This window comes from Aotus nancymaae, unplaced genomic scaffold (genome assembly GCF_030222135.1).
Source record: "Aotus nancymaae isolate 86718 unplaced genomic scaffold, 86718_ANA_hifiasm-v0.15.2.pri h1tg000004l, whole genome shotgun sequence".
Classification (NCBI taxonomy): Eukaryota; Metazoa; Chordata; class Mammalia; order Primates; family Aotidae; genus Aotus; species Aotus nancymaae.
The window spans coordinates 28,382,865-28,639,333 of record NW_026988415.1 but is presented as its reverse complement, the minus strand read 5'-3'; the positions used below and the strand labels follow the sequence as shown (position 1 = coordinate 28,639,333).

Sequence of the window (256,469 nt, the reverse complement as noted above, 5' to 3'; positions counted from 1 at the left end):
GAACAACAGTTAATTCTGCTTGTGTTTCATGTGCTTTCTGTGTGTAATTATATATAAATGTGTGTGTGTGTGTGTGTGTATGTCATGTATGAAAGTATGAATGTGTCCGCGCGCGGTGGCTCACGAGGTCAAGAGATCAAGACCATCCTGGTCAACATGGTGAAACCCTGTCTCTACTAAAAATACAAAAAAGTAGCTGGGCATGGTGGTGCGTGCCTGTAATCCCAGCTACTCAGGAGGCTGAGGCAGGAGAATTGCCTGTGTGGTGAACCGAGATCGCGCCATTGCACTCCAGCCTGCGTAACAAGAGCGAAACTCTGTCTCAAAAAAAAAAAAAAGAAGAGTAAAAGAACACACACACACAGACACACACCCCATTAAATAAAATTTTAAAAAAGAAGTATAACTGATATACTAAGAGAGGAGAGGAAATGGAATCATAATTAAAAGCTCAGTTACAACCAAAGAAGGCAGAAAGAGAGTAGAAGACAAAATAGAAACCAAGAACAATAGAAAATAGTTACAAATATGGTAGACAGGAATCTAGAGATATCAATAATCACTTTAAGTGTGAATGATCTAAATACACCAACTGAGAGACAGACAGAAACTTCATGCTATGAACATGAAGAGGAAAAAAAGGCAAAAACTCTGAGTGGATAAAAATACAAGACCCAACTCTACATTGTCTATGAGAAACCCACATTAAATATATATGTATATAAACAGACCAGGTGAGGTAGTTAACAACTGTAATTTCAGCACTTTGGGAGGCCAAGGCAGGCAGATTGCCTGAGCTCAAGAGTTCAAGATTAGCCTGAGAATCATGGCAAAACCCTTGGGTAATATAAAAATTGGCCAGGCAGGTGTCCTATGTCTGTAGTCCCAGCAACTCAGGAGGCCGAGGTGGGAGGCTCACCTGAGCCCAGGGAGGTTGACGTTGCAATGAGCCGTAATCATGCCACTGCACACCTGCCTGGGCAGCAGAGTGAGACCCTATCTCATAAACAAATAAACAAACAAATAAAATAAAATATAAAGACATGGATCAAAAGGAAAAGAATGGTTTTGATTTGGAGACAGGAGAGTTAAAAAACTTTTTTTTTTGCCAAGGGAATCTCAGTCAAAGGAGTTTTTTTGTTTTTTGTTTTTTGTTTTTTTTAGGGATGGAGAAAGACTATGCTATAGTAGCACTAATCAAAAGAAAGCTGGGCCAGGTATAGTGGCTCACACCTGTAATCCCAGCACTTTGGGAGTCAAAGTCGGGCGGATCGTTGTAGGCCAGGAGTTCTAGACCAGCCTGGCTAACCTGGTGAAACCTCCATGTCTACTAAAAATACAAAAATTAGCCAGGTGTGGTCGCACACACCTGTAGTCTCAGCTACTTGGGAGGCTGAGGCCTGAGAATCCTTTGAACCTGGGATGCAGAGGTTGCAGTGAGCTGAGACAGCACCACTGCACTCCAGCTTGGGCTAAGGAGTAAGACTGTCTTAAAAAAAATAGAAAGAAAGCTGGAGTAGCTATATTAATTTCAGACAAAGCAAACCTTAATGTAAGGAAAATCAGCAGGGACAAAGAGGGCATGTGGACAGGACACTGCTGTTCTTCCTCAAGTAAGGGGCTCAAGGCCCCTAGTTCAAGGCCACTCTTGAACTGTGGGGTGGGGCGATTCCTATGGGGCATCAATATATTTTCCACGAAGTATAGAAATGAACCAAGTTAAATGTTTGCATTAAAAATTATTAATATTTGGGCTGGTGCAGTGGCTCATGCCTGTAATCCCAGCGTTCTGGGAGGCCGTCAGATCACTTGAGTTCAGGCATTCAAGACCAGCCTGAGCAATATAGTGAGATTTCATCTGTACAAAAATTTTGTAAAATTAGGTGGGCATGTTAGCAGCATGCACCCATAGTCCTAAATACTCTAAAGGATTGCTTGCGCCTAGCAGTTCAAGGCTTCAGTGAACCATGATTGGGCCACTGCCCTCCAGCCTGTGGGACAGAGCTAGATCCTGTCTCTAAAATTAGATACATAGATTAGATAAATGGATGATTGATTGATTGATGGATGGATGGATAGATAGATAGATAGATAGATAGATGGAGATATCTTGAATCCTGAGTGTTTTAGCCCTCTCTTAAATTCTGCACACAAAGTACAACCATCCCTACCTAATGCAAGCCTGGGGCTAGGTATCACAGAAAAATGTGCTGGAGCGGTTGTGAGGATAGACATTTTCAAACAGGTATGAAATGTTTATATGTGTATTTCATTTCATTCACAATTCCAAATACTGAACTTTCGTGGTTTTCTTCCCCAGAAAGGAGCTTGCAATATACATGAATGTGAGTGAAGCTGAAGTGGAAGCCAGTAAGCCTGATGAAAGCAATTGATCACAGTAGCCACTCTGAAACCTGCTTCAATTGGCCTGTTTTTGTTGCCTTTCCTATGTTTGTCAAGTGAGTTTTGAACTTTAGGGGGTAAAAAAATGGGATATGTAAATCTTAGCATATGGTAATTTCCCATTGCCAGATGGAATATGCTTTCTAATGGAAAAATAAAACGGAACAGAACTAAACTGTTACTTCTATTTCCTGTACAAAATTAAGTACAAATGAAGTTCAATTCCTTCTAACAATGGTATCCTTCAGAGAACACTTCTGTATGGAGTTATTTTGGAAGTGAGTCTGACTTGAGGAGTATGCAAATTAATGCACCAAGTAGCTAGGATGTGAGAAGGTTCAACTGTATTTAAAATATTTAAACCAGGCTACTTTCTTAGCTAAATGACTGCATTTATAAATATTCAGACATTGGGATAAGGGAATAAGTTACACACAGAAAGAACACACTATATGAGTAATTAATATTCATTTAGATTCACTGAAACTGATGGAAAGGATATAGCTTAAAAATCAAAGTGCCTTGTGGTCCTGCTATTGCTTTTAAGGGTCTGATGAAACCATGTAGAAAGTGGCAGCCCGAAATTTTGATTTTGTCAAATGCTTTGATTTGTAAGCCTGAACACACTGCTAATATACTTGCATTACAGTGGGGGTTGGGGGAGGCAGGTTTGTAAACTGGAAATTTGTTTAAAAATCTCCCCCACCCACCAAGTTGTCCTTAAAAATTCTGCTCCCTGAATGCTCGAATGCTCGGGGAGACTGATTTGAGTAGTAATAAACTCTGATCTCCAGCAAAAAAAAAAAAAAAAAAAGGAATAAAAAACAACAATTTTGAATAAGTTTTCACTCACCTAATTAGGGTGAAAAGGTTAAAGAACAATTGCATACACTCAAATATATACCTTGAAGATATGGCACAAATGGAGCTTTATGAGGGAATATTCTGTTTAGTAATTTCTAACAACTAATGATTTTTTCATTGATGTTACTGTTTTAAACTGGTGGGTTTTATGAAATTTGTTTGGTGGTGGGGTGGGGCACACTCAATTTAGACCAGATTCTTACCTGTGCTAATTTGAAATGCTTTTTCATTTTCCCAGGCAGTGATGATTAATTTGCAGGTCATGAGATCAAAAAATTACTAAGATTACTTAAGTTTTATTAACAGTATATTTTCAAATTGAAAAGAAAAATTAGGATGAGGTTATAAGCCTTGCTCTGCAGTTTGTGTGACTGCAGTGATGGGCCTCCCATGACCAAGACTTTTTTTTCAGACCATCTTTTTCAATCTCAAGAGTTTTCAGAGAATGAAGGCCAGCTCAGTGGCTCATGTCTGTAATTCCAGCAATTTAGGAGGCCGAGGCAGGCAGATGACTTAAGGCCAGGAGTTCCAGACCAGCCTGGACAACATGGTGAAACCGCATGGTGAAAATACAAAACTCAGCCGGACGTGATGGTGCACCACTGTAGTCCCAGCTACTAGGGAGCCTGAAGCAGGTGGATCGCTTCAACCCAAGGAGCAGAGGTTGCAATGAGCTGAGATCATCCCACTGCACTCCAACCTGGGTGACAGAGCAAGACCGTGTCTCAAAAAAAAAAAAAAAAGGGTTTTCAGAGGATGAATGTCCTCTTAGACATCCTTGAGGAAACCTGATTAAAAATCCAACCTGCTCCTATTGATGTAGTTTCTTCAGACTGAAGATGGGCTTTGCAAATGGGGTTGCAGTGAGTAAAGATCGCGCCATTGCACTCCAACCTGGGTGACAAGAGTGAGACTCCGACTCAAAGAAAAGAAAAGAAAGAGAAACTTTAGAAAGCAAAACCCCATTAAAAAAAATTACTATAGAATGCTGAAGCTACTGGACTCCTCCTGAGATTGTATTCATAACTTTTCAGCTGAAACTAACATCTACAACAACCATCTATCTTGGGTGAACCTATTTTCTGGTAACCAGTGTTAAAATATATTTTAGTAAATACAAAAATTTAAACTTGTGGTAGAATAATTTCTCATCTTTACCTTTTTTCCTTTTTTTTGAGACGGAGTTTCGCTCTTGTTACTCAGGCTGGAGTGCAATGGCGCGATCTCGGCTCACCGCAACCTCCGCCTCCTGGGTTCAGGCAATTCTCCTGCCTCAGCCTCCCGAGTAGCTGGGATTACAGGCACGCGCCACCATGCCCAGCTAATTTTTTGTATTTTTAGTAGAGACGGGGTTTCACCCTGTTGACCGGGATGGTCTCGATCTCTTGACCTCGTGATCCACCCGCCTCGGCCTCCCAAAGTGCTGGGATTACAGGCGTGAGCCACCGCGCCCGGCTCCTTTTTTCCTTTTTTATATGTTTTTAAAAATCCCTTTTGAGAGATGAGATCTCAATATGTTGCCCAGACTGGATTTGAACTCCTGAGCTCAAGTGATCCTCTCACCTCAGTTTTCAAAAGTGCTGGGATTATAGGCCTGAGCGGTGGCAACTGGCCTGATTTTGCCTTTTTTTTTTTTTTTTTTTTTTTTTTTTGAGACGGAGTTTCGCTCTTGATACCCAGGCTGGAGAGCAATGGCACGATCTCGGCTCACCGCAACCTCCGCCTCCTGGGTTCAGGCAATTCTCCTGCCTCAGCCTCCTGAGTAGCTGGGATTACAGGCACGCGCCACTGTGCCCAGCTAATTTTTTGTATTAGTAGAGACGGGGTTTCACCATGTTGACCAGGATGGTCTCGATCTCTTGACCTCGTGATCCACCCGCCTCGGCCTCCCAAAGTGCTGGGATTACAGGCTTGAGCCACCGCACCCGGCCCTGATTTTGCCTTTGAATCATTTGAAGTACATTTTAAAACACACTCTTTTTGTGGGATGACTTTTAAAAGAACTCTCTCTTTTGAAACTTAGGCTGAGTGGAAACTATTATCTGCAGCAGTATTTTTGACTATTTCCTCTGTCCCATGCCTTAATTCTTCCGGAAACTGGAAGAACTAGAGAGGCATCAAAAATAATATGTATGTCAGTGGGGCGTGGTACCTCTGTTCAAGAGATCCCTAGGGGTGGATCGCATGAGCCCAGGAGTTCGAGACCAGCATGGGTAACATGGTGAAACCCCATCTCCACTAAAAGTACAAAAGTCGGCCAGGCATGGTGGTGCATGAGTGTAGTCCCAGCTAAGGGGAGGCTGAGGTGGGAGGATCCCTTGAGCCTGGGAGGTGCAAGTTGCAGTGAGGCGAGAGTGGGCCACTGCACTCCACTTTGGATGACAGAGTGAGACCCTAGGTCAGAAAGACAAAACAAAAAAACAAAACAGAAAACCAAGTATATACATGTTTCTTGAAGACTCCATCAGTTATGCGAATGGACATTCACTATTCTTTTCCTGAGCATGAAAATAATCTGTTAGTGTGTGTCAAATTGAATGTTAGTGTTTACTGCAGGATTTGTGTGGAGTATTTCTTTGGCTTTCAATCACAATATGGCAAAGCCGCGTGCTCAGCTGTGGACAGGTCAGAACTGGGTCTGACGGTGTCCTGTGGCTTTTATTTCTTCAGATCCTGTAGTTCTGTTTTAAGGGTACTTATAGCATTGAGGAAGTTGATGTTTTAAAAGAACAGGTGCCCACATTGGGAAATAAGAAATGCTGGTTTCAAAATTATCTGGTGAGGATGGCAGTGGGCATGCACAGGTGCATTCATAGATGTTCCCCGCTCCCGCCAGGTGCTGGGGCCTCTGGGTAGTAATAACCTCCTCTCTGTATGGAAGTCCCAAATTACATGCAACTGCCTTGCTGACGTTTCATATCCACAACTGTGTAGGTCACAGAGTGAAATAGTGGACAATACAGCCAAAAACGCATGCTTTCCTAAGAAAACAGAGCCTTGCTTTACACTGGGAACAGATAACGTCTATGAAACTGGACTTTGATTTAACCCCTGTGAGAGAAAATTCTGATGGAATTATGACACTTATCTTAGCAATCACTTCATAGTGTAACCCTGATGCTCCCAATTAAGCACTTTTAATAGCAAACGAGAAGTCTTGCATTGCTAGAGATGGCTCAAAAACAAAGGCTGTATTGAGAAGAACTTAATGCTTTTTAAAAAGTGGGCCTGGCCTCCTTCACCCTCCCATTGTTCTTTTTGTTGTTTTCTACTCCGGCAGTTGCACAGGAAGAAGACAGCATGAACAAATGGCTGCCTTTTCCAGTGAATCATGAGTCTGGATCACTGCTCAGGGGACCATCTCCTTGCTTCGAGTGCCAATGACCCCAAATATTTCCTTTCCATTTTTAATTAGCAGGAATTGTGGTTCTCTAAAGGATGAAGAGAGCAACAAAATACCTTGGATGCTGTGATTGTCCATTTCGAGTTAGGGAAGATGCAATAATATGCCTTCTGCACTGGGGATGGGGGAGAAAAGGTAGAACGGCCTCATTCTGGCTTTGGCGGAGTCTCCTCTCATGACTCTTCTGAAGCAGCAGGACCTTTGGGCCAGAATGACTCCTATTCCCCTCTGACCCCCCAAAAAAGGGAGGGCAGTGAACAGAATTTGGAGCATGTTTGATGAATGTTTACCTGCCACCTTTCCATAAATACTTAGTAGCCGCTTTAGGGAGCTTCCCCTTGAGTCTGGGGTTGGGCCTGAATGTTCCTATTAGCATGGATGGGGCTGTACTCTGTCTGAAAACACAGCTCTCTCACCAGGGACTCACCCATTTCACCTTGCATATGTATGTGGTCCCAAAGGGTAAGAGTGAGGATGGAGTGATGGAGAACAGAGGAGAAAACGTGTGGATCAGTAAACACATCACGAGTACCTGGAGGACTTCTGTGAAGTGCAGGGTCCATTCATGCTGACTCAGGGAGGTCACCTCATGAAAAGAGGCCTCCTCACCATTCTGTTTCAATGTCATTCCTTTAGAAGTACCCATCCATACATAATTAACCCCATTTGAAACACACACACACACACACACACACACACACACATTTTCTCTCTCTCTCTCTCTCTCTCTCTCTCACAAAATGGGGCACTGACTTTGTTCAATTTATTTAACAGGCATTTGGTGAACTGCTCTTGATGTTGTGCCCCATACAATTAGAATCTGCCAGAAAAACAGTTTGGAAACTGTCATGAAAATCATACCTTAGAGAAGGGGACTACAAAATGCTGGCTGATGACAGGGGATCATTCCAGGCCAACTGAGGCCAGGCCAAAGGAAGGCAAGGGAAAAGGAGGTGTTGGTGGTGTAGGTACTTTCAATTTCCCATCTGCCCCATGGAAGGGTGGGGGCTTGCAAAGGGAGTAGCCATTGGTCATTTTGTCACTTATGCGTAACAAATCTCCGATCTGAGTCCATTACGGCTTTCCTTTCAATTAGTTCTAGGAAGTCAGCGTGAAAGGGCCTTAGGTTCCTCGCCTCCAGACCCTATTCTTCTGTCTCACTATGATCACACCACTGCACTCCAGCCTGAACCACAGACTGAAACCCTAGCTGTAAAACATAAAACAAAATAAAAAATAAGAATTGTGCCTTCCAATGAGTTGGTTTCCTGAAGAGTGATTATTTACCCACTTTTTACCTTCATAACCTCCATTGTCATCAGACCCATTCAATAAATTAAACCATTTTCATAAGATGTAAAAGCACGCTGGACCCCACTCACTTTGCCCACTCTGCCCAACAGGTAAGTCTCTCTTGTCTCCTGTTTCTGGAGGGTAGATAGGAAACCATCTACAGGTTGGTTGGTTGGCCAATTCACTCTGAAAAAGCTGTCAAGATATTTCTCCTCCTCAGGCTGCTTATTGCAGGGTTCTACAGACCTCACCCTTCTCATGGCCAGGCACCCTGTGATGAATTTTGGCCTGGGATCAGTTATGTGAGACACCTACAATGGTTTTAATCATGGTGTGCATTAGCCCAGCTAGGACATCTGTCAGAATTGGAGTCCTGTGTTGTCTCACAGCTGAGATTTCCATGACTAGCCTCAGTGCTTTCTAAACTTCAGTAGTCATTTCTGTTCCCCTTTGGTGAATGTCACCTACCAGAGCGCCAATCAGGGTAGTATTTACTTAAAAATTTTAGTTAAATTGACTCACTTCCTGCAAATGTTATGTTCTTTATGAAGCATCAGCCTGGTAAAAATAGGCCCAAATCATGGGTTTGATGTCCTAGATTTATGAAGGCAGGGACCCTGGAGCCAGACTGCTGGCATCTGCATCATGGCATTGCTTGTCATTTGCTAGCTAGCTAACCTGGTGAGTTGTTTTTTCTCCTGTGCGTCAATTTTCTCATCTGTAAAATGGAGTAATAACAATACCTACCTCATGGAACTGTTGTGGAGATTAATTTGAATGATATTAATGGTAGCTCACACTTATGTGGTTCTTACTGTGTTCTAGGCAATGATATAAGTGATTTGTTTATATTAACATATTTAATTCTCTTAACAATCCTGTAGACATGGATGTACTATTATTGTCATTTTACAGGTGGTGTTATTGAGTAACAGAGATATTAACTGGCTCAAAGTCACTTACTTGGGAAATGTCCAGAGCTGGGATTTGAACCCATTCTCTGAGCACTGTCCCTGACATATAAGACGTGCTCAGTCACCTTTATAATTAGTGTTCTTTTGTAATTAGTCAACTAGATATAAACAGAAATAAATGTATCATTCAGCTACAAATTTTCTTCGCTTGCTTGAATATTGAATTAGTGCCATAGATATCTAGTGGTACCTCCATTGTTAGTAACCAAGGGATAAATAATGATACCTAGAATAGCAAGTTTAAACGAGGATGCTTAAAAAAGTGGTTGAATTCAGGAAGTTAACCAGTCATATAGTTAACTGCCTTAACATAGGTACTAGTTAAATAGCAACAACTATAGCTACTAATTTCAAAATAATATTATAGCATATAGCATGATAGCAAACATCCTCTGTGTCACAGATAGCACTCATAATAGGTTCAAATCCCAGCTCTGGACTTTTCCCAAGTGGGTGACATTGAGCAGGTCACTTAACATCTCTGCGGCTCAATAACACCCACTTGTAAAAAGTCAATAATAAATAAAGCCAGAGAGTGAACACCTTCTTCCTATAACCAACTTCTTATTTCTTGTTAGCGTAATGAGTTAGTTCTATATAACCAGGGATACATAGGTAACTGCTGAACTGGCTATAACTAGAATAACTCAAAGAAGACTGGAACCTGGGAAGCAATCCTCAACAAGTCAAATTCTTATCTTTTCTTGTTATCTTTGTAGTATATATATCTAGTGGTACATAGATCGTGAGTAAATTTGAATTATGTAGAAGTAATTAGAAAAAAGATTTGAAGGCATGATTCTGAAAAATCATGATTTACCACTCTAACTTCTGATTCCCTGTTATAATAATGAGATAATACTATAGAGAGCTGGTGATACGTATTTAACTAGGTTACTACAGGTAACTAAAGACAATTAGAACATTCATTTAAAGTCAAAATTGAAATGCACAGTCTTAATTTTTTTCATTTTTGGAGATGGGGTTTCAGTATATTGCCCAAGCAATCCTCCTGCCTCAGCCTCATGAATGCAAAGCTTATAGCTTGCAGTGAACCCTGAGAATGAAGTACTCAGACAATCCCAGCTGAACGAGGCTGGGGGTAGCGCTTCTTAGAGAGTCTGCCACATCATCTGTCCACCAAGTATTTATTGCTAGGGACGGTGGCTCATGCCTGTAATCCTAGCACTTTGGGAGGCCAAGGCGGGTGGATCACGAGATCAGGCATTCGAGACCAGCCTGACCAACATGGTGACACCCCATCTCTACTAAAAATACAAAAAATTAACCAGGCTTGGTAGTGCCTGCCTGTAATCCCAGCTACTCGGGAGGCTGAGGCAGGAGAATTGCTTGAACCTGGGAGGCGGAGGTTGTGGTGAGCAGCTGAGATGAGCCATTTCACTCCAGCCTGGGCAACAAGAGCGAAACTCTGTCTCCAAAAAAAAAAAAAAAAAAAAAAAAAAGAAGGAAAGAAAAAAAAGAAAAGAAAGAAAGAAAGAAAGGGCTTGTTAAACCACAAACATCCACTAGATGGCCATTTGAGGTGTCACTGAGGCACCCGTGACCTTGTGCAACAATCGAACTGCATTTTCAGGAGGCTGTTTTCAGCATTTCTTATCACACCACACACTCCACTCCCTGTTCCGTTGGTCAAGGAGTTTCATTCTCATGCACAAATAACATACGCACAGTGCCTCAGTATTTTTCCACGCCCCGACCTCAAATGCCTTGTACATAAGCTTGAATATGTTGCTGTGCACCCCGACATCTCCCCCTTCTTTAATTCTTACACCATGCTGATCATCCAATGCAAGGTAAGTTTCTATTGTTCTTCCTTGGTCATAGATGCGTTGGGTGGCAGCACAGAACCATCTGCAAATGCCTAGCAAACAGATATAAAAAAGAATAAGTACAGTGTCCATCATCCAAATGCATATGTTTAACCCAGACAACCAAATATTTGGGTTTAACCATTGAAAGCCTTCTTGTAATTGCTGAAGGGTACTTGTTTGTAATTGCTGCGACCATTCTTCAAGTTGTTTCTTTAATTTACACTCAAGAGTGGAAATTTGAGAAGACAAGTGGTCATGATAAGCCCCTTGCAGATGTGCTTTCACTCTCTCCCAAGCATATGGGAGCTATCGTATGGCATGGGTGTGATACAGATAGAATTATATTGCCAATCACAGTGTAAATTTTAATGGGTAATGAATGCCTGCTGCTGATCCCCCAGCCCTTCAACAGCGGCTTCAAGAGCCTCCAGGTGAGATAGAATAGTTTTATCAATATTTACCTGTTCTTGAAATTCTTGGGTTACATTATATACCATGTGGTTCACCACCAAGGCTGTGTGAATAGATTTTGTCAGAGAAACAGCTGCAGTAGCAGCAGTTGCCAGTATGATAATAGCTGAGACTAAAAAGGCAATTAAAGTGGCCAGAAATCTTTTTTTCCGAGTATGAGACAGTGCTTTTCTAAATAGCTGCAGGGTGGAATCTCCTTCTCAGCTTCAGGCTAAATTTATAGGCAGTCACAATTCTGCATGCCATTTTAAGATCATGACATAGGTTACATTTAACTGTGTAACGTTTTGATGAGACAAGCATGTAGCATACCAGCTACTGGAAGAGACTTTAATACTATAAAATGATTGATTCTGCTCTATGTTAAGAACACCTTGCCCAAAAAGAAGTATATAAGGGTGCATAGTACAAATCAGGACTGTATCAGTAACATTATTCTGCAAAGAGAGGGTATAGTTGCCACCACTAGCAATGTACTCACCATGTGAAAGAACCCATTCAAAAAAGGAAGACCTAGTCTCCAAATTTGGGTATGAGCAGAGCTTAAAGCTTGTTTCCCTTTTAGTTGTAATATTGGTCCTGAAAGCCCATACTCTGACCAGATGATAGAACTATATCCATGAGGATCCCAATCAAGTAATGTGCCATTATCAAACAGAGGGCCTTGGTGCAGCACAGGTTGTCTGCACAGAGACCACTGGATGGCCTCAAACTTACATCGCCACTCCCTACTCGGACGCTACACAGGAAGATCAGGTGCTTGTGTAGCTTCATGAGACATCTCAGTAAGATTAGTGTTAACAGCAGAAATAAAGGTCAAATTTGCAAGCTTAGCATCCCTTTTGGGCTCATAGTAAAGATACTCCTGAGGAATGAGAGTAACACACTTATCATGTGCTGTGGTGGAAAAAAAAGAGGAGGATTACTAGACAATAAAGTCAAGGAGTCATTAAGTTTAATTCATCCCAAATTTTCAGTTAAGAGGTAAGACAGGAGCATCTATTGACCTCCTGTCCAAGAAATATCATTAGATGACAAAGGCAGGTCAGCATCTCACCATGTAACAACATTAAAAACAGGGGACTCAGAACATGACTCCAATAAACATGTTCTTGAGCTGATCCCACTTGGCAAAGGACAAGAATTATCAGCCACCCTAACATGTATGTCTGTCTTACTTTCTCAGACGTTTCCCCAATTACTGCTAGATACATAAGAAACTGATTCTCTGCAGTTTTAGGGGCTTCTACGGCTGCAAGCCAGATAGTTGCTTGTTGATCCAATTTCTTTAGTTGTCCTCAAGTAATGTCAGATGCCTTCCGAATCATCACTGTCATTGCTGGTCGATTCTCCAACGACAGGTCCTGTTCTCAAGGAAATAGCCCCATATTCCCCCTTTTTTGTTTATTAAGATTTTTTTCTTTTTTTTTTTTTTTAGGAGGAAGAAAAAAGAGAAAGAGAGAGAAAATGGGGAGGTGGAAAAAGGAAGAGAAAGAGAGAGAGAGAATGGGGAGGAGGAAAAAGGAAAAGAAAGAGGGAGAGAGAATGGGAGTATTGCTTTCTTGCCCAGGCTAGAACGCAATTTAGTAATGGTTATTAAAAACCTCTTTTATAATGATAATTATACTTAATGATGTAATCAGGAAGGAATAAGGGAAGAAGATAACAAACAAACAGCCAACCAATATTTCATTTAAACCTATGAAATGCTATGCGATTACTGAGGAGTGATTTACTTCCAATTATATAGTCACTTTTCTAATAGGTGTGAGGTGGTAATGTATGTTTTGTGTATTTGAAGTGGAGAGTTCTATAAATGTTTATTAAGTTTACTTGTTTCGGGTCTGAGTTCAAGTCCTGGATGTCCTTGTTAAGTTTCTATCTCGTTGATCTATAGAATCGTTAGCTCTTCTTGTTACATTGATCCTTTTACCATTATGTAATATCCTTCTTTGCCTCTTTTGATCTTTGTTGCTTTAAAGTCTACTTTATCAGAGGCGAGAATTGCATCTCCTGCTTTTTGTTTATTAGTTTATTTTTACTCTCTGTTTGGTTGGTAAATCTTCCTCCTTCTCTCTGAGTCTTTGTGTATTGTTGCATGTAAGATGGGTCTGGATGCAGCATACCGATGGGTTTTGGCTTTTTATCCAATTAAAATATATATAAGTTTAATACTGGCGTTTGATGCTAGCTGGCTGTTTTGCCCATTAGTTGATGTAAATTTTTCATTATGTTAATGTTCTTTGCTTTTTGATATATTTTTGGAAAGGCTGATATTGGTTGTTCCTTTGTATGTATAGTGCTTCTTTCAGAAGCTCTTGTAAAGCAGGCCTGGTGGTGGTGAACTCTCTAAGTACTTGTTTGTTCGCAAAAGATTTAATTTTTCCTTCGCTCATAAAGCTTAGTTTGGCTGGATAGGAAATTCTGGGTTGAAAGTTCTTTTCTTTAAGGATGTTAAATATTGATCCCCACTCTTTTCTGGCTTGTAGGGTTTCTGCTGAGAGATCTGCTGTAAGTCTGATAGATTTCCCTTTATGGGTAACCTGACCTTTCTCTCTGGCTGCCCTTAGTATTTTCTCCTTCATTTCAACCCTAATAAATCTGGCGATTATGTGCCTTGGGGTTGGTCTTCTTGAAGAATATCTTTGTGGTGTTCTCTGTATTACCTGGAGTTGAATATTACCCTTCCTTGCCAGGTTGGGAAAGTTTTCCTGAATGATATCCTGAAGAGTATTTTCCAACTTGGATTCATTCTCTTTGTCACATTCAGGTACACCTATCAAACGTAGATTAGGTCTTTTCACATAGTCCCATATTTCCTGGAGACTTTGCTCGTTCCTTTTCATCCTTTTTTCTCCATTCTTGTCTTCTTGTTTCATTTCACTGAGCTGGTCCTCGACTTCTGATATCCTTTCTTCTGCTTGATCAATTCGACTCTTTAAACTTGTGCATGCTTCGCGAAGTTCTCGTGTTGTGTTTTTCAGCTCCATCAATTCACTTATATTCTTCTCTATCTTGTCCATTCTCGTTAACATTTCGTCAAACCTTTTTTCAAGGTTCTTAGTTTCTTTGCATTGGGTTAAAACAAGTTCTTTTAATTCACAGAAGTTTCTTATCACCCACGTTTTGAAGCCTGCTTCTGTTATTGGAACACACGTGTAATCTATTAAGCCTTGTTCCGTTCCTGATGGGGAATTGCAATCCCCTGTAGAGGGAGAGGCATTCTGATTTTGAGTGTTCTCTACCTTTTTACGCTGATTTCTTCCCTTCATTATATATTTATCCGTCTGTCGTCTTTGTAATTGCCGACTTTCTAACTAGGTCTCTGACGTCCAACTTGTTGATTCCCAGCGCCGAAATCTGAGCAGTCCACTGTGCCGGCCAAAACAGCGGTGTTAAGATTGATGGTGCTTTTCTGCCCGGGAATCTCCGGACTCTGCACCTATAATTGGCGCGCTGAGGCACCAGCAAAACCGCCGCGCCGGCCACAAGAGTCGCCCTGGCGACCCGTGGGGCTCCTCCACTGGGAATCTCCTGGTCCGTGAGCAACAAATATTCGTCTGAAAGTGTGACGTCCTCTCGTTCTTTGCGCTTTCACTGGGAGGTACGTGCCCGAGCTGCTAGTCATCGGCCATCTTGGATCTCTCTAGTTCTTATTAAGATATTTTTTAAGAGTTTGATGAGCTTGTTTAATAATGGCCTAACTGGTTGAGTTATAAGGAATGCTAGTTTTATGTTGTATATGCCAAAGTTGCAATGCATATGCAAATTGAGAACTAAGATAGCAAGGGCCATCATCAGTTTTTATAGTTTGTGGAAGGCCTAAAGTCATAATAGATTCAAACAAATGAGCAATTGCATCTTTTTAGTTTTTTCTCCAGTCTGGGGAGTAACATGTATCAGGCCCATATAAGTGTCCATGGTAACATGGAGATATTTAAAATGTTCAAAAGGTGGATACTGAATGACATTAGTTATTAGATTTACCCCCTGTGGGGGCCCTCATTAATGACACACATCGGACTAAAGTGCCAGGTAACAGTACATATCACTCCATTATCCTCCCACTGTGTGTAAGTTATAAAAATTCTAACCCTTACTGTGTACCTGCCCAAACACAATTATGGCTACATCATCGTAAAGGAAATGCCTTAACAATCTTAGTTGCAGGTAGCCTCAAACCAGGCAATGCAATCAATGCCACTTTCCCAAACTTTCCTTCTGTGCTAAAGAACAAAGCCAGAAAAGTAATGGATTCCACTTTAGTTGGGAAGTCCTGTCACGGGGACCAGGCCCATAGCCTCCAGTTAGGCAATCATAATATCTTAGACTGGAGCCCCCACAGCCATTTACAGGGTGATCATACTAATGTCTGCATCTATCGTGGCATCAATGACAGTTTTGTAGCCACGGCCCATTCTCCTATAATTTGGGCCGATAGGGGGATGGGATAGTCCAGACCCCAAGTAGAATCCATGCCACCCCAAGACACTCTATGGCACCTGGGACATCTTAGCACCCCCCTTAACAGCTGGCACAGGACATATCATAATTCCAGTCACAATTATACTATGACCTTTTTTCATAATCACACTGATCAGTGCCTGAATTGCACTACCCATTCATGTATTTTCCTTATGGGAACTGGTATTTCTATTATACCCCAAAACTCCACGTTTGTGACCTGAGTGCAGGGACAGGCTTGGTTTGCCTCTTGTATCTCTAATTACAATATATCTAATTTAAATATTACTAGTGTCATGGTATTGAGGAGACAATCTGAGGCTTTCCTACCAGTCAATTTAACACATGATTGGCAAGGTTCTTCTGCCCTTGCTACCTTAGAACGTGCCCTGTCCCAGGTCAGACACAAAAGATTCATAGTTATAGACTTTATAGTCTCAGCCATAGTCATCCTAGCAACTGCTAGCATTGCTGTAGCATCTATTGCTGAATCAGTGCAAACAGCTCCTTTTGTAGATAATTTGGTCAGAAATGTGTCTAATGAACTTTTCTTACAGCAGGGTGTGGATCAAAAAATTCTTGCACATCTGCAAGCCCTCAAGGCTGCTTTGGAATATGTAGGGGAACAACAAGATGCACTGGCATTCCAAGAGCAGTTAAACTGTGACTGGGAGCATAAGCATATTTGTATCATCTCTCTACCTTGGAATCAATCAATACATAGTTGGGATGAAACAACACCTCTGGGGAACTTTCCATGATCATTTAACAACAGACGTAAAACAAATTAAAACTAAAATTCTAGAATCCTTAAATGCTGTAGATCTACATGCCCAACAAACAGCCATATGGAAGGGTGTGCAAGAACATCTCTCCTGGATTGACCCCCACTCCTGGGGGTTGCTACTTGATTGGAAAAGGATGTTGCTGATTATACTCATGTTTGTCTTATGTTATTTACTAACTCTAGGATGCAAAGCCAGAATACGAGCAGTGACCACCACGCCTGACAGACCTGTTGCTGCACACATCTGTGCTCTTCAATCAACAAAACCTGATGCAGAAAACAAAAAAGGGGGAGATATAGGAGGTCAGTCAGGGTGGTGGGAAAAATTATAAAATAGACACAAACCTTGGAAGGCTGGAAGATTTTTGCAAAAGCCTCAGAATAGGATTTGGCTGAAGGCAGCCAGATTTTCTTATCTGGTGCCTGAAAGCTTAGATTAGATACAAAGGAATGTAATGGAGTTTATATAAAGAGCTTGTTTACTCATGTGGTCCTAAGACCGACCTTTGAACATCCACAGGTGCATGACTGCTCTCTACTCAGGGAGTCAACAATGTTATTACCCACAAATGGTGTTTGCTTTAGGCCTCAGAATCTGGCCTTTACATTATCCACAAGTGTGTGGATTCAAAGCCTCTGTCATTAAAACTATACTGAAACAATGCCCGGAGTGCCAGCTGGTCAGGGTTGCAGCTACTGACTTTTTATAGCACCCTCCTTGGTGTCTGTAAGCTGCCCAGACCCCCCACCCCACTGTTTTACTAGATATCTGTGTCTGAATCCATTTGTTCATCCATCACTGGGTCAGGGTCTGCCAGTCTGACCTGGCAGCAAAGTGCTGGGATTACAGGAGTGAGCCACCACGCCCAGCCATGCCATGCTAAATTTTGAACTTGCTTGGGATAAGAAATCACTTTATGCCTCCCATATTAATTCTTTTGGAATGGTTATGTGTTGGGAGAAGGTCTTGAAGTGTGTATGAGGGAGTATATGTTGCTTGCTGAGAGGTGATGGCAAGGAACACTGAGCCATTCCCAGGCAGAAAACTGCTAGAATAGTAGGCAATATATACCAGTCATGCACTAGTTAAACCAGTTCCCAAAACACAGGATATTTGACCTTGTCCCATTGCTGACTCACAAAGAGTGCTTTCTAGCTTATTTCTATTTTAGTAGTGAACAGGCACTATCTGCCTGTTTAGTCTATCTTTATTCTTTTTTTTTTTTTTTTTAATTGCATTTTAGGTTTTGGGGTACATGTGAATAACATGCAAGGTTGTTGCACAGGTGCACACGTGGCAGTATGATTTGCTGCCTCCCTCCCCTTCACCTATATCTGGCATTTCTCCCCATGCTATCCCTTCCCAACTCCCCACCCCCCCACTATCCCCCCTCCCCCCCAACAGACCCCCGTGTATAGTGCTCCCCTCCCTGTGTCCATGTGTTCTCCTTGTTCAACACCCGCCTATGAGTGAGAACATGTGGTGTTTGATTTTGTGTTCTTGTGTCAGTTTGCTGAGAATGATGTTTTCCAGGTTCATCCATGTCCCTACGAAGGATGTGAACTCCTCCTTTTTAATGGCTGCATAATATTCCATGGTGTATATGTGCCACATTTTTCCTGTCCAGTCTATCATCGATGGGCATTTGGGCTGGTTCCAGGTCTTTGCTATTGTAAACTGTGCTGAAATGAACATTCGTGTGCATGTGTCCTTATAGTAGAACGATTTATAATCCTTTGGATATATGCCCAGTAATGGGATTGCTGGGTCAAATGGAATTTCTATTTCTAGGTCCTTGAGGAATCGCCACACTGTTTTCCACAGTGGTTGAACTAATTTACACTCCCACCAACAGTGTAAAAGTGTTCCTATTTCTCCACATCCTCTCCAGCATCTGTTTTCTCCAGATTTTTTAATGATCGCCATTCTAACTGGCGTGAGATGGTATCTCAATGTAGTTTTGATTTGCATTTCTCTAATGACCAGTGATGATGAGCATTTTTTCATATGTTTGTTGGCCTCATGTATGTCTTCTTTTGTAAAGTATCTGTTCATATCCTTCGCCCATTTTTGAATGGGCTTGTTTGTTTTTTTCTTGTAAATCTTTTTTAGTTCATTGTAAATTCTGGATATCAGCCCTTTGTCAGACGGGTAGGCTGCAAAAATTTTTTCCCATTCTGTTGGTTGCCGATTCACTCTATTGACTGTTTCTTTTGCCGTGCAAAAGCTGTGGAGTTTGATTAGGTCCCATTTGTCTATTTTGGCTTTTGTTGCCAATGCTTTTGGTGTTTTGGTCATAAAGTCCTTGCCTACGCCTATGTCCTGAATGGTTTTGCCTAGGTTTCCTTCTAGTGTTTTTATGGTGTTACATCTTATGTTTAAGTCTTTAATCCATCTGGAGTCAATTTTAGTGTAAGGTGTCAGGAAGGGGTCCAGTTTCTGCTTTCTGCATATGGCTAGCCAGTTTTCCCAACACCACTTATTGAACAGGGAATCCTTTCCCCATTGCTTGTTTTTTTCAGGTTTGTCAAAGATCAGGTGGTTGTAGATATGTTGTGTCGCCTCCGACGCCTCTGTTCTGTTCCATTGGTCTATATCTCTGTTTTGGTACCAGTACCATGCTGTTTTGATTACTGTAGCCTTGTAGTAGAGTTTGATGTCCGGTAGTGTGATGCCTCCTGCTTTGTTCTTTTTGCTTAGAATTGACTTGGCTATGCAGGCTCTCTTTTGGTTCCATATGAAGTTTAAGGTGGTTTTTTCCAGTTCTGTGAGGAAGGTCATTGGTAGCTTGATGGGGATAGCGTTGAATCTGTAAATTACTTTGGGCAGTATGGCCATTTTCACGATATTAATTCTTCCTAACCATGAACATGGAATGTTTCTCCATCTGTTTGTGTCCTCTCTTATTTCGTTGAGCAGTGATTTGTAGTTCTCCTTGAAGAGGTCCTTTACGTTCCTTGTTAGTTGTATTCCTAGGTATTTTATTCTCTTTGTAGCAATTGTGAATGGCAGTTTGTTCTTGATTTGGCTCTCTTTAAGTCTGTTATTGGTGTATAGAAATGCTTGTGATTTTTGCACATTGATTTTGTATCCTGAGACTTTGCTGAAGTTGCTTATCAGTTTCAGGAGATTTTGGGCTGAGGCGATGGGGTCTTCTAGATATACAATCATGTCGTCTGCAAATAGAGACAATTTGACTTCCTCCTTTCCTAATCGAATACCCTTTATTTCTTTTTCTTGCCTGATTGCTCTGGCTAGAACTTCCAGTACTATATTGAATAGGAGTGGTGAGAGAGGGCATCCTTGTCTAGTGCCAGATTTCAAAGGGAATGCTTCCAGTTTTTGCCCATTCAGTATGATATTGGCTGTCGGTTTGTCATAAATAGCTTTTATTATTTTGAGATACGTTCCGTCGATACCTAGTTTATTGAGGGTTTTTAGCATAAAGGGCTGTTGAATTTTGTCGAAGGCCTTCTCTGCATCAATTGAGATAATCATGTGGTTTTTGTTTTTGGTTCTGTTTATGTGGTGAATTACATTTATAGACTTGCGTATATTGAACCAGCCTTGCATCCCCGGGATGAATCCTACTTGATCATGGTGGATAAGCTTTTTGATGTGCTGTTGTAATCGGCTTGCCAGTATTTTATTGAAGATTTTTGCATCTATGTTCATCATGGATATTGGCCTGTAGTTTTCTTTTCTTGTTGAGTCTCTGCCTGGTTTTGGTATTAGGATGATGTTGGTCTCATAAAATGATTTGGGAAGGATTCCCTCTTTTTGGATTATTTGGAATAGTTTCAGTAGGAATGGTACCAGTTCCTCTTTGTATGTCTGGTAGAATTCAGCTGTGAAACCATCTGGGCCTGGGCTTTTTTTGGGTGGTAGGCTCTTAATTGCTGCCTCGACTTCAGACCTTGTTATTGGTCTATTCAGGGTTTCAACTTCTTCCTGGTTTAGGCATGAGAGGAGACTACTGTCCAGGAATTTATCCATTTCTTCCAGGTTTTCTAATTTATGTGCATAGAGTTGTTTGTAATAATCTCTGATGATGGTTTGAATTTCTGTGGCATCTGTGGTGATATCCCCTTTATCATTTTTTATTGCATCTATTTGGTTATTCTCTCTTTTCTTTTTTATTAGTTTGGCTAGTGGTCTGTCTATTTTGTTGATCTTTTCAAAAAACCAGCTCCTGGATTTATTGATTTTTTGTAGGGTTTTTCGTGTCTCTATCTCCTTCATTTCTGCTTTGATCTTAGTTATTTCTTGTCTTCTGCTAGGTTTTGAGTTTTTTTGATCTTGCTCCTCTAGCTCTTTCAATTTTGATGATAGGGTGTCAATTTTAGTTCTCTCCTTTCTTTTCATGTGGGCACTTATTGCTATATATTTTCCTCTAGAGACTGCTTTAAATGTGTCCCAGAGATTCTGGTATGTGGTGTCTTCATTCTCGTTGGTTTCGAAGAACATCTTTATTTCTGCCTTCATTTCAGTGTTTATCCAGTCAACATTCAGGAGAAAGTTGTTCAATTTCCATGAGGATGTGCGGTTCTGGGTTGGCTTCTGAATTCTGAGTTCTAACTTGATTGCACTGTGGTCTGAGAGACTGTTTGTTATGGTTTCTGTTCTTTTCCATTTGCTGAGGAGTGATTTACTTCCAATTATGTGGTCAATTTTAGAGTAGGTGTGATGTGGTGCTGAGAAGAATGTATATTCTGTGGATTTGGGCTGGAGAGTTCTGTAAATGTCTATTAGTTTTGCTTGTTCCAGGTCTGAGTTCAAGTCCTGGATATCCTTATTAATTTTCTGTCTCGTTGATCTGTCTAATATTGACAATGGTGTGTTGAAGTCTCCCAGTATTAATGTGTGGGAGTCTATGTCTCTTTGTAAGTCTTTAAGAACTTGCCTTATGTATCTGGGTGCTCCTGTATTAGGTGCATATATATTTAGGATCGTTAGCTCTTCTCGTTGTATTGATCCTTTTACCATTATGTAATGTCCTTCTTTGTCTCTTTTGATCTTTGTTGCTTTAAAGTTTATTTTATCAGAGATGAGAATTGCAACTCCTGCTTTTTTTTGCTCTCCATTTGCTTGGTAAATCTTCCTCCATCCCTTTATTTTGAGCCTTTGTGTATCCTTGCATGTGAGGTGGGTTTCCTGGATACAGCACACTGATGGGTTTTGGCTTTTTATCCAATTTGCCAGTCTGTGTCTTTTGATTGGGGCATTTAGTCCATTTACATTTAGGATTAATATTGTTATGTGTGAGTTTAGTCCTGTCATTTTGATGCTAGCTGGCTGTTTTGCCCGTTGGTTGATGCAGATTCTTCATTGTGTTGCTGCTCTTTACCATTTCGTGCGTTTTTGGAGTGGCTGGTGCTGGTTGTTTTTTTCTATGTGTAGTGTCTCCTTCAGGAGCTCTTGTAAAGCTGGTCTGGTGGTGATGAAATCTGTGAGTACTTGCTTGTTCACAAAGGATTTTATTTTTCCTTCACTTATGAAGCTTAGTTTGGCTGGATATGAAATTCTGGGTTGAAAGTTCTTTTCTTTAAGGATGTTGAATATTGGCCCCCACTCTCTTCTGGCCTGTAGGGTTTCTGCTGAGAGATCTGCTGTGAGTCTGATGGGTTTCCCTTTGTGGGTAACCCGACCTTTCTCTCTGGCTGCCCTTAGTATTTTCTCCTTCATTTCAACCCTGGTGAATCTGATGATTATGTGCCTTGGGGTTGCTCTTCTAGAGGAATATCTTTGTGGTGTTCTCTGTATTTCCTGGACTTGAATATTGGCCTGCCTTGCTAGGTTGGGGAAGTTTTCCTGGATAATATCCTGAAGAGTATTTTCCAGCTTGGATGCATTCTCTTCATCACATTCAGGTACACCTATCAAACGTAGATTAGGTCTTTTCACGTAGTCCCATATTTCTTGTTGACTCTGTTCATTCCTTTTTACCTTGTTTTCTCTAATCTTCCCTTCTCGTTTTATTTCATTGAGTTGATCTTCAACTTCTGATATCCTTTCTTCTGCTTGGTCAATTCTGCTGTTGAAACTTGTACATGCTTCGCGAAGTTCTCGTGTTGTGTTTTTCAGCTCCATCAATTCATTCATATTCCTCTCTAAGTTGTCCATTCTCGTTAGCATTTCATCAAGTCTTTTTTCAAGGTTCTTAGTTTCTTTGCATTGGGTTAGAATATGTTCTTTTAGCTCACAGAAGTTTCTTATTATCCATTTTCTGAAAGCTGATTCTGTCATTTCATCACACTCATTCTCCGTCCAGTCTTGTTCCCGTGCTGGTGAGGAGTTATGCTGCCTTGTAGGGGGAGAGGTGTTCTGGTTTTGGGTGTTTTCATCCTTTTTGCGCTGGTTTCTTCCCATCTTTGTGGATTTATCCGCCTATTGACTTTGTAGTTGCTGTCTTTCTGATTTTGGTAATTTTAAGTCTGCAGCAGCTGAACTCATAAACCCCCTTTTCTTCTCCCCAGGTGTTCTGGCCCAGGGGTTTAGCACTTTATGTTTTTCAGCTGTGTTGCTACCGTTTTCCCTGCCCACAAGGTGGCAGTCTAGTCACACTCAGCCTGCAGAGGCTTCGCTGAGCTGTTTTGTGAGCTTCCGTGTGAGCTTCCCTGCAGTCCTGTGGGTGTAGTTAGAACTGCTTCAGCTATGCTGGCCCGCCCCTGTAGTGACGGAGTCTCTGTAGTGGCGGGTTGTCTTGGTTACGGAAAATTGCCCCGGAACTGCAGGGTGTTTCCCGATGGAGGACGCCCCTCCCCCACAGAGCTGGACCGTCCCGGATTCAGCCGTGTTTCCAGAGGGGCCCTCTTTGTCCGGTAATCTCTTGGCTTGCCTCCTTGCCACAGCTCCCCTTGCTGGCCCAGAGGGGACACAGTCTCGTTCACTTTGTTCAAGGAGCCGCTGCTCCCCGCCCCCCGTGCAGGCCGAGTGGCTGCTCCGGTCCAACCAGCGGCGCTGGGAACCCAGGGAGCTTCACCGCGTGTGAATCTCCTGGTCTGTGGGCAGTTAAAATCCGCTGCCCTGTGTGCCGCTGCGTCAGCCGAAGCAGCGGCTCTGAGATTCCTGGCGCTCCCTTGCCCGGGGGTCTCCTGGCTTGGCTCCCTGCTTCAGCTCCCCTTTCTGGCTCAGAGGGAACTCTGTCTCTCTCGCTCTGCATAAGAAGCCACTGCCCCCCGCTCCAGGGCGTAGGCTGAGCGGCCACTCCGCTCAAACCAGCGGTGCTGGCGACCCGTGGGGCTTTTCCTCCTGTGAATCGCCTGGTCTGTGGGCAGTAAAAGTTCGTCTGGAAATGCAGTGTCCACTCACCCTCTGCACCTTCTCTCGGAGCTGCAATCCCGACTTCCTCCTAAGTGGCCATCTTGGATCCGACTCCTAGTCTATCTTTATTCTATGAAGAAACACTGAGCATCTGCATATTAAAAATAATCACTTGTTCACAAAGAATAAATACGTGGGTCAGAGTCTGCTCTGGGCTTTCAGCTGGGAAATGCTGTCAATCCCCTGATGGTCCCGCTCTGATTCCCACTTTTGCACTCTATCTTTGTGTCTGTTTCTTAATTCCTTCAGCACTGCCCGGGTTGGGGTCTCTATGACTGAGCTGGTCTCGGCAGTTATGTCTTGTAAAAGGAAAATAAATCTCATGACTCTTAAGCCAAAGTGAAAAGTCAAGCTGGGAACTTCATCAGGCAAACCTGCCTCCCATTTTGTTCTTAAATAAGATGGCTACAAACAAAGCTACACATATCCCTTATAATTTGCCCACTGGGACATTCCTTTTGGGCCCCAAGATGTCTACCTTAAAATGGCTCTGTTGAATTTTACCCTGACAATGTAAATTGATAACTTATCTTCACAGGTTCTAGACAAAGGATAGAACTCAAAGCCATCCCTCTGCTCATCTGAGACAGATGCATATCTGATTGCTTTCTCTAATGCAAAAATGCAGCTTCACTGAGCTGACAAAGGCATAAGTGACTATTCCTGTACCCTTCTCTCACATGTAAATTGTGTATTCAGTGAAACGTTTCTCAAACACTCAAAAGAATGCAACCATTTATCTGTTATCTACTCACATCTTTAATAAATTTTTTCCTCTCCCCCCAATATCTGCCCTTTTGCCTTTAAATATTGAAGTCCACAAAATCTTCTTTGGAGAAAGGTATAGACCTGCATTCTAGGTGCTTGTTCTTAACCTTGGTAAAATAAAATTTCCTCAAGTTAATTGAGACCTGTCTCAGATAGTTTTTGGTTTACAAATCGGTAACCACAAAGCGATTCTGAGTTGAGATACCCCTGACCTTTGACAAATCTTCTATTAGTGCTTGGTACCAGCTTGAGATATCTTTTTTTTTTTTTTTTTTTTTTTGAGACGGAGTTTCGCTCTTGATACCCAGGCTGGAGTGCAATGGCGCGATCTCGGCTCACCGCAACCTCCGCTTCCTGGGTTCAGGCAATTCTCCTGCCTCAGCCTCCTGAGTAGCTGGGATTACAGGCACGTGCCACCGTGCCCAGCTAATTTTTTGTATTAGTAGAGACGGGGTTTCACCATGTCGACCAGGATGGTCTCGATCTCTTGACCTCGTGATCCACCCGCCTCGGCCTCCCAAAGTGCTGGGATTACAGGCTTGAGCCACCGCGCCCGGCCGAGATATCTTTATTGCTCAAACCAATAGGACAATTTGCTGAGGCCTGGGAACTCCCCCTGTCCAGACATTCCCTGATCTCCCCAGATTTGGTTGATATTTAAAGTTTATTTTGCTGTACAACTCTTTTCTGGAGTTTTACTCACTTTCAACAAGGAAGGCGAGTTTTCCTTCCTCCATGACGATAGAGGGCAGTCAACTCCTTTCTGGAGTTTGAGCTCACTTCCACAGGGAAGGCAAGTTGGAGTTTTTTTCCTGCTTCTAGGCTGGTAGAGGGCAGTGTTGAGCTTGGACTCCATTCCTAGCTGAATTGGTGATTTATCTCGAAAATTCTCCTTAATGGCCTAAAGTTAAAAATAACACCCAGCTGCTCTTAATTTCTCCTTACCATTAGCGTGCTCAGGAATTGTATACATTGTACAATCATTGTTTTGCTAAAAGCTTTTTTTCATTTATTTGTTACCGTTTTTGTTGTTTGGGTCTTCTTCCCCATTGGATTTGACTACTCAACTGTGAAGGAAAGTTACAAATTATACGGAACAAGGCCTCTGCATTAGCTAAATTCCTGCAGCTGTCGGGCGTGAAGGGAAAAGAATAAACAACCAGCAACAGGAAAACAGAAACATTTGACTACCTGAGGAGCTTTGTTTACATAGCAAGGCCATCTTTTGCTAGCCAAGCCAAACTGTGCCCCACACTGCAGTTCTGTAGCTAAGGTTTTGCCCTTCTTTTCACCACAACAGCTTGGGTTTGGTTCCTAAATCAGGTCTTTTCTGGTTTGATATTTGTGTTATTTTTGAAATACCAGCAGTTTGTTCCAGCTAAAATAGGGTAATGAGACTTAATACAATTTTTTAAGAGCTCAATGCCTCAAAGTCAGCTTAATTAAAAGCTAATATCCACGATGTGTATATGTGTATTTAAAATGCCTTTAAGGTTTTTTTATTTTGTTTTTTGGGGGAATGGAGTTTCGCTCTTGTTGCCTAGGCTGGAATGCAATGGCGCGATCTTGGCTCACCAAAATCTCTGCCTCCTGGGTTCAAGTTATTCTCCTGCCTCAGCCTCCCGAGTAGCTGGGATTACAGGGCATGTACAACCACGCCCGGCTAATTTTGTATTTTTAATAGAGACAGGGTTTCTCCATGTTGGTCAGGCTGGTCTCAAACTCCTGACCTCAGGTGATCCACTCATCTCGGCCTGCCAAAGTGCTGGGATTACCAGCGTGAGCTACTGCGTCCAGCCTGTTTTTTTTTTTTTTCCTCTCCTAGGACCTTGTTTTTTGAGAAAAAGTATTTTTTCCTTCTCAGTCAAATGAATTTTGTTTTCTCCATTTACTTCTGCCTGTCTCTCCTTTGTCTTGCTCCCCTCTGCTGCATGAGGGACCTAAAGTAGTTTCTAATAGCTTGGAATGTCTTAAATAAAACAGAGAAGGCACTAGACTCCTTTTTGTGGAGAAACATCTGTTTTTCTTTATGGAATCCCAAGATCTAAACAGACAAGTTCTTCTCAGATCTTAAACTGCTTGCTTTTATACTGTTACCTGATTTTTGGACTAAGTTATTACAACAGAGGCTACCTTTTGGGTGTTTAAGACAAGAAAGGGTGTAGTTTAGACACTTAGAGGAAAGCATTTGTAACAAAGTGCACTGCAAAAGCATCATATGGTCTAGAATCATGATAATTCTATCTTTTGGAGACCAGGATTCAGTGTAGACTCTGCCCAGAGCTTAAGATCCAGTTAAAAGCTAGCGACTAGGCCAGGTACAGTGGCTCATGCCTGTTATCCCAGCACTTTGGGAGACTGAGGCAGATGCATCAGTTGAGGCCAGGAGTTTGAGACCACCCTGCCCAACATGGCAAGACCACATCTCTACTAAAAATACAAAAATTAGCCGGGCATGGTGGTGCATGCCTGTAGTTCCAGCTACTTGGGAGGCTAAGGCACAAGAATCACTTGAATCCAGGAGGCGGAGGTTGCAGTGAGCCAAGATGGCGCCACTGCACTTTAGCCTGGGTGACAGAGTGAGACTCTGTCTCAAAAACAAAAACAAAAACAAAATCCTTGTCATATAATTTAGAATCTAAAGTTATATAGTTAAATAATAGATACTCATTAAATGCCTGGGTCATTTCCAATTTTTAAAAAATTATAGGAAAACATTTATCTAAAATCTGTTCTTATTTAAAGGAAAATGATTTTTGTCTAATTCAAAGGTTATTTAAAGGCTATCTAAGAAACAAGGTAAAAGGAACCAGTAAATAAGAGTGCTGTAAATAAAGTTATAAATATAAATAGGTATTTTTGGTAAGAAAGGTTAAAAGGAAAATAATTTTATATGAGAAAGAATCTTGTATCATAAACATTTGTCCTAAAATAATATGACGGTTATTTAAGAAAAAGGAATGTCTAGGATAAAACAGGAAGCGCAAACATGTTGTAAATGGTTCATATAAGTCATAATAAGGTTTGTGGCTGGGCATGGTGGCTCAGACTTGTAATTCCAGCACTTTGGAAAGCTGAGGCAGGTGGATTACCTGAGGTTAGGAGTTTGAAACCAGCCAGACCAAAATGAGGAAACCCCATCACTACTAAAAATACAAAAAAAATTAGCTGAGCGTGGTGGCACACACCTGTAATCCCAGCTACTCAGTAGGTTGAGGCAGGAGAATCACTTGAACCCAAGAGGCGGAGGTTGCAATCAGCCAAGATTGCACCACTGCACTTCAGCCTGGGCAACAGAGTGAGACTCCATCTCAAAGAAAGAAAAATAAGGTTTGTAAAAAGAGAATTTATGAGGAAAAAAACTACAATAAGGTTTGTAAAAAGAGGATTTCTGAGAGAAAAATACAGCAATAATTAAAAGGAAATTATGTGTAGTCTTTTTAGAGATTGGGTTTTGATATAAGAAACATTAATACACTAAATAATTGGTTAGAACAACAAGAATTTTAAGGTCTTCATTTACTCTTAGTAAAATTACAAGATATTTTAATTTTTTTTATCCCAAAAGGTTAACTCTTATTGTATTTTGCTGTTTCAGCTTTCTCTCCCCTTTTTTCCTCAGGTTCTGTTGTTGTGGCGTGATGCTAAAAATGTTTTATCTTAATGGTGTAAAGGATATGTTTTCTTCCAACGTTACATTCTGTGCTCATTGTTCTAGGAATCCAAACATTTTCACTTACGACCCAGGAAACTTTCTTCCTATGTCTAACTAACTCAGGTACCTTTTTCATTAGCTTTGACTTTCAGTTATCTAAATTGACTTCCCATAGGGAAAAACAAAGCACACTGCAGAAGGTCTTTCTTTTCTTTTGCCTTTTGGTAATTGGCCTAACAAACAGATTTTACATTTTATTGAAATAATTCTTATGTCATTAAGTTTTGATTTGCCTTGGAAAACTGAGCTCGAAAAATAAAAAAATTAAGGTTATTACATCTATGTAACTTTCTGTATTGCTTTTAAAGACCTTGTACCATTAAGTTACAGTGCTTTGCCTCCTGGGTTTGAAAAGGACAGGAAGTCCTGCTAAATTCTTTTTTTTTTTTTTAAGACGGAGTCTCAATCTGTCATCCAGGCTGGAGTTCAGTGGCATGATCTTGGCTCACTGCAACCTCCACCTCTTGAGTTCAAGAGACTGTCGTGCCTCAGCCTCCCAAGTAGCTGGGATAACAGTCACACACCACCACACCCAGCTATTTTTTTGTATTTTTAGTAGAGAGAGGGTTTCGACATGTTGGCCAGGATGGTCTCAAACTCCTGGCCTCAAGTGATCTGCCTGCCTCGGCTTCTCAAAGTGCTAGGATTACAGGCGTGAGCCACCATGCCCGACCTTAATCCCGCTAAATCTTAAACACTGAAAGAAATTAAAACTTCATCTTCAGAACTGGTAGATGATGACAACCGAAATAAACTGCATTTGTGAGACACAGGGCCAGAAATTAAAGCTATTCAACTCCTCTAGGCCCAGGGACTATCCATCATAGAAGAGGTGGGCACATGAGATTATAAAGGCCAATTTTGAGATTAAAATTAGTTCAGTTTCTCTGTAAATTAAACATAAATATTGAAGGCACACTGATTGAAGACTAGCATTTGGGCCCCTGTGTCAAATTAGCAAGATTTTAACCCACTCTTTTAATGAATGAATGAATTTTATTTTTACATCGATGACATCATTACTAACGTTAACCCACTTTTTAATAAAAAATTCTAAAATGTTACAAAAAAGTTTATGGAAATTATATCTCTTGGTCAAGATGGTTAAAATTTAATAGATTTGTTTATAAGACTTTGAGAGAGATTTAATTGGCCTCATGTTATCTTTATTAGGGCTTACTTGAGAAATTAAATCTCTCTTAAAGAACAAAAATTTTTGCATTTTTTTGAAATCTTTATCACTTTAGCTAAATGAATGACTTATTTTACAATGAATTTGGAGTGGGCTTAATCGGGTCTATAGGGTAACTATCGAGTTTTCAGGCTGAGCCCGTAAGAGTGGTCCGCTGTAGATATGACCTTGGACCTGACTGGAAAAGAGAACAACACCAGCATCACCATCAGATATTCTGCCATTAGGGGAACGGCTTTGCCACAGTATTCTAGTTCTGCACAAGCACTATTCAATGAGGCAGTCAACTGTGTGACAAACACGCATGTTCAAGTGGGGCTGGAATGTTCTGAGAGGTCTTAAGATATCATGACTCTCAAGGATCTGGCCACCTGGGACTGACCAGCACAGTACTCAGGGTCTATGGACTTCAGTGTTGGAGGATGGATCTCAGCTTGGTAAACACCCTGGGCTATAGCCACCTCTTCTTATAACCAAAAAGCGGGTTAGTTGCTCACCACATTTAGAGTCCAATTAACAAGAGCAAGGCCTTGTACAAGAAAAGTGAATTTATTTCCAAAGCTAGCTTGGGGAAAGGACATCATGTGTCTTGTTTTAAATGTGCTGCTTCACCTTTGTAGCAAAAAAGGAAAACTTTTCTAAGGTGACCAGAGAAGTGAGCAAGGGCAGGGGGTCTCCCTGCTAGCCTAGTTGCTTATCTACCCGGACTAGTTGGTGCCTTCCTGGGCAGAAATAAGTTGTTAAAGTGGCTAAATAGAAAGCATGTCCTCCTGAGGTGACCCTCTGGAGGTGGGATTTCTGTGGGGACATGCTTAGATCTGCCTATCAACTATCAATTCTAGAGGAGAGATCCATCTTGGGGCACACAGATAAACTTGAGCTGTAGGGAATGTCTAGTGATGGGGGTGGGGTGGGGAGAGGTTATTTTGCATTTCAAAAGGGGCTAAATAGAAAGCAGGGGAAAAGGAGAAAGGAGAAAAGAACAGAAAAAAATAAACTGTCTCTTAGAAAAATGGGGATACTTGGTTACACTCTTATTTCTGAGGTCATGATGGCGCCCTTTATCTTGAAGTGATTTCACTTTGGCTATAGTTGCTTATAACCTACTAAATCTAACTTTGCATCATTTTTCTTTTGTCGACTTCACGCTAGTTTAAGGAACTACCTGACGATGATAACCATATCCCAAGCACTGCTCTAAGTTCCCAACATTCCAAATTATAAACACCCTGGCCAGGCGTGGAAGGCTGAGGTGGGAGGATCGCTTGAGCTCAGGAGTTCCACAGCAGCCTGGGCAGCAAACGGAAGAACCCTACAAAAAAAAAAAAAATACAAGAAATTAGCTGGGCGTGGTGGGATTACAGGTACCAGCCACCATGCCTGGCTAATTTTGTATTTTTAGTAGAGACAGGGTTTTGCCATGTTGGCCAGGCTGGTCCTGAACTCCTCACCTCTGGTCATCCACCCCCGTCAGCCTCCCAAAGTGCTAGGATTACAGGCGGGACCCAAAGCACCTGGCCTCAAACTGCATTTTCAAACATTTTTTTCTTCTTTTTCCTTTCCTCTTCCTCCCCTCCCAGTCTCAAGATGTAATTTTGTGTCAAACTGCATATGCATTACCTTTCATTTTGAAATACAGCCTCAGAACGTGCTGTGAACCTCCACTCCCTTTCCTTTCCCATAATATGCCCCCATGCCTTATGCACATTAATTTACCTAGATGCTTGTTAAGGACACACCATGCTCACTTACTGACTTTGTCAAATATAAAAACTTTAAAACCCTTGATATCATAAAATAGGATCACAGTTCATTGTAATGATAATTTTAAATTTATATGTACAATTGCATATGAAAATACATACAATTATATACATAAATAAACATATACAATAATATGTTTACTTCTTTTTGATATGAGTGATGTGAAGGGAATTCACATTTCAAAGTTTAGTTTTATGAAAAATATTTCCAGAATAGCAGTGAAAAAAAAAAGTATCACTCCGAAGCTAAAAACAGGTAAAACCTTTGGCCAGATTTTCATTTAAGTTTCTTTAGATTTGTGATCTTTGTTATTGTTTATTTTTTAATTTATTTATTAAGTTTAAATTTTTAATTTCCATAGGTTTTTGGGGGATCTGGTGGTAGTTGGTTACATGAGCAAGTTGGTCAGTGGTGATTTATGGGATTTTAGGGCACCCATCACCCAAGCAGTAGACACTGAACCCAATTTGTAGTCTTTTGTCCCCCACCCCACTCCCACCCTTTCCTCCAAGTCCTCAAAGTCCATTGTATCATTCTTATGCCTTTGCATCCTCATAGCTTAGCTCCCACTTATGAGTAAGAACATACAATGTTTGTTTTCGTTATTGTTTAAACAGTGAGTTTCAAAAGTGGTTCACTTTATAAAATACACTCAGAAATAAGAATATCTATTGCCTTCTTATACCTCACACTACCTCAGGAAAGCAAATATGTCATTGCAAATATATTAATGTAAGTTATGCTCTACCCTTCTAACCAATCACATACTTCTTAATTCTGTGATTTGAAATAAAAAACTGTCTCAGCACATGCTCTGAAGAAAAGCCTTGCATAGGCTTTAGGGAAATTGATCAGGGCTTTTCATATAATTACAGACTAGCAACTAAGCCATAGCCATGTTACAGAACATTTTGTGGCTACTTAACAGCTGCACTCTGAAAATTCAGGCAAATAAAATTAGAACTGAGTTTATGAATAACAAGTTTTAGCCCTGGAATGATGCCTACTGTAACATTCTAGCATTTCGATTATGATCTTACCTGAGGCTGCCAGCTGGCTCTATCCTCCACTGGAATATTTTCTGCTCCCTTCTTACAATCTCTACAATTTCTTTGTCTAGTGCTCGCTTCGGCAGCACATATACAATTTCTTTGTCTAATCTTCGTGATACATGTTGCCAATATTATCAAGGGAGACCAATTTAGCCGACAAGTGTATAGATTTTAGGTTCCATCCAAACCTTAAGCGGGCATAATCTTTCCTAATATAGCCTACGTTTAAGGACACTTGCTCTGAAGTCATACAGCTCAATTTTTCCCATCTCTTCTCTGGACTCCCTATTACACCATCCCTTAACTATCTTCTTTCCTTATTCCCTCCTCTCCCTTGCCAATTCTCTTCATGCTTTGTCCTCTTCATATCTGTGTCTAGCAAGCTGATGGCTCCCAGCAATGAAGTGCAGGTGAAATTTTGACACTGTCTTCTCAAATAAGCCTGTCAGCCAGCAGATAGCTTGTCAATACCTTTAAAGTACCTAGGTGCCTGGAACTATGGGGAAGAAAAGCTGAAAAAAGAACGTTTCCATCCTCACTTACAATCTAGTTGGAAAGATAAAGCATGTTCATGTGGAAAGATAACTAGAAAGGCAAAGCAAGGGATAGCAAAATACTTTCTAACTTAAAATATGATGCTGGGATTACAGGTGTGAGCCACTGTGCCGAGCTGATTATTTTTTAGAGGCAGGGTCTTGCTCTGTGGCCCAGATTGAGGTGCAGTGGCACAATTATAGCTCACTACAGCCTCAAACTCCTGGACTCAAGGGATCCTCCTGCCTCACTCAGCCTCTTGAGTAGCTAAGACTACAGGTGCGTGCCACCACGCCTGGCCTAAAAACCATGTTTTTAACCCAAACTGGATACTGCTTCTCATGGCAATATCCAAGAAAAAAGAAAAGATTCAAACTCTTTTACTTATGTATTTCAGTCCTGGCATATTAGCCCAAAAACAATAATTTAAGCTGAGTGCAGCCTAAATAATTCAGGCTTATGCCTGTAATCCCAGCAGTTTGGGAGGCTGAGGCGAGAGGATTGCTTGAGTCCAGGAGTTTGAGACCAGCCTGGGCAATATGGCAAAACCCTGGCTCTACAAAAAGTTTGACAAACTGGCTGAGCATGGTGGTATGTGCCTATAGTCCAAGCTACTCAGCAGGGTGAGGTGGGAGGATCACTTGAGCCTAGAAGGTCGAGGCTACAGTGAGCCATGAATGTGCCACTACACTCCAGCCTGGGTAACAGAGTGAAACACTGCCTCAAAAATAAAACAAGGCCAGGCATGGTAGCTCATGCCTGCAATCTCAGCATTTTGGGAGGCTGAGGTGGGCAGATCACTTGAGGTCAGGAGTTTGAGACCATCCTGGCCAACATGGTGAAACCCTGTATCTAAAAATACAAAAAATTAGGCCGGGTGTGGTGGCTCACGCCTGTAATCCCAGCACTTTGGGAGGCCGAGGTGGATGGATCACAAGGTCAAGAGATCGAGACCGTCCTGGTCAACATGGTGAAACCCCGTCTCTACTAAAAATACAAAAAATTAGCTGGGCATGGTGGTGCGTGCCTGTAATCCCAGATACTCAGGAGGCTGAGGCAGGAGAATTGCCTGAACCCAGGAGGTGGAGGTTGCGGTGAGCCGAGATCGCGCCATTGCACTCCAGCCTGGGTAACAAGAGCGAGACTCCGTCTCAAAAAAAAAAAAAAAAAATACTTTTCATTTCTTTCAGGGCCTGCTGTCATGTGATGCTATACTAGAGTCCGGCTGGAAATTGGTGTCTTATTGCTACAGAGTCTGTTAGTCTTAAGTTCCGTTCTAATGTTATTATTGGTCAGTTGTACATAAATTCCAAAAGGCAGCAGGAAATAGTAAGGCATGTCTGACCCCTACTTCCTATCATGACATGAACTATTTTCTCAGGTTAACTTTGGAATGCCCTTGGCTGAGAGGAAGGATCCATTCAGATAGGTTGGGGGCTTCAAATTTTATTTTTGGTTTACAATAACATGAGCAAAGCAGAGGTCCGACTGCTTCGTTCCAGTGAGTGGTTATTCTGAAACGTTGCTCAGGGCATCATGTTCTTACTCTTCTTTGAGCAGCACTAAATGAAAAGGTCCCTTTTCACCTTGTAATCAGCAGGAAGTGGGGTTCTCTCGAGGACGTTAAAGGCGACAAAATACATTTGAAGGATTGTTCATCTGCTTATGAGCTGAAGGAGGTGTAACAATACACTTCCTGGGCTCGGGGGAGGGGAGAAAAGGGAGAAGAACCTCTTTTTGGCCTTAATGAAATTTTTGCTTGTGTTTCTTTTGAAGCAGGACCTTTGGGGACAGAATGGCTCCTACTCCCCTGTGTCCTCCACAAAAAGGGAGGGCAGTGAACAGAAATTTGGAGCATAGTGGATCAATGTTCACTTGCCACCTTCGTATAAATCCTGTGAGTAGCTGCCTAGGAAGTTTCTCTTTAGAGTCCACAATTTGAACATAACTAGTCAGCGTAAATGGAACTCACCTCTACCTGGGAATATACACTGTTGTCTCACCAGGAATATGCTTCACCCCTTCTTGCACATATTTGTGGTCCTTAAAGGGGCAAGGCGGTGAGGAGGATGGCATGATGGCAGGGGTAGGGAGGGGGAGTGGAGAAGAATGTATAGGTCAGTGCAAACTCACAATGACACTTAGTAAACTTCTGTGATGTGTAGGGCCTATTGCTGATGGCAACTCAGGGATGTCATTTCATGAAAGGAGCCCTCTTTGTCATTTTGTTTAAATGACTTTTTTTTTTTTTTTTTGAGATGGAGTCTCACTCTGTTGCCTGGGCTGAAGTGCAGTGGCGCAATCTTGGCTCACTGCAACCTCTGCCTCCCCGGTTCAAGCAATTCTTTGCCTCAGCATCCCATGTAGCTGGGATTACAGGCACTCACCACCATGCCCAGCTAATTTTTTTTTGTATTTTTAGTAGAGATGAGGTTTCACTATCTTGGCCAGGCTGGTCTTGAACTCCTGACCTCGTGATCCACCCACCTCAGCCTCCCAAAGTGCTGGGATTCACAGGCATGAGCCAGCGTGCCTGGCCTTAAATGGCTTTTTAAAAACAATTTGCACCCATACCCTACTAACCACAATTGGCACATAGAAACAAATATATTGAGAATTTGCCTCTTTATTGATATAACATAACTTTAGAGGAAATAAGGGCAGCATGAGTGGCATGGGCCGCCCAGGTGTCAGTGGCACCAGAAAAACCCATCTCCAAACTAGGTCCTGAAGAAGGATGGCATTCTAGGGCTAATTCAAGATGATGCTGAAACCGTCGTCTGAATCAGAAGGTGATTTAGGAGGTGGTTCAATGGCGGGCATTAATTGCCTCTGCTGTCGTCTACACCTGGCCCTTTTATTCTTAAACCAAACCTACAATCAGAGGGAAAAAAAGAGATTGGTTTAGTATATTGAACAGTTAATGTCATAATAGAAAAACACAGGATGCAACTTTATATGCCATTGAGATTTTAAACTACATCAAGAAAAGCTATTTCCTCATTGCTAAAATACCTTAGGAAAGTTAATAACACATCCCCTGGCCCTTCAGCTCACCCTTAGTGAGCACCAACTTTGTGCCAAGCCCCAGAATAAGCTTATTACTTTGTATCTCTCTTCTCCATTTTATTTTAATTTTATCTATCTATCTATCATCTATCTATCTACCTATCTATTGAGACAGGGTCTTGCTCCTATCTATCTATCTAGACAGGGTCTTGCTCCTATCTATCTATCTATCTATCTATCTAACTCCTGAGACAGGGTCTTGCTCTTTTGCCTGGGCTGGGGTCCAGTGGTGCAATCATAGCTCACTGTGACCTTGAACTCCTGGCCTCAAGAGATCCTCCCACCTCAGCCTCCCACGTAGCTGGGACTACAGGTGCATGCCACTATGCCCAGCTGTTTTTATTTGTCTGTAGAGACGGTCTCACTATGTTGCCCAGGCTGGTCTCGAGTTCCTGGCCTCAAGCGAACTTCCCACTTTGGTCTCCCAAAGTGTTGGGATTACAGGCATGAGCCACTGTGCCCAGCCCCAATTTTAATATTCTTTAAGGGTTACTTCCAGGTATTGGATGCAGTTCTGGCTTATGAGTTGTTTCAGGTTCTTGCTGTTAATTCAATGCCTGGCAACAGGGTAGCAAAAGGTCTGCATCTGACAAGTGACCATCAGCTATCCAGCTGCTTCCTACTCCCTCCTCACTAGGGAGAGTTTCAACTTATTTGTGGGAGAGGTTCAGCACGGTAAAAAGTGGGCCTAATTTCAAGTCGTTTTCAGAGGACTGTTTAAAAAATCCATCTTTAGTATGTAGTAAATAATAGGAAAGAGCACATTGGAATTTTAGACAGGTTTCCTTCCAGGATGCCTAAGGGATTATTCATCCTCTGGCAAGAGAGGCCTGGACACTCCTTGATATTTTAGCCTGTAGTATTAAGGAAAGTTGAAACCAACTCGACCCAAATTAACTGAAATTCTCAAAAATCTTTGCCCACCCAATAGTTTAGGGGAAGGAGGCATCCCCTCCTTTTGTCACCAATGTCAATTCTTCGTTCTCCAACCTGTTGCACCCTCCAAACCTTCCTTGGCTCAGGACAAGGTCAGCTCACTCTGTTTTAGCTATACTTCCAGGATTCTGCACTAGAAGTGCTATAGTCCAGCACGGCAGGGCCCCCTAGGCCCTGCTACTCAACCAGGAGATCTGAATCCCACCCCGTATTCCTAAGACAGAAAGGTGGAACCAGCATTTTAGGAACATGGTTAATATCAATGTGGGGGAAGGGTCACAAATATGGCTCCTCCCTAAATATCTGCCAACAATTAAAAAGCAAACAGACAAAAAGAACCTGTCAGTTTAGATGTCACTATCCTCTCAGCATCCTAGTTAATGGAGTTTATATTGTATTTATTACTTTTGAAAGTTCTCAAACTGCAAATTTTAAGTGGCATGGAGGGCCTTCTTTCTCTGACTGAGAGGTCTTTATCACTCTCTCGTTTAATGATTTTCAGTCTTTCTGCTGCATGAATATATAGTCTTGAGGCCAGTGTCTAAAAGTCTAAAAGAGCTCCTTTTGGGAGGTCTCAATTGTACCACTGGGGAGTGTAAATTAGTTCAGCCATTATGGAAGACAGTGTGGTGATTCCTCAAGGATCTAGAAATAGAAATTCCATTTGACCCAGCAATCCCATTACTGGGTACATACCCAGAGGATTATAAATTGTTCTATCATAAAGACACATGCACACATATATTCATTGTGGCACTGTTTACGATAGCAAAGACCTGGAACCAACCCAAATGTCCACTGATGATAGACTGGACAAAGAAAATGTGGCACATATACACCATGGAATACTATGCAGCCATAAAAAACGATGAGTTCGTGTCCTTTGTAGAGACATGGATGAATCTAGAAACCATCATTCTCAGTAAACTGACACAAGAAACAGAAAACCAAACACCGAACGTTTTCACTCATAGGCAGGTGACGAACAATGAGAACACTTGACACAGGGAAAGGAGCAAAGCTCACAGGGCTAGGTAGGGGGCGGTGGGGGTGGGGAGGATGGGGAGGGATAACTCGGGGAGAAATGCCTGACGTAGGCGACACAGCAGGGCCGGGGGGATGGAGACAGCAAACCACTGTGGCATGTACGTACCTATCCAACAATCCTGCAGGATGCAGGACATGCACATGTACCCCAGAGCCCAAATACAAAAAAAGAAAAAAAAAAAAAAGAAAAACAAAGAAAAGAAAAAAAAAAAACATAACTAAAGTGTACAGTGGGTTAACTGGTATGCTCTGATATTAGGTCTGTGTTCCCAATACTGGTTTCATAAAACAGCTACATTACATCTGAAAAAGCTATGGAGAAACTATGCATCACCTTTTTGGGGGAAATTTATGCTGTATAGTTTAAAGATACATGAGAACATTCTGTCTCTTCCCTTGTTTGTATCTTGTGGCTCATATTCTTTTCAGAACACTATGGAGAGAACATTATGTAAACTCAGGGAGGAGAAAAGCAACTCACCGAACCTTGTTTTTCTTTTCCTCTGAGTTTACCAGCCCGAGAAAAGTTATCCCAACCTCTTTGCAACTTCTCCAACCCGAACCAGGTCTGATTGTGAGCCCACGCTTTGGCATTAGGATGCCAGTACTCAGTAATCTGCTTTGTTGGGCTTCTTTTCTGGACAACCCACCACCAGATCTGCAGTGCAATTCCCTCACTACACTCACAGGTGCACTCTGCAGCAAAGCTAACAATAAGGTCATCCTGATTTTTGTTTTCTTTTCTTTTTTTTGAAAACATCACTTTGATACTACATATGGTTTCCTTTACTTTTTTTTTTTTTTTTTGAGACGGGAGTTTCGCTCTTTTTTCGCCCAGGCTGGAGTGCAATGACACTATCTTGGCTCACCAAAACCTCCGCCTCCCGGGTTCAAGTGATTCTCCTGCCTCAGCCTCCTGAGTAGCTGTGATTACAGGCATGCATCACCATGCCTGGCTAATTTTGTATTTTTCGTGAAGGCGGGGTTTCCCCATGTTGGTCAGGCTGCTCTCGAACTCCTGACCTCACATGATCCACCTGCCTTGGACTCCCAAAGGGCTGAGATTACAGGCATGAGTCATCGTGCTTGGCTGATACTACCTATGGGTTTCTTTGGTCTCAAGTAATCATCATTTGAATCCTATGACCTACAAATTAGTCAACACTGCTTAAAGGAATGAAAAGTATTTGAAATTAACATGGGTGTGAATCTACCCTAAAATGAGAGCCACCTCTCCAAACAAATTCCAGAAAACCCACCTCTTCAAAAAAGTGCCACCAAAAATAAATACAAATCCTTAGATGGATAGAAATTCCTCAAGGTAACAGTCACTTATACATTTAGTAGTTTCATAATGGTGAATTTGTATAGTATGTGCAAAGCCTATTCTGATCACATTTTTCTCGAACCTTTTCACCCTTCTTGGTCAACTGAAATGAATTCAATATTACTCATTTTGTTTCATCCTTTAGACAAATTTCCGAAGCTTACAAACCTTCCCCAATTCCAACCATAATGTGACTATTTTAGCAATGTTTTCAGGTTGACTCATCAATGTATTTTAGAAAATTAAAACTTAGGGCTTCTACTCTCTATACTGCTTTACCAATAACTTAAAAACAAAAGAAGAAGGACCAGGCACTTGGACGTTTAAGCTATCTCCCCATCAGTCTCAGCTTAACTAAATATACACTATTTAGTCATGTAATGTGTTCTGTGGGTGAATTACTCCCTCATCCCAATATTTATAAATTCACTCATTAGCTAAGTGCTTATGCCTGGCTTTAAATAATTTAGCACACTTGAACCCTCTTATAACCCTGCCCCTCCCTGCATTTACTTGAATACTTCTAGGGTAAGATTGAGCCCCACCATGACTCTACACAGAAATTGCTCCTAAAAGATGCCAGTGTTAGAAGGAGTTGAATTTTATTTATTGGATACATACATATACATATATGTATTATATATATTTTATACATATATGTGTTTCCTATGTATGTATTTGTTTAATTTTCTATACAGATTAGGAGAAGCAGTTTTTTGTTTTGTTTTTCCTTTAGGAAATCATGTTCCCTAGTGGGAATGGGAAAGAGGAAAGGACCATAAGGTGGAGCTTACTCCCTTTTCTACCGACAAAGAACCCAAACTTCAATACTATTTGCCAACCACAAAAAAGACAATAACAAAAACACAACTTAAGAATGTTCAGGACAAAGCCTTCAGTGCCCTGAAGCAGGTTTTACAATGGCTGTCCTCTCAAATTGCCTTTACAGGTTTACTGACCCGCACTTTGTTTTCAGGCACTCCGATGGCATCGGCAAGTTCCCTTCTGTGGAGAGAAAATCACACATGGTTAGTATTCAAAGTTGTGGATGAAATGAAATACATAGTATGTATACTTCATGCTTGTTTTACAATTTATAATCTTCCCTCACACCTCCTGCAAGTATATACTTTTCTCTAATTCCCAGCTCCATGGTTGCTTTAGAAATGGTTTACCCTTATCACAAAATTTAAGGGGATGTTAACAATTCAGTAATCAAGAGAAATACTTCTTTTCTTTTTTTGAGACAGAGTTTTGCTCTTGTTGCCTAGGCTGGAGTACAATGGTGCTATCTCTGCTCACCACAACCTCCGTCTCCTGGGTTCAAGTGATTTTCCTGCCTCAGCCTCCCGAGTAGCTGGGCTTACAGGCACCCACCACCATGCCTGGCTAATTTTGTATTTTTAGTAGAGACGGGGTTTCTCCAAGTTGGTCAGGCTGGTCTTGAACTCCTGACCTCAGGTGATCTGCCCGCCTCGGCCTCCCAAAGTGCTGGGATTACAGGCATGAGCCACCGCACCCGGCCGGAGAAATACTTTTTTTAAAAAAATATTGAGATAAGGTCTTGCTCTGTCTCCTAGGCTGGAGTGCAGTGGCATGATTTCAGCTCACTGTAACCTCTGCCTCCAGGGTTCAAGCAGTTCTTCTGCCTTACCCTCCTGAGTAGCTGGGATTATAGGCACATGCCACCACAACCAGTTGATTTTTGCATTTTCAGTAGAGATGGGGTTTTGCCATGTTGGCGAGGCTGGTCTCAAACTCCTGACCTCAGGTGATCTGCCCGCCTCAGCCTCCCAAAGTGCTGGGATTACGGGCATGAACCACCACACCCAGCCAAGATAAATAATTTCAATGCATTTCTTTTTTAAGACTGTCGTCCAGGCTTGAGTGCACTGGCAGGATCACTGCTCGCTGCAGCCTCCATGTCCTGGGCTCGAGCGATCCTTCTCATCCTTCCAAGTAGCTGGGAGTACAGGCACACACCACCACACCCACTCGGCTAATTTTTTAAGTTTTATGTAGAGACAGGATTTCTCCATGTTGCCCAGGCTGTTCTCAAACTCCTGGGCTCAAGCAATCTTCCCATCTTGGCTTCCCAAAAGGGCTGGGATTACTGACCTCAGTCACCGCGCCTGGCCCTAATGCACTACTTTAATAACAATTAATGGAAAAATCTATGATGAGGATCAGGCGCGGTGGCTCAGGCCTGTAATCGCAGCACTTTGGGAGGCCTAGGTGGGCAGATCGATTGAGCCCAGTGAGACCAGTCTGGGCAACGTGGTGAAACCCCATCTCTACACAAAAAATACAAAAATTAGCCAGGTGTGGTGGCCTGCACCTGCAGTCCCAGCTACTTGGGAGGCCGAGGCAGGAGGATGACTTGAACCCAGGAAGCGAAGGTTGCAGAGAGCTAAAATCATACCACTGAACTCCAACCTGGGCCACAGAGAGAGGCTCTGTCTCAAAAACAGAACAATCAAAAAACAAAAAACCAACCAACCAACTGAACGAAAAAAAAAAAAAAACCCTATGATGAACAGATTATCAAAATTTTAAATAAAGGAAGAATCTAGCACTGTAGCTGCATGACAGTGTCTCATTCTCCTTACTCCAATTTCAATAAAATTTTATTTATAAAAACAGACTAGAGCTGGGTGTGGTGGCTCACTCCCATAATCCTAGCAACTCAGGAGGCTGAGGTGGGAGGATTGCTTGAGACCAGGAGTACAGCTTTGGTGACAGACCCCCCACCCCCACCACTCAAAAACAACAATAACAACAAAAACAGGCCATCATCACAGGTAATAAAAGAAAAAATAGATAAATTGGACTATTATCAAAATTAAAAACTTCTGTATATCAAAAGATACAATCAACAGAGTAAAAAGACAACTCATAGAACGGAAGGAAATATTTGAAAATCGCATCTGATAAGGGGTTAATATCCAGAATATATAAAGAGCTCCTACAACCCAATAACCAAAAAAAAAGAAAAAGAAAAAAGAAAAAAACCACTCAGATTTCAAAATGGGTAAAGGAGTTAGAGACATTTCTCCAAAAAAGATACACAAATGGCCACTAAGCACATGAAAGTATGCACAACATCGCTAAGCACTAGGGAAATGCAAATCGAAATTATAATGAAGCATCACCTCACAATCATTAGGATGGCTATGTAAAAAACCCCAGAAAATAACAAATGTTGGTGAGGATGTGGAGAAACTGGAACCCCCATATACTGTTGATGAGAATGTAAAATGATGCAGCCTCTATGGCAAAGAGTATGTGGTTCTTCAAAATATTAAACACAGAATTATCGTATGATCCAGCAATTCCATATCTGCGTATATATATACCCAAAATAACTGAAAACATGGACTTGAAAAGATATTTGTATATTCATGTTGACAGCAGCATTATTTACAACAGCAAAAAGATAAAAACAACCCAAATACCCTTTCACAGATAAATGATAAAATGTGGTGTGGAGTGTGTGTGTGTCTGTGTCTATTAACTGGAATACTATTTAGCCTTAAAAAGGAAGGAAATTCTAATACATGCTGTGATATGGATGAACCGTGAAGACCTTAGGCTAAGTGAAGTAAGTCAGTGACAAAAATACAAATACTGTATGATTCTATTTATATGAGGTACCTAGCATAGAGGTACCTCATATAATGCATCCCCCCACCCGCACCTCCTACGGGAGGACAGAGGGTGGATCTAGTCCCTGTTCTCATGCTTGGTATTGGTCAGAGTTGCAATGGTTAGACTTGCTTATGCGCACAAGCAAGGGAGGGGGTGGAGAGGAGTTGGGGGAATGGGAAGGTGGGGAGTGCGGGTGGGGGTGGGGAGTGGGGGATTGCAGGTTGGAGTCAGGGGTTGTGACTGTGGGTGTGGGGTGTAGATGGGGGTGGGGGTGTGGGTGGGGTGTGCACTGTGAGAGTGGGGTTTGTGAGTGGGGGTGGGAATGTGCTTGGGGGTGGTGATGTGGGTGGAGGGAGCATGGTGAGGGTGGGGGTTGCAGGTGGGGGTTGGAGGTGTGGGTGGGAGGTGAGGAGGTACGGGTCGGGGTGCGTGATGAGGGTAGGGGTTGCGGATGGGGGCACACAGTGAGGGGGTGGGGATATAAGCGGGGGGTGGGGTGTGCACAGTGAGGGTAGGAGTTGCGGTGGGGGTGGGGAGGTGGGGGTGCACAGTGAGGGTGGGGTTGTGAGTGGGGGTGGGGATGTGGGTGGGGGCGTGCACGGTGAGGCCGTGGGGGTTGGAGGTGTGGGTGGGAAGTGGGGAGGTGTGGGTTGGGGGGCGCATGATGAGGATAGGGACCTCATAGAGACATAAAGTAAAATAGTAAAATGGCTGTTGCCAGGGGCTGGGGAAAGGGCGAAAAGGGGAGCTGCTTAATTGGTATAGAGATTTAGCTTGGCAGGATGAGAAGAATTCTAAAGAGGTATTGCACAACAATGTCAACATACTTAACTGAACTCTACACTTAAAAAGTGGTTTTAGATGGCAATTTCATATTTCTGTGTATTTTTATCACAACTTTGAAAAAAGGAGGCACGAACTAATTTCCAGGTTTCTTTCACATAAACATTGCAATAAAATATTACCTTGATGCCCACGACGTAAATATTCCCACCCCCACCGCAGCACAAAAGCAAGCAAGGACCCCAGTGGCTTTTTCCTAATGATTGAGTGGGGCAAGAGAGAAAAAGAGGCCTCGAAACAAACATGGTGATCTCGCGGCTCCTCGAGCAAGCCACTTACCTTGTGGGCACATCAGGGTATTGAGTGAATTCAAAAACGCTTTCCAGCTCCTGTACCTGCAGCCGCGTGAACCTCTTGCGCCGGATTCGTGGCTCCCAGTCCTCGGGTTGCGGATCCTCCATGGCCGCCTGGGCCGGCTCCTCCCGGCGCTGCTGTTGCTGTACAGGCTCTTGGTTTCCACCGCCACCCTTGTGAATCACGCCACCATCACGGTTCACGCCGCCCTCGGGGTTCACGCCGCCCTCGGGGTTCACGCTGCCATCACGGTTCACGCCGTCCCCGGGGTTCACGCCGCCCTCGGGGTTCACGTCACCCTCGGGGTTCATATTACCCATGAGGCCTGGAGCTCCTTGGCCACCATGGTCTTCTGCCCTTGATGCTGCCCCTAGCTCAAGTATGGGAATTTCTTCTCTCTGGTATATATTCAGGTAGTAGAACTTGGTGTCATAGATTCGCAAATGTGCCATGGCTGGAGTGCTGTGCACTACACAAACTCCGTGGCGTCTGGCGCTAGAACTGGGGCAAGAGGCTGGAGCTAGTCCCTGTTCTCCTGCTTCGTATTGGTTACAGCTGCAATAGGTGAGACTTGTTTATTACGCACAAGGAAGCGAGGGGGTGGAGAGGAGTGGGGGGATGGGGTGGAGAGGAGTGGGGGGATGAGGTGGAGAGGAGTCGGGGGATGGGGTGGAGAGGAGTGGGGGGATGGGAAGGTGGGGGGTGCAGGTCGGGGTGGGGAGCGAGGTTTGCAGGTTGGAGTCGGGGGTGTGACTGGGTGTGGAGTGCAGGTGTGGGGTGGAGGTGTGGGTGGGGGTGTGCACGGTGAGGGTGACGGTTGTGAGTGGGGGTGGGGGTTTGGTTGGGGGTGTGGGTGGGAGGTGAGGAGGTATGGGTCAGGGGGTGTGATGAGGGTAGGGATTTTGGGTGGGGGTGCACATTGAGGGTAGGGGTTGCTGGTGAGGGTGGGGGTTGTGAGTGGGGAGTGGAGGGTGTGGGTGGGGGTGTGTGGTGAGGGTGGGGGTAGTGGGTGGGATGGGGTGGGGGCTGGGGTGTGCATGGTGAGGGTGAGGGTTGTGAGTGGGGGTGGGGGTGTAGTTGAGGGTGGGGATGTGGGTGGGGGATGCATGGTGAGGGTGGGGGTTGCAGGTGGGGGTTGGAGGTGTGGGTGGTAGGTGAGGAGGTGTGGGTTGGGAGGTGCATGATGAGGGTAGGGGTGGTGGGTGGGGATGGGGGGTAGGGGGTGCACAGTGAGGGTGGGGGTTTCCAGTGAGGGTGGGGGGTGAGGGTGGGGGGTGGAGGTGCGTGGTGGGGGTGGGGTGGGGTTGACCAAAACATAGGGACAGTGTGGAGAAGAAAAGGGCCAATAGGAGGCATATATGTGTGCAACATAGGGGCCCCAGCTTGCAGCTTAGCTGACTACTCCCTACTCGGGCCTAGTTATTACCCCAAGGAAAACTGATTTGGGGGCTTAGAGGGGAGGTGAGATCTCACAGTGACCACAGGACCCCTTGAGTAAAAGTTTGGAGACTGTCTCATGGCCTGACCCTCTGTATTTGGCAGGCTGCACATGGCACGGGCTGTAATTAAGCTGATATGATTGACTAGGGGGCTGCTTGTTCAGAGTTCCAGCAAGGGCACTGAAAGCAGAGCCGCCATGCTCCCTTCAGTGCTGGGATTGGGATCTTGGAGCTGGGCATGCAGACCATTCTGGGTGGTAAGATGTGCTCTATAAGAAATCAGTTGCACTCTTTGAGAAAGTCAACACAGAATAAACACGAGGCTGAATCTGTTAGTCTGAGACTGACGTGGTGGTCATTGGTAAAATTTTGGAGTACTTGGACTTTTCTCAAGAGGCTTTGCACTTCTTGTCCCAACTAGGGATTACTGTAGGGATTGCAGGCCAGAGTCTGCAGAGGTGCAGTTTCATTGATAGCAGGGACTGAACCTTCCGCCCAGGAGAAGCCAAGATGGCACTGTTATCGCACCCTGGGAATTGAGGACCAGAAATAACTTAATGATCAGTGCCTGGATGGTGACAGGTGCTCCAGTGAACTCCAGGAAACTACCTTTTCCTGGGACAGCCAATTGTCTTTGTGCAGTTTTCAGTTTGCCCCCCCACTAACTTCCTCCAGCCCATAAACCCAGGCCTCCAATGAGGTTCAGATCTCTCTCTGCCTTTCCACCTTTCCAGATGCGATTCCTCCAGTGATCTCAGTGATTTATCAGGAGAAAATGAGGATGGCACAATACTGTCCGAATGTAAACAAGCAGCAGCTGCACCAGCAGCACCAACAGAATGCCGTGGTAGTGTGGCAGGCCTTGGCCCCACGGACAAGGAGAAAGTTGGTGGCAGTGGCCACCAACTCAGAAAGCCTGAGGACAGTCAGCAGCTCCTCTGGCTCATCACTTTAATATTGGTGCAACTACAGGAGCTGAAGAACATTTTCCAACTCGTTCCATACCCGGACGTGTTAGGCTCAGGCAGCACCCACTTTTCACAGAGCAGGGGCTGGGCTCAGGCCTCATTCTCTTTTCCTAGGCCCCTTTCAGACCTTTCTGATATAAAGGTTACCTAGGAGTTTCAAGGCTGCTGGGGCCTGTTTACCCTTGGGCTTCAGAGTAGAGGCAGTGCCTCCTGTACACCAATGTAAATATTTTCAAGCAGCATTTAAATGGATCAAGTGAGGGAAACTTTGGCCTGATAACTAGGTTTGTATAAGTAGAACTTGATTGGAACCAGAACCATGATTAGGATGAGGACAGTAAGGCATGGTCGTGCAAGTGGATGGGCAAATTCTGCCTTTATTTTAATATTTGATAATTTGCTCATAATATTTTCGATTTTTCAGAATAGTGCAACAAGTGTTATTTTTCTGGAATCCTGAGGATTTTTTTGTGCCCCTCACATTTAGTATGGCGGAAAATCATTCCTAAAGAAAGCCTCGATCTGGATATTACAAAATAGTGTATATCCAGTGGGGAGAGGTGTTGGGGGAAAAGTATTTAAAAGCAAGCTTGAAATGAAAATGTATTTTGTTACATCCACAACTCTAAATACTGAACATCTGTGGTTTTCCCCTCAGAAAGGAACTTGTAAGATGCATGAGCATGACTGGAACCAGTGTGCAGGTCACTATGCCTATATTTGGCAGGGCAGCCATTCTAAAATCTGCTTCAAGACTTAGATACCTTTGCCCTAGATATTCTGAAGTTGGTGTGTTTTTGTTGCCTTTTCCAGGTTTGGGAAATAAGTTCAAACTTTGAGTTTTTGTGAATAGAAAATGGGATAAGAAAACCCCGGCTTATGGAAATTTCCCATTATTAGAGCATACATGATTTCAAAAAAGACCAAAGAAAATAGAACTGAACTACTTTTTCTAGTTCCTATATATTAATACAATTAAATATATATATGAATAATATCAGTATGAAGTATATAAATATGTTATATTGTATATAAATATAAATAAATATACAGTATATGTATTTGCATATATGTGTATATATACACACATATATACACACACATACACATGTGTATATATATTAGAGAGGCCATCTATGTGAAGACTATCTGTAAGATGGAAATAAAAGCATTATCTATGCCATAGAATTGAGGAGAGGAATAAATGACAACATATGTAAGTACCTAGCACAATACCTAGTCACAGAGTAAGACCTCAGAAATACTTTTTACTATTACTCCGTAATGTATTCTCTCACCACATATAACCCATGGCATATGTGACATAACAGAAGAAGCCTGATTAGGAGTCACACATTTGGTTCTTTTGGAGATACACACTGAAATATTTACTGAGGAAATGATGTGATGTCTAAATGTGCATCACAAAAATGCGGGCGAGATGCAAGTGTGTTTGAGAATTGGTTAGGGTATTCATGAAACAAGATTATCTATGAATAATTGTTGAAACAGGGTAATGGGTACAAATAGGGTTTATCTTTACCATTCTCTCTGCTTTTATATTTGTCTGACAGTTTGCATAAAAGAAAAATTGTAATGATCAGAGTTGTAAATTCAAATGTTGACAAGGCCAGACAGGTAACAAAACAGAGAAGCAAGCAGGGTAGGGATTGTGGCAAACTGGGAAAGAATATGTCTTTTCCAAAGGGGCAGCCAGTATTCAGCTCCAGCTCAGTGTTGCTGGCTGGCAATTTTGGACCAGGACTGCCGGATTATTCAGTTTTTCAAGATTGGCTCCAAATCAAAATGTTTATATGAAATGTTCTTCAGTTCTTTAAATGTTGGTAACTAACTGAAGTATGTTTTATTGAAAAGTATGCTGGCCATCTAAATCAGGTCTGCAAAACAGACGCAAGCTGGAGCTGCCAGTTTGTAAACTCTGCCTAAGAAGCCAATTTTAAGCAATTTTCATTCTCTGGAGCAGTAGAATATAATTGACAGGACTTCTAAAGCCAACAATCCAAGAATGCCTTTGTGCTTGTCCTGCTGTTCCTTATTATAAGTCTCGAGCCCATATATGCTTGGCTCCCTGCCTTCTATCCTTGCTTGAAATAATATCTAACTTGATCTTTGAATCTCTTTACTTGGTTCTGATCTTAAGGTTCAGAGCACTGATGACCAGGACATCACAAGTGTCCAAGAGAGGAGACCTCACAGTAATGAATTAGGCACCAGCTCACCTGATCTTTCTATCTGGTACATTTTGTAGCTCTTCTTAACAACATGCAGGTCCTTTGGACAGTTTTCAGAAACTGAAGGGCCAAGGTACCAGGCTGGGAAGGGCAGGGCACTTTGAGAAGAAAAAGGAAATTTTATAAAACTGTTATCTATTTGTAATCAAGAAATGTTTTCCTGAAGTTCAGCAGTTCTTTCAATCTCCCTTTTTTCTTTTTCTTCTCTTAAATTGAAGTAAAATTTAAAAGTTGATACTTTTTATTTTTTAAAAGCATGTATGGCATCATTTCAGTCTTATTAAATTCTCTCTGCATCCATTCACCTATCCTTCTTTGTTTTTGTATGTGTGGTGGTCTCTGTGAGAGGGTTCATTATTGTCAATCCTGATTGTAAGGCTGGTTGCCTCGCAGGGGGCTCGGACACACCCCCTTCCCTCTCTGGGAGCTCAGACACACCTCCCACCCCCCGGGAGCCTGGGAAAAAAGCCCCGCCAGGACCTACCTGATACTATTTTGTCCCATTTGGGCCCCACTCCCTGCCTGCCATTTTGTCTCCCTGCCTACTATTTTGTCCCATCTGGGCCCCACTCCCTGCCTACTATTTTGTCCTATCTGGGTCCCACTCCCTGCCATTTTGTTCCATCCGGGCCCTACTACCCTCCATTTTGTCCCACTCACCTTGGGCACAACCAATCAGACGCCTCCACTCCCTATAAAACCCACTGCCTGAGAGGAGTCCGTGCGACTTCTCCGGCCCCTCCTGTCTGGGCCGCAGAACCTCACCCGGGAGCCTGAATAAATTCGTTCGCATTGGATTATCTTCGTGCTGGCCTCAGTTTCTTCATTTTAAATGCAGCAAGAACCCAAGAACAAACCTTACACTGATCATTTCTTCCTCATGAGACGTCAGAAGATTTGTTCTTTTGGCTTTGGACTTTTATGAATTGATTGAATTTTTATGCCAATTATTTTAAACTAAAGTATTACATAGAAGAACAAATGGATAGAAAATTTTAAATGCAATCAAATCTTGTTGATTTGGAAGAATAGGAAGTACTCTTGCATTGTCAGATAAAGTGCAGGACACTCACTTATATTTGAATTTCAAATAAACAACAAATATTTTTGTATAAGTATGTCCCAAATATTGCATGAGACACAGTTACTCAAAACTATTTGTTATTTTTCAGTAATTTGATTCAGCACTCTGTATTTTTTACTGCAACTCTCATATAAACATATTGTCATTTTCATAAGGAAATACTTGGAGTACTTTGCCCTTTTTCCCCCCATCCATTTATCCCATTTATATTTTTCTTTTAATTTAGGAGAGATTAAGAAAAACATTAGGTACTTTGATTTGAGCCATCCTTATAATTATACACATGAATATATTATATACACTCATATATATTATCTGTATACAGATATATATGACAGTGTGCTCTATATAACACCTGATATAAACACACATGAAACACAAACTGAACTGACTGTATTGTTGAAACAGCTGCTCAGTGGAATATATCTTTTGGCCTGTGGTCCTTTTGAAACCGACCCAACAGTCCTATAGACCAGTGGTCCCCAACCTTTTTGGCACCAGGGACTGGTTTCGTGAAAGACAAGTTTTCCATGGACTTGTTGGGGGATGGGGAATGGTTTCGGGATGAAACTGTTCTATGTCAGATCACCAGGCATTAGTTAAATTCTTATAAGGAGCACGCAACCTAGATCTCTTGCGTGTGCATTTTACAGTAGAGTTTTTGCTCCTATGAGAATAAAATGCCACCACTAATCCAACAGGAGGCAGAGCTCAGGCAGTATTGCTCATTCACCTGCCACTCACCTCCTGCTGTGCAGCCCATTTACATACAGGCCACAGACCAGTATTGGTCTGTGGCCCATATTGGTCTGTGGCCCAGGGGTTGCAGATCCCTGCCATGTACTGTTCTTTTTGGTAAACAGAAATGGAACCTTTCTGGTGTTAAAGTTTGAAGCTTACATTTGTTTTTATCTGCGTTCCTTCCTCTGGAAGGGAACTTCAGGCCTCTCAAAAAAAGGGATCAAAGAACTGAAACTCACCAGATCACCACATTCTCACAGTGAGATGCTAGCCCTCATTCATCATGATTGCTTCCTTGCACCTCCCTAGTTCCTGTTTTCTTACACATTGTTACATTTCTTTCCTGCCATATAAACCCCTAGTTTTAGTTGGTCAGGGAGATGGATTTGAAACTTAGGTTCCATCTCAGCTACAACATCTGATTATAGCCTTCTTTGGCAATACTCACTGTCTCAGAGATTGCCTTTCTGTGCAGTGAGCCGCAGGACTTAGACTGAAGCCTTAGTGTTTTGGTAACACTTTCATTCAGTTATTTTGGAATAAGGCAGAGAAAGGACAAGCTCTCTTGTTTAGCTTAGACTTGAATGTCATGTGGAACTGGAAAGAGGCAGGGACCCAGTTGCCCAACTAGCTTTTTTCTTTATCCCCTTATTCCACAGCAGCAATGAGGTATCTGGGAGACCTCGGGCTCTGGGGAAAATGTCAAAATTGGTGAAAGAGCCCTGAGCCCAGCAAATCTGCCCACTCCCTGTAGGACTGCTGCTTTTACTTTCACTCTTGCCCATGGCCTAGGGACTGGAATGGCCTTAGCCATCAGCTGGATGGCCTCCGCCAAGGCTGTTGAAACCAGTCCTATTGCTCACACTAGCGGTCATGTTTTCTAGGGTGACCCTCTGCCACACGTGGCATCCCCTTAGCTTCTGCCTTCTGGTCCACCTGTTACGGCAGCTACTCACACACCTACAGGTATGACAAGCTGTGGCCTAGCCTCCTCAACGAGAAGAGGGAGGAGAGCCTGTGGCAGAAGTATGAGCTCACCTGCCTGCAGAGTCCCTGATATATTACTTCTGACTATTCACGTTTCCTGTCTGCCTTGCATTTTCACCCCTTCAATACATTCATCTGATGGATCCCTTATGCATCCTACCCCCTTACATTCTTACTCTTCATCACATCCCTTCATAAGGTACCCTGGTCTCCTTCCTCTCCCTTTCACCTCCTGCTGGAGCACACATGACCAAACACATCATAACACACCGGAATTTCCTTGTCTTATTTTATCATTAGAAAGAATTATATATGTAATATATATGTGTTATATATAATATATGTCATATACATTATATAATATATTAATATAAAATAATATCTAATATTTATTAATATTAATATATCATTAAATATATTATATAATTACATATATTACATGTGATTAAAAAATTTTTTTAGTGATGAGGTCTCACTACATTGCCCAGCTGGTCTGGAACTCCTGGCCTCAAGTGATCTTCTCACCTCAGCCTGCCAAGCAGCTGGGATTAGACAGCATGTTTTTATTCCCCACTAGACTGAGCTCCTGGAAGGAAGGACCTCTGTTTTATTCATCCCAGAATTCCAGTGCTGAAAAACATTCTCTCATTGATTAAATTCTACTCAGACCTCCTTGAGCTCTTTTTCAACTAGGCCTGAATTTTTGGATTTCTGATTTTGTCTCTGCATTGTCCAATTTCAGCAAGGAAATTAAATTGCTAAGTCCTGCTAAGTTTATTTAGCCATCCTCCATATCCAAACACTCTCAGTATCTAATCTGGTTTCTCATCCTCCACTATCTCCCAAGTGATGTTTGATCACCTTGGGCTGTCTTCAGCAGGAATTCTGTTAGGTCGGTTTAGCCCAGATCCTCCATTATGCCTGATACTTCCTCTTAGTAAATTTCCATCCATTGACTCCCATCTTGTTCCTTATCTCTAAATTCCCACTTGCCCACACTGTATTTTAGTTGATCTCAATCTGTCTCCCCCACTACAAGGTGCCATTGCAGTGGTTCCTATACCTATCTTGATATTTCCCCATTGAACACAGTCTTTCTCTTCATCTTTAACAAGTGTCATTTAAAAACAATTGAACAGTAATGATACTGTGACTTTTACAGGATCAGATTCATCATTGGACTCCTGGACCTATCACTGCAAACCTCAAATATGCACCTTTTAAGCCCTTTCCTTCACTCTTGACTGATTGATTTGGGATTAGACTTTTGAACCATTTTTCTAGGCAAACTTCTGTTAAAGCTAGTAAGGACCGATTTGATTCTTAAGATTCTGAGTATACTCTCTGAAGCAGCATTAGAGCCCCAGGCTTCTTTTGAAATGTATCTCCTAGGCTGGAAGGTCTTCTTCCTGGCTTTCTCTCTTGAGTGGGGATTATTCTCAGGCTCCTGCCTTAAGGGAACTGCTTTAACTTTCAGAGCAGAAAGCAAGGGCTTTAAAAGGAAAGTTGGTGTGAATGGCACATAGGAGGGGCAAGGAGGTGCGGGGTCTACGTGACTCGCTTGGATGACTTATATTGAGTGGTGCCATCTGATGGTCTGTTCTGCACCATCATGGATGGAATTGGATTGTGAATTAATTGTTGTCTTGAGACAATCTCCTGGTGGGGAATTCCAGAGAGTACCTGTTTTGTTTTGAGATTTGGCCCCTGATACGTCTAAGCAAATATATATTTAGATAAGCTTTCAGTCTAGGTGTTACTGGTGGAGGGTGTCCAGGTTCTTGGCATTTTGAACAAATAATTGGACAAAATGCACAAAGAAAGCAAGGAAAGAATGAAGTAACAAAAGCAGAGATCTACTGAAAATGAAAGTACACTCCACAGTGTGGGAGCAGGCCAGAGCAGCAGCTCAAGGGCCGGGATACAGAATCTTCTTGGGTCCAAATACCCTCTAGAGGTTTTTCCATTGGCCACTTGGTGCTCATTTCATGTAAATGAAGTGGTGGCCCGCAATCAGTCTGAATGGTTGCAGAAAGCAGCCAATCAGAGGCTGAAGTGATTGGCTTTCAATTTCAATTTCCCATCTGCAGGGAAGAAAAGGTGGAGGGGGGAGGTTGCAAAGGGAATAGCCTCTGGTCCTTTTGTTACTTAGGTGTGGAAAGTTAGGGCTTTCATTTCAATTTAGTTCTAGGAAGTCAGTGTGAAATAACTAGGTTCCCTGCTTCCAGACCCTATTCTCCAGCCTTACAGAGAGTGCCTGTTGGAAAGAAAGTAAAGTTTATAGCTGTATTCCTAAAGAGCAAAGTAAAAGGTCAGGGAAAAAGAAAAAAGGTAAATATAATTCTTTTTAAGAAAATGAGGTACTTGGTTATGACTCCCCACTGTCAAATTCCATTCCATTTTTATGAGATTTGGCATTGTTTTTATTTTGGCTACTTACTGCTGAAAGTGGGAGGAGTTTTTGAGTATCAAAATAGAACTGATACATTCGAGTTGGAAATACTCACAAGTACTGGGATTCATAGACAACGTTTGCTGGATCATTATGGTGCGAGTCCAGGAAAGTCTCTGGGAAAGCCTATCTTGCATTTCCATACAGAAGGTGCAACAGCAGTAAAATCCACAGCAAAGAAATATGCCTATCCCTGCAGCCAGGGCCAAAGTTATAAGCAGTTTTTGCCACTAAGATGGTCCTGACCTGAACCAGGATGCTAACTATTGAGGTAGCGACAATGTGGGGTCAGACATAGTTTTGATTTGTTGGTTCGTTTCTTGCAGGGCTAACAAGACATTTTCTGAATTATCTGGGATAATATTTAGCATTCAGTCTTAATTACTTAATTATCATGCAGAGTCCCCACTGTCAATTGTATCCAGAGTTCCTTTGGGGTTATGATGACAGGTGGGCTCAATACACAAATGTAACAGGTTTTGTTTTTTTTTAAAGTTTTTATTACCTCATCTTTTGGTTAAGACATACAGGAGGGGTTATAAATATTTATGCATGCAGTCTTGACACGTGTATGGAACAAATATGTATGTAACATATGACTTATGTTTATTTTTGTGTGGAGACTTAACATATAATGTATTATAATTAGGCCCTATACGTTAAAAGGTCTTTTTAGGACATAAAGGCATGCAAATGTGTAGTTTTTGTAAAGCAGCCAGAATTAGCCCTTGGTCAGTGGTTTTGTTTATAGTTTGGTATCTTATTGTTACAAAGATTCTGTCTTATCAGTCATAAGGCTGATATTTTAATGTTAATGCTGGTCAGTTTTGCCTAAATTCTAAAAAGGGTGGGGAAGGTATAGTGAGGCATGCCTGACGCCCTGCTATCTGTCATGGCCTGAAACTTTTTCTTTTAGGTTTCTTTGGGATTCCCTTTGGGCAAGAAAGGAGTCCATTTAGTTGGTAGGGGCTTAGGATTTTATTTTTTTAGTTTATATTTCCCACTGTTTTTGGTTAAGACATACCAGAGGCAGCATCAGTGACTAAACTTTAATTTTATCCCATATTATTGTCAGGGTGGTGTGGTTACCTGTGCTGGGTCCATTATGTCCCTTGGTAGGACCCCTATGACCAAGGGACTTAGAGCCAAAAGACTTACAGGCAATTAAACATTCTAGGCCAGATGGGAATGGAGATGAGCAGGTACCCATTTAACCTTTAAAATCTCTTTTAAGTAAAATAAGGGCATACATTTTATGCACTGAGCTATTCTAATTTTGGCTTATAGCAATTAGGTATATAAAACACAAGCATTTTGTTTAGTGGTTTAGGCATCTGTGTGCCCATCCTCAATTTGGAGGGTCTGAATTGATTTTATCCCTCAAAACTAGCCCTTATAATCTCATATGCCCACCTCTTGCACAATAGCCCCTGAGCCTGGAATTATTGAATAGTTTTACGTGCTGGAGGCAAAGCAAAACATAAAGAATTAGCAGTGTTACAAACAAAAAAGTTATAAGCCCTGTCTAGTTTTGAGAAAAGCAAGTTTATAGGTAGCTAAACATTTAAATCATTTAGTATTAAGGCATAGAATAAATTATAATAGTCCAGACAGAGGCAAAATTATTAAATGAATCTTAATGTGTTTGAAGATATACCTGTCCCTGTGTCTCATGAATGCAGTTTATTTTGATTGTTACCTTTGCCTGAGTCTAAAGAGAAGGCTTTGGTTAACTCGAGTCTGATGTCAGATACTGGCAGGAGTCAGGGTCTTCTTTAGATGAGATATATGTATCCAGGAGTCAAAGTGTAACTGGGTGACAGGAGCAGGGCTGCATCCCAAAGATGCTCACTGTTTCCCAATTGGATGTGTTTTCCCAGGTCATTGGGCTTTACTTACTCAAGAATGGGGAGAGGGCCCTGGTGGTGTGGTAAGCTTGTTCAAGTAAGTATTGGACCCAGAGAGAGAAAGCTCCCACACTGTCATGGGAGGGGATCCCAGAGAGTGAAATTCGTATAGGTAAGGGAGTAGAGGGAATTTAACTCCGGAGTTACTCCTGCCCCATTCAAGTTCTCATCCAGTGACAGGAGCTTTTCCAAACTTCCTCTGGAGTGATTGATCTTCGACTCTGATATTGGATTGGTTGCCTATCCTGCAATTAAAGCCTCCTCCCTCAGAGCTTTTGGTGGGCTTTCTAAACAAAGGAAGCTCACCTGGACTTTCTACCCAGCCTGCACACGGGAAAGTTAGACAGAAGTCTAGGTTTCCAGATGGGGAGGTGGATGGAGGCATGGCGCTGGAAAATTCTTGCCTTTGAAACCATGCCTCTTGTGGACCTGGGAAGGGAAGTTAACAGCGTCCCTCAGTCCCCCTTCTGAACAGGAAAGTCCAACTGCTGTTGGGACACAGGTGTTGATCACTCTTTAGCTACTTCCTGCTGAATTGGGGTGTAGGAGGGGCCCTGCAGTTGAGGTTTCCTCCAGAGGGGAGTTTTCCAGGGGTGCAGTTTGATCCAGAGGTCCACGATAGAGCTCATGAGCCAAGGACATCTGAGGTTCCATTTGCAGGAGCATTTGTGGCTTTATGGCTTTAATTCTAGAAGAAACGAACTTGATGAGAAGGTTAAAGATGAGAGGCCTGAAGGACAGCAATAATAGAATGGTTATAAATGGGCCTAGAAGAGGGTAGAGCCAGGACTGCAAGTTGTTAAACAAGCTCCACGATACTGTTTCTTGAAAGTCTTTAGCCCTGTGTTTGATTGGTCCCTGAGTTCTTTAACTTTGTTTAAGACAATACTTGATTTGTTTTTTAAAGTAGCAGCATTTTTTCTTTTTTTTGCTAGAAAGAGATAGGTTCCTTTTCTCTTTGCTTTTAGCAGATGTTAGAGCCCTTTTACTTTGAAGAGCTATGGCAAGTAAAGAGTTAAGCTGTTTCTGCAGAGTGAGCTGCCTCTGGAGAGAGAATTAGCAACCTTTTTTTTAATGTTATTATTAAACTCCTGAGATGGCTTATAGTACCTGAGTGAGATAGTAACTTTTTTAATGCCAGTACCAACTTCTCCTATGATTCCAGCTCCCCCCACACTATGAAAGGAATAATTAGAGTTTTAGAGTCTGGTTGCAGATAGCAAAGTTAAGCGTGATAGTCCTGCTAATGCCAGGATGTAAAGTAGACTCATGAGCAATTACTTTCCTGAGGGTCTCATCAGAAGAGCAAACATATAGCCTCATAACGGCTTGCAGGTGTATGAAGGGTTATTTCCTGGAACTTCAGGCTGTGGAGTGGAGGGTCTATGATTTTCTTCAGGAGATGTCCAAGGCTTCAGTTGAGTGTGATGAATCCGTGAGTTAATTCCCACCACCTTAACTGCCGTTCGGGTAGACAGAATAACTGAAAATAGTACTTCCCAAGATGGGCCTAGAGAGAGAGAGTTTGAGAGGAGAGACTTAACAAGCACCAAGTCTCCAGGGTAGAACAACTCTTTCCTTTTCTCCCTAGGGTATCCTTCAGGTAAGGTTCTAAGAGCCTGTTGGTACTTAGCCAAGGAGGTTATATCTTTTATTAGATTTGCTGTTTCCTTGTTTAATACAAGATCTTTAGCAAGAAAGGGCTGTCCATAAAGCAGCTCATGAGGCTCAGTCCTATTTTCTGAGGAGAGTTTTGAGCCCTTAAGAGTGCTATCGGTAATAGAGAAGGACACAAGAGGTGGGTTTCCTGTGCTAGCTTCTTTAGGTGTCTCTTAAGAATTTTTTTCATTTTTTTCTCTTTCCCTGATGACTGAGGTCTCCAAGCACAGTGGAGATGATACTGTATTCCTAACACCCTGGAAATTCCTTGGGTCCCTGCAGCTTTGAAGGCAGGGCCGTTACCACTTTGAAGACAGCAAGGGAGTCTGAATCTAGGGATTATTTCATTAATCAGGACTTTTATTACCTCTTGGGCTTTTTCCGTTCTACAGGGGAAAGCCTCAACCCAGTTTGTGCAGGTATCTACACATACCGACAGATATTGATGTCCCCGAGACTTAGGCATATGGATAAAGTCCATTTGCCAGTCTTCACCTGGGTAATGACCAGCTTGCTATTCCCCAGGAGAAGCTTTGTGATGTGCCAAAGGATTATTTTTCTGGCATATTTCACATCCTTTGATTATTTTTTGGATAGCCTTGAAGAGACCTTTCTCTGTAAATATAGATTTGGCCATTCAATGTGTATTCTCTATACCCATATGGAAGGTTTGATGCAGGGTTTTAAGTACTTTCTACTGGCTGGCAGCAAGTAGGATACTTTTCCTTCCTCAGTAGCTAGCCATCCTGAAGGAAGATTATGTTCCTGGTAGATTGTCAACTCTACCTCTTCTGATGAGTATTGAGGTTTAGTTCCCTGGAAAGGGTTCTCCCATATTAAAGGTCCTTCTGTAAATTCTTGTCTAGCTGTCCTTTTTGCCTCTAGGTCAGCTCGGCGATTGCCCTCTGTTTCCTTCTGATCTCTTTTCTGGTGACCTCGGCAGTGTGAGACTGCTACCTCTTTGGGTTCTTGGACAGCTTGTAATCAGTCTAAAATTTTCTTACGATATTTAATGCGAGTTCCTGCCAAGGTTAGGGACTGTCTTTCCTTCCATATGGCAGCATGAGCATGGAGAACCAGGTGAGCATGTTTGGAATCTGTGTATATGTTTATTCTCTTTTCTTTTCCTAATTTTAGAGCTTGAGTGAGGGCTAGTAGATCTGCCAGCTGGGCACTAGTTCCAGGAGGAAGGAAATTACTTTTAAGCACTGTTTGATTACTGACTACTGCATATCCTGCTTTTTTAACTCCATTTTCCATGCATGAACTTCCATCAGTGTATAGGTTAAGGTTAGGATTGGTTAGAGGAGTTTCTAAGAGATCCTCTCCAGCCATGTAGTTCTGAGCTATAACCTGCTGACAGTCATGTTCTGTGTCTGCTCTTTCCTCAGGAAGAAAAGTAGCTGGGTTGAGGGCTGCACGTGTGTGCAGCTGAAGTACATGCCCTTTGAGCATTAAGGCCTAAGATTTGAGTAAGCAATTGTCAGACAGCCATAAGCCTTCTTTAGAGGCCAGAATTCCAGCTACATCATGTGAAGTCCATACACTTAGATCTTTCCCTTGCACTATTTTAATGGTTTCTGAGACCAATATAGCCATCGCGGCTATGATCCACAAACAGTGTGGCCAGCCTTTTGCTACTGCATCAATTTCCTTACTTAGATATGCCACCACTTGTGGTGTGGTCCCCTGAGTCTGGGTAAGAACCCCCAGTGCTACTCCTGACTTTTCCATAACATATAGGGAGAAGTCATTCCCTGTAGGAAGGTTTAGAGCTGGAGCCTGCAGTAGTGCCTGCTTTAGGGTCTGAAAGGCTGCCTCAGCTATAGGATCCCATTGTATTAGATGGGTCTTAGCTTTTTGGGTTTCCTTAATCAGAGTGTATAGAGGTTTTGCTATTTCGCCATATCTGGGAATCTACAATTGGCAGAAACCAGCTATTCCTAAGAATCCCCGCAACTGTTTTAAGGTCTTTGGATGGGGGAAGGCCAGTATGGGTTGGAGACATTCCTTATTAAGGGCCTGAGTGCCCTTAGACAAGACAAGTCCTGGGTATTTTACCTGTGGCCTACAAAGTGGGGCTTTTGGTTTGGAAACCTTATATCCACAGATGGCAAGGAAGTTTAGGAGGTCCTGGATGGCCTGCTGACGTTGGGTTTTTGAGTTCGCAGTTAAAAGTAAGTCATCCAGATATTGAAGAACCAGTTTGCCTGGATATGAAAAATTACTAAGAGCCTGGCTAAACAGGTGGGGGCTATCTTGAAAGCCCTGGGGCAACACTGTCCAGGTGAGCTGAGAACTCTGGTCTAGAGGGTCTTCAAAGGTGAACAGAAACTGGGAGTTAGGATGTAATGGTACACAGAAAAAGGCATCCTTAAGGTCCAGGACTGTAAACCATTGTGCCTCTCCTGGTATTTGAGAGAGCAAGGTGTAAGGGGTAGGTATGGCTGGTTATAAAGGAATTACAGCTTTATTAATAATCCTGAGATCTTGCACCAGCCTCCATTGTCCATTAGGTTTTCGTACTCCTAAAACTGGAGTAAGAAAGGGCTGTTACAGGACTTTACTGTAAGGGCCCGAGTGCCCTTAGACAAGACAAGCCCTAGGTATTTTACCTCTTGCCTACAAAGTTGGGCTTTTGGTTTGGAAACCTTATATTCACAGATGGCAAGGAAGTTTAGAAGGTCCTGGGTGGCTTGCTGACATTAGGTTTTTGAGTTTGCAGTTAAAAATAAGTCATTCATATATTGAAAAACCAGAGTTCTTCAATACAATTACTAGACCCTGAGCTTTTAAGTTCTTTACAATATCCTGTAGCGCCTTTTTGGCTTCCGGTCTTAGGGAGTACTGTCTTTGGTAAGGAAAAGAGGTGGGATCCTTTAGCCTTATTAGAATTGGGCATGCATTCTTTGCCCACCCAAATTGTCTGCCCATTGCCCAAACCTCGGGATTTTGTTTTGTTTTGTTTTGTTTTTTTCAAGACAGAGTCTCACTCTGTCACCAGGTGCCAGGCTGGAGTGCAGTGGCACGATCTCAGCTCACTGCAACCTCCGCCTCCCAGGTCCAAGCAATTCTCCTACCTCAGCCTCCTGAGTAGCTAGAACTACAGGTGCCTGCCACCATGCCCAGCTAATTTTTTGTATTTTTTAGTAGAGTTGGGGTTTTGCCATGTTGGCCTAGATGGTCTCCATCTCTTGACCTCGTGATCCACCTGCCTTGGCTTCCCAAAGTGCTGGGATTACAGGCATGACCCACCGCACCCGGCCAAACCTCAGGATTAATCCCTTCTTGAAATAATGATCAGCAGAGAGGGATTTCCTCCCTGATGAGGTTCATATAGATAATGGCTCCTGCTCTGGCCAGCAGATCCTGCCCTAATAAGGGAGTGGGACTTTCTGGCATGATAAAGAAGGCATCGGGAGGAGCACATCTCCCCAGTTACAGCTTAGGGGCTGAGAGAAATATCAGGAGACTGCTTGTCCTAGGACTCCTCGGACAGTTACAGACTTAGAGGACAACTGTTCAGGACAGAAGAGTAATACTGAGAAGGCCATGCCAGTGTCCAGGAGGAAATGAACCTCCTGGCCCTCTATGGTTAGCTTTACCTAGGGCTCTGTGAGGGTGATGGCTTGTGCTGGCACTTGCCTCGGGCACCCTCAGTCCTGCTGTTGCGTCATCTAGATAGACACCTCAGGCCCTGGGAACCTTCATCCCCTGGGACAGTGTGCTTTCCCGTGATCCCTTTGGCACAGTAGGCAAGGACAAAGTGGCGGTCCATTTCTCTGGGGACAATTTCTTATAAAGTGTCCCATTAGGCCACAATTGAGACAAGCTCTGCCAGACTGGCAGCTAACCCAAGCCTTTCCCTCTTTTGAGCCCTTTGGGTCTGCTTGCCTGAAGGCCATGACTAGGGCTGTGGCTTTTTTCTGGTCTCTCTTGTTCCTTTCCACCTATTCCTCCTGGTCTCTATTATAAAACACCGAAGTTGCTAGGTTTAGTAATGATTCTGGACTCTGTTCCTGCCCCAGGGCCAGCTTCTGGAGCTTGCTCCAAATGTCAGTTGCTGATTGCATAATAAACGTGTCCTTTAGTATTAACTGACCCTCTATGGAGTCTGGCGACAGGGGAGTATACTTTCTTAAGGCCTCCTGCATTTGCTCAAGGAAGGCTGTTGGGTTTTCTTCCTTCCCTGAGTTATGGTGGATAACATTGCATAGTTCATGGGCTTCTTCCTAGTTTGCCTTAATCCTTCAAGTATGCAGGTCAAGAGGTGCCTACAACTCCAGTCCCCCCGTTCTGAGTCAGGATCTTGGTGAGGGTTTGTGCTAGGGACTGGTTGTCTGCCTGTAGGAAATCTATTCTTTTCCTCTGGCATCATTTGGTCATGCACTTGACTAAGGTACCATGTGTCCCCAAACTCTTGAGCTGCCACTAGAGCAGCCTCTCTCTCATTGCTGGTTAGGGTTTGACTAAGCAATAACATGATATCTTTCCAATCTAATTTAAAAGACTGACCCAGGCCCTGCAGAACCTTTATGTACTTGTCCAGGTCATCTGAAAAATTTCCTAAGTCTGCCTTGATTTGCTTTAAGTCAGAAAGTGAAAAGGGAGTGTGCATCTTGGTCGAGCCAAATTATCCTCCTACTGCCTGTAGGGAGCAGAATCGGGGCATCCTAGTAGCCTGAGGTGAGCTGGCCATCTCAGCCTTCTCTGACTCCTTTTAGGTTACTGGAGCTGAGGAGGCCTGGTCAGCATTGTTGTGGAGAGGAGTTACAGGGAGTTCTAAATGTGGGGGTAGTCCTGAGGAGGAGTTAGTAGGGTATGGGGTACAGGCCTTACATAGCTGAGGATTATTCCTTAGAGAAAAGAAAACGTGCACATAGGGGACCTCACACCATTTACCTTTGCTCTTGCAAAACAGGTCTAATTGTAGAATGGCGTCATAATCTATACTTCCCTTAGGAGGCCAGGTTTTTCTACTCGGCAGAGGGTGTCTCGGCCATGCTGTTTGGCAGAGAAAAATGAGCTGCTTTTTCTTCAAAGATCATGTGTCAAATTGGTCTCAGTTGTCCAGGATGCATTTTAAGGGAGACTTTATCTTGGGAAGAGTAGCACCCATGTGAAATCAAACCCAGGAATGCCCACAGCCCTGGTCATTTCCTGTAAATGCTAAGCCTGGGGCATCCCCCAGTTATAGTGCTAGCCCTGGGGAGTCCCCCAGTTATAGCACCTCGTAATTTCCTTGTGCCCAAGATGCATGATCATCTTTCATGGCCTTCCATGTGCTGGGTTTAATTACAGTTACCAGCGCGATGGCACACATGCTTACTGTCTACATGTCCCCATTGACCACCATAAGGACATGGGGACTGCTGGGATTGGTGGTTCGTACCAGCACATCCCTGAACTAGGCCAGTGCAGCTTGGGTGATAGGTGTTAATATTCCCTAGCAAGAGTTCAATTAACATAGGCTGGATTATAAAACTGCCCTAGGAGGGTAAACTTCGAGGGGAGACCTCTGAGCATAACAATCCTAAAGAAGGCTTCATGGCCACATGGCTGAGGCATAAACAATGCCCTCAGGACCTGGGCCTCCTCCCCCACCCCACTTTCCATTATAGGAAAATGCCCTAGGTTTGTAGGCCCTGTAAATAACTATTTCAGCCTTGGACCCAGTTTAACTATGGTCTTCTAGATGCAGAAGTTCTGCCATATGGAGAGCTGATCCTAGGCAAGACAAATTGTACATTTTTAGATTTGGGCACCATTCAGTTGGATTGGGAAATTTGTGGGTGACAAAAAACACAACATCCTGTAGCCTCCAGCTCCTCGACTCCCCAAATGGGCCCCCATTTAAGCCCGAATCAAGCCTGACCCTACCGAGGATTTGAACCAGCAATCTTGCAGCTGCTAAACTTATACCCTAGCCACTGTGCTAGCAGGCTCCTCCTGTGCCAGGGGCTGCCAGGTAGAAGTCTGCCTTATGGAAATTTGGATGCAGGAGGTGTAGGTCTGAAAGGAAAAAAACTGCTTGCCGCTGTGAGTCTGTAAAACCAGGCATGTCTTACACAGGTGAAGCTGTTCGCAGCCTCTGCTGTGTGCGTGGCCGGGGAAAGCACGCCCCCACCCTCCCGCCGCCCATGGTGCTCTGGTCCGCCTTCGCTGGGACCATGTGTGCTCATTGGGCCCCTCCCTGTGCCATTGCCTCCTCCCAAAAACAGGTCTCGGGCCACTCTCTTAATGCACCGGGCTTGGCCAGGTTTCCTTAAGCATCGCCTGAATAAAAATGCCATGCCCAGTGGCATGTAGGGGGAACCCAGCCGGCATCTGGACACCAGGAAGGGACACTGAGCCGTCCCCAGGCAGAAAACTGCTAGAATAGTAGGCAATATATACCAGTCATGCACTAGTTAAACCAGTTCCCAAAACACAGGATACATGACCTTGTCCCTATTGGTGACTTGCAAAGAGTGCTTTCTAGCTTATTTTTATTTTAGTAGTGAACAGACAGTATTTGCCTGTTTAGTCTATCTTTATTCTATGAAGAAACACTGAACACCTGCTTATTAAAAATGCTCACTTGTTCACAAAGAATAAATACATGGGTCAGAGTCTGCTCTGGGCTTTCAGCTGGGAAATGCTGTCAATCCCCTGATTGTCCCACTTTGATTCCCACTTTTGCACTCTATCTTTGTGTCTGTTTCTTAATTAGTTCAGCACTGCCTGGATTGGGGTCTCTATGACCGAGCTGGTCTTGGCAGTTGTTTTTCGACTTTTTAATAATAGCAATTCTGATGAGTGTGAGATGGCATCTCATTGTGGTTTTGATTTGGATTTCTCTTATGATTACCGATATTGAGCACCTTTTCAAATATTTGTTGGCCACTTGTATGTCTTCTTTTGAAAAGCATCTGTTTATGTGTCTTTTGCCCACTTTTTAATGGAGTTACTTGTTTTTATTTCTTGAATTGTTTCCTTATAGATTCTGGATGCTAGGCCTTTGGTGGATGCATAGTTTATGAATATTTTCCCACATTCTGTGGGTTGTCTATTTACTCTGTTTATAGCTTCTTTTGCTGTGCAGAAGTGCTTTAGTTTACTTGGGTCCCACTTGTCAATTTTTGTTTTTTGCAATTATTCACAAACTCTTTCCCAAGGCTGATGTCCAGAACGGTGTTTCCTAGATTTTCTACGGTTCTTATAGTTTGACATCTTACATTTAAATCTTTAATCTATCTTCAGTTAACTTTTGTATATAATAAAAGGTAGGGGTCTAGTTTCATTCTTCTGCATATAGCTATTTATCTATCTCAGCACCATTTATTGCATAGGGAGTCCTTTCCTCATTGCTTATTTTTGTCAAGTTTGTAGGAGATCAAATGGCTGTAGGTGTGCAGCTTTATTTCTGGGCTCTCTATTCTGTTCCATTGGTCTATGTGTCTGTTTTTGTATCAGTATTATCCCTTCTTTCATTTCTTATTTTAGTTTTTAATTTTCTCTGTTTTTCTTAGTCTGGCTAAATGTTTATCAGTTTTGTTGATCTTTCAGAGAACCACATTTTGGTTTTGCTGATTTTTTATATTGCTTTTCCATTCTCTATTTTGTTTGTCTCCATTCTTTATTCTTTCCTTCCTTCTGCTAGCTTTGGGCTAGTTTCTTCTTTGCTAGTTTATAAATGTGTAAAGTTAGATTATAGATTTTTCACATTTATTCTTTTTTAATGTAGGTGTTTACAGGTATAGATTTTCCTCTGAGCATTTTTTTTTACTGCATTTCATAGGTTTTTCGAGTTTGTGTCTTCATTTTAATGCATCTGAGTATTTTCTACTTTTCCTGGTGATATCTTCTTCAATCCATTGGTTGTTTAACAGTGTACTATTTATTTACACATATTTGTGAATTTTCCAGTTTCCATTCTGCTATTGATCTCTAATTTCATTTCATGATGATTGGAGAAGATATTTTATGTTACTTCTGTCTATTAAAATATATTGAGGCTTGTTTTGTAGCAAGATAATTAGAATGTCCTGGAGAATTTTCCATGTCAACTTGAGAAAAAAGAGTGTATTCTGCTGTTGGGTAGAATGTTTTATATGTATATTCATTAATTATATCTAGTTGAATTATAGTATTATTCAAGTAGTCTATTTCCTTATTGATCTCTGCCTAGTGGTTCTGTCCTTCATTGAAACTGGGGTATTGAAATCTCTAATATTTTTGTAGAACTGTCAGTTTCTTCCCTTACTGCTATTAATGTTGCTTCATATACTTTTGGGCTCTTTTGTTAGGTTGTATGTATTTGTAATTGTTATACTTTCTGATACCACAATTTTTATCAATATATGATGTTCTTTCTTATCTCTTATAATAATTTTTATCTTCAAGTCACCTTTATGTGATGTTAACATAACTTACCTTATTTGTCAGCTAGTGTTTTGGCAGTTTCCTTAAATGTCTGGAGCCATTGGGAAAGAGAAAGAAAATTTAAAAATATGCTTCCCATTCTTTGCAAGTCAGCTGTGTTGCTATTCTCCTCTAGTGCTTAGCAAGACCATTTACAACTTTGTGGTAGCCTTCACTTCCTGGTTGTGTGGAACCTGAAGATCATCCAGAGGTGAAGTCTTAGACATTTCTCAGGCCTTTTCTGAGCCTGTGTCTGGCCTTGGGCATGTGTATGACATTCTTCATTACAAGGTAGATGCAAGAGGTTTTAAAAACACTTATTCCTTCCATTATCTCCTTTTCCACCCTCTTACTTTTCACCCTTTCAGTCTGTCTATAATTATTCTATGATGCTCCTGTCTGCTGTAGCCAGTATTTGTGCCTCTATATGCTTTCAGCAAACGCCACCTGGGAAACTGCCCCAGCCCTGGGAATGCTCCAAGTGAGGCAAAACAAAGGCAAACCCTTGTGGCATTCCATCAGGGACTGTCATGCAGATTGAATGAATAACCACAATTCTTCGAGATTAATGTCTGTCCTGCTCCTTCTGGCACTGGCAATCTGTATCAGGAGTGTGGGCTGCTGTCCTTACCATTGCTTCTGATCTGGGAACTGAAGGCTATAGGCAGGCAATTCAAAATGCAACAGCACTTTTTAATCTCAAAGCAGTAGCTCCTTTCTTCACGAAGCCTTTCCCTGATTGTTGTTTTTGTTGTTTTGTTTGTTTGAATTTCAAAACTTTTAGGTTTGGGGTTCATTGTTATATAGGTAAATGTGTGTCACAGGGGTTTGTTGTGCAGATTATTTTGTCACTCAGGTATTAGGCCTAGTATCTTTTTTTTTTTTTTGTTTTGAGACAAGGTCTCACTCTGTCACCCAGGCTGGAGTGCAGTGGTACCATTGTTTGGTGTTGGTCATGTCAGTGTCCCTGTTCAGGCGCCAGCTGTGACAGGTATCATGTCGGGGTCACCACCTGAGACATTGATAACCACCTGCGGAGGTCTGTCCTGCAGAACCTGACTCAGCAACAGATGAATAGATGCACTGACAGACCAAGTACACTGATTTGAGTGGGCTAGGGATGGTCATCAACTGCTCTCAGAGGGTGACTTCAGCTAACCAACCACAACTCCTTGTTCCTCCTCACATTTATTCAGTATAGATTTAATAACAGAGGTTCTAAGTCAACACACTTATGGATAATTAATATGGTTAAAAGAGTGGTTTCAGGAATTATAAAAGGTTTTGGTTCTGGGGCCCAGAATAGACACCATTAATGGGTAATTCCCCTTCGACCTCCCACCGAGAGAACCATCCAGCACAAAATTTGCATAAGTAAACAGAGTAGAGACAAAGGAATGTGGGGTAAACAGACTTAACTGGGGAAGCCTTTATTATCCTAATCTTCACCCTATGACTTAATGTTCTAGCATAAGAACTGGCTGCCTTCAGCCTGTTCCATAAGTTAAGAAAAACCTTTCAGCCTTCCAAAAGGTTAGAGACTATATCTTATAACCATTCCCTAATATTACCCTTAGTATTTTCCCAGCCACCTTGAGTGAATCCCAACACCATTGCAGCTCACTGCAGTCTCAACCTCTCAGGCTCTGGTGATCCTTCCACCTCAGCCTCCTTAGTAACTGGGACTAAAGTCATGTCATTATGCCCACCTAATTTTTTGTATTTTTTGTAAAGACAGTTTTGCCATGTTGGCCAGGCTGGTCTCAAACTCCTGGGCTCAAGGATCTGCCCATTTCAGCCTCTCAAAGTGCTAGGATGACAGGCATGAGCCACTGTGCCCTGATGTTGTAAGTTTTTAACTAGATCTCAGAGTTCTGTAAAACTGGATTCTGTTGATTTTTGCCAGATCATCAGTTGCTTTTGTGGAGCCATGGAGTCCTGGAGTTCCTTACTGTATTTACCTCGAGCACTTTTTTGATTATACATACAGGTCTCACTTGCTTAGCCAAAGGCATTCAGAGAAGCAGATTCTGTAACATGTCTATTTTCTTCTTTTTTTTTTTTTTTTAAAGAGAAAGAGAGAGAGAGAATAGGAAGGAGGAAAAAGGAAGAGAAAGAGAGAGAGAGAATGGGGAGGAGGGAGAAGGAAAAGAAAGAGGGAGAGAGAATGAAAGTATTGCTTTCTTGCCCAGGCTAGAATGCAATTTAGTAATGGGTATTGAAAACCTCTTTTATACTGATAATTATACTTAATGATGTAGTCAGGAAGGAATAAGGGAAGAAGATAACAAACAGCCAACCAATATTTAATTTAAACCTATGAAATGCTATGCGATTACTGAGGAGTGATTTACTTCCAATTATATAGTCACCTTTGGAATAGGTGTGAGGTGGTAATGTATGTTTTGTGTATTTGAAGTGGAGAGTTCTATAAATGTTTATTAAGTTTACTTGTTCCGGGTCTGAGTTCAAGTTCTGAATATCCTTGTTAATTTTCTATCTCGTTGATCTATAGAATCGTTAGCTCTTCTTGTTGCATTGATCCTTTTGCCATTATGTAATGTCATTCCTCGCCTCTTTTGATCTTTGTTGCTTTAAAGTCTACTTTATCAGAGGCGAGAATTGCATCTCCTGCTTTTTGTTTATTTGTTTATTTTTACTCTCTGGTTGGTTGATAAATCTTCCTCCTTCTCTCTGAGTCTTTGTGTATTGTTGCATGTAAGATGGGCCCGGATGCAGCATACCGATGGGTTTTGGCTTTTTATCCAATTAAAATATATATAAGTTTAATACCGGCGTTTGATGCTAGCTGGCTGTTTTGCCCATTAGTTGATGTAAATTTTTTATTGTGTTAAAGTTCTTTGCTTTTTGATATATTTTTGGAAAGGCTGATATTGGTTGTTCCTTTATATGTATACTGCTTCTTTCAGAAGCTCTTGTATAGCAGGCCTGGTGGTGGTGAACTCTCTAAGTACTTGTTTGTTTGCAAAAGATTTAATTTTTCCTTCGCTCATAAAGCTTAGTTTGGCTGGATAGGAAATTCTGGGTTGAAAGTTCTTTTCTTTAAGGATGTTAAATATTGGTCCCCACTCTTTTCTGGCTTGTAGGGTTTCTGCTGAGAGATCTGCTGTAAGTCTGATAGGTTTCCCTTTATGGGTAACCTGACCTTTCTCTCTGGCTGCCCTTAGTATTTTCTCCTTCATTTCAACCCTAATAAATCTGGCGATTATGTGCCTTGGGGTTGGTCTTCTTGAAGAATATCTTTGTGGTGTTCTCTGTATTACCTGAAGTTGAATATTACCCTGCCTTGCCAGGTTGGGAAAATTTTCCTGAATGATATCCTGAAGAGTATTTTCCAACTTGGATTCATTCTCTTCATCACATTCAGGTACACCTATCAAACGTAAATTAGGTCTTTTCACATAGTCCCATATTTCCTGGAGACTTTGCTCATTCCTTTTCATCCTTTTTTCTGCATTCTTGTCTTCTCGTTTCATTTCACTGAGCTGGTCCTCGACTTCTGATATCCTTCCTTCTGCTTGATCAATTCGACTGTTTAAACTTGTGCATGCTTCGCGAAGTTCTCGTGTTGTGTTTTTCAGCTCCATCAATTCACTTATATTCTTCTCTAAATTGTCCATTCTCGTTAACATTTCGTCAAACCTTTTTTCAAGGTTCTTAGTTTCTTTGCATTGGGTTAGAACAAGTTCTTTTAATTCACAGAAGTTTCTTATCACCCACGTTTGGAAACCTGCTTCTGTTATTGGAACACCCGTGTAATCTATTAAGCCTTGTTCCGTTACTGATGAGGAATTGCAATCCCCTGTAGAGGGAGAGGCATTCTGATTTTGAGTATTCTCTACCTTTTTACGCTGGTTTCTTCCCTTCATTATATATTTATCCATCTGTCGTCTTTATAATTACCGACTTTCTAACTGGGTCTCTGACGTCCAACTTGTTGATTCCCTGTGCCGAAATCTGAGCAATCCACTGAGCCGGCCAAAACAGCGGTGTTAAGATTGATGGTGCTTTTCTGCCCGGGAATCTCCGGACTCTGCACCAAGAACTGGCGTGCTAAGGCACCAGCAAAACCGCCACGCCGGCCACAAGAGTCGCCCTGGCGACCCGTGGTGCTCCTCCACTGGGAATCTCCTGGTCCATGAGCAACTAATATTCGTCTGAAAGTGTGGCGTCCTCTCGTTCTTTGCGCTTTCACTGGGAGGTATGTGCCCGAGCTGCTAATCATCAGCCATCTTGGATCTCTCTAACATGTCTATTTTCTCTGAGAGATTTTGCTTCTTAATGTATTCAAAGTCCTCTTTGAGGTATTGAGTTGAATATAGGCTTTTTAAGAGTCAGAAGGCCTGACTTGTTACCAAGAAGCTCTCTGATGATTGGACAAGGCTCTTATTTTTCTGGACACAGTTGTTCACATCTGTAAGGTGAGCTGTTTAGAGTTAGTAGGATTCATCTGGGCCTGCCATTCTACAATTCTGTTACTGTTATTCATAGGAATGTGGATTTCTTAACTAGTTTAGAGGGTTAAAGGATTGTTCTAAGTTAGATAGGAAAAATCTGAAGGTTTGAATAAGTTGTGAAAGGTCTGTAAAACAATCTTGTAAAAAATTTTGTATGTGGATATGTGGTGTTATTTCTGCAGCCTCTGTTCTGTTCCATTGGTCTATATATCTGTTTTAGTACCAGTACCATGCTGTTTTGGTTACTGTAGCCTTGTAGTATAGTTTCAAGTCAGGTAGCGTGATTGCTTAGGATTGTCTTGGCTATATGGGCTCTTTTTTGGTTTCATATGAAGTTTAAAGTAGTTTTTTTCTAGTTCTGTGAAGAAAGTCAATGGTAGCTTGATGGAAATAACATTGAATCTATAAATTACTTTGGGCAGTATGGCCATTTGTACGATATTGATTCTTCCTATCCATGAGCTTGGAATGTTTTTCCAGTTGTTTGTGTCCTCTCTTATTTCCTTGAGCAGTGGTTTGTAGTTCTCCTTGAAGAAGTCGTTCATGTCCCTTGTAAGTTGTATTCCTAGGTATTTTAATTCTTTAATTCCTAGGTAGCAATTGTGAATGGGAGTTCACTCATGATTTGGCTCTCTATTATTGGTGTATAGGAATACTTGTGATTTTTGCACATTGGTTTTGTATCCTGAGACTTTGCTGAAGTTGCTTGTCAGCTTAAGGAGTTTTTGGGCTGGGATGATGGGGTTTTCTAAATATACAATCATGTCATCTGCAAACAAAGACAATTTGACTTCCTCTCTTCCTATTTGAATACGCTTTCTTTCTTTCTCTTGCTTGATTGCCCTGGCCAGAACTTCCAATACTATGTTGAATAGGAGTCATGAGAGAGGGCATCCTTGTCTTGTACTGGTTTTCAAAGGGAATGCTTCCAGCTTTTGCCCATTCAGTATGATATTTGCTATGGGTTTGTCATAAATAGCTCATATTATTTTGAGATATGTTCCATCAATACCTAGTTTATTGGGTGTTTTTAGCATGAAGGGGTGTTGAATTTTATCAAAGGCTTTTTCGGCATCTATTGAGATAATCATGTGGTTTGTGTCATGGGTTCTGTTTATGTGATGAATTACATTTATTGATTTGTGTATGTTGAAGTAGTGTTGCATCCCTGGGATGAAGCTGACTTGATTGTGGTAGATAAGCTTTTTGATGTGCTGCTGGATTCAACAAAACAAGCAATGGGGAAAAGATTCACACTGGCTCTCTAAAAATGATAATTGGTCACAGCTGGCACCAAGAGGCAGATTCCCAGTAGATAAAAATACCTGAAATTGGTAATCCACAGCTTTCAGGAGTTTGGTGATTGAGCTCGAGGATACACATTAAGGGACAGAATGATAGAGTTTGACCTTCCAGGGGGCATTCCACCAGAAAAGTAAAGAATGCCTCAGGTGAGCATGGGTACAACTCCAGTTATCACACTGCTCATGCTCACCTTTTAAGTGTTAGCAGGCCACTGTGCATGCGGTGACCCACCCCAAGGAAAGAATCATGGGAAAAGGGACACAAGACCTTGGAATCATGCCAGCATATAAAACCCTAAATCAAAAGGTCAGTTGCCACACTTTACCTCCAAAGTGCCTGCTTAGGTCTCTTCCAAGTGTACTTTTCTCTCTTTTCTGCTCTAAAGCTTTTTAATAAACTCCCACTCCCACTGTGAAATTTGCCCTGGTCTCTTTTTCTGCTTTATGCTTCTCAATCAAATTCTTTCTTCTAAGGAAGCAAGAATTGAGGTTGCTACAGAATCGTACAGATTTGCCACCAGTAACCTGGATATTTGCCACTGCTAACAAACCAAAACAAGTTCTTTCATTCTGTAACACTTAAAATTAAGGAATTTATCCTTAAGGTAATTATTTTTGCAATTCATTATATTAAAAGTTTCTCAAGAAGCTGACAATACCAATCTACAAAATGGAACAATTTCTTCACTTTATATCATCTGGTTTTAATAGTTACTTGGTTTTACCCTTCCCCAACATGGACTATCTACATGGTACCCACAGGTCTCAGAAGTAAATTTTGTTGCCCTGGCTTAATTTTTCTTTTTAACCATTTAGTTTTATCTGTGTAATTTTTCCTTCATTTTAAAGCTACTCTTAAATAGTGTCTTTGTTTTTAAGAGCAGGGTGAACGTTTATTTAAAAAGGCTTTAGAACAGGAAAGAAAGAAAGTATGCTTGGAACAGACCCAAGCAGACAACTTGAAGGACAAGTGCCTTAAATAGTTTCTTAAGCAGAAAAAACTACATTTTTAAGCAAAATTGACATCCTTGTTTTTTTATAAACTTCATCCAAGACACATTTTCTGTTTTTACTGGTTTAATTTAGTAGCCCAAATTCTCAGTTAAAAAATAAAATCCTGAGATTACTTAACATGACTGTAAGATTTTAAACTACTGGAGAGAGTTTTGCAATTAAATTTACCAAGTTAATTTTACCAAAGATTATCAAGGTTATGTGAATTAAAAAGTATCTGAGCTAGCTTCTACCAGTCTGATAAACATTTACTATTTTTTTAAAAAGTCAATTGATTAGCTCTTTCATATGGCTTCATAGTGAAACATCACTTCCACATGACACATATAGATATAACAGGCATATAGAGTAAAAAGGCAGATCCAAAATATTTTTGATTAGTTTGTTTTCAGAACAAAATTACCTCCCTTACTTTAGATAATTAATAAAAAGTTACAGGAGCCAACAAAAGGTGAAGGAGAGTTATCATCCAAGGCCTTTTCAAAAAAAAAAAAAAAGAGCTGAAATTCTGAGATTATAATCTGAAGAATTTCAAGGGGACAGATTATGGAATTCAAAAATTAGGCTGGGCACAGTGGCTGAGGCTCACACCTGTAATCCCAGGAATTTGGGAGGCTAAAGTGAGTGGATCACTTGAGTTCAAGAGTTGGAGACCAGTCTCGCCAACATGGTGAAGCCCCATCTCTACTAAAAATACAAAAATTAGCCAGATGTGGTAGTGGGCACCTGTAATCTCAGCTACTCAGGAGGCTGAGGCAGAAGAATTGTTTGAACCTCGGATGTGGAGGTTGGAGTGAACTGAGATCATGCCACTGTATATCAGCCTGGGTGACAGAGCAATACTCTGTGTCAAAAAATAATTAAAATTAAAAACTTCTTCCATTATGAGTAAGTCAATATTTTTAATAAAATCTTGTTTTAACCAATTTTTGTATTACTGTATTTTTTATGTCAAAGTTCAATTTTAGAAAATAATTTTCTTTAATTAAAGCCAATTAATCACATAACTTTATTTTCAGTTTTTTTTTATTATTGTACTTTAAGTTCTGGAGTGCATGTACAGAACGTGCATGTTTGTTACATAGGTATACACGTGCCATGGTGGTTTGCTGCATCCATCTCCCCATCATCCACATTAGGTATTTTTCCTAATGGTATCCCTCCCTTAGCCCTCCAGCCCCCAACAGGCCCTGGTGTGTGATGTTCCCCTCCCTGTGTCCATGTGTTCTCACTGTACAACTCCCACTTATGAGTGAGAACATGCAGTGTTTGGTTTTCTGTATAATCTAGTCATTTTATTTTAGGCAAAAATTTACCATGCAAGATTATTTCTCTTGTAAAATTACTTTCGTTTTTACCTTCCTTACCAAAAAATACGTCTTTATATATATAACTTTTTACATCTCTTATTTTCTGGTTCCTTTTACCTTGTTTTATACATAACCTTTAAATATGATTTGAATTAGACAAAAATGTGTACCTTTTAATAAGAACACATTAAAAAGTTTTCCCATAATTTTTAAATTGGAAATTACCCAGATACTTAATAAATATTAATATAACATTTGATTCTAAATTATATGACAAGTTTATTTATAAGCATTTATTCCATTACATTTACTTGATTGGTAGTTTATGTAGATTGTTTGTGAAAACTGTGATAGTCATCACTTACAGTTAATTTCCTGTTAACCATTTTTATAATCTATGAATTTCAGGTGTTTACTTAAGTAAGGAAACTTATGATTAAATATAAGGGTATTTCTACCAATAACTCAGGATTTAGCTGTTTTTATTAAAACAATCATAAAAGTTTTCTTTATCAAAATACCTAGGAATACAACTAATAAGGATGTGAAGGACCTATAAAAAATAAATTGATTAATTTTAAAAAAAGTTTTCTTTATCAGAAACTACACAAGCAAAGATCATTCTGTTTTGTGTTGAGTTTATAGTTTTATAAACGTTATGGCAAGTTTTGACACCTTATAGTATTCTGAAGGGTTAAGTATGGAAACACTTGATCAATAAATGCAAGCAAAAATATTAATTCTTATGACATTTCTAATATTATTTTACCAATAATTTAAAGCCAGCTTATTTATTAAAGATTTTACTTAAGTCACATGAACTTGAAGAAGCATTTGACTTAAAGTTTCTATTTTTTTCTGATAAAGTATTTGATTTAAGCAGTTTTATTTTTCTTTAAGCCAATTAGAGCTCTTTTATATATTTTTAGTAGTAAAATATTATGTACATAACACATAAATACATACATCTATTTATAGATCTATAGGCATGCTGATAGAGATACATCTTATCTCTTCATAAGAACTATTTTTTTTCCCTAATTTAGACTTCCAAATTCTTGATAACCCATTTAATTGCCCTGGGAAGTTGTCACCTAAATAGCCCTGAATTTGCATGTTAGAGGAAAGAGCTCTTAGTTGAAAGTAAGATGAAAATTTGCAAAACAGATGAAAAAAATAGATGAAAATTTGCATCTCAGAGCACAGAGAGAAAACGTCTGGTGTGCTAGAAGGAAATTAAAATGATTTAATTACCAAGTTAAACACAAAATTATAGAAATCTATCATAGGATTGTATAAGAAGACCAATTTTATTTAGATAAGTAGTTCTCATTTTAGTCTCCATCTTTTAACTGGACCTCTGAGCTCTGGGCAGAGCCCACAGTGTATCCTGGTTCTCCAAACAGAATTATTATGAGGCCAGACCATGCTCATATAGTGTGCCTTTGCTTTTAACAAAGACATTTCTCTAACTATGTAAACTACACTCTTTCTTATTTTCAATGTTCCAGAGTAGCCTCTGTTGTAATAACTATTTTAGTTGGAAAAAAATGAGGTAACACAATACAAAATCAAGCAGTTTAAGATCTGAGAGGAAACTTGTTTGTTTACACTTTTGGGGTTCCATAAGGAAAAAAGCTTTTCCCCAAAAAGATGTTTAGTGCCTTCTCTGTTTTCTTTTAGGAATCCCAGGCTGTTAGAAACCATTAAAAAAAGAAATCTTCCTCAATAAGAACAAGGTCATAGGAAAGAAAACAACAAAACAAAACAAAAAGCAAAAAGGCTTCTAAAACACACACACACACCCTATAGCTTTTACTTCAGAACTCTAGCCTTGAGATATAAATAAAGATTCACTGGCTTACAAAAAACAAGAAAAATTTGGATCCAAACAGTGGTTTTTATCTCAGTAGAAAAGTAACAGCAGATTTAAAGCAGGCGAAAACGAAAATAGAGAAAAACAGAACTTAGGAACTCTATAGTTTGCAGGTTGACTTTAGGGTTCCTTTTCCTTGATGTAAATGTGCATAAAAAGACCATAATATTTTCATTTTACGCAAACTCTGGCAAGTAGAGGTGCCATAAAACCAATGAAGTGCCCAGAAGGTATTCATTCTTTTTTTCCCTCATTCTTAGATTGTTTCCCACTTATTTTTTCTTTGAAAGGAGGAAATGAGCTGTGGCCTAGGGTTTTAGTGAAGTGGATTGAAGTGTGCTGGTTGTGGGTGGGACGCCAGTGTGTTATCACTGAGTTGTTGCTGGCCTCTTACATGTCTTAGTTTCTCTCTCTGGAGGTCTAAGCACCTCTGGGAGGGATCAAAGTATGGAGCCATCAGCTCCTATATGAACTTTTTGGATGAGCATTTTTCAACTTACTTTGTTGGGAGTTCCCTGTAGGGCCACTGTGTGTCATGGGAGTTTAATCTCCTAGACACTCCCACTTGGCCCCTGGTCACCCAGGGGTGCCTTTTTGCTGGGAGGAGCAAAAGGCCCTTTCTCTTTGGAGCTGAGAACATTCAGTCTCTCATTTATCTATGAAAATCACAGTTCAATTCCTCATGTGAATGCACGGACAAGCCACATTGAGATTTATTTTGGAGAAAAAAACAATAGAGAAGATCCTTTAGAATATACCTCCGAACTAGAATTAGTATCCTAAACAACAACTTCCTAGGAGAAAAAAAAAATCCAGCTCAAAACAAATTAAGGACTGTCAACCAAAGTGAGGTCTAGGGCTCCGGAATACTTACCAGTTCCACCATATGCGAAGCTTGAAGCGGGAGAGGCTTTCAGTGGGCCCATGCTGGTACCTTAGCTCCGAGTTTGTGCAACTCCTTCAGGGTCCCGAGCCTTCTCTGGAAGAGAGAATGGATGCCATGTTGGATGCCAGATTATTGTTGATGAAAATAGTCAAACTCTGTGCAATATTTGAAGAGATTTATTTTGATTAAAATATGAATGACCGTGGTCAATGACACAGCCCTCAGGAAATCCTGAGAACATGTGCCCGAGGTGGTAGGGGTGCCACTTGGTTTTATACATTTTAGGGAGACATGAGACTTCAAATACATTTAAGAAATACATTGGTTCTACCCAGAAAGGCAGAACAACTTGAAGCAGGGGCTTCCAGGTTATAGGTAGATTTAAAAATTTTCTGGTTGACAATTGGTTGAGTTTATCTAAACACCTAGGATCAATAGAAATGAAATCTTTGAGTTACAAGAGGTTGTGGAGACCAAAGTTTTGTTATGCGGGTGAAGCCTCCCAGTAGCAAGTTTCCAAGAGAATAGATTGTAAAGATTTCTTACCAGACTTAAGGTCTATGTTGATGTTAATGACAGAGAGGTATAATGAGGCATGTCTGACCCCCATTTCCCACCATGGCCTGAAATGGTCTTTCGAGTTAAATTTTAGAGTGCCCTGGCCTAGGAGTATGTTCATTCAGATGGTTTGGCCTTTAGAATTTTATTTTTGCTTTATAATACACAGATAGAAGTAGGTCTTGTTTATAGATTCATAAAACTCTTTTTTTTCTCCTGTTTTAGACTTCTAATTTCTTGATAACCTGTTTCACTACCCTAGGCAATTGTTGGCTAGATAGCCCTAAATTTATATAGTAAAGGAACAACTCTTAAGTGAAAATCAGATAGTGAAATTTCTATTTTAAAGTACAGAGAGAGAGAAAAAGAGAGAGAGGGAGTCTGTGTGTGTTAGAGAGAGATTAAAACTGGATGCCAATTCAAACAGAAAATTATAAAAATCTACCATAGGATTGTATAAGGAGACTAATGTTATTTAAATAGGTAGTTTTGAATTTAGTCTTTATCTTTTAACTGGGTCTAAGAGCTTTAGGAAGTGCCCACACTGAATCTTGGGTCTCCAAAAAGAGAGAGGTATCATGGGACTAGGCCATGTAATGCTTTTACATTGTACTTTGTTACAAAGACATGTGACATGTCTCTAAATGTCTAAACCAAGCCCTTTCTTATTTTAAACATTCAAGAATAGCCCCTATTGAAATAACTATTTTAGTGAAAAAAATAAAAATCAGGTAACGCAACACAAAAGCAAGCTGTTTAAGATTGGAGAGGAACTTGTCTGTTTACACTCTTGGGTAAAACAGAGTTTGGTATGGTATGTAGGTTAAAACAGAGTTTATCATATGGTAAAACACAGGTTTCTCCCCAAAAATGAGTCTGGCACTTTCTCTGTTTTCTTTAAAGAATCCCAAGCTATTAGAAATTATTCTAGGTCCCTCGTGCAGCAGAGGGTGGCAAGAGAAAGAAGAGACAGGCAGAAGTAAATGGAGAAAACAGATTTCAGTTGACTGAGAAGGACACAAAAAACCTTTTCCTCAAAAAAGAAGATCCTAGGAGAGAAAGAAAGCATAAAGGCCTTTTAAACAAACAAACAAACAAACAAACAAACAAACAAACAAACACATACACACACATATGTGTATATCTTGGATATTAACTTTTAATTAATCTGATTTTTTAACCAGTGAGCTCTTTTTTTTTTTTTTTGAGACGGAGTTTCGCAATCTTGTTACCCAGGCTGGAGTGCAATGGCCCGATCTCGGCTCACCGCAATCTCCGCCTCCTGGGTTCAGGCAATTCTCCTGCCTCAGCCTCCTGAGTAGCTGGGATTACAGGCACGCGCCACCATGCCCAGCTAATTTTTTTTGTATTAGTAGAGACGGGGTTTCACCATGTTGACCAGGATGGTCTCGATCTCTTGACCTCGTGATCCACCCGCCTCGGCCTCCCAAAGACCAGTGAGCTCTTAAAGAAATCCTTTTCAATCTCCTTACCCTATTTTAGCTGGGACAAACTGCTGGTATTTCAAAAGTACTACAAATATCAAGCCAGAAAAGACTTGATTTACAAACCAAACTCAAGCTGTCATGATGAAAAGAGGGCACAATCTTAGCTACTGAACTACAGCCAGAGGCAAGGGCCATTGCTCTTTCAGTTTGTCTTTGTGAGCAAAAAGTGGCCATCTTATGTAAACAAAGCCCCTCAAGTAGTCAAAATCTTTCTTTTTTTCCCCTTTTGCTGACCATTTTTTTCCTTTTTCCTTTTTTTCCAGCTGTGGGAATTTAGTCAATGCAGAAGACTTGATCCCTGTAATTTGTAATTTGGAAATTTCCTTTGGATTTGATCAAGTTGGGTAGAGTTGGTCAAATCCAATGGGGGGGAAAAACCGAAAAAACAAAAACAGTCACAAACACAAACAAATGAAAGTTAAGGAAAACAAACAAATGATCACACAGTTTACACAATTACTGAGTGCTCTAAATGTAAGGGGAAATTAAGGCCAGCCTACTTGTTAATCTTAACTTCTAGTCATTAAGGATCATTTCCAAGACAAAACCCCAATTCAGCTACTTACCTAGGAATGGGCCCCAAGCCCAAGACTGCTCTCTACCAGCCTACAAGCAGGAAATACTGAAACTTGCCTCCCTTGTTGGAAGTGAGCTGAAACTTCAGAAAGTAGTTGTTTGCTCTTCATTGTCATGGAAGCAGGAAAACTCATCTTCCTTGTTGGAAGCAAGTAAAACTCCAGAAAAGGAAATGTTCAGCAAAATAAACCTTAAATCTCAACCAAATTTTGGAAGATCAAGGATTCTCTGAAGGGGGTAGCTCCCAGGTCTTGGCGAATTGTCCTATCAGTCTGAGCAATAAAGAAAACCCAGGCTGGTATCAAGCACCAATAGGAGATTTGTCAAAGATCAGGGACATCTCCACTCAGCGTTCCTTACGTGGGTTGCCAATTTGTAAACAAAAAACAATCTATTTAGAAGTTTATTTGCCAGGGCTAAGAATATGCCTATTTTGCCAAGGAAACAAGTCTGTTCTCTTCTACATAGATGATTTTGAGGGCTTCAGTATTTAAAGGGGAAAGGTGGGCTGGAGGGAAAAGAAGGAGGGTATAGTCACATTACTGAATCCACATGTTGCAAGAGAAAAGAATCAGGTAGGAGAGCAGTCAATTATGTATTCACCTTGTGTTCACTGTAAAAGGTGAGCACAGACTGGCTACCTATGGAGATATTTAACTTTTTATCTGTAGCTATCTGCTTAGGAACAAAAGAAAGGCAGCTTCTTGCATTATGAGCTTTATTTCTTTTTCTTTTGGCTGAGTGAATTGGGGTCCCAAGTTTTCATTTTTCTTTCACAGTACTTTACAAATATTAACTCAATTATCTTCACAACAATCCTAAAAGGAAGACATTGTTATTATCTCCATTTCTCAGGTGAGGAAACTGATGCGAAGAAAGATTAGGCACCTTGCCCAGGTTCCACAGCTACTCCATAGCAGAGATTCCCACCATAAAGGTGAGTGGAGGAACAGCATCTAGCTCATACCATTGCTGTCATGAGTGAAAGAGGCAATGCATGTAGGGTGTCTAATATTGGGCATGGCGGGTATAGAGCAGGAGCTCAGTAAGTAGCCAATGCTGTTAATGTAATTAGTAGTAACAGTATCTAAAGTTGAGCATCTGTAGAAGGAACACAGAGGTTTGTGTCAACTATAGAATTCATATAGTGAAATTTATAAATTTTTTGAAAATGGCCACTAATTCATATACACCACTGCATGTTCAAATTTGTACGATTGACATAAATAAACATATACAATAATACAGGTTACTTCTTTATGATACTGGGAATGATGTGAAGGGAAAAGATATAATTAAAAATTTAGTTTTATAAAATTAAATGTTTCAGGAATACCAGTTTCTTTTTTTAAAAGTAAAGCTCAGAAGCCAAAAATGGGTAAAATCCTTGTCTAGATTTTCATTTAAATTTCTTTAGCTTTTTTGCTGTTGTTGCTATTGTTTAAAGAGGAAGTTTCAAAGTATTTCACTTCATAAAAATAAACTCAGAAATATGAATATCTACTGCCTTTGTATTCCTTATATTACCTCGGGAAAACAACTATATATCATTGCAAATAAATGAATGTAAGTTATTCTTTACCCTTTTAACCAGTTATGTAATTCTTAGTTCTGTGATTTGAAATTAAAAAATTTTCTTAGCACATTGTCTCAAGAATGGCCCCCCATTGTTTTTTGGAAATTGATGTGATCTTTACATATAATTACAGAATAGAACAGTTTGTGGCCACTTACAGCTGCACTCTTTTAAATAAATTTTAATAAAATTACAGAGTTGAAGTTATGCATAATAACTTTTAGCTCTGAAATGTATACTGTGAAATTCTAATCATCCGGTAATGATCCTACCCGAGGCTAGATCTTCCATGGGAATATTTTCTGCTCCCGTTTTAACAATCTCTATAATTTATGTATCTAATCTTTGTGACATATGTTGCCAGTGTTATCAAGCAAGAGCAATGTAGCTGATCAGTATACAGATTTATAGGTTCCATCCAAACTTTAAGGCGGCATAGTCTTTCCTAATATAGCCTATGTTTAAGGACACTTGCTCTGAAGTCATACAATTCAATTTATCTCATCTGTTCTCTTCCCTATTCCACCATCCCTTAGTTATCTTCCTCCCTTATTCCCTCTTCTCCCTTCTTCTTGCTTTTTCCTCTTTGTGTCTATGTCTAGCATGCTGATGGCTCCCAGGAAAGAAGCCCAGATGAAATTTTGACATTGTCTTTTTCTCAAGTAACCCAGTCAGCCAGCAGATAGCTTGTCAATTCCTTTAAAGTACCTAGGTTCGTGGCACTGTGGGGAAGAAAAGCCAAGTAAGTTAGTGTTTCCATCCTCAATGCACTTACAATTTAGTTGGAAAGATAAAGCATGGTCATGTGAAAAGAAAAGTAGAAAGACAAAGCAGGGGACAATGAAATACTTTCTGACTCAAAACTCGAGGTGAAGTTAGACTTTGTAGGTTCTAAGCAAGTGTGACCAAAGTGAAGTTGCTTCAAGACTAAAAGGCACCAGCCTGATCCCAGAAATGGAAGATGGTCATAGTTCAGGGCATTTCCCAAGCTGAGGTTCATGCTCCAAGACTAAAGTCACTAGACCCTGAGTACTGTGCTGGTCAGTACCAGGTGGACAGATTCTTGAGAGTCATGATGTCATAAGACCTCTCAGAACATTCCAGTCTCCTTTCAACATGTAGCCTGTGTTATACTGTTGGGTACCTCATTGAATAGTGCTTTGTGCGGAACTAGAATACCGTGGTAAAAGTTGTTCCTCTAATGGCTGAATACCTGATGGTGATGCGTTGGTGTTGTTCTCTTTTCCAGTCTGGTCCAAGGTTATATCTACAGTGGACCACTCTTACAGGTTCAGCCTGAAAACTTCAGGGTTACCCTATAGAACTGATGAAACCCACCCCAAATACCAAGTTCTTAGAGGTATTTATTTGCATCCCATTACTGGGTATATATCCAAAGGATTATAAATCGTTCTATTATAAGGACACATGCACACGAATGTTCATTGCAGCACAGTTTACAATAGCAAAGACCTGGAACCAACCCAAATGACCATCGATGATAGACTGGACAGGGAAAATGTGGCACATATACACCATGGAATATTATGCAGCCATCAAAAACGATGAGTTCGTGTCCTTTGTAGGGACATGGATGAACCTGGAAACCATCATTCTCAGCAAACTGACACAAGAACACAAAATCAAACACCGCATGTTCTCACTCATAGACGGGTGTTGAACAATGAGAACACATGGACACAGGGAGGGGAGCACTATACACTGGGGTCTGTTGTGGGGGAGTGGGGGGGACAGCGGTGGGGGGTGGGGAGTTGGGGAGAGATAGCATGGGGAGAAATGCCACATTTAGGTGAAGGGGAGGAAGGCAGCAAATCACACTGCCACTTGTGCACCAATGCAACAATCTTGCATGTTCTTCACATGTACCCCAAAACCTAAAATGCAATAAAAAAAAAAAAAGATTAAAGATTGTGGAGGCCAAGGTTCTTTTGAAGTCTTATAGTGGCTGCCCTTAGAGACAATAGATGACAAATATTTCCTATTCAGATTTTAGCTAATCTCTTTAGTATTGAGAAGGCCTGGAAGAAAAAGATAGAGCTATGTTCTTTACAGGTGCAGATTTTTCCCCACAAAGGAGAGCTTTGCAAAGTCATTTCAAGATATGGCAAAGAAACATGTTTTGGGGTAAAGTATTTTGATTTTCCTCCTTGTCTCATAATGTTATGCCAGAGTCAGGATGGAAAGTAAGTCATGATATGTAGGGTTAAATAAAACTCATCTGATGAGAATTTATGGTTTGTAGAACATGGTACTCCCGACTCCTTAGATTGGAATTTGGGCAAGATAAAAAAATCAGAGCTTAGTCATAACTATCACAATTTACTCTTTTTATATAGGATCTCCATACTATCTCTATTACTGTCTCTATAACAGTACAAGCCACTTAACTACTGTATTTCTGTTGTCCTATTGATAGTGTACAGCTATTTGAGAGGTCAGAGAAATTCAAACATGTTCAAATAAAGAGAAATCATAAAAGAATAAAGAATAAACATAAAGAATATGTTTATGTAACATATAAAGATACGTTACATAAACATAAAGAATCATTTCCTGCTTTATTTCTAGAGATCAGATTGTTTTATTCATATTTCTACTCCTTACCCTAATTTGCCAGATCAACTTTTCCCATTTGTCCTTATCCATAGAGAGAAAGGAAATCAGATGAGTGAAATGACATACAAGGAATTTAAAAAAAATTAGCAGGGTGAAACTTCAATATATATCAGAACATCATCTTGTATGGCTTAAATATATACAATAAAATGAATAGAAAATATTGTTCTTGTTTTGGTTGTGCTAATGATACTGTGGTTAAGTGTATTAAAAAGGATCTATATTTTAGAGATAATACACTGAAATATTGAGTGATGAAATGATGTGAGTTGTGAACTTGCCTCAAAATAATCCATGGGTAGGTACAGGGTGTTGGAGATTTGGTTAGGGTACTGATTAAACTTGAATGGCTATGAATGATAATTATTAAAACTGGACTATGAATACATGTGTGTTCACCTCATGATTCTCTCTGCTTATGTATATGTTTGTCATTTTCCATAATTAAAAACACAAAAAGACCATCCTGGTCAACATGGTGAAACCCCGTCTCTACTAAAAATAAAAAAATTAGCTGGGCATGGTGGCACGTGCCTGTAATCCCAGCTACTCAGGAGGCTGAGGCAGGAGAATTGCCTGAACCCAGGTGGCGGAGGTTGCGGTGAGCCGAGATCACGCCATTGCACTCCAGCCTGGGTAACAAAAGAGAAACTCCGTCTCAAAAAAAAAACAAAAAAAAAACACACACACAAAATGGTTAAGCATTGCAAAATCAAGTGCTAGGAGGACTAGTCAGTAACAAGAGAGAAACAAGCACGTAGGGACTGTGGTGAACTGAAAAAAAAAATGCCTCCTCCAAAGGGAATGGCCAACAGTCAGCTCTAGCTCAGTGTTGCTGGGTGGAAATGTGGGGCCAGGGCTGAAAGATTTTCCAGTTTTTCAAGATGGACCAGAAATAAAAATATTTTAATGAAACCTTCCATTATTTGTTGTCAACTAGTTCTAAAAGTTTATCAAAAAGTGCACTGGTCATCTAAAAAGCAGGTCTGTAGACCAGATTCAGCTGGAAGGTGCCAATTTACAATTTGTTTCTGAGAATTTTACTCTGGAGCAGTAGAACGTAATGGAAAGTGCCTCCAATGCTGACACTCATAGAATGCCATCATTCTGCCCTATTCTTCCTCATTATAAGTTCTGATCCAATATATGCTTTGTTCTTCATGCTCCACTCTTGCCTATGAATTTCTCTAATTTTATCCTTTACTCTTTTTATCTAGTTCTGATTTCAGAAACCTAACCATTGAATACCAACACATCATGAGTGACCAAGACAGGAGGCCTTGTGGTAACACAGCAGGCTTTAGGCCACACTTGACCTGATACTTCTTTCTGGTACACTGTGCTGCTGTTCTTAACAATAAGAAGGTAGCTTGGGAATGCATTAAGAAAAACGCTTCCTCCCCAGCCCAAGTAGTTCTGGATAATTGAATTGCATTAAATTTCCTCCTGTGCAATAGCTAATACCATTTGTTGCAAATGGTAAAGATTTCCAAACAATCTAAATGCTTACAAGAGGTGTGTGCCAGGGACCCTCTTAATGAACTCTTTAGCTGATTTCCTATAGGAATGGAAAACTGGTTTCAGTCACCCTTACAAACTCTTGTTATTGTAGTTATTTTCGTCTTGCTCTTCTTTCAGTATTATTATTATTATATTTTTCTGTCTTATGGTGCTGATTGCTCTTCCTTCTATTCACAACAGACAAGGACTAGTAACAAAAGCACTAACATTCTGTCATGCAGAATTGGAACCCGAGACATGGCACTCAAGAATATTTACAGGCTACTGCAAAGTGGTTTCATTCCTCAAATCCTGATCATGCCCCCTTATCTGAGCCTCTTGTCAGCAGGAAGCAGCCAGAGTGGTCTGATTCCCTTCTTACTGATCACGCCTCAGGACTGAGGGATGGGCAAGATAAGGGGGGACTGAAGCCATCCCCACTAGGTTGACAAGAATGGCATGCTGGGCTCTGGACAGAAATATAGTTATAATTAACCATTAAACAGGCTGCATTTTGGCCCGCTTCCTTGTTGCTAAAAGTCGTGTGGCACTAGGTACTGATCATTTGCATCCTCATTGTTCCCATAGATAGGATGTCTGACATTAGGGTCTTAAGACTGCTTAAGAATTGATTTGCATCCCCATTGTTCATATAGACAGGATCTCTGCCGTTAGAATCATTATGCTTTTGCTTAAGGATAACTTAGGATGTTTTTCAGACCCTGATTTCTAACAACCAGTTTGAAGACCCCCACAGAGGAATAGGATAAACATGAGAATATTGCTTCTTCATCTTCCTCTCCCATGACTTCACCCCACATTTTTCAACCAATCAATGATTTTCACACTTCCGCTCACTTCAAAACCCTTAAAGACCATATTACCTCTCACCTCCTCCTTCAGTTACTTTAGGATTAAATTTTTTTCTCTGCTGTTAAAAAAAAATGAAGAAAGCAAACTAACAAGCTGGGAGGGTTGGGACATCCTATAGAAATAGAAAGGTATTTTATAAAACTTTTTTTTTGTTTTGTAATCAAGAAACAACTTTTTTTGAAGTTCATCAGTTCTTCCAATTGCCTGTTTTTTTTTAAGTTTTTTTGAAGTTCATCAGTTCTTCCAATTGCCTCTTAAATAGAAATTTTAAATTTAGTGCTTTCTACTTTAAACAAGCATATGTCATGATTCCAGTCTTACTAAATTCTCTCTTTACGCTGGGTGCAGTGGCTCATGCCTGTAATCCCAGCACTTTGGGAGGCCAAGGTGGATGGATTACCTGAGTTTGGGAGTTCAAGACCAGCCTTGACAATATGGTGAAACCCTGTCTCTACTAAAAATGCAAAAAATATTAGCTGGGTGTGGTGGCAGGTTCCTGTAATCTCAGCTACTCAGGAGGCTGAGGCAGGAGAATCATGTGAACCCAGGAGGCGGAGGTTGCAGTGGGCTGAGATTGTGCCACTGAACTCTAGCCTGGGCGACAGAGCAAGACTCTGTCTTCAAAAAAAAAAACAGAAAAAATTCTCACTCTACATTCCTGCAGCCATTGATCCTTCTTCATCATTCCGTGCATACAGATATCTGGGAGAACTCTCACCAATGTCAGCCTTGGTTATTTCTTCCTCATGTGAGTAGATCCGTTTTTTCTGCTTTGGATTTTCTGACTTCCTTGAATTTTTATAATACAATTTATACATTGCTTGGGTACAATAACTTAGTACCAAAAAGGACCAAATGACAGAAATAGAAACTTTTAAAAAGCATATTTTATCTATTATGCTGATTTTGGGAAAATAGAAAATAGCCTTGCAGGATGCTGAGATAAATTTGACATACAGAGAAACAACAAATAATGTTTTCATAAATACATCTCAAATACTGCATAGGAAATAAGTATCAAAAATGTATTTGTAGTTTCTCTGTATTCCACATTAACTTAGCATACTGTATTTTTATTTGCTAAGCATTACAATGGTAAAAGAAGTGCATCGTCAGTTGTTTTGGAAATACTTTGGATACTTTGTCCCTTTACCTCCCATCCAATTAAAGTTTTTTTCAATTCAGGAGAATATCAGAAAAATAAATGCCCTCTGAGCCAATACTATGCATTATCCACACACATAGACAGCACCTGAAACCAAAGCAGAATTCACTGTTTTTTAACATGGCTGCTATCTGAAATGCATCCTGTAAGCATTCATCCTTCTTTTCAGTTATTTCAGGCTCCAAGCTGAGAAGGGGAGTAGGCTCCTGTCCAGTTTAACCATGTAGAGGCTCATGTGAAACTGGAGGGAGGGAGGAAACCGGTTCCCCTACAGGGTTATTTACACCGATACACACAATCCCTACTCATAGTCCACCTTGCCCTGGGGGAAGGGCTTTGCTGACATACCTGGAACTGTCGCCAACATTTCCTCAGCTTTGGACTGTGTGAAACTGGGGTGGGTCTTGCGAGCCCATGCATGGGGGAACTCCCCAGACTCATGAGTACCTCCTATTACTGCCTTTGTAATGGCTGCTTTGTCCAGCTCAGGGGCCCTGAATAGAGCCCTTGCCCTCTGTCCAGGGACCAGAATACCCTCCAGTCCTTGGACAGAGGGCAAGTCCTCTATCCAAGCCAAGTTCTCTGTTTCTGTAGCTGGGGATGAGGGATGGGGGAGAGGGTCATCTGCTGGAGGAAAACAGACTTTTCCTGTGCTGCTCATCCCAGACTGGGGAGAGACTACAGGCAGGCATGGAACAATGTCTGCAGGGAGAGAACCTTGTACAACTGACCTTTCACAGCCTTTAAGCCATACGAATGTGCCCCACCTCCGAAATTGCAGGAAAGTCTGTATTTCAACATGAAACAGCCAAGGTTTTGGGTAAATCAGTGATTTGTGTAGGCTTTGGTGAATTAACCGTACAGCAACTTCATCCTTCAGAGAATGGCCTGCATTTTTACTTGGTCACTTGATGACCTGGCTGTTGGCAAGTTGGCTCTTAATGAGTTAATTGGAGCCACGTCTGTTGCCTCCAACAGCAAGGAAGTGAGCCTGGATCTTTATCCACAGAACGACCCACTTTAGAACCTCCCCATGGAGCCCTGGGCTCCAACAGGATGGGTAAGATGCTGGAAGTTTAACTTTGCTTCTGTGGAGACAAATCACCCCTGAGCATCCCTCCCACTGGCCTTTCCTATAGTTCCTTGTCTCCCCTTACCTTCCCAATAAGAAGGCAGGCAAACAGAATGGGTGGAAGAGACTAGGCATAGTGGATTTGGAAGTGTGATAAATTGGGAGAACCATGAGATCCTTTTTTGGACTTAGCCACCCCCAACAAACCCTGCTCCCTGAGAGAGTGACTAGATAGTTGTTCCAAGGTTTCTGGGGAAACCTCAGAAGGAGTTTTTATCCAGCTGTAATCTGAGAGAATATGACTTTTGTAAGGGCAACACCAATTTCAACTGCCACCCCCCAAAAAAGCCCAAATATTTCTTCCTTTTGGTTCAGTTGAGGAAGGGAAGTAGTAGACAGAGAGGGGAGGAGGACAGTCACTCACAGAAACTACCTGACCTTGGTAAAAGAAACAGTGTGTTTTGGCCACAAGTGGCTTCACCTCAGCAGGAAGTGAGCATGTAGGGCTGTGCCAGAAGCAGTGATGATAAGTCCCTTGGCTGGGATGTACTGAGCCCCTTTCTATTTGCCAGTCACTGTAAGTGCTCGGATTGTTACATTGTCTACTCCTCACAAAAGCACTGTGAGGTAAGCATTGATGTTTTCCTATTACACTTGAGCAAACTGAGGAATTGGGGAGTGTTAAGTCATCTGCTCAGGCCTCCAACCGAGAGCTGTCTGACTTCAATATCTGTGCTTTTTTACTTATTCTTTTCCAAGTTCTGAAGTCAGGGCCTCTTTTGTGTGTTGATCATTTGTTTTGAAACATGTCTCTTATGAAACAAGGATGTGAGAGAGTCTGATGATTATATCACTAGAGACTCAGGAGCAATGAATATTTTTCCTTCTCAGTTTCCATGTCTACAAAATGAGGATAGTAATAATGCCTATTGAATAGGGTTATTTAATAGGGTTTTGCTGAAGATTGAATCAGATAATTCATATAAAGCCCTAGCACATGACACATCGAAGATGGTTCATCATAACATCTCTCTATAAGGTTTACCTATGATTTCTGGTAGGATTAATGGTAGTGAATGGCATCCTTTGAAATGGCCTTAATGGGGGAAATTGTTGGGACCCAGTTTTATTTTATTAGTCCACAAAATTCCCAGTTTGAGAAGCCCTGCTCTTAATCACACAGATATGGAAATTGTTCTCACCTGAAGACGATTGGTCTCAATCATAACAAAGAGAAGAAGGTGATTAACTATGTCCTGTTTCTCCAGGAGAAAGTGCTGTACTTTCTTCTGGAAGATCCCACAAACCTCAAGAATGTGGACACAGAAAGAGCGTGTGGACATGGAGTAGCGAGGCAGGGGAATTCAGAGGTGGGGACAGAGAAGCGAAGGCAGGCAGAAAAGATTCAAATCCCAGCTCTACCATAGACTAGCCTTGTGACTTTAGGCAGGCTCTCTGGCCTCTCTGAGGCTCATGTATACAATGGGGATGGTAATGGCCACTTCCTAGGGTTGGTAAGAAAATGAAATGGGTTGATACAGGATACGGAACTGTACTTCACAGAGAACAGGAGCTGGAAACACACAGCTCAAAGATAGCTGAAATCCAAAGGGGAAGAGAGAGCTCCAGGTTCCTTCGTCTTAAGCTTTTGGGGCAAAGGAAGCAAGACCTCCCCTAGGAATCCATGGAGCCCCTGGTGAGAGGTGCTAGGCTATGACTTCAAATGGGAGATGTGAAGGGGATTCTTGTTTGCCCAGAGGACAGAGTCATGAAAGCTGTTTAGCATAGACTACTTGCAGGCAAAAATATTTCAGGCAAGAGAGACTGCTATTTCCCAGAGGTTCAGAAAGTGGCCTCTGCAGCAGTAGTTTACAAATGTGTAAGTCAAAACTTACCTCCTTCCCCATTCAAGGCTGTGTCCACTTTAAAAAGCATGGTGCTCTGTACAGTGATGAATTGCCCACAACCTTGTCATCACCATTCCAGACCAAGCTTTGGGAATCCTCTGTCAATGAAGGCAGATCCATCCAGGGTGAGTGTGTGCATGCTCTCCAGGAGATATACATGCAGGGCTTTATATGCCCTGCTCGCCTAGGTTTACCTGAGCTCTGTTGAGCAGGACAAACCTACAGGGAAGAGAGAGGACAGGCAGCTCACTGTGCCCTCCTGGGTGAACTGGGGAAGTGACATGTATCAAGGAGACAGTGCTTATTAGGGAGAATTCCTCAGGAGAAGTCTGCAGGTCTCTACTCTGTTAGCTTCTTCCCGAATTCAGGAAAATCTGCCTGAGAGACTCTAGGAAGTGATGGTCTACATAGTGTTGTGGGGGAAATGGAATGAGGGAAAGTAGGAGCCTCTCTTCTCAGGCCTCTGCATGCTCCCTCTGGAATTACATTTCTTCCATCCTATCCTTCTCTTATTTTTTACTCTTATTTTTTCCATCTCCTCCCTTTCCACCTTCCTGCCTGCCCAAACATCCCTTCCCTTATCTTCCATCTTTATTTTCCACTTCTCCCCCGTTCTGACCTGATTGTTTCCTCCTTTCGCCTATGCCCAGCAAGGCTGATGGCTGCAAGTGCTAAAATCCTGTCTAAATACTGACATTCCTTTTTTATCAAGTAAGCCTACTATATTGGTTAGTTTTACATATCAATTTGACTGGGCCACAGGGTGGCCAGCAATTTGGTCACACATTACTCCTGGTGTGTCTGTGAGGGTGATTTAAGGTGAGATAAACATTGGAGCAGGTAGACTCTGTAAGGCCGACTGCCCTCCATATTGTTGGTGGGCCTCACCCACTCAGCTGAAGGCCTGAATGGAACAAGGCTGTTGTTAACCGTCTCTCTACAATAATAATTGGTTGCAGCCAGAGCCATGGAAAGGCAGTCTCCCAATAAATGGAAACACATGACACTGGTGATCAGCAGCTTCCCAACAGATCTCAGGAGTTTGGCCAGTGGGCTCAAGCATGTGCATTAAGAAACAAAATTGCAGGCTTTATCTGATATACTCTGGGGTCATTCGACTGGTGAGGGAAGAACACCTTAACTGAGCATGTATACAACTCTAGTAAACACACTGTGCATGCAACCTCTCCCTCTCTATCGACTGAGACTTCTCTCACGTATTTTTTGGTTTATAAATTGGCAACCAACTGGAGGGACTCTGAGTAGAGGTGGCCCTGCCCTTTAACAAATTTCCTATGGGTGTTGGGTACTAGCATGGGCTATCTTTATTGCTTAAACCAAAAGGAAAATTTGCTGGGACCTGGGAGCTCCCTCTGTTACTAGAAAGGGGTCCCGATCCAGACCCCAAGAAGGGGTTATAGGATCTTGCACAAGAAAGAATTTGGGGTGAGTCTACAGGGTTAAGTGAAAGCAAGTTTATTTATAGGGGAAAGGAATAAAAGAATGTCTACTCCATAGGCAGAGCAGCAGCATGGGCCACTGGTTGCCTGTATTTATGGTTATTTATTGATCTTATGCTAAACAGGGGGTGGATAATTCAGGAAGGCGAAGGAGAGAGAGCTATTGTCTCAGGCTTTGTCAAAGGGGAGACAAAGCTGGAAACACAGATATGCACTAGAAGTTGAACTTTTGGGTTTAAAAAATAAAAATCTGTTTTAAGTTTCCTAAGAGTAAATCGGTTAACTGAAGAAAATGTTGTTGTTCTAACCAATTCTTTAGTGTATCAGTGTTTTTTTCATTCCAAAGCCCAAACTCTAGAAAGACTATTAAAAATAATTTCCTTTTAATTATAGCCAACTTGATTATGTAGAGTTATTTTTTTCTCATAAATTCTCTTTTTACAAACCTTATTACAAATTACATAAACTGTTTATGACATGCTTGGACTTCCTGTTTTATCCTAAACATCCCTATTTTGTAAACAACCAGTTATTTTTATTTTAGCACAAGAATTTACAATACAAGTCTGGGCATGGTGGCTCATGCATATAATCCCAGAACTTTGGGAGTTCAAGGAAGGTGGATCACTTGAGGCTGGGAGTTTGAGACTAACCAGACCAACATGGGAAAACTCCGCCTCTACAAAAAATACAAAAATTATCCAGACATTTTGGCACATGCCTGTAGTCCCAGTTACTCCAGAGGCTGAGGCACAAGAATTGCTTGAATCCAGACAGTGGAGGTTGCAACGAGCTGAGATCATGCCACTGCACCTAGCCAGGGCAAACAAAGCAAGACTCTGTCTCAAAATAAATAATAAATAAATAAATTTATAAATAAATAATTTACCATAGAGGATTCTTTCTCATATAAATTTTTTCCTTTTAACCTCTCTTACCCCAAACACCTTTTATATCTATAAAATTATTTATCTCTCCCTTATTTACTGGTTTCTTTTATCTTGTTTCATAAATAACCTTTAAATAATTTTTGAATTAGGCAAAACCTATTTTACTTTACATAAAAAATACTTTTAGAGAAATGTTTTCCAATAATTTTTTTAAAAAACTGAAAATGATGCAAACGTATAATTAATGTTTAATATTTGATTAAGTATAACTTTAGACTTTAAATTACCTAAGTTTATTTATGAGCATGTATTACATTTATTTACATACTTAACTAATTTTTAGTTTATGGAGATTACTTAGGAAAACTGTGGCAATTGTCATTTAAAATTATTGATATCTGTGTTTTTTGAGTGTTTAAGTAAGACACACAAGGCTAAATAAATGAGGTTTTTTGTTTGGCCAATAACTCAGGGTTTAGTTGTTTTTATTAAACCAACAATGTTAAATGCTTTATTTATGTAAAAAATTACAAAAACAAAGCTAATTCTCCTATTGGTTGCAAGCTTCATAATGCTTTAACACTCATGCAAATGTTGACACCTTTTAATATCTGCCAGAGGTACATAGTAAACCGCTTGATAAATCTAAAGAACAATATATGTTGACAATTCTGAAGACATTTCTAATTATATTTTAGTAATAGTTTCAAAACCAGGTCACTTACTAAGTATTTACTAAAGTCACATGAACTTGAAAAAGCATTTAGGCTTAACATTTCTATTATTCAGATATAGTAAGTGCTTATTTTTTCTTGAGGCCAATTAATCAGAGCTCATTTATATATTTTTGGTAATGAAACATTGTATAGGTGACAAATAATACATAAACGTATTAGACATGCACATAGAAGTAGGTGTTATAGATTCGCAAGACCTCTTTTTTATTCCTCCTATTTCAGACGTCCAATTTCATGGTAAATTGTTTCATTACCCTAGGCATTTGTCAGCTAGATAGTACTAAATTTGCATACTAAAGGAACAACTCTCAGGGTCAATGGGTCAATGTAGTTGTACTTTTTGTTAATATATTTAATAGATATTTGATGAGCTCTTGATGGGGTGCTATGCAAAATATGAATCTGACTCAAAGACACTCTGGCAAAAAGTGGCACAGAGGCTATCCCTTAGACAATGGGGAATATGAAAGAATGGATGAAAACAAAAGAGAATGGGCCAAATTGGGCCTGGACAGGGGGAGGCATAGGTGGACGAAACAAGGGTGAAGGAGAAAAGAAAAGAGGAGGAAAAGGTGGCAGGAGGAACACAGGCTGCCAGAATGGCTGTGGCTCCGGAACAAACCATCTTCCACCCCACTCCTGGATAAGGATGGCATTATGGAGGATAACCACGGGTACCATGCCCATGTGCATGGGGTGCGACATGTTTCTCAATCTTGATTCCCTCTGATGTCTCCTCCAGTGGGCTCTTCTATTCTCAAACCAAGTCTTGAATCAGAGGAAAAAAGGAACAGGTTTAGTATACTGAACATTTCATATAATCATGGAAAAAACACAACAGGCATCTCTCTATGTCCTTAACGTTTTCAATTGCATCAAGACAAGCTACTTCCTTACTACTAAAATATTTCAGAAAGGTGAACACCACACCTTTCCCCCAGTGAGCTCCAAGGGTGTGCTACCTATGCTCTGGCTTGGCTCATTTCTTTTTCTCTCTCCTCCTATCTGTAATACTACTCTTTTCACTCTTGGGTACAGGTGTAGCTGATGAATGGGACTTGGTTCCTGCTGCTATTGCTATGTGTGGTTCATCTGTTTCTGGACACCTGACCATCAGCTATCCAGCTGCCACCAACTCCTACTTACTAGGCCACTGTTACCTTGGTCATGGGGGAAGCTGAGCTTGGAAAACAAGGGGGCATACCCCTTAAAGTCATACCAAGGGGAATGGCCCCCATTTTTGAAAAGCCCATCCTCAGCATAAAGTAAAAAATCAATAGGAGCACATTGTATTTTAAAACAAGTTATCTTTCCTTCAAGAACCTCTAAGGGGTCATTCATCTTCCAAAACTTCTTGAGAATTAAAAAGATGGTATTGCAAGGCATGTCTGGTCACAGGGGGCCCAGGGAGCTTGTGGATTGTCTTGTTGGGAAACGGGGGTATCTGAAGCCCTGGACACCATCTTCATACTTCAGCTGGAAGTTTTGTGGAAGGAGGACACAAATGCTTTCCAAATTCACAAAAATTCTCAGAAAGCTTTGCCCAGTTGAGAGTTTGGGGGAAAGGAAGCATTGCTAATTCTGCATGCTCCAACCCATCCCTCCCTCCAAACCTTCCCAGGCTCAGGGCAAGGTCAGCTCACTTGGTTCTCTCTACAGTCCCAAGTTCTGGGACAGAGACTTGGTTGCTCAGCTCTGCGGGATGCCTTCAGCCATCTAGCCCCGCTACTCAAGCAGAAGATCCCAATCTCATCAGCATTCCCAAAGCGGGAAAGTCCAAGTATGCATCTCTGAAAATGTTCAGTAGTAATGTGGAGGAAGTATCAAAAACACTACTCCCTAAACACCTGCCAACTGTTAAAAGAATCAAACCTGTCCATTAAACAACACTATCACCCCAGCTTCTATGTAATGATGTTTCCATTGTATTTTTATCCTTCTAGAAGTTTCCAAACTGCGAATTTTATGGGACAAAGGGCCTCTTCTCCCTGTTTGATGCACCATTTCCTTCTCCCATCTTACTATTTGGAGTCCATCTCCCTCATGAATACATAGTCTAAATTTTAAGCCTACCATAATAGTGCTTGTTTAGAAGTGATTCCAATGTACCAGTGGTCAAAGGTTCATAAACAAAAGCAATGACAAAAGTGGGCTAAATGTGCTGTGGGCCAACATTAGGTCCCTATTCTCAGTACTGGTTTTATGCAACAGTCCTTACTATCTTTACAAAACAGTGGGAGCAAATGTCTATTAAAAGTTTTTTGGAGATATTAATGCTGAAAGGTTTGACAATAGATGAGAACATCATGCCTTTTTCCTTATTTGCTGAGTGAGAGTGGTCATTTTCCCTTTAGAACTGCATTGAGTGAATGCTAGGTAAACCCGGGGAGGGGAAAGACAATTCACCAAAACGTCAATATTTCTTCTCCTCCAAATTTGCATTGTCTGCCTGAGAAAGTGGAGGGCAATAGGATGCCATCACTCAGTGCCCCATTTTGTCAGGCTGCTTTTCTACATGCCACCATCTACAAAACCTCAGCACAGTTCGCTCACTGCACTCACACACGTGCGCTCTGCAGAAAAGGTATTAAGGTCTTCCGGATTTTTCTTTCTTGTTTTCCTTTTTTGCAAATATTCCTTTGCATCCATTCACCTATAAATTAATTATTATTGAGCAAATAAGAAGGCATTTCAAATGCCTCTTACCAAAGGTAAGAGTCTAGCCTGAACTGAGAGCCATCCCCCACTATCAACACATTTCAGAAAATGCATCTCTTGCTAATAGTACCACAAACTAGAAGAAAAAAAAACATTCTTAAATGTTAGAAATTGCTCAAGAAAACATTCACTGATGAATTTGGTAGTTTCAAAAGTTGAATGTAGGGCCAGGCATGGTGGCTCATACCTGTAATCTCAGTACTTTGGAAGGCCGAGGCAGGCAGATCACTTGAGGTCATGAGTTTGAGATCAGCCTGGCCAATATGGTGATATCCCGTCTCTACTAAAAATACAAAAATTAGCTGTGCATGGTGGTTTATGCCTATAATCCAAGCTACTTGGGTGGCTGAGGCAGGAGAATAACTTGAACCCAAGAGGCGGAGTTTGCAGTGAGCTGAGATCGTGCCACTGCACTCGAGCCTGGGCTACAGAGCAAGACTCCATCTCAATAAAATTAAAAAAAAAAAGTTGAATGCATGCAGTTTCCCCAAGACATAAGTGTGACTGTATACGATGTTTGCCTAAGACTTCTATCCTTTTTAGGTTGCTGGAAATTTGTTCAAAATTGATTTTTTAGTTTGTTTTGGTTTCTAGACAAATTTCCAAAGGTTGCAAACCTTTTCCCTGTCTGTACCATAATGCACAACCAACTAGGTCAGTAGTGTTTTCAGGCTGGCATATCAAAGAATTTCAGAAAATTAAAAGTTAGAGATGCCACTGTCTACAAGGCTTTACCAAATACTTAAAAACAACAATAGGAAAGCCAGGCAATTTAACTTTATGCTATACCCTGACTATGAGTCTCAGCTTGAGAAAACATATTCTGGTTGTGAATTATTCCTTTGCCCCAATGCCTAAACATTTATAAATTCTTAACCAAAGAGTTTATGCTTGGTTTTAAATATATTGAATAATTTAGTTATTGGAGCTCTTTGGATAATTCCCATGTCAGAAAACCCTAGTATGCCTCCACATGAAAGTGCTACTTGCTATACCAGTGCTAGGAGTCGAACCTTATCATATACTATGCTACATTTAATTTATACCATTATATAATATATACATATATATATTTGTAATTTGGAACATATATATTTATACATTTATAATTTATCTAAATATATAACATATTTTAGACACAGGAATACAGGAAATAATTCAGTACTATTTTTTTTTTTCCGTGGATAGTCATGTTCCCTCTGGTAATGAGAAATTTCCACAAGCCAGCTTTTCTCACCCCATTTTCCAGCCACAAAGATCCCGAAGTTCACACCTCATTTCCCATATATGAAAAAGGCAACAAAAACACCTTGGCAACAACGTCTAGGTCAAAGTTGTGTCTAAGCCCTGAAGCGGGTTTTAGAGTGGCTGCCCTGCCCGATTGCTCTTTCCCATTTACTGACCTGCACTGTGACTTCAGTCACATTCATGCGTCTTGCAAGCGCCCTTCTGCGGAAAGAAACCACATATGTTCAGCATTTGAATTTGTGGGTATTGTTTCATTCTTGTGTTTAATCTTTTATTCCACTAACTCCCCTACACCCAGTAGGCTGTTCTGTAACATCCAGCTGAGCCTCACATTAGGAACTTTTCTCTCAGGCCCCAAATTAAGGAGATGCCAAAAAAAAAAAAAAAAAAATCAGTAATCAAGATAAATGACATTCTAATATAATATTTGAAACTTAGAAAAATTAATGCCAAAGAAAACCATGACAAACGACAGACTTCTCAGAATTTTAAATAAAGGCAGTATGCGACCCTGCACTTGCTTACCACGCCTTAGGCTTCTCACCTTTATTTCTGCCTAGGCTGAGTTACGAGTTACTTATCATAACAGACCTCAGGCCAGAGTTGCCCAACTTAGTTCATTTAAATTCTGCATGATGCCCAGTAGGCATAGCCCCACTCCAGAACCCACCAGGTGCCAGGGGTCGGCGGGTAGAGGATGGCAGCGACTCCAGGCCCTAGGTGTTTTTTGGTTCAGGAGGGGATTTGGGTGGAGAGGGGCTGGGGGAGAGCCAAATGTTGCCCCGGAGCAACACGTGCTCCCTGCAAACAGCCGCCAACTAGAGCAACCGGCTTACCGTAGGAATTCGCTGGGGAACTGTGTACGTCGGAAAATGACTTCCAGCTCCTGCCGCTGGGATTGGGTGAAGGCTTGGGCGGGAGGCCGCTGCATGTTACTAGGCTCTGGTCCCGAGCTGGCACTCTGGCGGGGCGGCTCCTGCTGTCGGGGCGGCTCCTGCTGTCGGGGCGGCTCCTGCTGTCGGGGCGGCTCCTGCTGTCGGGGTTCCTCGTTGTTGTCCTCGCTGTGCTTATCGTCGCCATTGCTGCCGCCGATGCCCTCGGTGCATGCGTGGTTTTCGTCTTCTAGGGGGCCAGGAGCTCCTGTGCCAACGCCACCACCTACTTTTTCTTCTCCGCCGTAGGCTCCTGCCGACTTTTGTGGTGTTGCTGCTGTGCTTCGCTCAGGTATGGGCTGTGCCTCCTCTTCCTCCTCTTCGGACTCTTCAATAAGAGACAGCACTGCAGCCTCCACACCTGGAAAAGTAGAAACCGAAAGAGAAATATCAAGGCATTGGAGCGGGAAGGAGTGGGAAGGAGGCTCTGAAGGGCTGTACTCAGAGCAGTGGTGGTGCCAGGCCACCGTCCAGTCCACTCGCCTCTCGCAGGGAACCTCAGTTTCCTGAGATTGCTAAAGCACGTGTCCAGGCACTGACCCTGTAGTAGTTCTTCCTCGTCGACTTCAGGACTGAGCAAGCTGGTGATACCCTGGCTGGACCTGTGCAGTGGCTCCATGCCGTCGGTGCTGTGAGTGGAGCCGTTCGCTTCTGCAGACTCTGAGCTGGGAGCTCCTACTATCTCCTTGGCGGGACTAGAACTGTGACTCTTAATCTGGGAGGTTCTTCTTTTTTAGGCTGGTAGAGTCGGTTGGTTACAGTGTATACATTTAGAGACCTCCTCTCTTGGGTGTCTCAGGTGTGCATGCACGGGGTGTTGGGGAGTAGGGTGGGGGGATGCTTGCATGTGTTGTGCTGTAGATAGTCATGCGTGGGTGTCGAACTTGAGTCTCCAAGTTGCATCTTAGCCGCCCACTCTGGTCATGGTGGAGAGTCTTCCCAGAGGAAGTTGCTGTGCAGAATTGAGCAAACAGATTTGCCAGGTGTAACAGGCCGACCTCAGGAAAGTTCCAGAGGCCTTGTAGAAATGTTTCCTCTTCTCTCAGCCCTCCAAATCCAGTAGTTAGTACTTGACAGGGGTTAGAAATTAAGCTAACATAAAAGAAATTAACTTAGGAGCCTGCCATGCTTCTCAGGCCTCCAGGAACGGCAGCTTGGGACTGGATTTGCAGAATGTGCCAGCTGCTTAGATGCACTCTGCAAAAAGTAAGCAAAAAACCAGAAACACAATTAAAGAAAAAATTAACAGTGTGCCCCTTGAGAAAGTTTATTGCCTATTGGTTTTTAGAAATGAATCCGTGTTAGGGTACAAGTATAGAAAACTTCACAGTGCTTACTGCATCAAAGAACCCTTACACTGCACAGCCTTTCTCTCTGTTTTAAAAATTATGTTTGCAACTGTTGGTGTTGCAATGTTTTTGTGTCAGCTTCTGTGTCTCTAGTTGAATACCCTCTATGAAAGGGCACATGTCCCTTGTGTTGGGCCCCTGTCGACCTGGATGAATCCCCCCTTTCCTGCTGCTGCCTTGCCCCCTTCTTGCTCCTCCTGGCTTTTTCTGAAAATATTTTTTCTAAGCCCTTTCTGAAGGATAAACTGTATTTACTGTCCAATTAAAGAGAACCAGGCCACACTGAGGGCTCTGTGTTTTTTGTTTCATGAAGCATTTTATAGATACTCTACAAGTTGTTAATTTCCTAAATATTGAAAATACCTTCTAACGATGAACTTTTGCCTTACAATGTACTTGATAAATCCTTTTTACCTGCACAACCACCATTGTCATGAATTCCATTTTATATTAGAAATTAAGTTATTTGTCTAGTCCTCTAAATGTATCATGGGTCTTAGTCACCTCACCTACTGTCTAAGGATTAAGTCCCCCTTGCCTCATGTTCCCAGAGGCTAGGTAAGAAAATAGCTTAGCCGGGCGCAGTGGCTCACGCCTGTAATCCCAGCACTTTGGGAGGCCGAGGCGGGTGGATCACGAGGTCAAGAGATCGAGACCATCCTGGTCAACATGGTGAAACCCCGTCTCTACCTAAAAATACAAAAAATTAGCTGGGCATGGTGGTGCGTGCCTGTAACCCAGCTACTCAGGAGGCTGAAGCAGGAGAATTGCCTGAACCCAGGAGGCGGAGGTTGCGGTGAGCCGAGATCGCGCCATTGCGCTCCAGCCTGGGTAACAAGAGCGAAACTCCGTCTCAAAAAAAAAAAAAAAAAAAAGCATAAAAATTATTGGTTGACCAATTTATTTTCAAAAACATGATAAGAGATGATGGGAACAAATGTGAACCTGAAAGAAGCAACTCTTCAAGGTGGATCCCAAGTGACTAACTGGCCCTCAATTTAAAATATAGCCAAATATGTAAAATTTAAAGTATAGCCAAATGGGCAAGTGGCCATTTGCTGACCAGCGGTCACACACCTACACCTCTAAAACCCACAACTCTGTTTAACTTCAGGACTTTCAGAGCTCACCTAAACAAACCAATCAAGGTTTATCTGCTTCAGGCAATCAGGGCTCAGCTATATTGACCAATCAGAACTCAGCTGTGTTGACCCATCTGCTCTAAGCAAGTTGCATACATGGACCTGATTGGGTACCTGAACAGAATCATCTTTAGAAAAGCGAAACCTTCCCTCTGTTCTCTGGAATGCACTTTCCTTTTACACTAAAGGCTGCATTTTCAGTTTGCAAGTTGTTGACTGGAATAAAGTCTTTTTCCTCTGCATTCCTTTTTAGAGAATTTTTGCTTACAATGCAAGCTGACAGCCTCTGTCTAACTTTAACGAAGACATTTCCTCCTCAGCTTGGCGCTTGCTGGGTTTTGTACTCCTCCCCGTCTCTTGGCTAGATACGCCATGCACAATTTTGGCCTAGGATCAGTTATTACATGAAATATCTACAAGAATTTTAACCATGGTGTGCAGTAGCCTAGCTAGGACATCTGTGACATCGCAGGAGGTGTGTCTTTTCACATCTCAGATTTCCAGGGTGTACTCAGAGTTTCTAAGGTACCCGTTGCTTTAGGAAGAAAAGGTAGGTGGAAACCGGAATCAGTGTTCTTTTGTGATGCCCATTGTTGCTTTGCTTTGTGGCAAAATAAGAGCTTTGATCTGAGTGTGTAACTTATGGTACTCACAATGGCTGAAAAAGCACCTTTGTTGACCCCCTCAGTGACATTACCACAGGTTAGTGCATTGCATAAATAAGCCAACAAAAGCCTGTTTATTACCATTGTTAAGACATATTTAATGGCTCCTGCCACTGCAGGAAAAGACCAAATGAAATAAATTGTCCAGTTACGATGTGGCCTTTCTCCTCTGTGCATTTTTCCTCTCATGCAGTAGACCCAGTTTCTAGATTTCTGACATGTGGTACTGTCCCTAATGGGTTTCTGTAAGTATCTCTCTACTGAGTTGACTCCTCTATTAACAATTCATTTTCATAACTCTATGATGTCAAAACCCTGACTTCTCATGTTACACTGATAGAAGGAGTAGAGTGACTCATCCCAAAGTTCTGGTGATGCCCCTTCCTTCAAAAGACCTATCTATCTGTTTTGGTGACTTGGTTTGTTTGTCATCCTTGGTGTTGCATCATGCCTCTTCTATTTTTGTTTGGTATGAGCCAAGGAATGATGCACCACGATGGCCAGTGGAAGCCACTGTGGCAATTTTCCCCATGTTTCTTTATCCTAAATACATCAACCTTGTATTTTCCAGCCTTGATTTTACCAAATTCCCGACCAAGTAGGTGGCTTATTACCCACCAACCTGTCATAGGTAAAAAATACGAACCTTAGGAGTGTGTTTGTCTATTGCTAGGAGTATTGGATGCAGCACAGTCCATTGGGCACTTTGGTCTATTCCTCAAATGGAAATTGAACTATTTGAATAGGGGTGATAGGCTGTAGCTATTCATTGTTTGGTTCCCTTGTACTGCATACTTGCTCCATCAATCAAGAAAGACCTTTGCTTTTTTGTTTTGAGAGTGTGGCCTAACCTCTCTACAGTCCCTATTGAGCTAGAGTGGCAGGTTTTGATGAGTTAACCTCAGTAGCAGAGTATATGGCTATTTCCTCATGGAGTTGTGATACTCCAGTTGGCCCAGGTTTAACTTGATCCTCTAGATATCGTTTCCATTTAACAAAGAGGCCTCTGTTATAGCCCAATTCTACCAGGATCTTTTCCCATTATCCAGGGCATAATAGGAATCTTAGTTCACAGGGTAACTGGCTCTCCCCCAGTAAAGGCTTCAGTTTTGATATGTTCCCACTATGCCTTCAGGAGATGCCTCTCTAGTGGAAAGTACTTTAGGGCTGAATTTGAAAGCTGCTTACACCAAAAGCCAATGCTTAATCATTTACCTGTTCATTTGGTATAGAGGTTGCAGGTAGCAAATTTTGGGGTAGCTTAAACCTCTAATTGTTAAGTCCTGCTCTCGGGGCACTCATGGAAGAGTTGACATGATAGCCTCCTTTAGTTTATCTAGAGCCTGTTGTTGCTCAGATTCCACTGAAAAGTTGAGGACTTACAAATGACAGGGTTGTTGTAGGCCATCATATATTGGAGGTGAGGAATGTGTTGGTATCAGAATGTAAACATTCCTACTAAATATTGGGCCTCCTTTACCAGTGTAGGAGGTCGAGCACTACAAGTTTGTCTTTATCTTCTAGGGTGATTTAGAATAACTCACTCTTCTGTGTTCCAAACAGCTCAAAAATCTAACAGACTGGGAAGGTCCCTGTATCATATGGGGCAATTTCTGATCCCCTCTCAGTGATGTGTTTACTCACAGTTGTGATGGTCTTTAAGACGGAGTCTTGGTCAGGTCCACTGAGGAAGTTATCATCAATATAATGCCAAAGCCAAGTTTCTAATGGGAGTGTGAGGCAGGTATCTAGGTGCTGTCAGCAAAGCCTGTGTGCAATCACAGGGCTACTTAAGTACCCCCATAGGAAACCAGAAAAGGTGTACAGTTGACCCTCAAAGGTGAAGTGTGGCTGACCCTCATGGAATTTTTATGGGATAGAACAAGTTAGCCAAGTGTTACTCCAGATCATTTACTTTTATTATTTTGTATGTCAGTCATAAAGGGGATGATATCTGGTAGAGGTGCTCTAATGAATAGAATAGTCTGATTTAACTGTTTGTAGTCTATAGTTAGCTTTCATATTAGTAATGGCTTTAAGCATAGGCCATACCAGAGAATTGAACAGGGAGATGACAGGAATCAGTACCCCTTTTTAAACTAAGTCAGCTCTGTCAGGCTGTAGCACTTCAGTGCCTTGCCTTAGCTGGTACTGTGGTGTATTTATTGCCTGCACTGGTAGGGGAAGGTTAACTGGCTTTTTGCAGCTAGCACCCAAGAAAAGTATGAAAGCTTTAGGCCTGTTCCACAAGGTTACCTGCTAACTGAGTGGGTCCATTCTAATAATGAGAAAAAAGAGTATTCTTAGGGGGAACATCCAGGACAGAAGCATTTTGGCAAAACTGGCCCAATTTTAATAGTTAAATGGGTAATTACTCCTTTAATTAACCATCTGCACAAGCTGGATACCTCCAGGAGACGGATTCCTGTAAAGAATGAGTGAAAGTTTCCTGAGATTGAAGAGATTTCATCACATAAGTCCAACAGAGTCAGCCAGTGTTGTTTATTTTGTGGATCAAGGCAGATGTGGAAGTTAGCGCTATTTCCAAAGGGGAAGCCTGCTGTGGACTGTAGTCTAATCCTAGTATCTTAATTGCTCCCCCTATTATCAGAGATCATCCATTTTGAGACTCCCTCATCTCTTAAAATCCAATATAACTTCTTGTTAATCTCAAGATTCACATTTAAGCAGGAACCTCCTGTAAGTGGTGTGTTTGTCCTAAGATGGTGAAGTGACCTTGCTGTTGGGAATTTTTATTTAGGCCAGGTGGGGTATTGTTTGTAACAGGCAACACTTGACTCTGACTTTGTCTTTCATGAGTTTCAGTTACATCCAGGAAAACTATGACCTTTTGAATTGTTTTTGCATTTGTCATCATTGCCAGTAAGGAGGACCTGTACTTGTCAGGAATCACCCTGATAAATAACTAGATAGACCCAGGACTCCATTCAGCCTCTGGCAGGCTTGCCAAGTAAGTCACTGTGCTGCATACGGTCAGTTGCCTGATAAGCCTACTCCAGCATCCCCAGCTGAATTTCCTTCATGCCATGGGTGTGACTAGCTGGGACCAGTGTCACAGGCAGTAAGGGAATTTACCAAGATAGTCATAGGTAAATAGAGGCAGATTTATTAGAGAAAGAAGTACGAAGACACTGAAAGGTAATAGATGTGCTTTGTTCAAGGATAGGCTGAGGTGGGATCTTTACAGCCTGCATGACTCAGTGAGTAGTCTGGAAGGATCTTCTGGCGTCTAGACTCAGGAACAGTGTATCCACATAGAGGCATCCTCTCTTGTCTTTCTCCTTCCCACTATTTGCTGTGGGTTGGGACTGCTGAGGTGTCCATGGGTCAGGGGCTTGGACTTGCCCTGGGTCAGGGAGAGCACGTGTTGGGGCGGGGAGCAGGATGCGGTGGGTGCTTGCATGTGTTGTGCTGTAGATAGGCATGCGTAAGTGTGGAACTTGGGTCTTTAAGTTTCATCTTAGTTGCCTCCTCTGGTCTTTGTGGAGGGCCTTACCAGAGGAAGCTGCTGTGCCGAATTGTGCAAGCCCATTTTATGGCGATAAGAGAGATTTCACACTAGCTCCATGCTTCCTAGATGTCCAGGAACAGGAGCTTGGGCCTGGACTTGCAAAGCACGTGGGCCGTGCAAGTGCATTGTAAAAATGCAGCACACTCCTTGAGAAAGTCCACTATTAATTTTTAGTAATGAATCAACATCAAAGTGGAAGAGTAGAAACATGCACATGCTTAGATCATCTGAGATTGCTTTTCTTTTCTTTTTTTTTTGAGACAGAGTCTCACTCTATCATCCAGTCTGGAGTGCAGTGGCACGATCTAGGCTGATTACAACCTCCATTTTCCAGATTCAAGCAATTCTCGTGCCTCAGCCTTCTGAGTAGCTGGAATTACAGGCGTGTGCCAGCACACCTAGCTAATTATTCTATTTTGAGTAGAGATGAAGTTTCACCATGTTGGTCAGGCTGGTCTCGAACTGCTGGTCTCAAGCGATCTGCCCACCTCAGCCTCCCAAAGTGCTGGGATTACAGGTGTGAGCCACCATTCCCAGCTGCATCCGAGATTTCTTAAACTGCAGGGGGTGCCCCTTCTTTGCCTCTGGTTGTGACTGGATAGTGCAACATCTGCTATGTCTCTGGCTACAGACCCATTACAAAAGCGCACTTATCTTTTGTGCTGAGCTAGCACTGTGGACCTGCAATGATTTCCCTTCTTTCCTGCTGCTGCATAGCCCTCTATTCCACTACCCCTCTCATTTTCTACAAGTATCTTTCTCAGCTCTTGCTTAGGAATAAATACATTTTATGTATTGTCAAATGAAGACAACCAGGACAGATTGAGTGCTCTGAGATTGTTCCTTTAAGAAGTGTTTTCTAGATACTGCAGGACTTACTAATGTCCTGAATATAGAGAATAGATTTTAACCATAGAACCTATCCTTCATCATGTGGGTGACTCATTCTATTTTTGCTTGCACAGTGACCCTTTTCATCAACCCCATTTTATATAAGAAATTAAACCATTTTGTGGGCCCCTTAATGTATTGTGGGTTCTCATCACCTCACTGACTGTTCCTAATGGATGAGCACCCCTCATACCTTGTCTTCCTGGAGGATAGGTAAGAAAACAGCTAGAAAATATTTGGCCAATTCACTTGTGAAGAGAGTACAGTGAGGGAACTGTGCTGAGGTTTTGTAGATGGTGGCATGTAGAAAAGCAGCCTGACAAAATGGGGCACTGAGTGATGGCATCCTATTGCCCTCCACTTTCTCAGGCAGACAATGCAAATTTGGAGGAGAAGAAATATTGACGTTTTGGTGAATTGTCTTTCCCCTCCCCGGGTTTACCTAGCATTCACTCAATGCAGTTCTAAAGGGAAAATGACCACTCTCACTCAGCAAATAAGGAAAAAGGCATGATGTTCTCATCTATTGTCAAACCTTTCAGCATTAATATCTCCAAAAAACTTTTAATAGACATTTGCTCCCACTGTTTTGTAAAGATAGTAAGGGCTGTTGCATAAAACCAGTACTGAGAATAGGGACCTAATGTTGGCCCACAGCACACTTAGCCCACTTTTGTCATTGCTTTTGTTTATGAACCTTTGACCACTGGTACATTGGAATCACTTCTAAACAAGCACTATTATGGTAGGCTTAAAATTTAGACTATGTATTCATGAGGGAGATGGACTCCAAATAGTAAGATGGGAGAAGGAAATGGTGCATCAAACAGGGAGAAGAGGCCCTTTGTCCCATAAAATTCGCAGTTTGGAAACTTCTAGAAGGATAAAAATACAATGGAAACATCATTACATAGAAGCTGGGGTGATAGTGTTGTTTAATGGACAGGTTTGATTCTTTTAACAGTTGGCAGGTGTTTAGGGAGTAGTGTTTTTGATACTTCCTCCACATTACTACTGAACATTTTCAGAGATGCATACTTGGACTTTCCCGCTTTGGGAATGCTGATGAGATTGGGATCTTCTGCTTGAGTAGCGGGGCTAGATGGCTGAAGGCATCCCGCAGAGCTGAGCAACCAAGTCTCTGTCCCAGAACTTGGGACTGTAGAGAGAACCAAGTGAGCTGACCTTGCCCTGAGCCTGGGAAGGTTTGGAGGGAGGGATGGGTTGGAGCATGCAGAATTAGCAATGCTTCCTTTCCCCCAAACTCTCAACTGGGCAAAGCTTTCTGAGAATTTTTGTGAATTTGGAAAGCATTTGTGTCCTCCTTCCACAAAACTTCCAGCTGAAGTATGAAGATGGTGTCCAGGGCTTCAGATACCCCCGTTTCCCAACAAGACAATCCACAAGCTCCCTGGGCCCCCTGTGACCAGACATGCCTTGCAATACCATCTTTTTAATTCTCAAGAAGTTTTGGAAGATGAATGACCCCTTAGAGGTTCTTGAAGGAAAGATAACTTGTTTTAAAATACAATGTGCTCCTATTGATTTTTTACTTTATGCTGAGGATGGGCTTTTCAAAAATGGGGGCCATATTCCCCATTGTCTAAGGGATAGCCTCTGTGCCACTTTTTGACACAGTATCTTTGACCCAGATTCATGTTTTGCACAGCACCCCATCAAATGTCTATTAAATGTTTTAAAGAAAAGTACAACATCATGGACCCATTTTTAGGGCACTTTTAAAAATGTTTCAATAAATATGTGAAGGGTATGTACATTTGTTTTGTGTGTCACATGGGGTCAGTAAGTTCTGGATGAAAACTGCCGCGAAATCCCATTCAAACTAAATGTCATGGACCATCCTCTCATGCAGTAATCTCCTTGAGTCACCATCAGGGGGCTGTGCATATCACAGAAGTTTCCTGTGTGCCCAGGACAGGCTTATGCTGACCTACACATTCTCTTCCACCCCTCCCCCAACACCCCATACTCATCTCCTCTCTGCCCCATTGATACCAGGTACATGTGCAAGATGGGGTGGTGTGAATCCCTAATGAGAGAACAGTGTGTTTCAAGGTACTGCCATGGTGGAATACAACAAAACCAAAACGGTATCGGTAAGGAAGCCATGCCCACTCTTAAAAATTCATTAAGTTTTTTTCTTGCTATGCAAGATTTCTTTAAAGTAATTTTCTGTTAAAAGTATAAATGTAAATAATGCCATGAAATTATACACTTATTTAATGGCTAGAATGGCAGTTTTTTTTTTTATAGTTGTACTATAGGTTCTGGGGTACATGTGCAGATCATGCAGGATTGTTGCATAGGTACATACATAGCAATGTGGTTTACTGCCTCCATCCCCCCATCACCTATATCTGGCGTTTCTCGCCATGTTATCCCTCCCCAACCTCCCCACTCCCCGCTGTCCCTCCCCTAGCCCCCACCAACAGACCCCAGTGTGTGATGCTCCCCTCCCTGTGTCCACGTGTTCTCATTGTTTAACACTCGCCTCTGAGTGAGAACATGTGGTGTTTGATTTTCTGTTCTTGTGTCAGTTTGCTGAGAATGATGGTTTCCAGATTCATCCATGTCCCTACAAAGGACATGAACTCATCCTTTTTTATGGCTGCATAGTATTCCATGGTGTATATGTGCCACATTTTCTTTGTCCAGTCTATCACTGATGGGCATTTGGGTTGGTTCCAGGTCTTTGCTATTGTAAACAGTGGAATGGCAAAGTTTTTGCATGGCCTACCACAGCAAAAGAAAAGAAAAAATATACCAAAAATATTTTTTAAAGTGATTAATTGTGAAAATTATGGTCATCCTTTGAAGTGATTGCAATGCCTGCAGATAAAGAGTCATGGTTACAATATTTTCTCTGAAAATTATTTGATGGCCAGTTTCACAATGTTATGTTTTCAGCCTGAAGGAAAATTCTGTTTTCTTGGGTGAGCATGAACTTTCTGTGTCAGGCTGTCTGCTGCTTTTTATTCTTCACTTCTGTCTTCACAATTGTGGGTGTCAAGCTTCGGCCAAGCAACTGCATTTGGTGTGAGGGTTTTGCAAGGAGGGGGAGGTTTATTCATACCCCTGAAGGCACATGCCTTGGTGGGAATAGGGAAAGTCCTTGAATTCATTATGCATTTATGCATGCCCCTTGGCCAAGTGGATTCTCTTTTCTTCTCCATTTGAGATTTTCCTCTTTTTTTTTTTTTTTTTGCTATTGTTCTCATTGTGTTGTGCTTTGTATAATTATTTACAGTAAGTCCCACGTGTCAGTGTACATTCAGTCTGGAAATTGTTTCTATTTGGTACATTTTGTGCCACTTGGTCTATTCTTGCTCATTATTTTGTTTTTTCTACATTCACACTGAAACATTTGGTAGCCTAGAGATTTTCAGAAATAGGCAAAGAAAGATAAAAGGGAAGAATCGAAGTCATACTTCCATTTTCCTTTCCCGTGGCTATCAGATTCATAACATTTTTACACCATCAAAAGACATTTTTAGCCATATATGTTTCCTTTATATCAAAAGGAGATCTCCTGTAGTCAGTTGGCATTTGCTTTCATGTATCTGACAAGTACCTGCTAGAATTATAGGTTAAGACGTCTCACTCTGGTAACCTAGATTCTGAATTTCAAAGCAGAGCTCTTGTACCTTAAGAAATTCAAATTCACAGAATTATAGTTAGGATGCCATTTCACTTAAATGAATAGACACCGACCTTGAACCACACATTGTTTGGGTAGCATACAATGGAACTACCTCAAGGGGCTGGGTAGAAAGCAAGTTACTTTTTTTTTTTTGATGGGGGGTATTACTGGAGACAGTTATCCCTTATAACTTTCATCCCCTTTTTATTAGCAGCTAACATCTTGTATACCTTTACTATGTGACAAGCAATAAAACAATTTCCTTGGATGATTTTGTTTGATCCTCAAATGAATCCTAATAGGTTCTAGCATCTTCATTGAAAAAAGAGGAAACTTGTCTGTGGTCCAAAGCTAATCAGAGGAACAGGATCTGAAGCCAAGTTTGTCTGCCTCCAGAGCCCATGCTTTGTCAAGTTTAATTCAGTGGTGGTGTTCTGGGATGCCACAGTTAGGGCAATCTGGCTTCCAATCCCAGATGTGCCACTTCCCAGCTGTTTCCACTTGGGCATTTTACTTAAGTGCTGTAGTTTCATCATTATTCTCTATAAGATGGTAATATTATATCACAGAATTGATGAGAATAAATAATATATGTAAGTGGCCTCCCACAATGCCCAGCCACAGAGTAAGCACACAGAAATGTTTTCTACTATTATTATATATTATCTCCTATCATCACATTATTATAACCTATTGTCCCACCTTTCCTATGTGGTATAACAGAAAGAGACTTGATTAAAAATAAGGTGGTCTGGGTTCTTGCTGCAGTCTACGCTGTCTTTGTTACCTTGAATGAGTTGCTTAACCTACTATATCTCTGTTGTCTCATGTGTTAGGCTATTCTTGCACTGCTACAAAGGAATACCTAAGGCTGAGTAATTTATAAAGAAAAGAGGTTTAGTTGGCTCACAGTTCTGCAGGCTTAACAGGAAGTATGGTGCCAGCATGTGCTTCTGGTGAGGACCTCAGGAAGCTTACAGTCATGGTGGAAGACAGACTGGGAGCAGGCATCTCACGTGGTGAGAGCAGGAGCAAAAGAGTGGGTGGGGGAGGAGCCACACACTTTTAACAATCAGATCTCGTGATAACTTGCTCACTATTGCAAGGACAGCATTAAGCCATGAGGGTTCCACCCCCGTGACCCAAACACCTCCCATCAGGCCTCACCTCCAACAATGGGAAAAATACAGATTACATTTCAACATGAGATTTGGGCAGAGACAAATATCCCAACCACATCATCTCACCTACAGGTCATGACAGTAATACCCTGACTCATGTATTTAGGCTTAGTGGTAAAAGTTTATCAGGCATATTTCAAAAAATCAGAAAAAATAGGAATGAACGCCTTATGAAAAAAAAGAATCATTTCATGCCTTGTTGTCTAGAGTGCGGAGAGTACCATTTATGTTTATATGCTCGACTCCACTTTCCAAGATCAACAATTCCCGTTTGTTCTTTCTTGACAGAGAAAAGGAATCAAATGAAGTGAATAATATGAAAAGAACTTTTTTAAAGTGAGCAGAATGGATATTTGATGATAGTAAAGGCTTTTCCATGTTTTGGCTATGATAATGATACTGTGGCTGTCTATATAAAAAGGGTATATCATTTAAACATGCCCTGAAATAGTTAATGATGACATTCTGTGATGTCTTGATATGTTTCCAAATAATCCTAGGTTGGGTGTAGGGATGTTGGAGAAATCAGCAAGGCTATTGATGAAACAAGACTGGATATTAACAATTGTTGAATGTGGGTGGTGGCTATATGAATGTTCATCTTAAGATTCTTTCTATATATTTTTGACATTTCCTATAATTTTTTAAAAAAACCAGTAAGGATGGAAAATCTAGATGCTAACAGGGCCAGGAAGGTAACATAAATGAGGAAAACAAGCAGAGTGGGGACTGGTAAAATGGGAAAGGATATTTCTCCCCCAAAGGGAATGGCCATTACTCTGCTTCAGCTTAATATTTCCGGTCAGGACTCTGGGGCCCAGATCTGGCAGATTTTCCAGTTTGTGAAGATTAGCCAGAAATAAGTGTTTACATGAAACCTTCTGGTCTTTAAATCTGAGCAATCAATTCAAATATGTTTTATTTAAAAGTACACTGGTCATACAAAACAGATCTGCAGACCAGATATAGGATGCATCTTCCAATCTGCTACCTCTGCTTGAGAAGGTAATTTTAGGCAAATTCAAAACTCTGGAGCAATAGAATATAATTGAAAGCAACTCTAAAACCGGCAATCCTAGAATGCCATCATTCTAACTTATCTTTTCTCATTATAAGTCCTGTTCTTATGTGATGAAAGAAAAACTTCAGCCAAATTAAATTTAAAGGAGTTTAATTGAGCAATGGACAATTCGCAAATTGGTCAGCCCCTACACAGCAGATTCACAGAGACTCCAGTGCAGCCACATGGAAAATTTTAGACAAAAACAGGAAATGACATACAGAAGTCGGAAGTGAGATACAGAACAGCTGGATTGGTTACAGCTTGACATTTGCCTTATTTGACATTTTCATTTTACCAATAATTTAAAAAACTGTCTTTATTTCCCAAAGATTACTTTTCACATGAACTAAAAGGCATTACACTTTTTACTTTTCTGACAAAATATGTGATTTAAGCTTTTATTATTTTTAAACCAATTATTTAAAGTTCTTTTATATATAAACATCACACACATAATACATATAAATACATAGACAGAAGTTAAAGGACTCATTTTCCAAGCCAAAAATTGAACCCTGAACCCAGGCTGCCATTGTGAAAAGAGAAAGCATGGCCACATGTTTACAAGCTCAAGCTCCCAAGGACATGCAAGTCAAGAGGGAAACCTTATCTAGTTTTTTTTTTTTTTTTTTTTCAGGGACCTGCAGCAAAGTTTGTAACTGATCAGTTTGTTTGCTGGTCTGTCTTGAGCAGCGGGCTTACGGATATCCTAAGACTGTGTTCTGTCCTAGGGTACCCCTCATTATGACAGAAAATACAGAAAGACACACAAAGCACACCAAATTTGCTATAGCTTAAGACTAGTCTTACAAGTCCTTTCTCCGAGTAATTAAAACTTTACAAGAGATAAACAGCGATTTTTACTATTCATTCAACCAGTTTGCACAGAGAAAGAGAGGCCAGAAGTCTGACTGGTAAGAAATTCTTACCCTTTTGCCAGCATGCTAGGCTTCTGGGTTCCCTTTCCCTTAGTGGCCCTAGTAACCCAGCTCACTGTACCATAGCCTCGGGTCAGGCCACAACACAAAGGAAGATTATCTTTTTTTGTTCTGGCCAGAGTAAAATATGTGTGACAAGACATAGACATTAACTACTCTGCTTAGCACCCAATATTAAACTGGCAAGGCTTAAATTTGTCTTTAGATGGGTCCCGTCATCTTTAATCCAACTTCTGACTAGGAGTGTCCACACATGGTCTCTGGGCAAGACGGTCACCCTGAGTAATGGAAAATATATGTAAGGGAAAGGAGAGAGAGAAAAGCATTGCTGTGGCAAGGTGGGAAGGTGAAGAGCTCACGGAGGCCAGAGAAGGACCCACCCATTCATTGCAGTGACACTGAAAATGAAAAGTTCAGGTGACCACTTGTCAGTAGTGAAGGGATCTTTTTCAGAAGTTCCATCAGCTGTCAAATTTCCCCTTTTGGGGAGGAAAAAGCTCCCCATGTCCCATGGTCTTGCACATGCCTAACCCTGTCACTCATAGCCATCAGCAAACAGTGTAAGACAGATTAATCCAAAGAGAATAGCACTTAACATTCCATAGTGCCAAACCCATCCTTAGTGGAAAGGGATTTTACCGAGAGCCCTCATTTTTAAATGTACTTCAATGTGTTGATGTTAATTTGGAACGCTCCATTGTAAGTTATCTTTAGTAAGATTTTGCCATTTTTCTAAGACTTCACTGTTTCCCAGGCCTAATATATGAGCCAGAAGGAACTCAGTTTTCCAGAAAGTAAGGATCCCATTTTTACCTAAAATATTGGCTTTATTCTCAGGTTCTCTTGGTTAACTTAGCGAAGGATTTTTTCCTACCTGGGCGCACAAGAAAAATGAAACGAAGGACTAGAACACAAAAATCCTGATGAATTTTCGAAAGCCAAATTTTATAACCCCTGCAATATTACTGCTTACTCCCAGTTCCTTTCTTGATCCAGTCAGATGTGAGAGGCCTCTAACTGGATCCAAGCCAGTTAATTCCCCTATCAAATCTATTCCTGGACCCAGTTTCTGTCATGACTTCCAAATCTGGTTTGGATCAGAAATTTGCTCAAAGAAACTCATAGAACTCAAAACACAAATCTGTGGAGCTCTGAAATCCAAGAGGGAGCTTAGCCACTATCCCCAGCCGCTCTGAGAGATCAATGGACACAAGTGAGTTCTCCTTGCCTGACTTTTAGCCAGTTTTACTATGATGTAATCTGTTTGTGGATTCTTTATGTATATCCTTCTTATAATTCACTGAGCTTCCTTATAAACAATAACCTATACCCAGTTATTGTTTTTAAAATAAATTTGGGAAATTTTCTGCCATTATTTCTTTGACTATTTTTTCTGCTCCTCTCTATCTCTTCTTCTGGTAGATTCCACTTAGGTTGGTGTGGCTGATGGTGTCCTACATTTCTCTGAAGCTCTATTTAGTTTTCTTCAATCTTTCTTCTCTCTAGTCTTCGTCTTGTATAATCTCTATTAATCTTGTTTCAAATCTGCTAATTCTTTCTTCTGCCAGTTTAAATGTGCTGTTGAGCCCTGCTAGTGAATTTTTCATGTCAGTTATTGTACTTTCAGCTTCAGAATTTCCATTTGGTCCTTTTAAAATAATGTCTATCTCTTTAATGATATGTTCTACTGAATGCAACATTGTTATTATACCTTTATTTTCTGAATCATGCTTTCTTTTAGTAAACATATTATTTTTTATTTTTTAAAACAATTTAACATATTATTTTTTTCTCTTTTCAAACAATTTTTTTTTCTCTGTAGTGATGGAGGTCTTGCTATGTTGACCAGGATGGTCTCAAACTCCTGGCCTCGAGCAGTCCTCCCACTTCAGCTTTCCAAAGTGCTGTAATTACAGGTATAAGCCACCACACCTGGCCTGCAAACATATTTATAATGGCTATTTTGATGTCTTTTTCTGTTAAATCTATCATGTGGCAGTTGTTTTTGCCTGCTTGTCTCTGATGTATGGGGCATACTTTCCTGTTTCTTTGCAGGCCTGTATTTGTTCTCATATTGTTATAAGGAAATACCTGAGAGTGGGTAATTTATAAAGGAAAGGGGCTTAATTGACTCACAGTTCAGCATGGCTGGGGAGGAAACATACAATCATGGCAGAAGGTGAAGAGGAAGGAAGACACCTTCTTCACAAGGCAGCAGGAAGGAGAAGTGCAAGCAGGAGAAATGCCAAAAGATTATAAAACTATCAGATCACGTGGGACTCACTCATTATCACAAGGACAGCATGGTGGAAACCACACCATGATCCAATTACCTCTACCTTGTCCCATCCTTGACACATGGGGATTATGGGGTTTATGGGGATTACAGTTCAAGATGAGATTTTGGGTGGAGACACAGCCAAAGCATATCACATGCCACATAAATATTTTGCTGGAAATTGAAATTTTTTTTGAAACAGGGTCCCACTCTGTCACCCAGGCTGGAGTGCAGTGGTGCAGTCATGGCTCACTGCAGCCTCAGCCTCCCAGGTTCAAGTGATCATTCCACGTCAAGCCTCCTGAGTAGCTGGGACTATCAGCATGCAGCATCACACCTGGCTAAATTTTTAAAATTATTTTTGTAGAGATGGAGGTTTCTCTATATTGCCCGGGCTGGTCTTGATCTCCTGGGCTCAAGTGATCTTTCCACCTTGGCCTCTCAAAATGCTGGGATTACAGGTGTGAGCCATTATGACTGGCCAGAAAATTTTTGATAATATGTTGTAGCAACTGCCCCCAACCCTAGCCTCTGGGACTTGTTATTTGCTGGTATATTTTTTAGTGATTGGCTGGATTCTTTTAATGAAGCTTATTCCTTCTCCTCATAGTCTTAAGCCTCTGATGTTGCTCTTTAGGAAGACATGACTTTGGGTGTGTACACAGTCACTCTAGAATGGCAGTGGTGTTAGTAGGGCTCTCTATCTTTCCCTTACCATGCCCAACTATTAAACTCTACTAATTACCTGCTGATTACTGTGTTGTTTTCAGCAATGCCCTAGGGCATAAATGGTTCTACAAACTAATCCAATTAGATTGTGGTTTCTTTGAAGAAATAGTTTTTGAGGTCCATGTCTGATATTTGTTCTGATACCAGGAGGGCTCTTACCAGACATCTTATTTCCTGGTTTTCTCCTGAAAACTATCCTGCTTATAGGTCATGCTTTATCTTCATTAGATCCACAAATCTCAACTGCCTTGTATGACAACCTCTGCTGTTCTTGAGTACTTTTAGGTTTGAACTTCACGCTCTGTTGTAAATGAAGTCAATTCCTTTGGGAAGGGATAAGGAGCTATCTGTTTTGTAGTGTGTTTCTCCTCTAAGGCAAAATCTTTCAGTAAGAGCTCTAGAGACAGGGTGGGGACAGTGGCAAGCTTCTGTCTGAATGGCAACCCCTTTCTATGGGCTGACGCCTTGGTGGAGTGGGGTGCAGCAGCCTAACATGCTCTTGGCTTGTCTCTTTCCAGGCAAGGAAAACTTGAGCCCCAGTTTTCTCAGTGTGTTGCATCTAAGGTAGAGCCTCCATTAAATAAGCGGGGGACAAAGTAGGCAGAGTAAATGAGCCAACATCTCTCATCTGTATTCACCTGATACTTAGCCTCAGAAACAAGTAGCTGGTGTCAGTATGAATGATGCTGAAGTGCTGTCTCTCCTGAGAAGAAAGTCCTCTGGCTGGAAGCCAGAGGGGAGTGGGAGCCCTATGCTCTTGGCTGCAGCAGTCTGAAGTAGAATCTTTGCCTTACTGATCTGGGAGGGGGAAAGGAAGAAGCTGTAGTGGTTCAAATACCACAGACTTGGTTTTCTTACTGAATTTTTGTAGCTTCTCTTAGACAGATGTGTCTTCATTTCCTGTTTTCCCTTAGGATCATTTCCAAGGGCTTTAAGTTGTTGTTTTAAAAATAATATTTACCAGTTTCACTTGGAAGTGCATCAGCAGAGTTCCGTACGCTGTCATGCTGGAAGTTGAACTCCATGTTTGGTACTTTTTTCATTTGCACAGTGATCTTGTTTTTTATATGCCTAGACAAAGTTATGAAGTGGTATTTTTTTTCTCACTTCATCAAGATCACAAAGTGACTATGTGAGACTGTTTATGTTCAACAGGAAAACATCAAGACCTAGTTGTGAGTACCAGGCCAGTGCTGGCTGTCAGGGACTGTGATATGGTTTGGATTTGTGTCCCTATCTAAATCTCATGTCGAATTGGAGGAGAGGCCTGTTGGGAGGTGACTGTATCATGGGGGAGGATTTCTCCATTGCTGTTCTCATGATAGTGAGTTCTCAAGAGATCTGATGGTTTAAAAGTGTGTGGCAGTTTCCCCCTCACTCTCTCGCTCTCCTGTCACCATGGAAAGACATGCCTTGCTTCCCTTTCACTATTTGCCATGATTGTAAGTTTCCTGAAGCCTCCCAGTAATGTTTCCTGTTAAGCCTGTGGAACTGTGAGTGAATTGAACCTTTTTTCTTCATAAATTACCCAGCCTCAGTTCTTTATAGCAGTGTGAGAATGGACTAGTACAGACTGCTTATCACCTTCTCACAGTGTAGAACAATCATTTCAGAATTATCCTATCTAAGGGGAAAGGAAGCTTGGGCATTTATCCACCAACTCCCAATAATCATTGGTTGAGGGCTGCTCCTGGGGGCATTTATTCCCCAGCCTTTCCTGTTCAGGCAGAGGGGCTTCAGACCCCAGAGGAAGCATCAAGCAGTTCGCAGTTGGGCCAAGTACATATGGCTGAGATCTAGTAGGACACAGACAACATCTGCTATAGATGACCTGCAAAAGATCTGGAAGGGCCAGGATTTGAGCTCAGTATTATCTAATGACCATGTCTTAGCCACCACTTGATTTGGTGAATGGAGAGGTTTGAAAAGAACAGCAGAAGTTTGCTAGAGGGGTTGTCAAGATTACTTGCTTGAACTGTTTCTCATTTATGTATTACATAGACTGTTAGAGATACCTGCTCTGTTCCCAGCTCCTGGCTAGACTCTGGGGTTGCAAAGATGAACCAGGCATGTTTTCTGCCCTTATGTTACAATCTGTCTGTTGAGGGTAGGATATATGAAAGGACAAGCCCACACTTTGTCCCCAGTCCTACCTGTGTTGGCTAGGGTGTCTTTCCTGGAGGATGTGTTCACTAAGCAATGGAGAGTATTTACGGGACATCCAGCCTACTCTTTTTACTTTACAGATGAAGGAACACAGGCCCACAGCCAGGGAATGGTCCGCAAAAGAGAACACACAGACTGTACCCTGGAGAAGGCCAGCCTCTAAGTGGCCATGCCCTTATTTGGCTCCCCAGTCACCCAGATACAGGAAGTGCTCACTATATCAGATTCAGCTCCTCAGCACTTACCAACTCTATCCTGCCCAGAATGCTTTACTTCAAAGGCCAGCTCTATCCTAAGCCTGAGGCTTTTTACCTCTATAAAAAGTAATCAACCTCCTCCAAATGCATTCAATATCCTGATGGGGGAGAATATGTGTGTATACCAGGGTCTGGGAATTTTGAGAAACCATCTTAAAGTTTTGTGGGCTGCTTTTTCCCCTTAGGTGAATTTACATAGTCTGCTGTGGAGTTCCGGAGGGAAAATGAGCCACACAAAATATTTTTTTTTGAGACAGGGTCTCACTATATCACTCAGGCTGGAGTACAGTGGCACAATCTTGGCTCACTGCAGCCTTGACCTCACAGGCTCAGATGATCCTTCCACCTCAGCCTCCTGAGTAGCTTGGACTACAGGCATGAAGCACCACACTCAGCTAGTTTCTGTAGAGATATTTTTTGTAGAGATAGGATTTTGCCATGTTGTCCAAGCTGGTCTCAAACTTTTGGGCTCAAGTGACCCTCTTGTTTCTGCCTCCCAAAGTGCTGAGATTACAGGTGTGTGCTACTGCACCCAGCCGAAGATTTTTTTAAGGTAAAAACAAAGTATGTTTTTATTTATTTCCAAACTCGATAGCATGAATTTCCTAAGAAACTTTTAGCAGATGCTCTCCTCCCTTTTGCAAATATGCTAAAACTATTTTATGAAAACAGTATTGGGAATATGGACTCAAGAATGACCCAAAACACAAGTTGCCTTGTTGTGGAGATTTGGCTGGTGGTACATTTGAAGTCCCCTAAAATAAGCTCTGATACACTGACCTACATTTGACTATATCCTTTTTATAGCACCGTAGAGGGCTTTCTGCAGTCCCAGAGCAACGGACTGGCCTGCATAAGAGAACACACAGAACTCTGCTTAGAGGAGGCCAGCCTCTGGATGGCCATGACCTCCCCTGGGCCTGGGATCATTCAGTTAAGAGAAACACACACCAGCCCAAGTTCAGCTCTTCAGCACCTACCACACTATCCAGCCCAGAACTATTTCACTTAAAGTGTTGAACATTCAAGTCCCTTCCCCAACCATGGCACTGGACCATTTTACCTCTAGGATAAACAACCTCCCCTAAAAGCATTCAGTGTCTTGGTGTCCATTCTTACAGGCCTTTGAGGGAGTGATACAACTTGTGTCCTCCTCACAAATCTCATTTCTCCCAATCTCCTTGCAAATCTGTGCCTGAAGCTGGAAGCACAACATGTGAGCAACAACCAGCTTGGTGCTTGGTGTTGAATTAACTTTTTAAAGAAAGCAGGATAATAGGTTGGAAACTGTTCTGTCAATATTTTAGAATCTAGTAATACAAAAGACCCCTTCTAAAAGCACATTCTGTTGTGTTACACAAGCAAGGGGACAAAGGTGATTTCAGAGGTAGCATTCGGGTGTGAGCACCATAATTGATACATTTGGACTCCTCCAAAGCAGAGGCCACAGACAAAGCTAGGGCCTCTTTGAGAACTGGAGAGTTGGACTATGATTTTTTATTTCAAGCCAAATAATCTTGCTCTCGGCAAAATAATGGAGGGAAGGCAGAGAACAAGGAAGAGTCTCTGTCTGCTCCCTTTGAACAAGAGAGACAAAAAAATTAAACAAAGGATGTTTTAAAATCAAAAGGCAAAAGAGTCTGTGGAGACACAGGAGGAAAGAAATTCATGGCAGTGGCTGAGCCTGGAGCTGTTGTTGAGGTATGGGGAGCTTGATGGTAAACAGTGGCTAGCAGCTGGGTACTGCCTCTGGAAGATAGCCAGTGAGGCACAAGGAGGTAGCTTTGGCCAGCAGGGCTTTACCATAAAAAATAATAAAGGAAAGATAGAATTCAGGTTCCTATATAAATCAGTCCCCAACATCTCCTTCCATAGCCCTTGCCACAAGGCCAAGCAATAAGACTGCAATTTCTCTTTTCCCCTGATCCCTATCCTCCCTTTAACTCATCTGGTCACCTAAGGGGTTTCAATGGGATTGAAATTATTTATGAGGAAGAAAGGAAAGTCAAGACTGAGTGGAGGTTTCACAATGTGATTTTCCCTGGGCCAGGTCCCCCACCCCAGCACCTCAAGAAATACAAAATATTATTCTATTCATTTTAAGCACAAGGAATTTCCAAGGAGTTCTCACGAATTCCACAGGCCTACCCACCACATAAAAAAGGTAAACTCCAAAAGCGAGTCAGACAGAAATATTGTAAGGTGCTAAATTTGTTATTCTGCTGTTTATTTAACATGGAGACTTAGATTTAGGAGCCTCTTCTCGGCTCAGCCTGTCAAGTGAACACATTCTATAGTCCCAAAATCTTGCTTAACTCTCCCCTAAGTAAATGTTTAGTCCATCCATTCTGAACTGGAAGCAAGGAGACTAGCTGCCAGCTGTGATCCACAGGCAGAATGTGATGAAATGACGAAGCTTCTTCATGGTCATTGAGTTACTGTCCAAGAGTAGCAACCACAGCCAACGACAGAAATCAAGTTTCATTCATCTCTCTCTGCTCCTTCTCACCATTCTTTCCCCGTGAACCATAGGAAAGACTCAATCCACAGGCAAAATAAAAATGATATTTTGAATAACTATTTTAACACTCTCCTGATTAGACACCATGCACAAACTGGCTTGTTCTCTCTCACAACTGGTAACATTCTAATATTGTACATCAATGTCTCAGTTAAGTAGAATAACATTAGGAGGGAACTTTAATCATGATTGCATACTTACTGCAGGAAAAGATAAATAACCAAGAAAGCCACTTTTCCTCTGCTGAGTCTTTTTATTCTCTTAGCTGTTGTTTTTATATGTGCTGCTTTATGTAACCATTTAGAGAAAGTCTCAGGGATCAGCATACATTCAATCTAATAGCCTAAGTGTTTTTCAGCTAAAGCCATGGCAGTAAAGTTTGCTCTCTGGAATGATGGCTCTTAGACACTGTATTAGTCTGTTCTCACACTGCTATGAAGAAATACCCAAGCCCAAGTAATTTATAAAGGGAAGAGGATTAATTGACTCACTGTTGTGCATGGCTGGGGAGGCCTCAGGAAACTTACAATCATGGCAGAAGGCAAAGCAGCAGGCACTTTCTTCAAAGGGCAGCAGGATGGAGTGAGTGCAAGCAGGGGAAATGCCAGATGTTTATAAAACTATCAGATCTTACGAGACTCATTCATGATCATGAGGACAGCATGGGGGAAACCACCACCATGATCCAATTACCTCCACCTGGTCCTGCCCTTGACACATGGAGATTATGGGGATTACAATTCAAGATAATGTTTTGGGTGGGGACACAGCAAAACCATATTAGACACTACAAACTCACAGTGAATTTCTGGAATATACAATGCTTATTTCTGACTATCTTTGCTTGTGCTATTCCTATTCTCCTTTCCTCATCCATCTGAATCTTTCATGACTTCTCTGTTTTCCTCTCACACATTCTGCCTCGTTTCACCCATCTTCTTTTTCCTTCTGTTTCTCAACGTCACCTACCCAATTATCTCCCTTTCCAGAACCACTGTAGACCTGAAGTATCAATCACTAATTAAGAGGCGACAGTCATAACTTATGGCCTCTCACTGAAACATAACTGTTTTGTGGTTATAATTCTTATGTTCCCTACCTGCGTGGTAAGAACTTGTATTTTTAGACTGGGTCTCCGACTCTTCTTGTTTCCTTCACTGAAGCTAAGGGTGGTGCTTTATGTGTAATTTTTAAAAGGGCAATGATTATAGTAACAGCTAAAATTTTTGGACGGCTTGATGTTTGACAAGTACTGTGTGTGATTTAAGCTTATTGCTATTTCACAAATGAGGAAATAAAGACAGAAAGAGGTTAAATAAGCTGTCCAAATTACACATCTGACAAGTGGCTATAATGAAATTCATTGACCAACTATCCCATTCTGTTCAGTAGACTCAAGTTTGAGGGGAAAATAGACATACACGTTTTTACATTTTTTTTTAACAGAAAATGAGGAAATAAGCTGGGCACAGTGGCTCATGCCTGTAATCCCAGCACTTTGAGAGGCTGAGGTTGGGGGATTGCTGAGATTGAGAGGCTGAGGTTGGAGGCCAAGAGTTTGAGACCACCTTGGGCAACATAGTGAGACCCCATCTCTAGAAAAAAATTAGCTGGGTGTGGTGGCATGCACCTGTAGTCCAAACTATTTGGGAGGCTGAGATGGGAGGATTGCTTGAGGCCAGGAGTTCAAAGCTGCATGAGCTATGATCAGATTACTGCACTCCAGCCTGGGTGACTGAATATGACTTCATCTCTAAATTAATTAATTAAAATTTTAAAAAATGAGGAAATAAAAAATGACATGGGATTCTCGTTCAATCTCATTTCTTTAAAGCATTCCATTAATCAGACTAAATCTAACCCTTGGGTATTATGATGAATTAAGGATTCATTTTAATATATAAGTACACAGTATTTCTGGATGCAAATTAAACAGAATAGACTGCTGGGTATATATTATATGTTTTTCTTTCATTCTTCTCTCTGCTCATTAGATTCCCTTTTCTGTGCTGCCATTTTTTCCTTATAATCATTCACCTATCCATTTAGGTGAATGTTAGGAAGTAAGGCAACATATATACAATGAATATAATAAGAAAGGAAAAATGAAAAATAGTTGTTTTTTAAAAAATAATGTTAATAGTGTCACTTGAACCCAGGAGTTTGAGGTTGTAGTCAGCTATGATCACACTACTGTACTCCAGTGTGGGAGACATAGTGACATCCTGTCTCTCAAAAAAATTGTTAACTGTAGATTAAGATGTATTTTTCAAAAGATAAAGCCATTTCCCTTTGCCTGGGTGAATGCCAAGCAGTCTGTGAACTCACAATATCATTGGGATTTGGAAGCCTTACATGTTAAAAAGTAAGACATGATCAAAGCTTGAATATAACCAACATGTCTGCTTGTTTGAATCCAGTCGTTCCAAGATATGCCTATTTTGTTTAGTGTTTCAGTTTATTCATATGGTTTATCTATCTATCTATCTATCTATCTATCTATCTATCTATCTATCATCTATCTATCTATATATGACTACTTTGTGGAGTATTTCCTGCAATTTCATGTACTTGCATTCAGAAGCCATTCTTTTTCAAAACAATAAAAACAATAAATATTTCTTCCATCATTCTATAATGTATATTTGGCACCTGTTAATGTCATATATGCCAACAGCTACTTCAGGCATCTCTTTTTGACTGACTAGTATTTCATTTTTCAGTTAATATCAGTCTTAAAGATTAATGTTTTTTCTAATATGTAGTTAAATGAATTCTATACTTATTTTAGATTGACCTTGTGTTTTCTTGCTTATCTTTCTGTGTTAACTGAAATTCTGATAAACCTAGAAAATTACTTGGAGTATATGTACAAATGACACAGGGCAGGCCAGCTCCAAAACTGGGGCTTAGCCTGGGAGAGTGCTTGACTTTTCCCAGGAAAGAATTCAAGGGTGAGCTGGTGGTATTAAATAGCAATCTTTTATTTAACTGGAGCTGCTCCTTGGGAAGCAGGGCTAACTTAGACATTGCGCCCAGAGCCACACTTGTGGGCTGTTGGCAATTGTATTAATATCCACTTACACCTACTTTCAATTGCATGCAAATTAAGGAGTGGTTTAATGCAAATGGTGGGGTGGGTTATCTAGAACTTTTTAAGCATTGGTGGGAGTGTCTTATGCTAATGAGCAATGAAGGTAGCTAGGGATCACTTTCATTACCATCTGCTGGTTCCTTCTGGTGTTTTCACTTCATCCTGTTGGGACTGGAAAATAAGTCCTGCTAGTGTCCTACCTCACATCCAAGAGCATGTCTGTGGTGGGCCATTTTGCAAATAACACCTAAATATTACATATTCCATCAATACTGCTAAAGTCTCCTAACAGCTCCTAATCTATTCTTTGTTTACTAACAAGGGCCAATTCTCTGTGTAACATTAATTGGTTAAGTGAAAACTGTGAAGGGCTTCTCCTTACACTGACCTCGTTGTGCTCTGCCCTTAACCTTCTTTCTCTGAGGCCAATAAAGTTTGGAAGGCCGGTCTTGGCCCCTTTTCTTATGGCTTCCAGAACATGTAAGACATCTTTCTGTAAATTAATTGCTTATACTTGGTAGACTCTACTCTAATTTGTCCACTCCTGCCCATCTGTTTTTGTCTTTCTACCAGTATCCCTAAAACATTGGGGATATGGAGATGCTCAGAAAATGTTTTAAAGAGGAGTAAAAACAAAGGGGGAAAGCTTGAAATTCTATTCACATTGTCCCATCCCATGAGGATCAGGTTCTTTTAATTTTCAGAGTATTCAAAGATTTCCAACCACACATCTTTATCTCTTATATTCCAGACAAAGTGATTTCTCATACACGTTTGGCATTAGTTTTCATGTGTGCTATGGACTCAATTGTGTTTCCTCCAAATTTGTATGTTCATCCTTATCTTAATCTTCTGGGGCTGCCATAACAAAATATAATAGACTGGGTGGCTTAAACAACAAAAATTTATTTCTCACAGTCCTGAAGGCTATAATTGTCCAAGATCAGAGTGATAGCATGATTGGGTTCTGGTGATGTCTCTCTTCCTGGCTTTCAGACCGCTGCTTTCTCACTATGTCCTTATATGGTGGGGAAATAAAGAGAAAATGAAAGCTCTCTGGTGTCCGTTTTTATGAGTCCACTAATCCCATCATGAGTGCTCCACTCTTAATATGTCATTTAAACCTAATAATCTTCCAAAGACCTCATCTCCAAACACCATGACATTGGGTGTTACAGCTTCATCATATGAATTTGGGGGAGACATAATTCAGTCCATAGCAAGCCCTGTCTCCCAATGTGACTGTATTTAGAGATAGGGCCTATAATGTGGTAATTAAGATTAAATGAAGTCATAAGGGTGGGACACTGATCCAATTGAATTAGTTCTGGTTCTTCCTATGTTGCCCAAGCTGGTCTTGAACTCCTGACCTCAAGTGATCCTCCTGCCTCAGCTTCCCAAAGTGCTGGGATTGCAGGTGTAAGCCACCATGTTCAGTCTACTATTATTTTAATAGTAGTATAAATGGTGTTTTAAATGTCCTTAATTGATGAAATAAAAAGATAATAACTTATGTCAGGACCCAGTTTTATTAATTTTACTAGTCCTTGACATCTCCAAGTATCAGAACCCCTGCCTTTAACCACTATGCTTTGTATATGGAGTAGTTTCCCATCTTAAGACAACTGGTCTCAATTGCAACACAGAAAGGGAAGTGATTCGTTAAGTGTCCTCTCTATCCAGGAAGAAATCCTAAGCTTGCTGCCTGGAAAACACTACACAAATCTAGGACCCATATGTAAAGATCATGCTGATGAGATGGCATGGAGGGGTAAGGGCACTGCGGTGAAAGGAAGAAGTGTAACTGCCCAAGGGCTTTACCTTGCCCACTGCCTAGGCAGAGCCGATTTATAAAGACAGGGCAGTTGCAATAAAGAAAGAGTAATTCATGCAGAGCCAGCTGTGTGGGAGACTGGAGTTTTATTATTACTTAAATCAGTCTCCCTGAGCATTGAGGGAGCAGAGTTTTTAAGGATAACTTGGTGGGTGAGGGGAAGCCAGTGAACCAGGAGTGCTGATTGGTCAGAGATGAAATCATAGGGAATCGAAGCCATCTTCTTGCACTGAGTCAGTTCCTGGGTGGAGGCCACAAGATTAGATGAACCAGTTTATCCATCTGGGTGGTGCCAGCTGATTCATCAAGTACAGGGTTTGCAAAATATCTCAAGCACTGATCTTAGCAGCAGTTTAGGAAGGGTTAGAATCTTGTAGCCTCCAGCTTCATGACTCTTAAAACCATAATTTCTAATCTTGTGGCTAATGCTAGTCCTACAAAGGCAATCTAGTCTCCAGGCAAGAAGGAAGTCTGCTTTGGGAAAGGGCTGTCACCATCTTTGTTTAAACTATAAACTAAGTTTTTTCCAAGGCTTGTTCAGCCTATGCCCAGGAATGAACAAGGACAGCTTGGAGGTTAGAAGCAAGATGAAGTCAGTTTAGTTAAGTCTCTTTCACTGTCTTAGTCATAATTTTGCAAAGGCAGTTTTAGGAGTATGAGAGGCAGTGTGGCTAAATAGGAGCAGAGACTCTCAATGCAGAGGGTTTTAAATCATAGATCTGCCACTTACTAGATTTGTGACTTTAGGCAGGTTGTTTTAGCTTTCTGAGCCTCATCTGTACAATGGAATCTTCATAGTAGTTAGTTCATAGGTCTGAAAAGAAGATGAAATGAAAAGATTCAAGTAGAACACTGAGAACAAGGCCTGCTGTGCTATAGGTGTTTAATAAACATTATCTTCCACGATGATAATGATTAAGGCACTAAACATAACAGAATTTAAAAAGCAGAGGACCAAAAAGAACCCACCACTATCCTGAGCTGAAAGAATTTGCCCAGTATTCCAGGAACAGGTGTGTCCTAAGCTCTCACTAGGTAGGGTCAATGCCCAGCAGCCAAGCCAGAAGGAAGATTTAGGCAGACACTGTCATTGATGAACATGTAACCTCCAGAGCTAGAGTACTATTGATGATGGTGACTGGCTTCGGTTCTTCTCTCTGGTCTGACACCCAGAAAGATAATCAGACTCACTGCTATAAACCTTCTAATCCCACAACAAGTCAAAAACCACAGCCCTGCCTCCCCTCCTCCTGAGTTTCCTGTGTGGGTGTGGTGGGAGCAAGAGTGAATTCAGTACCTCTAATGGGAACTGGAAACACCCAGCCCCACAGTAGCTGCATTGCAAAGGGCAGAGCTCGGACTTGGTTTCATGCTTTTACAGACAACGACAGCAAGACCTCTCATAGGAACCGCTAGGACCACTGGAGAGAGTGAATTCAGCTTTTGGCCAAAAACCCATGGGTGATCTTTCAGGCCTCACCATAGGCAATTATGAAAGCTTTACCTGGCAGGAGCCATGGGGGGATGTGCCCTCCACACATCACACTTGATGCACAGCCAGTGCACTGCAGTCTGTGAATGGAGTTGCAATCAAGGACACAGATATCCCTAGCTGATCATGCTCTCACACGTCTGCATTGTGTTATAAGTGAAATTTCGATGCTGCAAAAGAAATAGCACTCAAAGATAAATCCTCTCAGCAAGGCAGTTTACTTCTATAGAAGGGTGCAGCTCACGGATGGAGCAATCGTGACTGCACGTTTGGACAAGTGAGGAAAAGGGATACTTATGTCTGACGGGGGTCGTCCCTACTGCTGTGTTGTTCCCCTATTGGCTAGGGTTAGACTACACAAGCTAGACTAATCCTGATTGGCTATTTTAAAGAGAGCAGGGGTCCAAGCTGGAGTGGCAGGGTGGGTGGTTTGTCAGGAAGGATGGTAACAGGCGGGTCAGAGTAGGTAGCCAGGGGTGACCTAAGTCAAAGGAAGATGACCAGAGCAGGTGACCAGAGCAGATGACTGAAGCAGGTGACCGGGATGAGTCAGGATGGAGCTGTGGGACAGGGTGAACAGATGTGAACTACTGATTACAACTGGTGGAGAAGGTTGTTTACTGGAACTACAAGGAAGTTAAACTTTAAAATGAAGGACAAATAACTGAACATAATGACATACTGATCCTTTGAAGAGAAATTTAGAACTCATTATATCCAATAATTCCTAGACCAGGTGCCTCCATCTGGAGTTTGCTTTATCAGGAGCCTTTTGCAGAGGTTTCCTCCAGCACCTCAGCTTAAGACCTCTTTTTGCCATGGTGTGTGTGTGTAGGCGGTGCCTAAAAATATTTTTTTCTCAACGCTAACTCAGTACTCAGTACTTTTCAACTCCTAGCCCTTCCCCATCACCTCCTCCTGCCCCTGGGTCCAAAAAGTGGCAGGAGCTTTTTGTTCAGGGCTCTCTTAACAGTGAGATGATGATGCCCTGCATCTGTGCTAATCCAGCAGACCCCTGTTGGAGCCACTCCATGAGGAAAAATGGAATAATGGAGGAGTCTGTACTTTTTCTGGTTCAGTCCCTTGCTTATGCTATCAAAGGAAATGGTTAAAAGGAAATGATTAAAGCCTGACTGTTACTTTTATTTTGACTGAGGTGACCTAGTGGATCAAATTAGAGATTCAGCAGAGGGTCTCTAAGAAAGCCACAGAAACAATTCCCTGGATACTGTTCTCTGATGATGGGGCAAATTACTGGAGGCCCTGCAAACTGGCTTGTACCCCAAAACTATTCCTAGATCTAAGCAGTTCCCTGGGGCTGACAGACAACTTGCCATGCAGCATGTTATTGAGACTCATGCTTCTAATAAAAATAATGTAGAGGTCTTTAGGATCACTTTTTCCAGTGATCTCACTAGATAGGTCAATGCCCAGCAGCCAAGCCAGAAGGAAGATTTGCTTAGAGGAAGAGAACACAGAGACTTGGCTAGTTTGCTTTCTTTGAGAAAAAGGTAAATAAACTTCATAAAGGAAAGTGGCTCCTTGAGGGGTACATCACTACAGACCCCCTTCCTCCATAGTGCCTTGACAGTGGCCACTTTCCCTAAGGAGGAGGAGCAAGGTGGGGAGATGAGAGTGTATGTATACCAAGGACCATCTCTTTCCTCATCTGGGTACTATTTGGTCTCCGACTGATTTGGTCCACACATGATGAGTACCTAGTCACTGAAAAACGTGTCTTAACCACCTTCACAAGGCTATGGAGGTCCTGCAGCCCTCCTGGTGGTCTCAGGTCTACTATGAGGGAGTGGAAACAGCAGATGATAAGATTAACCAGACTTAGATGTATAGGTTTGTTCATGCTGCTCCTGCTTTTTGTCAAGCCCAATTAAGCCACCTCTTGACGTCAAGTCCATCAATCTGCAATGTAATTCAGATCTTAACTGAGAAATTCTCAGGCACAGAAAAAGTGGCTTTTGAGAAAACAGCAAAATTTGACCTCCTCCCCTCTAAAAAAGGAGCATAAAAATAGTATTTGGGTGCCCTCTTCTGGACTATCTGGGCAAGGGCCTCCCCAAAGAGATTTTTGAGTTTGATTACTCAATAATGGAACCACAAAAGCAGGAGATTGATGGGTTCCCTACTAAGGAACTCAGGGCCAAGTACCAGGCCATGGGGATTTGATAAGTGGTCTGGTAGAGTCTGCACAGTGATGGTCTTCCACCTCTCCTGGTGGATTTGGAGGCAAATCAGAGATCCTGAGCAACTTGTGCTCTGACACTCAGATTTCAAATATAAACAAGATTAGGGGTTACAAACAAAGATCCAAAGATTAGGGATTATAAACAAGATCCGTCTGTACCCAGGGGACCCAGAGGCCCTATGCCAAGGTTAGAATTCAGCTGGAAAGTGAAGAGGAATCACACTTGTTACGCCTTTTAGATACCAGTACACAGGCGACTGCGATCCCCAGAAACCCTTGCATCAAGATGACACGAAAACAGATACTGTTCTCTGATTTGGGGTTCCTACTAACCTCCATTGTCATGACCCCCAGTACCGAATGAAATATTGATACTGATGCGTTTTCCATGTGCACCCCCACTAGCCTTTGCCCCCAACCCCTGACAGGAATTGCAATAGTTTTGGCCATTTTAGTGGGAAATATAGAAGACCATAGACCCATCTGATGACCAACACCTAGTACTGTTGTTTCCCAAAAATAGTGTCAGCTGCCTAGGGGAGAAAAAGAATAATTGCCATAATTGCTGAGCTTAAGGAAGCCAAAGTGTTTCATGAGACTGTTTCTCCATTCAATAGCCCCACCTGGCTTGTACACGAGACCTTGGTTTCTTGGAGACTTACCATTGATTGTAGGCAGCACAATGCATAATATCACCTTTGGCACCAGCAGTACCTGACATTGTGACTGTTACAGAGGCTCAAAACAGAGAGAACTTGGTATGTAGCAATTAATACTGCAAATACATATCAAGTTTTAATCCCCAGTGTTGGAGGTGGGGCCTGGTGGGAGGTGATTAGATCATAGGGACAGATTTCCCTTTTGGTTTTGTTCTCATTATAGTGAGTAATTGAGTAATTGTGAGATCTGGCTATTTAAATGTGTAGCACCTCTCTTCTCTTCCTCCTGCTCTGGCCGTGTGAAGACATACCTGCTTCCCCTTCCACCATTATTGTAAGTTTCCTGAGACCTCCAAGCCATGCTTCCTCTACAGCTTGTGTAACTGAGTCAATTAAACCTCTTTTCTCTTTATAAATTACCCAGTCTCAGATATTTCTTGATAGCAGTGCAACAAACTAATACAGAGCAATTTCTTAGAACTGCTCCTCCCTGAGTCCTCACTCTCATCGCCAGAGACCTACTTGCCATCTGCAATGGACTTAATTGTGCCCTGCCTCAAATTCCTATGTTGAAGTTGTAATTCCCATTGTGACTGTATATGTAGATAGGGCTTTTAGGTGATAATTATGGTTAAATGAGGTCATAGGGTAGGGCCCTAATCCAATAGGATTGGTTGCCTTATAACCTTTTAAGAAGAGGGAGATTGGCCACGTGTGATGGCTCATGCCTATAATCCTAGCACTTTGGGAGGCTGAGGTGGGTGGAACCCTGTCTCTACTAAAAACAAACAAACAAAAATAGCTGGGTGTGGTGGCATGTGCCTGTAATCTCAGCTACTCAGGAGGCTGAAGTAGGGGAATCACTTGAACCTGAGAGGCGGAGGTTGCAGTGAGCCAAGGTGGCACCACTGCACTCCAGCCTGGGAGACAGAGCAAGATGGGGGGCGCAGGAGAGAATGGGGGCGTGGGGGAGGAGGAGGCGGAGGAGATGATTCTCTCTCTCCCTCCCCTTCCTTTTCTCCCTCCCTTCTCTTTCTCTCCACTGGAATGTTAAAGGAAAGGCCAGTGAGAACAGAGAGAGAAGGCAGCCAACTGCAAGCCAGGAAGATGACTCTCACCAGAACCTGATCACAATGGCATCCTGACCTTGGACTTCCAGCCTCTAGAACTGTGAGAAAATAAATTTTTGTTGTTTGAGCCAGCCAGTCTATGATATTTTGTTGTAGCAGCCCAAACAAAGACACTATCCATGATACCTTCTTCTTTTTCAGCCTCACATATATTATGTCAGCATATCTGTGTGCCCTTCCTTCAAATTATGTTCTGAATATGGTTACTTACCACTTCCACTGTTGCTACCCATAACCAAACTGCTATCATCAGCTCTTCCCCGAACACCTGCAATAGCTCCTAGGCTCCTGCACTTACTCTCAATTCCCTCCCATCTGTTATCTTCATATTAGCCAAATTAGTTTCTCCCAAACCTGTATCAGATCATGTCAGTGATTAAAAATAATACAGTGGCTTTCCAGTATACCCTAAGGCCAGTTGCCTCGCCAGGGGCTCGGACACACCCCCTTCCCTCTCCAGGAGCTCGGTCGGACACACCTCCCCCACCCCACCCCCAGAGCCTGGGAAAAAAGCCCCGCCAGGACCTACCTGATACTGTTTTGTCCCATCTGGGCCCCACTCCCTGCCTGCCATTTTGTCTTCCTGCCTACTATTTTGTCCTATCTGGGCCCCACTCCCTGCCATTTTGTTCCATCCGGGCCCTACTCCCCTCCATTTTGTCCCACTCACCTTGGGCACAAGCAATCAGACGCCTCCACTCCCTATAAAACCCCCTGCCTGAGAGGATTCCGTGCGACTTCTCAGGCCCCTCCTGTCTGGACTGCAGAACCTCACCCGGGAGCCTGAATAAATTCCTTTGCATTGGATTATTTTTGTGCTGGCCTCAGTTTCTTCATTTTAAATGAGGCAAGAACCCAAGAACAAACCTTACACCTAGGATTTGATTTAAAATTTTTAGCATGGCCTTCAAAACTTTGCCTCATCTGTCTCCTGCTTCACTCTTTGAACTACTTTGGAGCCTCTCTTCTCACCATCTAGTCACATGGCCTCTTTTGGAATATATGAAAACTTCCCAGCTTGGATTCACTGCCTATCTCTTTCACCTGACTCATTCTTATTTATCCTTCAGGTTCAGCTTTCATTTCCCTTCCTTGGAGTGGCCTTCCATGACCTACATCCTAAATTAGAAGTCTTTGTATTCTTTCCGGTTTTACCATGTTCTTTACATCGACATACTTACCACCAGTTTTGTATTTATTGGTTTGTTGTCTGGCTCCTCCACTGGGTGGCCAATTTCATGAGAGTAAGGAAAGCATCTGCCTTGTTCACTGACATACTACCAGCACCCAGCCTAGGGTTCAACTGGAGTAGGTGCTCAGTTGACATGTGTTGAGTGAATAAATGAATAGATTCTATGAGTTTGATGTTTTTAGTTCAGAGTAGTTTGGTGATTTACTTGCTGCCACACAGCTAGCAAGTGGACATAAATGGATAAGGTCCCAGAATTATAGTTCCAAGGTGAATGCATAGTCTAAGAGACTGCTGGGGATGAAAAATAGAAGGGGTGTGGAGTGTAATACACATGAGAAGATTCCAGACCATTGATTCTAGGGAGATCTTCCCTCAGGGTGTGTTGAGGGGAGTACATGTCCAATATTCACATTTGTTGAAAACTAGCTTCTGATTTCATAATATGTATATATTGCTGAAAGACTTTTCTGATTGGTAAAGATAACAAAAATACAGCCTTTCTTCTCTGAGAGCAGGTTTTTTTTCACTTTATTGAAAGGAGGCAGGTTAAAAATGTGACTAGGAGACCAGGTGCGGTGACTCACACCTGTAATCCCAGCACTTTGGAAGGCCGAGGTGGGCAGATCACCTGAGGACGGGAGTTCAAGACCAGCCTGACCAACATGGAGAAACCATGTCTCTACTAAAAATACAAAAATTAGCTGGGTTTGGGGGCACGTGCCTGTAATTCCAGCTACTTGGGAGGCTGAGGCAGGAGAATCACTTGACCCCAGGAGGCGGAGGTTCACGCTATTGCACTCCAGCCTGGGCAACAAGAGCAAAACTCCATATCAAAAAACAAACAAAACAAAAAAAAGTGACTAGGAAACTGCACGAAAGCTTTCTGCCATTCCCCTGATTGAAGCTAAGGCCTGTGGGGTGCAGGGGGACACCAAGGTTTGGGTTATGCCAGGACCATGCTCATATAGTGGAAAGTAGGCCTTGGTGACGCAGCAACCCACAGGCTGCATATTCTCATCCACCCCTCACCCCAGCAAACTCACATCATTCCATCCCTACCCCACAGACTCCCCTTCACAATTCCCTAATCTGTATATTACCTCTCAGGCTCCACATATCCCCACGCCAGCCCCCCTCTCCAAGCTCCACTTTACCCCACATCACTCCTCAGACTTCATATTACCTCCTAGAGTCACATCGGCCCAGAAATGGTGAGAAAGGGCCATTTGTGAAAAGCGAGTTTGGAAGGCGCTGGTCGAGAGAGCCAGGTGCGAAGCCGGAACCCTTGGGAGCAAGTGGCGTGAGGGCCAACTCGACAGCAGAGGGCGCCTGAGAGCCTCTCGGCACAGGCCATGCAGGGACGTGCGCTCCTGTAAGTACAGCCTCCAAGCCTGGGTTAATTCCTAGACAGGCAGTGAGCCAATCGAACCAGCCACCGCCTTCCTATAAAATAAACTACTCTTTCTTCTTGTCCTCCTCTGCTCAGCATCGTTCGCTATGCCTCGAATATTTTAAATGGCCGTATGGACATCTGTAAAATAAAGGCTAGTAGTTATCATCATTATCATTAATCAGGTATACAGGTAAAAGGCAATCCTAGGAACAAAGCCAAGAATCTGGAGTAAGGACGGCTATGGGGATTGTGTTTGAATAGTTTGAACAATAGTTTTTGTTTCTTGTTTTGCTTGGGTTGTGATGTGTGTTGTTTCAACATATAGCTTTTTAAAAAAAATGCCTGTCAATGTATTGGTCACAAAATGTCTTTCTGGGAAAAGGCATTTATTTTCCCAAAATGATTTGACACATTTCTAGTGAAATGCATTAACATTAACTTTCCTCTCTTTTTTTTAAAGTTTTGGACATATGAGTTTAATTACCTGCTAGATTATAAAATGGAAATGTGTGATAAATGGATGGAAACAAGGCGCATAAACTTAGGAGGCAGAAATTTTTTAACTTTAGGTTTAGGCATTCACTAGATTAGACAATTTTTAACATTTTAAATAAAACTTTTTGCCACAAAAAAGAACAAATGTATTAAAACTAGTTTACAGAACTGCCCAAATGACTTTTTAAACATGATTTAAATGTTGAGTTTTCTTTGGCAAATCTATCCAAAATACTAATTTCCTTTTAGAACTTAGTTTATAATTTATATATTAGCGTGTCCTCAATTGATGTTCATCGGGATACCTTCATCTGAGCCCTAATGGTTTCTATCTTCCCTTTAAAATATGTAAGTATCTAGGGCCCCAAGCGGTGGCTCATGCCTGTAATCCCAGCACTTTGGGAGGTCGAGGCGGGCAGATCATGAGGTCAGGAGTTCAAGACCAGCCTGGCCAACATAGTGAAACCCCATCTCTATCAAAAATACAAAAAAAAATTAGCCGGGCATGGTGGCTAGCGCCTGTAATCCCAGCTACTTGGGAAGCTGAGGCAAGGAGAATCGCTTGAACCTAGGACACGCAGGTTGCAGTGAGCCGAGATTGTGCCACTGCACTCCAGCCCGGGTGACAGTGCAAGACTCCATCACAAAAATAAAAATAAAAAATAAAATAAAATGCATAAGTATCTTTTAATTAAGTTGTCATTTTCAAATATATTCTGGAGCAAAAATCAGGAATTAAACACCTATAAATTCTTCGTCACTTCTGTTATTATCATCAAGTTATCATCTAACCCATAGTGGTCTATCAATTGAGTAAGGCTTAGTTTCTTGTTCTCTTCAGACACAGCTGACTGCAGCTTATAAAGCAACAGCTGGATGCAGCTTCTCCACTTCTTTATTAACAACTGTAACTGAGACAGATCATTCTTTGATCTATACATTTTGACTAGTTTTAGCCTCTGAAGAAGGTCTTTTTTCTCCTGAAGCTGCTTCACCAATTTGGCTTTTTTTTTTTTTTTTAAGACAGAGTTTCGCTCTTGTTGCCCAGGCTGGAGTGCAATGGTGTGATCTCAGCTCACCACAACCTCCACCTCCCGGGCTCAAGAGATTCTCCCGCCTCAGTCTCCCAAGTAGCTGTGATTACAGGTGCCTGCCACCAGGCCCAGCTAATTTTGTATTTTTAGTAGAGATGGGGTTTCTCCATGTTGGTCAGGCTGGTCTCGAACTCCTGACCTCAGGTGATCCGCCTGCCTTGGCCTCCCAAAGTGCTGGGATTACAGACATGAGCCACCTCGCCCAGCCAATTTGGCTTTTTCGTCATTTAATCTTTGTTTAGGAAGATTCTCATTCACAAACTAATTCTGGAGACCACTGTATGACCCGGAATCAAGTGACTGAGATTCACAGACATTGAGATTCTTCAAAGTATTTTTCAAATTTGTATTTTCTTCAAATCCACTGTCTATGTGTTTAAAACTTTCTTGAAGTTCCGAACAGTTTTTCTCTATGGAAGATGCTGGTTTCTCTGAAAAGGTCTGATTGTTTTCGTCATTCTCTACTGTAAGATTAAGACGTTTCACCACATTATAACAGGAATTAAATAAAGATCTTGTTTTCCTTAATCTTTCTCTAAGTGTTGCACTCATAGGGTGTTTTCATGAACTGTTTGTATAGGGAGATGATGGATTCGCAGAGGCCTGAGGAGTGCTGGGTAAAACCCAGCTGAGTCTGATGGACTTTCCATCTTGAAAATGAAAATCCAGGTTTCAGGCATCCCTCTTCCTCTCAGAAGGGTACCTCCCTCCGCCATCCCCAGTGAGAGCAAGAAGCCAACTTTTCCTTCTTAAAGGACTCATGGGAAGGGGATAATGGGAATAATAACTTCATATGCTGAAGAAAACAGATAAAGTGTGAAGAAATCATTTATCAACATTTAAACCTCCACACATTATTCGTTCTTTTTTAAAAAGAACTTTGCTAAGAATGAGATTCATTAGGTTAAACAATATTAGAACACAAAGGAACCTGCAAAATTAAATTGCCTTATTATATATACAAAACGGGAGACCCAGAGAGGGTAAGTGACTTGTCCAAGGTCACAGAGCACTTGAGTGCAGTCAGGGCTGATTTCCAGTCTGCAACTCAAAAGAGCAGCAGCATTTCTCAATGAAAGGACAGTGGTGTGCATTTTAAAGGTTTTATTCTATTCTTTATTACATGATCATTGTAGGAAAAATTGGGACAAGTTAATGTTTTAAATTACCTAGAATCCTACCACTTCACAATGATCATTGTTAGTATTTTTGCTGTATAATTTTCTAGACTTTTTAATGTATATGAATACTGGTAAATGTGGTGTGTTTACTAAAATTGGATCACACTGTCTGTTCATCTCTGTAAAATAACTCCTAACAGATGCAGAACTAGTCCAGTGAATAGATTAACTTCATCAGTTTAACCAGTCCCTTATTGATAGATAGATAAGTTTTTTTGAATGTTAAACCCTTATAAAAGATGCTGCACTAACCATTCCTGTTCAGACATCTTTTGCTGAAGTGGTTTCTACCTACTGATCAGTGTGAATTTTGTAGGAATGCAATGATGCAGACTGGGTTTGAACTCTGGCTCTGGAACTTACTGTGTGTCTTTACACAAGTCACAACCTTTCTGGGCTCCAGTTTCTTCATCTGTAAGTGGGACTAATCATACTGATAGCCTAGAGGTGTTAAAAGGATTAAATGAGATAATACATGTAAAATAGTTGGTTAATACCTAGCACATAGCAAATCTTAAATAACATTAGTTATTATTATTATTATTACCACAATGCTGAAGAAAATTGGCTCTTCAAAATAATGCCCATGATTTTCTATTACTTTTTAAAAGAGATTAGCCAGAATTTCACAAAGAAGGTTTTAGATGCAAAACTTTAGTAGCTAAATATTTCCTTTTATCTAACTTAATTTATCCAGAAGAAAAATAATAAATTTAAATTATGTGTGGTCTGTTGAGCTAGTTACTATGTTCTATCTATATAACATAATGCCAGTCAAAATTTAAAAGCCATAGCTTTTCATTGAAGATTCTTGTCTGAGTCTGTTTTCTGTTGCTTATAATAGAATATCTAAAACTGTGTAACTTATAAAGAAAAGGAATTTATTTCATATAATTATGGAGGCTGAAAAGCCCAAGGTCAAGGGACTGCATCTGGTGAGGGCCTCTAGCTGGTGAGGATTCTCTGCAGATTTCCTAGGCAGCACAAAGCATCACATGGTGAGGGGGCTGAGCATCCTAGCTTGGGTCTCTCTTCCTCTTTTTATAAAGCCACCAGTCCCACTCTCATGATAACCCATTAATCTACTGACCCATGAATCCATGGCTGGATTAGTCCATTCATGAGGGCAGAGACTTCATGACCCATCACCTCTTAAAGGGCCCAAGACCCCACCTCTCAATACTGCCACAGTGGGGATTAAATTTCAGCATGAGTTTTGGAGGGGAGAAATATTCAAACCATAGTCATTTGTAAGTAAAAAAAAAAAAAATCAGCTGTTTGTGATAAATAAAGTTGTTCACCATTCTTTCCCCTTTGGAAAATGCTCAAAGCATCGCTTATCCCATAAAATCAGCAGAATATCTTTGCAATCATCTGTCCAGCCTCCCAGTGCCTTCAAGCTATTCTCCACTGCTTTTCTGTTTTATGCATGGGCCCCTAGCGATTTCATATTCCTCAGAGGGGTGGGTGAGAGCACAGAAGCCGAAGTTAACCTCTGAAACTTTGCTTTTAAACTGAAAAGATATCCATGTGTCACACTGGGATGCATTTCAGGTTTATATTTCCATCTGAAGCTTTGGAAACAAATCACAACTTCTGCCAAAGCCTATATAGTTAATTTATGTGTCATCTTTATGTCACCAATGGTTGCTTTAAAAATAAAGGGAACACTCACCCTCTTTGAAAAGCTGGGTGGAAGATTTAGCGTTGGATAGCTTATCTCAGAAGTCAGAGGTCAGTGGCCAAAATTCATGGTGACCAAAAGCATTCCAAAATGCTGCCAGTAACGCCATGCTTAGTTTCTTCCTCTGCTCTACTGAACATTGTGGACATAGATACTCAGGATTGTTGGGGTAGATGATACTGGTTAAATGAGTCCTTCTTGGACACAGCTTTTGTGGAATGTGAGCACCAAACACTGAGAAGTTCTTGTCTATAACTGATGCACAGAATGACCAATACGTTTTTTGGTTCGGGATTCTTTTTTTTTTTCTTTTTTTTACCTACTGTGTGTTATCCTTTTCTCTGATAGTGACCAGTCACATTCTACTGGTCACTATTTGTCTCACAGTTGTTGAAGTGGCTTTGCCAACTTAGCTAATCTAGAAACATAGTTTCCTGGGATTGCCTTCCCAATATAGTTCTGAGTTAGAGTGGACCAGGAGAAAAATTGGGGCGGGGCTTGGGAAGTGGAAGTGAAGCAACAGATACTATGTTCTGAAGTTTGGTATGACCAGGCACTGTTACCACTGGTGTACACTGGCACTGACTGTGCCCTCAATCACCTTGGGGTCACCACCTGAGATGTGGGTCTCACCACCCGCGGAAGTCTGACCTGCAGATCCTGACTCAATGACGGATGGATGAATGCACTCTCATACCATTACAGTGTTTCAAGTGGGCTAGGGATGGCTGTTGGCTGCTTTCTGAGGGCGAAATGCAACCAATCCACCCAGACCCTCTGTCTGTGACACATTTATTTCCTCAAAATGTTACAACAGAGGTTCTAAGTTAACACACTTGTGGATAATTAACATGGTTAAAAGGGTGGTTATATGAATGATAAAAGCTTTAGGTTCCAGGCCCAGAGTAAACATCATTAACAGGCACTTCCCCTTTGATCTCCCCCTGAGACGGCTACAGCACAAAATTAACATGAGTCAACAGTTGAGTGGAGACAAATGGGTGTGGGGTAACAGACTTAACTGGGAAGGCCTTTGATCATCTCTCTCTCTCTCTCCCTAACTTCATGGACTGGCCAGCCCGCCTTTGGCCTGCCCCTGTAAAATCTTTCGGCCTTCCAAAAGGTTTGAGACTAATCCATAACTTTCCCTAATACATCTTTAATATTTTCTGTAATATTTTGCCAACCACCCCGAGTGAATTCCAAGAACTGACCCACTGGCACACCTTGTTGGTGTGGGGAAGCAGCAGGCTGCAGCAACTCCAGCTCTGACAAGATCTCCTTCTTCAACTTCTCCAAGTCCTAGGTCAGGTGTGTGCATACTTTCGTGGCTATAGATGCCAGCTCCTTCTCCAGGTTGGAGGCAGTAAGAGACAGATGCAGGTTCCAGTAAGTCTTCATGGGTTTCAGTCTGACCTAGGGATTCAAGTTAATCCTTGCAGGTTCAAGTTTGTTCTTGCTTTCCCCCACACCACATACACCACTTTTTCCCAACTGTGGGCCCTGAATATCTACAGTGACCTCAGGCTGCTATAAGTGCAGAGACAATAGCCTTCCATAGACTTCTTCCCCTGTGTAAGGTACATGGATGTGCTCTGGTCAAGGAATAGGCCAAGGTAGACATCCAGGCTTGCATGACTCAGCGAGTTTGGCATGCAGGCACACACCTCCACTTGTTATATAACCTGTTTGTGTAAATTCATACTTGGCTCTAACCCACTATTGTCTGTAAAAGGTATAATTGTCTTGCTAATGTTGTACAGGGGTTCTTGGGGCTTGGCTCAGCTCAACATGGCTTAACATGGCGGGTGTGCTGATGCCCAGAGAAAGAGAGAGAGAGAGCCAAAGCTGTCCATCTTGCAGATGGACAGGAGGGAGCCAGGACACAGCTCGGCCTGCTTGTGCCCAGAGAGAAAAAGAGTTAAGCTGCTGACCCTGAAGACAAAGGAGGGCCAGCCACACAGCTGTTTGTGGAATCCGCCGGCTCAAGCAGCTGAGACAGGGCAGACAGTGCGAGAGAGCTAGTGTGAGAAAGCTGTTAATAAAAGCTGCTGCTGAATGAAACCATATTCACCTGCCTACGGCCCCCCAAGTGTTCTTTCTGCTCATCCACCCAGCCCTCCTCCATGGGCTGGATCTGAACCTCGGGACCTAACAATTGGTGATGAGGCCGGGCGCTGTGGCTCATGCCTGTAATCCCAGCTCTTAGGGAGGCAGAGGCGGGAGGATAGCTTGAGCCCAGGAGTTCGAGACCTGCCTGGGCAATATAGTGAGACCCCGTTCTCCACAAAAAGGAAAAAAAAACAAAAAGACAAAAAAAAAAAAATAAGCGTAACTTCCCTCAAAGCAACGACCCCCACCCCCCCTTTAAAAAAAAAAAAAAAAAAACAATTGGTGATGAGGATGGGATGAGATGAGTGGGTCTTCAGCCCCTGAGGGTTCCCAGGTCAGCTTTGTGGCCGCAGCATGGGCTGTGATACCTGGTGGCAGCTGTGCCACGAGGATGGGCTCCAGTGGAAACACAGGAGGCAGTGGGTGGGTCTCCTGTGAGTATGGAGAAGGGACTGAAGCACCTGGAAGTGCACAGCACCAAGAAGCAGCATGCCTTTGCTGTAGGAGTCGGATGGGCGTTTATAACTGCTGTGGGAAGAACATGCCCAGTCCTTGCCGGACACAGTGCAGGGAGGAGGAAGAACCTCCATAGCAGGCTCGCCCAGTGATCTACCACAAAATAGATCATGAGCAGCTATTGGGCCCCAAGGGTGGGCCCAGAGACCCCCTGCTGCGGTGGAGCATGCTTCCTATGGTGCCTGTGCCCCTGCTGAGTTGAGGGAGTTAAGCAAGTAATGCTGGCAGTCATGTACAGACTTAGTGCAAGTCATACGGGAGAAGTACCTTGCTGCGCAAACCGGTCCCGTCCGAGCATTCCTGTTCAAGGGGTACCTGCTGCAGCTGGTGGAAGTGTAAAGACTTTTCTGTTTGATAAGAGAACTGGCCAAGATGCCCAGCTTGGGGGGCACCGGACAATGGGAGCCACATGTGCACTTGGCAATCCACTGGTCCCTAAACCCGGCTAAGTTTCCAGGCAGAACTGCATTTATTGACAACTATGAAAACTGGCCAGTGAAAGTGAAACCTGTATCTCTGCATCTTGGCATTGGCCGCTTGGCTCTCCGCTTATGCACTGTGTATGTCTCTCTCATCCATACCTGAAGACATTCTGGGGTGGCTGTTTTGCATGGCTTGGCAGCCGTGCCATCTATCACGGACTTAATAGACCACTTGACAATGGTACTGGGCAGTGCCACTGTGTGGAGGACTTGGCTAATGCATTCTTGTCAATCTACAATGTTCCAGAGAGCTAGGAACAGATTGCCTTCATGGGAGGGCAACAATGGACTTTCACAGTGTTGCTGCAGGGCTACTGTATAGCCCCACCATATGTTGTGGTTTTGTTAATAATGTTATGTTAACCTCTGATTCTCTTCCAGGTTTAAAAGCGGCAGTGCCCCTGTTGCCTGGGATTGGGGTGAGGAGGCTGAGACAGCCTTTCTGGGTAGTAAACCAAGGGTGCCCATTTACACTAAGTGTACTTGTAACCACAGATAATTGTGGATAGGGCCTATAGCAGTGCATGGAGCAATTGGAAGTGCCAGTGGGCTGTTACTCCCAACTGTGGAAGGAAGCTGAGCTCCGGTGCTTACTAATAGAGAAGCAGTTAGTAATAGTGGGATAGGTGCGTTCATGGGTAATGACCCCCCGGACAGGGACAGCACAGACATCCACTTTAGCGAAGCGGGGTGCCTACTTGAAACAGCGAAGTACACTAAGTACAAATCCCTTAGCAGCAAAGTTGCAAGAGGTCTTGGGACCTGTAGTCCTAATGCAAGATAAGGCCATGGGGACTGAGGCACTCCTAGACCCGGAGACTTCACCATTAGGAAGGGCATCCCCTGATTCCTGATAGGGCATGGTATACAGCTAGGTCTAGCTGGGGTGCTACTGCTGCCTGGACTGCTGGTGCAGTCTAGCCTAGTACTGACACCATATGGTTTGAAACCAGGTGTGGGCAAAGCAGCTAATAAGCTAAACTCAGGGCAATATGAATGGTAATCACCAAGGAGGTGACACCTATGGTAATCTGTGCCAATAGGTGGGCAGTTAATCAAAGCTTATGTATGTAACGGGTCTGAGTGCCCAAAAGCTTATGTATGTATCAGGCCTGCATGCCCAAAGCTTGTGTGTCAGGCTTATGTGTCAAGCCTATGTATGTATCAGGTCTGCATGCCCAAAATTTGTATGTCAGGCCTGTGTGCAAAACCTGTGTATCAAACCAGTGTGCCCAAGGCCTAAGTTTCCATCAGCCTAGGGGTAGAGTATAAGTTGTATGGATGTGCTTTCGTAAAGGAATAAGCCAAGGTGGATATCCAGGCCTGCATGAGTCAGTGAGTTTGGCATGCAGACACACACCTCCACTTGTTACATAACCTGTTTGTGTAGGTTCATACTTGGCTGTAAACCACTATTGTCTGTAAAAGGTATAATTGCCCTGCTAATGCTGTACAGGGGCTCTTGGGGCTCAGCTTGGCTCAGAATGGCTTAACATGGTGGTGGGTGTGTTGGTGCCCAGAGAAAGACAGACAGCCAAAACTGTCCGTCTTGCAGATGGATAGGAGGGAGCAAGAACACAGCTTGACTTGCCCATGCCCAGAGAGAAAAAGAGTTAGGCTGCTGACCCTGAAAGCAAGGGAGAACCGGCCACACAGCTGTGTGTGGGAGCTGCCGGCTCAAGCAGCCAAGACAGGGCAGACAGTGAGAGAGCTAATGTGAGAAAGCTGTTAATAAAAGCTGCTGCTGAATGAAACCATATTCCTCTGCCTACGGTCTCCTGAGTGTTCTTTCTGCTCATCCACCCCTCCCTCCAGACTTCAGCATGTGTCAGACCCAGACCCCGGGACCTGACACCCTGCTCCCACAATTGCATATGGTCTAATCCCTGTAATTATCCCTTAATTGCTTTTCACACTGCTTCTCTGATCAAACGCTGCAACTGTGTTCAGGTGATTCTTATTTTACATTCAAATTTGCAAATCGGACACAGGATTATAGACATTACGAAAAACATTCAATTTTGAAAAAAAAAAAAGAGATTTGCACATGACACTTAAGTAACCCGTCTATTACCCTCACTTTCTTTTTGATGTCAAACTTCTTTAAATGGCACCCTAAGTTTATTGCAAAAGTATTTTTCTTCCTCTCATTTTCTCTGCAATTCCTTGAATATGACTCCTGCTTTAAAAACACTATTTTAATTCATCAGAAACTTATAAAACATCAAATCCAGATCTTAGTCTACTTTACTTCTTTGTACTCTTAACACTGTTGGCTACTCTCTGTTTTCTCATTAAATTTGGTTTCAGGGGTCTCAAATTTCTGTGACAGATTTTTGATCAAGTTGTTTCCACTTGAAAAAGTACTGATTTTAAAAACTAAATAACTTAAAACTGCCAGATGCCAAAAAAAGTTCACAAAACATTCTCCTTTCCTTCCGAAGGTTTTTCAATGCATTATCATCATTAACCAGTCTTTTACTATTAAACTTAAGTGGGCAGTTGAAACAAACCATTCTGAGACCCTTCCATCACTGATTAAAACTCAGGCCAGGCACCATGGCTCATGCCTGTACTCCCAACATTTTGGAAGGTTGAGGTGGGTGGATCACTTGAGGCCAGGAGTTTGAGACCAGCCTGGGCAATATAATAAGACCTAAACAGGCATGGTGGCACATGCCCATAGTCCAGCTACTTGGGAGTCTGAGGCAAGAGGATTTCTTGAACCCAGGAGGCAAAGGTTGCAGTGAGTGGATATCATGCCACTGCACTGCAGCTAGGGCAACAGAGTAAGACCCTGTCTCAAAAAAAAAAAAAAAAAAAAAAAAGACCAAGGTGGTATGTATTAGGAATAATATTCATTTAGCCTCCTGAGCTTTCTGGACAGACTTGGTGACCTTGCCAGCTCCAGCAGCCTTCTTGTCCTGTACTTTGATGACACCTATGGCAACTGTCTGTCTTGAACAGCAAAATGACCCAGAGGAGAATAGTCAGGATAGTCAGAATATTCAGAGAAGCTCTCAACACACATGGGCTTGCTAGGGACTATATCAATCATGGCAGCATCACCAGATTTCAAGAATTTAGGGCCATGTTCTAGTTTCTTACCAGAATGGTAATCTTTTCTTATAGCTCAGAACACTTGCAAGCAATGTGAGCTGCATGACAATCCAGTACAGGGGCATAGTCAGCACTGATTTGGCCTAGATGGTTCAGGATAATCACCTGAGCAGTGAAGCCAGATATTTCCACTAGTGGGTCATTTTTGCTGTCACCAGCAACACTGCCATGATGAACATCTTTGGCAGACACATAATTTTTTTTCTTAGAAAGAATGTAATGCTTGTTTCTAATCAGAACAAAACAACAACAACAAAAAACTAAGTGTGATATGCCAGTGTAGTGTTGAATCCAGCAATAGACACAAAGAGCAAATGCTTGACAGAGACAGCTGTAAATAATCTATGTACCTCCTACATCCCCCTACTTTATTAAAAAGACATTCTCTTTGGAAATATGGTTACAAACGTTAATCACTGATTTCTTGCAAGACCACGATGATTCTGTAATACATATCAAATTGGTCCATTTCAGATTTGTAAAAGGATTCTTTCAGATATGAAGATGTGGGAGCAACTGTGAAGCTGTCTTTATTCAGAGACTTTGAAATATGAAGTGATGATCTTAGACCACCAAGAACTGTAAGGCATGCCAACTGATGTTTATAGCAACTTAGCCTTTCGTCCTTTATATCTGATTTTATTAAGTGGGCAAACACCTTGCTGACAATGAAGCCCACATTGTCCCCAGGAAGAGATTCACTCGAAGTTTCATGGTGCATTTCAATAGACTTTACTTGAATTCGAGCATTGACTGGCGCAAAGTTGACCACCATGCCAAGTTTGAGAACACCAGTCTCCACTCAGTCCACAGGTACAGGACCAATACCAACAATCCTGTAGGCATCCTGGAGATGCAGACACAGGGCTCATAAGTTGGATGAATTGGTGTAGAATACAGTCCACAGCCTCAAGCAGCGTGGTTCCACTAGCATTGCTATCTTTACAGGTGACTCCATTCCTAGAACCCAGGCACGTTAGCACTTGGCTCCAGCATGTTGTCACTATGCCAACCAGAAATTGGCACAAATGCTACTCTGTCAGGGTTGTAGGCAATTTTCTTAATGTAAGTGCTGATTTCCTTGTACCTCATCTGGTGGTAGGGTGGCTCGGTGGAAACCATTTTGTTAACACCAACATGTAGTTTCACATTCAGTGAGTAAGCCAGAAGGGCCTGCTCATGGGTCTGCCCATTCTTGGAGATGCCAGCTTCAAATTCACCACCAGCAGCAATGAGCAATAATTAAGACAGCACAGTCAGCTTGAGATGTGTCTGTAGTCATGTTTTTTTTTTGAGACAGGGTCATGCTCTGTCCCCCAGGGTAGAGTGCAGTGGTGCAATCTCAGCTCACTGGAACCTCCACCTCCCAGGTTCAAGTGAGTCTCCCGCCTTAGCCTCCCAAGTAGCTGGGAATACAGACACATGCCACCATGCCCGGATAATTCTTGTATTTTCATTAAAGATGGAGTTTCACCATGTTGGCCAGGCTGGTCTTGAACTCTTGACCTCAAGTGATCCACCTCCTCAGCCTCTTAAAGTGCTGGGATTGCAGGCGTGAGCCACCACTCCCGGCCTGTAATTGTGTTTTTGATGAAGACTCTGTGCCCTGGGGCATCAATGATAATCAGGTAGTACTTGCTGGTCTCAAATTTCCACAGGGAAATATCAGTGATGATACCATGTTCATGCTCAGCTTTTTTTTCTTGACACAGGATCTTGCTCTGTCATCCAGGCTGCAGCGCAGTAGTGCAATCATGGCTCACTGCAGCCTCGATCTCTTACCTCAGCCTCCAGAGAAGGTGGGACTACTGGTGCATGCCACCATACACAGCTGATTTTTAAGGCTTTTGTGGAGACAGGATCTCATAATGCTGCCCAGGCTGGTCTTGAACTCCTGGGCTCAAGTTATCCTCTTGCCTCAGCCTCCTTCTCAATTTTTCAGTGGTTCTTTTGTTGATGCCACTGCATTTGTAGATCAGATGGCCAGTAGTGGTGGACTTGCCTGCATCTGTATGCCCAGTGACGACAATATTGATATGAGTCTTTTCCTTTCCCGTTTTGGTTTTTAGGGGTGGTTTTCAAGATAACCTATGTTCTGGCGGCAAACCCATTGCAAAAAAGCTACTTTCTCTTTTCTGAATTTCTCTCTTCCTTTGGTTTCTATGACCAGCACTCTTTGGAATTTTCTTTGGAATCTCTCCAGCTGCTGCTCCCTTTCTCAGTATGATCACTTCTCTTCTACCCAATCCTCAAGGTGTAGGAGGAGATGGTTGCTCAAAGTCCAGTTCTTGGCACTCCTGAATTCTCACTCTACCCTCTCTACCTTTATGATCCCCTCCACTCTAAAGGATTCACCCATCATCCCTTCACACTCATGATTGATAGATCTATGCCTTTATCTCAACTCTCTCTCCTGAATGCCAAGGTCGTGACTCTTATAGTCCATTTAGTTGCAGATGACTCTCAAATTCAACATGTGCAAACTGACCTATTTATTTACTATGACATGTTCCATGTCCCCTAAGTTGGATAGTGGCATTACAATTCTTCAGTTACTCATGCTCAAAACTTCAGAATTGGGGAGCGATGTCACCAAACATGGCGTAGAAGCAATCTGGATTCACTCCCCCTGCCCACTGAAAACCAAGAACAACTATCCAGTGTCAAGTTTATCACCGCCAGTATTCCAGAACTGAAAACCAAAGCTGTGACAATCCCTGAGGTCACAGAGAAGTGAAAAACTATGAGCTGAAAGTGAGAGAAATGGACTTCTCTATCCACAATGCCCCTCCCCCAAACTGCTAGGCACCACATGGAAAAGTCCTCCAAGATTCATGGCTTCTACATTGGAAAAAGTGAGATCAAGGTGGACAGTCAGCTTCCCCATCATCTTGGGTTCCTACGCAAGAAAGCTGTTCCTGCCTCAACTCACAGGAAGCATCACAAGTGCCTCCACCTAAAGACAGGTGGAGACAAACCTTGGGAGGTGGGGCTACATGGCCCAGCACCAGAAACTCGGAGGCTGCGCTCCACTCCAGAAAAACGGGACACCAAATCAGAGACGCAGTTTAGCAGCACCACACTGTAGGAAGCACCCTGCAGGGAACCTCTGGGCAGGAACCCATAGCCAGCCACCTCGCCGCACGGCTGAGGAATCCCCTTTGGAATTCCCCCCCCCACCCCCCCGTAATGGGCAGCACTTGGAAAGCTACAGAAAAACCTGTGCTTAGAGCGCCATCTAGTGCTCAAAAGAAGGCAGCACTCTAGGGCTAAGGGAATCAATGGGTAAATCGCACAGAACCTCTCGACACACAAACCAACTCAGGAAAGACTTGAAAAAAAAAACTTATTTTTAAGTGCGAAGACATAGATCTACAGACATAAGAAAAACAGAAAACAGTGGACGATGACCTCCCCAAATTGACAAAGCAAGAAGCCAGTGATTAACCCTAATGAGAGAGCAACAGGTGAGCTCTCAGATAGCAAAATGACAGGAGTCAGATCAAGAATTCAAAATAGCAGTTTTGAAGATACTCAGCAATCTCCAAGTTAATACGGAGATGCAGTTTAGAGATGTATCAGAGAAATTTAATGAAGAAATGGAAATGATACGAAAAAATCAAACAGATACCTGGAACTGAGGAATACATTGGCTGAACTGAAAAAACCATCACAGAGGTATCAACAGCAGAACTGATCAAGCAGAAGAAAGAAACAGTGAACTCAAAGATAGTCTATTTGAAAATACACAGTCAGAGAAGAAGAAAAGAAAAAAGAAGGAAAAGGAATGAAGACTGCCTACAAGAACTAGAAAATAACTTCAAAAGAGCAAATCTGAATCATTGGTCCTCAAGGGGAAATTGAGAAAGAAAAGGGGGTAGATAGCTTATTCAAAGAAATAACAGAAAACTTTCCAAACCTAGAGAAAGATATAAATATCCAGATACAGGAAAGACAAAGATTACAAAACAGATTAAACCCAAATAGGACTACACCACGATATATAATAAGCTCTCAAAGGTCAAGGACAAAGACAGGATCCTAAAAGCAGCAAAAGAATTAAAAGCAAATAACATATAAAAGACTTTGATTTGTCTGGCAACAGACTCTCAGCAGAAACGATACAGGACAGGAGAGAGTAAGATGACATATCCAAAGTGCTGAAGGCAAAAACAGAATAATATGCCCAACAAGGCTATCCTTCAAATATGTAGGAGAGATAAAGACTTTCTAAGACAAACAGGAGGCGAAGGAATTCATCACCAGACCTGTCTTGCAAGAAAATGCTAAAGAGAGTTCTTCAATCTTAAAAAAAAGGATATAAATGTATAATAATAAAGTCATTTGGGGGGGCATAGAGGCCCACACTTGTAATCTTAGTGCTTTGGGGGGTACTAGGCACAGAAAGACAAACATTGCATTTTCTCACTTATTTGTGGGATCTAAAGATCAAAACAGTTGAACTCATGGACGTAGTAGAAAGTTGATTACCAGAGGCTGGGAAGGGTAGTGGGGGACAAATAGGGGAGTTGGGGATGATTAATGGGTACAAAAAATAGTTAGAAAGAATGAATGACACCTACTATTTGATAGCACAACAGGGTGTCTATAGTCAATAATAATTTAATTGTACATTTAAAAATAACTAAAAGAGTATAATTGGGGCCGGGCGCGGTGGCTCAAGCCTGTAATCCCAGCACTTTGGGAGGCCGAGGTGGGTGGATCACGAGGTCGAGAGATCGAGACCATCCTGGTCAACATTGTGAAACCCCGTCTCTACTAATACAAAAAAAAAATTATCTGGGCACGGTGGCGCGTGCCTGTAATCCCAGCTACTCAGGAGGCTGAGGCAGGAGAATTGCCTGAACCCAGGAGGCGGAGGTTGCGGTGAGCCGAGATCGCGCCATTGCACTCCAACCTGGGTAACAAGAGCGAGACTCCGTCTCAAAAAAAAAAAAAAAAAAAAAAGAGTATAATTGGATTGTTTGTAATACAAAGGATAATCACTTGAGGGGATGGATACCCCATTCTCCATGATATGATTGTTACACATTGCATGCCTGTATCCACACATCTCATGTACCCATAAATATATATATATCTACTATGTACCTACAAGAATTAAAAATAATTTTTTTAAAAAAAGTAGAAAGACTTCAAATAAACAACCTAATGATGCACCTCAAGGAACCAGAAAAGCAAGAATAAATCAAACCCCAAAGCAATGTAACAAGGCTGGATGTGTAATCCCAGCACTTTGGGAGGCTGAGGCAGGATGGTTGCTCGAGACCCACCTGGGCAACAAAGTGAGACTGTGTCTACAAAAAAAGTTTGAAAATTAGCCAGGAATGATGGCATGTGCCTGTAGTCCCAGATACTTAGGTAGCTGAGGCAGGAGGATTGTTTAAGCCCAGGAGGTTGAGGCTGCAGTGAGCCATGATTGTACCACTGCACCCCAGCCTGGTCAACAGAGCAAGACTCTGTCTAAAAAAAGAGAGAGAGAAAGAAGAAAATGATAAAGATCAGCACAGAAATAAATAAAATTGTGGTTATAAAAAAATACAAAAGATCAATGAAACAAAAAGTTGTTTTTCAAAAAGATAAACAAAATCAACAAATCTTTAGCTAGACCATGTAAGAAAAAAGAGAGAAGACCCAAATAAATAAAATCAGAAATGAAAAGGAGACATTAAAACTAATACCACAGAAATATAAAGAATTGTGAGAGATCATTATGAACAGCTATATACCAACAAACTGGAAAATCTATAAGAAATGGATAAATTCTTGGACACATACAACTTATAAGAAATAGAAAGCCTGAACAGACCAATAACAAGTAATGAGAGCAAAGCAGTAATACAAAGTCTCTGATCAAAGAAAAGCCCAGAGTAGGTGGCTTCAACAGTGAATTCTACCAAACATTTAAAGAACTAATATAAATTCTATTCAAATTATTCCAAAAAATGGAACAGTAGGGAATACTTCCAAATTCATTCTATGCGGCCAGCATTACCCTGATAGCAAAACCAGACAAAGATACAACACCAACAACAGCAACAACAAAACTACAGGCCAATATTCCTGATGAACATAGATGTAAAAATCCCCAATAAAATACTAGTAAATGAAGTTCAACATCATATTAAAAAGATCATTCACCATGATCAAGTGGGATTTGCCGCAGGGATGTAAAATGGTTCACCATACAGAAATCAATAAGTGTGTTAGATCACATTAATAAAACTAAGGGCAAAAAACAGGATGATTTCAGTAGGTGCCGAAAAAAGCATTCAGTAAAATTCAGTATCCTTTCATGATAAAAACTCAACAAACTGGGTATAGAAGGAATATATCTCAAAACAATAAAGGCCATGACAAACCCACAGCTAACATCATGCTGAATGGGGAAAAATTGGTAGTCTTTCCTCTAAGAACTGAAAGAAGATACGGATGACCACTTTTACCATTTTTATCAAATATAGTCCTAAAAGTCCTAGCCAAAGTAATTGGGCAAGAGGAAGACATAAAGGGCATCCAATTTCTAAAGGATGAAGTTAAATTATCCTTGTTCATTGATGACATGATCTTATATGTAGAAAAACCTAAAGACTCTACCAAAAAATTATTAGAACTGATAATCAAATTCAGTAAAGTTGTAAGATACATAATTAACATACAAAAATCAGTAGTGGCCGGGCACGGTGGCTCATGCCTGTAATCCCAGCACTTTGGGAGGCTGAGGCGGGTGGATTATGAAGTCAGGAGATCGAGACCATCCTGGCCAATATGGTGAAACCTCGTCTCTACTAACCATACAAAAATTAGCTGGGTGTGGTGGCGGCACATGTCTGTAGTCCCAGCTACTCGGGAAGCTGAGGCAGGAGAATCGCTTGAACCTTGGAGGCAGAGGTTGCAGTGAGCCAAGACTGCGCCACTGCACTCCAGCCTGGGTGACAGAGTAAGACTCCATCTGGAAAAAAAAAAAAAAAAAAAATCAGTAACATTTGTATATGCCAACAGTAAACAATTGGAAAAATAAATCGAGAAAGCAATCCCATTTATAATTGCTATAGAAAAAAATACCTAGGAATAAATTTAACCACAGAAGTGAAAGATCTCTTACAAAGAAGAGGATGCAAAAAATAGATATCTTATGCTTAGGTATTAGAAGAATTAATACTGTTAAAATCCATACTATCCAAAGTGATCTACAGATTGCAATCCCTATCAAAGTATCAACAACATTCTTCATGGAAATAGAAAAAACAATCCTAAAATTCATATGAAACCAAAAAGACCCCAATAGCCACAGCAATCTTGAGAACAAAAGAACAAAGCTGGAGGTATCACACTAACTGACTTCAAAATATGCTATAAAACCATAGTAACCAAAAACAGCATAGTGCTGGCATAAAAGCAGGCACATAGACCAATGGAACAGAATAAAGAACTCAGAAGTAAATCCACACATTTATAGCCAACTCATTTTTGACAAAGGTGCTAAGAACATACATTGGGAAAGAACAGTTTCTTCAATAAATGACGCTGCAGAAGAATTAAACTAGACCCCTGACTCTCACTATATGCAAAAATCAAATCAAAATGGATTACAGAAATCCAGGCATGGTGGTGTGTGCCTGTAGTCCCACTACTCAGAAGGCTGAGGTGGGAGGATTGATTGCTTGAGCCCAGAAGTTCAAGTCCAGCCCCGGTAACATGGTGAGACCTCTATCTCTTAAATAAAGACTTAAATGTAAGACCTGAAACTATAAAACTAGTGGAAGAAAATGTTGGGGAAATGCTTCAGGAAGTTGGTCTGGGGAGAGATGTTTTTGTGTAAGACCTCTAAAGCACAGGCAACAAAAGCAAAAATAGATAAATGAGATTACAACCAGGTAAAAAGCTTCTGCACAGTAAGAGAAACAATCAGTAGAGTGAAAAGACAACCTATGGAATGAGAGAAAATATTTTCAAACCATATATTCAATAAAGAGCTATTAGGCAAAATATAAATGGAACTGAAATAACTCAATAGCAAAAAATAATAATCTGATTAAAAATGGGCAAATGATCTGAATAGACATTTCTTTTCTTTTTCTTTAGATTTGCCATTAACAATGAATAGACATTTCTTAAAAGAAGACATACAAGTAGCCAACAGGTATATAAAAAAATGCTCAACATCAACTAATCATCAGCAAATCAAAACTACAATGAGATATCATCTCACCCCAATTTAAATGGCTATCATATTCAACCTGAGAAAGCTGATAAAAATGGCTGTTATAAGACAAAAAAGTAACAGATGCTGGTGAGGATGCAGAGAAAGGAGAACTCTCATACACTGTTGATGGAAATTTAAATTAGTATGGCCATTAATGAAAATAGTATGAAATTTCCTCAAAAAACAAAAAAAATAGAACTACAATATGATCCAACAGTCCCACTGTTAGGTATATAGTCACAAGAAAGGAAATCAGTATATTGAAGAGATATCTGTACTCTCATATTTATTGCAGCACTTTTCATAATAGCCAAGATATGGATTCAACCTAAGTGCTCAGCAAGAAATGAATAAAGAAAATGTGGTATATCTACACAGTGGAATATTATTCAGTCACAAAAAGAAGTACTTTCATTTACAGAAATATGGATAGAACTGAAGGGCATCGGCCGGGCGCGGTGGCTCACACCTGTAATCCCAGCACTTTGGGAGGCCGAGGCGGGTGGATCACGAGGTCAAGAGATCGAGACCATCCTGGTCAACATGGTGAAACCCCGTCTCTACTAAAAATACAAAAAATTAGCTGGGCATGGTGGCGCGTGCCTGTAATCCCAGCTACTCAGGAGGCTGAGGCAGGAGAATTGCCTGAACCCAGAAGGCGGAAGTTGCGGTGAGCCGAGATCGTGCCATTGCACTCCAGCCTGGGTAACAAGAGCGAAACTCCGTCTCAAAACAAACAAACAAAACAAAACAAAAAAAGAACTGAAGGGCATCGTGTTATGTGAAATAAGCCAGGCACAGAAAGACAAATATTGCGTGTTCTCACTCATATGTGAAAACTAAACTTAAAAAAAAAAAGGACCTCATGGAGGTATTAAAATAGTGATTACCAGAGGCTGGGAAGGGTAGGGAGAGGGAAGATGAAGAGAAGTCGGTTAATGGGTACAGAACTACAGTTAGAAGCCAAAACTTCTAGCATTTGATAGCACAGTAGAGTGACTATAGTTAATAATAATTTATTGTATATCTCAAAAGAGCTACAAGAGAAGATTTGGAATGTTCTCGACACAAGTAAATGATAAATATTTGAAGTGATGGATACCCCGATGATCCTGATTTGATCATTATACACTGTATGCATATATCAAGATATATGTACCCCCAGGAATATGTACAACCATTATGTATTAAAACTTGAGTTATTTAATACTTTTCCCTCTAATCGGACTCCTAACTTTAGCTTCCATCTCTTTTTCTGCCCCCTAAAGCTTGTATTACCTTTCCAAAACATGAATGGGCTTATGTGAATTCTTTGCTCAAAATAGCTCCTGGTTTCTAGTGGCATATGGAATACACACCTGCCAGTTTTATACAGCATGGCCACATTTTGATTTCTTCCCTTTCAACCTTATGTCCTACTATACTCCAATGTTCCTTTCAATCACACACACAGTCTATAGATTTCCTTCAGCACTCCGCCATCTTCTGGACATATCTGCATTGGTCTGGGCAGAAAGTTTTTTGTGTAAGACCTCTAAAGCACAGGCAACAAAAGCAAAAATAGATAAATGGGATTGAACTCCTGACCTCAAATGATCCACCTGCCTCAGCCTTCCAAAGGCTGGGGTTACAGCTGTGAGCCACTGCACCCGGCCCAAATGGAATTCTTGTTCCCTGCTGAGAAGGGTCAAATAGATAAGAGCCAGGCTAGGTTGGCCAACATGGACATATCTGCATGCTCCTGCCCAGGGGCTTGGCTCAAACCTTTTCTGTTTGAGTTATGTACTATCTTGAATGCCTAACCATATTCCCTATCCAGTTTCAGTTTTCACTCCTAGCTGATGACTTGAATAAGAGTCTCTTGAGTTAGAAATAGTTTTCATCAATCACATGGGAGTAACAATGCATATAATAGCAATGGCTCACATGAATCAAGCTCTTAATTACTGTGCCAGGCACTATTAATGACAAAAATGATCAATGTCCTCCAGGATAAAGGGACCTAAGAGACACTTTGATCAAATGTCCTTATACCCTCAAAGAAGGGTTTCCTGATATAACAGGCCCAGCCTCTGTCTACTTGCCCTTTTCTATTCCAACTTGACCATAGAAGAGGGGCCACATCCTGTTAAGTCCAGTAAGTGGAATCACTTCATTCATCAAGGCAGGACATGGCTTGTTTATGCATGAGGTAGTTATTCCACTCTGGTTTAATTTCTTTTAAAATGGGGATGATGACATTGTGGTTGTTGTGCAGGTAAAAACTCATGTACAGTGTCAAGCATAGGACCCATGGTTAAGAGCTATTAATATTCAGGATATTAACACATCTCAGGGCACCTTTAAAACACTTCTTAAAGAACTACAGTGCCTTCAACCTAGCCTGACTCTTATTTATTTGACACTTCTCAGCGGAGAATAAGAATTCAATTTGGGCCGGGTGCAGTGGCTCACGGCTGTAATCCCAGCACTTTGGGAGGCCGAGGCGGGTGGATCACTTGAGGTCAGGAGTTCAAGACCAGCCTGGCCAACATGGTGAAACCCCATCTCTACTAAAAATACAAAATTTAGCTGGGCATGGTGGTGGACACCTGTAGTCCCAGCTATTCAGGAGGCTGAGGCACAAGAATCGCTTGAGCCCAGGAGGTGGAGGCTGCAGTGAGACGAGATTGTGCCACTGCACTCCAGCCAAGGTGACAGAGTGAGACCCTGTCTCAAAAAAAAAAAAAAAAAAATTCAATTCAGGAAGATAGTTCTAAGAAGAAGAGGAGGAGAGGCAAGGAGGAGGGGGAGAATGAGGTAGCAGCAGTACTCACAGTGATGCAGGAGTTCCTGGACAGAAACCTGGAGGGCGGTGGTGTTTTTATTGGTTTTTCTGTGATTGGAAAATAAGTTTTGAACTTTGGGGGCTTTAAGGAGTGCAAACGGGAAAAGTAAATATAGAGGCTGTTAGCCCTCCTTAAGGAGGAATACTACTGTCTTCTGTGTACCTTCATGTTGGGACTCAGTCTGAGCTGGAAGTATTCAAACTAATGCACTGAGGGGCTGGGTTATATAAAAATTAGCTGGGCATCATGGCATACACCTGTAATCGCAGTTACTCAGGATGCTGAGGCAGAAGTATTGCTTGAACCTGGGAAGTGGAGGTTACAGTGAGCCAAGATTGTGCCACTGCACTCCAGCCTGGGTGACAGAGCAAGACTCCGTCTCTAAATGAATGAATGAATGAATGAATGAATGAATGAAGGTTCAATTGTATGGAATTATTTGAAATATTTAAAACCAAGCATAATCTCTGAGCTAAAATGAGTGATTTTGTAAATATTTAGGCAGTGGTGAGAGGAAGTAATTCACCCCCAAAACACACTAATATACATTTAGTTACAATGAGCCTGAAGCAGGGAGATGAAGGCCAAGTCCTCCTGCTGTTGTTCTTAAGCATTTGGTAAAGCAACATAGGGAGTGGCATCCCTAGAATTTGTCTAAAAAACAAAACAAAGAACACTTACAAATAAAATTCCAGAGAAAAGGAGAATGGAAATATTAGAGAATTTTATACAGTCAAAATATACCTTATAGCTGCCACACAAACTCAACATTATGAAACTATCAAATGCATAAATGAATACTCTCTTGAGGAATTTCTATTATCTAAGGAATTGCTTTTTTTCCTTTTGGTGGTACAGTTATGAAGAGGTGGGTTTTGCAGAATTTGTTTAGTGGTGGTGTAATAACCTAACCTGGGTTAGCCTAACTGACTCCATCTTGGCTGCAAACCTGACAAAGCTCTCTTGAGCCTCTCCCTCCCTGAACTCTTAAGAGTGGTTCACACTGTTCACAGTACCTGTAACCATTGTACCCGCATCCTGCTTGGCAAGTCTACCTGCTATTGTGAATAGATTCCTTGGTGATTGATTGTATGGAAAGTTTCCCCTGCTACCCCACTTAGTGATTGAATGGAAATACCCTTAGCAACCAACAATCCTGGGAACCTCCTGCCCCCTGGTTACCAGCCTCTTCCTACTAACTTGCTTGTTCTGCTTCTGTAAAATTCCGCTTCAGCGAGACTCCCCCTACCCTACCTAAATCAAGGTATAAAGGGAAATCAAGCCCCTTCCTCAGGGCCAAGAGATTTTGAGTGTTAGCTGACTCTCGGTCGCCGGCTGAATAAAGGACTCATAATTTGAACTCAGAGCCTGGCGTTTCCTTCTAACTCGCTCGGTTATTACAGTGGTAGGGTGGCTGTCAATTCAGGATAGATTCACACCTTTGTTAACTTGAAATACTCTTCCGTTTCCTCCAGCAATGACAACTTATTTGTAGATCATGAGATCAAAAGGTGACTACTTGAGACCATAGAAAACCTGAAGTTGTATCCAAGAACTATTGTCAGGGAAAAAACATCAGGATGAGTTTATTGTTAGTTTTGCTGCAGTGTGTGTGTATGTGTGTGTGTGTATGTGTGCGTGTTTGTGTGTGTGTGTATGTGCAGTAATGGAAACGTGCAGATCTGATGGTAGGTTGTCCAAAAATAAGCAGCCTCTGAGTGATGTCATCCTAACACCACAGATAGGGCTGACAGTCAGTCTTGGCTGGCTCCCAAAGTCAGGTTGGGAGGATGAAAGAAACCTCCACTGTCTCAGGAGGCATAGCAAGCTCAGAGGAAATGAAAGATAAGGTTTGGTGAGTTGCTTTCCTGGTTTACATAGTGGTCTCTTAATGGAATTCTGAAAGGAAAAGAAGCCATAAGAAATAAGAGAAAGAAAATGTTCTCATCTATTTCCAAATTCTACAGCATGAACTTCCTCCAAGAAACTCTTAGTAGATGTTTTCTCCCTTTCTCTTTTTTTGCAAATATAATAGAACTGTTTTATGTAATCAGTACTGGGAATAGGGAACTAATATTGGCCCACAGAACAGTTAGCCCACTGTGGGGTTTGGCTATTTAGGGAGATTTGATGATACACTTGAACATGCCCAAAATGAGCTCTATTACACTGGCCTTCTTTAGACTATATTTATGCAGAGAAAGGATCCTAAATCCTCAAATAGAAGAGTGAAAGTGAGGAGTCAGGCAGGGAGAAATGGCCTGTAGTGTTACAATTTGCAGATTGAGAACTTCCAAAAGGATTAAATACAATGTTAACTCCATTAACTAGGATGCTGAGTGGACAGTAAAGTCTAGCTGACAGGGTTGTTTTGCTTTGTGTTTAGTATTTGCCAGGCATTTAAGAAAAAACCTTTTCTGTGACCCCCATACCCACACTGATGTTGACCTTGCATTAAAATGCCTAGTTCTGTTACGGGATCTTTGGGGTATCAATGTTCTGGCCAGAACTCTCTGTTGGTGGTGACATTTTTGCCCTAGTTCTTGTCCTGTAGCCAGGAAGAATGAGGTATGCAGACAAGTGAAGGGTGAACAAGACGAAGAGGAGCCCGAGTTCTTGTCCTGCATCCAGAAGAATGAGGTATGCAAGCAAGTGAAGGGTGAACAAGGAGAAGGAGGAGCTTTATTAAGTGTTAGAACAGCTCAGAGGAGACCCACAGTGAGTAGCTCCTCTCTGCAGGCAGGTCATCCCACCTCTCCATCCCCTCCATCCTCTGTCCTGCTCTGGCTGAGTCCAGGGCTTCTATGGACCTCGCAGGGCAGGAAGTGTGTGCTGATTGGTTTATTAGCAGCCATGGGTGGGCCCAGAAAAGGCACCACAGATCCTCATTCCAATCGGCAGGACTGGCCGACTGGCTTCCTGCCTTCAGGCCCTGCCTGGCTTGAAAGTGGGGTCTTACTAGGGGCCTCACCCAGGAGCCTGGCTGCCTCCCATAGCAGTCCATGGGGACCAGGCTGCTCACACCAAGGCACCTGCAGGCCATGCCAAGCTGCCCTCAGCCCCCCTCAGCTTCCCCTCTCAAGTTTGCGGGCACTCAGATTCTGGAGGGGGCCAAGGCGGCAGGGCACTGGCATGTCAGTGCTGCCCTGAGCCTGCACACCCCCTGACCCAAGGTCTGTGACAGCGCCCCTGGATAGGCCCTAGCCCCTCTCTGAGATGAGATTAGAGCAGGTGCCTGAGGGAAAAGAGACCGGGCAGTGGGAGCAGACACTCCAAGCCTGTTGGGGGCAGGGGGCTTCCTGGCCCCCAAGGATGCAGGCTGCAGAGATGCCTGGGTCCTGTACCTGGGAGGGCAGCTACAGCTACACCTGGGGAGCTCCTGCTCCACCAACTTGGAAGGGGTGGGGCTCCTGTTTGTCCCTGGCTCCTGGCCGCTTCATGGAGCCAGAGGCCTGGATCTGCAGCCACGGATTAGGTGGCTATAGTTGCACTCAGGAGGGCAGGGATTCTGCTTGCTCCTGGCTCCCTCTAAGAGCACAGGGAGGCTCAGATCTGTGGCCCTGCCCAGTATACTGGGGGCGCTAGCCCGATCCATGGAACTGGAGGCCCAGGTCTATAGCTGCAGTTTGGGTGACTGCAGTGGCACCTGGGAAGCTCCCGCCCCAACTTGGAAGGGGTGGGGCTCCCACCAGCTCCATGGAGTGTACAGCCCCAGCCCCAGCTCCCTGCTGCAGCCAGTGTGGTGGCAGCAGCCACTGTCATCAGTTCTACTTTCCTGCTTTAGAAATTGGTGATGGGAATGGAATCTTCTAGTTTGGATTGGGGTTAGCTAGGCCTCGGGTGTCCCAGCACATGGCAACATCAGCCTCTGTCCAGAATCCTGAACCTGTAAGCTAGAACAAGGTTAGCTGATAGTGTCCTGAACCCAGGAAGGTTGGGACGGTGGGGTTGGATTGGAGTATGCAGGATTGACAATGATATATCTCTTCTCCAAACTACTGGCTGGGCAGAATTCTTGAGTTCTAATGAATTTGAACCTAGTTAGGCTAACCTTTCCTTAGGATTAAAGGGTAAAATATGAAGGCAGTGTCCAGGGCTTTAGCAACTCTTGTGTCCCAGTAAGACAAGCCATAAATACCCTTGGCCCCATGATCAGGCCTCCCTTGCCATAAAATCTTTTTAACTCCCAGGAGGCTACAGAGAATGAATTACCCCTTAATCATACTTGAAGCAAATCTTCCGTCTAAAAATCCAGGCATGTAGCCAAGCATGGTGACTGGAGCCTGTGATCCCAGCCACTTAGGAAGCTGAGGTGAAAGAATTGCTTGAGACCAGGATTTTGACACCAGACTGAGCAACGTAGTGACTCCCATCTCTAAATAAATAAATAAACAGATAAGTAAATACATAGACAAATTGACAGAGTGATAAATAGATGATAAATGAGTAGATAAATAATAAATAGATTAGATAGAGCTAGGTAGCCAGCTAGGTAGCTAGCCAGCCAGCTGTTTCAAAAAGAAATGGCTGGCTCTGGTGGTTTATACCTGTAATCCCAGCACTTTGGGAGGCTGAGGCAAGAGGATAACTTGAGCCCAGGAGTTCAAGACCAGCCTGGGCAGCATTATGAGATCCTGTCTCCACAAAAGCCTTAAAAATCAGCTGTGTATGGTGGCGTGCACCAGTAGTCCCACCTTCTCTGGAGGCTGAGGTAAGAGATCGAGGCTGCAGTGAGCCATGATTGCACTACTGCGCTGCAGCCTGGATGACAGAGCAAGATCCTGTGTCAAGAAAAAAAAACTTAAAACAAAAAAGTAAACTCGATTTTTTCCCTCTACTTTCACATACAGTTAATGTAATACTCAGCACAAAACACTTTTGACATCAGATTCTGCGGTGGACACCAACTGGATGTCTTATGATTTAATTCAATTCTGACACTATCTACCTGGAGATAGTGTCAGATCCTATGGGTTAAGGGCTCAGTACCATGAGACTGTGACCCCCACTTCAGATGCCAGTCACAAGCACTAGATTGTCACTTATAGTTCTGACTCCCTGAGTATAAATTGCAGGGTCCTACAACCCCCTCCTCAGGTTCAATTAATTTGTTAGAATGGCTCACAAGACTCAGAAACACTTATTTACACTTACTAGTTTATTATAAACGATACAGAATAACAGCAAAATGGAAAAGATGCATAGGGCAAGCTATCAGGAGGTGGGTGCAGAGCTTCTATACTCTCTCTAGGTGTATAACCTTCCAGGTACCTCTGTGTGTTCAGCAATCTGGAAGCTCATCAAATCTCACTGTTCAAGAGTTTTTATAGTTCTGGCATCCTATGGCACAGCATGACTATAGTGAACAACAAGGTGGTGTAGATCTCAAAATAGTTAAAAGAGAGGATTTATATATTCCTATCACAAAGAAATAATACATGTTTGAGGTGATGATATGTTAATTACTATCATTGGATCATTACACAATGTATACATGTATCAAAACTACATCACATTAGGCTCGGTGCAATGGCTCATACCTGTAGTCTTGACACTTTGTGAGATCAAGGCAGGAGGATCGCTTGAGGCCAGGAGTTTGAGACAAGCCTAGGTATAATAGTGATACCCTATCTCTACAAAAAAATTTTAAAAATTAGCTGGGCATGGTGGTGTGTACCTGTAGTCCTAAGTACTTAGAAGGCTAGGAAAGGAGAATCCCTTGAGCCCAGGAGAGCAAGGTTGCTGTGAGTTATAATCAAACCACTGTAGTCCAGTGAGGGCAACAGAGTGGAGATCCAATCTCCAAACACACACACACACACACACACACACACACACACACACACACATTATACCCCATAAATGTGTACAAAACTGTGTCAATGAAAAATTATTTTTAGGTTTTATTATTATCACTCTGTCACCCAGGTTTCAGTGCAGTGACCTGATCATAGTTAATTGGAGCCATGAACTCCTGGGGTCAAGCAATCCTCCCACCTCAGCCTCCTGAGTAGCTAGAACTACAGGTATGCACCATTATGCCTGGCTAATTAAAAAAATTTTTTTTGTAGAGATAGGGTCTCACTATATTGCTCACACTGAACTTGAACTCCTGGCCTCAAGCAATCCTTCTACGTTAGCCTCCGAAAGTGCTGGAATTACAGGCATGAGCCACTATGCTTAGAAAAAAAAAATTATTAAAAAGAGTTTTTATAGAACTCATCCTTTAGCCCTGCTTTCCCACCTTTCCTGGATGTTGGTAGGTGAGGCTGAAAGTTCCAACTTGCCCAATCTTCTTTAGTTTTTTTTTTTCAGACAGAGTTTTGCTCTTGTCACCCAGGCTGGAGTGCAATGGTGTGATCTTGGCTCACTGCAACCTCTGCCTCCTAGGTTCGAGCAATTCTCCTGCCCCAGCCTCCTGAGTAGCTGGGATTACAGGCATGTGCCACCATGCCAGGCTAATTTTTGTATTTTTAGTAGAGACAGGGTTTCACTGTATTGGCCAGGCTGGTCTCGAACTCCTGGCCTCGTGATCCACCTGCCTAGGCCTCCCAAAGTGCTTGGATTACAGGTGTGAGCCACCGCACCCAGCCACCAATCCTCTAATCTTCTATTATCTGGTTTTTCAGTTGACTGGCCCTATCCTGGGCTCCCTAGGAGTCACGCCCTGAGTCATGTCATTAGCATAAATGCAGATGTAATCCAAAGGGACACATTATAAATAAGAAAAGATAATCCAATTTGTCAGGAAATTTCAAGGGTTTTAGGAGACAAAGACCTGATATATTTCTTATAATATTACAGGACTATTTCCCTCAGTATGACTTTAAAAAGGTTCAGTTTTTATGATGCTTAGCTTCCCCCATGACCAGGGTGACCCTATTTGTAGTAAGGAAGGGCAGAACAGCAGGACAGCTGATAGTCAGTTTTCAGGACACTGGCATTTCTTTATTCTGTTACCAAGCATAGCATTAACAGAAAGAACACAGTGCAATTAATTAGCTAGGTTTGCATCCAAGACTTGGAAAAAAATGAAAGACTATTAAAAGTGGGTAGAAACTTTGAAAGGAAAATAAATCTCGGAACTCCCAAGTCACTAAGCCAAAGGGAAAAGTCAAGCTGGGAACTGTGTCGGACAAACCTGCCTCTCATTCTATTCCTAAATAAGATAGTTACAAAGATTTGTTTAAAAGCTACATACCTCTCCCACAATTTGCCCATAAGGAAATTCCTTGTGGACAAAGGATAGACGAACTCAAAATCATCCTTCTGCTCATATGAGACAAATGTATGTTTGCTTTCCTATTGTTTCACTAAGCCAGACTAAGGCATAAGTGACTATTCCTGTAAATTGTGTATTTAGTGAAAGACTGATCAGAAACTCAAAAGAATGCAACCACTTGTCTCTTACCTATGACCTGGATGCCCCCTCCCCACTTCAAGTTGTCCCACCTTTCTGGACCAAACCAATATACATCTTACATATATTAATTGATGTCTCATGTCTCCCTAAAATGTATAAAACCAAGCTGTATCCCAACCACTTTGAGCACATGTTGTCAGGACATACTGAGGCTCTGTCACAGGTGCATCCTTAACCTTGGTGTAAGAAACATGGCTACAATGAAGCCAAGCGGGCATAGGCCGAGGTAAACATCCTGTACGACTCATATATATAACAGGTGCATAATGACACTTGTTATATAATCACAGCCATGTAGCCATAACATGGGAAGGTTCATCACTCAGCTCAGAGCCACTATTGTCTGTAAAAGGTACAACTACCCTGCTGATGCTGTACAGGTGCACCCACAGAAAAAGAGAGAGGCAGAGCTGTCTATCTTGCAGACAGACAGCAGGAAGCTGGGACACAGTTTGGCTTGCTTGCACCCAAAGGGAAAGAGTTAAGCTGCTGACCCTGATGGGAGAGCTGGCCGTGTAGCTGTGCGTGGGAGCAGCTGGAGCAGGTAGCTGAGACAGAGACAGACAGTGTAAGAGAGCTGCTGAATAAAATCATCTTTCATCTGCCTACACCCTTGCCACCCCAGTGTTCTTTCAGCTATCTGCCACTCATCCACCCACTCCCTTCTAACCTCAGCATGGGCTGGAACATGACCCTAGACCTGACACTTGGCAAAATAAATTTTAGAAATTGATTGAGACTTGTCTCAGATGCTTTTTGGTTTACAAATTGGTAACCACAAAGGGACTCAGTGGAGGTGGCCCTGACCTTTGACAAATCTCCTATTGGTGCCTGCTACCAGCTTGAGCTATCTTTATAGTTCAAACCAATATGACAATTTCCTGAGGCCTGGGAGCTCCCCTCCTCCCAGAGAATCCCTAATCTCCCAAAATTTGGTTAAGATCTAAAATAAATTTTGCTGTACACTCCCTTTCTGGAGTTTTACTTGCTTCCCACAAGGCAGGCAAGTTTTCCTGCTTCCATGACAATGGAAGGCAGGTAACTCCTTTCTGGAGTTTGAGCTTGCTTCCAACAAAGAAGACAAGTTTGAGTTTCTTCCTGCTTCTAGGATGGTAGAGAGCAGTCTTCAGCCTAAGACCCATTTCTAGGTAAATAACTGAATTGTTTTGTCTTGGAAATTCTCCTCAATAACTAAAGGTTAAAATTGACAACTAGCTGGTCTTAATTTCTCCTTACCATTAGAACACTCAGTGATTGTTGGGGTTTTTTGTTATTATTTCAGTCTTTCTCCCATCAGATTTGACCAATTCTACCCAATTTGTCAAATCTGAATGAGAATTCCAAATTATGGGGAACAAGGCCTCTGAATTGGCTAAAATTCCTTGCAGCTGCAAAAAGACGAAAAAGAAAACCTGTTTAGTTTCTATGTCTGCTTCCTGTCTTACTTTTCTTTCATCCTATTTCTCCTTCCCCTTTGCCATCTTCAACCAAGAAAAAAATCTAGAGAAGGCTTCTAATGACTCAACTCCCTCAAAGAACTCAAAATGAAGGCATTATTCATTCCTCTTTAGAGTGTTCTGTTTTCTTTATGGCGTTTCAAGAGTCATGGGCAGATTCTTTGTAGGTCTAAAGCTCTGCTCTCCTATATTGCATTACCTGACCCAGAGATTACATTGTACTGTAAGAGGATTCGACCTTAGCATGTGTAATGGCAAACGAGAGCTACAAAGTTAGGAGTGGCTGAGGACAGTTTACAGGAAGCGGTCTCAGCTGAGTTTTTTTCCTCCTAGGAAGTTGTTTAGGATCATAATTCTAGTTCAGAGGTTCATTCTAAAGGGGCTTCTTCATTGCCTTTCCTCCTGAAATTAATCTCGATTGGCTTGTCTGCATATTTGCATAAGGAACTGAACTGTTGTTTTCACAGATAAATGAGAAACTGAGTTTCCTCAGCTCTGAAATGAAAGGGCATTTTGCTCCTCCCAGCTGAAAGGCGCTCCTGGGTGATGAGTGGCAGAAGTAAGCTTAGGGTGCTCTGGACACACAGAGGAGTCTTAAAATCAGACTGATTTGGGGAGGGTGGTTGAGGAATGGTTGACCAGAAAAGGTGACTCTTAAAGTAGTTTTTTGATTACAAAAGTACTGCATGCCCATTGTTGCAATAAGTAAGCCAAGCTTGTTGAAAGGAGAGACTGGTATTATAGGCAGAGTGCCTCTTTACCAAGTAATGGAGTCAACAGAAAGAACATGGAACGCTGAAGAGACAGAAAGCAGTTCTAGCCTGGGCAACACAGCACAACCTCATCTCTACAAACATTTTTTAAAAAATAGCTGGGTGTGGTGGTGCGTGTCTTCTGTGGTCCCAGCTACTCAGAAGGCTGAGGCAGGAGAATCACTTGAACCCTGGAGGTAGAGGTTGCAGTGAGCAGAGATTGAGCCATACTACACTTCAGTCTGGGTGACACAGGGAGGCCCTGTCTCAAAAAAAAAAAAAAGAAAGTAGGTTTCAGGCTACAGAGTATGGTGCAAGAAAGAGTGAAAGAGTATATGTGATTAGAGAAAGATCAGTCAGGGTTTGAACTTTACCCTGAGGGCTATGGAGAACTATGGAAGGATTCTGAGTATGGGACTGACATGCTTAGATGTGTGCTTTAAGAAAGTTTGGTTTTCCAGCAGCAAGGAAGTAAAGTGACATTGGGGAACCAGGAAACTGGGGCAATATCAGAGGAAGCAGAGCCTTTGCATAATATGACAATCCAGAGGAAGCACCCTCTGGCCAATCATTAGCCAGGAGAGGGCACAAACAAGGTGGCTTTTTGTGATGCACTACCCCAGATGGGGCGCCGTCCATAAATTGGCAGCCAGTCTAAAGGGCGTGCCTTTTTGAAAACTGTACAGCAGTGCCCACTGGGCATGAGAATTACACAAAAGAGCCCTTCCATTGGGCTAATGCAGCCCTGTAAGGCTTACTTTGGTACAGCCCAACCCCCTGACTTGGTCTGGTGCCACATGCTTTGTACAACTATGCACAACCAATCTGGAGTCAGATTATTTAGGTTTGAATCCCAACTATGTGACCTTGGGAATAGTATTTATAACCTGCTCTGTCTCCATTTCCTCATCTGTAAGATGTACCCTTCAGTTATTGTACGGATTAAATGGCAATAATGAATATAAAGCATTTAATGGGATGCCTGGCACAAAGTTAGCAAGTGTTCAAACACTCTTCAGTGCTACTGTTGTTTTCAGGAACCTTCTTCTAAAATAAGTTTTAAGAAGTAAAACTAGTTTTAAAGCAAGGCTTGCAGAATGCTGTTGGCTTTCTTATCACTGGGGTCTGTTTTAGTATCAGAGTCACTGTAATTATCTTCAGAATACTTCTTGTGTTTTCTTTTCAATGAATTTTTCTTTCTTCCTTTCTTGCACCTTTCACTTGAATGACTAGACTACTTTTTTCCCATAAAAAATACAAATAAAAAATAACTTCTAAAAAAGTATTTCTGATTATCAATTTTATTGCATTTGAAATAATGAAAAGGAATAGATGATAGGCAATTTGAGTAAAAGTAAAGTCTAATATGCAACTATTTGTAAACTTTTTTTAACTTTTCCAAAAAGGTCTGTACCTTAAAAATACCTTCTGATATCGAAACTGAAGTACTGCATTTCTTTGGCTCTTCATTCTCTACTTGTATATGTTCATCAAAGCTGAATTTAAAGAAAATGGTTATAAGAATTAGAAAAGTGATGAAATATGGACCATAGAGTATAAAAACATAGACTTAAAACTTTTCAGCAACAATGACAATTGTCCAAGAACCATTAAAAACAAGCATTGGACTGCTTTCGTAAGAATATAGTTGATGTCTGAATCCCGGCACTTTGGGAGGCAAAGGTGGGAGGAGCCCCAGAGTTCAAGACCATCCTAGGTAAAATAGCAAGACCTCATCTATACAAAAAATTTAAAACATTAGCCAGGTATGGTGGTGCTTGCCTGTAGTCCCAGCTACTCAGGAGGCTGAGGTGGGAGGATCACTTGAGCCTGGGATGACAAGGCTGCAGTGAGCCATGATCATGCCATTGCACTGTAGCCTGGGTGACAGAGCAAGACTGTCTCAAAAAAAAAAAAAAAAAGAATACAGTTAAGGGTCTGCCATTTTCACACTTTCTTAATAATAACATAACTTACATTCTTACATTTGCATAATGCTTTACAGATTACAAAGCACTATTCAAACTGAAAGCAGCATGGAGGATTTATATTTTCAGAAGAAACCATGGGGTGAAAATAGAGAAACCAGAACCATAAGGAAAGATGAAAGAAACTGGATATAAGAAGTCTAAGGAAGATATCATAATTGTATTCTAAGCATGTAAAAAACAAATAGTAGAGCAGCAACTGTTCTGTCTCCTCAGAGCAAGAAGACCGTAAGAAGCTACAGTCTAAAGAGATTTTGGGGACATGTGTTCTCAGGACCCGAGGCTATACCACGGTAAAAAATTACGTGTGTGTGTGTGTGTATTTGTTTTGTTGCAGAGATTTCTGAAAATGAGTATTATTAATGTTTTACAGTAGGCTTGGCATGGTGGCTCATACCTATAATCTCAGCACTTTGGGAGGCCAAAGTACAAGATCAGCTTGAGCTCAGGAATGTGAGACCAGTCTGGGCAACATAGTGAGACCCTTCTGTATAAAAAATTAGAAAATTAGCTGGGTATAGTGGTATACACCTGTAGTCCCAGCTACTCAGGAGGCTGGGGCAAGAAGATAACTTGAGCTGGGAAGGTCAAGGCTGCAGTGAGCCATGATCATGCCACCTGTACTCTAGCCTGGGTAACAAAGTGAGACCCTGCATCAGAAAGAAAGAAAGAAAGAGAGAAAGAAAGCAAATAAATCAATAAATAAAGTTCTACAATACTTTAGAAAGAGAGTTTCTATATTATATAACCTTTCCCTTTGAAGATCACATCTGGAATAATTTGGTATTGCCTATAAAATTATTTTTAGGGTCCCTTCTGACTCTGATTCTATGAGTCCAGGTTCTTTAAGCATTTCCCAAGGGTATCTATTAAAATATACTTCAGATAATAATGCTTTATCACCTTCTCACAAATTATAGGTTTACCTGTGAAGCACATTGTCTCAACTCAATCTAAACACAGAAATAGAGGAGAGGGAAGAAGAAACTTATGAGTAACACCAAAGAGAAAAGAAATAAGAAAAAAAAAAAAAGCATTAAGATTTCACATAGTATTGGATACCGAAAAATTAACTACCCAACTACACTAGTATCTTCATTTTTTTTTTTTTTTTTTACTGTACTTTAAGTTCTGGGGTACATGTGCAATCTTGCAGGATTTTGCACAGGTACACACATGCCATGGTGGGTTGCTGTCTCCATCCCCTCATCACCTACATCAGGCATTTCTCCCAGTGTTATCCCTCCCCAACCTCCCTGCCCCCTGCTGTCTCTCCTCTAGCTCCCCACCCCCCAAACAGACCCCAGTGTGTGATGTTCCCCTCCCTGTGCCCACGTGCTCTCATTGTCCAACACCTGCCTATGAGTGAGAACATGTGGTGTTTGGTTTTCTGTTCTTGTGTCAGTTTGCTGAGTATGATGGTTTCCAGATTCATCCATGTCCCTACAAACTCATCATTTTTTATGGCTGCATAGTATTCCATGGTGTATATGTGCCACATTTTCTTTGTCCAGTCTATCATTGATGGGCATTTGGGTTGGTTCCACGTCTTTGCTATTGTGAACAGTGCCACAATGAACATACGTGTGCATGTGTCTTTATAATAGAATGATTTATAATCCTTTGGGTATATACCCAGTAATGGGATTGCTGGGTCAAATGGAATTTCTATTTCTAGATCCTTGAGGAATCACCAAACTGTCTTTCACAATGGTTGAACTAATTTACACTCCCACCAACAGTATAAAAGCGTTCCTATTTCTCCACATCCTCTTCAGCATCTGTTGCCTCCAGATTTTTTAATGATCGCCATTCTAACTAGTGTGAGATGGTATCTCAATGTAGTTTTGATTTGCATTTCTCTAATGACCAGTGATGATGAGCATTTTTTCATATGTTTGTTGGCCTCATAAATGTCTTCTTTTGAAAAGTGTCTGTTCATATACTTTGCTCATTTTTTTAAAAATTGCTGTGTAATACTATTATCTGGAATGCAACCTGCTCCTGGGTTGAGGAAAAAAATTCAAAATATAAATGTATTATCTGTTTTAACACTGAACTCTTCTAATAATAGGAAATTAGCACCCCATGAATAAAATTTAAAGAAAACAATTCGCATCCTACAATCCACTAGCAACATGTTTTAACTCTTAGGTATGTTACACTCCCTTTAGTTCCTTTTAAGAAAGGAGTACATCTGCTCTTTGGAGTGTAGGGGGTAGATCCCATAAGTGCTGTAGCAGGAGCCAGAAGCCGCAGTCTATTTCCATATAAATAATGAAGAAGAAAGTAACTAGAAATATAACCATAATAGTTATTAGTTATTCATTGGTAATCTTAGTTATTCATAGGTGATCCTAATTCTTTTACTAATGCCTCCCAGGTCGGAAGTGTGAACCTGGGGTGACATTGTGAAAGAAATGACCCTAAGGCAAGATACTTTGGGCCCTCTGTCACGCCTGTGTAAGGGCTGCTGGAGGGCACCTTGACTGTGTGGCAGCGCCAGCGCTGAAAAAGTGCCTGCTGTTTAGCCAGCTAGGGAAGGAGACACCCAAGATGGCTGAGACTTCTCCTTCCTTAGAGGAGTTAGGAGAAAACTCCAGTTCTCCAAGCTCTTGTGGTAAGGCCTGACGGCTGTCAGGTAAGCCCAAAGATATCCAGGGGCTTAATTGTCTCTATGTGATGCTGTGCTTCAGTGGTCACGTTCCATGTCCACGCTCATGTTCCGCTTCTGCACCTGGTTCCTTTTTACTTAGAAGTGATAATCAGTAAAAGCAATATAAATCTTAATGTGCTGGCGCATTATGCTCCTTATATCATCTTGGCTACTAGAAATTCCTGAGCCCTTACCTGTGTAACACATGATGTACTTGACCCTACCACTGCCACGCCTTATCTACCCTGCCCCCAGCCACCGACCACCAATGCCGTGCCCTACTTACCCTGCCCCCAGCTTTGTGCTCAATAAAAGTCAGAGCGTCCAGGCACTCAGGGCCACTGCTAGTCTCCACGCTTTGGTTGGCAGTGGACCCCTGGGGCCCAAACTCTCTTTTCTCTATCTCTGTGTCTTGTGTCTTTTATTTCTACAATTTCTCATCTCCACGCCAGCAGAGAGGGGCTCACTGAACCCTGTAGGGCTGGACCCTACATTGGAGGACACTAATTTTTTTTTTGTATTATAATGTTTGTCATTTATTGTTTTAATTTTTGCTGTTACTCATAAACTGAAAAAAATAAACTAAGAGAGGTTCAATTCCCCAAAGTTTAGCTGCTTATGTCTTCATTTGTTTTTTAAAATCTTTATAAAATAAATATATTTGATTTCATTGTTTGAATAAATTAATTTTTACTTCTTTATTCAGGGAAAAGGTATTATAAGTATACAGAGTTAGACTCAGAGGTTTCTCATTTCAACAGCAGGCAATCTAAAAGTAAACATATGTCTAATAATTCTTGGAATATGAGTATAGGGACCAAGGATGCCTGCCAGACTATAAAGACACAGTCTTTGCGGTGTGAGGCACAAAATTAAGGCCCAATATTGTGTACTACCTTGACAATTGGGGAAACCAGGAGGGCTCCCAATGGCCTAATTGTGAATACCCCTCCCCATTCTGCTCCTGCAAATAAGGTCTCCTAGCCAAATGACCTTCCTTCTCAAAGGGACCAGATGCAGTTCGAGCTTATCTCTGGGTAGCAGATTTTAGCACACTGTCAGCCTGTGGAATTATTCAAACAAGCCAATCATATCCTTCCAAGGGAAAACAGGTATTACCTCAATTTCTTTCCTTTTTTTTCTTTCTTTTGGGAGACAGAGTCTCGCTCTCTTGCCAGGCTGGAGTGCAATGGCGCAATCTTGGCTCACTGCAACCTCCGCCTCTGGGGTTCAAGCAAGTCTCTTGCCTCAGTCTCCCAAGTATCTGGGATTACAGGCATGCACCACCATGCCTGGCTAATTTTTGTATTTTTAGTAGAGATGGGGTTTCAACATGTTGGTCAGGCTGGTCTTGAACTTCTGACCTCGTGATCCACCCGCTTCAGCCTCCCAAAGTGCTGGGATTACAGGTGTGAGCCACCGCGCCTGCCTAATTTCTTGATACCACAAAGTCTAACTAACTCCCACAGCTCCTGATTATTCACTGTCTTACCAACAGCAACCTCTGTGTGGCCCTTCGTGGCACGCTGTGTTCTCTCCCATTCCAGCTGTGAGTATATGTGATTAATAAACTGCTATTGATTTCATCTGTCCTGTGTTTAGCTACTCCAAAACACAAAGGGTGAGAACCCTTCCTCCAACATGATGAACAGCAAATGATTCTAACAGTACCTGCTGCTACCTGGTTTTATCTGTACCTTAAGATAAATTATTTATCTTCTATGTGCACAAATGCAAATTTTACCCAAGTTGTTCTTATATCTTTTGTTTAGGATTCTAAAATAATAAGTTTATTGATTGACACAAACTGGGAGGACCTTTCTATCCCAAAGGCAGGAGGGCTCCTCTGAGGAAAGGCACAGTAGTTTCACTCAGCTCTCCCACATGGGCAAAAGAGATGTATCTCTAACCTGACTCAGGACTGTTTTTACTGCTTCTGCTCCCAGGCATGAAACCGTAATAGCCAACACCTATGAAATGTTTATTATGTGCAAGGCACTAAATCATTACAATAACCCTAAAAATGTCAGTACTTTTGTATCCCCCTTTTACAGGTGGGAAAAAAACGAAGTTTGGAGAGGTTTCCAAGGTCACACAGGTATTCAGTGTCAAAGCAAGGCTTCAAACTCGGAAAGTCTGAATCCAGTAGCTGTCCTTCTCATCACTATGCTTTATTCTATCCCACTAGTGGAAGAAAAAGACTCATCAAGACATCTCCCAACTGTTGGAATTTCAACCTACTCCTCAATACCTGTAATGCTTTAAAATTTCTCATTTTTTAACCGTAGTGCATGTAAGGCACTCAGTATAGTACCCAACATACTCAATAAACATTTGATATGAGTACGTACACAGCAATAATTATAATTATTTTCTTTCTCAAACCATCTACTTCCCACTCCAATATTCACTCTCATTAGAGGAAAACTCATCTCACTCTCCTCTCATTCTTCAAGGTCAAGATTGAGACCACTTAAGACCTTCCTCAAGGTAGCCACACCTGCAATTTAGCACATCACTTTGCCTACATTCATCCAATTATCTTGTCTCAGAGGAAGGTATTTCTCCTATCCAATTTAAACCCTTAATCTCAACCCTTTCCAACTCCCTACAAGGAATTTCCCCTTACGTAGCCTGTTAGTATCTCAAACCCATCTGTTCATTCACTCAACATAAAACACACAACACATTCAGTAGGTTGAGTCCCTACTAAGTGCCAGGCACTGCAAATTCTGTAATGAATAAAATAGGGGTCCTCCCTTCCACGAACTCAGTTTAGTGGAGAATAAAAACATGTTCACGAATAATAACACAAAAGAAATAAATGCTATACATAGGTCTGTGACCCTTAGCCGTGTCCACCCCGAGATCAGAGGCGAAAGAGGGTGGAGGGAGACCAGGGCACCCTACAAAGGGGCCCAAAGATGAGTGAGAATGTAAGAGAGAAGGGCTAACAAGGAGCTGCCGTGGACAGATTGCAGAAAAGGATGAAAATGGGAGCAGTGAAGGTAGAAGGAGCGAAATGCAAATCGTCAGAAGCGGGCTAAAAGATGAAGCAGACTCGTTGAAGGCAAGGGGGCTCCTTAGAGCGAAGGTGCGATCGTGATCTCACTCACCTCTGCCAAGGGCTCACCTCCCTCTCCTCGTCCCGTAGGAGCGTAAATAGTTGCCGCAATAGTCGCACAAGGGCGCAGAAGCGAAGGAGATGCCCCGCGGCGCAGAGAGCCACTCTTGAGAATGGGACCACAAGAGGGAGCGGCAGGGCTGGTTTCGGGAGCCTTGGTTGAGGCCATTCCATTCCCCAGTCAGAGAGCAAGAGTTTCAGCGAGAGCTGCGCCCCAGCAGGGAACCGGAGGCTTTGCTGGGCTTGGGGCTCCAGGACCAACTGCAACACTTCCCCCACGGAGCCCGAGGCCTTCCTCTCGGTACCGCAGAACCGGACACTGGAGCTAATGCAGCCTCGAAGACGAGACACTCTCAGGAGCCTCAGCAGTATCCGTTGCCTTTGCTCCAAAAACCCAGCCCGCGCAACAGCTGGGAGCAGAGGAAACCATGGGAATCGTTGCGAGTACGCTGGCAAAACCTTTCCCCACGTCTGCGTGGCCTCCGGCCAAGGTGAAGAGGTGTGTGTCTTGGTGTAAATAAACCACCACTGCAACCGATTTCGCTCATCCTTTGGTTCCGCATCGAGCTCGCCAGGTCTAAATCCACATGAATACCACGTCTTTCTTAGGCTCGTACTTGAAATAACTACTGAATGGCAGGACGACAAGCCACTGGAGACATTTTATAGAATGACCATATCAACAACATAGTCAATTCTGCTCGTGTTCGGGTGCTTTCCTTGAGTGTGTATTACATGTTCTATAATATTGGGTGCACTCTGTGTCGTGTATTTGTGTGTGTCTATAAAATATGTACATTTGGTTATGTGTGTATATATGTACATATATAATAAATAGGACTGGCTCAAATAGATGCACATTTTTTTTGGAGTCTATTTGAATTAAAAGAAAAATCTGAGATGGTAAGAAAAGGGACAAAGTATTCAAAGTATTTCGTAGACAACTGAAAGTGTGTTTATTTCAGTGTTGTCAGATTTGTTAATAGCAAAAAGAAATATACAGTAGGCCCACTTACCTTTGAATTTCAAATAAAGAACAATGTTTTAGTATAAGTATGTTACATAAAATAATACAGTAGAAAGTGACTACTTTCTATTAAAGATGAGGTGATAGCCACTGTTGTGCTTCCTCCTTCCTCTCCCACTACTTCTATAATTGGTTTTTGTTTTTTTTTTTTTGAGACGGAGTCTCACTCTGTTGCCCAGGCTGGAGTGCAATGGCACGACCTCAGCTCATTGCAACCTCCACCTCCTGGGTTCAAGCGACTCTCCTGCCTCAGTCTCCCAAGTACCTGGGATTTAATTTTTGTATTTTTAGGAGAGACGGGGCTTTGCCATGTTGGCCATGCTGGTCTCGAACTCCTGAACTCAGGTGATCCGCCCACCTCAGCCTCCCAAAGTGCTGGGATTACAGGGGTGAGCGACAGCACCCAGCCTTGTTCCTTATATTATAAGCCTTTTCGCTTGCTGTTTGAGAAAGGAAGTGGGGGCAGCCCCTGATATCCACAGGCTGGCCTCACACTCACAGTTAGGCATGTTCTTCTCTTGTTGAACATAAAATCACAGAACACCAACACAAGACAAGATCACTGGGAGACTGACCAAGTGAGACAAAACAAGACCACTTCATAAGCTTGTCTAAGTACAGACAAAAACAAGTTCATTGTGACACCCAGAAAACACCAAACACCCCCTCTTGGCCAACATGGGTCACTGCTACTTTGCCAGTTAATGTACAGCTTTATCCTCCCTCTAGTTTGCTCTCCCTATAAGATTTCCCATTTCAATAAGATTATTGAAATGTGCAATCATATAGCCCCTGCTTTCTGATGTGTCTGAGACGGAACTCCTGCTTCCTAGACCTTCCCGCATATTGCCCAAATCCTATACTAGGTTCATTCTAACAACCTCTTACTGAAACACATCATATTACCTATAGTGTGTGTTCTCCCTCCTTTGAGTAAGAGTAATAAACCCAATTTGTCAGCTATGGGTGTGTTTCTGGTAGTCTTTGCTTGAAGGCTATTGACATGTTCCACTGCCTAAAATGTTCTTCCCCTGATATTTATATGGCCCTTTCCCTTAGTTCATTCCATTGTTTGATCCTACATCACCTTTTCAGAGAGGCTGTCCCTGACCACACAATTTACAATAACACCCTCATCATTCTATATCCCTTTGCTCTGTTTTCCTTTTTTTATTGCATTTTAGGTTTTGGGGTACATGTGAAGAACATGCAAGATTGTTGCATAGGTACACACATGGCAGTGTGATTTGCTGCCTTCCTCCCCCTCACCTATATCTGGCATTTCTCCCCATGCTCTCTCTCCCCAACTCCCCACCCCCGCTGTCCCTCCCCTATTTCCCCCCTACAGACCCCAGTGTGTGATGCTCCTCTCCCTCTATTTTTCTTTATAGCACTTACTACTTTCTGATCTTGTATTATATATTTAGATTACATATATGCAAATGTTGATTGTATATCTCTTCCGTTACAATGTAACTTCCATGAAGACCAAGATTTCAACTTGATAATTATATCCACAGTGCCTACAACATTGCCTGGCACAGAGTAAGTACTAAATGATATATGTTTAATATGTATTGAAAAAATGAATGGAATTTACAGTGCCGGGGTTTATAAGTTTCATTGTCACATAGTCATAATCAATCTGTTGTTTGGGCTTAGTCCTCCACTTAAATAGACTGGCTTACTGCAAAATCTCCATTCTTAATTCTTTATTTGGACTCATTTCTTATTTTATTTGACTTTGTATATTGCCAAGTAATTTTTCACAAATGACTCATGGGTGGTATATTCCCTCAATTTTGTTCAAGTTTGGAATAAGCTGTCTGTTGCTTTTTTTGCTAGATTGTATTATTGTTAGCAATTATTGACTCCTCCTTTCCCGGTAGGAGAGTTAGATATCCCTATCCAATTAACTTTGGAAAGTTTTCAGAAAAAATGGCAATAGGCAGTATTAAACAGGTCACTTAAAGAGAGATTGGTTGGGATTAAGCAGCAAAGGGGATAGTAGTGAGAAAGCAACATATACTTAGCACTTATTGGGTTCCAGATGCCCATTCATTCAGCATTAAGCAACCATCTCTATCTACAATTTGTTGAGCCAAGGCATGCTTCACAAATAAGTTAATACTTGAGTTAGGTTTTTATGGAAGACCAGGCACTTACCAGGAATTAACCAGACAACAGGTTAAGTAAGCAAAGTGTGGCTATGAAGGGAATGACTATTCCAAGCTCAGGGCTCCAGGCACAGACTTGAAAGCAGTAAACTGCATGGCATATTCTGAAAACCGTGAGCAGTTTGACACTATGCATACTTAATTCATTTCATCCTCAAAGTGACTCTGTGGGAAGGTTATTATTATCCCTATTTTACAGATGAAGAATCAGGCTCAAGATCAAAGAGTCAGTAAGTGGCAGTATCAGAATTCCAACCCACTCACATCTTCTCCTCAAGACTTTGTTTCTTCCACTCTGCCTTACTGGGGTTTCTGCAGATCCCATAGAGTGACCTTACCAAATCTGTAACCATAAGTATAACATATAGGAAGGGCTCTAAGACTGAATGAGTGTCACTTTATCTTTTGTCGTCATCAATTAACATATATTAAGCACCCACAAGATTGTTGGCATTTTAACACAGGAGAGGACAGTTACTGCCCTCATGGAATTCATAATCAAGTTCAAAAGGCAAGCGAATGCTGACAATATGGCTATAAAACCTAACTCATTCCATTTTCAGCCAATACAAACTTTCTAGAATGTGAAACAATTGATACCTCCAAATCCATTTGATATAAGTTGTTCTTTTTACAATCTACTGGGTTGTTTGAAGTAGGGTTAAGCCTTCCAGATAAAAACAAAAGTAAAAGGTGAAATAACTAGTTGAGAAATGGAAAATTAATAAAACTTTCCAATGATCCTGTCCCAAAGACAATTATTAAGGCCACTCAAGTTTCTTGGTCTGTTCTGCTTTCCTACAAATAAAATTCCTTTCCTGAACATTGGATCCCCTTTCATCACAGGCAACTTTTAAACTTGTTTAGTTTTTGCTTGGTTAGGGGGTGAGAGATACAGCAAGAAGGGAAGAGACGGTTTCCTGAGCTTTGAATGAACAGGTTTCATCATATGTCAGTTAGTACTCCAAACTTTTAAAACCCTTTCAGAAAAGTGACAAAGGCAACGCAATTCTGTTGCCAGTCTTGGTGATGTTAATGCTACTGCAAAATAAATTGTATTGTGCCTTCCAATTTACTGAGAGGTGACCAACAAACATGATATCTAGGGTGGCATCTACTGCCACTATGATCTGTATTTCAAAGATGTCTCATTTTAGTTTCCATCAATTAAGCTACTGGAAGATAAATAGATCTAAACTTTCAAGATATACTTTGTTCTAATTACTAAGTTTTTTTTTAACTACTATGTTTTGGGGAGGATAACTCAGAAAAATGGTCATTAAGTGCTCAGTTGCCAGGAAAAATACTAATCTGCCTTAGTTTATTTTACAACAGCATACTTCTGTTTGCCATGAAATGTCTTTATGGTAAACAATGAAACTTTCATAATGTTAAATCCTAATCAAAAATCAGTAATGCAATAACTCCCACATAGTTTGTTTTCCCATAACACAAAATCTTAGAGAAGAGCTTAAGGAATTGCATATTTCCATGTAAAATACAGCTATATTACACCACTTCAATGTTTTATTATAGTATGTGGCTTTACTTTATTGAGGAGAATGTAGAATAGATTAGGCATGGGTAGACGATGACATCCATGTCTGATTTCCTGTTGGAGAAAATTAGATATAGTTAGACCTGTTTTCAGTCTAATATCCTGATGGACATTTTTAGCAAGATTTTTTTAGGGAAGAAGCACAGGAATTCCAACTGAAAGGTATTAATAAATACAAATTCAAGATTTTGGAAAGGAATGCAGTATTATCCTACACATATCTCTTAAAAAAGATAATGAAGATAGTGAATGGCCTTAATTGTGGCAGAAAATAGTTACTATTTGGTTCCTTAGTTGAATATGATCAATAGCCAGCCTAAAAGGGAAACATTTTGCTCTCCAAATACCCATCCTGTTGCTTCATTCATCATGGAACTCAGTTGGAAGGGTATTACCAGAGAATTTTTAAAAATTATGTAACTCACAATGTATTTATTCGGTCATTAAACAATCACTGAACACTTACTATGTGTCAGACACTAAGGCCCTCTGAAGATGAAATGCTATGGAAATAGTAATAATAAAAAATTTAAAATGCAAGTAATATTATTCATCTTTCAAGATACAGCTCAAATGACAGCATTCAATTTGCTATTCCCTTCTCTCTGCTTCTCACCTTGTACAAATATTTTTGTCCATGTTTGTGTACCTAACCCACTGCGCTCCCTAAAGAGGTAGAGACCTTTGGGTTATTCATTTTAGTATTCCAGAGAGCCTAACATAGGGTTTTTGCTACAGATCAAGCATAGGGTCAGTAAATGCAAGTTGAAATGAGGGAATTAACATAGTACTGCACCATTTAGTATTCAATTAAGAAAACAGTAGTTGTCCAAACACTAACTTTCTTCCTTAAAATAGTTACTGTAATGTAGTTGCTGTCTTGTTATCCCAGAACTGGAGTTACCATAAGAAGTTAATTTATATTTGATTGTATTTATTCTGATTATATTTCAATATGGTTTATCATCTAGCAGAGTAATTCAAACTAATGAGTAGATTTTAACAGAGTAGATTCAAACTTGCAAAAGAAATGAAACCTCTATAGTCTCGAAAAGTTTGTATGCCCTAGAAGTTCACATTGAATTTCAGTGAAAGCGACTCGCTTCCCTTCCATCCAATTGCTTGCGACTGCCTTACCCGATCTTTCCCTTTCCTTTTTTCCCACCCTTTCGCCCTCCGGAAAGAGCCTAACACACAAGAGCTTCCCAGTCTTCCTCCGCCCCCTTGCGGAAAGAGCCGAAGGCAGAGCACGGCGCCGAAGTGGAGCCGCCTCAAGCTCGGGCCCTTCCGGACAGCCCCGGCCGTCGCTCGGAAGAGGAGGGCGCCTTTGACTTCAACGCTTCGCCCACGCGTTGTGCCCTCTGTCGGCTGCGTGGGGCAGCTGTAGCAGTGGTGGCGGCAGGAGGCGGCGGCCGCGTCGACGTCGACCAAGACTGGAGCGACGTTTAAAGAAGGGGCAAAATCGCCGGGGAGTGCGGCTTCTTGTTGTTGGGGGACTCAGCCTTCCGCGCGTCCCGAGGAGGAGCAGCGGCGGCGCCGGGAAGCAGGTGAGGACTCGGCCCCAATCCGGGAGGCGGCGAAGGAGCGCGCCTGCCTTCTCCGTCCCTGGGCCGCGCCTGCGTTTGCATTCGCCTCACTTGAACCAGGAAGCGGAGGAGTCGGAGGCTCCGCTCCTCCGGCTCTTTGTGTGGGCCCGGGAGTGAAGGAGGGGACGAACCGCGAGGGCCGCGGCGCGGTCCCCTTCGCCGTTAGGGACCGAGGGGCTGCCAGTGCCCCGGGTAGGCCCCAGGGCGTGGGGAGCCCATCATAGAGACCCACTTGGTTTTTCCCTCGCCCCTCTCCCTGCTTTTTTGTGCCTCTTTTACTCCGCCTACCCCTACTTTGATTTAGAGCTTTTCTGCCGGGCCCATCCTCCCTTTCGTCCCCTTCCCGGGGCACAACAATGCCGCCTGCTTCGCCTCATCTCCCCCCCAACACCCCACCCTGCCGTTTGCCACCTTCTACTTTCCCTGGTACCCCGTATTCCTCCCTCCCTCACTCTGCTGTTTATACCTCCATCTGTATTTGCAAGAAGCTTGCTTTGCACGTGAATTGAGGTTAAAACCTCGGTTGCAGCTGGCAGGGTCCATACCGGGAAGAGGGAGGTGGAGGAAGGGAGATGAGGTTCAGCTGCCGCAGGGAGCCGCGTGTCGGTTTGTTTCACTCCCTCGCGGAAGGCTTTTATCTCTTTCCACCGTCACCAGCCTCTCCGAACCTGCCCTTGATCAAGGGTTTGTTTCACAGTGATGTAGAGTGGCTTTTCCACAGTCAAATCTCAGATCTTCGGGGTGGGTTCAGACCGACTTGTGCTGTCCTGGGCCCACCCTGACGAGGAGGAGGGGGACACATAAACGAAATGAAACCGAGTCCCAGTGTCACCTGGACACGTACATTTGACGCATTCCCATATTGGAAGACCCCGTGTGCAAACGACAAAAATTGTGTGCCGTTTTCAGAAAACCTGTCTTTCCACTTAAAATTTACTTCTGTCGAAATGCCCGTATTTTAGAAGCCCTGGTTTTTGGCAAACTGTCCAAAGGTCACCCTTTCTGACGATGAATGCCTCTATGGTAACCTGGAATTCCTTGGGACTGTTAACATGTAATACCTTCAAATAGATAATGTTTTAAATCTTTGATTTTTAGACTTTTTGCCTGCTGTTTGTTCTTAAGGTATCATTTTGAAACATTTAAAAGATATTTGAGACAGAACTGACCTCCACGTGTATATAACTTAAGCATTGTGACATCGATACCCTTTTGGTAACTTCAAAGGGAGAGAATATTAATAAAAATATTTCTTCACTAAAGGTACTTGTCGACTAATTGTTAATATATAATATCCATATATTAAAATATATCCATATATAATATGTATTGATATTATATATATTTTAATATAGGGTTTTTTCCCCCTAAACTTTGGCATCTTTGTTACTGGAAATATCTTCTGCAAAGTGCAAAATATGGTGTTTTGCTAGTGTCACACAACAATGCAATCTACTAACATCCCCCCTTCTAGAGTAATCTATTCCAATAAGTTAATGTTTACATTTTCACTAACTCATTTGGTGTGAAAAAGTTCTCATACCAAGGCACATAATTATTTACCAACAAAATGAAGTGTTTCATGTTTTCTTGGAAGTGAGTATTTAGAAATGGTAAACTTTCCTTTTCCTTTGTCATATTTTTTCATGATAGTGTTTGTTGACTTCACTTGGCACTGTTTAACATTCCACCTCTGGAAATTGTAAAGATGGAGAGATGAGGGGAAGGGACAAGGGGATGAAGAAAAAGGAAAGGGTAAGAGAGATGTTTAATAGTTTGTCAAGATGAGGCACCCCAATTTAAATAACAGAAAAATAATGGGACGTTGGGAGGTAATAATTGTCAATGTTTACAAATGTCATTGGCTCCAGGGTGTAGATTCTGCATATATTCTTAAAGATTAGTTAACATTAAGAGTATGTATTTCAGACTCAGTATTGCATGCACCAAGCTTTTCTGACATTTAAATCATTTATAGATGAAATAACTTCTGTGCATTCATGATTATTTTTCTTAATTTTGACAGTTAAAAATCAACTCTTACCTGTTCTTGGAGAGAAAACCCAAAATTGGGACTAAGAAAATTAATTCTAATCTTTAAAAATCACTTAGTGGAGATACATGTACCTAAGATTCAAAAGAAGGTGACTATGGAGATTACTCTTGAAATCTGTATAATGATGTAAAACTTGCTCGCTCTTCTCAGGAGGAAGTAATAGGATTTGACACTTGTTCCAAAAGCTAGCCTGTATGAACAATTTCTGTAAAAGCCAAAAAAAATGCGAAACTGATTAAAACTTGAATAAACTATTTAATGATGCTGCTGCTTAGATTCTAAATGTTAAGTACTTTAGTTTTTTCTCTCTAATCATCTCCCATCCTCTCTTCTCATTCTCTTAAAGGCATGGAGAGTAGAAAACTGATTTCTGCTACAGACATTCAGTACTCTGGCAGTCTGCTGAACTCCTTGAATGAGCAACGTGGCCATGGACTCTTCTGTGATGTTACCGTTATTGTGGAAGACCGAAAATTCCGTGCTCACAAGAATATTCTTTCGGCTTCTAGTACCTACTTCCATCAGCTCTTCTCTGTTGCTGGGCAAGTTGTTGAACTGAGCTTTATAAGAGCAGAGATCTTTGCAGAAATTCTCAATTATATCTATAGTTCTAAAATTGTTCGTGTTAGATCAGATTTGCTTGATGAGCTAATTAAGTCAGGGCAGTTATTAGGAGTGAAATTTATAGCAGAGCTTGGTGTTCCATTGTCACAGGTTAAAAGCATCTCAGGTACAGCTCAGGATGGTAATACTGAACCCTTACCTCCTGATTCTGGTGAAAAGAACCTTGTAATACAAAAAACAAAAGATGAAGCCCAAGATAATGGGGCTACTATAATGCCTATTATCACAGAGTCTTTTTCATTATCTGCCGAAGATTATGAAATGAAAAAGATCATTGTTACCGATTCTGATGATGATGATGATGATGTCATTTTTTGCTCCGAGATTCTGCCCGCAAAGGAGACTTTGCCGAATAATAACACAGTGGCACAGGTCCAATCTAACCCAGGCCCTGTTGCTATTTCAGATGTTGCACCTAGTGCTAGCAATAACTCTCCCCCTTTAACAAATATCACACCTACTCAGAAACTTCCTACTCCTGTGAATCAGGCAACTCTGAGCCAAACACAAGGAAGTGAAAAATTGTTGGTATCTTCAGCTCCAACACATCTGACTCCCAACATTATTTTGTTAAATCAGACACCACTTTCTACACCACCAAATGTCAGTTCTTCACTTCCAAATCATATGCCCTCTTCAATCAATTTACTTGTGCAGAATCAGCCGACACCAAACAGTGCTATTTTAACAGGAAACAAGGCCAATGAAGAGGAGGAGGAGGAAATTATAGATGATGATGATGACACTATTAGCTCCAGTCCTGACTCGGCCGTCAGTAATACATCTTTGGTCCCACAGGCTGATACCTCCCAAAGTACCAGTTTTGATGGATCATTAATACAGAAGATGCAGATTCCTACACTTCTTCAAGAACCACTTTCCAATTCCTTAAAAATTTCAGATATAATTACTAGAAATACTAATGATCCAGGCTTAGGATCAAAACATCTAATGGAGGGTCAGAAGATCATTACTTTAGATACAGCTACTGAAATTGAAGGCTTATCGACTGGTTGCAAGGTTTATGCAAATATTGGTGAAGATACTTATGACATAGTGATCCCTGTCAAAGATGACCCTGATGAAGGGGAGGCCAGACTTGAGAATGAAGTACCAAAAACGTCTGGCAGCGAGATGGCAAACAAACGTATGAAAGTAAAACATGATGATCACTATGAGTTAATAGTAGATGGAAGGGTCTATTATATCTGTATTGTGTGCAAAAGATCATATGTCTGTCTGACAAGCTTGCGGAGACATTTTAACATTCATTCTTGGGAGAAGAAGTATCCGTGCCGTTACTGTGAGAAGGTATTTCCTCTTGCAGAATATCGCACAAAGCATGAAATTCATCACACAGGGGAGCGAAGGTATCAGTGTTTGGCCTGTGGCAAATCTTTCATCAACTATCAATTTATGTCTTCACATATAAAGTCAGTTCATAGTCAAGATCCTTCTGGGGACTCAAAGCTTTATCGTTTACATCCATGCAGGTCTTTACAGATCAGACAATATGCATATCTTTCTGATAGATCAAGCACTATGCCTGCAATGAAGGATGATGGTATTGGGTATAAGGTTGACACTGGAAAAGAACCTCCAGTAGGGACCACCACATCTACTCAGAACAAGCCAATGACCTGGGAAGATATTTTTATTCAGCAGGAAAATGATTCCATTTTTAAACAGAATGTAACAGATGGCAGTACTGAGTTTGAATTTATAATCCCAGAATCTTACTAAATGCCTTTGAAATACTAGAAAGCGTTGTTTTGGATAATGGGGCAGGGGTTTCAGAAGATCTGTAAAACAAATTAAGGTGCGAACAAGTAAATTTGATCTGCCACATTATCTGAAGGAAGTGTAGTGGAATTATTTGTTGATAATTTTTAGAAGCAAATTTTTCTGAAAGTTCTGAGTAGAGGTGAGACCCCCCCAAGTATCTGTTTAGCTTTCAGCTCATTTAAAAGAGGCAAAAATAAAAAGCTTGGAGAGATAGTTTTCTGAATAGAATTTGAAGCAGTCTGAATGTTCTTTGAAAATAACTGGAGTTATTAGCATACCCTAGTACATCTTACAACTTTTCCCCCTTCCATGTTAGCACTTTACTGCTGAATTCTCAGTTTTCTTAACATTGAGACAATAAATGTGTGTTTTGTCTTGTATATGGCATAAAGAGTAAATAAGAAGTTTTAGAGTTGTTCTGGAAAATGGCAGAATAAGTCTCTACTTGGGTTGTGTATTCTGCTAGTCCCAAGTGGACAGCAACCTCCTGCTACCCTCCCTCCATGAAAATAGCCATGCAGAAAAGTCTCTCATCTAAAGAACCGATTAGATTTAGCTAATTAGAATTAATCCTTGCTTTCATTGCCATAGTCTGTAAAAGACTTTGGTGGCTAGACCACTGTATACCTTTGCAATGTGGTCTCTGGGGGGCAAAAAAACTAATGAAAAAAACAAATCTCTGTAATGCAGACAGGAGGAGATGAAAAGTTCTGTTGCACATATTTTTAATTCTGTGGTTACCACATGATAGAGAATGGAATGGAGATTTCCTTTTTGCTTCTTATGGTTAAAAATATTCCCATGAAAATTTTCAAATTTTGAATCTGAAAGCCACCAAATGAATCTTTATGTATAAATCCTTGTAAATGATAGACTTCATAGGTGAGACTTTTACATATTTTGGGTGGGAGGCTACTGCCATATATTTTTAAATGTTCATATTACTTAGACCCTCCCATAGGAAGTCTTTATTTGAAATAGTTGAATCAGTGATCTAGTATTTTCCTTTCAGCAAGATCTCTTAGGTTTTTACCCCTTCTAAAGTAAGTTTTATTCCATCTGCAAATTGCTGCAATATTATAGCAATCGGAAAACTACATAAGGAATGTTATATAGGCTTGTCAGTTCCCATTTGTTTTGACAACAATAAATACCACTTTTCTTCTTTTTAAAATGACACATATTTAAACACTCAGAAAATAAAGTTAACACTTACTGAAGTGCTAGTACTAAACTGTGCTAGTATTAAAAGGAAGCAGGTTGGAACATATATATAGCCTAGCATTTATAACAGAATTAACTTGTCGAACATCTGTAAATGATTTTTTTTTTGCAAAGGAAAAAATTGATTCTGGAAAATATTGTTGTGCATAGTTATTAGTCATTTGTAACCTTGCTTAAGTATTCCTTAGTTCAACATAGATATTTTCTTTCTCCTTACCATGTATTTTAAAAAATAGTCTATTTCTTGACTTTGAACTTAAAGCTTTAATCATAATTTCTCATGTAATACATTGTTCTTATGGCAAGCTGGATTTGAAGGTAATGGTTTCAGTGTTTCTTAAGATGGTAGCTGAGGATATCAGGCATCAGTACATGCAATAATGCAAGAAAAATCCTTTCCTTGCCAAGGGGTAGAGTGATGTGCATTTACCTGTTTTCTGTTCTGTAAGTCTAGACCTTCAAACCATTTTGTAAACTAACCCTTGGGATATTTGAAATTACCTTATAACTTAAGACTCTGTGATCTCTGGAATCACCATATCTGTTTCTTTTCTGTGTAGATATTGATAACATTACTCTTTGACTATAGTGTGCACTCTGAAATGTTCTCAGTGGAAATTTGAGTTTCATTAATGCTATTTCACCAGTTAGACATAATTACCAATGTGAATGATACTGATGCCAGCAGAGCTTCCGGATCTTTCAGACTCAACTGCTAGGTCAATTAGTTTGTCATAATAAAACTTGGCAGTTTCTACAAGTCTTATTATGACAAACCAGGAACTAATTCTATAATGGAAAACTATCCATTCTGAATAATAGGGATGTAATTATTTGCTGCTGCTGTGCTCTGTAAATTCTGAATATGACATTTAAATTCTGTGCCTACTAAAGGTATCTTCTGGAGTTTTTTGGGAGGAGAGAAACTGGTATATTAAATTGTATTTTTGCCAGAAGACTCTTACTTGCATGTGTCTCAGGGTCTTCAGTTTTTCTGTAAGTTTCCATATCCAAAGTTCAGAGTTCATGTGAAATACTTCTTTGGGGCAAAAAACCTTCATTTATGGTATTTATTGGATTGGAAATCTGTAGCAGGATGCTGTTTAAAATTACCATGTGTTTTTTCTATCTTTTACTTAGCTCTGTGGCTATTGAACTTCCTTTTCTTCTTTGAAGTTAGCTTCAGATTTACTCCTATGCTAAATTACCTGTAAATATTCTGGATAGGAACTATTTGAAACAGTAATTTGTTCAATGAAATGACAAAATGAAAATGCTCAAACTACAGAGATTTAAAATGCCATAACAATCTTGCAAGACTACCTTTAAAATATACTTTAAATAATTAATTGTGATTTTGGTGGTAATGATCCCCCACACACAACCACTATGAAGAAATAATGCCACATTTTCCCCCATTGTACCAAAAAGATTAAAAAATGGTAAACATTGATCAAGGTATTTTGTATTGTCAAGGCATGCATATTCTAAAGAATTAAATGCTAACTCAACAGCACTGGCTTCCTGGCTGGTCAACCTTATGAAACCTTGTTCGTTTCTCCCAGTACTGTAATGTTCACACTTGTACAATCTTCCCTGTCATGACTTTAAGTTCTACTTTTCATTAACCGTGGCCTGATATTAGTTCTTAGAGCTTCTTATGGCAAAAATAAAATGATTTAATTCTCATGTTTGAGTGCGTGTTTTACAAGATTGTTTTTCAGAAATTATATAGGTTTTTATATTGTTTTTCAATTTTTATAGCAGGAGACTGGAGCTGTATTTCTGATGACAGCATGGCAAAATTTCCCATTAGGTTTTATATGTTGGTTAATCATGTCCCCTTTTATCTTGAACCCTAATAGTCAAAAGTGAGTAGCTGCTGTCAGTTGCTTTAGAGCATTTGCTGTACTTTTGTAGCTACCTTGACACACGTGGGTAAGGAGGAGAATAATTTTATTCATTTGAAACATCACAAAAGCAGTCTGAGTTTCCAACATGGCAGTGATACAGATTTTAAGCAACATCCAGTTTATACAGGTTCTGGATTAATATTTTAATGTTTCATGCCCAGTTCAATACTTTAAAGCGGAATTAGGAATAAAGCAGTAAATATTACAAAATGCAGTCAAGATACATATTGGAAATACAAATCCCTTCATTACAGCAAATGTTTTGCAAAAGAGTAAAGCAGCAAGTATCAATTTTTCTAAGGTGACATGCACTTTATATAATTCAATGTAATAAAAGAAGCTGCTCAAAATAAGTGTTATAAAATGTATACTGTTTCAGGTTATTTTGTAAAGTAAGAAAAATATATAGAAATGAGCCATAGAATCTTAACACTTTAAGAAATGTGATAAATGTAGGATATCCTGTGGAATGGTGCTTTAAAAAATTAAATATGCACATTCACTAAAGCAAACAGTCAAGTGTAAATGGCCAAAAAATTGAGCATCACAAGTTGATATTTGTTTAGTAAGTCAATTGGGTATTAGTCTGTTTTTGAAATCCAATAGAATTTTAATATGCTCAGAACTCTAAAAACAATAGTAATTTTGTATAACACAAAAGGATTATAGTTTTTCAGATTCAAAATCTGGGTAAGACAATATTCATGATGCTAAAAGTTAAACCGGATATCTTGCAAGCATTTACTGTTAGTAATGAGAGAATGCACTTCTTGTGCCTTGATTCTTGATGGCTGGGTGTCTACAAGGTAGATGGGAGCACCAGCATTTGTCTGCTACCTCTAATCCATCAAGTTGAGAGGTAGCAAAATTGGCTGGAAAATTTTCCAGTGTGTGTTCTGTGTTTGCAGAACTGTCTAATTAGGTACCCTCCTATAGCCCCTGTATGTTTACGTTGTAAAGTGTAGGATTATGAGTCTTCCTTTAAATCAGTCAATTTTCAGGTTAATATAAGATCACAATGAAGGTGTTCATTTTGAAGTGAAGCCATGGGTGCAAAGTGTTTTAAACTCATCAAGTTGATGGTGTAAAGCTATGTATAATTAAAAGAACTGTACAAATACCTACCATGGTGTGCCAGATGGATTTTAAATCTACCATAACACTTAAGTATTTGTCAAGTGGGCTATGTTTGAGGTTTTGCAGACTTGAAGCGGCATTCTAACACTTTCATAATCTGGAATGCTGTCATGACTGGTCTCAACACAAAAAAGGACCAATAAGAGCAGTGACATTAAAATACAGATGAGTCTTTTGGGGTGGGGTGCAGGATACGTGCGGCTTGCTGGGGTTGAAGCACAATATTTGAAGATTAAATAGTCACAAAGATTAGTAACAATTTATATCACGACCCAAGAGCCTAATCTATGACATTTTTAAACTCTGAATTACAACCGTAAGATTTATATCTCCTGTAGTGAATGTATTTTGTAATAATGCAACATGTAGTAGAATCACTGTCTCCTAAGTGATCTACTTAAAACATCTTACAAGTTGCCCTGTATTTCAATGCTTCCAGAACAGTACATACTGTTCCCCACTACTCAAGATGCAGGAATATTGCACTTTTCCCTTTAGGAAGTACCACTAACAAAAGCTGAGCTGAGTGTTCACAACAGCCATTTTTACCATACTCACAGAGAAGAAAGGAGTAAGGGATGTCGGCAGCCTTTTTCAACATCCAGACACAAACAAAATCCTAGCCAAAACTCTGTATTGGAACTACTGTGTAGCCTCATCAGCTGGGAAATTTCCTTTAGGGACCGACTTTAGTGATAGGGAAAGATAGGGCTTATAAGCCAGGTGCTTCAACCTCGGTGCTGGGGTGGCAATCTGCCAAGGGCCGGAGGACAACACTCTATTACATAAAGTGAAACAGATGGCAACCACGCTTCTGCTGAATACAGAGGTGGAGAATAGGGTAATGCAGGTCCAAACACGATAAGTTTCTTGCTGGGCTGGCTCCCTAGCCTTGCTTAGAGAGTGTGAGCTGCCTTTCTTGGAAGTGCTGGGTTCAGCCTAGCCACCCCTGCTCTGCACTAATAACGAATAAGCTTCATCCCTATCTTTCCCTAGCCTGGCAGGCCATTGTAAAACTTTATGCGTAAGAGTCACACTTTAAATTTTGTACCCTACACACTTCCACTGAAGCAGAAATACAAAAACCACAATAATCTCAATAGCCAGCAGGCATTCCTCTTTAGGGACTGTACGGTGGTGGCTTTTCAAAAGGTGGATAGTAGGGTGGAGAGTAACGGGGCGGTGCACTTGAGGACCACATGTAGCTGGGTGAGGGAGAGGCAGACTGGGGCTCATCAGAAAGTCCAGAGGGAGGGGAGGATGGAAACACACCGGAATGCTGTGTGATAAAAAGAAAACATCAGTTTAGGCAGTGGGTTTGCAATTCTCTGAACAGTCATTACTATTTAAAAATGAACATGGGCCAAAGATTTTTTTTCTGTTTGGAAGAACGGAGAGTTCCTAAACCTCAGAATTAATGAGCATGGAACAGGTGGCTCTCTCAGTCACTCAGGCTACAAGCCCACCTGCAGAAATATGGAATCCTCCTCCACGACCCCTTGCAGCCCACATCCAATCAATTACCAAATCCTGTTGCTTCTACTTCTGTGTTGCCTCTTGAATCAATCACTCTCTTTTCTACATTTATAACTCAAGCCTCCAATACCTCTCCCTTGAGCTATGGCAACAGTATCCCAACTAGTGTTCAAAAAGGTAATTTTGGCCTTGAGAACATTTAATGAGGCTAAGCCATTGATCTCTGGGAAAGTCTTTGCTAAAAGAGTATATCACAGAGAGGTAGTGCAGTGGTCAGAAGCCCCTCTCATAGACGGGAAACAAAGATCAGAGAGGTTAAATAGCTTGCTTGGATCTGGAGTCTTCTGACTCCAAGTCCAACATTTTCTATTCCACCTTAACTGCAGTCCCCTCATCCCCAAGTGCAGAGTAGGTTGGAGAGCAAAGAGTTACAAAGGCATGGAGGTGAGAATGAGGAGCAATATGTCAGGTTGCAGAGACACTGAGTATTCAATTTTACTTTGTGTTGTCTGACTTTGGGAAAGGTTATTAGTCTTTGGGAAAGGAATGGAAATGAATTTTTTAAAACACCCAGTGAATTGGCATGTTAGGAGTTATTTGCCCCCTTCTCTCCCTGGCCCGTGAATATCCTTGACCCTAGTGATTTCCTTGCTGAAGGAGAGTTGGCCTGCTGTGTTCATTGCTGTATCCTCCAGAGCTCAGAATAGTACTTGCCAAGTAGTAGGTGCTCAATAAATTTTGAATGAGTGAATACAACTTCAGGAGCATATAAGATGAACTTGGCATGTTTTCAAAAAATAAAATCTAGGCTGGGTGTGGTGACTCGCACCTGTAATCCCAGCACTTTGGGAGGCCGAAGTCGGTGGATCACCTGAGGTCAGGAGTTCGAGACCAACCTGGCCAACATGGCAAAACCCTGTTTCTACTAAAAATACAAAACTTAGCTCGGCATGGTGGTGGGAGCCTGTAATCCTGGCTACCCAGGAGGCTGAGGCATGAGAATCCCTTGAATCTGGGAGGCAGAAGTTGCAGTGAGCCAAGATCACGCCACTGCACTCCAGCTTGGGTGACAGAATGACACTCTGTCTCGAATAAAATAAATAAATAAAATCTATGTTGAGATTTCTAAGCCTTTGAGACACAGAAATAATCTGTTCCTTACCACATAATGTTAAGACTGAGAAGAGACGATAGTTTCCATCATCTCCTGCCTCCCAAATTCCATCCATTATTTCACTCTGAGTGAAGAAATGGCAGGGTCATAGAAGCTGGAGAGCCCTTAAAGGCAAAACAACCTGAGGCAGTGGACTTGAGACAGTTTAGATTCCTTCCCAAACACTCAATTTTTCTCCTCCCTCCACGATGATACCCTTTGTTAAAACATCAGTGTAGTGATTTCCTGATTTTCCATCTTGCACCCTTCAAACTCTCCCTTCCTCCTCCTCTCTCTCCCTCCTGTTCTGTTGCTTTCCTCGACTAAGAACGCTCTCCTCTTAACCAGAGAGGGGAACAAAAACCCACCAGGGCAAAGAATTTCTGTGCCTGGGCATGTGGCACTCACTGCCTCTGTAAATCCCGCTACAGAGATGACATGAGAGCCAGTAGGCCAGTTTTAGGTGTTCCCAGCCACAGAAGGGAGAGGCAAGTTTCCTGCAGTGAAGCTAAAGGCAGTTCTGTCCTGAGAGGCATTAAAAGGCTTCTGTGGGCAGCAGCTGCTGTGGGTGGCAGTTGTACACTTTGATAATAAAAGGGGGTGGTACAACGGCCCTTGGGTTTTCACTTCTCAGTTTTGTGTTTGGGAAGTATGGGGGGAGGGGGGCATGATTCTCACTTCCCTTTGAGGATGCTGGGAGTCTTAAGGATAAAATTGAAGGGTTCCTGGCAGAGCTAGGGAGCTAACTGGCTGCAGTCCACACACCCTTGGGGTTTTGTGGGGGAAAAGGCCCACAGTACCAGTGCATAGTTTCCTAGCAACAGGCAGGCACCTTGGGAAAGATTTGGCTTTGTCACAACTGGGGAGTTGGCCTGGTGTATTCTGGTTCCTGCCTGAGAGTGTGACTTTAATAATGCTGTGGGCAGCTCAGGAGAACTGAGCTTTGAATACTTGCGTACCACCAAGCATGAAGAGCATCTAAATAGCCTACTGCTGGGCCTAGTCAGTTCCAGTTTCCTGAGCTGCTGCTAAGAGGCTGGGGTGGCCAACAGGCTGATGATGATCAAAGAGGAGCACCACCCTTTCAGGGACACAGGTGGCTTTCCTCTTCCACCTCAGCCTCCCTCCTGCCTGCTTGATGGCTGACCTACACTCTTCAAGATCAATGTGCATTTCTGTCAGGGCATGCTTCTCTCCTCAGGAGCCTTGTGGGACAGTGACTCCACAAAGAGCCCTGAAACTGGCTGGTGATAATTACTAGTTAAAGACACTGTGACCCAAGGGTAAAACCCAGCATCTGTTGATACTGTGCATTCCCTCTGTTCTGCCCCCGGAAACAAAGGCTGGGGAGATGGAGAGAAGAGTAGGTAAAAGAAAGAGGAAAAATAGGGCTGAATCAGGAACAAGGGAAAAGGGGAAGAAAGGAAAAACTTGACAGCAGGGGGCGGGGGAAGAAAAAGTTGAGTGATAGCAGCAACAGCCTTGTAAGGCTCTCAGCAACCTGTGCTATAAACTGCCCTCTCCCAAGATTAAAGCAATCCTTGTATCAAATTGGCTCAATTTATAATGAGTAACTTTTAGTGGCTAGGGTGAAACCTAGTGTACCCTTGTGATTTAATAAATAGGATAAACAGAGGCACTTTTGAATTGCATAGGTTGAGACTTTTGTTTTAAGCCTAAACTTGGCAGGTCACCAGATTGATGGGAAAGGGACCATTCTATGATAGAGTAAAGTAGAGGGACTGGCCCAGTATGCCAGACTGGGAAGTATGGCTAGGAACCTTGAGGGGTTTATAAAAAGCTGGGTTTAATTTTCCAGCAGTAGAAACTGATGTGTTGTACCCTACAGATTTTGGACTACTTGGCTAAAGCTGAAGGGGTAGTGGGAAATAGTGCAAAGGACAAGAGAAATGAGTGTTGGATAGATAAGCAAGGAGGCACAGATAGTCTCAGCTTATATCCTTCCTGCTTTGGAGTATGGGTTGTTCCTGAGAAGCAAGAATACCCTGGAATCCAGTGCTTGAAAGAATCCAGTTTCTCTAAGCTCAGCACTCAAAACTTCTTCAGGGCCAGCTGACCAGACGCAAATCCTTGCTCATGTCTGACCACGAGAAGTGTTTCCCAGGCTTCCTTATTGGACAGCTACCCAATAAGGGTATGACTTTGAGGTGTTAAAACAAAACATTGTAAGTATTTTTTCCTCATCCCTCTATTAGCCTCAGGGTCAAAAGGAAGTTGAAATCACCAAACCCAAAGTCACAGAAGTAGTTCTACTTGGAAATAACCAAAATGGGAAATCGTTCAGAAGAAAGTCTAGAAAGGTCCATTTTCTGGTTGTAACTTAGGTCATTTTACAGTCAGAAGAGCATGAGGGAGCTCTGGCCTTTTGGAGGTGTGTCTGTACTTCTGGTAGTTTTATTGTCAGATCTGGAGTGCATTTGCTGACTGCTTTTTATTTGGGAATATAAGCAGATGTTTCTTGTCCTGTTTTTTTTTTTTTTTTTTTTTTTGAGATGGAGCTTCGCTCTTGTTGCCCAGGAGTGCAATGGTGCGATCTCGGCTCACTGCAACTTCCGCCTCCCGCGTTCAATTGATTCTCCTGCCTCAGCCTCCTGAGTAGCTGAGATTACAGGCATAAGCCACCACGCCCAGCTAATTTTGTTTTTTTAGTAGAGATGGGGTTTCTCCATGTTGGTCAGGCTGATCTCCAACTCCCAACCTCAGGTGATCCACCTGCCTCGGCCTCCCAAAGTGCTGGGATTACGGGTGTGAGCCACCGCGCCCAGCTGACCTTCTTGTGTAAAGACTGGTATTTTTGCCTATGAAACCATAAGGGAATGAAACTTGGTGAGCAAAAGAAAGCTCAACTAAAATACTAAAATGAAACCATTTAAGTTCTACAGAGAAATCACTTAAAATCTTACCCTCTTAAGACCTATGCTATACAATTATAAAGTCTTAAAGCAGGAAATACTAAAGACCTGAGCCTAGGGAAAGAACTGGGAGACATATAAAAAGTGTCCAAGCAGCCCCTGAATTCCCCCCTGGGGAATGCACGAAGAAAGGGAATCCTTGTTTAGTGGGGATCAATTTAATAATTTAATTAAAAAGAGTAAAGAGACCCTTTCTGAGGACCATGAGTATGAAGCCCACAATTTAAACCAGTAGAAAGTATAAATATCCCAAAATTAACTGGGGAAAAGATCTATGTTCCACTCAGATTCATAACTTCAAAAATCTCCCAACCCAATTTCTGGAATCAGACAGCCCTAGATATAAATCCTTGCTTTCACTTACTGCCTCTGTAACTTTGGTGAAGTCACTTAATCTCTCCATGATTCAGTCATCTTATCTTAAAAATGGCAATTACAAGAGTACTTCTCTCAAAGAGGTAAATAGTTGAATGATGATACATGTAAAGCAGTTAGCACAATGCTTACTTAGTACATAGTAAGTACTCAGTGAATAGCAGCTGTTATTAAAAAGTAGAGACTTCTACAATCCCTAAATTCCCTGCTATAAGCCCATAGTATGGGTTTGGACTAGGTGGCTAAATCTGGATCCCTTCTCTGGGTTAGGCATACTGTTTCCATAGCACTCTGAGTAACAGTTTCTTTACTTTTTTGTCCCCACTGCTGTCCCCTGACCCCCCACCCCAAGTCCCTAGACTAATGCAGGGACTATCTCATTTAATTTCTGTTTCCATAGCTCCTAGCTCAATGCGTGGCATGTGGAACACAGAGTAAACATTGAACTGAAACCAACAACCTAAGTCACTGTTGGAATTGTCTATCTTGCTTTCATTTCTGGGGTAGGATTTGAATGAGGAATGATGGCTCCATACCCAAAAGAGAAGTTTCCAACCTTAGAGTTTGTGGTAACCATCACCAGATATATTATTGTCCCTACTTAAAGGGTTCATTATAAAGTGCAAATTCCTGAAATCAATGTAATTTACTTTGATATAAAAGTAGAGGAAGTCTCTTGGGCTAGACTCATGTGTGGCTCCTCTATTTCAGGATGACTTTTTATTATAGGGACCCCAAGAGAATGATGACCCTCCTTGTGTTAACTTCAACATCCCTGCATTCTCTTAAAGAATTCCTTGTTGGCTCAGTCACTACTGAAATTATCTATGCTCTTCTTGAACATATTTGTGTTTTCCAGTCTATACCACCTATTTGGGTAGCAAGTTACCTGAGTTATCTACCTGTGTACACTTAAAAATCTGATTAAGTTGAATAAAATGTTGTGTTTGGTTTAGATACCATTTGGAGAGGTCTGTGGCTCTATAATGCAATAATAATACATATAGTATTATATGTATTATTATTACATATTATTGCATATTACGTAGTAGGCTTTAGAATAATTATATCATTATATTTTCTAAGCTTTAATCCATTTATGCGTAGTGTTCCATTATTGGAATGCTAAGCTTGTGGGAGTTATTTGTATCCTTTTGTTCAAGGTCATCACCAATGTCTGATTTTTCACAAAAAATAATTTTGCAACCTCTGGCATAAATGGGTTAATGGATACCTTTTTGAACTAGTGCTATATTTTATACAAGTGAACAAGTTTATGTTCACACTAGAATGTATTATTGTTGCATTATAGAGCCACAGACCGCTCCAAATGGCATCTAAGCCAAACACAACAACATGTTGTTCAACTTAATCAGATTTTTAAGTTTCAATTATTTTGCCAAACCGAAGTTGAAATTAGTCGCCCAAGGGCTTTGTATTGCCAAACTGGCTGGTTAATTGGAAGTACCCCCAGACAGTCATACTTTTATGTCCCCATGGAACATTCATGGGCTCTTGATCAGTAAATTTATTATGAGTTTCCCTTCCTTAAAAGGTATTTCCTTTGGTCTCTAAAATTTGAATTAACTATCTCTCTCTCTCTCTCTCTATATATATATATATATTTGAGATGGAGTCTCACTCTTGTCACCCAGGCTGGAGTGCAGTGGCGCAATCTCGGCTCACTGCAACCTCTGCCTCCTGGGCTCAAGCGATTCTCCTGCCTCAGCCTCCTGAGTAGCTGGGATTACAGGTACGCAGCACCATGCTTGGCTAATTTTTGTATTTTTAGTAGAGACGGAGTTTCACCATGTTGGTCAGGCTGGTCTCGAACTCCTGACCTTGTGATCCACCCACCTCGGCCTCCCAAAGTGCTGGAATTACAGACGTGAGCCACTGCGCCCAGCTGAATTAACTAGATTTTAGTGTAACCTTGCTTTTCTGTGGTCAAGGGTTTATAATCATTATACATACCTAAAGGACCATTTCACTTGTTTGCCCAAAGTGTCTAATTCAGTGTTCTGCATACAATGAATTTTTTAAAATTAAGTGCCTTTTTGGCTTCTGCTTTCCTACTAGTAGTCACAGTTCAAAAGGAAAAAGGGAAAGTGCAAGTTTGGTAGTACTATTTCTGACCTATGTGATATTAGGGCAAAAGGGGGAGGGGTGTTATAAAATACTCTGTGTATTTCTCTGTGTAGTCCTAGTTAGGAAGCCTGGAGAAAAAGAATGGGACTTCTTCCTCATTACAGGTTTGATTCAAACCCTTGTACGGTTCAGAATGCTCTTGTGTTAAGGAGCAGGATTAGGCCTCTCCCCATATCAGAGAAATGGAAAAAGCCACTGTTGGACAGGGGTCCATGGTAGCATACTAATGAGTTGCCATTTCCCAACCAACTTATCTTCTCCTTGCTGTAGTTCAAGGCAACTTGAGATGTCTTGATCTTACCTCCCTCTCTCCCTTTTTCTTCCATCTCTCTGTTTATTCTCTTGGCCAGTTTCCACCCTCCCATCTCTGCCATCATTTCCTGCCTACATAGTCCTTAAGCTAGCACCCATAGGCCGCTGGCCATCAGGGAGATGCCTGGACCTCATACATATGCAGACAATAGAAAGGTTCCAATAATTGAATTTAGGGAGAGAACAAGAGAGCATGAGTAAAAGCAAGGGTAATAGTTTTTTTTCTCTCAAAACATACCTGAAAGTCATAAGCAGAATATGGTGGCAGGTGAGGAGGGCTATGGTAGTAGGTATTGTAGGATGCCACTTGGGGATGAGCATAGTAAGAAACTGTTGGATGGGTATTTTCAACAGAACAGTTCAGTGCTGGGAGAGTTGGGTTCTGTAGAAAAACACAAATTAGGAACAACATAAACATTCATCACTAGAAGAATGGTTAAATAAACTTGGTACATCTATACTATGGAATACCATGCAGCTATTGATAATCAATGATGTGGACCTAGTTAGACAAAGTTGTCCAGGATATATTTTTATGTTTTAAAAGCCACTATGTTATATTAACATAATATAATCCCAATTTATGTTTTTAGAAAAAGACCCCCCAAATTATACATGTATGTATGTTTGTAAATGCAAAGAAATTAACCTAGAAAGATGCATAGCAAACTGTTAACTGTGGTTTATCTCTGGGGAGGGGAGTAGTATTACAAACTATATAGGGACTCCTAACTTTCTACTGTATATGTCAAAGTGTTTACAACTAATTTGTATTGTGTCATTTTCCCCAAAGTTTTTAACTTGAAAAATTTAAACCTATAGAAAAGTTAAAATTATTTGTGTGATTTTTTAAAACAAGAATTAAAAAGAAAAAAGAAGACTCAAAATGCAAAATGTCAAATAGACAAGGCTGAAAAGCGTAGTGCTCTTGCTGTGACACAGTGTGCTCAATCACAAAGCGTTTGTAAAAGTTGTAAGGATTCTTAGAGATCTCAACCTTGCTAAGGGGCTTTCCTGAAGACATGAACGGCATTCATTTCTCATCAGCCCTATAGAGTAGAGGCAAAATCCTAGCAGTGCACAGAAGCCATGAAAGACCAAGAAGAATATATTGATCCTTTTTTTGTGTGTGTAAATAATGCAGACATAATTTTATATCCTTTTCACAACATGTGGTGTGTGTAGCCCTTTAAGGGTTAAAGCTAATGTTGTCTAGAATGGAGGCCCTGCTCTTGTCAGGGCCAAAGCACTGCTAAAGGAAGTTATCACTACTCATTAGTTCCCAAGTAGGACTGTGTTTGTGCCACATGGGTCAAGGTGTGGGGTGTTTTTTCCATCTTCCATGTCATTGACATCTCCTCCATTCATGTGTATAATTGAGAGCTGTCTGAAAAATCAATGTGTCTTCTTTCTGGAACATATCTACAGTACATTAACAGAGAAGCAGAAGCTTCCTCTCAAGTGATAAAAAATGTGTAGGCAGGCTTTGGCAGTCACAAAGGCAACCATGTTAGGGTGTTGGCAGGGGGGAACTCCCTTACAGCAAGTTTCAACACAGTTCTGTTGCTCTCTTCCTTGGAGTGGGTTACTGTTTACATCTCTAGGAGGTCTGAAGAGCTACAAACCTCAATCATTATAATGAAGCTCACAGATAGCCAGATAAATGTTTGTCAGCCTCTTCAATGTGTGGGAGAGGGCTGAGATCATGACCATTCCAAGAGCTGGCTTGCTTTACAGAGGAGAGCACTCAGAAATGCCCTTACCTCTCCACCAGAATTCTAAAAAGAAATTTTATCCCTGGGGAAGTACCAGAAATCATGTTCCCTTGGCATTCTGTCAATTAAAAATACACCCTGCAGGTCTTGCTAAATGAAACCAGCTCTTCTATCTAAATAAATTAAGCCTAACTGTGGAGAAACAATAATGCCATGTCATGTAAACTATGTAAAAGTTTTTGTGTGTTCAGCAAGGCCAAGGGTCCAGATAATATTTGAAAGGAAGATGGCTATTATAGAGAAGGCAGCATGAGAAAAACATGAGAGTAAGAGTAAATGAATATAGGAAAGCCTCTCAAGGGAAGAGAGTTGGGGGTAGAGAATATAGAGAAAATGGACAAGGCAACGAGAGAGAGGGAAGAAGAGGAAGTGGGGAGTGGAGTGAATACTTGGTGAGGGATGGGGCAAAAGAGATAACCCAAAATATTGGTCTAGTTATGTTTTAAATCAATAAATCTGATTTTAGAATAAATTTTGGGCTTGTCTCTATTTGTGTGCACATACAGGAGTGTGTGTGTGTGTGTGTGTGTGTGTATCCCATGTGTATGTATGTGTATGTGTGTGTATGTATGTGTATTTCTGTTAGAATTCTGGGGCTTACATGGTGAGACTCCCCCAATATTGATCAGTAGCATTCTGAGCTCCAGTAACACAAAAGGTTACTAGGTAGCACAGGAAATGGTGAAAGCAATCTTGCCTGGACAAAACTGAGTCTATTCTGAGACACTGATTGTGGACTTTGGAAAGAATGCTACTTTTTTCCCTCTCCAGTTTACTCTAAACCAGCGATACCAATTAGGAGAAAATAGAAAGATACATTTACTTTTTAAAGATTCGTCTCAAAAAAAAAAAAAAGAAAAATTCTAGCTGGCTGAGTCCTAAAAAAAAAAAAAAAGATTCATTTCAAATCCTCATATCTTTGGTCAACAAACACTTCTTCAAACATTTCTTTAAGATCTTTTTCACCAAGCACCTCTGGTCAGGGTTCCTTTCAGGATCCCACAACTTTGGAAATGATGATTCCTAGCTGATTCCATTGAAGGCTGCCAGCTCACAGCCCTTGGCTCCTGTCCTCATTCTCTGGAAATGGCTTCCATTAGCCAGCACCCCTGGGCTTCTCTGCAGACCCCAGGGGACTCTACCCAGGGAGAAGCACATCACAAGTCACCAACCACATTTGGATGTAGGCCAAGGATCGTACTCAGGCTCACCTGAATGATGTTCCAGGACTTCTTACACCATGTTCTTGTTTTTCTTAATTTATTATTATTATTATTATTCTTATTATTATTTTTGAGATGGAGTCTCGCTCTGTTGCCAGGCTGGAGTGCAGTGGCGCAATCTCGGCTCACTGCACCTCTGCCTCCCGGGTTAGAGCTATTCTCCTGCCTCAGCCTTCTGAGTAGCTGTGACTACAGGCATGCGTTACCACGTCCAGCTAATTTTTGTATTTTTAGTAAAGACAAGGTTTCACCACGTTGGCCAGGATGGTCTCAATCTCTTGACCTCGTGACCCACCTGCCTCGGCCTTCCAAAGTGCTGGGATTACAGGCACGAGCCACAGTGCCTGACCCACCGTGTTCTTATTTTAATATAGTGATCTAGGCAACGGTTCCTCCTTGGTACCCTTTTCTGTGCCCCCGCTGTTGTTCTCTAATCTCATGAATCAAAGATCTTCTCCCCTGATCTTTGCTTTCATTTTCTTTCTGCCCTCGTCCTTGATAGAGTTCTCAGGTTTGACATTTGATAATGCTCGGTACTTCCCTTGCTCTCCTTTCTTACTGTGAAAGAAGCTCCCAACAGGTGAAAATAACTTGCTTTTAATTTTTTAAATCAAATCAACTAAACAAAGGAGGTAATATCTGTTAAAACACTCATAGAACCGGAAAGGGCTATCCAAATGTTAGTCAGATGCAGCTGGGATGGAGTAGAAAGAGCAAAGGCTCTGGCATCTGACAAATCTGGGCTCCAGTCCCAGTTCCGCTACTCAGTTCTGGGCAAGTCACTTGACCCCTCTTGGCCTGTTTCCTCACCTGTTAAACAGAGACAGTAATACCTACCTCACAAGGTATTAATAGTGAAAATTAATTGTGCAAAACCACTTTGTAGATAGTTAGGGGCCATTATTGCCTCAATCAGGACAGACCACCAGCAAACCCTTTTTTTCCTTGGGAGATCAAAGATAACAGTGAAATTAAGAATGCAGAAACAAATCTATATATCTGCAGTTAATTGATTTTTGACAGGGTTGCTAGGACCATAAAGTACGGAAAGAGCAGTCTCTTCAACAGATGTGCTGGGAAAATTGGATATCCAAATGAAAAAGAATGAAGTTGGACCCCTACCTTATACTAGATATAAAAAGTAAATCAAACTAGATCAAAGCCCTAAATGTAACAGCTAAAACTATAAAATGCTTAGACAAAAATGTGGAAATCATGACCCTGGGTTTGGCAATACATTCTTAGATATAACACTAAAAGCACAAGCAACAAAAGAAAAGATAGATAAATGACACTTCATCAAAATTAAAACCTTTTGTGCATCAAAGGCCATTATCAAGAAAGTGAAAAGACAACTCACAGAATGGGAGGAAATACTTGCAAATCACATATTTGATAATGGTCTAGTATCCACTATTTATAAAGAACGCTTACAACTCAACAACAGCAAAACAGATTTTAAAATGGGCAGGATGCTTGGTTAGTGGCCAGGTGTCAGCTGCAGCAGGGGAGTGGAGGGTGTGGGATGCTGGGGGTGCCCAGCTCTGAAGCTCAGTGTGGGGCCCAAGACCAAGGCCCCCAGTTCTTAGAGCTGCTCTGTGGGGAGCCCTGTCTGCACCCAGGGCCTTAAGCATTTGCTTAGATGCCTGGCTTGCTGAGGCAGGAGGCCCCCAGGCCAGAATCCATGGAGGGCTCTAGGCCACCTCTCTCAGTATTGAGGGTGCCTCTGGGGAGCATGAGGACCCTGCAGTCCAGGCCTTGTCCTGGGTGTGGGAAGCTGAAGGTCCCATTGACTGAGGTTTTATGCTTTTATGCATTTGATGCACTGATATGGTTTGGATTTGTGTCCCCACGCAAATCTCATCTTGAATTACAATCCCTGTAATCCCCAGGTGTTGAGGGAGCGACCTGGTGGGAGATGATTGGATCATAGGGGTGGTTCCCTCATGCTGCTATTATCATGATAGTGAGTGAGTTCTCATGAAATCTGATGGTTTTATAAGGGCTATTCCCCATTTGCCTCCTTCACATGCACTCTCACCTGTTGCCATGTAAGATGTGCCTGCTTCCCCTTCTGCCATAATTATAAGTTTCCTGAGGCCTTCTTAGTTATGCAGAACTGTGAGTCAATTAAACCTTTTTTTCTTTATAAATTACCCAGTCTTGGGCAGTTCTTTATACCAGTGTGAGAATGGACTAATACATGTACTTTACCTGGGTTATCACATCAGCCCTCACAAGTCCACAGGTAGGTGCTACTAGTACTGTTGCTTACAGGCTGCAGAAGATGTCAATTCTACTTTTGAATATCAACAAAAGATAAACAAATTTGCAAGGAATGTGAGTAGAATCACAGAGCTGAAGGAAGAAACAGAAGTAAAAAGGAAACAACTCCAAAATTTAGAGGATGCTTGCAATGACATCCTGCTTGCAGATGATGACTGCTTAATGATACCTTATCAAATTGATGTTTTCATTAGCCTTTCTCAAAATGAATCACAAGAAATGCTAGAAGAGGCGAAGAAAAATTGGCAAGAAGAAACTGATGCCTTAGAATCCAGAATGGTATCAATTCAGTGTTAGCAGATTTGAACATTCAGTCATATACAAAATTTGCGAGCAACATAAACCTTGAAGCTGATGAAAATTAAACATTTTATAATACTTAAAAAATTTGTTTCACAAACTTGAATATTGTTTGGAAAATAAAAACTGGGCAAAGAGCTTGAATAGATATTTCTCCAAAGAAGATATTAAAATTCCCTACAAGCATATGAAAAGATGCCCAACATCACTGATCAGCAGGGAAGTGGAAATCAAAATCACAACAAGATACCACTTTGTGCCCACTAGAATGTTTATAATTTTTTAAGAAAGTGTTGGTGAGGATGTGAAGAAATTAAAACCCTCACACACTGCAGGTAGGAATGTAAAATGACACAGCTGCCTTGGAAAACAGTTTGGCAGGTCCTCAAAATCACCACATGACCCAGCAATTCCACCCATAGGTGGAAGAAGAATTGGAAGCAGGTAATCAAATAAGTACTTGTACATGAATGTTCATGGCAGCACTGTTCCTAGTAGCCAAAATGTGAAAACAGCCCAAATATCCATCAATGGATAAAAAACTAAGCAAAATGTGGTCTGTCCATACAATGGAATACTATTCAGCCATAAAAAGAAATGAAGCATTGATGTATGCTACAAGGTAGATGAATCTTAAAAATAAAATTATGATCAGTGAAAGGAGCCAGACCCAGAAGTTCGAATATTGCATGATTCCATTTATAGAAAATACCCATAATAGGTAAATCCATAGGGACAGAAAGCAGATTAGGGGTTGCTGAGGGCTCAGGGAAGGGGCAATGAGGAGTGACTGTTTAATAGTAATGAAAAAGGTTCTAGAACTAGATAGAAATGATTGCACAACATTGTGAATGTATTAAATGCCACTGAGGTGTACACTTTGAAGTGATTAATTCAGGGGACTAAAGCTAAGGCTAAAAGCTTGGCAGGGCTGTATTTCTTAGCATATCACCTTCCTAATCCTCCCTTCTTTCCAACTTCCAGAAATTTCTTGAAAGTGTCCATTTAGCTGCTCTCCCTGTCTTCCTCAGATGCCCTTTGCCTTCAAAATCCAATTCCTTCCATCACTATGGAAAAGGGTCTTATCAAATCCTTCACACTGAGAGATTAGTAACTCAAAGTATTAACACTTCTGTGGCCTACTGGCCTTTTCCTTTGTTTAATACATGCATTTTGAAAGTGGACAAGGAGAAAAAGCACAATGCTTATCTTAAAGCAAGGAATAAAAAATGGTGGCATTTCAGCACCCACAGTAGGGTAAAATTGGAGAGGAAGGAAGCCTTACAGGCACCCCACAGAGCCTACCAAGTAGCCACCACCTACTCCATTTGTGCATCAAGGTAACTCTGCCATCCAAGCCTGAAAGCTCTAGGGACAATTTAGAGAACTCTTAACACCCATCCTGAGGTCCAGTCTCCTCAACTCGACAAACCAGGGATCTTCTCTTCCAGCCAGAGCTGCTGAGATTCCACACAATGCCTGTACTTTCATCTGCCCCTTGGAGAAAGTCTCCAAGAACAAAGGGCATTCTTTTCTCCAAAGAAGCCCCAACCCAGAAACAGCTTTTTCCCAGCTCTCTCACCTAAAAGCTTCCTCAAGGCCAAATTTACAGGAAATCCTTTTCCCTCCTGGGGCTCCACCTTTGCTGATGCTTCCCCTACTCATTAGTGCTTGGGCCTTCCAGAGTCTGGAGAGGGAAGCTGGGATAAGAAATGTGCAGATGAGAAAGGGAGAGAAAGAAGAAAGACAGAGTGCAGACGAGCAGGAAAGGATTTATCTTGATTTAGAGTCATCAGCAGGCAACACTTAATGCTTCCAGTCAGCCCAGTACTGCTGGAGACTTGTGGTCCAAAACGACAGAGGTTTTTCATTTTCCCTTGTCTTACCCCACCATTCACTTTCCAACATTCATTGTTTTGACAATCCAGGATCAAATGACAAACTGCCTTTCAGGTTTCTGTTCTTAAGGGACCTGAAAATACGACAGAAACAGCCAAGGGCCTAGGGGGCTAATTTCTGGGATCAAAGGAAAGTCCCTCTTAGTCACAAAATAATTCCATAAAGAGATGTGAGATGTTCACTTAAAGCAGTGGTATTCAATCATGGCTACAGATCAGAATCACCTGGGAGCTTAAAAAAAACCTGATACCTGGACTTCAGTTTAGACCAATTAAATCAGAATCTCTAGAGAAGGGGCCCAAGCCTTTTTTTTTTCTTTTTTTCTTTTTAGAGACAGGGTCTCACTCTGTCACCCAGTCTGGAGTGCAGTGGTGCAATCCTAGCTTACTGTAACCTCAACCTCCTGGGCTCAAGTGATCCTCCCACCTCAGCCTCCCAAGTAGCTGGGACTACATGTGTGTGCCACTATACCCAGCTAATTTTAAAAAGTTTCATATATTATATATATATAGAGATAGATATATATACAGAGGGGGGTCTTGCTATGTTGCTCAGGCTAGTCTCAAATCCCTGGGCTCAATCAATCCTCCTGTCTTGGCCTCCCAAAAGGCTGACATTACAAGCATGAGCCACCATGCTGGGCAGGTGATTCTTATATGAAGCCAGGTTGATTAACCATAACTCAAAGCTATTACCTCCATAACTAGAGATTTAGGTTTATCACATAAGCAATGCTTAGAAATGCCTTAAAGGGAAAGGAAAAAAAACTACTATATGGAGTACCTACTGAATGCCAAGTTCTGGTGTGCCTTTGCAGACACACACGCACACAAATGGAAAAGATTTGGAAGGGAAGAATGGAAAGTGGGGAGGTTGAGGTCGAGGTCCAGGATGAAGGCAAGACCTGGCAAGCAACTTAGACTAGAACTGGCTCTGCGAATGCAAACAGAAAAGAGCCCAGATGCTCTTTCTGAAGAAACTTCAGGATGAAATACCTGGGGTGGGGGAGACTAGCATTAATCATACCTATAGCTAAAATAACCTTTCCTTCCATCTCTTGCAAAGTTTGTAGGGGGAAAACTATTCCCAGAAAATTCTACTAAAAGTGTGGGGTGGGGGTATAAAAGACTATGTTTACATAACCAGTGCAAATGGGGGAACTGAGAACGCCCCTTCCTCCTCTCGCCTCACCCCCAGAATGTGCCTCCAGAACACAGGTAATTCATGTATAACAAGAAATATTTGCAGACTGATGACATTACCTAGCTCCTTCAACTTGAGATATTTGAAGGAAGCTACATCCTTGAAGCAATTGCTTCTGATTCCTCCCTTGAAAATACATATCTGCATTTTCCCCAACTGCCTCACCTTCCCCCATCCCCAACAGGGGCCACTGTGAAAAACAAAGTCACTTCTTTCCTCACCATGTCCTTAAAGCCTCCGAGGACAGCGGCAGTGATGATGCCCAGGAACAGGCCGACAATGTTGAGGATGGTGGCAGACCAGAGCAGGTGGTAGAGGTGGATGATATCTTGGCAACTGCTGACATCGATGTATTCGTAGTACCCACCAGTGATCTCCACCCGGCTGGACAGGGAGGAGTACACTCCAGTCAGTCCCCAGGGAGCAGGCTGTCCTCCCCGTCCCCCACCCAACCCTGAGATTGGGCTACCATACAGCTCAGCGAAAAGACAGGTGGGCAGGTGGGGAGCTATAGTAACAGACATCATAGCCATGCACTATAATAAATCAGAGTGTGATTGTTTATCCCCACCTCCCCAAAAAAACCTCCTACCTCCCAGAAAAATACTTGAAACCATCACTAACACTAATCCTAGATAGCATTTATTGACACTTGCTATGTACCAGGCACAGTGCTAAGCATTTTACATATGTGAATTCATTAAATCTGTGCTGTTTAATATTGTAGCTACTAGCCACATGTGGCTATTTAAATTTAAATTAAGTAAAAAGAAAAATTAAGTTGCTAAGTCTCACTTATGTACTGTCTGACTCGAGCAACTTACTTAACTCTTAAGTTACTTACTTAACCTCTCTGAGCCTGGGGGAGGTAATACCAGCAGGCATGAAAGCAGTACTTAAACATATACCAAGGGGTCCCACGAAAATATATAGCTACATTTTGTTCCTTCTAAGAGCCAGCCTCTGGCAACACAATTAAAACCTTTGAACCCTGTTCTTAAAGGTATTAACACTTTATTTTGTTTTTTTTGGTTGGTTGGTTTTATTTTATTTTATTTTTTTTGAGACAGGGTCTTGCTCCGTCACTCAGGCTGGAGTGCAGTGGTATGATCATGGCTCACTGCAGCCTCAACCTCCTTGACTCAAGTAATCCTCCAACCTCAGCCTCCCAAGTAGCTGGGACTGCAGGCTCACACTGCCATGCCCAGCTAATTTTTGTCAAGATGTGGTTTTGACATGTTTCCCAGGCTTCTCTTGAACTCCTAGGCTCAATCTATCCTCCCATCTCAGGCTCCTAAAGTCCTGGGATTACAGGTGTGAGCCACTGTGCCTGGCCAATATTAACACTCTGTAGGCACAAGCCACAACATGGGAATAGGATAGTAGTTTGTTTTAAAATATTCAATACTTTTAGAGAATATATACTTGGTTTCAGTTTGAGTGGTTCTAGCAGCTATTTAATTTTTTTTTTATCACTGAACCATGAAGCAAAAAAGCTAGTTCTTAGATATGGTTCAGGTTTAGCAAATTAATGCGGTTTGTTTCTGCTTGAGATTCAGGATTCCATTTGGTTCAGTCTCTGGGCAGAGCTTCCTCTGAAATTGCACCATTTGCATTCCCACTGCTCCCATCCTCATGCCTCCATCACTGTAAGGTTGTCCTGCCAGACACTACTGCTGCCTGATTACTCTTTCTAAAACACTTTTGAAAACATGTCATTCACTTAATCAAAACCCTTCGGTGGCTCCCCAGTACCTTCAGGGGAGTGCTCAAATTCCTTAGTCTACCAAAGTCTAGCCCCCAAATAGAGTACGCACTCCAGCCAGGCTGGAGTCCACAGAAGCCCCACACTGGCTATGCTGGGTACTTATTCCAAACGTTTGCTCAGATTTCTCCCCCTGCATTGAAGGTATCACTTTCTGTTCTCTGCCTATCCTAATCTCTCACTGCTCAAAGCTTCAATAGTGCCTTCTTCAAAGATGTCACTGCCCGTTCATTAGCTTTTCCCTTAGACTCCCATAGTCTATTCCTCTTAGTTTGGCACTTTGTGTATATTAATAATTCAGTTATTTATTTAATCTAATATGTATTGGGAGTGTATTCAGTGCTAAGTACTGTGCTGGTGCTAACGTTACAATCATGGCCAAGGCGACATGATGTTTCTGTTGAAATCGAAACCTCTTGAGGGCAAGGGTCGTCTCTTGACATTCCTTTGTGTCTCTCTCACTGCCTAGCAGTGGTAGAAACATTAAAGGTCGTCAATAAATACTCAGTGAATGAGTAACTGAGTGCAAAGACTAATCATTGTATTGATCATGAGATTGATTACCCAATGTGGGTTTTTGCCCCCTTGCTCTCAACATTCTGAGTGGGCCTGGAGAAACGGATAACCTCTCCGTGTTTCGGTCTCCTACTTAACAAAGTAGACAGCAAAAGATCTTAGATAAGGCAGGAGGACATCATTCTGCTCTTCCATAAAAGCCTGGAACACTCACCAATTCTTGGTGGACAGGCATTGGCAATGGGTAGCCTCTGTGTGTGTCTCTCCTCTCTCCTACTGCATGCATTGTGCATATCTGTTGAAGTCCCCCTCCCTGCAATCCCCCTGGCAAATTCAGTTCCTTAAAAGCAAAACTGTGTTTTATTGATGCCCATTCTTTTAGAACAGCCCCTAGCACATAGTAGGGGCTCAAGAGACGTTTGTCGAAGAAAGGAGTGAAGGGAAGTAAGCTATCTTCTTTCATTTTATTACCAGCTGATGCCTTTCACAAACCACTCCATTTCCTTTAGTTTACACGCTGAAAACCAGTGATATTGACTTGACCTTACAAAGATGAGTGAGTAGATGAAAGCCTGAAGTACTCTGAAAGGCAGCTGCTGAGGAGCTGTGTCCTAGAGAAAGCTACCTTCCTGCATGAGGCTAAATGGAATAATCTATGTTTGATATTAAACCCTCAACACCCCTGACGTCAAAGAAGGTCTGTGGGTTTGACGGGACAGTAGAGACTCTGTTTCTGTAGCACTGTACAAATGATTGCCTGATGTTTTTGTTCCCACTTTTTTTTCTTGGCCTCCCTTCCAGGAAATGGACTGCAGGAGCTGGCAATTGATTAAAAATAGGCTTCGTGTGAGGAAAATGAATACACATTTGGCAAAAATAAAGTCTCCAGGCCTCAGAATGCTTATTGCTAGCTATATTTAGGCCCTGCGTTTAGATCTCTTTGGCTCTGGGTGGAAAAAGCTTCAGGTCAAGAAAAAACGTTTTCCTCTATTGCGGGACCCTTACCTCTTCAGTCTCAGCCTGAGTTTATGGCCTGGTGGGACTGTTTCCTCAGGGAAAGCTAAGCAAGTCATTTTCTACTGGCTTTGCCCTTGGAATCTTAGCACTACAGACTTGGGAAAGGGCTTTGAGAGAAGTCCAGGGCTGGCTTCCAGGCGCTAGATAGGTGAAAAACACTTCTAGGCTTGAAGATCTTTAGGAGGAGTGTTCCTATGACCTCTAGTCCAATATTTTATTTTCCCCAGTGAAAATGGAGTTCTTCTTTTTGTTCCTTTTCAACAAATGTCATTCCCTTTTCATCAGTTCTTTACTCATGCTCAGCCCTGTGCTGGGGCCAGGGGAGTATAGATAAGATTAATTCATGCTCCCTGCCCTTAGGGAGTGCATAGTTTAGCACAGCTCCTCATAAAATTCCTTGAAGACTATTCTGGTATAACTTGCTTTAAGAAAGTAAGGAAGTCAATTTTTATGAAGTTCAGATTGACGGAAAGAAAGAATGGACTTGAGCCTCCACTTTCAAAAAAAATTCACCTGAGCGCTCAGCTAAATGGAATTTAAAGGAGGATTTTGCTATTCAAACCTTTTTCAGAAACACACCCATCACAGAAAAAAAAAAAAAAGGTGTGTCTGCAAGGAATCACTTCTCAGCCCTCTCAGTGGGCCTCCTCTCTCCTTGAGATCTCAGGCCCAGTTCTGGCTGGCTCCCAGCACCACCCAAGGAGGCCATGAAATGGGAAAGAAGAGGAGAGCACCAAGGAAAAGAGAGAAGGATGGCAGGAGGAGGGAGAAGAAAGGGAGGAGATAAAAACAAAGAGAAAGACAGATCAGGGGAGGCAAGAGGAAATATAGTAAAATAATTCCAATTTCCCTAGGACCCGTGTTACATTTCTTTGATCATTTTTGTAAGGATGGACTGAGGAAGTACAATTATAGCCAGCTCTCGATCATTGCTGATAAGGAGGGAAGTCCCTTACAAGTGATAGTTATTATTACAACATGAATAATTGAACTCCCCAGACAATCCCTAAACCTCATTTGAATCTGTAGATTTCTTTCCCAACTGCCAAACCTTTCAACAAAATGAGACTGGCACTAGTAAAGAAGGTAAAGGGCTAGTGTATGGTCTATGCCTTCTCCTCCCTGCCTCTTTTTTTTTGAGACGGAGTTTCGCTCTTGATACCCAGGCTGGAGCGCAATGGCGCGATCTCGGCTCACCGCAATCTCCGCCTCCTGGGTTCAGGCAATTCTCCTGCCTCAGCCTCCTGAGTAGCTGGGATTACAGGCACGCGCCACCGTGCCCAGCTAATTTTTTGTATTTTTAGTAGAGACGGGGTTTCACCATGTTGACCAGGATGGTCTCGATCTCTTGACCTCGTGATCCTCCCGCCTCGGCCTCCCAAAGTGCTGGGATTACAGGCAAGTCTTAATTATTAAACCAGAATAACTGGCCCCAAAATACCAACAGTAGGGAATGTGAGTGAGGAGGGGGCTGCATCCACCTGCTGCCTCTGAATCTAGCTCCATCCATCCCCACTTTGCAGGTTCCTTCCCTTACTCCCTTCTGTGGCCTTCAGCTCACCTTCACTAAGATTCTGAAGGAAATACGTGCATGACAGACATTGGTCGACATATACTGCATGGGGAGGTGTTTACTCACAGTGCACATCACCTACTCACGCATCCCTGTTGATTCCATCTGCTAAATTGCTCTTAAAATGATTCCCTGCTTTGTATTGTCTCCAACTTGATCTAGGCACCATTCTGTATGGCCTGCAGTCTTGCAGTGGCCTCCTAGCTGCTTCCATTCCTCAATCATTCAAGTCCATCTTCCATGCTGTAACCTTCAGTGGCCCTCAATTGCCTACAGGGTCAAGTCCAGAGTCATTCCTATGGCCAATGAGATCTCTATCATCTGATCTCTGGCTACACCTCTGCCTTACCTCCTATCACACCTTATGTAACTACCTCTATCCCCTACCTCTTGACAATTACCAGGAATAAATATCCTTCCCACCTCTATCTTCTTTTGGTTTGCCTCCTAATTCCCTACTTATTCTGTAAGTCTGAGCTCCCACATCACCTACTCTTTGACACTGCTCCCCTCCCAGCAAACTCTGACTTTCATTCATTGGGCCTCCAGAGTCCTCACCACATCCACTGATTCCCACTGCACTTATCACACTATATTGCAATCGATTGTTCACATGCCTTCTCTACTGGTCTGCGAGCTCCTCAGTGGCAATCTCTATATTCCTAGCACCTAAATATGTTTTGAAAGAAAGAATAAATAATGCTTTGGCAATTTTCAGGGCACAGAGCCAGAGTGGTTGCAGCAGAACCAGCACCAAAATTGCTCCTGCCTCAGAACCTTTGCACTTGCTATTCTCTCTGCTCAAAACACTCTTTCTCTGGGTATCTACTTGGGTTGCCCCCCTCAACTACATTCAGGTCTGCACAAATGTCACCTGCTTTAAGAGGCTTTCCCTGGATACTCTAACATAGAGTGTGCATGCATGTCCATGTGTGCATGTGCACATGCACGCACACACCCCTCATTACTATGTATGTCTCCTGCTTCATTTTTCTTCAGAGCTCTGATCACCACCTGGCATTATATTATATATTTCTGTATTTGATGATTGTTTCCCGTACTAGAATATAAGCTCCACGAGGGAAAGGACTTCTGTTTCGTTGGCTGCTGAATCTTCAGTGTCTAGAACAGAGCCAGGTACTGAGAAGATACTCAATAACTATTCACAGAACGTTGTTAAACTTGGATATAGACAGAGCTGAGTTTGAATCTCATACATAGTATTTTCAATGTCTGTGTAACCTTGGGCTAGTTATCTGTTTTCTGTGACCTTCACTCTCCTTATCTATAAAGTGAGCATTACTCTGCATACATCATAAGTAAGAATTAAATGAGATCAAGTATGTGAATGTACCTAGCATGATGCCTGGCACAGAGAAGGCAAGTAATGTCTGTTAGTTAACAGATCAATGTCTTCCACTTCCCTGATTCCTACCATGCACCTTTCCTTACCCTCAGCTCTTCTAGTGTCCATTGTGGTCAAACCATTATTCCTGTGTCAGGGCCTCAACACTTACTTGCCACAGTTGTAGAGGTCACAGCAGAAGCAGGTGTTTCCCCGGATGCGAGGTGTGCAGAATTCACGGCTGAGGTGAGGGCAGTTAACCTGAGGGTATATAACAGTGAGGAGATGAACTGGCATTGGATGGCAGGTAGGACCCTCTGGGATTGGAAATGCAAGTTAGTGACTGATGGAGACAGTAAGGATGGCTTTGAAATGAACACACCAACGTGTGAGAGGGATGGGGCTGGGTGGGGAGCTGGCTGAACTTGTGCATGAGGCAAGTCACTGTGTAGCTGGGCTCATGTCCAGCCTCAGCCACAGCCCTCAGTGCCCCATCCCTGAAGGGTGGAAATGGAGAGAAGGAAGGACAGATGGAAGAACAGACGGAAGAACAAATGGACTCGAGGAAATGAGGATAGGAGGGAAGGGAAAATCAGGGCACAGGAGGAAAGCAGATAAGGTGGGAAGGAAGACAGAGGGGCCGGTGCATGCACTCTGAAGTACAATAGTACCTCTCTAGCTGCCTGGGTAAGGTTCCTCATAACCCTCGTGGAAGGAGAATTTTTGGTTGAGGAACTTATGACCTTATATAGGAAAAATAGGGTTAGGGGGACCAGGGTTACAAGTGAACCTATGGAAGTCATTAATATTTTTACAGTCACCAAATTAACACAAGAAAGCTATTATGACAAAATCCAGAGAACAGCAATGACATTTTATACATTTTGAGTTAGCAAAAAGGTGTTAAAAATGAAAAAGAGCTCTATTTACCATCTTTTGTTAGCAAGAAATTTTCCAGCTCTCTCCGCCTTCCAGATGCAATGAAGTGCTGGCAAATTTGTCTTGCCTTGTTATAGAGAATATTCATAGTAAGTGGGCATTTTCTTTCTATATTGAGTCCTTCATCTAAATGCTCACTGCCTTTCAGATAAGCTGTTAGCATATACACATTTCTATTCCCCCATCTAACCTAAGAACAGTGAGATAAAGAGTAAACTTATGGTTGTTAAAAGAAAAAGGAGTCAAGTGAACGGCAGAGACATAATCAAAGTATTTGCCATGGTGCCTTGGGAGCAGGACTGCTTTGCCTTACTCCAAGGGCACCCATTCGCATTGTACTTTATGTAAAATGGCTTCCCCTGAACTTGTGCAATGCAGTGGCCATTTTACCTCCACTTGACTTCCTTTTCTCTTCCCAACTGAAAGTTTACCATTTTTCTAACTTTTTGGGGATGATTGCCTTTCAGTGTGAGGTTAATCGAGTACAAAATTGTCAAGATTCCTGGAAGCCTAGGTACAGTTTCACGTACCTGGAGATACCTGGATTGGGAAGGGATTATTGTGTACTGAAATGAAAGCTCTCCAAAAATGACTTGGAGCCACACTTTACCTCACTACGCTTTGCATCTAGCTCTGCCTGAGGCAACATGGAACATAAGGAGAGCTGTGTGGGGCAGGAGACTCATATGTGCCCACTCAAGCATTATTAGGTGGCCTCTTGGAGGTGTTATGAGAGGGGCCAGGCTGACAGTCCCAGCCTCCCCAGAACAAAGAGGTGGATCTGGCTTCTCAGTTACCCTCATTTGGCTTCCAGATCCATCCTATGTGTGGAACTCAGGTTCTGCCTCCCTAGTTCAGGCCTAGTGCCCCGGTGGGGCTCCCATTTTTCTTCCAACTGAGCACCGAGTTCGGGTAACTGAGCCATCATCCACAGAGATAGGGGAGGGCATGTCCTATGGCCTCTGTACTCTCATCTGTCCCCCGAGGATCAAAGCCACATATGGAGAGGCTGCCTGCTGGGGTCAGAGGGTCAGCCTGTGGCCACAGAACAAAGTAAAACTGATTAGGTCTCATGAAGCTCCAATCTATGACCATGGCCTCATTAGCAATGTGCTCTGACCCACTGAACAAATAAGGTATAGACACCTAGAAATAAACCTTAGGCCCATGAAAAGTAATAAAAGAAAGGATGTTTCAGACAGAACAGAGGACTTTCCCAGGAGGTAAAGACATGCAACCTCATTCTGGCTCACCTCCTCAGCTTCCTTCTGGGATGTCTTGGGAACATAGTGGCACCGGTTAGCATAGAGTGGTTTCAGATCCTGAAAAGGGAAACAGCAAACCAAAGGGGTTTTGGCTTTGGAAAATAAAATAGCGAGTGTTCTACTTAGTAATAAAAGGTTTGAACGCACACACATACGCACACACACTCACACACAAGCAGGCAGGCAGTAGATTGGATTAATTTCTGACAGTCACCTGTCTAGGGAGACTGAGTGAAGATTAGACAAAAATACCTTTAAAATTACTTTCTATTAGGCTACTCGGTTAATGAGAAATTATGAAACTGATTGAGAAACGGGCTTCTTGAAATTTCCTCCCACCCCCCCCCTTTTTTTTTTTACTTCTAGGCTTTATCTTCGTGCAAACAGTCCCCAGGGAACAAGATGTAAAACTCCAGGTTATTGTGAAATGACACTTTCAAACAGAGGGAGCTCAACTTCAACACTGAGGTCGGTCTGATTATCACTTTGGAACAGGACTAGGGCTGGCTGACTTGTATTCCTTGCTGTCATTTCCACGTTTTTTTTTTTCAGAAGGAAGAACTTAGGAAGAAAGCCTCAGGAGGAGGGGCAGCCCCTGAGGCTGCTGTAGATTTTGACTCAACTGAACTATGAGCCATTTTCACCCAACTACATAGATTAGATAAAGTCAGTGAACTCCAAAAATATTGTTCAAGCCTCAGAAAACCAACATGGGGCTCAAGGACAGTCAATTTACTCTGCTGGCTTGGCCAGATTCCTGATGAGAGAGAGCTCACATGCATGGGGGTTGGGGTAGAACCAATAGACCCAAGCCAGGGCTGCCTGGAAGCTTCCAGGCAGGAGCTGCTGTTCACTTTCTGAGCTGATGCTAAACATCCCCTGAGTGGTAGGGGGCTTCTGCCAAAGGCACCTTAGGACGGGACAAACAGCTTATGCAAATTGACCTTGGGGTTTGGCAGAAGTACCCAGGCAGAGGGAATTTATGTATTGTCTCCTTCCCTTCTGCCCCCACTTCTTTCACCATTTCCGATCATCTCGGTGGCTGCTTTTCCCCACACATGTGATTTAGCATCTCTTGTACTTGGCACTTAAATGCCTCCTGCCTTCTAGCTGGCCTCCCCATTAAGGATCTAGGACTTTCCATCAGCTAGCTACTTCTACATGAAAGTCCTGCCTGCTCAATGTTCTAAAAGTACCTTGCCCTGTTAGCTTAGCCTGGAGTCTGGCTGGAGAGGAATGAGCGTGTTCATGTTCACACCTGGCAGGGCTTACTTTCAAACTTTTTTGTGTGGGTAGTGGCAGAATAATTATCATAATTATCCTGCTGAAGAGGAGGCTTAATGTGCTGGTCACAGCCCTCCTCACGTTCTGGTTTTACAAAAAGCATTCAACCACCAAGTGCCTTAAATGAAGACAGACGTGTGATAGTTGCCCATTTGCTGCCTCTGGCTGATATTCTTCATTAAGGTCCCAGAAGAGGAACAAGAACAAGGCAATTGGGAGGCAAGAAAAGGTCACCCAGCCAGTGTTTAGCAACCTCTGCAATCTAAAGGGCCACCAACTATGGAGTGAAGGGGTAGAAAAGGAAATTGCTTTATGTTGAGTGGCTGTTCTATGCCAGGCCCTCTTAGGGCATGTCCACACCCATGATTTAATTTCATCCTCATGCTAACCCTGAAAGGTAGGTTACTACTATATCCATTTGGAAGAAAAGGAAACTATGGTACAAGAAGGTAAAGTGATTTTTCCAAGCTAGTTAATGGCTATACTAGGGAGAGGGGAAATAAAAGAAATATGAGACAAAAGAGAGATGGCACAAGACACATAGAGGGGTGAGTGAGAAGGTAGTAGGTGTTGAGAGGAAGTTCAGATTCATCCAAGCCAAAGGAACAGGGCAAGATGACGTTAAAGGGCCTCAACAATAGGACAGCTGGCTCTCACCCATCCAAGCTGTGCTAGGGTCCATAGGTGCCTTTCATTTAAGCTGGCCAACAGATATCATCATAGATTAATAAAGCCTATTTCCTCAAAACTCTCTGGATGGCAATGAGGACTACCCAATGTCTTAGGGTAGGTACAGTATAAGCAGAAAGTTTTTCTTAAATATTCATCCAGTCTTACCCCTAAATACTTGAGTCAAATGCTGTACTGCAGGTCACCAGCAGCAGGAGGTACAGAGGGCCTGGACTCAGAGGCAAGTAGTGGTTATTAGAGGAAACTTCCAGTATATATAATTTGAATTTTTGCCCATTGCCTTTGACTGGAGCCAATGATCAAAAACATTGGAATGTCAGGAAAATGCAAATCAAAACCATAATGAGATACTGCTTCATACCCACTAGGATGGCTGGAATCAAAAAATCAGATAATAATGAGAGCTGATGAGTATGTAGCAAAATCAGACCCCTCAAACACTGCTGGTGGGAATGTACAAATACAGCCACTTTGAAAAACAGTCCAGGAGTTCCTCAAACAAACAAACATAATTACTATATGACTCAGCAATTGTACTCTTAAGTGGAAAGAAAATGAAAAAGAAAACATATATCTATACAGAAACTTGTATATAAATGTTTACAGCAGAATTATTCATAATAACCAAAAGGTGGAAACCACTCAAATGTCCACCTACTAGTGAATGGGCAAAGAAAATATGGTATACCACACAATAGAATATTATTAGGCTTTAAAAAGGAATGAAGTACTTGATACAACATAAATGAATCTTGAAAACATTATACTAAGTGAAAGAAGCCAATCACAAAAGAGTATATATATATATACATATACACACACACATATATATGATATGATTCCATTAATATGAAATGTCTACAATAGGGATACCTTAGACAAAGAAAGTAGATTAGCAGTTGCTTGGGTCTGGGGAGAACGGGGGAATATGGAGGTGATAGGTAAAGGGTATGGGGTTTCTTTTCAGGATGATGAAAATCTAAAATTGTGGAAATGGTTGCACATAAGTAACTGATATATGCTAAATATATTAAAAATCATTGAATTATACACATTAAATGGGTGAATTGCATGGATGTGAATTATCTCAATAAAGCTATTAAAAAACTTTAAGAGTGAGAGGAAGAGGAGAAAAATGGAAGCCATTTTAGCTCATGCTGCCATCAAAATCTACTGCAGGCTTCTTAGCCACTAGGCCCATGTTGCCATGGAGATGGCCTCAGAGTGAATACTGTTTGTCAAATGGGGATAATAATGCCTGCCCTGTATACATCACGGTCTCAAATGAAGTAATAGATGTGAAGGAACACTGAAAAGCTAAACACACCACACAAAAACAAGGAATTATTATTAAGATGGCTCCTGTTGAATACTAAATAGTATGCATACTATCATTGACTGCAACTATGCTACAAAAATAGGTATATGCTCAGCGGCTAATATGCAAAAACAATAAGAACTGCCAAGTTAGAGTGGTAGAACTATGGATGTTTAAAGTTACTGAGGTGTCGTTTGACTTTTTAAGAAGAAAAAGATGGCTGATCTCAGCTTAAAATCAGATGGGATGGATCTGGAGAGAGGCCTACATTTATATTCTTGGTCCTGAAAGAAAATCAGGCAAAGGGGCTTTCTCTTGCATCCCTTATTTTTCCCCTTGCCCAGGAATTGTTTCCTCAGATGCCATTTCAGAGATGGTTTGGGTGACAGCATCGACCATAAGTCATGTGGCTTCCTGCGGTTCTTTCTCTACCCCGTTACCCACAACACTAGCTGTAAGTCATTCCCCTGACCCCAGTGTCTTTGCCTTCCCAAATCTTACCTACATGTCGAAGACCTAGGTCTAGCCCTACCACCACTGAATGCCTTCTCTGACCTCTGGAATCCAAGATAAGCCACTATGGCACTTGGAGTTGGTTCTCCCAGCTTTGACCCCATTCTCTAGATGTCTGTGTGTTCATTGGTGTCTTCATCTTGACTGCCAACTCCTTGAGAAAAAGGACCGTGTCTTCTCCCTCTCATTTACCCCTCATGGCACTTAGCAAAGTGCTGAACATGTAGCACACATTCAATGGGGCCTTGTTGTATTCTACATTTACTTTAACTCAGGATGAAAAAATACTCACAATGTGTCTGGCAGCAAAGACCCCATCAACTATGGCACAACAAAAAGCTGCAATCACACCAAAGCTGATAAACACAATAGAAGCCACCAGCTGTAGGGGGAGCAAAACAAAAGTGTCTGTTAGTCTTTCACTCTTGCTGCTTCTGGGGACCAGGTGATCCCCAAGAGACTTCCAGCCAAAGCATAACTCTAGCCTACCACCCCATGGGAATGCTCTTTTCAGTCATGCAAGATGAGTGGAAGGGAGGTAGGCAGGGGAGGCAGATAAGGGGTAACTGAGGCAATTTTTGCATTTTCAGGGAAAGCTAAGAAATTCACTCTGTGAGCCCCAAATGAAGAGGAGGCTTGCTGGTATCTAGCATGCTATGCTGTCCATGAAGGAATTTGACTGCATGGCCCTTCCATCCTTGGACTCAGAAATAATGTTGGACTTTTAACATTAGGTAGCTCAATCCTCTATTTTATTTATGTAGAAATGGAGGCACAGTGAGGGGAAGTGGTGTGCCCAGGGTCTCCATCTAGTCTACGGAAAAGCCTGGTGCCCACCAACTCCTAATCCAGTGTTCTTTTTACCCCCTCACACTGCTACTAGATGCTATAGTGGGCACTGATGAAGACAAGGATGATTCTGAGGTCCTGCACAACTCTACATGGGCTTCTGCAGCATTGAAGAAAGAGGACATTCAACTTAGGACTTAAATGTCAAGAACGTTTTACAAAGGACTGAAGGGTTGAAGTCTCTGAAACTGATCAACTTTGTATGGTACATATTTTTTAAATTTATTAACTTTTTTAGAGACTGGTCTCCTGTGTTGCCCAGACTGGTCTCAAACTCCTGGAAACAGGTACTCCTGCCTCAGCCTCCCAAAGTGCTGGAATTACAGGTGTGAGCCACCACACACAGCCAGTATGGTACATATAAAAACTTTCAAATAAGACAACTGTTTACTTGAACCAGGCTGCCCTATTCTCTAGTTGTGTTAGATAACAGAAATTTTCCCAATAATTTGTCTACTATTACAAAGATGCTACTACAACCCAATGTGGGAGAAAATAGGTATTTCAAGGTGTTTCCAGGGGCAGGGATAGATGCTACCTGAGCCCACCACCTGCCTGTGCTGACCCTCAGAACTAGATGGAATCAGCATTTTTCTTCCTTGAGGTTTTTGGAAGAAAAGATGGGGAGATCACATGGCATTAAACTACTCTCCAGGAAGAACGAGAAAATGAAAATCAAGGCCACCCTGGGAACAGTGGCTCACACCTGTGATCCCAGCACTTTGGGATGCAGAGGCGGGTGGATCGCTTGAGGTCAGGAGTTTGAGACCAGCCTGGCTAACATGGTAAAAGCCTGTCTCTACTAAGAATGCAAAGAAAATTAGCCAGGTGTGGTGGTGTGCACCTGTAATCCCAGCTACTCGGGAGGCTGAGGCAGGAGAATGGCTTGAACCCGGGAGGAGGAGGTTGCAGTGAGCTGAGATCAGGCCACTGCACTCCAGCCTGGGTGACAGAGCAAGACTCCATGTCAAAAAAAAAAAAAAAAATCAAAGCCACCCTAAAGGTTCTCCCACCTCAGCAGGCTAGGAGGAAATACTTATCTCCTTTGGGAGTTGTTCAGAAACCTCTCCCCATAATTCTCACTTTACAGTGCTACAGAGAATTGGTAAATAATGGATGAACAATGTAATGAAATTGGCATTATTAGCTATGCTATGATCAGCTCTACAATTAAAATTCCCCCATTATTTTGAATAATTTAAGCCCAAAGTGCAAACACAACTGGTAAAGAGGGAGTCCAGGTGAAATGGAAGAAGAAAACTATTAGAACTCCCCTGAGGGCGATTCCCCACACTGCTGGGGGAAAACATATGGTTAGAGTTCTCTGTCCCTGGAGCTATTACGTTATCTGATTAAACCTGCTGTGAAATAGACCCCATTATCAAAGTTTCAGTGCCACAGAGACTGTACAGGGGGAGCCCAATTACCATCTGACCACGCACCAGGCATCTTGATCTTGATTTACAACTCTATAAAACTGCAATATGCTTGTAATTCCGTCTGTATCTTCTACCCTTATCCTTGAGGAAGCCTTTTCAGATTGAACTAGGAAAATATAACAGCTTGCCCTTGTGGGCCCCTATTAAGACATAGAAGCTTCACCTTCTGTTATATGCTTGTCTTTCCTTTCAATCTTACAACATGCTTAGCTTTGAACTATGGGTAATGGAGATACTTTAGGATGGCTTCATAATTTTATTTTATCTTTTTTGTGCCACAAGTATATTTGCTTGTGCAGTCAAAGTCTCCTAGATTGTAATCTCCTAAAAGGCAGGAACTCTCTGTGAAAACTTACCCAAAAGATTATGTATCAGAGAGAAAGATGTGAGGGTCACCAATAATCCAGGGCTGTAGTAACAGAAATGGAAGCAAAAGCATTCTAGGTGAGGACCATAGCCTGATTGGATAGGCTGGAGCACTCCTTCAGGAGTAAAGAGGAAAGCAAAGGGCAAGATCCAGAATATTCTACCCCTTTGGCATAAGAAATCTAGCTACGCCAGTAAGAGGGCATCAAGCAAGATGAGAAGCAATCCCATACCACAGGGTCACAGTAAAACACCTTCCCTAGAGGTTTAGGAGAAATGGCAAAGTAGTAGTTCCTTTTATGACCAAATCACACAGACTTAAGAGATATGTTACTTCTCCACATAAATGTTGAGCTTTTTCAGAGGAAGAACTAACTCTATAGGGATGAAAACTTACCATCTGCCTTTTGTTTTCAATAAGGTTTGATCCGATGATTCCAAGGAATGATCCAAAGCCGAGCTGCAAAGCAACATGGCATACACAGTATGTGGGATGACAGTCAGGCTGACCACACAATTATTCCAGCCCCTGGATATGATTCAGGATAATAGAAAAAACTGGGGTATCAATGCTAAAGCCACATGCAGTTGTTACTTACACAAATACAGCATGTACAATAAAAGTATTTTTCCCACCATTTGCTAGTTTTACAAGGGTGTAGCTATGAATCATAACTAAGAAAAAACTCATGTGTCCAAAAACTAAAAGTAAAGGTCACCCATAGCTTTTCAGAGCCTGCCTATTTCAATTTCAATATCTATTACCTAGCATGTGAGTGGTGAGTCAGTAAGAGACATATAATGATGAAAAGTATATGTTATATTTTGATCTTTATCTTTTTTTGAAAAACACCTGCCATTTTGATGTATAGATCACAAAATAAAGGTTTGCAAAATCAAGTTTGATGCATCTGGCACACCAATCCAACTCAGGAAGTACTTTAGAAATCAGGAAGCACCTTAACCCACACTAAAAATATATAAAAAAATTTTTTTGAAAGCCTATATTTGTGGTTCACCCACTGCAATTTATGTTAGCACTTATTCACCTCTTCTTCCATCCCTGCTTCATTTATGGGCAGAAAACATTCATTAAAGGGTGAACAGAAATGGCAGTGTAAAACCCCGAAAAACAATTTTCCTGTCTAAGTGGCTGGGATTATGGCTTGGTATAGCAGATTCTGCTGCCCTCTCAGCTCTGCCATTAGAGGACTGAGTCTGCCAGTCTTACCTGAAAATGATCACTAACTGATAGCTGTTGATGGGGATGAAAGTAGAAGTAAAAAGTGGTGAGAATGGACCAATAAATCTTAACACAAGTTCAGTGATGTAGTTACTTTTCTCTTTAGCCTCACTAATGGTCTGGGTTTCCAGCTGCAGCATTACTTTGGCTCACAGGGACATCTATTTCAATTTGAGACCCCCAAGCCTTGCACCTAGGTTTGGGAATCTAATAGACCCAAGGGATGGGGAGGAGCTTGGTAGGGCAGTGTAAGGGGACTGGGTGGTTGTCTCAAACCCCAAGAATGAAAGAGAATGAAGGGAAGGAATGAATGTATATCTCCGGGACTCCTTGTGCAGGGCCATTCAGCCAGCAATGTCTCTTGGGAAACAGATGCTGTAGTGCATGAGGATAATATCCAAGACTCTACTGAGAATATCCTCATTCAACATTCAAGCTATGCCTGTCTCCCACCTGGTCTTATTCCAAATATAATTAAAATATGTTGCCATAAAGTATCACAATAGCCTGTCTTCCAACCCCACATCTTCTATGTCTGCGTAACCTTGAACAAACTGGTTAAGCTCTCTAAACCTCAATTCCCTTATATTGTAAATATAGGAACCACAGTAGTGGATACCTCATAGGGCTTTTATGAGAATTAACTAGGATGACACATTCAAAGAACTTTGCACAGCACCTGGTACTTGGTAAGTACTCAGTAAATATTACTTTGTTCTAGTGATTATTATTGTTATTTTAAAGCCATTTAACTTTTGAACTGCTCTAACCCGATTTGAGCTGGAGAACTCTATACTTGTGTGCCCTATTTCATGCTAAGAGAGTTTCCCTGTTCTATCTTGTCTCTTGTCTCCCCCTCTGATAAGTTCCATAGCTCCTATTTTTTAGGCGAAAGTCCACTAATAGTCTGTGCTTATGGCACTCTGGGCCACTTGTGTAGTTGAGAGAAATTTGGAGGCAGCTTCTTAGGGGAAAAATAAATCCTTTTACTTAACAATTCATCACCTTCCAATGGTATTCACAGAATATCTCCTGAATCATGATAACAATATTTGTCCTAAGACAGGAAGCAAAGACACTCCTTATCCCTCATACCCTCTAATGGCAAATAACTCTCTGATGGCAGTGACCAGAGATGGGTGGAAGCCATGTGGAATTGTCTGGAAAGACAAGGCACTTCAGAACTGGAAACCCCAAGCCAGGCAGTCACTTCATCCAGTTCTCTTCCCTTCCCCTCCATTCTACTCTATTCCACTCCAATGCATTCAGTTTTCTGACGTTCACTAATAGCTTTATGTCATATGAATAAGATGTGGCTAATGTCCTCCCAGAGCTCACAGTCTAGTAAGGGAGAGACAGACTATGGGTTAAGGACCACAGACCGGGTAAAAACAAAGTGCTATAGGAGCAGGGAATAATTCCTGCAGCCAGGAATATAACATATTCCTGTCTCTGCTACTCACAAACTCTGTGACCTTGGCCCAGTTCCTTCACCACTCTGTGCTTTGGTTTCCTCATCTATAAAATGGGAATCATAACAGTGCCTGCCACACAGGATGCTATGAGGATTATGTGAAATGAAGTATGTAGTGTGATTTGCATAAGGTAGGCTGCTAAATAAATGGTAGCTCTAACATTTCATAGAGGAAGAAACATTTTTGTATGAACTCAAAAGATGGATTAGAGCTCAGCAGGCAGGGAACTAGTATCTACTGAGTCATAGCTGGAAGGATTCAATTCACTTACCTGGATGACAGGTTAATGAACTCACCAGCGTTGCAAAAATGATCCTACATTTCAAAAGCATTTTAAGTTAAAGAAGCACTCGCCCCTAGTTTGGTCACAGGAATACTATGGAGTTTGGTGGAATTTATATCATTCCAATTTGATAGACATGAAAATGAAGTCAGAGAGAATTGTAAGGATGTATGCCCTCTCATGGCAAGTTAATGGTAGGTCTGGGACTAGCCCTCGGGTCCCCTGAATAACAGCTTTTTTTTTTTTTTTTGAGACAGAGTCTCGCCCTGTTGCCAGGCTGGAGTGCAGTGGCATGATCTTGGTTCACTGCAACCTCCACCTACCGGGTTCAAGTGATTCTCCTGCCTCAGCCTCCTGAGTAGCTGGGATTACAGGTGCACGCCATCACACTCAGCTAATTTTTGTATTTTTAGTAGAGACAGAGTTTCCCAAAGTGCTGGAATTACAGGCGTGAGCCACCGCGCCCGGCCCAGATTGTGTTCTTTAAGCCACATCTTGCTGTGTTTGTGGCCAGTGTTAGTAGAATAGTGACCTCCAAGTAACAAGGACCTCACTGTTGCCCCCTAGAGAAGTTCTCTGCAAGGATGGAGTGACTTGAGGAGTTGAAAATAAAGAAGGGAAAACCAGCAGTTTCCTTAAAATGGACAGTTGCTTCTAATCAATTGTTTGCTTTTTTGAGACCTCAGAAAGGTAAGCTCTGTGGTCTCCCATCAAAAGCTTCATGGAATCATGTAAAGTTCAGACCTTTGGACTTCCATCTTGATTCCCCATTACCTGAACAAATAACTAGTTTGCTTTGTTTTGGCTGTCCTCCACTTGTGGGGGAAAAAAAGAAGATGATTAGATATCAAAGTCAGATTCAAGGGCTTTTTTGGGGCTGAACTCTTGTCACCTATGCCTAGTCCCATTCACTGCCCCAGACACCTAGGGCTAAGGCTCAAAAAAATTAGTAATTAGGTAAATATTAATTGGACATCTACTCTGGCCAGTACTCTGTTCGATCTGTGATTTGGAGGCCGGGAGGTGGGATGGGGTATGATCAAGACCACTCAGGCTAAGGAGCTCATACTATAATTAGGTAAGCCAGACCACAATCCCTTTTCATAATTCTGAAATCCACAAAGCTCTTAAAACCAAAATGTGTGATTTTTTTTCTTTAATGTAACTAACTTGGTGGCAAAACCTGACCTTGAACTGTTGTGAGGTTATTTTATAATCTTTATCTTGCTTAGTGTAAAAATCCATGTCTTATTATAGAAACATGAGGTGCTTGGTTATGGGGTGGTTCTCAAGCCCCTACTCGGTTGTTAGCTAATAAGTGGTATACATACTATATAATTTTTCTAAAATAAATGTCTAAATTCTGAATCCCATCTGGCCCAAGGTTTCAGATAAGGGATTGAGGACAATATAAACAAAGCTATTGTGAGAATATAGCCCAACAGATGCCACAAAGCAGGACACAAGTATTTTCTAGCAACCATGAGTAGCAGGAATCTATGGTAGGGAGTTCAAAGATGGTAGACACCACTTTGGACCCCAGTATTTGAAAAATATTTCTGCTGTGTTTTTAAGTTAGGATAGGACAGAACACTTAAATAGAGAGAGATAGCAGGAAGGATATTCCAGGCACGAGTAACAAAATGTTATGATGGCCCCAAAGCAGAAAAGCCCAAGTAGTGTTCAGAGGACTGTGAATTGACAATTTTGGCAAAAGAGAAGTAATGAGAGACTAGGCTGAGGGCATCTATGGAGAACTCTGAATGGTGTGCCAAGGAAGCAACAGGGAGCCAATGAAGGTGAGAACCTCGTGGTTCATTATAAAAGTCTTAGCCAGCAAATCAGGATTCAAATGTATTTATTCATTTAGAGACAGAATCTCACTTTGTCACCCAGCCTGGAGTGCAGTGGTGCAAAGAAGGCTCACTCTAGCCTCGAGCTCCTGGGCTTAGGCAATCCTCCTGCCTAAGCTTCCTGAGTAACTGGTACTACAGGTCTGAGCTATTGTGCCCAGCTAATTCTTAAAAATTTCACAGAGATAAAGTTTCACTATGTTGTCGGGGCTGGAGTGCAGTGGTGTGATCATAGCTCATTGCAGCCAGCCTCGACCTCCTGGGCTCAAGGAATTCTTCCCCCCACCTTGCCCACCTCAGCCTCCTAAGTAGCTGGGACTACAGGTGTGCACCACTACACCTGGCTAATTTTCAAATTTCTTGTGGAGGTGGGGTCTCACTATGTTGCCCAGGCTGGTCTTGAGTGCTTGGGCTCAAATGATCTTCCTGCCTCGCCTCCCAAAGTGATGGGATAACAGGCAGGAGTCACTGCACCCAGCCCAGGTGTCATTTTAAAAATGTACTTAGTAAGTTAGGAACTTATATTTTAGCATGAATTTAGATTTTAGAAACATTTTCAAACAAGAGGTAGAAACTTTTTCCCCTCTTGTTGAAAATCTTTCTGCCTAATTCACAATTTGCTACAAAATCCCACTATCTAGAGCTCCTTATATTTCTTGAGCATTCATGTTAATCAAAATTTCTTTGGACTTTTCAGAAGAGTCTTTACATGTGAATCCAAGGCCACACTGACCTAAAGAAGGTTTCTGGGATATTGATTGTTTTCAATGATCCCTGTTGTTCCGTCTCCTAATATCCCACAGTAACTCTGAAATGATTTTCAATTAACTGACTCTCCCATCCACTTTCCAGGAAATGGGGCAGAAATTCTTGCTCTCTATCTTGAAAGAAGACTCAGGCTAGTATGGGCCCTAATAGTATCAATGCAGCAGCTGAGGAGAGGGTGCAAGAATGAAAGGCTTGTCTCACTATCCAGGGGCCAACTCCATCTTGTGGGTTGCTTGGGAAACACATTTAGAGGGCTCGCTTTCCTGCACCTAAGGTAAGAGGAGGTGTGGAGGGAAGGAGCAACCTCCCTCACCTATCTCTTTCAGCTTCAAGCAACAAATGAAGTTCTTGGGTTTTTAGGCCTTCAGAGTACAAAGCTCACCAGAACCCTCCTAGAATAAATAAAATGCCTTGAACATTTGAGGCCAGTAAAATTCTTAAGCCAGTTTGTCTGTCTTTGTTGGTGTTTGGTTTTTGTTTCTGTTTTTTTTTTTTTTTTTTTTTTTTTTTTTTTGAGATAGGGCCTTGCTCTGTCATCTAGGCTGGAGTGAAGTGGTGTGATCTCAGTTCACTGTGACTTCCACCTCCTAGACTCAAGTGATCCTCCCACCTTAGCCTCCCACATAACTGGGACTACAGGCTCACATCATAAAGCCAGGCTAATTTTTTTTTTTTTTTTTGTAGAGATGGGGTTTTGCCATGTTGCCCAGGTTGGACTCAGACTCCTGGACTCAAGCGATCCGCCTGCCTCAGCCTCTCAAAATGCTGGGACTACAGGTGTGAGTCACTGTACCTGGCCGGTTTAGTTTTTAAATTTTATGTATTTATTTATTTGAGACAGCATCTTCCTCTGTTGCCCAGTGAGGTAGGTGATCATGGTTCACTTCAGCCTTGACCTTCTGGGCTTAAGAGATCCTCTCACCTCAGCCTCTCAAGTGGCTGGGACCACAGGTGTGCACCACCATGCTTAGCTATTTTTATTTCATTATTATTATTATTATTATTATTTACTTTTTGTAGAGATGGGGGTCTCACCATGTTGCCCAGACTGGTCTTGAATTCCTGGCCTTAAGCTATCCTCCCACCTCAACTTCCCTAAGTGCTGTGATTACAAGCATGTAGCACCGTGCCCAGCCTGGTTTTAGTTTTTTAAAACTTTAGAGTTCAGCCTGTACAGACTAGCACATCTTTAAAGAGGTATGTGTGCGTATGTCTCTTAGAACAATGATACTACATTCTAGCTCAGGCAGAGTAGCTAACATGCCATGGTAATGCAGCCTCACTGTACAAAGACATCTTATTTGGCAAAATAAAGATGCTCCTGAAAAGCTTCACAAGACTTAGAGTTATGCAAATTGAGTTATATTTTAAGTACCCGAGATCACAATATTTAAATGATTTGTATGGTAAGTCTTCTTTTAATCTAATAACTTGTCCCTAATTTGTCTGTGTTGAAAATTTAAATTCTCGTGTATTGTTAACACATTTAATCAGAGTCTAAAACAGCAGAGTTCCGAATAAGCTGAAACTTTTTCACATTAGTAATTTATATTTAAAGTGACCAATGTGACAGTGCAGAATCTCCAGATGACACATTATGATCCTTCTGGTTTTATTGCTAAGCATATTTTACTACGTGTTAATTCTCCAGGTGGTGGCTAGTCCACCTGAATTAGACTCCCCCTGCCCCCTGGGTTCTTTCCCTTCAGGTGGATTCAATGTGTATTACTTTTTCAATTTTCAGTTCATGAAAAGAAAATTCACATTGCTAGGACCCACGCAAACCAACTGAATCAGAATCTCTTGGGCTAGGGAGTAGAGATCTGCATTTTTCACAGGTTCACCAGGTCATTCTTATTCTCATCAGAGTGGGGAAACCACTGGTTTAGAGTTTCTATAGTAACTCCCTAATAACCAAACTATTCAGTTAGTGAAAGTACCCCATTCCTAGACAAATCTGGATTCTCAGGCGTTTACTGTTTCCGAGGTATGAGTCGTAATTGTATTTGTTACAATGTGATCCGACCCATAAACTCAACTGGATTTTTTCTGCTATTCAATCTGCTATCTTTCCCCCTTTATTTTATGTAATTAAAATGCATTTTAAAGAAACAATCTCCAGGAACTATGAGAACACATTTTTAAAGGTTAAATCATGGGGGCACAGTGTCCTTTAGGGATGGCTTTCCTATTAATGCTTCCATATTAGCTCTTAGTGAACCACTCACACGCAAACACACGCCCCCACTGCTTCAAATTCCAGTGCTAGCTGAACATCAGGTACTTGAATAACAGCAATCAGGCGCCCTCCTTCCTTTGTTAATGTATTCCAACCAAGCCGCCCACGATTAGATATTCCACAGAGAAGGTTCACAGCCACTGTTCATGAATAGGAGTTCGTACTCTTAAATACCATGGAAAATACCTTCCCCTCACCCACAGAGACTCTGAATCTTGGTTTCAGCATTTGCTCATCAGTCAGAAATATTTTACTAATGCAGCTACCTGAAATACACAAAGTCATGCAGACCCTATAAATTGCTTTTCCAAGCCACCAAAATACTATCTTACCCGCTCCGTTCCTCCCCGCACCACCCGCCCTGCTTTGCTTGTGTTCAAAAATAAAACCCATTCTGCTGACGACTGGTTTTTTTGCCTCACCACAGGAAGTGGACTGGGTGAGTTCTCACCTCACATGTTTAACAGAGGGCACCAAACAGTGTCTGTGGGTCACCTGCCCTCAGCTGAAAGGAGTCCTGCCTGCCCTGGAGCTGTGGAGGCACTTCCCCCAGCAGCCTTCAGCTCCAGGGAGGCATAACCTGCAGCCCACCATAGGTCCCAGCTTCTCAAGAGCTATTGAGGAGGCTCACTGTGGAATGAAATCAGTGACCTAGGCAACAGGCTCTAGGCTTGATCACTCATAGCTCTGGCTTGTCCAAGACCGGACTTTAATCTCTTCCTCTCCCTTTGCTTCTCTCTCCAATCCCCACCTCTCTCTCTTTCGCTTCAAAGAGAAATGAAACAAAACAACAACAAAAAATACATCTGACCTCTTTGCTGTCCTAAAATACTTCTTAACTGAACTGTCCTAAACTTCCTTCTGCGCTCTAGCAATTGAGGAGCCATTTAATTGGTATTAAAAATATGATCTCATCTCTAGAGTTAGGTTTTTGGGTTCAACAGCAGTGTACGTAGACTCAAATGAGATTTTGGTTTTTTTTTAATGCAACTAGTTTAGCAGGTTCCAAAGGGAACTGCATGCATCCTGGGGTAGATAAAACAATCCACTGGAATATGGACAGAAACGATTAGAACTCCTGTTTCCTATTTATTGCTTATCTAAAATAATAAGAAAGAAGCCAAATATTACTAATATTCAATAAACAGACTGTCACTGGCACTCTCTGTCTGTGTTTATGTCAGGTGATCAGGTGAGCTATTCTTCTGGAGGAGGGCAAGTTCCAAGCAGCAAACGTTTGATGGTGGGGCATTTTATGTATTATCCAATTTTGACAAAATTAGTCCCAACAAAATGGATAAGAGGCTTGAAAAGATTCCTCTTGAGAAACCAGAAGCTGAAGACGACCTTAATAATGTAAGCAAATGTAAGCAACAAGAAAATGGCAGAGTTTGATACTTCTAACTCCCAGGGTAGCTTTTTGTCAGCTAAATTGTGAGACTGACATTAAAAAACAATGACTCCAATGACAATCTAATTATATCGGATAAGAAGGAAGCCAAAAATATTCACAATTGTCTAGTGGGCCATTTGAAATAAGGTTTTAAAGCCACTGTCTTTAATGACGAACTTCACACTAAGTACATATGATCTGGTGACATTTTAGTTTGTGTTCACATGAAGATATCAAAAGTTATTGTTTACTTCATTATTATCTAATTTTTGAATGTTCATTTTTATATGTTTTATAAACATGTGTGTATATAATTTTTAAGTGAATAAATCTACATATTTTAGGAATATATCTTCCACAGCTTTTTTCCTGATAGGAGTACAGGATCGCTTTGGAGATCAGTGCTTTCGGTCAAAATGTCAAGCTGCCAGGATCCTCAGATTTCAGGTAAGATAAGGTCACCTCTATTATATATAGGAACACAGATACCCAGAGAGAAGGGACCTTAGCCTAAGGTTAACACTGGTAGTTAGTAACATCGCCTAAACCAGAAACCTGAGGTCCTAAAGAGTGAGATGACTTGTTTAGGATCACACTGTTAGATAGGGATGGTGCTGGATTCTTCTGATTCTCAGTCCAGTGCTCTTCTTAGCGGGCCCAGAGTTGCCTCTCTACATAAATATAGAGAGATATAAAGGAGGAAATCTGAGCATACACTAGAAACTCAAACAGAATTGAAAACTATCAGAGCAGAGCCAGAATTTCTGCAGACAGCAAGCAAGCTACTGCAACCTACCTGTGCCTTCTATACTTACAATAACTCCTGGGTAATAACCTCCTACAGTCACATTCTGGGTCCTGGTGGTTGCAGCAAGGCCCACTGTGAGAATTAACACGGACACGATAAGCAAAGTCACGGTGACATAGATGGAGTTTCGTTTCCTCCGATTGAATGCTCCTGAAAGCATAGAAAGAAACTAAAATTGCTCATTTCAGCTGGGGAAAGGATTGACTTAAAGAAAAAAAAAACAACACTAAGAAGGTTTTCCTTTCCTGATCCTACTGGTAACTGAAGTTATCTTCGGTGGTGACGGTGCGGGAGGTGGGTTGTGGGGAAGGAGTCATCAGCTGCCACTTTTATAATAAAAAACGTATTTCCAGTTTGAAAATAAACAACAGAAGAAATTTCACCAGTGACATGAAAACAAAACAAATTTTTCTGCTCCTGGCACTCTATAAGAGATGTGTCATAACTAATCAGTACAGTGTTTTTTTAGGCCAAATTAGAAGGCATATGATAAATGGGAGGTGTGTTGGGGGCTATTAAATGAAAACATTTTAAAGCTAATATGCAGCTAAAGAAAGTTTTTTTCATAAGCTAGAGACATGAAATTTCATTTTCAGTGTAAATATCACAGCCAAGCCAAGTTACTGGGATTTTTTTTTTCATTTATTTCTGACATTTGCCACCTCATGTATAAACTTTAAAATGGTGTATTGGCAAGATTTGTCACATAACAAATGTGTGTAATAAAGTGAGTGTTTGGAGGCCATTAGTCCACAAAGATATGTATCAGGGGAGGTAGATGGGGAGGATTATAACTTATACACATTTAGGCTTATGTGAGGGTGACATAAATATAAATGATGAGAAACCCATTCTCCCACTCAGGGCTTATCAGACATGATAGCGCAAACCAATATTTTTTTGAAAACAGGATTATTAAGTCAGATAGAAAAACGGTATCGAGGCTCACTTTTCAATTTGATTTTTTTTTAAAGGAACCGAGCACTGTTCCACACTCTGCAGGGATTTTTCAGACATAGGGAGAGGCCCTTCAACAGGAAATACTAGGGGAGAACCACCTAGAAGTTCTCAAAAAAAATAAGCAAATGAGAAGAGTCCAGCTCTCTAGTGGAGGTATAGAGCATGAGGAGGATGAAGCAGCGAGGAGGCCTGATGGGGTCGCCCACCCACATGTCTTCGCTGTCATTTATGGCCCTAAAGAGATCACTTGGATCTGTCCATAAGACCCCATCTCTCTGGGAGGCCTCACTGCAGCCTCAGGAAGCAGTTGTTGGAAGAAGCCACCCAGACTGCTCCTCTGGGAGTGAGGGGAGAGGGGATGGAGGAATGGGGAGGAGGTCAAGAAAATGAAGCGATACCCAGGAGGCCTGGGTGGTGAGATGGAAGCGCTGTGGCTGGCCTTGGCAGGTCCCTGCAGATATCCCCTCCTGTATGGAAGAAAAGCATTGGGAGTACCACCCGGGCTTAACCCCACCATCCATCTTTTCTTCCCCAGTGTGGTCCCTGCTGAAGTTTCCAAGGGAGGTGGGGGGGCTGGCGGTCTCCCCTGACGTCAGCCTCGAAAATGAGAGATATGACTCATCAGAGTCATTTCTAATATGAGACTATTCTAAGACTATTTTTCATTGAAATGTAGAAGTGGTTTGAACGTTTATAGACATCTACAATGCTAAAGCACCATGTCTCACCCTGGAGGAAGAGGTAAGAAGAGTTGGGAAATGATACTCCTCTTTAAAGAGACCTGAGTCCAGCCTCCATGGGAAAAAAAACAGAAAGGCCCACTAAAGACACCTGTGACATCAGAGCCCTATGCATCACAGAGCTATTAGGGATGCAGTGGAAGCTGACTGATGATAAACACATGAGCAAAGCCGGGAGCTCTGGACTGCATTGTACTGGGAAGGCAATAGCAGAAGGGTAGGGGAAGGCCAGGATTTATTTCTTCTCTTTACCTGAAGTTTAGTTATCCTTCCTCTTGATCTTGATGGACCCTAAAGGAGTCTCTAAACCAGAGTGCCTAAGTTTATCTGATGATAGATACTTCTCAGTGAATCTGAGTTGCTTCTACAGAGGGGCTCTAACATAAACTTACCACCATTGCCTCCCATTCTTGTCTTCCCTTCTCTTTTGTCACTGACACAATCTGTAGCCCTCCCCTGCCCCAAATTGGCAAAAGAGAGTGAGGGAACATCTGGATACACCACGTATATCTTTGTGACATGCAAGCGTCTCAACACCTTACCCAGAAAACATGTAACCTTAGAGACGAAATCGGAGGAGTGTGTGTGCCTGCGTGGTCTTTTTCTTTTTTATTTTATTTGCCTGCTCCTTCCCCACCAGCTGGCCTTTAATCTTATTCACAGCTCTTGGGTCTTCTTTGCAAATGTCATTCTAACTTTTAAAAGTGTAGGAGGAGCCAGGTCAGAAAAGTGACTCAGCAAACCACATAGTGTCATTTGAAAATCTTTTTTCCTGCTTTAGAACCTGAATTGAAAGTTCAGTCACTTGAGAAACCCAGGCAAAGATCCCACAGCCCCACAGGGGCCTTGCCTCCAGTAAAGATTTACTTTGGATAAAATGCCTAAGAAAACTGTCCCCTCACTAGGTTGAATATCTAATTTCTGTCCCCTCTTGAGGGTCCTTCCCTGTCACCACTGTTTTATACGAAAAGCACCATAATTGTGTAACATGAAATTATTTCTAGTTGCACTTGGGGAGTTGACTTTTAAGGAACCACCCAGGGTGACTCGTTTTGAAAATGAAGAATTGCCCCTCAATTTATCTTTAGTGTTAATTTGACTCAAAAAAATTCACATCTACTTAGAGCAAGACACCCATTTCCTGAAGGTGTGGCCCAGGCTCCTAAAAGGCAGTTTATTATGTCTGCTTAGGACATTTTCCTGGTGATTGTTTTATTTTAGAAGGGAGTACACCCTCGTTCTTATTTGGGTACAATTTGGGGCTTGCTTTAGATGATCCTGTAAACACAGGACCATCTTATTCTGATTTTGTTTAGTAAAGTGACACATCAAAAAACTCAGGCACTGTGAGGTACTTAAATAAAGCAGCAGATATATATGAAAATCGTGATTATTACGATTTATACCTAGTGTTTGATACCTAAGAAACAGTCAGTACTTGTTGAATGAACAAGAGGCAACATCTCAGAATTGTTTCGCTTTTAATCAGGAAGGATGTGGGGGAATTGTGTGAATAAATATGGGTTATTCTCATAGAATTGATTTTTTTAAAGTAGGGTACACCTGAGGGTTCCCTCAAATTAAAAGCCTTCTGGCCAACTAGTGTGAGAACTACAATATCTCTTACTACCCTCTCTCCTCAGCACCCGGTATATTTCTGCTTAAACAACAACCACCTTTGCAACCAACAGCAGTGAGAGAGTCTGAAATCCTGTCATTGGCCTTGCCTGCCCCCCTTCAGCAGCCGACCTGCAGAACTACTGCAGCCCTCCCTCTCTGCAGTGCCCCACCTCCACCTCAGATTCCTGATGACCAGGATGCTCAGCTCTAGAAGCACCCAATTATTTGCTGTCTCCACCCTTCCAAAAATAATCAGCTTTTCTCTCATCTGGACTTCCCCCCATAAGAGCCCACACCTGCATTGCGGTCTTTGAATCTGGGTGCCTCCCTTCCTTCAAAACCTCCTCAAAATTCCCCTCCTCCAAGAAGTTTTTCTTGATCAGAATTATTCTAATCATTTATTCATGTCCCCAAATTCCCAGGTACCTTACACAGGAAGTAAATGAATTGTAACTGGTACCATTACAATTGTAACCATGGGTCTGGTCCACAATCCATATGATGTCTGCCAGTCCCAGGATTATGTATCTGAGGGAACCAAGATGTGAGTTGCTAGAAGCTAGGATGCTGTCTCTGTTACTTTATTTTACCTTGCACATGTTCTTGATTATCCTCCCGAGAGTAGATAAGGTGTATAATCTTTATTGGGGTGCAGTAAAGATGGGTACCCAGTATCCTGTCCTGTACACTATGTTGTTGATGCCTGGCTCATTCTCTGGGTTGATCTTTTGAACCTATTAGGTTTTGCTTACCTGAGTTAGCTTTGCCACACAGGGTGGGTCCCCGGATCTCCCAGCCTTGAGCATCCCTAGAAACAGGTGGCTGCCCGTACAAGAGCCTCAAGGCCCTGCCAATCTCACAAGCATTTCCTTAAAGGCGTTGAAATCCATTCCTCCCTGCTTTAGACAGTTCTTTGAATGGAGAAAATCCAAGGCGCCCGCGAATTACAAATATGTTATTTGGGAGGAAGGAATGCCCTACTGTAGTAGAGGTGCCTTTGCGCCTGGGGGCGGTGTTGCCAAAGGGAGAAAGGGGTTGCTGGGCGAGGATGCGTGGGGGCGGGGGGGGAACGCTGGAGTCAAATTACTATCTTCTTAATTGCCAAGCGCCTGCTCCACTCTAAGCCTTGAAAGAACTGCTCTGTTCCCAGGCAGCCAGCAAGCGTAGAGTGCAGGCACCTTGGTGCAGTGTCTGTGTGTTTTAAACTTTATTGTTTTGGTTGCGGTTGTGTCTTGACAATAAAGGGAATCCCCCTCAGAAAAGCGGGCCTTGGAGGTTGAAACAGTAACTCACCTACCCACTATCCTCTCCCCCCGCCTCACACACACAAGGAAAGGTGGCGTTGCCAGAGCTAAGTTAAGTGGGAGTAGCTCCTAAGCAGCCTAGACGCTGAATTAGGCCTGGGCTGTGCGGGATCAGAGCCAGGGAACTCCGGGGAGACTCCCCTGCCCAAACTGTGGAAACCCAGGGTTACCACTCGACTCAGGAATTTGCTAGTGCCGTCGGTCTGCGGACTTTAAAAAGTGGAATGCGTGGAGCCGGCTCTGCTTCTATCTGGAATTTATGATTCCTTTCCCGCAGTGTGGAGACTGGGTTGGGCGAAGCCCACTTAGCTGTTTGTTGCGTAGACCTTTCGAGAAACACAAGATCCCTGAGGGCCCCTGGGAGTCCAAGAAAAAAAAAAAGCTCTTCATCTTGTGCCCCAGCCCACAGAGCAGTGCGCCAAGTAGCAACTCTTTAAGCCCTGGACCACCAACAAGCCCACTTCCCAAAGGCAGACGGGCCTGGGGCGTGTGGCTTGATTTGCAGGTGGTTAGATGGTTGTCGTCTGCAGCGGGAATGGACACTGCGGAACCCTAGCACTCTTGACTCAGCCCTCCCTCGCGCAGCGCAACAGCTTGGCGTCGGGGAGCCAGGGCTGCGTCGGCGCCACAGCTGGCCAAGGTAAGGAGTGCATTCCCACCTCTCTGTCTCTGTCTCTGTCTGTCTCTCTCTCTCTCTCTCTCTCTGTGTGTGTGGTGTGTTTGTGTGTGAAGTGTGTGTTGGAGAGAGAGAGTGCGCGCGCGCGAGCTGGGAGTACGGGGGAGTCTGGTACTGCTGGGCTCTGGATTCGGACCAAGTCCTTGGCCTCGTTTGTACCCCGTTGTAAATAACTACGCCCTTAAAAATGGAAAAGTAAATTCTTATACTGAATATGCAAAACCATGGAGGATACGGATCTTTCCACCTTCCAGGAGCTAACACTTTCTGGGGCCCCTCTGGTGAACGACTTTTGTTGACACTGAGTCTTCTGCGGGCAGTGGGGAGATTATAGAGGGGGTTCAATTTTCTCCCTGCCCCCTCCCCTCGAGATGTTCTCGCAAATTCATCGCAGAAGACCTGAGCCGACTGATGGTAGGAACTGCGGGACAGAGGGATTTTGCAGAATGAAGTATATTGGAAAGAGGGAATTCGTTTTGATTGAAGTGGATCTGAGGCGAATTTTAAAAGATTAGGTGGGATCAAGATTTGACAATCCCCTCCCGCTCTCCAGGGCTTCAAATTAATTTCTCCGCCCAGTGAAATCACAGGGCTTGGGAAGGTGCCTAACAGCTGATGGGGACTGGGTTTGTTTTTTGTTTGTAACTACCAAAAAGCAGCTTCGAGGGGCAGCCAGGTTGGTGCCCGAAGGTAGCTGTACCCCAGTTTCGATAAGGAAAGGTGTCGAAGGGTGCCCTTCCCCCTCCATTCCGCCCTGAGAGGAAAAGCGCGACTTCAGAAGATGCGCGGGCTCGCGCTGGATGTTTCTTTCTCGCGCTCTCACTCCTGCCCCTTACTCTCTTTTCACACTCAAGCACATTTTGTGCATTTGGAGCAGAGTAAGAATCAAATTCAAAGAATGTTGATCCTGCGGCTGTAGAGGGCAGGGCTGGGCTGTCTTGAGTGATTCCTCAGGAATTCCCCTTCCCTCATCCCCCCTTTCTTCTCCCCCCCCGCCCATCCCCCAGAGTTGCGCAACCCCACCCCCAATCAGCGAGGTGCAAGTCAGGCCCCCTCCCAACTGCATCTCTAAATTTCACGGCAGCTTCTATAGAGTTGGGAGGGGGAGAGGACCCTGCTTCTTCTAATTATCGTTAATAGTGAGCTTTCAGAAGTGGCGAGGACTTTGCAAAGAGGGAGTGTCGAATGGAAAGCGAAGGCGCAGGTTGCAAGGAAGTGTTTTGATCCTCAGAGAGCTGGGATTTACCACCGCCTGCAAGTCTGTAGACACACGCACACAAACACGCACACACCCGCACTCCGGGGCAGGGAGACTCCGACGCAAGCTTGGCGCTCCAATCTCCGCACGTCGCCCCCGCCACAGCCAGGCCGCTCTCTTGGGACTCTGGTCCACCACCCAGACACTGGGGCGCGAAGACCACCCCACCCATGCCCCATTTCCCGCTCTCTGGCTTTTGTGGCGGCCAGGGAGTTCTCAGTCCTGAGACCAGCGCACTCACCCACTGCTGCCGCCGCCCGAAGGAAGGGCCGCTAGACTTACCCATGGAATCGGGCAGGGACATTTCGCTGGACCGCTGCTGAGTCAGTGACTGATGCATGGTGAAAACTGCCCGGTTGCCCCAGTCTCCGAAGCTGCTTCAAGCGCACCCGGCTCTGGGCGCCCCGCAGAGCATCCTACTCCGCGGTTGCCTTTCTCGGTCCCTCCGAGAGCTGAAAGATTGCCTCTGGTTGCGAGCTGCAGCCCAAGTGCCGCCTCCCCCTCCCTTCCCCTCTTCTCCCTCCTTCCTCTTCTGCCTCCCTCTGCTTCGGGAGGCAGCAGCATTGGCGGTCCGTGCAGCCGCGTGCGCTTGCGCAAGACCCCCCCTCCTCCCTCCCCTTCAGTCTCCCCATCCTAGTTATCCACCTCCCAGCCTCCCAAGCCAGACAGGGAGCAGTTTTAGCCCCTTGGGGCCAGGGCTGCGCAGAGAAAGCGGGGGCGGCTTCAGTCTGAAGCCAACCAGCCTTCTCTGTAGTTGGACAGGGTCTTGGGTAATTATCCTGTTCTAAGATTTATAACTGGGGAGGGGGACAGAGTCAGAGGTTCAGAGCTGAGGAACACACACACACACACACACACACACACACACACACACACACTCTTGAGCAGGTCTGGCCTTAGTACTTCCAGAATGACATAATGGAGCTGGAGATGATCCAGAGAAGGGCCACTCTATAATCAAAGGGACGGTGGGGGGTGGGGGGGGCTGACATATGAAGATAGATTAAACAAATGCAGACTCTTTAGTCTAGAACGATGAAGGCTGGGAAGGGATGTGACCAGAGTGAATAAAATTATGCAGAGACAGAGAGAAGGGGCACAGCCGTTTTCACCAGATCTGAGAATTCTAGAACCAACAGCCCCCAATCTTTAGCTAGAAGGTTCAGCTAAAGTATGACTCTGCACCAGTACCCCAGTTCATACTGTTCAAGTGCTTTTATATCAAGGATCACATTTTCTCATCATAGCAGCCATGCAAGGGAGGAAGAGCAGTTATCAGTAACCCTATTACGCAGGGGAGGAAACAGTCTCAGAGAAGGGAAGAAAATGTCCTGTGCCCCACTCAGCTAGTAGGTGGCAGAAGTGAGAGCTAGAACCTAGATCTGTCCGACTCCAAGATCAGTGTTCTTGCTATGGTGGCTGAAAAGGACCATTATTCTCTATAGGAAATGGAATACCTAAGGAATTAATTAGCTCCAAAAGGTGCAACAAGATGAAAATGCAAGCAGCTTTGGAAAGAGTGAAAGTAAAGTCATGGCTGACAGATCCACTGTGGATTACTAAGGAAAACTGGGGATGAGGTGGGAATGTCACTGATCTTGGAAGACAGCCAAGTTATTCTCCCACCTATCCTTTTGGACACCATTAGGATATTGGGCTTGAAGCACCTTGTGGTTGGCTCAGAAGGTGGTTCAAATGTTCTCAAAACAACTGCAGAACAGGATGAGGCCTCCTTGGAGTGCCCCCAAGACATCTGTCTGGTGGTCAGGGGAGGTGGAGGGTGAGGAAGCAGGTAACAGTGGGCTCCACCTCCCTCTGGAAATGACCCTGGAAGCCTGGCATATCTAAGGGAATATACCTGTCTGGGCATGCCCATTCTGTCCCATCAAGGAGCTCCCAGCCTCCGCTTGCCAGGTCTCCTTCCAACCACCTCCCCCTGAAGATTGCTGCAATCCTCTCTCCATGTCCCCACTAAAAACTCAAACCAAATCAAATATAAAACTCTCCTAAGAGTCAATGGGATGAAGAAGAGTACTTCGCTCTTTCCAGGTCTGTCTTGCTAAGCTACTGTAAAGCTTTGTTTTTCTTATCCGGGAAAGGGGGTCCTTGCCTTTTCCCATCTTCTGAAGGAAGAAAAGATGTTTCTTGAAGGTTAAAAAGGAAGCCCTTTGTAAAGAACTTGGGCACCCCAGGGGCCAGGTTGAATGCTGTGTCAGGTATTATTAGCAGCCCTACACTATAAATGTGGTTTAGAAATCTGTGATATATGTCCTAGATAGAGACAAGATGTCTACTATTGTAGATGTGGGTGTCTTAAGCGTGCTTAGCTTATGTGTCAGGGTCTCCATAAGCTCCTCAAAGACAGAGAGAAATCCTGTATGTATACTTCTGCAATGATTTGTCTTTGAGTCCTGTTTACTTATCTTTTTCTCCTCCCATTCTAAATATCTCCTACTTAACGTGGAAAACTCCTGCATCCAGCACTGATTTCTCAGGAGTGCTTCCTAATTAACATATTTTGTTTCTGTGAAAGTAGCCTGAAAGAAAAGAGGTTTTTATACAGACTCTAAAGACTATTTAACACCTTCTTTAGAGGTGCCTGGCTCCCCTATAGCAACCACACAGTGAGAGATCCCTAAAGAAGCCAAATAAAAACTTGTTACCATGCTGGTTTTGATGGACAGATCGAGCCCTTTTCAATTCAGAGAGAAACACACTACCCACCAAATGACGCAGAGGGCATATGTAATTTGACCTTTATAATCTCAAAGACACAAACTAGTGAGGTACCTTTAAGGGGAGTGAGCTTTGCTTTCTCGACATCTGTATTCCTGAATCCTGCATGAAAGTGAACATTATTTTTTTTAAGTACTAGAGGAGCTGGCTATTTAAAAGAACTGCATATGGTATATTTATTTTGTGCTGTCTCTTGGGGTGCCTTATGGGACTTGGGAGCACAGCATGCACTCAGTCAAGTTAAAAATGACTTTGGGACCAGTAGCAGTGACAATAGCAGCAGCTGCAGCAGCTCGGAGAGTAGTAGCAATCTTTTCTCCAGAGATGGTGTATTTGTTTGGAGAGAGGATCGGGAAAAGGGGAGGGACTAGAATGGGAACTAGAGGGAAAAAACCCTACATTTTAACTAAGCCCAGTATAGAGACCTCTTTTCCTCCCAAAGAAGTTTATTTTAACTCATAAAATAAAGGAAATACACCTGTTTGGGCATGTCCATTCTGTCCCATTGATGAGCTCCCAGTCTCTGCTTGCCAGGTCGATCAAAAAGCAAGAGGCAATGTTTCCTGGGCTCCATTCTAATTTTCCTCATGTCAAAACACATGTGGAGTTTACACATAAATAGGTTTATAATAAAACTTACCAATAGGCAAGCCACCTAGATGAAGAAACAGGTCTTTCATGCAAGTGAAGGCTACTGTAAAACTGCTGGTTAGCTTTCGATAAAAAGTAAATTATTAAAATGCTTTAAAATAAATCCTTTTCATTGCAAGTTTAATCAAGCATACAGTGTTGCCTTAGGTTGCAAACTGCTTCATAGCATCAGGAAATGTTTACCAATGGGGCTGCAGCCTACTTCTCTCCGTCTTCTTCAAAGCAATCGTGAGCACCCTCCCCAGAAGCCTTCAGACCACTAGAAAAATGCCAGATGGTGCTCTGTGTCTAACACATTCTCCCTGGGAAGAGCCGTAGCATTCAATCATCTCCTTATTTTGCTGACCAATTTGACTATTTAAATTACATAGTACCTTCCTGATTCCAAATCTGGAAATGTGGGCTAGAGAAATCATGTTTGCACGTATGCACATACATACATGCATATTTAAAATGGCTGCCATACAGGTATTCACAAGTGCACATAATATATGCATCCCAGCCAGTATCTCTGCACTCTGGTTATCACCATCCAACTCCCATTTTCCAGACTTTGGTTGACCAAGGACAGAGAGAAGCTTCAGAATAATAAAGCACCTCAAAGAGTCCAAACATCCCTAATTGAGGTTGTGGTGTGCCCACCAGACTACCTTAGGTCAATGCATAGTACTCAGTGCCTGCACCACAAACAGCTGAATCTTCATTGAGGAAAACCATTGTTAATGGTATTATTTCACTCATAAAGCTTGCCTGATTCCCATTGCCAGCTGATCTTTTTCTTTGGGTACCAGGAAAATAACCAAGCACCAGGGAACAGCATTGGTACTTGTCTTTATTTGGTTATTAATTTATTGCTATTTTCTAACCTCTGTTAGTTACCAAACACTATATCATAAATGTTTTCCAATATCAGTAAAAAAAACCTTTGATAAAACGATTTAAAATGAATGGAACATCATTTACTTACCATTTCACTGTTATTGAATATTTTAGAGATTGCCAGTTTTTCAACATTGTAAATAATGCAATGAACTAAACCTTTGCATCTTTTTCACCATAAGATACAATACCACCACGGAATTATTGGTTCAAAAGTTTCAAACATTTATGTAATGTTTATAAAAAATTAAACATTTTTTATAAAGACACGTGCAATAAAATGTACATACCAATGTATTTTCACACATATACACAAACACACCCACACACACACACACGCCCTTGTAAACCGTCACCCAGATTAAGATATTAAACCTTTGTAACATCCGAGATGGCTCTCTTGAGCCGCCTTCCCAGTGAGTAACCCTCCCAGAGGTAACGACTATTCTGATTTTTATCATCAAGTCAGAATATTTTTAAGGCATTGAAAATGTATTGCCAAATTGCCCTCCCAAATATTTGTAGCAAAGCACATTCCCACCATCAGCATGTGAAAGTGTCTGGGTCTCCACGCCCTCTTGATTTTACCTTGAAAAGATGGTTAACACTGAAGACACACCTAATTGCATGCAGTCAGCTACGGGAAGGGCCAGTCAAGAAGCTGAAGTTCAGTTGGGCACGAGGTATCTAGAGGGAACCACAGATCTAGGAGGCAGAGGCCTAGCCTAGGGCAGTATCAGAGCAGACAGCACTGTCACAGCCCACAAGTACAGTCACGTGTCACATAACAATGTTTTGGTCAACAATGGAACACAGATATGAAAGTGTTCCCATAAGATTATAATGGAGATGAAAAATGTCTATCACCTAGTGACATCATAGTGCAATGTGTTACTCACGAGTTTGTGGTGATGCTGATGTAAATAAACCCACTGTGCTGACAATCACATAAAAATGTAGCATATACAATTAGGTACAATCCATAATACTTGATAATGATAATCAATGACTATGTTACTGGTTTATGTATTTCCTATACTATACATTTTATCATTATTATAGAGTGTACTCCTTCTACTGAAATATTTTTTAAAAGTTAACTGTAAAACAGCCTCACGCAGGTCCTTTGGGAGGTATTGCAGAAAAAGGCATTGCTGTCATAGGAGATGAAAACTCCATGCGTGTTATTGGCCCCAAAGACCTCCAGTGGAACAAGATGTGGAGGTAGAAGACAGTGATATTGATCCTGACCCTGTGTAGGCCTGGGCTAATGTGTGTGTTTTGTCTTTGTTCTTAACAAAAAAATTTGAAAAGTAAAGAAAAAAGTTAAAATAGAAAAAACCATATGGAATAAGGATGTAAAGAAAGAAAATATTTTGTACAGCTGTACAGGATATGTTTAAAAGTGTTATGGCCTGGCGCGGTGGCTCACGCCTGTAATCCCAGCACTTTGGGAGGCCAAGACAGGCAGATCACAAGGTCAGGAGATCAAGACCATCCTGGCTAACATGGTGAAACCCCATCTCTACTAAAATATAAAATATTAGCTGGGCGTGGTGGCACACCCCTGTAGTCTCAGCTACTCGGGAGGCTGAGGCAAGGACTCCCTTGAACCTGGAAGGCGGTGGTTGTAGTGAGCCGAGATAGCACCACTGCACTCCAGTCTGTTGACAGAGCAAGACTCTGTCTCAAAAAAAAAAAAAATTGTTATTACAAGAGTCAAAAATTTAAAAAATTAAAAAGTTTATAGTAAGCTAAGGTTAATTTGTTGAAGAAAGAAGAGTCTTTTAAAATAAATGTAGTGCAGCCTAAGTGTACAGTGTTTATAAAATGTATAATAGTATACAGTAATGTCCTAGCCTTCACATTCCCTCACAATAGGACACAATACTACCATGATTGTATAGAGTCACTTACTGACTCACCCAGAGGAACTTCCAGTCCTTCAAGCTCCATTCATGGTAAGTGCCCTATACACGTGTGCCATTTTTTATCTTTTATGCTGCATTTTTACCTTACCTTTTCTATGTTTAGCTATGCTTTGAGACACAAATACTGACCATTGTATTACAATAGTATTCAGCACAGTCACATGCTGTACACTTTTGTAGTCTAGGTGAGATAGGCTGTGCCTTATAGTCTACCTGTGTAGGAGGATGTACCATCTAGGTTTTGCTTTATAGCCTAGCTGTGCAGTAGGACACTCCAGGTTTGTGTGAGTACACTCTATGATGTTTGCACAAGGACAAAATCACCTAATGACACATTTCTCAGAAGGTGTCCCTGTCATTAAGCGATGCATGACTATATCTTGGAAACTTCCAATTGCTCAGGTGTTTTCTTTGTCATATTCATTATTGTTCTCTGTTGCAAATACTCAGAAGTCTTTCTTATATTTAGCCTTTACAGTTTCTATAATGATCACTTAATTATATCCGGTACATAGTTGGCATTTGAATAGTTGTTGAACATATTTTATTTCTTTTTATCTATTGCTTTATTCCACTTACTAAATAAGACATGACACAGTAAAAGTTCCCAAAACTGCAGAGGCACTTGATGCAGCAAATTACTCCTGCTCCACAATTCTACTCACCACAGACAACAACACTTTACAGGTTGGAATGTATTTTTCCACATTTTTTCTCTATGCATATTTTTACCTTTGTTTATTTTTGAGAGTTAAGTACTCTAAAAAGTATTTAAAAGGTAAACTTGCTAAATAATGAAATAACATATTTTTATTAAGCATTGTAAGTTGCATTTAATAGCTTTCAAATACACCACATCAAAGTCCATCTTCAATCAGTCAAACCCAATAGTAGTTCCTTCTTACATAATAAAACTCCCTCCAACTTATATTATGATACCTACTTAGCTATCATGGGCAGGGAATGGAAACTACATCTCCTTTCTGATCACTATTGTGGAAGGAAGAGCATCAGGAGAATTACATAAAAATGAATATAAAGAAATGATTCTGATTTAAAAGTACATTGTTTGGAAGCATTAACAAAAACATAAAAATGATTCAGGTATACATACTTCTACTGAATTCTTGATAGGAAAGTTCTGAAAACAGTCCATTTCCTACTACAGAAAGGAGGTAGTTTATTTTTAAGATCAGTCTTTACTTTCCACAGAATTTCACATATTCCTAATTTGAAGATATAAAACAGCAACACAGAACCATAATGCATGAAGCAATGAATACACTAGGGACATTGTGATGTTCAATAAGGCTAGATAATTTTTTTGAATTTTAGAATAAACATAACAGAAGTTGATAACCACAAATGTTAAGGTTAGAGTGAGATCAGTCTATGAGAAGGATAATTAACATTTTATACTGCAAACTATTTACTGAAGGCAAACATCCATACAGAGAAATTCACCATATGTATTACTTTCAAATCAGGGGAAAGGGAGAGGAGATGAGTAGCCTTAAGCCCACAGGAACTGGGTTGGGGGTCATTTGGGGAACCTCACTATTTAAATGCTATGTTTTACCTGCCAGAGATAACGGTTGGTAGGGATAGTAGAATAGGATTCGGTTAAGCTGTATTGGCCATTTTCTTCCTTTGATTAATGACAGAGCTCAGTATATCCTTTTCCCTTATCCCCATCAAAAATCATTTATAAAATACCTAATTAGATGTGGCATTGTCTCAGGCGGGGTTGCGTGTGTCCAACTGCTTGGTTCAGGTTTGCACTGAAGAGGATTTCTGTGTTCAGTTGTTCTTAGGAATCAATAAATTTGCTACCAGTTCAAACTGCCCCACAGAGCCTTTAAAAATGTTTACACTCTGTGACCCAGTAATTCCACTTCTGGGAATCTGTCCTAAGGAAAGAGAAATCTGGACTAAGATTTATGTGCAGCAATGTCCATGGCAATGTTATTAATAAGTTAAAAAAAGGAAGAAAACCGTGAACTGACCAAAATTAGGAGAACGATGAGCTAGATGATACCACAACTAAATGATTCCATATGTTATACAGCTATTAAAATTGTGTTTCAAATATTTAAGGACAAAGAAATATACGAAATAATGAGTGCAAAAGTAGGCTAAGAACTGCATGTATAGTTTGATCCCATTTTGTTTAAAATTGTACATATATGCAGAGAAAAATGACTAGAAACTCAAATATTCACTGTAGTTATCTCTAATAGTGAAATTACAGGACATGGCTTTCTTTTTTATACTTTTATATATCTTTCAAATATATTCAATAAGCATGTATTATTAAAAAGCACAAACTGCTCCAAATTCTATTTTACAAATGAATTAAGTAAATAGGTGAATGTTTAATAAATTGTGCTGTATCTGTACTGCAGTGTGGGCCTGGGCCAGACCCACCACTTTGCTTTGGTATCTCTCTCTCTCTCTCTCTCACACACACACACACACACACACACACACACACCCCTCTTCTGTCGGTCTTTCTTGTCTGAGTGCTAGTTTCAGGCAACATGTCACCTTTCTCAAGGGAATTTGTACTTGTTTTTCATTGTATGATTAAGGCTTGTTGGTGCTGGCAGGTGAGCAAGTACTTTTTCTGGTCTGGCTTTGTCAATGCCCCTAAAATTACACCGGTAGGGGGCTGTCTACTCTGTGGATTGCCTGGAAGGAGCAGCTTTCTGGGTAACTGATCTGTCTAGGAAGATAGATAGAAAGAACTCTGCCTAGGTGGGCGGAGAGGAGGAAATTTGGAGGTGAAACAGAATAGAGAGGAATAAAAATCAGCAACTGTGCTTATTAGAGAGGATTCCTTTGGTAAGGCTGTGTTTTATTGTGTTACTGTGTATAAGAACATGGTTCAATTGGACCTGTAAGAAGTTCTATTGAAGGTAAAATGCACCTAAATCCATTCCTGCTCAAATCTGCTCAGGAACCTGGAATCCTGCTATAACAAGAAGCGGGCTGTTCAATAAAGACTACTGTCCTTTAACAAACACCCAACATTGCAAAAGTAAAATACGCACACAGATTTCAAACAATACAAAACTGAATAAAATCAAAAGTGAAGTTCTTTCTCTCCCCATGTCACTCTTCAGAGGTAACCTCTATTCTGATGTATATTTTCCCAAGATTTTCCACTTTTCCTGTGTATATACAAGTATATGCATACACACACAATTACACACATAGTGAACAAAAAATGGAAGCAAAGTATAAATATTATTCTGCAACTTACTTTTTAAGAAATCCAATACTATTTCATAAATACATTTTCCATGTCAGTACATGTAAGTTTGTCTCATGTTTTTTAAGCTGCTGCCTAACATTCCATTGTGTGAACATTTCAACTTACTTGAAGAACCCCCACGGGTGAACATTTAGTTTAGTTCTAGTTTTTTATAGTTACAAGCAATGTTGTAATAAACTTCCCTGTACATATGCCATGGAATCAATTTAAAGGAAAATCTTTCTATCAGCTGTGCATTCCCTAACCATTTGCAATTAGTTTCCTGGGCTCTGGAGAACAGTTTTTAATGGCTGTGTCAAATGTTCTGTAGTGTCCCAAATGGTCCAAGGCATCCCTTTCAATTAAGTTGGAGTCTAGTACACACTGCATTTTAAATTACATTATGCTTTAAGGACAGGGCACTATCTTACATTATTGATACACTGTTATAATGTTCTGTCTTGTTCCTTATTCCCTAGACTTGAATGGGCATCACATGAAGAGAGTGGACAGTCAGAGGCAGCTGGTACACTTCACCAAGGGTAGCCCAACTCAGCCCAACACAAACGTGTGATTGTCCCTCCTCCAATTACATCCAGCATCTCTTCACCACTTCTGGCAGGAAGGCACAGCTAGGGATAAGGCACTTTATTTGCCACCTACCAGCTTGGGGGAAAGGAAGAGGGGAACACTTACACTAACATCTGAATTGGTGAAGGAGACCAGGCTGCTTTCAGCCCCTCTCCCATCCTGTCAGTCTCCCCTTACCCAGGTGCTCATTGTCTCCAACATGTCCTCTGGATGTTTGCAGGCCTTTTCTTTGACATCCTACTTGGACATGACCTCCTTAGCCATTGCCTGAACCCCCCATCAAAACACATCTCTTTTTAGAACTCTCAGCTGACTGTTCATTTGTGTTAGCATGATAGAAAGCATTTAAGGCTTGGCATCAGATGACCATTTTCCATACCTATGTTTTTGACCAAGTCAGTTAATCTCTTTGAGGCTCCATTTTGACATCTGTAAAATGGGGATTATAGTATTATTTTCTTCACAGAGTGGATGTAAAAATGAAATAACATATTGGAAAGTACATTGAGAGCAAGAAAAAGTGCTCTGAGATTGTAAGGTGCCATTATTACCTATGAATTTTTTTCTTCCAGGTAAGCCAGTTTTATTTTGTTTTGTTTAAACAAGGGATTTCTGAAGACCACAGTGTTTTCCCTGAGAGAAGTGCTTATTACAGTGAAAATGTCAGGCAATTCGAGCAGGCCAGTGGGGAAGCTATTTTGAGATGGGAAAACTCTTGCAGACCTTCAAATCCACATATGTAGGGGGCTGATGGTATCACCAAGACAGAAGGCTGACCAGAGTCCTCCAGGTAAAAATATCAGAAAGGTCTGTGGTACTGTTTGCTCTCTTCAGGGGGAGAAATGTCGGGTGGAGGGGGGTGAGGACAGCATGGATTTCTGTGGGCTGGCCTGAGGATCTGTCCTCCCCAGGGAGATGTGTTCTAGCAACTGTTTGGTGTATTTTTAAAGGTCAGAGAGGCTTTGGCTCTATAGGATGGAGTGGCTGTGACACCTGATTAATGTCTGTGCAGTACTTTCCAGAATGAAATTTAATCAGCAGAATGATTGCAGCAAGCAGCTGCCTGGAGGAAAATGATCCTGTTCTTATAGTGGCTTGTTTGATATGTTGGCATTGTAGTGGGACACGTAAATATTAGTCCAGCCCAGGGGGCCCAAACTAGGATACTGGATCAACCAGTAGGGAAATGCAACAAACAACAGCACCTACTCTATGGTTCTATGTAAGGTCATCACTGTCAGATTGTCAGATTGTCAATTCCTCCCCACTTCAAGGACCTTTACGGTCAGCCTCCCTCCCACCCCCAGGGTCTTCTTTGTCAGCTGCTTTAGACCCCTCCTATCATTAGCCATTCCCTGAGTCCCTTCGGATCCATCATTCCCACCCTGGCTTCAAGGCCTTCACTGACAGCTTCCTCCTAACACACTCACACATGCACAAGTGCATGCATACATTTCTCCTCTACCTCCATGGGTGTTCTCAAGACTTAAAAGAAATGAAAAATGACCTCTCCTCACAAAATGACTGGATTCTCCTGATCTAATTAACCCTTCTTGGCCTATTTTTCCCATTAGAAGCACAGAGGTTGATACACTGCCTTGCAAAAATTCTGTAGTCAGTATTATACTCCCTAACATATAGGAAATACAGTGGAGACCTATGTGACTGCCATGTCCTACCACTCAAATGATACTGGGTACATTTAATTTAAGCTGAGTATGCTGAACTTTCCTCACAGGATCTGTGGCATAAGATGTTTCCCAGTAGTAGAGAAAATCTGGATGAGATAGTCACAATTTCTTGCAGGAATTTGTTTCCCTAGTTTGAAAAACTGCTACCAAATCCCTCCAGAGTGTACCCTAGAATCACCACAGAGACCTGACTCAGGATGGTGGCAGTGCTTGGAACTATTAAGGCCACAGTTTCCAGTGGAAGGAGTTGCTTTCAGGACCAAAAGGAAACCAAACGAATAGGGCCATAACAAGCCTCTCTAAATTCAAAGAAAGGATAGAGTAGTCTACTGCTCTGTGGGCAGTTGAGAGTGCTTCAAGAGTCCTAGGCTTTGCCTGTGGTACCACCTCTGGGCTAAGGACACCATAAAGAAAGTGAAAACTGACAACCCACAGGATTGGAGAAAAAATTTTAAAACCATGTATCTATATATTTGATAAGAAACTCTCTGTCTTTCATATATATATAATATGCTATAAACATATATAATATAAGAATATAATAAATCAGAGATTAACTTACAATAGGAATTGACTCATATGATTATGGAGGCTAAGAGGTTTCATGATTTGCCATCTGCAAGCTGGAGACCCAGTGGAAAACCAGAAAAGCTGGTGGTACAATTCAGTCAGAACCTGAAGGCCAGAGACCAGAAACACTGATGTTGAGTGCAGAAGACTCTCTGATCAAACAGAGAGTGAATTCCCCATTCCTTCACCTATTTGTTCTATGTGGGCCCTCAGCAGATTGAATGATGCTCCCCACATGGGTGACGGAAATCTTTACTTAGGCTACTGATTAAAATGCTAATCTCTTCCAGAAATACTCTTTCACAGACACACCCAAAAGTTTTACCAACTATCTGGGCATCCTTACCCCGTTCAAGTTGACAGATAAAAATCAATCATCATGCTAGGAAAACGCAAATCAAAACCGTGAGATATACTCATCAATGTATAGTAAGGAAATGCAACAAACAGCAGCACTCCCTCCATGGTTCTGCATAAGGTCATCACTATGATGAATATAATAAAAGACAATAACAAATGCTGGAGCAGATGTGGAGAAATTAGACCCCTTATACATTGCTGGGTGGAATGTAAAATGGTTAGAGCCACTTTGTAAAACTGGCAGTTCTTCATAATGTTAATTATGGAGTTAAGATATTTCATAGATATTCCACTCTTACGTATTTGTCCAAGGGAATTGAAAACATAGGTCCACAAAACAACTTATAAATGCATGTTCATCGTAGCATTATTCATATTCACACACAGCACACACCACACACACACACACACACACACACACACACACACACGTCTCCTGTTGGTTCTGTTTCTCTGGAGAACCCTAATACACCTAGTGACTAATGATATTGAGCATCCCTTCATTTGCTTATTGGTCATTTGTGGAGAAATGTCTATTCAGGCTGTTTATTCATCTTTTAATTGGTTTATTTGTCCTTTTGTGATTAAGGCTGTAACTGTTTTGAATGTATTCTAGATACAAGTCTCTTATCAGATACATGATTTTCAAAATTTTTCTCCCATTGTCAGTTTTTACTTTCTTGGTGGTGTCGTTTTAAGAATGGAAGTTTTAAAATTTGGTAAATTTCAATTATCTATTTTTCTTTTGTCACTTGTGCTTTTGGTGTCATGTCTAAAAATCCATTGCTTAATCCAAAAACCAAAAGATTGTGCTTATGTTTTCTTTTTAAAATTTTCTAGATTTAACTTACACTTAGGTCTTTGATTTATTTTTTGCTAATGTATGTATGTGGTATGAAGTAGGGGGTCCAACTTCATTCTTTTGATGTACATATTCAGTTGTTTCAGCACCATTTGTTGAAAACACTTTTTTTTTTTCTCCATTGAATGCTCTTGGCATACTTGTCAAAAATCAGTTAACCATAAGTGTGACTTTTATTTCTCGATTCTCAATTGCATTCTACTGATCTATATGTCTATCCTTATGCAGGTACCATGCACTCTTGATTATTGTTACTTTGTAGTAAGCGTTGAAATTGGTTAATCATGAGGCCTCTGCCTTTGTTCTTTTTCAAGACTGCTTTTGGCTCGGCGCGGTGGCCCACGCCTGTAATTCCAGCACTTTGAGAGGCCGAGGCAGGCAGATCGCTTGAGCTCAGGAGTTCAAGACCAGCCTGGGCAACATGGTGAAACCCTGTCTCTACCAAAAATAAAAAATAAATAACAAATTTTAAAAAATTAGCCGGATGTGGTATCAGGAGCCTGTAGCCCCAGCTACTCAGGAGGCTGAGGTGAGAGGATCGCCTGAGCCCAGGAGGTGGAGGTTGAGTGAGCCGAGGTCACACCACTGCACTCCAGCCTGGGTGACAGAGCGAGACCCCTCTCAAAAAAAAATAATAAAAATAAAAGATTCTGGGTCCCTTATATTTCCATTTTGTCAATTTCTGCAAAAGAAAAAAAAAGGCAGCCGAGATTTTAATAGAAGTTGCCTTGAGTCTTTATATCAGTTTAGAGAGTATTGCCACCTTAACAAAATTAAGTCTTCCAATATACTAAAATGGGATGATGTTCCATTTAGTTAGGTCTGTATTTTCTTTCAATAATGTTATGTGGTGCACTGACAAGTGTACAAGTATTGCAATTCTTTTGTTACATTTATTCCCAAATACTTTACTTTTTTTTTTTTTTTTTTTTTGAGATGAAGTTTTTCTCTGTTGGCCAGGCTGGAGTGCAGTGGTGTGATCTCAGCTAACTGCAACCTCCAACTCCTGGGTTCAAGCGATTCTCCTGTTTCAGCCTCCTGAGTAGCTGGGATTACAGGTGCACACAACCATGCCCAGCTAATTTTTGTATTTTTTGTAGATACACGGTTTTGCCATGTTGGCCAGGCTGGTCTCGAACTCCTGACCTCAGGTGATCCGCCTGCCTCAGTCTCCCACAGTGCTGGGATTACAGGTGTAAGCCACTGCACCCAGCCTACTCTTTTTTTTAATGCTATAATAAATGCAATTATTTTATTACTTTCATTTTTCATTTTCATTTTTCAGACAGTTCATTGTAAGTATATAGGAATACAGTTGATTTTTGTCTATCTTTTATCATGGGACTTTATTGAACTGATTTATTAGCTTTAATAGTTTTCTGTGATTTCTATAGGATTTTCTACATACACGGTTATGTCACTTGCAAAGAGAGATAGTTTTCCTTCTTCCTTTGCAATCTGGATACCTTTTACTTATTTTTCTCGCTTAATTACACTGGCTAGGACCTCCGGTACAATCTTGAATAGAAGCAGTGATGAGAGTGGACATCCTTGTCTTGTTTCTGATATTGGGGAGAAAGTTTTTAGTCTTTCATCATTAAGTATGATGCTAGCTGTGGAATTTTTGTAGACTCCCTTTATCAGGTTAAGGAAGTACCCATCTCTTTTTAGTTTGTTGAGTGTTTTTGTTGTTAAGGGTTGTTGGGTTTTATCAAGAAAATGCTTATTCTGCATCTGTTGAGATAATCATGTTATTTTTTCCCTTTCTTCTATTAATATGTTGTATTGCAATGGTTGATTTTTATATGCTGAACTAGCCTTGCATTTCCTGTGATAAATTCCACTTGGTGATGAGATATAATCCTTTTGGTACATTGTTGGATTTGTTTGCTAATATTTTCTTGAGGATTTTAGTGAATAGATTTTAAAGGAATGGATATTGGTCTATAGTTTTGTTTTGATGGCTTTTCTGGTTTTGATATCAGAGTAATACTGGGCTCACAGAATGAACTGGGAAGTATTCCCTTCTCTTGTACTTTTTGAAAGCATTTGACAAGGCTTGGTGTTAACTTTTCTTTTATTCTTCTTTAAATGCTTGGTAGAATTCACCAGTGGAGCTATTCGATTTTGGGTTTTTTGTTTTTGGTGGGAATACTTGATTACTGATTCAATCACTTTACTTGTATAGTTCTATTCAGACTTTCTATTTCTCCTTGAGTCAGTTTTGCCAACTGTGTCTTTCTAGAAATTTGTCTGTTTCATCTAGGTTATCTAATTTGTTGGCATACAATTATTCATAGTATTCTCATACATATTTTAAAATTTCTATGATGTCAGTGGTAATGTCTCCTCTTCTATTCCTGATTATATTGATTCAAGTGTTTTCTCTTTATTTCTGGGTCAGCCTAGCTAAAAATTTATTAATTTTGTTGATCTTTCCAAAATATCAGCTTCAGTTTTAATGATTTTCTCTATTGTTTTTATCCTCTATTTCATTTTTTCCTTTGTAATCTTTATTATTTCCTTTCTGTTTGCTTGGGATTTAGTTTGCTCTTTTTTTTAGTTTCTTAAGGTAGAAGCTTGGGTAATTGATTTGAGGTCATTATTCTTTTTCAACATAGGCATTAATAGCTATACATTTCCCCATAAGCAATGCTTTGGTTCCATCCCATATACTTTGTATGTTGTGTTTTTGTTTTCATTCATCTCAAAATATTGTCTAACTTTCCTTGTGATTTCTTCCTTGAAACATTTTTTAGGAGTTTGTTGTTTAATTTCCACATATTTGTGAATATCCCAAATTTCCTTCTGTAATTGACTTCTAATTTTATTCCATAGTGAACAAAGAACATACTCTGTATGCTTTCAACCTTCTTAAATATATTGAGACTCAATTTGTGGCTTAGCACATAGTCTAATCTGGAGAATGTTCCATGTGCACTTGAGAAGAATGTGTATTTTGCTGTTATGGGGTGGAGTGTTCTGAAGATGTCTGTTAGATCTAGTTGGTTTATATTGTTGGTCAAGTCTTCTGTTGCATTATTGATCTACTGTCTGTGGGCTGTATGCAGCCTGGGAAGGCTTTGAATGCAGCCCAACACAAATTTGTCAACTTTCTTAAAACATTATGAGATTTTTTTTTTCAATTTTTTTAGCTCATCAGCTACTGTTAGTGTTAGTGTATTTTGTGTGTGGCCCAAGACAACTCTTCTTTTTCCAGTGTGGCCCAGGGAAGCCAAATGATTGGCTATTCCTGGTCTAATTATTATATCCACTAGATAAAGTTGGGTATAATAGTCTTTAATCATTATTGCTGAATTGTCTATTTCTTCCTGCAGTTCTTTCAGTTTTTGCTTCATATATATTGGGAATCTGTTTTCAGGTGTGTATATGTTTATAATTGTTATATCTTTCTGAATTACTGACCATTTTATAATTATAAAATGTCCTTTGTCTCTAGTAACAATTCTTGTCTTAAAGTCTATTTTGTCTGGCATTAGTATATTTTCTTCAACTCACTTTTGGTTACTGCATTAGTCCATTCTCACACTGCTATGAAGGAATACTCAAGACTGGGTGATTTATGAGAAAAAGATTTAATTGACTCACAGTTCACATGTGGGGGGAGGCCTCAGGAAACTTTCAATCATGGCAGAAGGCAACTCTTTACAGGGCAACAGGAGAGAGAAGTGCTGAGCAAAGGGGAAGAAGTCCCTTATAAAACTCTCAGATCTTGTGAGAACTCCCTCATTATCACAAGAATAGTATGGGGGTAACCGCCCCAATGATTCAATTACCTCCCACCAATTCCCTCCCACAACACTTGGGGATTATGGGAACTAAAATTCAAGATGAGATTTGGGTGGAGACACAGCCAAACCATATCAGTTACTGTTTGCAAGGTATGCCTTTTTCTATCTTTTTATTTTAAATTAATTTTGTCTTTGAATCTAAGTCATGTCCCTTATACATGGCATATAATTGGATCATTTTGAATTCATTCTTTCAATCTCTTCTTTTTTATTGTACTGCTTAATCTATTTAAATTTAATATAACTAACAAAAGGTAGGATTTGTGTCTGCCATTTTGCAGTTTGTTCTCAATATGGCATGTCTTTCTTGTTTATTATTTCCTTCACTATTGCCTTATTTTGTATTAAATGGATAGTTTCTAACCTATCATTTTAATTACCATGTTGTTTCTTTTGCCAATTTCTTGGTGGCTTCCCTGGGGATTGCAATTAACATATTAAGTTGGAAAAACTAGTTGAAATGAATACTAACTTAATTTCAATATTGTACAAGAATGTTTTTCCAATATAGCTCCATTCCATCCCTACTCCTATGTGTTGTTACTGTCATACAAATCCCATCTCTATACATTGTATATGTATCAACACATATTTGTCATGATGCAATTGTCTTTGTTTTTATTTATTATTATTATTATTATTATTTTTGAGACAGGGTCTTGCTCTGTCTCCCACGCTGGAGTACAGTGGCATGATCTCAGCTCACTTTAACCTCCGCATCCCAGGTTCAAGCTATCCTCCTGCCTCAGCCTCCCTAGTAGCTATGACTACAGATATGCACCACCATGCCCAGCTAATTTTTGCATTTTTAGTAGAGACGAGGTTTCACCATGTTGGCCAGGCTGGTCTCAAACTCCTGACTTCAGGTGATTCACCCTCCTTGGCCTCCCAAAATGCTGGGATTACAGGCATGAGCCACCACTCCTGGTCACAGTTGTCTTTTAAATAAAAAAAGATAAAAAGAAATGTGTTATGAGGCCTAAAATTAATATTGTGTGCTGTCTTGACACGGCAAAAGTGGCCTAACTGCAAATTCTCCTTCCCTCTCTGTTTCCACAGATAAGGTCCTCTAGCCAGGCAACACTCCTTATCATGGGGACCAGGCACAGTTCCTGCTTAACCCTGAGTAGTAACAAAGATTTTCTCATTGACAAAACTCTATTCAGGCTCAGGCTCCTCTGAACTCTTTTTCAACTAGGCCTAACTTTTAGATTTCCATGTGCATCTCTGCATTGTCCAATTTTAACAAGAATCCATGAAGTCAGTTTAACCAGAACCTCTTACCCTTGATATCTGATCCCTCCATATCTAATCAGGTTCTTCATCCTCCGTCATCCCCCAGGTGATGATGTTTCATCACCTTAGCTTGCCTTCAGGAAGCATCCTGCTAGGTTGGTTTAATCAGAATTCTCCCTGGCCTGGTGCAGTGGCTCACGCTTGTAATCTCAGCACTTTAGGAGGCTGAGGTGGGAGGATTGCTTGAGGTCAGGAGTTCGAGACCATCCTGGGCAACATAGCAAGACCTTGCCTCTATTAAAAAAATAAAAAAGAATTCTCCTTTACCCCTTATGCTTTCTCTTAGTAATTTACCATCCACTGACCCCTACCCTGCTCCTTGTCTGTAAATTCCCATTTTCCCATCCTGTACTGGAAGTTAAGCCCAATCTCTCCCTCACACCACAAGATCACATTGCAGTGGTCCCTACACCTATCACCATGCTCCTGAATAAAATATTTCTTACCATCTTCAACCAGTGGAATTTAATAATTTTTTAAAGAGTAGTGGGCTTTAGTTCCCTGCCAGCCCATAGAATTATTTAAACTAGCCAATAACATCCTTCCTCAGGAACCAAAGGCTACGCACTCTCTTGCTACTATAGAGCCTGCCTCCCACAGCCCCTGGTTGTTCACTGTTCCAGAGTGCAAACCTCTTGTGGCTCTCTGTATTATGTGGTGTCCTTCTCCCCCAGGGTATAAGTATATTTGACTAATAAACTACTGTCAATCTCATCTGGCCAGCATTGGGTGTTGTGTTTTCAGCTATACCCATAACCCTACCATGGGATCCCTCCCTCACCAGTGGGGTGGAGGGGAAGTGATCAAAACAATTGGTGTCATGAATGGGATGGACCAACAATAACCAAATACACCTGGTCAGCTTTAATTAACTGCTCATGGCTAGTTAACTGGTTTCATGATATGCCAAGTACTGCCTGGAACAGAATTGCCAATTGCTGGTGGACTTGTGCTTTGACTTGCATGGCACTATGTTTTCTTTGCGGGATATCACCATCTCTTTTCACTCTAAATGCCATAATCCTCAAGACAAGAACTTTTGTTTGTTGACTGTACCTTGGCATGATGTGCCACTCAGTTTGGCCTGTATTGGGCAGATAGTCCCTGAGGCTTCTGCCTGTGAAGGCAACAACACAGCATCCTAATCAGCTGACACCTGAGTCCCACTTACCAAAGGCAGGGCTGGAGCTCTCTGGTCACTGTGTATAGCCTAGTTACCATCACTGCCTGCTTGAGGCAGCCATGAAACTTTGTGATTGTGTACTCCCAAGATGGCCTTTGTAGAGTTTGTGGAAAAGAAGAAGACCACCACCCTGGGGAGAATTACGCATGGCATTTTGGTTGTCTAATAGTCATTGTTGTTAAGGCAACCGTAGCATCCTTGCTTCTCTCCTGTGATGCTGCTTCCATTGCTGCTGTTGTATATGCTCTCCTGACCTCCAAAGGTATTGAGGTGTATATCCATGGCCACACATTGATTATTTAAAAATGGGAAGGAGCGTTTTGTACTCAATTGCTCTTCCAATGCATAACCC

General features: G+C 41.8%; 5 protein-coding genes and 3 pseudogenes across 7 annotated transcripts; 2 read left to right on the top strand and 6 right to left on the bottom strand.

Moving 5' to 3' along the window:
- Positions 1-35,591: 35,591 nt before the first annotated feature.
- Positions 35,592-44,456, bottom strand: RHOXF1 (Rhox homeobox family member 1). The gene is made up of 4 exons (XM_012476308.2): positions 44,298-44,456; positions 43,990-44,231; positions 40,179-40,224; positions 35,592-35,714 (listed from the first exon to the last, which is right to left on the bottom strand). The coding sequence occupies exons 1-4, from the start codon at positions 44,454-44,456 to the stop codon at positions 35,592-35,594; spliced, it is 570 nt and encodes a 189-aa protein (XP_012331731.2).
- Positions 44,457-92,954: 48,498 nt separating this feature from the next.
- On the bottom strand, positions 92,955-99,900 carry RHOXF2B (Rhox homeobox family member 2B). The gene is made up of 4 exons (XM_012476294.2): positions 98,662-99,900; positions 98,026-98,482; positions 97,345-97,390; positions 92,955-93,991 (listed from the first exon to the last, which is right to left on the bottom strand). Exons 1-4 carry the CDS (start codon positions 98,738-98,740, stop codon positions 93,671-93,673), a joined length of 903 nt encoding a protein of 300 aa, XP_012331717.1. The 5' UTR covers positions 98,741-99,900; the 3' UTR covers positions 92,955-93,670.
- Positions 99,901-133,345: 33,445 nt separating this feature from the next.
- On the bottom strand, positions 133,346-135,730 carry LOC105733710 (swi5-dependent recombination DNA repair protein 1 homolog; annotated as a pseudogene).
- A 2,993-nt stretch (positions 135,731-138,723) lies between these two features.
- On the bottom strand, positions 138,724-178,031 carry LOC105733705 (uncharacterized). The gene is made up of 4 exons (XM_064383813.1): positions 178,009-178,031; positions 172,623-173,207; positions 166,288-166,358; positions 138,724-139,361 (listed from the first exon to the last, which is right to left on the bottom strand). The coding sequence occupies exons 1-4, from the start codon at positions 178,029-178,031 to the stop codon at positions 139,105-139,107; spliced, it is 936 nt and encodes a 311-aa protein (XP_064239883.1). The 3' UTR covers positions 138,724-139,104.
- On the bottom strand, positions 143,867-145,704 carry LOC135268663 (elongation factor 1-alpha 1-like; annotated as a pseudogene).
- A 743-nt stretch (positions 178,032-178,774) lies between the features above and the next one.
- ZBTB33 (zinc finger and BTB domain containing 33) lies at positions 178,775-186,356 on the top strand. Of its 2 annotated transcripts, XM_012475613.3 has the most exons (3): positions 178,775-178,939; positions 180,632-180,733; positions 181,381-186,356. In XM_012475613.3, the coding sequence occupies exon 3, from the start codon at positions 181,383-181,385 to the stop codon at positions 183,399-183,401; it is 2,019 nt and encodes a 672-aa protein (XP_012331036.1). In that variant the 5' UTR covers positions 178,775-178,939; positions 180,632-180,733; positions 181,381-181,382; the 3' UTR covers positions 183,402-186,356. The 2 variants fall into 2 exon arrangements, with proteins under 2 accessions (XP_012331036.1, XP_012331027.1); XM_012475604.3 differs by lacking the exon at positions 180,632-180,733.
- A 249-nt stretch (positions 186,357-186,605) lies between these two features.
- Positions 186,606-236,815, bottom strand: TMEM255A (transmembrane protein 255A). 2 transcript variants are annotated; one of them, XM_012475618.3, is made up of 10 exons: positions 236,582-236,815; positions 229,749-229,891; positions 220,077-220,139; positions 217,318-217,407; positions 213,209-213,277; positions 211,688-211,759; positions 211,189-211,277; positions 205,022-205,184; positions 196,353-196,496; positions 186,606-188,996 (listed from the first exon to the last, which is right to left on the bottom strand). In XM_012475618.3, the coding sequence occupies exons 1-10, from the start codon at positions 236,637-236,639 to the stop codon at positions 188,838-188,840; spliced, it is 1,050 nt and encodes a 349-aa protein (XP_012331041.1). In that variant the 5' UTR covers positions 236,640-236,815; the 3' UTR covers positions 186,606-188,837. The 2 variants fall into 2 exon arrangements, with proteins under 2 accessions (XP_012331041.1, XP_012331050.1); XM_012475627.3 differs by lacking the exon at positions 211,688-211,759.
- On the top strand, positions 198,150-201,763 carry LOC110569442 (prefoldin subunit 4-like; annotated as a pseudogene).
- Positions 236,816-256,469: the final 19,654 nt, after the last annotated feature.

Excerpts from the sequence above, each read along its gene's own strand:
- RHOXF1 (XM_012476308.2), bottom strand. The coding sequence starts at position 44,456 with ATGGCACATTTGCGAATCTATGACACCAAGTTCTACTACCTGAATATA. Across the intron at positions 44,232-44,297 it reads ATATGAACCCCGAGGGTGAC|GGCGGCGTGAACCCCGAGGG; the intron begins GTGAACCCCGAG and ends GTGAACCCCGAG. Across the intron at positions 40,225-43,989 it reads TACCCTGATGTGCCCACAAG|AAGGGAACTTGCCGATGCCA; the intron begins GTAAGTGGCTTG and ends TTCTCTCCACAG.
- RHOXF2B (XM_012476294.2), bottom strand. The coding sequence starts at position 98,740 with ATGGAGCCACTGCACAGGTCCAGCCAGGGTATCACCAGCTTGCTCAGT. Across the intron at positions 98,483-98,661 it reads CGAGGAAGAACTACTACAGG|GTGTGGAGGCTGCAGTGCTG; the intron begins GTCAGTGCCTGG and ends CTACTTTTCCAG. Across the intron at positions 97,391-98,025 it reads TTCCCCAGCGAATTCCTACG|AAGGGCGCTTGCAAGACGCA; the intron begins GTAAGCCGGTTG and ends TTCTTTCCGCAG.
- LOC105733705 (XM_064383813.1), bottom strand. The coding sequence starts at position 178,031 with ATGGACAAAAATATTTGTACAAG. Across the intron at positions 166,359-172,622 it reads GAGGTGAGCCCTTGGCAGAG|CTTTGATGAACATATACAAG; the intron begins GTGAGTGAGATC and ends CTTTAAATTCAG. Across the intron at positions 139,362-166,287 it reads TTCAGTTTCGATATCAGAAG|GTCAGACTGAAACCCATGAA; the intron begins GTATTTTTAAGG and ends TTGAATCCCTAG.
- ZBTB33 (XM_012475604.3), top strand. The coding sequence starts at position 181,383 with ATGGAGAGTAGAAAACTGATTTCTGCTACAGACATTCAGTACTCTGGC.
- TMEM255A (XM_012475618.3), bottom strand. The coding sequence starts at position 236,639 with ATGCATCAGTCACTGACTCAGCAGCGGTCCAGCGAAATGTCCCTGCCC. Across the intron at positions 211,760-213,208 it reads CCCAGAAGGAAGCTGAGGAG|GTCATAAGTTCCTCAACCAA; the intron begins GTGAGCCAGAAT and ends TTCCTATATAAG. Across the intron at positions 188,997-196,352 it reads ATTCTGCTTATGACTTTCAG|CATTCCGGTGTGTTTCCATC; the intron begins GTATGTTTTGAG and ends TTTATCACACAG.